General features: G+C 42.1%; 3 protein-coding genes and 3 long non-coding RNA genes across 8 annotated transcripts; 3 read left to right on the forward strand and 3 right to left on the reverse strand.

The window, feature by feature from the left end:
- The first annotated feature begins 1,487 nt into the window (after positions 1-1,487).
- On the forward strand, positions 1,488-116,680 carry LOC149865923 (uncharacterized). The gene is made up of 5 exons (XR_016441809.1): positions 1,488-1,562; positions 26,026-26,081; positions 40,684-40,746; positions 42,223-42,272; positions 116,394-116,680. It is a non-coding gene; the product is annotated as an uncharacterized LOC149865923 (long non-coding RNA).
- KERA (keratocan) lies at positions 31,023-43,682 on the reverse strand. 2 transcript variants are annotated; one of them, XM_090042675.1, is made up of 3 exons: positions 43,577-43,682; positions 41,213-42,105; positions 31,023-34,449 (listed from the first exon to the last, which is right to left on the reverse strand). In XM_090042675.1, the coding sequence occupies exons 2-3, from the start codon at positions 42,096-42,098 to the stop codon at positions 34,280-34,282; spliced, it is 1,056 nt and encodes a 351-aa protein (XP_089898801.1). In that variant the 5' UTR covers positions 42,099-42,105; positions 43,577-43,682; the 3' UTR covers positions 31,023-34,279. The 2 variants fall into 2 exon arrangements, with proteins under 2 accessions (XP_089898801.1, XP_089898802.1); XM_090042676.1 differs by lacking the exon at positions 43,577-43,682 and adding an exon at positions 43,370-43,548.
- LUM (lumican) lies at positions 72,562-84,040 on the reverse strand. 2 transcript variants are annotated; one of them, XM_090042673.1, is made up of 3 exons: positions 83,708-84,040; positions 80,000-80,892; positions 72,562-74,466 (listed from the first exon to the last, which is right to left on the reverse strand). In XM_090042673.1, the coding sequence occupies exons 2-3, from the start codon at positions 80,871-80,873 to the stop codon at positions 74,312-74,314; spliced, it is 1,029 nt and encodes a 342-aa protein (XP_089898799.1). In that variant the 5' UTR covers positions 80,874-80,892; positions 83,708-84,040; the 3' UTR covers positions 72,562-74,311. The 2 variants fall into 2 exon arrangements, with proteins under 2 accessions (XP_089898799.1, XP_089898798.1); XM_090042672.1 differs by lacking the exon at positions 83,708-84,040 and adding an exon at positions 83,393-83,526.
- Positions 116,681-118,286: 1,606 nt separating the features above from the next.
- On the reverse strand, positions 118,287-165,385 carry DCN (decorin). Its single transcript, XM_090042674.1, has 8 exons — positions 165,224-165,385; positions 161,785-162,025; positions 148,435-148,547; positions 134,781-134,994; positions 134,428-134,541; positions 132,557-132,650; positions 121,901-122,039; positions 118,287-119,821 (listed from the first exon to the last, which is right to left on the reverse strand). Exons 2-8 carry the CDS (start codon positions 161,987-161,989, stop codon positions 119,627-119,629), a joined length of 1,074 nt encoding a protein of 357 aa, XP_089898800.1. The 5' UTR covers positions 161,990-162,025; positions 165,224-165,385; the 3' UTR covers positions 118,287-119,626.
- On the forward strand, positions 155,917-158,458 carry LOC149865927 (uncharacterized). Its single transcript, XR_016441808.1, has 3 exons — positions 155,917-155,996; positions 156,958-157,130; positions 157,893-158,458. It is a non-coding gene; the product is annotated as an uncharacterized LOC149865927 (long non-coding RNA).
- A 6,439-nt stretch (positions 165,386-171,824) lies between the features above and the next one.
- On the forward strand, positions 171,825-208,312 carry LOC149865928 (uncharacterized). The gene is made up of 4 exons (XR_016441810.1): positions 171,825-171,925; positions 191,356-191,483; positions 207,595-207,705; positions 208,244-208,312. It is a non-coding gene; the product is annotated as an uncharacterized LOC149865928 (long non-coding RNA).
- The last annotated feature ends 80,046 nt before the right edge of the window (positions 208,313-288,358 follow it).

A 288,358-nucleotide genomic window follows, 5' to 3' on the forward strand; every position in this document is an offset into this window, starting at 1 on the left:
GCCTAATGCAAACCAGCTCCTAACACAGCTGTGGTTATTGCCTTACACATTTCTATTTAGGATATGTTCATGTTGTATAACAGCTGACAAACTTAAATGAGTTAATTTATTTGCTTGTTTTTGAGAAATTTGTTTCGATTACAGTTTTCCCAACTGTTGGAGGTAGAAAGACTTCTAATTTTGCATTTGAATTCAGTCCCAAAGCCTCAAAGTCATCCTGTTCTTGTTTTTCCAAAATCTTCCATAGAAAATATTTAGTCTGTGTTTCAAGCTGCCAGCATCTGTTTGATTAGATTTTTTTTACTTTGTTTTCTCTTGGATCTCACAGACTTCAGATATAAACATTTGTGATAAGAAACAGTGGGTGGGTGGGGTGGGGGGAATCTTTTTGCCATACAACTGAGGTTTAGTTCAGTCTGTAACACAGATCCATTGTATGACTTCAATCCCCTATTTTCAGAGCCCAGATCTTGGAGTCAGGATGTGAATAGTTTATTAATATCTAATCATGCCACTCTCAATACTCAACATAATTCAGTTATTCAACATAAATTCAGAGTGGCAGAAGAGGTTATTTTGTGAGTGGTCCTTTTGATTTCACTGCAGTTAATTACTGGAATAGGGAAGTTCCGGAGAATAAAGAAAGTATAATCCTACCCAAGATCTCTCATGGCAAAAACAGTTAATGCAAGTTTGTATGTAACTTAATAAAAGACTAGAACACTTAGATAAAAGTCTTGTTGTCCTGTGCACAGGACTTGCCTACATAAGGGAAAGAAAGAGGCTAGGGTTACCTATCTATTTACTATAAGGATCTTCTAAGACCCACAACCTTAGTAGGAATATGCCAGAATAAAAGACATACACACTAAATCAAGCCATCGTTGTGAGGATATTAACATTTCTGTTGTTTGCTGCCATTTATTTTAGAGTCTTTGAAGTCTAAGCTGGTGCTTAGGCAAGGAGCTGTATTTTTTAATTGATAGAAAGAACCAAGAAAGCCCAGGAGAAGGGTGAGAGCTGGGATGGACAAAATAGGCATGAGAACAGCCCAGCCTAATGAAAACCCATCAGAAAGACTACCTGGAGGCTTGAGGAGAAAGGCCTGACTGGGAGCAGCTGAGAAGAGATGGAGTGGACCTTAGACAGGCGAAGAGTGCAAGGGATCCAAAAACAGAACATAGACATTGAGAGGCACACATAAAGATGTAAGGGGAAGTAGAGGCTACATTTTCAGAAACTCAAAGTGTTATGCAGTGGCTCTGTTGTTGGATAATACTTTGACCTTGGAGATGAGCCCCTCTTCCAGAGACCCCATTACTGAAGGAACTTCAAGGCATGGCAAGTGAGTTAGATGGGAAAGAGTCAAGGGCTAAACAACAACTACAGGTCCTTCAATTCAGTTTGAGGAGGTATTGCTGCCTGCTCACACTACCAGACAGTTCTTTTTTCATGATTCTGCCTCAGTTCATAATAGCATATTATTTCTTTGTCAGGCTGAGGAAGCATCTGCAGATGGTCTGTGTTCTTTCTGGATGTAGTGGTAAAGTAGCCAGAGGCCGGTATGTATGCAAGAAAGCTGGTAAGTTAAAATGTAAATTGAAGTGACCAGTGGGGGGAAGGGGGACATGACTGTTGATGTAATCAAAGGATGGCAGACAGAAGGTGGGGGGAAGGTAATGAGAAGAACTGGTAAAAAGTGGAGGGTTTACCTGGGGAGTCAGTTGTTAGGCACGTTATGTGTCATAATGTATATATTTTGTCCATCATTTTTTGTATCTAGTAGGTTGACAAAGTGACATTTGTAGGCCCATCTGTGAATTCCCTTTGAATATTCAAATTGAGAGACTGGAGAGTATATTGGAAAGTGTTTTTCTTGTGAGAAATGTGCTTCCACAGGTAATTGTGTATTCTTATCTTTGATAGATTTCTGGTGTGCGTTCATTCTGGTGCATGGTTGTTGTTTGTTTTCTCCTACATATTTTCCAGCAGGGAATTTGCTGCACTGGATGAGATGTATTACATTTCTGCAGGTGTAAGATCCAGGAATACTGATGGCTCTGTTGTGGGGTGTAGTAATTGTGGGGGTGGTGGAGCTGTGTTGGCAGGTTGTATATTTCTTGTCCTGGCATGGTCTGGATCCATTTGGTGTGTTTTGGGCTGTCAGAAGTTTGCTTCTGGTGATAAGGTCGGCAAGGTTCAGTGCTTGTTTAAAGGATAGGATAAGTGGTTCTGGTAAGAGCTCTTTGAGAATTGGGTCTCCTTCTAGTATGGGTTGCAATTGTCTGAAGATTTTCAATATATTGGCATTATACAGAATGCAAAGGAAGTTACAGGATGAAATCCTGGCCAAGATGGAAATAAATGGAAGGCCAAAAGATAGTGCCAAGGTTGAGATTGATCTTGCAGAGTACCTTTTTGTGAGAGGTTGAATACTTGGTTTACTTTTAGGCAGGGGCAGGAGAGAAGGGAAGGGCAAGAAGCTATGTTAAAATTTGTATTGACTTAGACCAGCATTTCTGAAAAGTATGGTGTATTGAGCTTTATGGTTTGTTGAATTGTATAATGTAGTCAATTCTGTACATATGGGAATGGCAGATCCCCTGTAAACTGCTTGGGAAAAAGAGAAGGGAGGGAGAGCATAGAAAAACATTTTTTAAGAAGGAGAAAGAAGAGAAGGGAAAAGAAGCAAAGGGTTACGTACCTGCAAACTGGATTGTTTTTTACATAGTCAATATGGAATAAAGTGTATGTAAAGGATTTAGAGCATCACAGCTTTTAGGTTCTTTATATAAAGAAAAGTGAAAAAGAAAGGAAGAAAAAAATCAAAAAAAGAGAAAATTTTAGTAAATAATATGTCTGAAATTTTAATATTATCATATGCTGAAAAATCCTGTTGGTTTATTTATACTTCAAAAGAAAGAATTAATTTAAGGGGGGCTGGACCCTATGATCTTACAAGGTCCCTATCAGCCCTAATGTCTAATGACTGTGAAACTTGGCAACCTCGAGCTACTATAGCTTTCACTGAGAAATAGATATAATTAGAATTCTGTTGCCTATGCTGCAACCTAAATAACATGGTTGATAAATAATTTGAACTTGGAAAATGGTTCAGTATATACTCTTACAGGTATGCTCAATAAGTATCATGAAGGTCAATGGAGGGCTCCTGAGCCAGAAAAATTCTCCCAGAAAAATTAAAACATGCCTCTTTTGTTTTTTTTAATTGGTAAAATGTCATATGCTTTTCTACATGCATCTCTGAATGGTAAACATTGTATCCGGGAAGGAGTTGATGTTGGGACTTGATGAAAGAATTACCAAAGTACAATGTTTTATCAATGACTTAGGATAAAAATGTTATACTGGTTGCTTTTTTTTACAATAATAGGAAAATGCGAGGGTCAGTCAGAAAATAATGGCTCCTATTTTTTTTTTCTCAGCCAAATATTTATTGAAAATATATTTATACAGAAAATCTGAATATCATGGCTGAATATCCAGCTATTTTTCAACACTGTATCTTTTCTGTCACTAACCTTTTTTTGCTGGTGAGCAAGTACGTATAGAGTCAGGTACAGAAAGTAATACCTCCCCCAAGGGGACACTTGTCTGCCTGTAAACAAATGCCAGGAGCTTGGGAATAAGCAGGAGGAACTCATCCTCCTGCTTAATGCAAATAATTACAAAGTCATAGGGATAACAGAGACCTGGTGGGACTCCACCCATGACTGGACCACAGGTATAGATGGCTATACCATGTACAGGAGGGATCGAATACATAAAAGGGGTGGGGTGTAGCTCTCTATGTTAAGGAAAGCTACGCGTCCCTGCAAGCTGATGTTGGCGACCAGGGTAGATGACTGGAGACCCTCTGGGTTAAAATCCGTGGGGAACATGGCACAGGGGACACAATTGTGGGAGTCTACTACAGACCTCCCATCCAAAGTCAAGAGCTTAACCAGGAGTTCACCCAGGAACTGGCTGAGGCCGCATGCTCCATGACCATGGTTGTCATGGGTGACTTCAATTACCCAGACATCTCGTGGGAAGATCACTCAGCAAAATCTGAGCAGTTGCAGAGCTTCCTATTGTGCGTGGATGACCTCTACCTGACTCAAGAAGTCTACAGAGCAATGAGAGGTAAAGCACTGCTTGACCTGGTACTAGCTACTGGGGATGACCTAATCAGTGACCTAGTGATTGGTGGAAACATGGGTGACAGTGACCATGAGCCGATGACCTCCACCATAAAGCTGGCAAGTCAGTCAGCAACGCGGAAGTCCTTGACTTCAGGAAAGCCAATTTTGACAAGCTCAGGAGGCTTGTCAGTGAGGCCCTAAGGGACCATGACCCCAGGGGGAGGGGAGTCCAGGATGAGTGGTTGCTCCTCAAGGAAGCAATCCTCAATGCACAAGCTAATTCTATTCCATCTCAGAGGAAAGGCAGCAAGAAGGCACAGCAGCCCCCCTGGCTCTCCAGGTATCTAGCAGACCTGAGATTAAAAAGAAAGGTCTACAAAGGATTGAGGATGGGATTCACCTCCAAGGAAGAATATTCTGCACTGGTCTGGTCCTACAGGGAGCAAACTAGGAAAGCCAAGGCTGCAACTGAACTCCAACTAGCTTTGAGCATCAAAGACAATAAAAAGCCCTTTTTTCAGATATGTGGGAAGCTGGAGGAAAAGCAAGGGCAACATTGGACCCCTGCTGAACTAGATGGGACAACTGACAACTTGATGCCTAGGAACAAGCCAACCTATTAAATAGGTACTTTGCGTCAGTCTTTCATCAGTCCCATGGGATGCCTATGCCCACCATGGGACAGGGAGATCTGGGTGAGGGACATCCCCTGCCTTCCATTAATGCTGACCTCATGACGGAACACCTTGAGAGGCTGGATACCTTCAAATCAGCCGGCCCTGACAATCTACACCCCAGGGTCTCAAGGAGTTGGCGAGCATCATAGGCCAGCCTCTGGCACAGATCTTTGAGAACTCCTGGCGCTCTGGTATAGTGCCCGAACACTGGAAGAAGACCAATGTGGTGCTGATCTTCAAGAAAGGGAGGAAAGTGGATCCGGCTACCTGTAGGCCCATCAGCCTGACTTCTATCCCAGAGAAGGTCTTAGAAAAGTTTATTAAAGAGGCCATCCTTAATGGACTGGCTGATGCCAAAATCCTGAGGGATAGCCAGCATGAGTTTGTTGCAGGTAGGTCTTGCTTGACCAATCTCATTTCCTCCTACGACTAGGTGACCTGGACAAGGGGCAAGAGATTGATGTCATATATCTTGACTTCAAAAAACCTTTGATCTGGTATCCCATGATCGCTGGCGAAACTGCCAGTTGTGGCCTTGAGTCCACCATGATCCACTGGCTGGGAAATTGGCTCCATAGTCAGACCCAGAGGGTACTAATTGATGGAAGTCAATCATCATGGTGCCCTGTGACCAGTGGGGTCCCCCAAGGCTCTGTCCTTGGATTCATATTGTTCAACATCTTCATTAATGATGTGGACATTGGAGTCAGAAGCAGACTGGCCAAGTTCGCCAATGTCACCAAACTCTGGGGCAAAGCATCCACACCTGAAGACAGGTGGGCGATCCAGCTGACCTGAACAGATTCAGCAAATGGGCGGATGAAAACCTGATAGTGTTTAACACTGAAAAATGCAGGGTTCTTCACCTTGGGAGGAAAAACCTGCAGCACCCTTATAGGCTTGGCAGTGCTACGCTGGATAGCACTACGGAAGAAAGAGATTTGGGGGTCATCATTGACCACAAGATGAACTTGAGCCTGCAATCCAATGCTGTGGCTATTAAAGCAACTGAAATGCTGGCTTGCATCCATAGATGCTTCTCAAGCAAATCCCGGGACATCATTCTCCCCTTGTACTTGGCCTTGGTGAGGCCGCAGCTGGAGTACTGCACCCAGTTTTGGGTTCCACAATTCAAAAAGGATGTGGAGAAGCTTGAGGGAGTCCAGTGAAGAGCCATGCACATGATCAGAGGTCAGGAAAACAGACCTTATGACGACAGGCTGAGAGGCATGGGGCTATTTAGCCTGGAAAAGCGCAGGCTCAGGGGTGATCTGATGGCCACCTATAAGTTTATCGGGGTGACCACCTACATTGAACACCTTCAAGAGTAAATTGGATGCTTATCTTGCTGGGATCTTATGACCCCAGCTGACTTTCTGCCCTTCGGGTAGGGGGCTGGACTCAATGATCTTCTGAGGTCCCTTCCAGCCCTAATGTCTATGAAATCTAGTTTTTAACTACAAGCAAGGCATAGACATGGAAGGTGTTCTTTTTCTTAATTTCTATGGCAGCAAGATTAAACTTAGACATCTATGTCAAGACACTGAAAAAACCTGAAACATTGTATGCAAAGAGCTCACCCTGATAGAGGCATGTCTGATGTGCGACTTCTGCACAACGCTCACCTACATAGCAGCATACCCACCACAAAGGTACTCCCATCCTTTCAATCTGTGTTGCTTCATCCTCTGTACAGCCTGGAGGTTAAAAGACAGGCTGTGTGTGATATTTTCAGGGTGACATGAAATGGATAGAAGCTGTGTGACAGTAGTTGTGCAACAAGAACAAAAACTTCAACAATGGCACAATACATGTCATTGTTTAACAATAGAAAAAGGCCACTGATGGATCATCAACAGAGGAATTGTGAATAGGTATGCTATTCAAATGAACTTTCTAGCACTGTTTGCACATTTTAGACAGACACCTCCTTTCTGAGGCTTCTGGCTTTAGGATTTATAAACATACAGCGGGGATATAATCTAACACAGTCATGCTCAGCTTCCAGGCTGGACCTGACTCACACAGCCATTTCATCTAATTGATGGTGGTCCCCAGTGGTTCTGGAATTTGGCAGTGGGGGGTAGCAGCAGTGTTAATGCTGCTTGGCTACCTTTCCTCTGCCACCATATTTCCAGACTCATGAGGAGCTCTATGGTCCAGATGACATATGTGCCAGATTGAATTGGTGTGTGTTCAGTCTTTAGCCACATACAGCATATGGGGTTAAGGCAGTATGCTGGGGTTTACTACATGCCACATCTGGCTGCAGGAGAAGGCTGTCACATAGAGTTGTACTGCTGCTGAAACTAGTGCATTGTTGTGCACACTCGGGCTAGGGACAGACAGTACATGTAAACCGGTTTAAGTGATCAGAAACTGGTTTAAAACCGTAACAGAACATAAATTCAGTGCATATTAACCAGTTTCAAAATGGCCTAAACCAGTTTGAAATAAACCTGGTTGAATGTAACTTAACTGATGGAACTCAAACCAGTTTATACATTGTCTGTCCTAGATTAGCCAGAGTCCCCCAGCATCCCAGCATTCTCTCTGGGCTGGGCTCTCTGCTCCAGGAGAGCAGTGCTGGCCCCACCCCTCTGCTCTCTAGCCTGAGCAGGGGCAGGGACATGGCAAGACACTGGCTGGAATGATCCTGTTAAGGCAAAGGGACAGGAAGGAGGTTAATTCTTCCCTCCTTCCCCTCTCCCCCACCACAGCTGAGGTCTTCCCGTCTGCCAGGGAGCAGTGGAGATGAAGAGAGTGGCCACTGCTGGCAGACCTTAACTCTGTCCTTGCCCCCTTCACCTTAAGGGGGCCATACTGGGATGGCATCTGGCCATGTCCCACTGCTGAAGCACCAAGGGAATGGGGAAGGGCAGCAGTCTGTCAGGTTGCCCAGGAGGGGGTTTATTCCCTCCTTCCCTTCCCTGTCTCACTAGCAGGGACCACAGCTGTCCCAGCATGGCCCCATTAAGGCTAAGGGGACAGGGATGGGGTTAATTCCACCCCCTTCCCAGCAGAGGACTACACCTAAGGTAAAGCAGCCCCACCTCCTCCCTGCCCTCCCACTGCAGGGTGGGGAGGAGGGCTCTATGAGGGGCTGCCTGGCCCCAGGTGGGGACTCTTCACCTCTGATTCTCCCCCAACTCTGCCCCAGAAGGGGGGTTGTGTTCAGTGCTGCAGCGGGACTCTTTCCCCTCTTTCTTCTCCTCCTTCATTCCCCACTGCCACAGGGCAGGGAGAGGAGGCTCGGTGCAGAGTTGCCTGGCCTGGCCCAACTTAGCCTGGGCATAGGAATGGCTGTCACTGAGATGCAGCCCCTGGGGTTGGCCCCACACCTGCAACTGATCCCAGCCCACCTGAACCCTATCTGAGGCAGCCACATCAGTGGCCTGGGCTGGGCCATGGGGTCAGGGCCACCTCAGTGCTGGTAGCTCAGTGACAGGGATGCTGAGCCCTGTTCTTAGTGCAATCCGGCTCAGCACTGCCTGGCCAGAGGTTGCCTGGGCAGTGGCTTACCTGGTCTGGATTGGAACCACTGGCAAGCATGGAGCCCAGCAGTCACCCACCCCAGTGGCTCACTGTTGACCCACAAGCCCCCACAGCACTTCTGAGCTGGCCCGGGTAGCTCGCTGTCCAGCCAGCCACTGGCTGTTCATGCTGTGTTGGATTGCACAGCTGATGGGCTCAGCAACCCTGTCACTGAGCTGGCCTGGGCCAGGTTGCAGGGGTGGGGCCACCCCCAGGGGCTGCAGGTGGTTGGGGCCGGGCCAGGCAGAAGAGCCAGACCCCCACTAAGAGCCCACCCCACCCCATGGTGATGAGAGGGGCAAGAAGGGATGAGAAGGAGGGGGAAGAGTCCCCCTTCAGCCCCAAACAGAACTCTCCTTCTGGGGCAGGGAGGGGGCAGGAGCAGGGAGAAGAGTCCCCCTCCAGGGCCAGGCAGCTCTGCACAGAGCCCCCCTGCCAGGCCCATGGCAGCAAGAGGTGGGGGGTAGTAGGAGGGGAAGAGTCCACCCCAGTACTGAACAGAGTCCCACCACCCCACAGAGTAGGGGGAGGGCCCCCTCCCCACCCAGTGCCAGGGGGTGGAGGAAGAGGAGGGGGAAGAGTCCCCTCCTCACCCTGTGGTGATGGGGGAGCAGAGGAACGGGAAGATTCCCCCCTGGCACCAGTGCCCCCTTCTCACCCTGTGGTGGAGGGGGAGGGGGAAGAGTCTCCCTCTGGGGCTGGGCAGCTCTCTGTGCTCAGATTGCTCCTGGCAGCAAGGGAGCTGTTGGGGTGGGCAGAACTCACCTGTCCTCATTGTCCTCCTCCTCATAATCAATGCCCTCCCCCAGCCACAGGTGTCTGGCCATGCTTCTTCTTCCCCCACTCTCCAAACCCTGCAGGCCAAGGTATGGGTTTAAACCTCTCCTCAGTCATACTCAGGCCTGCCAGGGCCTGGCCATGCCTTCCCCCCCCCCGCTGCCCCCCATCTTCCTCCAGTCCCTCCCCAGCTCAGCCTCCCTGTGAAAGGGAAGGGAGGGCTGCTCTAGTGCCCCTATGCTTCTGGCCTGAGCCACTGAAGACATGTGCCTACATTTCTGAAATGAAAAGGAAATGTCCATTCACTTGCAAACTGGTTCAGTCTTTGCAGGTTAGACTAACCTGCAAAGATAGAATCAATTCATGCTCAGGCTTTTTGAATGTCTGTCCTTTGCCCGGTATGCTGGATCACACCCATGGACCACTCCCCTGTGCTGGATGCCCACAGACTGACCCTGTATATGGGATCTGTCCTGTGGACCAGTCTCATGCCACTCATCAAGCCTATGGGGCCAGAGAGATTAAGCACCATTGCAATATTATCCCATATTGCCCATTTATAATAAAAGAGCAGCAGAGGCTGGGGTGACATGGGCACTGGGGTGACATGGGCACTAAGGTGCCTGGTTGACATGCCAGATCTCACAGGTTTGAGGCCATGGCAGAAGTGCTTACAGTGTAGCCTTGTCAGATTCTGACAAATCTGCAAATTTTGCTGAATACCTTGTTGCAAGGACATAAAAAAGAAAGAATACAACAACAGAAGCATATCTTTTTTTAAATATGTTGAGGACATATGATTGATATAGTAACAACAAAATATTTTATGATCTCACAATTGTATTTGGATAGTGACTTGATACAGTTGGAAAGCTTGTCTAAAAAAATTCCTAGAAATAAAATATTTCAGGAGGGGAACATGGAGATAGGTTTTTGTTTTAATAAATTTCATGATTGGTAGTGCTGTTGTCCCAAATCTTCTTTAGTCCTTTGGATTTATCTGAAAATTCGTAAAACTCATAAATCAGTTTTGTTAAATAAAAGTCAAGTTGAACAGGCAATATATAAAAAAAAAAATGGAAAATCCACTAGCAAAAGGACTCTTTCTACTTTGTAGGACTAGGGAAAAACCAAAAAAACCCATGTCTGGAAACACTGATCCTTGCCGCAAACTGCAGGAGTGATCCATACCTGCTGATTTTAGTCACCACAATCTTTGCAATTTTGTTCTACTAAATTCATGAGGTTCTTCTTAAATCCATTTTTACCCTTAGTTTCCCTTAAAATGTACACCATAATGAGCCAATAGATGAGATATCTCAGTTTCTGATTACTCATCCTTTCTGTGATGTACAGTGTCAATCACTTATTAGATAGTTCCTTAATAGAATCTAAATCTTAAAGCAATAATCTATATTTATAAGATTTTCCCTATACCAACTTTTAGAAGTCTACTTTTGCTTCTGGTGCTTGTGTGTGTGCATGTTTGCTATCCAGATTGATTGCAAGTTTATTGTATATTTATAAGTGAGCAAAATACAATTAAGTATTAAACTCAACACAGTTTCTTGAGGGGAGTCCACACTTCCATCAAAGTGTTTTTCTTTGCACCACTTATTCAAATTGCTTTGCCTAATGTGAATCTAACAGGAAGCAGACATTGTATTTCCAAACACATGAAAAGCTGCCAGATTATTGGTATAAATTACTGATGCACAAAGTTTAGATAGGGATCTAGAAGTTCAGAGGATACCAATGCAAAATATTCCATTGCGCCTGTCAGGCCTTGATCATTCGGTCCCGTGCCGCTCAGCTCTGGTTATGTAGGGCAGTTCTTCGCTCCGTCCCTCTGGTCTCAGGACGTTGATGTCTCTCCCTGGGTAGTCTTATCCCCAATCCCGCCTGCCACAACTTTGATGACTCAGTGGTGGGGTCCGACCACCAGGGTTCGTCTATCCAAGGCCTTAGGGCGGCAGTCTTCTGTGAGGCTCCAGCCTCCCCTGTACCTCACCCTGAACCCAGCCACTACAGAGTGCTGATGTTCTTTTGTGGCCTGCCATCCCTTGTGGGGTATCCTAGTTTTCCCCTCTCCAGGACCCTACCTCAGGTCTCGCCTGAATCCTGAGCTACCCGTTATAGGCCTCCCTGACCATCTGGGTCCTCTATCTGGCAGAACCTTTTCCAAAAGCGGAAACAACAACAACAACAAAAAAGGGAAAATAATAACAAAAGCTATCTACAACACCCATGATCTACTAATCACTACCATTAGGCAGCTTGGTAATAACGTGGCCTAAATCACCTGGCCCCACAACAGGCTGTTCCCTTGGTGCCACCTTCTTCCCCTTTTTTTTCCCACTAGTGCTAAATACATTAAACAGACCCTCGACGTCCCTTCCGGCTTGAAATACCAGCTCTCCTCAGAAGGGTTACCTTGGGTCCTCGATTCTATTTTCAGCAGCCTCAGCTGCTGTCGTGGCCATCCACCTCCCACTTAGGAAGATCCCTGGAGCTGGGCTATGCTTCTGCATGTCCCTCTTGACTCGGTACCTTGCGTCCCTTAGATCTCTCTTCTTCTTCAGGGCTCCCCCCAGGGTACCTCACTCGCCCATCTGGTCTCTGGAGCCTCTTCCTGGGCTCCTATGTTGAGATACAGCCTGGCCACCTCTGTCTCCCCTGGTCTGTCAGTGGCGTCTCTCTCTTGGAGACCTCTGGGGCAGCCTCCTGCCCTGTGGGAGGTGTTCTCACTCGCCCCCTCCTCCGAGAGGGGTCCTGGGGATACTCCCCCCATGCTCCTTCTCAGCCTCCTATCTCCCTCTACCTCACTGGCCACACCTCTTATTCCCCCGCGTCGGCTCTTCTCCCTCCTCTCTCCAGCTGGCCGCACTTTCAAAAAGGCACAGCTAACAAGCTGCGCAGGTCCCACCGCCACTTCCGGTCCCACCGTGGTACCTGCTGCAGGTAAGGAGTTTTCATTTATTTTTCCTTTTGTTGCATCTCCCCTGGGGTTGTGCTGGCCCCCAGGGGCCCTTCTTGACCCTTTGAGGTCCGCCTCTTGTGTTTTTCCTGTGACATCCATCTGTAATGCCTGTTTAAACAAGTTTGAAGATAGATGTGATTTCTGGTACTACTTCCATCCTTTTAGGTCAGAAGTCTCATAAGAACACCTTTCCTCAAGATGTTTTGATATCTACTCTTGGACACAGCCAGGCTCTGGACATGTATTGGGATGTCAGGAATAAAATTAATGGGGAATGGAAGTGAGATGCACTTTCTGAAACCCCAGGAACAAGGGTTGGTTCTTGTTTTGTTAAATCAGTGATTCCCAGCCAGGATGCCTTGAGATCTTTTCAAGGATGCATCAGTGTTAGCACTGTTAAGTGTGAAAATATTATACATAAGATAAACTCAAAGATCTTAAAAAGGAATCTATAGCATCAAAAACATTCTGACCTGTTGTGGTCTTTCTGAGTTCTTTGCCACAGAAGAATTACTCTATTTAGTTTTCTGTAGCCAAAAAACGACTGAAAAGTAAGACTGGCATTTTCTGAGGGGAACCTCGAGTCTACTGAGAGGTGCCTTGTGTCTAAAATTGTTGGGAACTACTGAGTCAGAGGTTGAAGAAACGTTTAGCTTTATCAGTTTCCTCATCATCACTGCTGTAAAGCTGCTTTCCTAAGGAACTTAGAGGAGAAATCATATGTGGTAAAACTCTTCTGTTCTTAGAAGTACCACTGGGGCAAATGGCTTAAGTCAGCAGTTCTGAACCGGGGGTACATGAAGCCTAATCAGGGGGTACGCGAGATATATTTCATACATTGTCTAACACAGGTTGAAGGGCCAAAAAAATTAATTTCCCATTGAAAGGGCGTATGTGAAGTCTTACTCTGAGACCAAGGGATATGTCGACTGAAAAAGGTTCAGAACCGTTGGCTTAAGTAATAGTTGCAGGATCTGATGCTAATTTTAGGTTTCATTTTAAGTTGATTCTAAATTTCATTCACATTCATGCTGCTGTTCTAAAACTGGACTTACAATTTCCCCTTTCCAAAGATAAATTTTTCCACAGTTTTGAGAGAGAGAAAATAAAAGAATATAGAATCTTTAATCATGGTTGAACATAAAGTAGTTCTGCTGAGCATGCAAACATGTGGTGTAGCCAAATGTTTTTTATTAACATCTAGAGTTATAGTCTGTAGTTCCTGCCCAGCTTGTGGATTGGTGTTAGAGCCTCTCAGGAAAATGCAGTTCCTGGCCACAGAGATGGAAAACTTTAGTTTGATTTTTTTTTTTTTTCTTCTTCTTCTTAGCTAAACAAGCAGAGTTCAGCCCTGGGTTATCACATTTAACTCTGGAAGATCTTTGATGTTTTGCCTGGGGTTGAAGAAAGAAATAAGAAACAGGATCCATAACAGAAGATTATAGAATTAACTGTGGGACATCCTGTATGTTGCAATTTGTCCTATGCTGATATGCCAATATATTTAAAACATAAGATGATCTATTCTGCTGTAGTAAATTAATGAATGCAGTATCCTTACATTGAAAAATAAGGGTCATAATATGAATCACCATACAAAGTACATTTGAAATAGACAACAAAATTAAACTGGGTTTTCATATCATATCATTAGCATATATTTTATTTCAAATACATATATTTCACAAGAAATGATCACAAGAAAATAGGGATGGAAGGGACCTCACATGATCATCTAGTCCAGCCCCTGTTCTAGACATCATTGTCCCTGTCTAAACCATCCCAGCCAACCATCTGTCCAACCTGTTCTTGAAAATTTCCAAGGATGGAGATTCTACAACTCTAGATAGCATATTCTAATGCTTGACCACCCACAGATCCAGAAAATTCCTCCTAATCTTCCATTTAAAAATTTCCAACTAGCTTTCGGCCATTGCTCCTAGTCCCTATAGCCAAAGGGAAAAGCCCCTTTCCATCTTTTCTGTAATTGGCCTTCAGATGCTTTAAGACTATCAAACACTCCCTGCTCCCCACCTCAATCTCCTCTATAGCACTGGCTCCATTCTCTTTGTAGCCACCTCTCAGCTTATTCAAGGCTGTTATAAAATCCCCATCTCAATCTTCTCTTATCCAGACTAAATAAACCCAGTCTAAATAAGCCCAGTTCCCTCAGGCTCTCCTGATAATAAATCTAGTTCTTTCAGGCTTTCTTCTTAAGTCTTGCTTTCCAGGCCTCTCATCATTTTTTGTCATCCTGCACTAGCTCTCTCCAACCTGTCCATATCCTTCTTGAAGTGTGGGGCACAAAGTTGGACACAATACTCCAGACGAGGCCTCACAAACACCAAATATAGTAAAGGAATCACTTCCCTTGATTTCCAAATGACACTCATGTTTATGTAACACAGTATACTCTTTTATACAGTATATTTGTTTACAACAAGACCACTTACACTACTGACTTATATTCAGACAATAGTCTGAATATGAGTAAACCCCAGGTCCGTCTGCACAGAAGTGCACCCTGTCCAGTCATCCCCCCATCAGTTTTGTGCATGCAATTATTCTGTCTCAAATGCAGGACTTGCACTTTTCCTTGCTGAATTTCATGGGATTTCATAGACATTTGGGCTGGAAGGGATCCCAGAGGATCAGTGAGTACAGACCCCTGCCCCATGGGCAGGAAGTCCCAGCAAGATAAGTGTTCAATGTGTCTTGAAGGCGTTCAAAGTGGATGCTCAAACTGCCTCCAGTGGCAGTCTATTCCATACCTCGGGGGCTCAAACAGTAAAGAAGTTCTTTCTTATGTCCAGTCTGAATCAGTAGTGGCGGAGTTTGTGACCATTCAATCTTGTCATCACTTGGGGTGCTCTGGTGAAAAGATGTTCCCCCAGATCCTGATGAGCACCCCGATAAACTTATAGGTGGCTGCCGGATCACCCCTAATCCTGTGTTTTTCTAAGCTGAAGATTCCCATGGCTCTCATCCTCTCATCATAAGGTCTGTTTTCTTGACCTCTAATCATGTGCGGGGCTCTCCTCTGCACTCTCTCAAGCTTCTCCACATCCTTTTTGAATTGTAGAGCCCAAAACTGGACACAGTACTCCAGCTGCAGCCTCACCAAGGCCAAGTACAATGAGGGAAAGATGTCCCGGGATTTGCTTGAGGATTGACTGAACAGTTTCTCCAGTCTATCTAGGTCATTCTGGATCTTGGCTCTTCTCTCCACAGTCTTTGTAACTCCACCTCTTACACTCTTCTCTAATATTATAACTAAGTTTCCACTTTTTTAGGATTCCTTTTTAAGTTGCAACTCATTGGAGATATTGCTGTCTACCCAGATTGGTCACTGGATACTCTTCCACTTTGAGAGAAGCATCCCACGGAGAGCCCTGTGGGACAGAGTGCAGCTGGGACTCTGGGAAACCTAGTTTTCCATAGAAATGAGCTAATAAAGTTAATTAGCGGGCACCGACAAGCAACCCAAGGGAGTCACCTGACTGGAAGGGGGCAGTGCCTTGGGAGAGAGAGAAGGAAGGGCCAGAGCCAGACCAGGCAGTCTGGCCATGGAGGCTGAGCAGAAAAGAGGTCTCCAGAGGGTCGTGTGATTGACAGGCAAATTGAGTGTGAGGGAAGCTGAGGCCTAGCAACTGATTAAGACCCAGGGTTGAGTATAGGAGTTAGTTATAGCCGGAAGGGCTAGTGTTTCAGTTTGACCTGGTGGTTTGGGGAGACTGTGAGGGGTGGCTTGGAGATCCCACAGTGCCTAGAGGGTTCAGCAGTACCATAGCACCAAGAGGGGAGATCCCATAATGCCTGCAGGCATGCACTGAGCACACCCAAAGGAGAGGTTTCATAGAGTCCATGGGGGGTGATACCATAGTGCACAAGAGGGGTTAGACAGGCCTTGGAACAGATAGGCCTGGGGACTAGGGCCAGGGAGTTCAGAACCCAATAAGGGCAAGACTTGGACTTGGGGGCCAGAGGGCTCTAAGCTCAGAGTGGGCAGAGACGGCATGGGTCCCAGAGAGAGAGAGACCAGTGAGGCTAAGCAGCTCAAGCTAGACAAAGCCCTTGGAAGACCAGACAAAAAGCTGGGAAACCATGAAGCTTGTTTCAATCAGTGGACTAGAGCTAGAGGGCTCAGTGAGAGTGGGGGAAAAAAAGGGTGGATGCAGAGAAGGCTGAATCTCAACATGGGAGCAACAGCAGGCTTGCTCTAGGTCCCTCAGACAGCGTCCCTCATTTCCAAATAAAAGCATCAGAGGAGTAGCAAACAAGTACAGGAGGTGAGGCCCCCTAGAGTTAGAGCTGGGGCATGAATTGCATGGCCACTAGGGGGCATCGTGGGCACCCCTGGGACCCAAGCCTGTCACACTATCCTTTTTTTAAAAGCCATACATGACTGTACCCCAATTGTGAATATTTCTATCAAGTCTCTGTAATTTCCCACCAAGTACATCATAATTTTGTGATTGTACTAGGACCACCAATTCTGTTCTTCATGCTTCTTTCATATGTATATAAACACTTTGGGTATCTAACTGACTACCCTATCTTCTCCCTGAGAGCATTGCTACATATAGACATAATGCCATTTTATATATAAAATGACATATAATTTCATATACTGACATTATATACATATATGTGTGTTTTTAGTTTGAAAATGTAAATTCTATATCTTACAGAGTTCTATTTAATCTAAAAAATGCTTTAAAAATATTCTAAAAGTATTAATACGCAGGTAGAGGAGTGTATATATTTGGTTTTACCTAATTTATAAAACTGTAGTTTAATGTAAAGGTTTTACCTTCCACTTTATTTTTAAAAGGGCAACCTTTAATTCAAAAGCTTGTGTAAGTCTAATCTAACCATGCAGCTGGTCCAATAAAAGATATCACCTACAAACGTCAATGGCTCTTGCAATCTTTACTTAACACAGATACTGTATTCTAGCACAAGTGTAACTGATCATTCAGCATGTATTTAAATGTCCCCTCTGGACTGTTTTTCAGGGGATAAAACTCATTATAGTAGTCAAGTAGTCTCTGTTCTTCAGTTGAACGCAGAGGTGTTTATGCTTTCAAGTTATGGAAGTCCTTAGCTTAACCCACAGTGCATCAGTCATGATTTTCGCCATCAAAATAGCCTACCTCTGAGGGGCATGCAAAATGTCAGTGGCTTTTGGATACAGATGCTCTTGAAATGATCTTCCTATCATACATATTTATGTTGTCAAAAAAAGGTTACTATTTTATATTTGTTCAAAGACATTACTGTTCAGAATGTGAAACAGACTTCACTACCACAGTCCAAAAAGCACTTAGCCCAATGGTACTAGAAAACTTACCTAGGAAGTGGGAGCCAGAGATTCAAGCTTCTGTTCTAATGAATATTTAGAGAAAAAAAAGTTTCAAGAGGAAAGCTCAGGAGATCCTCCCCACCCCCTATCCTCCAGGATCAGACAATGATGTGGTAGTTAAGGCTTATAGGTGGGAGCCTGGTATTTATGGGCACCTATACACATGCTTGACACCTGCTCTGATGTATTCTGATTAGCTAATTAGTGTGCTACAACACCCTCAGCATCATGTGTATTCAGCATCCTTGAACTTCAAAATGGAGGTAGGGTGCTTTGACTAAAATATGTAAAACGGCCTTTAGCTAAAGTGCTTCCACTGCCATTTCGAAGCATGGGATGCTAAATAAATGAGATGTAGCAGGCACTTTAATTAGAGCAGTTCCCAAGAGCCACTCTAATTAAAGTCTCCTGACCCTCCCTTTCCCCTCCTGTCCTCCCCCCAGAACATGTGTAAAAATGCCCTAAGTTTCTGGTCTAAATTAAATAGGTTTTTGAACCTATGGGGTGGGGTGGGGGAGAAGTGAGCAGGGATCTGGGGTGATGGGGACAATTGGGGGGGGTAGTAGGCCCAATCTGGGCCACTGGGTTGGGGGGGGGCACGGGATCGATGTTTACAGCAAGGTGTACCTTAGAGTCCTTGTACTATTGGGAGTGGCCACACCTTAACAGAACAGGAGCTGGGTTGTGCAGATGAGAGATAATTCTGCCCTGGAGTGGCATTGTTTGAGCTGCATAACGAGTGTTTAAATCACTTTGTGGTGTTAATGGACTTCTGTACATGTGCTCCAAGGTGGGGGGTGGCTCTGAGAGCCACTCTAAAGTGCCTGCAGCATCATGTGTGTTCAGTGTCCCATGCTTCAAAATGGTTGCTGGAGAGCTTTAACTAAAGCTAATTGAACAACCTTTAGTTAAAGTGCCTCCACCAGCATTTTGAAACGTGGGGATGCTGAATAAACATGACATGGAGGCTGCTAGAGTGTGGTAATGAATTAAGTCTGCTCTGATATGTACTAATTACCATGCATCAGAGCAGAGGTCCGTCACGTGTACAGGTACCCGGTGTACAGACAATCCAAGGGTTAAAAGCTCCAGGAGCCACTCAAAATTACCAGGTAATTTGGCCCTTGGATATTAACTATCTTTTTCAAGAGAAACATCTAGATTGCTAAGAATTTTGCAGTGAACTAGTTTTATAACCCAGCTTTTCATTACTGTATGGTTTGCATGGTGCTTTCCACATGTTTTGGTGATACATGGCTAACTATAATAATTTGACAGAAACTAAAATTATAATCAAATAGCTTTAGAAGAACTATTTTAAGGGTATACATTTTTTCTTTCTTTCTTATTTTTCTGCTTGCAGATTCTGAAATTGACTTTCACTACTGACATTTAGTTTACAGTTGGCATTTATTCAAACTGTACTGGACTCTTGTCTGCATCAATTACCGTGTTCTCTTTGTTGTGAGAACTCTGTAATCTCTATATTACTATTAGAATAGAATAGAAGGTATGTCTGAATTATCTTGGGGTTTTCTCCAAAGCAGAAAATTCAGTTAGAAATTCTTTATTGGGCAGATTTTACTACTGTATATCATCAGAAAAAGCCAAAAACAGACTCCGGTGCTAACCCTAAGCAACTGTGTGGTAGATTTTCCCCCTGCCCCCATCCCCTCAGGACTCTAGATGGATTAGAATTTACCCTGTGTGTGAAATAGTTTGTGCAAGATTCCTGCACAGTTCACTTCTTGAGAAGGGGGAGGGAGGGTCTCCTTACTCATCTGCTAAAATGTGCATGGCTCTCAGGTGATAGCTAGAAAATGATATTCAGAGATTTCGTTGTAGGAATTGGCTTGTAGGTAAAGTAGATATTGCATTGCAACAATGGTCCAGGGGAATGGCAAGGATTAATTGTTTTCTAAAACCTGTTTGTGAGAGTTTTTCACAGTTTCAGCTTTCAAGGCAGACACCATGTCTAAGGCAACCAGGAAGACAGGCTGGTAAATTTGCACAGTGTTCCTTGATAACCCATACCAAAGATAAGCTTGCTGCTTTGGAGCCAGGTCACAGTGACCAGTTGCACAGTCCCTGGGATTTCCAGTTCTGGTGGATGAACCAATTTAGGATGCCCAAATTAAGATGCTGGGAAATGACCAAATTAAGATGTATGCATGGGATGGGTTTGTGGAAAGAAAAAAATATGCTGACCAAACATAACATGGATAGTATGATGCCCACAGGGAGACCAGTCAGTGGTACCCAGAAATGAAGAATCATCAGAGGAAGAAAAGAATGCAAAAGCCAGGATTTCAGAGTAGCAAAAGGTCCCTGAGGGGGAAACCCAAGGCTTCCATTGACAGAGAACATGCCACCAGCCTGTCTCACCCACCACAGTGGTTGCGGGGGGCATTTCCCTTGGCCCTTGACCTCCAAGATGGCTGACATGCGAGAGAGAATCACAAGGTAAAGCTTGCATACTGGCCAGACATACCTTACCTCTGTGACAGTCTTAGGAATGGTACATATAGAATGGGAGGGCAGGGCTGGTTGTTATTTGTTTGCTTTGTCTGCATTATTCTTCTCTGCTATCACTGTGCCTAAGCCCTGTCCTACTTTGTTGAATGAGAATTATAGGGTGACTATACAGACATGAAAAAGGAGAATAGATTCATTTTTTGTGGGTTAAGCAGAGCCTTCATTTTTGCTCTCCTGTTCTTTCATGCACATGGTAGTGATCATGGTGCTGTGTAACTTGATGCTAGACTTCATATTGAGATATTTTACTGATTCATTTTGGTAGCCAAAGAGGGTCTCATTAGAAACAAGTATAGAAAAATATGGGCAGCTTTATTTGGCAGTTGGACCAATGAAAGATAAAAGAAATCACACATGCGCAACCCGAGAAATAAACCAGTCTGTAGAGAAAGAGAAGCGCTCACACCGTTGTATAAAGTATTAGAAAGACCTCATCTAGAATAGTGTTTTGGTCGCTCTTGTTCAAGAAAGGTTAATTTAAACTGAAACAGGTGCACAGAAGGCTACGAGGATGGTCTATCCTAAGAGGGGGGACTAAAATAATTTGGCTTGTTTAGCTTCACAAAATGAAGGAAAGAGATTCATAGATTGTAGAGTTGGAAGGGACCCCGAAGGATCGTTGTGTCCGACACCCTGCCCCTGGCAGGAAAGAGGACTGAGGTCAGATGACCCGAGCCAGGCGACTATCAAGCCTCCTCTTGACGACCTCCAAGTTACTACCTCTCTTGGAAGCCCATTCCAGATTCTGGCCACACTTACTGTAAAAAATTTCTTCCTAATGTCTATTAGGACATTATTCCTAGTTACTCCCTGGGGCGCTCTGGTAAATAGCACATCACCAATTCCTTGTTGTCCTCCCTTGATAAACTTATAGGTGGCTACAAGGTCTCCCCTCAAATGTTTCTTGTGAAGGCTGAAGAGATCCAGATCTCTCAACCCTCCCTCGTAGGGTCTTTCACAGAGGCCACTAATCATGTGAGTGGCCCTCCTCTGAACCCTCTCCAGATTCTCTGTGTCCCTCTTGAAGTGCAGTGCCCAAAACTGGACACAGTACTCCAACTGCGGCCTGACCAATGCTGCGTAGAGGGGAAGCATCACCTCCCTTGATTTGTTTGTCATGCATCTGCTAATACACAACAAGGTGCGATTGGCCTTGTTGATGGCTTCATTATACTGTCAGCTCATGTTCATCTTGGAGTCAACTATGACTCTAAGATCTCTTTCAGCCCCTGAGCTGCTGAGGAAGTCATCCCCCAACCTATAGGTGTGCTGGGGATTCCTCCTCCCTAGGTGGAGTACCTTACATTTATCTTTGTTGAACTGCATCCCATTTCATTCCACCCAGTGATCCAACCTGTCCAGGTCAGCCTGTATCTGCTCTCTACCCTCCAGCATGTTAACTTTGCCCCAAAACTTGGCACCATTTGTGAACTTAGAAAGGGTGTTTTCCACACCCTCGTCCAAATCACTGATGAAGATATTAAATAACACCGGTCCAAGGACTGAATCCTGCAGGACTCCACTGCCCACCTCCTTCCAGGCCAAGAATGACCCATCCATCACCACTCTCTGGGTGTGGTCCCTAAGCCAGTTGGCCACCCACCTGACTGTGTAGGCATCCACTCCACAGCCTGCTAGCTTCCCTATGAGAATGGGATGCGAAACTGTGTCAAAGTCCTTCCTAAAATCCAGGTAGATGACATCAGCCTCAGCTCCTGTGTCAAGGCAGTGTGTGACCTGGTCATAAAAAGCTATAAGGTTTGTCAGGCAGGATCTACCTGTGATGAACCTGTGCTGGTTTCCTTTTAGCATCATTTCCCCTGCTGGGCCTTCACAAATGTGATCTTTGATGATTTTTTCCAGTATTTTCCCAAGGTAGAGGTAAGACTGACTGGCCTAAAGTTACCTGGCTCATCCCTTCTCCCCTTCATAAAAATGGGCAGTACATTGGCCCTTTTCCAGTTCTCAGGGATCTGGCCAGAGCACCATGAGTGCTCAAACAGCCGTGCCAGTGGCTCAGCTATTACCCTGGCCAATTCCTTCAGCACCCATGGATGGAGGTCATCCGAGCCGGCTGACTTGTTCCCATCCAGCCCTTCCAAGTGCTCTCTAACTAAGTCAGCACTAACCTTTGGCATTCTTGTGCCTTTTGGACAACTGTCTGTGTTCAAGGTGGGAGAATTGTTTTGGTCAGTACTTAAGAATACTGAAGCAAAGAACCAATTGCAGAGCTATGCCTTTCTCCCTTCGTCAACCACCAGCTGTCCTGATTTGTCCTGCAGGGGCCCTATGTTACTCTGAGCTTTCCTTTTACTCGCTATGTAACTGTAGAAGGACTTTTTATTATCCTTAATCGTTGTAGCCGGCCTAAGCTCCAGTCTGATTGCTCTTTGTAAATACTTCAAATGGGTTAGGAAAGTATCTATTCAAGGTTTACTGCTGGCACTGGACAAATAGGTAGAAGTTCATCAGGAATAAATTTAAGTATGATTTTTTTTTTAAAGTTTTCTAGCTGTCAAAGCAGTGAGGTTCTGTGGAGGGACTACCTTGATTGACGCAATGGATCCTAGGGGGCTGCATTTGTAGTGTATGAGGGATGTGTTAGTATGGGGTGGCTGTCCAGGACACCAAAGCGAAGGAAATTATAACCCAAGAAGGTAATTGACAAGAGTATTCTGGGTGTGCACTGAAAAGTTCAGATCTTAGAAATATTGTGGAAGAAAAGGTGGCAAGCTTTGGACACAGCCCAGGAAAAGGACTCAAAGATGGTTTAGAAGCCTGATTGGCAGGAAGGGCCATGGTGTTTTTGACTGACAGACAAAGACGGTTTGAGGACAGTAAAAAAAAAAAAAAAAAAAATGAGGACTTCAGTTTTTGCCCATATTATATTTGAACCACCATATTCTGAGGAAAATGTCAAAGACAGCGTGAGAGTGGATCTGAGAATTTTCACCATGGAGGAGATATATGAAGTCATGTCATGAAATATGATTACCTAGAAAATAAGTAATTGGAGAACAGCAGAGTGCAAAAGCCAACTTTTCTAGGCAATGGGAGGTGAAGTATGAATTGTTGAAAGAATGGCTGGAGAAGCAGGAGAACGAGGAATGGATGGTGTTTTGAAAGCCAAGGATAAATAGTGATTCAATTTTGCATAAAGTTGCAAACGAAATTACATTTCATTGCTGTTGTGCATATGTTGGTTTTAAAGCTAAGTGTGCTAAAATCCTTGATGTAGTACAGCAGTGATACTTTATTTTTTCTTGGTGCCAAATTCTATGAAAAATAAACTTATTGTACATATGCTGCTAAGCCTCGATGGTAATCTACACCATGTCTTACCTTATAGTTTTGAGCTTTTCTTAAGCAAATGAGGGGGAAGAGCCTTCACTGGTGTAATTCAATATTTCTTTCACTGATACCAGCTAAGTATCTGGTGCTAAACATTTTATGCTGACTTTATAAAGCATTGGCTAATATCATAGTGTTAAGGTGAAAACGGTAGACTCATTTTACTTGTAACCCACAGTTAATAAATGAGGATAACAGTTTAAAATGCTACTTAACCCAGCTGTAGGCAGTAAAAGTACTTACATAAATTCATCAGTGATATAAATTAATTGGAGCCAGTGAAGTCTTGCCTGCCAGCTCAAATTCTATTTTTGTTTACACCACTGATGAAAGGTAGGTTTTGGTCCATGTAAAATACCTTTGCAGTAGTAAAAGAACAAGTTTTCAGCCCCTATATAACGGGGGGGGGGGCGGGGGCAGTCATATAGGGCCATATTCCTTTGAGGGTTTTGTGATAGAAATTTAAATGATTGGATTTCGAGAACTATGGTTAGAGAACTTGGGGTTCATAGTCTCTAACAAGTAATAAAGGGGAGCAATGGACAACCCTAAAATATATTATCTTCTAGGGAAAACACTAGCTGAAGACAACACATGCATTCCCTTTGGCAATCATTTTTCCCTTCTGCCTATGAAACATGAGAACTTTTATTATATAAAACTGATCTTTCTTGTGAACTTTTCCTTTAGGTTTGCCAATGATAGATGATGATTTAATTCTTTCCAGATATGCAGTTGATTTAATACAAACTCCTTTTATGTGGAGCAGAACAGGATAAATGGGCATTGGTCCTAGAATATTTATTTCTTTTTACAGCTCCTTAAGGGTAAATTTAATACAACTGCAACACTTTTTTTGGCACTCAATTTTTGCACTAATTATGTGGTGTTTGATTGTAAAGCTGTCTGTTTGATATATGGCATTTGTATGGTATGCTTATCCTTGGACTCTCCTTTTGTTTTAATGGACACTCATATGTGCTTGAATTCAAAATACTATTTCAAACAGACATGTTTAAATAACAACCCCTCTTACCCCCAAAGCTTTTTAGCCACAGCTGTTAACATTACAAACCCAGAAGCTTTGATGTGCCCCGTCCTCTTTTCATTTCTGTTGGATTCTTTCCGGAACTGCTTGAAGTACTGATTATGGCTAAAGGCTACATTTTTCTATGAGTAAAAGCAGTTCAAATAGGGGGAAAAAAGTCTTTGTTTCATAATAGCTTTTATTCACTATTATACCACTTCCCTCTGTCTTTTCAAGTGTTCTACTGGGTGTGCTCCAATATTATAGTGCTCTTGGTAGTGATGTTGGAATTATGGTTGAAGAAGAATGTTAATTCTAAGTCTTTGTTTTCATACTTCTATACATTTCCAACAAATGTAATAAATTACATCTTTAGTATGACAATTTTGTAAGTGTTCTTTCCTCTCTCTCTCTTTTTGAAACTCTTACTTCAAATGTGAACACTTGGTAGTGTCTTGTTCAGCCATTTTGAATTACCTTAGTGAGAAAAAGTGGGTCATATGCTATACTTTCCTTCTCACCAACATGGGTCCCTGACTTCCACAATAGTCTTGTATCAGCACTACACATGTGCATATGTCCTTTCAGTGCACCAAATATGCATTTGATTGCATAGTTGTAGATTAAAATAAACACCCACAGAACAATTCCAGTGAAAAGGTCACAAATATTTCATTTAGCAGTAGTAATAATATTTGCTAGGAATAGGCGTATGCTTATCCACAGTGAAATTAAAAAAATATTTCTTAAACTCAATTTTACATTGGAATTATCATACTTTGGTATGGTAATTATAATAAGGGAAATAGGTATAACATTGTAAACATTGAAGCTCAGCCCAAGTGGGGGTTTTTCCACTCCCTTTTCAACTTTCTTTATTCATACCACCAAGCCATCATTCCTACCTACCTATGAATCTTCAGGCCCCCATCACTACCTCTTTAGTTTTCTTCACGTATTTTTTTAGTACAGATAAGGAAAAGAATACATAGTTTACCTTATTTCTGAATGTTTTCCTTATTTTTTCTTCACCTCTGAACAGGATCCCTTACAATCGCTGTCAGTTATTAGGAAACCACACTTACATTAACTTTATTACCCATTGCTCCTATACAATGTTGTCACTACTGTTGAGAAACTGCCTCAAATGTTAGTAATATTTTTAATGCACATTAATGAATAGCAGTGTTTTGAGACCCCACCCCCCCCGCCCCGAAACCCGGTCTATCCATGTTACAGACTTAGTCATGGCTACATGATAACCCTAAAAGTGCAGGTCAGATATTTATCTGAAAAATAAACTCCAATAGTGTAACTTGCCATGCCTGTCCTAAGCTCCCTGCTTAGGTTTTTCTAGCCACCCAGAGCTAACCATGGTCTTTTAGCCCGACAGTATGACCCCTGGCACCAGTTACCAAGGTCACCAATACTTCTCTTCTGCCATGTCTTTGATGAAGTTTTAATCTTAGGGAATTCTGTTAATCCTGGCTCAGTGGTATCCTATTATGTCTACTTGTTAGTGTGAGGACACTGGGGCTCTGCCTCCCCTGCACCTCACCTAGCACCAACTTGTTACCCTGATGTTGCATGGATGCAGTTTCTTTACCAGTCATTGCTTTTGTCTTGTCCTGTAGGTTCGCCATTGTCTTTGTTTCACTCTCCATGTCCAGACTTCCATGCAGCTTTCCAGGTAAGTGAACCGACTCCTCTGAGTTAGTCCATGGGGCCAGCTCCTCATCTGGAGGATGCCAACAGTCATCCATTCTGGGATCTCTGTCTCAACTGCAACCTTCACTCACCTGCTGGCGAATCGGCATCAGCACATGCTTACAAAGCACGTCCATGCCAGTGCCACTTTTTTTTAATTTCTGGCATCCTGGCCCCTGTTGGCTGTGGCTTGGGATGCCACAGCACTGTTGGTAAGTCCTGCGGCAAGGCAAACCCGCCACAGCCACCATGCTGCTGCAGCTCAGTGTGCTGTGGTGCCACTGACAGCACCTGTGGCATGGCAGTCCTGCCATTGCCACCCATTCCTATGGCTCAGCGTGCTGTCTGGCCACTGGCAGGGTCCACACCAAAGCGATGCTGCTGCTGCTGCCTCCATGCTCCCAGAGGTCAGCACACCATGGCACTGCTGGCAAGACCTTTGGCATGGGGCTCCCACCATTGCCGCCAGGTCCCTGTGGCTTGGAGACTCCCCTACCACACATAAGATGCCAAGTTATCCTCTGAAGAAATTCTGCTACCAGTAAGACCTCCTGGTTTCACAGTGATATTAACGATAGGTTTAAGTCAAGCTAATAAGATTTAAGAATCCAGAGATTTGTTTGCTCTCTAAGAATGAAATATATTTAAAGAGACATCCCATAGAGAGGACCTGAGAGGACAAGGTTTAATATTACTTAACTTTTGGATTGGACCCTAGAGGCCTGTATAATAGGACTTGATCCATGAACTTCTCTTCTTCAACAACCTAGCTTAGACTTTAACGTTTGGACATTGACATGCCTGTGTTTTCTGCCAGGCCTAAAAAAATAGATTTTTCTACAATCAAATGTTCATTAAAAGTCACCAGCAAGCATGCGCTGGCCTGAAACTAGTGCCTTAAACTTCTATGGCACTTATCTGTGAGTTCATGGATTGCTTGATTTCTGACCAAGCATTCCACAGACATACATTTGCTGAAAATGAAGGTGTTATCCATAAAGATAAGAGACCATTATTTTTGGGTCATTCAGAATCTGAGATGGCGTGCCAATAAAATTAAGTATATTACAGACCCCCCACAGGTTTACAAGTTAAGGGGTTAAGACTAAGTATACTGAAGACTAACTGTCCTTGCTTCTTCATGTGGTTTTCTTTAACAGCATGCACAATTTTGGCTTATTACTATATTCTTTTTGGAATTTATTCTCAAAGCTTATTCCACATCACCTTGGAATGGTGCAGAGAGTATAGTAATTCAGGATCTGAAGAAAGCTCAGGGGTGTTATTTTCACATGGGCACAGATCCTATGTGTCTGGACTGTGCTCTAGTGTTGGATTATATATCAATTGCAGCACATTAGACAATATTCCAGATGTCAAGTAATGTTCCTGAATATGATTCTGCTCTGCCAGCTCCCAAGCAAGCAATACTACACTAGTTTTAGGTATTGTGAATTTCAGATTTTGAAAACATCCATGTCATACTGCATGAGGAAGTTTGGAATAGTTTCTCTCATACCCAGAGCCCAGATTCTTTCTAATCTGTGCCTAGCACTGCCAAGCCCAGGAGTGCCTGACCCTGGCATGCCAGGGTGAGCTGGATATTTTCCACTAATGTGGGTGGAGGGAGGCATGGGGAGACATACCTGGGAGAAGGTTCTGCTCCTGCTGCTAGATCTGCACCTGCTGCTGCATCCATGGGGTAAGTTGGGTCTTTGCTGCTGGTAGGCTTTAAACTGGCTCCAGTGTTATACAGGAGCTGGGGCTGACAATCAGCTGATTGTCAGTCCTACCCCTGGAATCACACTGTGGCCATTTTAAGACCGCTGTATGATGCTGGGGCTGGGAACAAAAAGCTAATTATTTGTCCTGTCCCTGCCACTGTACCAGCATTGTATCCTATTTCTGTGAAACAATCCAACAATAGCTGAACATGTGTTACTTAATACAATCCAGAGATATGCCTCCCATGAAAAGCTGTTACTTTGTTATGATATAATTACATTTAACATGTGTTTTATTGTTTGAATGTACAGCCACTCTTGTTTTTAGTGCCATTAAAATGTCCTAAGTGTAACATGTGACACGGCCTTCAGACTTGTCTCCCTTCCAGATCCAGTCTAGTCTCTCCTCCTTACCACCTAATTCCCTTTCTCCTAATTCTATCTTCTGTTGCCTTTTTCATTTCTGTGCTTCTATCTGGTACCAGTTCACTAATGGGGTTTTTCCTTCTTTTTCTTTTCCCCTCTCATTCCACTACATAGCTAGAAAGATGAAAAATCTTATCAAGATTTCCTCTACAACTGTTTTGACAGGTGTTGATAGAAAAATGTATTTGATTAAAATAGGTAAAATGAAATTTCACTGCTCATTTGGACTTATGTAGAATTTCTTGGATTTTTAAATATCCTTCCTAACTTCTGTTAATATAAAGTCCTTCCTCACTCAAAAACACTGAGACCCTAAATAAGACAAGGAAAACTAGTTATGAGAGAGGGAAATACAGCATCAATGTGGGAAGATACAACTATATTGTTCTAATAATCAGTAAAGAAAATTATCCCCATGACAACATTTTTCAGGGCCCCCAAATGTCTACAAGGGCACTGTCTAAAACATAGGAACTTTAGGAAGAATGCATGACAAACTATCAACCTTGTAAAATATTTTACATCATTTGAGAAGCCATCTTTCCATGCAAAGTGGCTAGAAACTGCATTTTTAAATGAAAGGTTAGGTTCACTTTTATATTTGCTGACATGAAAAATGGAGTGCATGGCTGGGTCCAGATGGGCAAGCATGTGCATGTTGTGATGCCTCAAAGCAGTTTGAGACACCGAAGAGGCATGCTGGAATGAAAAAATGTTCCCCTGCAGGAAAGCATCCTGCTTTGATTCCTGCTGCCCTTATGAGGAGAGTCCCAGCTCCTCATAGAGGCAATGAGTGGGGATGGCTGTGAAAGAGTTAGCGTGACTCTCCCAGGCTTTCGTCAAATGAATATCAGCTGTATAAAGCTACTTCCCTCTGGGCAGAGTGGGGTGGGGGACAAATAGTGTGTGGACCTGCTCACATAACTGTGTTACCTAACAGTTTGTGCTCCCTGTACTCCAGCTGTTACTGCTGTGGTGCAGACTCCCACTGGGGGATGCTGACATATCTTGGGAGGGGGAGAGGGGAGTGAAATATGAACTCTGGGAGCTGCTTGGAGGGGAGAACCAGACTGGAGGTCCAAAGGACCTGTGGCATGGTTCTGCAAATAGGGGTGCCGAGAGCCTGTTCCCCAGCCCCCCAGCCACAACAGCTGAAGTCTGCACATCACAACAGTATCTGGAGTGGGGAGCTCATGCCATGTCAGATAACACCACTGCTGCTGAGGTCTGATCATTGAGACACTACTGCAAGCCCTGGGTGGTGGCAGACACCTAGGAGCACTGTCAGGGAATAGGCACAGAAAAAGTGAACCCACCTGCTGCTGCTACTGTCCCTAATTGACCCAGAGGCAGAGAGGGGCCTAAGGGCTGCTTCCACCCCACTTGAGATGGGGACACTGGAGAGTGGCTGGGCAGGGCGCTATGTGCAGTTGGGACAGTGGTGAGTTCCTCCTCTTTGACCTGATCCTGTCTGGTGGGTGACATAAGGATGGGGTTAGTGGAAGTGAGCAGGGCTAGAAAAAGCCTGCTGCTGCTGCTGTTCCCTACTGAGCCTGACATCCCATGCAGCCACTTCCTGCAGCTGGAGCTCCTGGGATAACAAGGACATACAATGAGGACAGACAGGGAGCAAGGACAGGAAAGAGGTTCCACCCACCACCATTGCTGTCTCTGGCTGAGTTCGGCACACTGAACAACTACTTCCCACAGCTGGACATCATTGGGGAACACTGAAGAGTCAGGCAAGGACCAGGCTCATGAAGGAGAGACACCCCCCCCCCCCCCCCCCGGCTCACCTGGGAGATCTCTAGAGCTTCTTTTGCCTTACTCCACCTGTGGGCTGTTGAGAGCACCTGTGTGGGTGCTGGGCTCAACTGGGGACAGGAGCAGCAGCAGCTGCTGCAAGTAGGTGAATCTCTTTTTCCTCCCCCTGCCCAGAGTCCCCTCCCTCTGGTGTTCCCTGCTGGCCTGAAGGGTCCAGCGATGCCTCACCCCTCCCCACCCCCTTCCCTACCCTGGTCTGAGGAATAATGCAAGTGGCTTCAGCTGCAGCCCTTCTTTCCAAATCCAGGATTCTTCCCTGAGATGACAGTTGGCCCCTACTGCATTGATCTGTTAATGTTACATTTCTAACAGCTTCCACCTACCCTTAAGGGGGTCGGGGTGGTGTGGGCACTAATGTGCACAGTTGACAGCCCAGAGATCTGAAGTTTGAGGCCACAGCAAAAGCACTCATGGCCCAACCCTCTCAGATTCCAACAAATCTCCAAATTCTGCTAACTACCTTGTCACAAAGACATGAAAAAAGAAAAAAAGAAAGGATCTACCCTTAAGATTGGGTCACCAAAAACAAAACTTAAGCAAGAAGGTTTTTGTACTAACAGTTTTTCAGAGATTCAAATAGGTTGTAATACCATCGTATTTAGGCACCCAAATACACTTATATACCTAATAGGTAGTATATAATCTGGCCAACAGTATCTGTCAGGTCTTAATCTTTGCTTTGGACCTCTTGACACCATCACAATAAAAAAATATTTACCACTCCTAAAAATGAACTTGTGTGCTTATTTTCTGTGTGTGTGGCTCTCTGTGTGTCTGCAGATGTGCACATACATGCACACACACACGTATATGTGTTTATGTAAGTATGGACAAATATATAGTGTGTGTGTGTATGTGTTTAGGGATATGCTCTGGTATATGTGTGTGTTATATACTATATACTGATGGGGTGTGTATTATTTATCTTCAAAGCAACTAGAAAATCCATTTTCAAATACAATTATATAGTCATTATCTTAATTTATTTAGTAATAATATCACATGAAATTGTGTGCTAAAAAATAAATTACTATATGCTACCATAAATGAAGCAGAACTAAACATGCATTTGTACTGTAGAGCTACTTTTAATCTTTTGTTGTCTTATGAACATATCAGTATAAAAAACATTTCATTATAAGGACAGGATTGTTTCAATCAACCAGCACATGGGTATAACCCGCTAAGCAAAACATTTGTATGACAGAGTTTATAAAAGACCTGCTTCTCTATCTTGGTGATGTTTTATTCCAAAAGCCTGATTTTTACTTTATTAGTGGCCATTTAATGAAATTCATTGGCAGAGCAGTTTAAGGGTTCCTGTTTCAGTTGCAGAGGTGCACATTTGAGCAGCACTCTGAATCCTTGGCAAAGTTTGCACCCCATTGACTTGGCTGCCTTGTCATTCATTATGGGGAGTCAAAGGGAGTTGGTCATGATGCTGTTACTAGTTATAGAGGTTGCTGTAATTCAACCATACTAGCTCTACAGGATTCTTAGCCTGAGTGGGTCTTTGACCTTGATAATTAAGTGACCATTTAGTAAGCTACTATGACTTCAGACATTGAGTAAATTTGATTCCAATGTGCTGGTTGAAAAAAAAAATGATAATTTTGGGAAACTGCAATGAAAGATCAATGCAGTATCCCATTATATCAACATACTATGAATATTACTGCTAATGCACTACAGTAGAATTAAATCAATTCAGGCCTGATTTTATGAAATTCTGACAAACTTAAATTAGAATTTCAAACACTTCTCAAAATCAGATCCTCTATCCATTAGTAAAAAAAAAAAAGTTTCATTCTTGAGGGAAAAAATAAATTCACGGAAAAAATAAATTCACATACAACATACCTAGTTTTTTTATGCTTGTTACTGAACAGTCTTAACATGTCAGAATTAGACACAGGCCATCAAACAGCAACTATTTCCTTCTACATAAAGGCAAAAGTAAACTAAAAATATAATTGGTGAGTTATTCCTTATAATGGCTACCAGCAATAGCAAACAAACTTTATTTTCCCACTCTAATATTCAGGGTGTGTACTGATACCCTACTATCAAAGTACAGGCAGTTCTTGACATACGTTTCGAGTTGCAACATTTTGCACTCACAACATTTATAAATTGACTCCGTTTCAACTTTCTGATGTCAGTTTTGACTTTATAACACTTGATCCAGTGCCACGCCACACCAGTGAACAAGTTTGCTGTGTGGCCCATCTCCCCGGAGAACTTCTGTCCAAACTTCCTTAGACACTTTCTTTAAGAAGCAGACAAGACTCCAGAAAAACCTGCAGCCAAGACTCTTGAGAAGATTCCAGCCAAGAGCCCTTCAAAAAATCTACCCAAGAGCCTTTCAAAAAGTCCATCAAAGTCACCTCAAAGAAGTCCTTCCAAATCAATATGATTGCTACTTACAGTATACAGTAAAAGCTTTGTTATCTGGCACCCATGGGGAATGGAGGGAGCCGGATAACAAAAATATGCTGGATTACTGAGCGGCCCAAACAGGCATCTTTGCCTGTTTGGGCTGCTGCCTATCCCACCATGTCTGGGGTGTTGCCGCCCCTCTTGCCGTGTTGCCACCCCTCCCACCGCATTGCCACTCCTCCTGTGGGCCCCGAGGGGCAGGGAGGGAGGACCCATGCAGCCTGCTATGCCCTGGGCCATGGGGGCTTGGCAGTGCAGGATGCTTTCTCTCAGGTTGTGGGGGCTCTGTGGAATCAGAAGTGCCATGGTGGACACTTCTGGTTTCACTTTTCCCTTATGAGCCGGCATGCTGGTTAACAGAGCATGCCAGTTTGTAAGGTGCTGGTTAATACAGCTTTTGCTGTAAATACATTGATGTGACTATATTACTTATCTGTAATTGATTGAGTATAAAATTCTGGGGTATTTTTGGTGAAAATAGGGTATCTGGCCTTGGTTCAGGAACCAATCCCCCATATAACATTGTTTCCTATGAGAAAATCGGTTCCGAGTTGCAACATTTCCACTTAAGACTCAGTTTTCAGGAATCATTTGTTTCATAAATCCAAGGACTGCCTGTATAATTTACTATAAATAAAGAACTACTTCTTAAAAAGATATCCTAATGGCACTGCCACTATTAATGCATTTTCAAAGTGCCACACTCTAAGCATCTGGATTTTCTTAAATCCAGTGTTGTTACATGTGCCAATAGATTACTAAGTATTACACTGAACCGATTATATTTGATTTTATTCTTGGTCTGTTCTTCCTGTGAAAACATGTTACCACATCATTGCCATGTATCTGATGCATATACTTTAGGGTTTCTTTATATCTTAGCAATAACAATTATAACAGCAACAGCTTTTCAAATGTTTTTAGATTTTACCTCTGTTCTATGTAAAACCCATTAGTTAAGTGATTGTTCTAAGGCCTCAGAGAAGAACTGATGCAAAGCAAGAATGGAAAGACTAGGTATGACATCCTTATTCCACTGTAGTCTGTAGCAAAGCTGTGGTTGACTTCAATGAAACCAGGATTTTACCTTAGATTTCCTTACTTCTAGTTTTGTGTTTTTATATTTATATGCAATACATAGTTTTCTTCCTTGGAGATATTGCATACCTGTGGAAAAAAGTATCAGTTGAAATATTTCCATATGCGAAGTAAATATTTTGTTCAATTTTATCTACAGAATGATGGATTGTTCACTGCCACTTATGGTGATGGCTATTTTAGGGATGGCCAGTGTTAGTTATGATTTGTAATAATGTAATACATGACTTTTTAACATGCATGTCAATTCAAGTGCACCTGAATTTAAAAAAAAAAAAAAAAAAAAAGTATTACACTGCTGTTTAGGGTTAATATAATTTGGTGGTATAGCAAGGGCCTTAACAGACCTTATGTTTAATATATGGTTTAACAAGAAAATCAAACAATAAACAAGAGTGTGCTTTGGAACCATTGGAAATGTGATAATTCATAACTTGCAATATATTTGCAATACGATTTTTTTTTTAAATCAAGGAAATATGCCATATAGAACCAGGGACACTTTTTTGAAGAATACTCTTTGTAAATGTAAAAAGGTAGAAGGAAGAAGATTTAAAATTGAAAGAAAATTGTTACTGATTGAACTATAAACTAGAACAGGTTTCATGCCAGCAAAATTTGCTTCTTAAAAATCTGGCAAATGCAAATGAGGTGGTCAGATGTTGTTTTTTTAAATAACAATGGCCTGTAGAAGCCGAAAGCATATCATGATGTCCAGTGGAATTGGTGGCTGAATGTCGTTTCCATCCAGGCGTAGATAGCGGAGGCGTGGAAAATCATTGTAGGGAACATAGTCTTCTATGCTAATGGAGGCTGGACAAATCTGAGTGCCACTGACATCTGCAAATACAGATAACTTGTATGAAAAATGCATTTTAATATCGTTATCTCTAAAATATGTTACTTGTTATTTTTGATTGAAATTACAAAGTAGACTATGGCACACAAGCAATTCAATTTAATTTAATACCAGGTTTACTACAAATTCATATTCTAGAGAGGAACTAGAATTCATTCCTAAATCTGGATAGTGGGAAGATCGGCCATTAAATTATTGGTGTGAATTTTGTTTTCAGTGTATTTACTATAAACCAAGTTGTGATTTTGACTTTAGTGAGGGCAGAATGAGGTTGGCAGTGTCTGAAAACTTCATCCTGGGTGTCTGTACATTAACTGCAGCAAACATATTGTCTGTTGTATTATATTTAAAATTCAGAAATTATAAATAGAAGTTCACGCAAGCATCTTTTTATAATGTTAGCATACTAAGCCCTCCTCCTCTCCTACATCATGCTCTCCAATAGTTTAATTAAACACGAACATATGAAAAATAGCAGAATTGTAAAACGGCACGTAGACTTACTGCACATCAACCACTAGGCAATAACTGCCTGTATGCATCTTTTTACTCCATGGGGAAAAAAAACTGGTAATGTAGGCCTCTCCCCATGAAATCTAAGTTACTATGGCTGAATTTCTGCTTCCCTGGAGGTGTGAGAATGCACATGGACAGTCACTGCAGAGCAGTTAATATATGGTAAAGCACGCTCTTCTTATCTCAAAATAAACTGTACATTTATCCATGTATATGTTAACTGATGCAATGGCAATTTGGCAATCCCATTTTGACAGGTAAGAAACAGATACATCTCTTTTGAAAAAATATATCTCATTTTATTTCAAATAAGTTTTGATACTGTGGCTTTAATCATTTGTCACTTTTCATGAGTTAGAGGCGTTAGCTTCTTAACGTTGGCCCTCCTATATAACATCTGTCATGTCAATTGGCTAAAGCATTTTCCACTTTTAATCTCGAACACTTGTGCAGTGATGTTGAACAGCTGCCATATGTCAGGCAGTAGTAGGTTTTATCTTAGTTATGGCTGAAGTAACTTTTATACATTGATGATGTGAAACTTGTTGGGTCCAATTGTGGCATTAAGCTATTGACCTGTCTGCCTGAAGCTGTTATTGGCCCAAGGCCACCTCTCCTAAAGAGTGTGAAAGGAGATTGTGAGTTACTGAGACACAGATATTTTTCTTAGCACCTCCATACCAGCATAGGTAAAACAGTTCCTAATTAAACATTTTTCATCAAAACTACAAAGGTTTTCTGATGTTAGCAATGCAATATGTCCATGGAACTTTTAGTGAAACTTTACTTTTTGTCACCATTTTTTGCACAGGAAAAAACTTTTTTTCCTGAACAGACATGTCTATAATGTCATTGGAACATTAACTTATACTTGGATTTTGTCTTTTAAACCCCCCAAAACCAGAAGCCTTTTATTTTTAAGTGATTCTTTTTAGTAAGAATACAAATCTGTCACAGAAGCGAGACAATTAGGATGAGTGCCCCAAAAATTGCCAGTACAACTAACATACCAAGTGCCTCCTTCTTAAAAACGGTTGACTGATGTTTATAAAATGCTTGGAATTCTTTGAAGAAGAATTTGTTCTTGTAATTATTTAATTATATGGTGGTTGTTTTTAAGTAATATTTATTATTCAGAAGAACAGACGTAGACAGCTTCTACTTACAGAAAGGTTTTATATCTATAGTTTCTTATGACTAAATAGGTCCTGAGACTGATTTACTTTATTTGTGCATTTAAGTTTTAAACTCGCAATAAAGTTCATTTTTATGCATCCCACTATGAAATTAGAAGCTGCCAAGTGCTATTTCATAATGATTGTAATTATTAAAATGTGATTTTTGAATGATCCCAGTTGGGTAAAAATCTGCCATTTCAGGACACGTGGAAATAAGAACACCATGAAAGTCCACAGGACAATTTTTATAGAAGACAGTCATCATCAGGGCTAGGCACAGACATTCAAAAAGCCTGAGGCAGAATCGGTCTAAGTTTATGTGATTTGTTATAAGCAGCATAGTTTAGATTGGCAGCGAACAGAGCACACATTCGCCCTTTGGTGGGGTGCAAATCTTAAACTGGGTTCAGCCATTTTTAAACCAGTCTGTGTAAGCCAAACTTCTGTTCTGTTATGGGTATAGACTGCTTTTGTGTACCAAACATCTGTTTTGTTAGAGAGAGAGACCGGTTTCCGATCACTTATACCAGTAAAAGTATAATGTCTGTACCAGGCCCAAGGACGAAACAAACCAGAACAACAGGCCATCTAAAATAACTCAGCAGGCTGAGGCTATCTTTTGTACCTCTCATACTAGACTTCTTCAAGCTCATCTGTGACCCAAACTGCCAATAAAATGAAGACATCTTTCCTCATTCCATCGTACCATTGTAGGACTAATATTCCTCCTGATTTTTGGAATGTAATACTGGAGGAAAATCTTTGTGCCAGTGTCCTTTATTCTTTGTCTGCCAGAGCTCTGGAATGGGGCTTTTGACTAAGAAGTAGTATATTTGACTAAGACGTGGTATCTGTGAGGCTGAAAAGTAATATATTTTAACTACCTAAATTCTTCTGCCTTTTTCTGCCCCTCTCTCTCTCTCTCTCTCTCTCTATTTTAACTACTTAAATTCTTCTGCCTTTTTCTTTCTTCTACCTATATGGACAGTAATCACAATAAGCTGTGTAATGCCTAAATAAGGGAATACACATAAAAAAAAAAAAATTCCTTGAAGTATGGAAGAGTCTCCATTGATGTCTAATGTAGTAGTGCTACTTGAACACACATGGGCAGGCAACTGCAGAACATCCTCTTCCATTCTGTGGCCCAGACAGATATCTAGTAAAGTCTGTGGATTATCTTTACCACTGTAGGGATAAAAAATTTTTGAAAGGCACGTTTTGAGGGTCAGCACTGGTCTGAGCTGAGGAGTAGTGAGGAAGTCAGGGCCATTCAATCCCTGTTGCAGTAAGCCACAGTTGTTAGGGTCCATCAGGAGTACTGGGGTCAGTGGTTTATTTCCCAAAACACATAGTAAATAACAGCAAGAATATGAAGCCAATCTTTAAAAAATTCCATACTTGAAAGGAAAACTGAAAACTGGGCAAAACAGTTGCTTTTTTGGATGTAAAATACAGGAAGGACAAAAAAATTGTCCCAAATTTAGGACTGTCACAAAAAAGTCAGGACAGTCACTTTAGCTATAGTCCTGACTTCCAAGGATGAATTGGGCCCTACAACTCCCTCCTCCAGCAAGATCCCTACAATGGAGTTGGAAGGAACCACTTTGCTCCATGTCTTAGGACTTCAAATTCTCATCTTTGTTTGGGATACTGTACTAGGAGCTGAAAGGGAGCTTTTGCAATCTCCTGCTACCTCCGCTCACTCATCCCTGGAATCTGCTTTATTCTGGTTATTTTGTTTTTTCTATTTTGCTGTATTGGCACTGATCGCTCTCTTCTTTGATCGCCCCTTTGTTTGTACTATAATTGTTGTTCTGTCTAAGTTTACTATCCCTGCCAATTGTACTCACATACTCCATAGTGTTTCTATCCCTCTGTTTTCCTCTCTCTCTTATCTTTTCCAACACTGCTTTTTTCCCCAATTTAGCCTCATGTGAAATCCTCTGAATGCTATTGTTGTCGTCTTAGTTAAAATACATATGTAAATAAGATAGACGTGCTTAAATGGCTTGGAGCCAATCTGATATGTGTGCATCATCACTCTTTTAATGTTGATTTTTTTTTTTTGTCTCTGTGCTTTGTTTGCTCTGCCATTGCTTTTGCTGTTCTTTATATCACATGGTCTTTCAGAAGGGATCTTAGATAAAAACTAAGCATCTTTGAAACCTGTGTCAAGACCTTATTAGTTTCAACATGGCCTAGGTTTCATCCTATGTCATCCTGTATTTATAAAATCTCAAGCAAAATGGGGCCTTGAACTTTACAGCGGAAATTAAGTTATACTGTAAAATAAACAAATAAGGGAGAGCACACTATGTGAAAAACTAATATTGATGTATAAGCCAACTACCTACTATACTACAGTACTGGCAAATGTGACATTCAGTTTTCATTTGATTCCTAGAAAGGAACAAAGACTAATGCCAAACAGAAAAAAGTGAACTTAGTTTGGAACCACTGTATGGAGAAATTAGATCCAAGAGTCTAAAATATGTTTTCTTTCATTAGCTTTTTAAACTAATTAAGCATTCTTTTCCCTTGCTCTAAACAGAACAAAAAAACTGATCTGCAAGTTGATGTCACTTCTGTTTTCTGCCAGGGAAAATTATATTCATCTGTCTTTTGCTCTTTAATACTAAAGGTCTTCTGAGGTCTTAGATGTCAGAGCTAGTAGTTAATACAGTAGAATATTTGCAGTTATCACATACTTTTTGATAGCACTGGTAAAATATGGTGATACAGTGAATCATTGATGTCTTTGTGTTGACTCCCTTTGCTTTACCTACATGTTTTGATATCCAGGGCAATTTAATTGTATTGTTTTAGCTTGTTAAATTTGAAATAACTGGCACAGAGAGGCATAAACTTTTTGTAGGCAACAGCCTACTTCATCAAATGCTTCATTAGTGTGTAGTGAGTAGGGTGTCACCTTTGAAAGCTTGTGCTTCTCCATACCAGTTAGTCTCTAAGGTGTAAACCTGCCTACTTTCTGCCTGACTTTTGACTAACACAGCTAACTACATCTCTCTAAAACTGAAATAATAGTGGATTTGTGGTTAGAATACTGTCGTCTTGTATCTGGTTTTCTTCCACAGTTCATGAAAAACCAAGGCTAATATTTTCAAAATGCTTGAGTAAGAAGCCTAGATCCTATTTTGAAGCGTGACTAAGACACCTGAGAGACCTTAACTGCCTCTGTCTCTGCCCTTAGATGCTTTTTAATCTTTTAGCCTTGATATTATGTGTCTTTAAAATAAAAGAGTATTTCAACCCTATTTAAAAACTTGGCTGTTGCCTAATATACCAGGCATATCCTTACTGATTCCATTCCACCAGTGTCTGCTAAGTGTCCATTCAAATAAGAGCAGATAGCATATACAACTGGAGTTTTGCAGTGGCACGATTTAGTTAAATCCTGTTGTAATCAATGGATGACATTTGCTCAGTAGGCAAGTTGTCATGAGCCCTAATTCTAATGACATTTCAGACTTCTAGTAGTCCATTGAAATGACATCCAGCTGTACAGAATTAATACCTCTATACAAAATGTTACATTTTTGGCTTTGTAATCTCAGGAATTGCAAGTGTATTTAATTAGCCTGATTTATTAGTAGGCACTTCATCTTAGGTTTACAGTGTATGAGTTACTGTATCATCTTTTTTCTAAGAATCAAGCCATTAGTTATAATATACGCGTGAGATTTTCATATGGTAATACTATATCACATAGTAATATGGAACTGGTTTGCTAATTCATATACCATGTTAGCTGGCTTAGTGGTGAAGGAATGCTAGAGAAAGAAGAGGACTGTATGTTAGGCCAAAGCATTAATGGTTCAATATGGGTAAACAACAAATTGTTTAATTTTGGCAAAAAATATTAGCAAGTGGTCATTTAAGTTTTGTTTTATGGGATGAAATAATTTGAACTACAAGCAAAAGTTGAATACATTTGGTTAACCTGGGTGATTTAGTTTTATATGATTGGGTAACTAGGAAACCTTATTGGTATTTCTGCTCTTCATATCCTAAGTATGTCTTATGTCTGAATAGATTCTGGGAGTAAACTGAAATGCATGATGCTGACATACTGACACATTTCATGTGTCTTGGAAATGGGAGTCAAGGGCTAACTCCTAAAATCTTTACTCGGACAAACTTTTATGTCAGTATTAGTTTTTTTCATGACAAGACTGAGTCAGGGGTTTGGCATTTAGCCCACAGAAACAAAGAGATGGAAAATATGTATAGCCTGAAGCTTTTAAAATCCAGTTCCTAATTAGTCTTTAGGCATGTAGACAGATAATGTTGATTATTGGTACTGGTGTTAAAGAACAGGTGTGTATAATTAGGCTTTCAACTCTACCTTCAGGTAAAAAGCCAGGAAGATAAGTAGTCAACAGCTCTTTTTAATCTCGGGAGGAACAATGGAGTGATTGCAACTTTGAAAATGTAACCTGTTATATAGTTGGCTAAATGTGGATTTAACAATCTACTTTTTTTTCTTTAATCTCTTAGCTTCTACATATAACAACTGGATTTCCTGGTATAATATGGCTGATTTCATGCACGTTTGGGAATGTGAGTGCCAAAGTACACTTTAATGTGCTCATTTACCTGTTTTACATGCTAGAAAATATCAAGGCTAAAAGATTAAAAAGCATCTAAGGGCAGATATATTCAGATAGGTCAAACAAATATGTTCTTAGAAATGATATGGTATAGGCACTATGTGAGAATCTGAATTGGCTAATTAAGCTCATCTTCCTCATCTCCCTGTCAATGCGCACTTTCCTTAAAGCATATTTTTGAGTTTTTAACTCAGTATTTTTACGACTTTTTTCAAATTGATTCTAACATCATCAAGATTACCAGCACAAAATATTTTAATCTTCTTAGTAAAATAAATTCAAACCATTCAAAGTCTTCTCAGTTTTGAAAAATGGCTCTTGGGCACAATGAGATACTGAAGTGGTTCACTGGGGAGAAGAGACTTTCACAGATTTTAGTTCTTGTTGTTAATTCACATTTAACAGTAGACACTTACTTTGGATCCTGTTGTGATCAAGGTGAAGATGCTCAAGTTGAGCACTGATAGGTGGAATTTTAGTGAGCTGGTTGTATGACAGCTGTAGGTCTAAAATAGATGAAACATTAAACACATTTGGGGGAATACCATCATCAGATAATTTATTGTAGTTCAGTCTAAGGAAAGTCACTTTGGGTATCGCATTAAAATAGTTTTCTGGTATCACTTCAATAGAATTGTTGTCTAAAAACAGCTGCATCGTATTAGCTGGAAGACTTAATGGCATTTTCTTGAGAGAATTTTTTGCTATGTTGAGTTGCATGAGACTGCTGAGTCCCTGGAAGGTGTCACTTTGAAGAGCACTGTCCAACAGCATGTTGTGGTGCAGATCTAGCAGTGTGAGGTTTTCCAAGTTGCTAAAGACTCCCTCAGGAATCCGGGAGATGTTGTTTCTAGCCAGTCTCAGCTGCTCCAGGCTTGTTGGTAAAGGAGCAGGTACCTCCTCCAATTCATTATCTTCCAGGAACAAGTAAAGCAACCTCTTCAATTTGCTCAGTGCACCATTTTTGATCCCCTTATTGGTGATCTTGTTTTTGTTTAAATTTATCCATCTCAGATAAGTGGCATTTACAAAAGGCTTCTCAGAAATTGTTTCAATAAAGTTGTTTTGAAGATAGAGGTACCAAATTCTTGCTGGGATCGCAGGTATTTCTTTAAGTCCCTTGTTATCACAATATAAAGCATTAGGGAAACCGGGAGGGCAGAAGCATTCTTTTGGACATTCGAAGGTGAAGTAAGGCCAGTCCTCAGGATCTGTCACATCATAGGCTTGTCTCACAGTTCGAGTCCACACAGTATTGGTCAAGAACAATAGCAAAAGGCTGGAATAGATGCTTACTGCCATTGTTTGCCTTGGAAAGGGAGAAAAGCAATTAGCTGTCTCCAGTTAAAGTACCCCTTAACAATATCCTAGATATAGTTAACTTAATAATTAAATAATTTTATTTTGTTTTTGTTTTTTCCCTTAGGAAAGGACCACGTTCTGCCACCTGTGACATCACTTTATAGTCATACAAAGGTATCAAATACTAAGATTTTTCAGCTTTGAACAATATACTTGTGATTCAGGTAAAATGTCATGCTGCTAACACATTAAATTGGGTGTTCAGTCATTTCAAAAAACCTGGAAATTCTGACCATTTTCTGATATTAAATCATGAGTTCTGTAATTCTGAAAAAGGTTATATTGGATGCCTTTACAGAATCATTTTTGCGCAAACCAATAGTTTGAATATCACAATGTGTAAAGAGAACTACACATTCTAATATGTATTCCTCCCTTAGTCATATGGTTTTACTTTTTTCTTCCTAAATTATAAGGACATATGGATCAAATTTTCCAGGGCCTTTTCTCGTCACATACAAGAAGGATCAAAAAGCATTTAACAGCTGTTTGTTGGGCATGTTCCTAAAAAGCCTAGAAAAAAACCTACTTGACTAATTCATTCCCCCCAGTCCTCCATCTCAAATTATTGGATTTCTTCTTTAAAAAGCACTAAAAATTACTTAAAGAATAAACCCTAGATCTCAGGTTTTACTGTGTTTCATAAAATATGCATTTTCATTCATTTGGTACCCAGTTCACATTTATATTTCTTCACTTTAAGTTAAGCATGTGCCATTATTAGATGATGAAAGAGACATCAACTGATCATGTATTCCTCCAGACAATGCAGGGGTAGCATAGCAACAGTGCTTCATAAACTCTGTTGTTCTATTTGGTTTTTGATAGAGTGGAGAGCATTTTACATCCAGAGGTCAATAGTACAGATGTGTTGTGAGATACAGAAAGTTTACTGCCAAAACTGAAAATCATATTAAAAAAATCCTGATACTATATATGCAAGAGTTAAATGACTGATTTTGTTATTAATTTTTTACAAAATGTGGTAATTTCTTGATATAGGTTATTTTCATTTGTGTAATTAGCAAGTGCATTATCCCACAGATCTGCTAGCCTCAGAAATTGCTGGATATTGGGAAACATTCCAAAAAGTAAAAATAAAACATGTCTTGGGAATGTCATGTTTGATTTACCCCATGAAATCATATCCCACATTACATAAATATCCACACCCTTAACATCAGTTTGTAAAGTAATACAAAATAATTTACCTTGCTAGTCAAGTTAGTGGAGGTAGCTGGAGCTTGTTAGAAATCTCTTTTAAAATTAAACCTTTGGTTGCTACCACTTATTCTGTCCTCCTGAGATTAGTAGCATATAAAGCTGAAAGTACACATGAGCATCCCCTGACACATTACCATATTATACCCTATTAGCTATTGCATCTAACTTGACAATGCTTCAGAATCTAGCCTTACCTCAGCTTTCTTGGATCTTGTCCTCTTTCTATTGGTCTCTGTTGTTAGACTGTAATCGTTTGAGGCAGGCTACATGCCGTGTTTTATGAATACAGCCTAATATATACGCATCAGTGACTACAGCTTTTAACCCCTAAAATAACTAAGGAACCTCAGCACCTAGACACAAAAATACAGGAAATCCTGTCTTTAATGTCAAGCAGTCACAGTATTAAAGGCATTTTCACTCAATTTATTCCCAGATTTTAACAGATGACAATGATTGATCTAGATGAAATAGGTAACGTAAAAAACACCTTTTTTCAATCACTGTATTAAGTGAAGTAACATTTTATAAAAAAAAAGTTTGCTTACATCATAATTCATTTTCATATCTATGTTGGGGCACAAAAAATTAAAACCAGTTGCTACGGAAATCTTTTATTTGATTTTGATGTAAAACAGATGCAGGGATGCCCTTTAAATATATAATTCTTGATTAGTGGAAATAGATCATGACACCATTTGCCAAGCAATTTTTAATAAAATGTATTTTAATTTCTGTCAGAATTAGGTGATGTATTTTGATACTCATTTCATAAAGAGATTTTTGTGCACTCTTCTACAGAGACAATACACTCTTCAGTGCCTCTTGTGAGGTCCATTTTTAATAATTATTGCACCAACAAAACATCCTGTGTCTAATTGGTTTTAAACAAGTATTTTCCATCCATTTTACTACCCAAGACATAAACTCATGCTTCTTACGCTGCATTTTGGAGTTGGGGGGAGGACGTCTCAGTTTAGATTCAAGGTAAGAGTTTAATTAAATGAAAATCATCCATATTCTAAAATAATGCAGACATGTAAAAAAGAGAGAGAAGTTTACATAAAATACCGGTAACTTAAAATGCATTTTACTGTCTATGTAGATCTTGATATACAGGGGTATCACAATAGATGCAGTACCATTTAGGTTTACTCTTGCCTTGTTTGATTGAATAAAACCTTATAAATAGATATTTTATAATACTGAATAATTGACTTCCCAGATACAGCAGGAGACAAAAAACTCTAACAACATTTTAGCGTAACAGCTTCATAATATAATATTATTACCTTAGCTCTTTCATTTGTCTGTTCATTTATTTGTTTGATTGTTCATTTGTTCTTTCAAAAAGTGCTCAATTCTCATTGCCTCCATTAAGGCTTAAGTGCAACACAAAGTTGAGCATATTTTAGACTATATTTCAGCAAAGAAATTGAATATATTTATGCAATACCCCTTCTTGTTCAGTAAAGCACTTAAGCACTTGCTGAAGTCCAATTATTATCATCAGAATTGAACCATTCAGTTTTCATGAAGCACATGCTTAAGTGCTTCGCTATATCAAGGGTTCAAATCTCTAAGAGGCTTTAGTTATTTATAGATTATTAATTAATAGTTATTCATAAAGCTGAATTTTTATACAACATGTATATTTTAAAAGACTAAATCAACTCAAAGTAATATTTTAATTCTAGATCAAAAATAAAGCCAGTAATATTGAATAGAAGTGATGAATAAGGTTGCAAAAATTACATCTATCATGCTATTCCCATCCAAGCCAGAATTCAGAACAGTCCCTTAGGCACCTATGCTTTCAATACCTTATTATTAGGCTTCTTGCTCCAGAAGCTCATTCAGCTGGAACAGTTCAGGTACCTAAGATCCTTATATAGCCTTTGGAGGGACTTCGGTGGTATCTATGAATAATTCAGGTTTAGGCATCTAGGTACAGAGAATGGGAACTAGTACGTGCTTTGAAAGGGCAATTCAGTCTTGGCAGCAAGGATTAAAACCAGGATTCCTCATTCCTGGGGATGGGGTGCCAAAATCCTTAGGCTAAATTCATGATCCCATTTGATTGCTCTTAGAATTATTTATGCATTTTATATTAAAGAGATATTCATTTAAAAACAAGAAATAATGCTAAACACGGGGACGAAACCCCCAAATTACCCTTCTCCAGTGGGTGCCACAAACAGCCTGAAGGAAGACTCCATCTGGCTTGCTTTCCTTCTGGTCATATGTCTTGTATTATTAACTTTATATAGCCCCAAGCTCAAAAGGAGGAGGTGGAGAATGTCTCATTCAGCCTGCTGTTATAGCCTGGTGGTTCGGGCCTCCTCCTTGGAAGTGGAAGATGTGGGCAAGAATAGGCCTAGGATGTAGGATTCTGATTTCCTGGACAGGTTCTATAGGTACTAGGCTACCAGGCAAATGTGGGCACCACCACCACCATCACTATCAGCTTTAAACTGAGTTAAGTACTTTCTATATGAATTAAGAATGAGCTCTGTGGATCTACCAGATCAGGAGAAACAGGTCTGCTGATTTGAATTGTTCTTTGTTAATTAGGCAGCAAAACTCTACCAAAGACCTAGCTAGGCATCTAGGCTGCCTATACACATGCTCAGGGTTGGTGGGTGAGGTGTTTTAGTTAGAGCAGTTCCTGGAGACCTGCTCTAATTAAAATGGCTCACCATCATATGTATTAAGCCCCAACATTTTTAAATGGCTGTGGGATGCTTTATCTAAAGCTCATTCAAAGAGTGTTAGAATGCTGGAATGTACTAATTAGAACATGAGGCAGACTTAGTTAATTGAGTCTCGATTAATCAAGTCTCAGTTAATCAAATCTGCTCTCATTCATTCTAATTAGAATGTGAATGGCTATATATATAGGCAACCCTAAAGAGTCAATTTGAATCCTGGCTGTAGTCCTTGAATCATTTACTCTGACACCTGAGCAGTGGTAATATTGTAGCTTTCTCCTATAATTGTTAAAAATGAAAAATAAGAGTGTTTGACAGAGTCAGCTGGTAGTTAGAAACATTGTTGCATGTATTTTAAAATATAATTTCATGATGGGTTGCTTATGATTTTGGACTATTCACCTTGAAATCAATATTCATCATCATTGCAAAAGCTGGCATGTGCAACATTTTGAATTTTGCCTTCAAGTCACAAATTTTCTTTCATGCATTGTTTCTTTCTCCCTATCTCATCTACTATTTATTATTTAAATAGGCCAATGTGTATAGAATGCTAAAAATACAACAACTAACTTTAAAAAGTGGTTAATTATCTGTGGTGACTTCATTGTTTAGTGTTCTTCACAAAACATTTTGAAAAGGCCTGATTTTTGGAGTGGGCACTTGAAATTTGTGAAAATCACACCTCTTTAAGATGTTTCAAATGAAGCCACCATATGTCAAGGGATGCCAAATCATTGCCACTCATGATAAACATAGTTACTTATACAAAAGAATAACAGCGATAAGAATACATGAGGCGTTTGCATGGAGTTAAAGAAAAGCAAGGACTGAAATTATAAAGATCTTCTGAATTCTCTGTTCAGTAATAAAACCCATCCCAAGAACTGTATGCCTATGTCAGTTTTTGCTCCAGTTTTTTTAGAGAGATTGTCCCGGGGGCCGAGGTAGCAAGGGACACTTACCTGGAGCCCAGGACAGGAGAGACACAGCGATGGAGGGAGAACCCACATGGCTCGTTAGCCGCCTCTATGTACAGCTGCAGCCGGCAGCTGACGGTGACGTCAGATGCTGGCCGGCGGATTTACAAATGGTGGCTGCTGCTTCGGAGGCAACGGATAGCATGGAGAGCAGGCGGTTGTCAGGGTCATCCATGGTGCTAGCGCCGCTGGACAAATGGAGAAGAGCCAGCATGCTGGAGGGAACAGTGGCTCAGAGAGGAAGCTTGATGACTGGGACACTGGTGGATTGACCCTAAGGCAATGGACCGGGTGAGTGAATGAAGATTGAGACGATCCAGGAGGATTCAGAGGACCCTGAAGTAAGTGCCGAGGTGGTGGGTGCGGACTTCGCTGAAGAGGGGCGAGAGGCCGAAGGACCACCTGGCTGGCAGGAGAACGGGGCAGGATTGCCGCTGAGAATAAAGGACACTGATTAAGGGAACAGGTGTGCAATGAGAGAGCAGTTGAGAGGGGCCACTCCCGTTCATGATAATAGGAAGCTGGTGGAGGGTCAGCGAGGTAGCTGGTACGGTAGAACCTCTTAGAGGAGGCACGTAGCATGGGGTGCACAGGGTGAAGGGTTTGTGGTGTGGGACCTATTGTAGTAGTGGCTAAGGCACTGGTCCAGGCTAGTGTGAAGGGGTTGACATCAGGGCAGGAGTATCCCAAGGGTTTTGGGGAACTCGAAGACGAGAGCCATGTTAGAAGCCTGCGGAACCATCACTGAGCGGGCTTGGAGAAGTGGAGGCCGCAAGTGGCATGAGGCCAGGGTGTAGGGGTGGCAGAGCCCTGTGTGCAACCGGTGGGCCAGACCTGGGCCACCAAGGGACCCATGAACTAGCCCCGCCCCACTGGTGTAACAACAAGTCGTGGCAGGAGAGAGAGGGGTTGGTGACGCGGGAGGATGAACAGCCATGGTTACATGCAAGTCTGGGAGGGGAGTAGCCAACAACCAGGAGAGCAGAGCTCCCAGAAGTGACACATGAAGGCCTGTTGGGGACAGAGATGAACTGCCCCTTTGTGTTTTGTTACCCAGTATAACATATAGAGAATTCAGGCCTAATCAATGAAAGATTAAGGAAAAATAAGCCCAAGACAGGACAGCTTTCTCATAGCTTTGCTTGGGCATATGTTGCTGTCTTCATCTCCCTTAGCAGAGTTGCATGAAGGTACATACTCCAAATGCTTGAGTCACTATAGGACATGAAAAACTGAGACAACATTCAGGACTAGCTGCTAGTGGGGGATGAGAGAGCTGAAATGAGATACTTCTTTCAGTCTTAGCTGCCAGGCCTCTCAGATTTCATCATGAAGAAGAGTCTGGTCAGCATCAACTGTATTCACAGTTCATTACCAAAAACAGCCAGAAGCAGGACATTAGTGAAACTAGCTCATCATCCACCTGGATCACTGCACGGTTAAGTAAATACTCAGGTGCGAAATCTTCATGACATGTCATCAGCATGCTTCCCCTTGCAAGTCCGGTGGAGTAATAGATCCTTCAACTTCAGTATATTCTACTGGGGTAGTTCAGTTCAGAAGAGAAAAGCAGTATGTGAACAGGCCGTTTGAAAAGAGAGCTCAGCATCTACATGAAGTTTCCAGCTCTGTCAAACATGCTTCATTATGGAAATATTTGGCTGTCCATCCTCAGTCTTTCTCTATTTTGAGCTCTTTACCATGGTGACTTCATAAAGATTCCATAATCCTGGGTCAGGGACTGAAAATGATGTTAGTTTTGGCTGGCCTGATTTAATTTACCTCCTTGTTGTAAATCTGTTGCCTCAGTTTGCCATCATGCTTTCAGCAATCATCATTACTTGCTGTGACTATTAAAACTGAAGACATTTGGTCTCCTGTAGGGCTTGGGATTTAAGCTCTTAAAATGTCAGTTGTACAATTGTATATATGAAAATATCTCTGTCATTACATGCCTAATTAGTGCATGAATGAATCATACAGAAACAATGGGGACTGATGAAAACAAGTAGGTGCTTAGATCCTTAATTGCCTGTTTGCTAGGCAACTAATGGATTTGTAGGCGGGTAAATTAAGATGTTAAGTGGATATGCAATTGCACTTTCCTTCTAGTTTGTGTAATTCTGTTCTAGACATTTTAATAATTGGACCTTCATGAATTAAACATTCCAAGAGAGCACAAGGCCAGTGAAGGCAGACCATCCATTGCTAATAATCTCTTGTTTTTTCCTGCTCGATTATGTCAGGAAGCACTGGTACAAAGATGATTCCATTGTGATGCTTTTTGCAGTCAGACACTAAATAATGAGGGCCTAAGAACTTCATGAGATAGTTAAAAAGGAGAAATAATCTAGAAGAGAATTTGTATACAACTTAGTGAATAAGGATCTGAGATTTTTTGGGGGGAGGGGGGAGATACAATAGAGATTGGACATACACTAGAACTGTGCTTCTACTAGGATATTGCTCAGCCCATAAAAACTCCAAATCACCCGAACAGTTTAGATGATGACTGGCTGATGTAGATTTTTGCCTGTACAGTTACAAAACTCTGGAAATCCTAGATTGGTCTGAACACCTGGTCTGATGGAAGTCTGTTCAAAACTGTCATCGATTTCAATGTATATTAATGTCATTTTTAGTACATAGCACTAAAAGATATGTGATGTCCACTGTGATCTCTTCACAGCTGTAAATAATTCCCTAAGGTACAAGGCTGGAAAATCAAACTCCATGTGTACATTAACAAACAAATACCCAAATGACATAGGTGTTATACCCTTATAGGAAGGCAGGAAGGGTATGTCCTTAATCCACTTTATCAAGAGAGAGGCTCCAAACACTTGTTATATGTTAACTATTTCTATTGAAGATAAGAGTGGAGTAGCACCTTAGAGAGTAATTGATTCAGAGAGGCATAAGCTTTCATAGGAAACATCCTACTTCATAAAATACTAAGAATGAACTTGCATCTGAAGTAGGCTGTCACCTATGAAAGCCACCCTGTCCTGCCTTCTGTCTGACTTCAGACTAACTGCCTCTTTCTAATTCCATAGAGTAATGCATTACAAAACCCTCTCTGTCTTAAAAGTTATCATGTTGGCTACATCATAGGGAGCAGTTCCTGTTATAATGAAAAAGGAACTTCATTTATGCAGTACATGGCAAGCTCTCCAGAATGTGTGACGGTGTGGAAATTCTTAGGAATCACTAAGTCTCTGGCCAGCATTTCCAAAAATTTAGCAAAATGTTTCTTTAAGTAGCTGAATACATGGGTTGGAACTCAAAGGAGTAGGCTTCAATTTTCATTGGTCTATCAAGTTTCACTGCAATATCTCAATCTTTCAGTTTCTCTTTCTTAGGAAAAAAAATCACTGCATTTTGATTAATTCAAAAGACTCAGGTGAATGTGGTGTTGATCTTTTGGAAAAGTGAGCTCTCCTTGCTGAGGTAAAGTGAGAGAGAAAAAACCTGCTCTAATTAGAAGGGTCACTCCTTGTAGGGATCAAAATCTCTTATGGTTCAGAAGCCAGGATATATTTGCACCAAATCTTTGTGCTCCTGTGTTCCTATGTGGACTCCTAGTAGCATCCCCCCATCTTACCTGGCCTTTTACACCTACAGTCATGATTAGGGATCCTGCTTTCTCTGTTTAAAAATGGCAAATTCTCTAATCATAAAAAAACATGAATTCTCTTATTTAAAAACCCAAAATTCATGATTAAAATGAAACACCACTATATATATATATATATATATATATATATATATATATATATATATATATATTAGATGTCAATTGAACACAATGTTTTATTGATATTTAAATACATAGGGGGCAAAAAGAAGGTTCTGGGTAATGTGGGGCCCCTGCAGGACACATTAGGAAATTTGGTCATCACACCAGACGACAAAACCAACATCTTTAATGATTTCTTTGCCTCCATTTTCCGAAGCAGGGACCGGAACAGTCACCCCCCCTGCTGAGCCCCCCTCAGGCCCCAGGGGAGGCGCACCTAGGCCAAGGGTTAGTGAGGAACTAGTTAGGGAACTTCTGAAGGGACTGGATGTATTCAAGTCAGCTGGTCTGGATGATCTCCACCCTAGAGTACTAAGGGAATTGGCTGTGGTCATTGCAGGACCTCTGGCATGGCTTTACGAGCACTCATGGTGCTCTGGTGTCGTGCCAGAGGACTGGAAGAGGGCCAGCATGGTTCCCATCTTCAAAAAGGGGAAGAAGGAGGACCTGGGAAACTGTAGGCCAGTTAGTCGTACCTCGATCCTGGGCAAGCTTTTTGAGAGAATTATTCTGGTGCATATCCATGAGGGGCCAGCAGGGAAGATCATGCTTAGGGGTAACCAACACAGATTCATTAGGGGCAGGTGGCCTTCTATGATCAGATCACCAAATCATTAGATGCAGGGGTAGCAGTGGACATAGTCTTCCTGGACTTTCGGAAGGCCTTCGACACTGTCTCTCACCCTGTTCTCATTAATAAACTGGGGGGCTGTGGTGTTGACACCCACACAGTCAATTGGGTCGCCAACTGGCTGGAGGGCCGCACCCAGAGAGAGGTGGTAGATGGGTCATTTTCGACCTGGAGGGTTGTGGGCAGTGGGGTTCCGCAGGGCTTGGTCCTTGGGCCCGCACTGTTCAACATCTTCATCAGCGACTTGGACGAGGGGGTAAAAAGCACCCTGTTCAAATTTGCTGATGACACTAAGATGTGGGGGGGTGTGGGCACACTGGAAGGGTGCAACAGCTACAATCAGACCTAGACAGGTTACAAGGGTGGGCAGATGAGAATAGGAAGGGATTCAACACCAACAAGTGTAAAGTGATGCACCTGGGGAAGAACAACCGGCACCATACCTACAGGTTGGGGAACTCCATTCTTGTCAGTACAGAGGCGGAAAAGGATCTTGGAGTCATCATTGACGCCAAGATGAACATGGGCCGGCAGTGTGGGGATGCAGTCAGGAAGGCCAACCGTACCTTGTCATGGATCTACAGATGCATCTCAAGCAAGTCCAAGGAGGTGATACTCCCCCTCTGTGCGGCACTGGTCAGGCCGCAGCTGGAGTACTGCATCCAGTTCTGGGCACCGCACTTCAAGAGGGATGTGGACAACATGGAGAGGGTCCAAAGGAGGGCCACTCGCATGATCAGGAGGAAGCAGGGCAGGCCCTACGAGGAGAGGCTACGGGACCTGAACCTGTTCAGCGTCCACAAGAGAAGGCTGAGGGGGGACCTAGTGGCCTGTTACAAACTAGTCAGGGTGGACTAGCAGGCACTGGGGAAGTCACTGTTCCCCCGAGCACTACCAGGAGTGACCAGGAATAACAGTCACAAGCTGGCAGAGGGTAGATTTAGGCTAGGTATCAGGAGGCGCTACTTCATGGTCAGGGCGGCTAGGATCTGGAACAAACTTCCAAGGGAAGTGGTGCAGGCTCCTACCCTGGGGGTCTTTAAGAGGAGGCTAGATGTACACCTTGCTGGGGTCGTTTGACCCCAGTACTCTTTCCTGCCATGGCAGGGGGTCAGACTAGATGATCTACTCAGGTCCCTTCTGACCCTAGAAACTATGAAACTATGATATATTTACAATTTTAAAGCAATTTGGAAGCCTACCAGTGCTTCAGTCAGTATAATAAAATACATTTTAAATACCTATAGATTCTGGTATTTGATTTTGGGTTATCATGGAAAATCAAAGCTCCCCCTTTGCTTACCAGTATACAGGTTCAGGGCCCTCACGCCTAAGCCACGGCCCCATGGCCCTGCTGGTGCCCTTCACTCCCCACCTGCAGCCTCCTAGCACACCAGAGGGGGATTCCATCTGCCAGGGCTATGGGGCCAGGGACCTGGGTCTGCAGCCCCTTATCCCCCACACCAGCGCCCAAGCCCTGGTTGCCACCCATGGGAGGCAGCAGCTGCTACAGTGGAGCAGAACCCAACTCCCACTCCCCCATGTGCCATACAGTCAGTATGCTTCATTTTGCATGGCAATGGGGAACAAGGACATTCTAATTAAATACATCTTACTGAGGCTCATATGATAAGTATTATGAAATCATTTGTATTCATCTAGAGCAGATCCTTCGTTTTTATGTATTCAAAAGGTCCATCCACAGCAAACTGCAAAGGACATAACTTCCTTACCTCCAGAGAATGAAGGGTAAATCAGTCCTGCCAGAACTTGAAAAATTATGGTTTGAGGGAGGCTAAATATTTCAAATATGATACTTTGCACATCACAGCTGGCCAAAGGGAATGCTATTGAGCAATATAGACATTACGTTCACTTGTTGAAGTTTGAATATACTACATTTTCAGAAACCCATGTCTCTGGCATTTTCAAATACTAAGCTAAAAAATGGACTTCCAAAAGACCATTCATCTGTTTCTGGATTTTGGAATCCAGATATTTGTTCTGTGGTTCTATTTGGGAAAAGGGATATAAAAGATTTCAGAATATAAAGTTATGGACTGTTTGTACACATGACAAAAATTGCCCACTTTGCAGTTTAATTACATCACACTTTACACGTATGGATTTTTTTACAATTTGAATTAGTTTGTTACATTTCAAACTAAAAAACTTCCCCATGTAGTTTAGTTTGTAAAATAGCTACTTGTAACATTCCAGCCTTTTATTTGACAGCTCACCTTGCCTCCCCTCCTTCCCCTCCCCCCCCCACCAGCAGAAGTGGCAAGGGACCTGATCCGTGTGTGTGTGTGTAGTGGGATGAGTGGTCCCTGAGCTGCGGGGACCCTGGTCTTTACCTCCACAGTCACAGCACCCCACACAGCTTCTCAGGTGAGCTGCAAGCAGGCTGGGGGATACCCAACTTGTTTGTTTTTTTTCTTTTTTCTGGCAAAGCCTGCCTGCATGAGCTGGTGGCAGGCTGATGTCTCCTGAGCTGCAATGGGGCCCAGTCCTCCCTTCCATGGTGGTGGTGCCCCCTGGGTGCTACCGGCTGGGCAGCTAGTGGGTAGGTGCTGCTCCAGCTCATAGGAGCATCTGTTGAATCCAACTCTTCCCAGACCCCGTTGAGGCTTCCAGCACACCATGCACCATCCCTCCTGCCTTCTCCAGCTGCCAGCACACGCAGCCACCCTTTTGCTGCTTGCCTACATGCCCTGGGGAAAGCCAGCCAGTTCCTGGGCAGTCCCCAGCAGTAGAAAGGCAGCAGGGACAGTGCACATGGTGCTTAAAGCCCCAGCAGGCTTGGGGAAGAGTTGGATATGGTGGGTGCTGCCTCCAAGCTGGGGCAGTACCCAGCCCACTAGCTGCCTGCCTAGCCAGCCCCTGCAGGCACTGCTACTATAGAAGGAAGGACCAGTAGCTCACATAGGCAGGCTTCATTGGGGAAAAAATGCTGCTGGGGGCCAGGGGTTGCCCCAGCTCAGAGGTAGCACCCAACCCAGTCCAGTTGTTCCCTGAGCCTGAGCTGGGGCAGCCCTGTGCCTGCTAGCAACCCACCTGGGTGGCCCTGGGGGGCACTGCCATTGTGGAGGGAAGGACCCCTGCAGCTCAGTAGCCACTCAGCCTGGTGCCAGCTCACACCCTGGCCACAGGAGACACGGGCAGTGTTCACGGGGGGGGGGGGGGAAGGTTCAGGCCCCTTGCTGTGCCAGTGATGGGAGCCTTGAAATTGAGATAGTGGGCTTTTCATTGTGATGATTAAAACAAACTATTTCAATTTAGGGGGCTAAACCCACATCACATGTATAAGGACCCATAGGTTCTCACCAGGTACCGACATTACACTTATACCAGTATAAGTGATCAGAAACCGGTCTATGCCTGTAACCAAACAGAAGTTCTGCACAAATAGATTGGTTTAAAAAAAGGCAGAACTCCATTTATCAGACTTAATCAACTTAGGTCAGACTGGTCTATTGAACTTATGTTCCCCTACCAATTCAAGTTAGGTTGCTACCTGCCAGCTTCAGGCTGCTTTGTGGCTGCTTGATAGCCCTCCCTTGCAGGAAGGCATGCTGGAACTTGGTCTGCTCCAGCCAAGAGCCCAGGCAGCCCCACCTCCAGGCTCTCGCAGAGATGAGCAAAGCTTCTGTCCCCAGCCCAGCCTCCTGCCTCTGGCCAGCTGTTAGCCACACCCTGGGGAGTAGTGGGGGGGGGGAGAAGAGGGGATGCTAGTGTCTGTCTTCCTGCATGAACCCTAGCACAAAGCACTCCAGTGTAACTGAGCCCGGTGTCAGATTTGTGTGTGCACCATAGGGTTCTTCATGACAAGGTTTGTGCAGAGACAGAGATGCCAACAGTCCCCCTGCTCCCCTACCCCCCCCCCCCACACTTGGCTACATCTGACAGGTTTCTGTGGCTGACAGAGTGGCAGGGGTAGCTGGAGTCCACTAAAGCTCCCAAGGACTGGGAGAGGAGGGGACTGTTGGTGTTTGTGTTCCTGCATGAACCCCATCACAAAGCACCTCATGGTGTATGCATAGACCTGACAATGGGCTCAGTGACACTGGGGTGCTTTGTGATGAGGTTCATGCATGGATGCAAGTGCCAACAGTTCCTGTCCCTGTCCCTGTCCCATAGCTCTACAACAGGGGTGGGTATTTATTTTAGGCAATACAGCCATGGCAAATTTCCTACTCTATAGATTCAAGTTATTTTTTCTTGAAGTTTCTTCCAATTAATATTTAATTTTCTGTGCCAAGTGGAATTGATTCACCATAAGAGAATGAGGGATATCCAGCTCTGGCTGCCCTGCTGCCTTACAGATCCTACATCCAAACTGGGAGATCTTACTGTGGAAGACAGCAGAGCAAGAGTTTGAACCCAGGTCTCTTTCAGTCCATATTAGAGCTTTAACCAATGGCTTCTAAAGGGCCCCTTTTCTGGATGTGTTTTGTGCAAAATTGACAGAAACAGATGAAAAGCAAACAAGACAAACTAGCGTGCCAATCTCCCAGGTATATTCCAACCTCAGTCAGATACTTCTGTGCTGCTTCCCTGATCTGTGTATGCTGTTTACATTAGACCAATGGTCCCCAACTTTTTTTTTTCCTCACCTCACTGCTGGGAGTGGAGTGCAGTGGTGCTGGTGACAGTCCAGGGGTTGGGGCAGGGGCAGGACAACTCCCAACATGTGGCATGGCTCCTCTTTTCTGGGAGGTGCCACTGGTATTGCCCCTGAAACCCTGATTTGGGTCATGACCCAAGGTTGGGAACCGCTGCATTAGAGTCAGTAATTGGCAAATAGATGCAACTCTGGGTGCAGGATCCAGAACCAAGAACTCCTGCTATTGAGGGGAGTACCAAAACCACTAGGATATACAGTAACAGTATTAGTTCCATGATTTTAGCACTTTTGTCTACCCAGTAGGCCATCATCAATAGGAGGAATGCAGAAGGGACTCCCAGTAGGTGATGAGGATTTGAATCCCATGTGAGTAAAGTGAACCTAGAATACAGATCTCTAATTTCCTGAGCAAATGACTTTCTAGTTAGGCTGTTGGAAATGCCAAGTGCTGCCTCCCCAGATAGGCAAAAGGAGTGCCGCGCTTTATACTAAGTGAATGAAATGCTGCTGACAGTAGAGATGTCTTGATTCCAATAAGTGTCTCCCCTCTGAGCAGACCAGATCCTGAAGCACTTTCCTTTCAGCCCAAAGTGAAATGTGGGTCTGAAGAGAAATGTGGGTCTGAACTACTGTGTCTAGCATTCCTATTACCTACCTTATCTTGGACCTAATGCTTATATTGATGCAGCTTGCACCCATTGGGCTTTGATCATCCGGTCACGTGCCACCCGGCTTTGGATATATAGGGCTGTCCATTGCTCCATCCCTGTGGTCTTGCTGGATGGATGTCCGGCCCCGGGGTAGTCTCTTTCTCAATCCCTCCTGCCACAACTTTGTTTATTCTTTCAGTGGTAGGGTCTGACTACTGGGGCTCACACGCATCTGTGAGCTCTAGACGGCAGTCTTCCGTGAGGCTCCACCCTCACCTATACCTCGCCCTGATACCTAGCCTCAACGAGTCGTTGATGTCTCTAGGCCTGACCCCTGCCTGTTGATATTATGGGCTCTCCTATGGATATGTATTAGGTCTAACCAACACTCAAATCTGGGTTATACCTTTATGGGTCTACCCGGTCATCTCAATTACCTCTAAGACAAAACCCTTCCTCTGATTGAGCTAACACTAGGGCTCTATGCGACAGGCCTCCCAACCCCTCCAAAGGTGGGAAACGGAAAGAAACAAAAGAAGGAACATTATCAATACCAGTGGGCTCCTGACTACACCAAATGGGCCTGCCTGGCCCCGAGAGTTTCTAACTGGCCCTGTCCTGTGTACGCCTATGCCTAGCGGCTAGTACATTCTCCCTTCCATACTGCGGACCTTTTGCATGTTAGCTGGACTCTTTGTGGTCCCTCTAGTTCCACCTACTCTGTGTCCCCCATCAGGCAGCTGAGGATGGCAACCCAAGTAAAAGACAATAAGAAATTGTTTTTTAGATATATAGGGAGTAAAAGGAAGGCCCAGGGAGGAATAGGACCCCTGCTAAATGGGCAGAAACAATTGGTGACGGACAGAGGGGACAAGGCTGAACTCCTCAACGAGTTCTTCGCCTCAGTGTTCCTAAGTGAGAGGCATGACAAGTCTCTCACTGGGAGTGTAGGGAGGCAGCAGCAAGGCACCAGACTTCCATGCGTGGACCCTGAGGTGGTGCAGGGTCACTTGGAGGAACTGGATGCCTTTAAGTCGGCGGGCCCGGATGAGCTCTATCCGAGGGTACTGAAGGCACTGGCCGACATCATTGCAGAGCCACTGGCGGGAATATTTGAACGCTCGTGGCGCACGGGTCAAGTCCCGGAGGACTGGAAAAGGGCCAATGTGGTTCCCATTTTCAAGAAGGGGAGGAAGGAGGACCCGGGTAACTATAGGCCAGTCAGTCTCACCTCCATCCTTGGCAAAATCTTTGAGAAAATCATCAAGGCTCACATTTGTGAGAGCCCGGCAGGACAAATTATGCTGAGGGGAAACCAGCACGGGTTCGTGGCAGGTAGATCGTGCCTGACCAATCTAGTCTCTTTTTATGACCAGGTCACAAAACGCCTCGACGCAGGAGGAGGGGTGGATGTCATATACTTGGACTTCAGGAAGGCCTTTGACACGGTATCCCACCCCATACTGGTGAACAAGTTAAGGGGCTGTGACTTGGATGACTGCACAGTCCGGTGGGTGGAGAATTGGCTGGAGGGTCGCACCCAGAGAGTTGTGGTGGATGGGTCGGTTTCGACCTGGAAGAGTGTGGGCAGTGGGGTCCCGCAGGGCTCGGTGCTTGGACCGATACTCTTTAATGTCTTCATCAGCGACTTGGACGAGGGGGTGAAATGTACTCTGTCCAAGTTTGCAGATGACACTAAGCTATGGGGCGAAGTGGACACGCCGGAGGGCAGGGAACAGCTGCAAGCAGACCTGGACAGGTTAGACAAGTGGGCAGAAAACAACAGAATGCAGTTCAACAAGGAGAAATGCAAAGTGCTGCATCTAGGGAGGAAAAATGTCCAGCACACCTACAGCCTAGGAAATGACCTGCTGGATGGCACGGAAGTGGAAAGGGATCTTGGAGTCCTAGTAGACTCCAAGATGAACATGAGTCGGCAGTGTGATGAAACCATCAGAAAAGCCAATGGCACTTTATCGTGCATCAGCAGATGCATGACAAATAGGTCCAAGGAGGTGATACTTCCCCTCTATCGGGCGCTGGTCAGACCGCAGCTGGAGTACTGCGTGCAATTCTGGGCGCCGCACTTCAAGAAAGATGCGGATAACCTGGAGAGGGTCCAGAGAAGGGCCACTCGTATGGTTAAGGGCCTGCAAGCCAAGCCCTATGAGGAGAGATTAGAGAAACTGGACCTTTTCAGCCTCCGCAAGAGAAGGTTGAGAGGCGACCTGGTGGCTGCCTATAAGTTCGTCAGGGGGGCACAGAAGGGAATTGGTGAGTATTTATTCACCAAGGCGCCCCCGGGGGTTACAAGAAATAATGGCCACAAGCTGGAGGAGAGCAGATTTAGATTAGATATTAGGAGGAACTTCTTCACAGTTCGAGTGGCCAAGCTCTGGAACGGGCTCCCAAGGGAGGTGGTGCTCTCCCCTACCCTGGGGGTATTCAAGAGAAGGTTGGATGTGTATCTAGCTGGGGTAATGTAGGCCCAGCACTCTTTCCTGCTTATGCAGGGGGTCGGACTCAATGATCTATTGAGGTCCCTTCCGACCCTAGCATCTATGAATCTATGAATCTATGCAGCTGGACCTTGTCCTCTGCAGCCCCTCTCACTGCTTAGGCTCTTTGTTCCCTGTCTGGGGTTGTTCCTGGAGCCTTTCCGATCCTGTACCAATCCCACCTGGCTCAACGCCTTGAATTTCGTCACTCTCCCCTCTTCCTCGGGAGCAATCCTTGTCCCCTTCTTCCTCATCCCCCTCGAATCATCCGTCTGAGTTAGGTGCATCCGCCTCCTCTCTCTCGGCTGTCGCTGGCGTCTTCCCTGTGAAGGGCTGCAAGGCAGACTTCTGCCCCGTGAGAGGCAGACCTGCCACCTCTTACCTCTAATCAGCGTTCCAGGAATACCTTCCCTGTTGATGCACCTCCAAGTCTTCCCTCTGCTCCTTCGCCCACAACGCCTTTTATCCTCCATGTCGGCTCCTCCTGCTCCTCTCCACAGCTGGTCACAGTTTTAAAAAAACACTGCTAACTAGTCCTGCGGGTCCCGCTGCCACTTCCAGTTTTGCCACAGCGCCGGCTGCACATAAGAGATTCTCCATCTTTTCCTCTCTCTCCTTGCCTTCCCTATTACGTTCCAGCCCCCAGGGTCTCCCCTTGGCCCCTCGAGGCCTGTCCCCTGTATCTTCCCTGTGACACAGGCAAAACTACATGGAAATGGGAAGGAGTACAAACACACTGGAGGACAGAAGTGAAATTCAGAAGGATCTTGACAGATTGTAAGTTGGGATGGAGTGAATAGGATGAAGTCAGCACTTTGTCCATGTCATCTGCAGATTTGTCCAGCCACAAGGCTTCCTTGCCATTCTTCTTGTTCATCCATTGTTTCAGAAGAACATATTGTTGGGCTTCCAGTTCTGTGTCCTTTAGACCTCTGGCCCTCCTGGGCATCTTTATCCTTTGGTCTGTCTTTCCATGACATCATGCCTACTATTTCCTTGAATTATTTAGTATCTTTATTCTTTTGACCTCATGCTTTCCTACTGTTATGATCATAAATTCAATCATATTGTGAACACTTCCTCCAAAATTTCTCATCATCTTCACATCTTCCACCCTGTTGACCAGTATAAGATCCAAGATAGATGATCCCCTAGTTATAGCCTCAGCTTTCTGAAACAGAAAATTGTCTTCCATAAAAGTTAGGAACTTGTTTAACATTTCATGTTTCGCTGCATGATTCTTCCAGCAGATGTCCATAAAACTGAAGTCCCCCATCAGTACTGCTTCATAATTTTTGGGTAATGTTGTCACCTCCTTGGAGAGTGCTCCACTTCTTCCTGATTTGGCAGTCTATATTAAATTCTGACCATTATATATGTGCTGTACTTTTACCCTTTTATCTCCACCCAAATATATTTTTACTTGCTGTCTTCTTTCTTCTGAACCAGGGAACAAAAATATGTTTTTTGGTTTCTTTACATAAAAGGCAATGCCACCACTTTTTCCCAGCCCTGTCCTTTCAAAACAGACCACAGCCTTCAATGTTGACATTTCACCTATAAGAGCTGGCCCATCAAGTCCCCATGATACCAATCATATGATAATTCCTTTCATAGGCTGTGACATCTACCTCATCTTGTTTGTTCTCCATATTTCTCACATTTATAGGCTTACATTGGGCATATTTGGCATTCTGACCTACTTGTTTCCATTTTGCATCACTTGTTGTTGTCCTGTGGCTTTCTGGCCCTTTCCCCACAGTTGAGCTGCTGCTCCCAGTCCTTTCCCTTCTGAATTGTTTGCTTTGTTTTTGGAGAGTTTTGTTCACCATCCTCTGAAACCTAGTTTGAAGGCTTGCTTGCTAGGTTGTTCAGGATATGACCAAATATGCTCTTGCCCATTCCGGTCAGACTGATCCTGTCTCTTGATAGCAGTCCTCCTACCCAGAATATCCACTTGTTGTGAAAGAATCCAAAGCCTTCACATCAACATCACATCTCAGCCATGTGTTTACTTTCATGATATTACGGTTCCTATTAGAGTCCTTACCTTCAACAGAGAAATTGATGAGAACAGCACTTGTTCTTCAGGCTCTTTAATCCTCCTTCCAAACGCCTCTTAGTCTTCTCTGATCTGCCCACTGTCATTTCAGGCAATATCACTGGTGTTTATGTGGACAAGTAGGAAAGTGTTGTGATCTGAGGGGCAGGTAAGCTCAACAATCTTCCTGTGATATCCTTAATATGTGCTCTAGGCAGAAAGCACACTTCCCAGGACTCCAAATACAGGCAACAAATTGGTGCTTCTGTCCTCTGTAGAAGGAAGTCTTCAATCACAACCCTTCTCCTTTTCTTTCTTGATGCGGTGGTATTAGATCTCCCAACCCTGAGCCTTGGCACTTCCTGCTTTCTAGATTGCTGAGGCTGCTGGGTTTTGCATTCTGATGACTCTGCCTTTTCCCCAGCTGTTCCATTACAGAAAGCTTGAAAGCAGTTGCTGACTTCAATTCTTTTTGATTTCTGGGGATCCTCCTTCTTCTGGTAGTTGCATGTTACGACTTCTCTTCTTTTCATAGTTTCATAGTTTCATAGTAGCTAGAGTCGGAAGGGACCTAGGTAGATCATCTAGTCTGACCCCCTGCCTTGGCAGGAAAGAGCACCGGGGTCAGATGACCCCGGCAAGGTGCTCATCTAACTTCCTTTTAAAAATCCCCAGGCTAGGAGCCTGCACCACTTCCCCTGGAAGCCGGTTCCAGGCCCTAGCCGCCCTGACTGTGAAGTAGCGCCTCCTAATATCTAATCTAAACTTACCCTCCGCCAGCTTGTGACCGTTATTCCTGGTCACTCCTGGCAGCGCACGGGGGAACAGGGACTCCCCCAATACCTGCTGATCCCCCCTGACCAGTTTGTAGCAGGCCACAAGGTCCCCCCTTAACCTTCTCTTGTGGAGGCTAAACAGGTTCAGGTCCCGTGGCCTCTCCTCATAAGGCTTGCCCTGCTGACCCTTGATCATACGAGTGGCCCTCCTCTGAACTCTTTCCATATCGTCCACGTCCCTCTTGAAGTGTGGCGCCCAGAACTGGACGCAGTACTCCAGCTGCGGCCTGACCAGTGCCGCATAGAGGGGGAGGATCACCTCCCTGGACCTGCTCGAGATGCATCTGTGGATGCATGACAGGGTACGGTTGGCCTTCTTGACTGCCTCCCCACACTGCCGGCCCATGTTCATCGTGGAGTCAATGACGACTCCAAGATCCTTTTCCGTCTCCGTGCTGGCAAGAGGGGAGTTCCCCAACCTGTAAGTGTGGTGCCGGTTCTTCCTCCCCATGTGCAACACCTTGCACTTATCAGTGTTAAACCCCATCCTATTCTCATCCGCCCACCGTTGCAACCTGTCAAGGTCAGCTTGTAGCCTATTGCACCCTTCTAGTGCACCCACATCCCCCCACATCTTAGTGTCATCAGCAAACTTGAACAGGGTGCTTTCTACCCCCTCATCCAAGTCACTGATGAAGATGTTGAACAGTGCGGGCCCGAGGACCGAGCCCTGCGGAACCCCACTGCCCACGTCCTTTCCTTTTGACCTCTCCAGTACCAGCTTTTCACGCCTCTTATCCAAGAAGTCTTCATTGTCCCTGATAATGTGCAGTGCCTATGAAGGACTGGAGGCACAGGTAATCTCTTCTTCTAAGATGGAAACCAGTTTACACTTAAAGCAAATGAAGTGATCCTGACTCTCTGGGAAGAACATAAACATGATGCATCTCGTGCAAGTAACAACTGCTGATCTAGTCTCCATTTATGCCTCCTGTGCGCACTGGATGCCTCCTAGCCTGCAGAAAACAAAGCAAAGGGGAAACACACACACACACACACACACACACACACACGCATGCACGCACACATACACACACTCTCTGAGATTTTTCTACTAGTATCTGACACTTGATATTGATTAATGGAGGGAAGGGGTTGGTGCAGATGTTTTATGGCTTTTCCTTTGTTACCCTTAGTTGCTTGCTTTCTTTGTTCTGCAAGCAGACTGTGTCCCAGGCACTTATAAATAGCCTCTCTTTTCCTTTACTAGAATGGCTAATATATTTTTGCCATTTTGGATGAAGAATGAGGAGCTCAATCTGAAAATAAAAACATTGCTAAAGTAAGGAAACACACAGCAAGGAATTAGAGGGGAACAAATAAAACTGATGTAAGGAAATGGAAGTTTAAGAAATAAAGCAACACTTATGTAGCAGTAAAAAAGGAATTATAAAGTAAAATAGCAAGTAGTCATTCTTCCAAAATCACAGGAATGAAGTATTTGATTAAAAAACCCACAACTTGTGAACCTTATTTTGTTCTACTGTAATTCTTTGAGTGAGGCATATGTTTTTGGAAAATATAGTCCTATGTTACAGATATTTATTATTTAATTTAGAAAAGAACTGGAATTCTAAGAGAAAAGCAAATCAGAGACCCTAAAGATTTAATAGCCATGTTTTCCAAAGGTTTGGAATTCAAACTGGTTTTGGATGACTCAATTTAAGAAGGCTGATTTTTTAACATACATTAAAAAGACTTAGAAATTATTAAAAAGCAGCCAACATTTTCTGAAAAACAAATTCCCCTATGGTATCTCAGAGTAGCTTTAAAAAACTGAGTTTGATTTCAAGTTACCTTTTGAAATACGCAAATATATTCATTGTGTAGCGGATAATTGTATAAAAGAAAGAAACTAGCGTTTCCTGCTGAAGAAACATTTATGTCAAAAATCCTGTGTCTATTTTAGTGATGCTATATCCAAGGTATATTGAAAAGCTAGCTAAAACTGTGTTGCCACCTATATGAACTGAAAAGTTGGTTTACCTTTAAATAACAAGTGGTATAGTCAACCCACCATCAGTTTTTCCCTTCTAACTGAATGATCTACTCTATTTCAACCAAGCCATTTAACACCAAAGGCCCAGCAGTAAAATTGCTAAAATGAGCAATTAAGTTCTATGTTGGACTGAAGAGATGACATGAATGATTAAATTACAGAGATTTAGATAAGCCCTGAAGGTTCACCTGGTAAAATATTCATAGCTGTGTGCAATATCAGTCTCTTCAATTTTCCATCACTGCAATTACAGTAATTGCAAGTAGGAATGCCACTGATTTAAACTCTTTCTATTTCATTACAAATGCTTACAATGTAAATTATCAACTTTTTTCCGACTAGAATTTGGGTTACATTGAACAATTCCCATTTTAGTAAAAATAGGCTTTGTCAGCAGTGTGGATAAGCACTGTACAGGCATACCTCGTTTTATTGCGCTTCGCTTTATTGCGCTTCGCAGATATTGTGCTTTTACAAATTGAAGGTTTGTGGCAACCCTGTGTTGAGCAAGTCTATCAGTGCCATTTTTCCATCGGTGCCGTTTGGCTCAGATGATGGTTATCATTTTTTAGCAATAAAGTATTTTTTAATTAAGGTATGTACATTGTTTTTTAGACATAATGCTATTGCACACTTAATAGACTACAGTATAGTGTAAACATAACTTTTATATGCACTGGGAAACCAAAAAATTCGTGTGACTCACTTTATTGCGGTGGTCTGGAACTGAACCCGCAATATCTCTGAGGTATGCCTGTATATGGAAAAAATAGATAAAATAGATTACTTTGATGGAGCCTTCAACAATTTCACCTAAAGTTTCTGAAGAATGAATCATTACATAGATTTATTACCTTTTTCCACAATTTTTTGAAGTAAAGTGTGGGCACATAATATGGTGATACCTAGTTAATATATTTTCCACAAAACAGGCTTGTGTGGACATATAAATCTGGCAGAAGGTAGGGCAGGGTAGCACCTTAGAGACTAACTCATTGATAAGGCATAAGCTTTCGTAGACAACAGCCTATTTCATCACATAATAAAAGTACATCTGGCAAAGTGTGCTGATGCCTATGAAAGCTTGTACTTTTCTGAATAAGGTAGCCTCTAAGGCTGCATCCAGACAAGTGTCACTGTGCAGCATGTGGCACTGCAGACCCAGCTGTGGCGCCACACATTCAGGCATTTCCTGCGCTGCTACCTTTCAATGTGGGGGATTGACCCTGGGATCTCCCAGGGTCAAAGAAACGCATGCAGAAAAAAAGCAGGGCAGAGCACATGAGGTAGCATGTGCTGCCCAAAATGAGCCTGGCTGGCCAGAGCCACATCCCAGGTGCTGGCCAGGCTCCTAGCTACAGGACCAAGGTGGCTGCACCTTCCTCAGCTACCATGCCCCCAGGGAAGGCTGCACCTTCCTCAGCTCCCACGCCACCAGGGAAGGCTGCTGGGGCCAGCACAATGTATATTCTGGTTAGCCCATTTGGGGTAACCTGTCATGTGCCAGAGAGGGCCTGGCATGAGCATTCCCTGAGACAGCTAGCAGCGCCATGAGGTTTACCACCTCTACTTGTCCCTGGGGAAACAAATGTCCGCACTTGTCTGGAGGCAGCCTAAGGTTTCACTCTGCCCTGCCTTCTGCCTGGCTTCAGACTAACATGGCTATCTACCTTTCTACTCGTATATAAGTGAAGCATTGGGGTTTTTTTTAAATGAACTACAAACACAAACTATGTCATTACTACTGTTGACTCAAAACAGTCAACAATCTACTCAAGCTCAGACTGGTTAGGGTACAATAGTCTCATTAGCCAACCGTTTGTCTCCAATTGAAGCTTTTCCCTTAGTTTTGACTCTTGTTAGGATTCTTTTACAGATCTTGCAGCTCTTCCCCACATTTGAGCTGCTGCTTGCAGAAAGCTTCTCTCACTTCTGTATGACTCAGAATGTATTTCAGTCTTTGTCCTTAAGCAATCTGTTTATCTTGTACATTTTAAGGGTTGCATCAGTGAAACAATAGCATTCACTTTATGTTGGTTTTATAAAAGAAGCATCAAAAATAGCGTAAAATGATTTTTTTTTAAACACGCATCCCTTTCATACCCTTACTCATTTCAGTATACTTTCTCAGTCTCTAAGGAATTCATTTCTAGATTCAGGTTAGGGTTACCAGGATTTAGCTACGAAAGACCTATCAGCATTATGTAACACTGAATGTATACATTTATATTATTGTTTCAGTGTTGAATCTTGCCATTACTCATGTTGTAAATAAAGTCAGTGGACACTGGTAACACTCTTTCTTTAAACAACTTTTGATAATTCTTCCTAATCCAAATATGTTTGACTAGGTAGAAGGCTCATATGTGCTACATGTGTATTACTGCCAGTCTTTTTCAGAAAATTAAATTAAATTGGTTTACTTTGCTTAAGGCATGTTGAGTTGTGGAATCCATTGGATTTAAGAGTCCATATAACAATCTGGTTTTATGCTAAATTTAACTCTCTGTAGCAGAACTGAGACAACACAACAATGGAAGAGTTTTTATTTTTTATTACCGGGCTATTTAAAGTTTAAAAATTACATAATAATACCCAAACAGAACATTAGTTTCATTCAGATGTGGTCTACATAGTACATGTTTTGTCTTATAAATTCTTTATGAGAGAAAATAAATTTATTTGTTAACTGTAAGCTGCCTGCAGAAATTTTAAGCAGAAATGCACACTTCAGAAACAAAACTCATGTATTGTCATATTTCTCAGGAGAAGTTTAGCAATAAAGATTAGATATGAAAATCAGTGGGAACCGGACCTTTGTCTTTTCTTAAAAATCACAACTTAAAGGAGTAAAGACCAGTTTATATGAATAACAGATCTTTGTGAGGGCACGTATTAACAAAAAGAAATACAGATAAAAATATTTATGACAAACCCTCACATTTCTGAGGAACAGCACAGTTTTTATATTATGCTGTTTGCTATAATGTTTGAGAACCTAAAATCTGAACACAAAAATAAAATAATAAAAATTAAGGCATTTCTTTTGCTTTTTGTGTTGTTCTACCATAATGGAAAACCCCAAGTAGAAGTCCAAATGAAGAAGAGTAAGCTAGAATAGGACCAGTGCTTTTCATGCTTACCTTTTTGATTCTCAGTCTGTTTGCTACAGTTACAAGCTCTTTGGGTAAAGAAATGCCTTTTTGGGTACATATGAACTGGCCAACTACACAGGGGAATACTGAATTGTACTCTATAAACGGTAAAGTGGAGGGCTTGCAAGTTTTGTGCTCCCAGAGAATCTTCTACATTGATGTGGCTTCTCGTATCCTCTTCTTAACTAGTGTCTGCAAAGTCCTGATAAGTATTATATAAAAATAAATATGAAAAAATTAATTACCTTTAAAAAATGTTTGAAAACATGGCTTGATGGTTTTTATCTAGATGAAAGGTGGGATGGATGAAAAACAGTTCCTCTCATATTACAGACAGATGTTTGGGAGTTAATTTTAATTTTTTTTAAAACCTTTATTATGCTGTTATTTATGACATTAAGGCCCAATTTTTTCATATCTTCTTTAAAAATTCACATTTAGATAAAACAGCTTGCTTTAGCAAATTTGCATATATCATGTTTAATTTGGAAGTATAAAAAAAAATTATTTGCCCATTTGGCTTGTGAAGAGAAGACAGGGTTAGAAACATGTCTATACCACTGTGACTGCAGTGCAGTACAGACACAACTGAGCTAGCACTAAACTAGCCCAAATACCAGTAGCAGTTTAGTCATGGCAGCATAAAACCCAGAATGGACTCATTTGTAACATTTTCTTCTGGAGGAATACAATTGCAAAGCACACGTAAGTGCCAAGAACATTAGTTACATAGCTGAGTGAGTGCCATTTGGGCATATAAAGTCAAATAAGATTTAGCTCTCATGGTCTGCAGTCACTATCTCTGAAGTGACGGTATTTACCAAATTGTAATTTTAAAAAAGGAGTCTATTCTGCAGCTATTGGGAAAGGTATAGCGTTGCATTAGTTTAATGCAAGGTTGCCATCACTATATTTTTAGATAGAACTGAACATTTTTTGTGTGATTATTGTCCAAAAAATATGTAATTTTAATCACCCTGAAATATTTAGCAAACTAAGTTTGTATTTGTGACCTGAGTCTGCTGATTAGTTGGAACTGAAAAAAATGTCTTGGCCAGATTCACAAAACTAGTTAGAAGAAATAGTTTATGGGCCTTATTACAGCTTATGGGTTAGGGTCAAAAGTTACACGCAAACCAGTTTAAGTGATCAGAAACCAGTTTAAACCTGTAACAGGACACAAGTTCAGTGCACTTAAATCCTTTTTAAAACGGCCAAAACTGGTTTAAGATAAACTTATGTAGTATCAGACTTAACTGATTTAAGTCCAACTAGTTTATGGAACTTCTGTTCCAGATCTTCTCCCAGTTCATTTTAACTTCAGTCTCCCAGCATCCCAGGATGCTTTGGCCCCGTGGGCTGTGCTTTCTTAATGGAGCAGGGTTTGACCCACTCCCCTGCTCCCTAACTAAAGCACTATCACTCCTCTGGGTGGCTGATGGGCGAGTTGGGGTGGCGGGGAGCTGTACACTCCCAACATACCTACAGGCTTGGCAGCACCAAACTGACTAGCACCACAAATGAAAGGGACTTGGGGGTAATGATAGACCACAGGATGACTATGAACCGGCAGTGCAATACTGTAGCCAGTAGGGCAAATAATATTCTGGCGTGCATCAATTGATGCATCTCCAGCAAAATCAAGGAGGTGATTCTTATGCTGTACTCAGAACTGGTGAGATTGCAGCTGGAGTACTGCATCCAGTTCTGGGCACCGCATTTTAACAAGGACATGGACAAGCTTGAGAGAGTACAAAGAAGAGCCACCCATGCGATCCGAGTCTTACACGGCAAGCCATGCAAGAATAGGCTGAGGGATCTGGGACTCTTCAGCCTGAGGAAAAGAAGGCTGAGGGGGCACCTGGTAGCAGTTTACCACTATGCTAGAGGAATACATTAAGGGCCTGGTGAGCAACTATTCACCAGGGCACCCAAGGGGAAAACCAGGAGCAATGGCCACAAACTCCTGGAAGATTGATTTAGGCTCAACATTAGGAAAAAATTCTTCACAGTCAGGGTGTCCAGACTGTGGAATAAGCTCCTTCCAGAGGTGCTGCAATCATCCACCCTAGAAATCTCCAAGAGGAGACTAGACAAGCACCTTGCTGGGGGTCACCAGACTGCCAGTTATCTTTCCCACTTGGTGCAGTGGGCTTGGACCAATGATCTTCTGAGGTCCCTACCAGCCTATGAATCTATGAAACTTGAGACCGCTGCTCCTTGTTCTGTCATTGGCTACCATGGAGAACAGTTTAGCTCCATTCTCTTTCAAACCTCCTTTAGGTAGTTGAAAGCTGCTATTAAATCCCCCCGCAGTCTTCTCTTCTCCAGACTAAATAATCCCAGTTCCCTCAGTCTTTCTTCATAACACGTCTCCCAGCCCCATCACCATTTTTGTTGTCCTTTGCTAGACCCTCTCCGATTTGTCCCCCAGCCATGCCCCCCTTCTCAGCCTTTGGGAAGACTTAGGAGGGGCTGGGGGCAGAAACCCATCCTCCACAGCCTGGAACTGCACTCCCAACCAGGATCTCCCTGGAGTGGGGAAGGGGGGCCTGCCATAGGGTCTTCTTCTCCCACCCACCCAGAGCCAGAAGCTCCACTCCCTCCTCAGTGGCCTGGAGCCTGAGAAGGTGGTGTGGCTGGAGAATCATGCCCTGATCCTGGCTCTGGGTGAGTGGGGAGTTAAGCTTCCTGCTGTGGACTTACCCTCCATCATGCCAAGGAGATCCCAGCTGAAGGTTGGGTTCTAGGCTATGGTGGTGGGTTTCCCCCCACCCCAGCATCCCCTTCTCGCTGGCCCAGGGAATGAGGAGGGGGCATGGCTGAGGGACTCAAGCCCAGATTCCAGCCCTGGGCAGGCAGGGGGAGTAAAGACCCCTGGTATGGGATCCCAGGCACACACACACACCAGGGAGAGACCTGCTGGGGGTCCGCTGCTGGATCATAGGGTGGACTAGAGACTGCAGGGGTGGGGCATGAATGGGGGAATCACAACTGGCTCCAGGCAGACAGGGGGATTAAAGCCCCTCCTGCAGTCCTCCCCATCCCTCTCCCCCCACAACACCAGGGAGATCCTGGCTGTGCACCCAGTGCCAGGCTAGGGGGGTACATCCCCCCCCACCTTAACACCTAAAGTCTAATATTAAATCTGGTAACGGGAAAAATCCCCACTCTGCACCAGGAGCAGGTTAAGGAACTGAGGCTGGGGGATCCAGCCAGGCCCCAGCTGGAGGAACTGTTCCCCTCAGAAGAGGGGGACCACAAGGGTTTGAGGGGATGTGCTGGGCAGCCAATCAATGATAATCCTTGCGTGGCTGCATTTAGGTTCCTTTGACAGTGGCTGGCAGGCTGGGAGGCATGCTCTGTCACCCCCTAGCTACTAGTGTGGGCCATGCAGGGGTGTGGATGCCTTTCTTGTTTCAAAAGTGAATGTGGGTTCAATTGCGTGTTGCAATCTACACAGTTTAGAGAAACCTGCAAAGACTGAATCAATTCTGCCTGGGGCTTTTTGACTGTCTGTGTTTAGCCACACTGTGAGCAGCACAAATGTTGATCAGTGTCACTGCTAGCTCAAAATCCTCTCTTCTCATTCTAGGCTTCTGCCTTGGCTCCCAGGGCTCCCCTGATTTCCCCCACCCCCATGGATCTTCCCCTGCCCCTCAGGGTTCCTCTCTCCCACACTTCTACCCTTCCCCACTTTCTTGTGGCTGCCCACACCATCTGTCCTGGTGGGTGAAATTGGAGTACAGGCAGTGATACAGAACCTGGGGTGTGGGGGGGCAGTGGGCACAATTCACACCAGTGGGGAAGTGGGGTGGGTGGCTGGGTGGCTGGAATGTTTGCACTAAGGTGCAGCCTAGAGTGGCTATATCCTGAACTAGGTGATATAGATCAGAGAGAATCCTACCCTAGGGTGGCATAACTTTATGCAAGCTAAGGAGTGCTTAAAAGTAGTTTCAGGTATTAATGTGCAGACAATCCAGGTGTTAAGAGTTCTAGGAACCATTCAAAATTACCATGTAATTAGGCCATATCTTTTATGAGATCACTTTCTGGCAGGGTACCCATCAAAAATGGAAAAGACCTGGTTCAATTCTCTCCTCTGCCCAAATGTGATTTGAACATCAGTTACCTGCCTCTGAAGAAAGAGCCCTACTCCCCTGGTTAACAATTATTCTGGGGTCGGCTGCTTGCCACCTTTCCTGGTCCCATGTTTCCTCTTTCATATATGTAATTAACATTTATTGACCAGGCTCAGAACAGGGGTGAATAGCCTGGCTGTTGGGACATTCAGCTGGGAACTGGGCAGTGGGTTCCATGCCCTTCTCCAGTGATGGTGTAAAATTTTATTCAAAGTGGAACAGAAGAGATAAAGAACGCTGTACTCCAGAATACCCTGTATGATGTTGGCAAGCCCCCTCTTCTGAGAAGGTTCAAACTGCCTTGGGCAGAAGAGCTTGTTCCTTTCATGGTTAAGGATAAAACTTTGAAAGTATGAAGCCTAACAATATATTTAAAAAGTATCCCTTATTTGATGACTGATTCATAAATTTTAAATGTTTGGAGTGGAAATCATAAATAGATATATTTTTACTAATGTTGCTGGAATGTCTGTTTTTCACTATCAAAGTTAGAACAAGGTGGGGGATTTTGTTGTTGGTGGCAGGTTATTTAATTATTTATTTTCATTTTAATTAATGGTCTTGAAGTCGAACACTCAAAGGGCAAATAGTACTCATGGGTCAGTACATGCCAACAAAACTAGCCATTACAATGCATCTATCTTACTTGCATCTATCTTACAAGTTTATTTTAGTGTATATTCCATGATGCAGCTAATGCTGACTCACCATTTCTACTTAGCACCCATTAGTCGGTTAATATAAAAATGATGAGCACTGCATTCTATTCACTGGTTATGATACCTACAAGATTTTATTTTAATGTTGAAAAAATTGGTAAACTAATTTCAAATTATATTTTAGTCCTTAACTGTGGCAGACTCAAACTTGTTGTGATGTGCTAATGATTTAGAAGATGCCTTAGGCACTGAGCAGAATGTACAAGTGCTAAGGGATACAGTTAGATGTATTTAAAAACATATTGAAACTGAAAAGTACAGAAAACACTTTATTTTATGTTACAATAAACTCAGAAAAATATTATATTTAGATTTTTTGGTTTTAACCTGAATTTCTTTTTGAAATTTATAAAAGACTCAAACATATTTGACAATGATATGGACACAACAGTACTATTTGCTATGGTTTATTTTCTACAATCTGGTTAAATGTAGCATGCAAATAATTGAATAAAAATACATGTACATATGACTTACTGTGAAATAGCAATTCTACCAGTAGCGGATAAAAATCTTGCCATGAATGTTTAAATGTAAATATGACAAAAAACAACAATAAACAACTAAATACCTGGAAAAATATCTTGGTTCCCCATCATCTGTCAAGTATTTCATTAATTTCAGTCTTCCCAGGACTCTGAAAATGTATTTTCTTCAAATTTTATAATTTTCTTTGATAAATTTTATGCTTTTCCTTAGTGATTGGTAAAAATGTCAAAAGCATGGATAATTTGAATATTGAGTGTGACCTGGGAGAGTATTGTACCTATACACAATTTAGCCCTAAAATACCATTCAGCATCCTGCCCAAACTCATCTGACTTCTATGCAAACCTGAGCAAGACTCTACACTGCAGGGCTTGGGACAGAAGTTATGCATAAACCAGTTTAAGTGATCAGAAACTGATTTAAACCTGTAACAGAACAGAAGTTCAGTGCACATAAACAGGTTTCCAAATAACCAAAACCAGTTTAAGATAAACCTGGTTAGATATAGTATCAGACCTAATTGATTTTAGTCAAACCAGGTTTAAGAAACTTCTGTCCCAGATCCCTTCCTGGTGCAATTAATTTGCAGACCCCCCCCCCCAGCATCCCAGGATGCTTTGCAGCCCTGGGCTATGCTGCCTGCTCCAGCGGAACAGGGACTGCCTCACTCCTCTGCTCCTTAGCTTGTTTCTTGCCTGCATCCATTAGCTCATAGAGATGGGGGGTGGGGGAGGAAAAGAGACCCCCAGACCACTCTAGCCAGGGTCTACACAGCACATGGGGAGAAGGAAAGTCCCTTTGGTGGGAGCTTTTCAGCCCTTGGCAGCCCTCTCTCTTTCCTCCTCCCCATTCCCAGCTGCTGATTGCTTCAGCAGTTGCCACAGGAGAGATGAAGGAGTTGCCCTGGCTGGGTGTCTGCCATGCAGCCCAACATGGAGGCATCGGGGAGCCCCTGCCTTGGGGGGCTTCCCCCACCCTAGCTCTGGGTCCCCTAGCCTGTGTAGCCTTAGGTCGCTCAGGGGAATTTTTCCCCTCTGGAAGGGCAGAACGGCTTGCCTCAACCCCTGCAAGTCTCAGGCAATTTCAGGGAGTGGAGGTAAATTCTCCTGCTCCTCCCTAGCTGGTTTTGCTTTGGGTTCTGAGAGTCTGATGTAAAACAAAAGCAGGGGAGCAGAGGAAATTCCCTCCGCTCCACCTTTCCCAATTGAAAACTGAATGTCAGTTCAGTTGGTTATCAGTTCAACCTACACAGCTTAAATGAAGCTGCCTAAGTTGAATGAATTTAGCCGCTTGTTTTTTGACTGTCTGTACTTAGCCCAGGTGGTATGTGTGTGTACTTGTGTGTGTGTTGTTTGTGAGTACAGAAACTGTTACAACTGTGATATTTATTACTTTCAATTGAAAGCTAGATGGGGGTCTTTATTTTTGGCTGAATCAGGTCCTTCTCCTATTTCCTAACACAGACAACTGAAACTATTTGTAAAACTATGCACAAACATATTTTTTAGGATCACCATGTTCAAGCTAAATATTAACAAACAGAATAGATAATATGCAAATTGACACTTGGTATATCCTAATTTTAAAGAGCGAGTGTGATGTAAATCATATGATTATGGCCCTTAGAAAGAAATTAAAGGTTTTGAGGCCCATCACTCCAGTGAGATCTCTGTAGCTACACGGAGACAGTTGTACATTTCGTGTGGTAGGTCAGCTCGAGTGAGATTATTTCCATCCAAGCGCAAATGTGTTATCTTGGAATAGGTTTGAGGTCCGACAACTTTACAAAAACTGCTCAGTGGAAACTCTGGAACACAAATAGAAGAAGAAGCATGTCATTACTGCAAAAAATTATAATCACATACTTTTTAGCACATTAGTTTAAAATTATGATTAAGGTTAAAAAAACTTTTAATGGCCAATGTTCAAAAAAACTCAAGGCTCAATGTTTTTCAGGTGTTCAGCACCCACAAATGGCAGTGGCAACATGTGGGGGGTGCACATGCACCCCCTGAGAGCACTGGTGCACCCCCTGTCAGCCAGCGTTCCCGAGCAGGTGCGAATGCTGGTGCTTCCCCTCAGAACGCTGGCTGGGGAGTGGACCAAGCGAAGCAGTCCTCCTGCAGCCAATCCCGCTGACCCAGAAGTGCCGCTGCCAGTTGCAGATTGACAGGATCAGCTGCAGAGGGCCTGCCCCCCCGGCCTGTGGGTTTGGCAGTGGGGAGACTCTCCCACCCCCCAGTCACAGACTGTCTAGTCAGGGTAGCAAGTGCCACCCCCCTGACTCAGGAGGCATCAGTTGCCCATGGCAAATGGTGTCGCATAAAGTAACAGCTTCAAAATAAATGGCCGAATTTTCAAAAATTCTCAACATTAATGGGTGGAGGGGGGGATGCAGAACAGCCTTTTTGGCAGACAAGGTTCTTTGGGTGAATCTGATATCTTTTATTAGACCAACTTAAAAGATATCAGATTCACCCAAAGAACCTTGTCTGCCTGTCCTTATACCAGCACATACTCCTAGTTCTATTTGGGAAATGTGGAGATGTAAAAAATGTACTAAATGGAAAGGCTATAAAGAGAGAGGAAATGTCCTTACAGGTTGTGAAAACAGATTAGGGGTATGCAGTATGCAGGGGATGCCATCCAATGGGAATCTGTCAGGTGCTGCATTTTTAGTATTTTGTTTGGTTTATTTCATCTAAAAGTAAAATTCATTTTTGTACTTAAAAAAAAAAAAAAAATCCTGACCTAACCACTGAGTCTGTGGGATCTTTATTCACTTGTACTTCACTTCAAATGATATACCAAACACATGCTCTTTCAGCTTTAAATGGAAAGTGCCCTGTATTTTCTGAGCTGAAACAGGACAATCCAAACTATGAGGCAGATCCAGCAAGCTCCTCCCTTATGTAGGACCTTTGCTTATGAAACCTATGCAGTTCAGTGTGTGAGGGAAGGACTGGATGTTTAGAAATGTTCTTTTGGAAAGGGTAATTATCCCATGTCCAAGGAATCAAAGGCCAAGAAAGATCTTTTCAATCTGTTCTAGCCATGGAGCAGCTCCATGCATACTTTATATCTGGTGATTATTTGTCTTCTCATTAATCTGATTAGAACTGTGCCTGATTACTAGAGCTGGGTGCCAGGGATTGAATTGTCCCCTATCAATAGAAAACAAGGCCCTCAAGTTATTCATTAGCTTGACCTACTAAATATTCATGTCCACATTTCTAAAGACATGTTGAGAGTAAATTATAAAATTCATAGATAAACACATACTCAAATGCAAAGGCTAATCTATTCATTTTTTTGTTTTAAGAAAAAAGAATATGATGGTCAATGATTTTAAGGTCATATTTTCAAACAGTGAGTCATAAATTTGCAGTTGCCATTTTCAATGTGATTTTTTTTCAGTAAAATGTGCTCATGTTTACAAAATAAGCTTTACATATGCCAATTATATACATATCTAACTACCTGAATTACGTATCTTAATCACTTGTCTACATTTAAATATTCTAATAACTACAAAATTATCTCAACAATGCAGTAGTTGGATCAAGGCCAGTTTCAAAGTTGTACCATGATTCAGTCCTCACAAATCAAATCCTTAGAGCAGTGGTTTTCAACCTGTGGTCCACAGACTATGTTGAGGTGGACCTTGAAAAATGACTATGAACAATCAAAAGTATGTGAAAACTCGCACTTATAATTCAAAGGGGTCTGCATCTCCAGATAAAAGTTCCAGTTTCCATACCTTCATTCAAAATGTTTTGGGGTCCGCAAATGAAAACCACTGCTTTAGTGGCTTCTGTTAAAAAGAGTTGGCAATAGGGATTCTATTTCTGTCTCTTGGCCTGTTGCTTTTACATTTTTTTTTTTTTATAAGAGATTGTATGGAGTACATATAATTGTCAATATATGGAAGAAATTATTTGTTTTCACTTTTCAGTAATGAATTGTCAAGACTATCTTATGAAAGCATTTGTGTCCTTCTTTATACCCCCCTGACATCATCAGATTTACTATAACGTACCTGACTTAGTAAGACCATCCATTACAAATATTCCTCCTATAATGTCTCACTGATGTTACAGGATCCACATGCGTGGAGATGAGGCTAGATTTTTGCCATTAGTATCAAGATGATCATTGCCAAGACAAAACATTCCTTAGCACTTAAGCCCCAGATAAAGACTATAAGTAAGTTTTGGTTAAAAATTCCCATTGATCTTGTTTTTCAGTGGGAGCTTTTAGTGTCAATTAACCAATTTTTTTCATAAGATGCTTGTCTTTTCTGAAGAAAAGTTTAATAATTGAAATATGAAATATTAGAAAGCCATTTTTGACTGATAACCAAAATATTCTCATTCAAATTGACAACATGGAAGCCTTAGTTCAGGTTCTTTCTGCTCCTGTCTATTACAACTGCCATGGTACAGGAATAGACCCCTACAGTAATCGTGTCCTCTCACGAGGTCACAAAAACCTTATTTTTTGACCTGCTTTAGTTGAGATGCTAGGCAGGATTGTATGGACACCTTCCGTATGCCAAAGATGATGGCATTTGCTCTACTTTGTATAGGCTACTGGCCAAAGTCACTTGAAGCGTAGCTGGAAAAAACTAGGGATGGAGCATAGAAGGACATGAGCCTACCAAAAGAGAGTAGTTCCAGAATTCACTCAGCTGCAATATCAGCACAAAGGGGATTTAGCTATTAATGCAAACCACAAAATGGAGAAGGAGGTCTAGAGTCTTGGTATGATGTAGAGGTTGATTGCTCCTACCTTTTATAGTCCATTCACATTGAATTTGGTCACTAGAGTTTTTTACATTGGGAGTGTAAATCTAACATTTTATGTAAATCTAACATGTTATGCTTAGCAACCACAAAGTGAAATATGGAAAGGTCTGATTATGAGCAAAATTAAGGTCTCTCTGAAAGTCTTTGACTGTAATAAGGCCAAATAAGGCCAAAGTAACACAATTTCAAAGCACCATTTTCCCACTTGCTCAAGGATGTGGGGCTGTCATTTTAGCTCTACTTTACCATGCAATGAAGGGAAGCATATTTGGGGCCTGGTTTTATTCTACACGGAAGCAAATTTTCAAAAAGGGGACATTTAAATAAGGAAGATTCAATCTTTAACTACACTGTGAGAGGCTTGGAGAAAGCTAAGGTATAGTCATCCAGTTGTCTTGTTTTCACTCTGGACCCTGAACTGGCCCAAAGTGTATCAAAAGAAGTGCTCAAGTTATAAGGCCAGAATGGCCCTGTAGGCTGCATCCACATGTGGTGTGGACGTTTGGTTCCCCTGGAAGAACTAGCAGTGGTGCACAAATCTGGTTGGCAGGAGCCCAGCATTTTTTCATGCTAAGGGTTCCTCAGGTACTCCTCTGAGCAGCCTTGAGGTCATTTTCTGCAGCATAGCAATGTAAAGGACCATAGTATTGCCACAGGAAAGTCCTAGGGACATTAATTCAGAGAATGTATTTTTTTTCTGGTCATATTTTAGGAATATTCCTTCAAATGGCTCTTTCCTACCAGCAGATTTTTCTTTGTCTGATCTCGAAGCCAAATTTATTATAATAACATTTATTAGAGATTATTATATGGTAGAAAAACTGGGAAATAATACAATAGTGTTCGGAAAATTCAATGAAGTGTTTCACTGCTAAGTTCCACTACTGACATTTTACTCTATCATATCCACCATTATGGCTTCATTGCAGAATCAAATGCAAGTAGATGGAATGGATGAACTCAGAGAAAACCCCCCATTCAGTACAAATATTATTAGATAAGAGCTAAGTATGACTCTGCCGGTGGGGAAAAATAAGAATAATGGATTTACATATAAAGAAATGAAGTTTTAAAAATATATATATGTATAGTCTGAAAGGATAGACCATCAATTTTGAAAGTCTTTTATAATCTAACAGTTTAGGGTTAGTCTGTCACTAGTCCTATGAAGTCAGGAAAGGTTCTCTTTCACAGTATTCCCATACAATGTGTTGTTTTGTGAGAAAAAAGCAGGTTTTCCATGGCCTAACCTAAAGTGTTGCTTACTCAACTCTCACTGGAATTCAGAAAGAGTGAAGAAATCACTGAAGCAATTGAAATAGTGAGTTTTCATCATTCCCCATAATCTGATAACTTAATTTAGGATATGTAAATATTGCTGTCCTAACTTTGGAAGGACTCTACTTCCCAAAACCCTTAGGACCCAAAACTCTTAGGACAAAATCAATAGACTGAGATGTGCAAGAGTTTTGCCATTCAGGTCTTGCTTGAATTGAGGTGCTTATCTGTAGACACTGGTCTCCAAAAAGCTTAGCCATAGTCCTTAATTAGAAATTCAACATAAATACAAAATGCCAAAATGGAGAGCTGGTTATAAAAATTTGATATACCTTATTGCTGCTTATTTCTTGTTATATAGAAACCGTTATTATTTAATGATCTTTAAATATTTCTTAAAGTGGGGAAAATGGTGAAAAATAAATGAGAACAAATTAAAAAATTATTCCCAGTTTTCTCTCCTCCCCTCGCCCCCAGTATGGTCCACCACTCTCAGCCACTGTCACTAGACCCACTAGCTGGAGGAAAATCATATATTCTGCTTTGGTAGAATTATTTCTGTCTATGGACCTTCATGAGTTTATTGTGCAAGGAATTTTATCAAGTGACTGTAGAAGTATCCTTCTCAAATCCTGTTTGAACGGAGAGTACCTAGCCACATAGTCAACTCTTGTGGGGGATGGGAATGAAAAAGAGGAAAGTACTAGATCACATCATCTCTGGGGGTTGGGTGTTGGGGACACAGGAATGAATAGAAAAAGTTACTTGACAGTGTTCTTTCATTATAACACTATTCTTAGTACCTTGATAGTTTTCCTGTTTTACCTACTATCTCTTTGAATGCTATAGATATTGAAGCTCAGCAACTTTATTCTTATAAATCCTAGGATCTTCATTGATTCAAGCATCTTGAATATCTCTAATATTGATTAAACATTTCCACTAGCCTAACGGGTACCAAAAACATAGCTCCATTGATTTTTTTTTTTTAAATGATTTTAGAATTGTGCTGATTTACACTAGGTGAGGGTCTGTGTGTGTGTGTGTGTGTGTGTGTGTGTGTGTGTGTGTGTTGCTTGAACATTTCCTAAACATTTATTTGGGTAGTGGACAGAAAAGTGACAGTGCTCTAAAAATTATGTATAGTTTGTGTTCAGTCCAGGTCCACTGGTGCTACTACTTTAAACACCTTAATCCATTAACAGTATCTTGGTTGCATTAGTTGTTGCATCCAAATAATCAAACACGACTTACTGTTAATTTTGTTGACTTGGAGGTAGAAGTTTTCAAGGTTTTCACTGACAGTTGGAATACTCTTCAGTTGGTTAAAGGAGAGATCCAATTCAACTAGTGAGGAGATATTGAAAACATTGCCTGGTATTCCAGAATCCTCCAACTTATTGTGAGACAAACGTAAATACTGCAGGACTTTAAAACCCTGGAAGAACTCATCGGGAATGTTGCTGATCTTGTTGTTGTCGAAATACAGCATGAGTAAGGAGTGAGGCAGCCCTGTTGGTAGCTTTGTAAGTTGATTGAAGCTCAGGTCTAGATACAGAAGAGAATTCAGGCCTCTAAAAGCCCCAGAAAGAACATCTCCTTTTAGCTGGTTGTTCTGTAGGTGAATGACAGTCAGATTCACCAGACCTTCTAGTACATTGGGGCTGACTTTTGTGATCTTGTTGTGACTTAGCTGCAGTTCATCGAGGGTTTTGGGAAGTGGTCCAACAGCTTCAGTCAAGTTGTTATAATTTATATGCAGTTTCTTTAAATTCTTCAGTTTAGCAAAGACTTTTCCCTTAATTTTTGAGTTTTCCAAATGGTTATGATCTAGGATCAGCCACTGTAGGTCAGTTACATTCTCAAATGCATTTTCTTCAATGCCCTCAATCATATTGTTTCGGATATATAGGTATTTTATACCAGAGGGTACAATTGGAAATTTTTTTAGTTTAAGATTATCACAGTACATTGCAGTTGGATAGTTTATAGGACAGTCACATTCTGGGGCACAGAGTGATGAAGATGGCACATAGCGTTCATAACCATAGTCTTCTGGATTATAGTCATATTGACAGAAAATTCCACTGATCAATACCAGAAAGAAAGGCAGGGAGTTTAGATGCATCTTTGCCTTGTGTCCTGTCCTGTATAATGGAGAAAAGAAGTTGTAATTCCTCTGGCATTTTTTTTATTTTACAATCTAAAGACTATGAATAAAGAAGACTGAAAGGACAGACTGGGTTCACTGAGGTTCTTAGCTAGTAAAAATGTAAATAAATTAGGATTTGTTATAGTGAACTTTGAATTCTTCTCACATTTCTAAAATGATATTGCATAGCATTGGCAATGCACAATACTACTGTTACCAGGATCTTATTTAATTACCCACCTTTTTAATTACATTAGTTAGGAAATGTATATATAGAGGGGAAAAAAGTGTCCTTTTGGGCCTTTCAAGAAACTGACACTAAAAATGTATGTTATCTATCTACTTTGAATATACATACTGAGTGAAGTGAGCATTCATTTACATTATCGTCCAACAGTTTCATTTTTCATATGTAGATGCTAAATATACTGTGAAACCCCTTTTTAAAGCAAGGAGCCAATCAACAACTCACCTCAAATGGGTGGTCATTCTCATTTCAAAAAGAAAAAATTGTTTCATTACATTGGGGGATACATTGATGTGGTCTGAAATCACAGGAAATTACTTAACATCAGTGTTTTTATTATAATTTCTAAATTGCTTAGCTTTTCATTTGTCCTTTCACATTACACTACCAGAAACCAGTTTACACAGAGATGCTGTAAATCAGTCTAGCACTAGTAAAGTTATCCTGAATTACATCAGCTAAAGACATGGCTCCACATGTTTTTAGCTGATGTTCAGAATGAAGTACATGAAAAGCAACAAAAATAGTTTCATGCAAATTAATACTTAAAGTGTCTTTTTTTATTCCCAGGTACTTTCTGAATGTATCTATGTGTAGCTTGGTATACATAGACCACTAGACCTTGATCTAAGATCTATACAACACTCCACTAGAATCAAGTTATTCCTATTGTTTGTATTATTTAATTCTAATGATTTGTTCAGAAGTATAAATAATACCGAGAAGCCCTGCAGTGTTCTCTAGTCTCAATGAGACTGCACATATGCCCAACTCTGTTTCCTTGCTATTTTTGGCTTGGTAAATAACCCTTGAACTAAAGCACCTCCAGGTAGGGCATAGTGATCTATCATCCAATGTAACAGCTTTAAGGCGTTGTTACAAACACTCTCAGGGCAATTACACTCCCATGTAATTTAGCATTGTAAGCATTTGAATAAGGAGGTATATTAAATATATTTAATCAAGGATTATCTTGTCAATATTGCCTAATTCTAGAAACTACTGGTTAGATTTATCATTTGGCCAAGTTTTAACATAGGTGGTATGAATGTAGTTGCCTTTGTCTGTTAGCAAATTTTGTATGAGAACACATCAGCTGAATCACAACATGGCCCATGTCCACAGCTTCTCTAAGTATGGATGTCTTTACAAAATCAGGAGATTTGCACTTCTTTACTTCAGCTCAAAATATGGTCCAGTGTGTGGTAAAGCAACATTAAGAATGGAGATCTTACTGTTTTGCTGAAAACATGGAAAGTTAGCATTATGGCCAAGAGTTTGGACTGGCACTCTTCAGCCTTATAATCTTTAATGTATTTGCATTGTTTTTGGCATAAGTAAAGGCCTATTAATTGAGGAGAACAGATGGTCTATCTTAACTTCAAATTCCTTTTGTGGTTTTAATTAATACTTTCAAATGGTTCTTTACTTCATTCTGGATTTCATATACAGGCCACTTCTTTTAATGGCATTAAATATCTGAAATATTCAGTGAGAGACTGAAATAGATTAATATTACAAATATGGTATTAAAATATCTGGCATATCATTAAGCAGTGAAGCTATGTGTAATTGTATATGTGTGTTGGTATATGTAATTCTTACTAAAACTATCAAAATAAATAGGTAAAACTGTTAATTAGTTTTATTACTGAATTCTTAATAAGTATGTATAAAACGTTTCACTATTAAAGTGTAAAAAAGAGAGATCATATATGTGCTAAAATGTTAACTTGAAAAATGATAAATATAATTATAATGTCAGAGGATGTTCTTAAATATTTGTCCTACAGCAAAAATACTTTTGAACAAAGTATTTGATTGTTGTATTTGTCATTTTAAAATACCTGTGAAAACTTCTTTGAGGTTGAATAGAAGACATGGGAGATGCTAAATTGCATCATTGCAAACCTCACAGAATACTCTCTAGACTGGCAAAGACCATAAAAGACACAGTGAAAATACTCTTTAAAATACTAGACTGCACCAATTATATAAGCACTGTAAAAATAATTAATAATCTTCAATATTTAAATGCATATTATGATTCTGCAATATCAGTTTTCCTTTCTTCTGGCTATGTTGAAAAAGGATTTTTTTTTAAAGTTATAATTAGATATTTTAAAGTTTTCAAAATGATAAATGAATTAAAATTCCAGATGAGCTAGAATTTCTCTTTTCTCAGCTGCCTAATTCTTAAATGTTCATGTACTTCATTCTTCAGTAAAACAAAACAGTAATGACTTACAACATGAAGAAGATGGATAAGGTATTGTTGCTAGCAGATTCCTGAATGAGTAAGAGTAGGAGTTTTTAATTTTCCTTGCACTGTATGGTAGATTTCCCTCTTTGAAAAAAACAATACATGCGACAAAAAAGTGCAACACCAACTCACAAAAGTGAGGTTACTTTAAGAAAACTGTGAAAGCAAATCGCACTAAACAACTGCTGATTTGTGTTCAATTTACAAATTGGCAAAGTTGTCCTGACATGTTTTCATGTTCTCATTATAGCTACATTCAAATAGCAGAGCAATACGGTTAAAACATGAAACAGCACTTACCTTACAGCCTTGAAGCTGCTTTCTTTAATTCCCAGAGCAGATGCAATAAGGGAATCTGTATCGACCAATATATGCTGTAAATAGTGTCAGGAGGTAACTGGCTGCCAGAACCTCTGTAATACAAAAGCTAAAAAAACCCAAGGAAAAAAAACAGAAAAAAACCCCTAGTCACGCTGTTCACTGAAGCTGCTATGTCATCATGGTGATCTTGTGGTGTGGCATGTACAACTGCTGCTCTCTAATGAAGTGCAGGTGGATACTGTATTCTGTAGAAGGACAACCCTTCTGTAATCCCTATGGAATAGGAGAAAGATAAGTATTTCACAGACCTGAGAAGTTCAGTCTATTCGCCATAGACTTATAGGAGGAATGTAGTATTGTATAGAAAAAAACATTTAAAATAATATACAAATTACAGACAGAACTTTTCTCTTTTTCAGCCTCTTTTATACCACTAGACATGATTTTAAAAAATAGCCCTCAAACCTCAATGTAGTTATTTTGACTAAGCCAAATGACTCATTCATTTTGTCTTGTTTTTCTTTCCCCCAGACTATTCCCACAATAATTTAATGAATCTTAACTGAGGTTAAGATCCTAAGATAGGAACATTGGACTGGCAAGGACCTTTTGGACAATCAAGTCCAGTCCCCGGTAGAACCCAAATTGCATTAAGACTTTCTTTGTTCTGTAAACCTTTTTCTTCAAACCATTATAAGGGAATGTTGACTCTAGTGATTCTTTCTAACTGTTCAGTAAATACCAAGTCTGGAAGCTTGTTCTCTGATCTCATGTATGTATGTTTCTGAATTAAAACAGCCCATGAAAACTTTCCTGCAGTTAGTTATAAATTCACTTGAGTCATTTTTTTCCTCTTTTAGTTCTTAAAGCACTTTTCTACTCTTCAGAATCTGGAACTACTCAGCTCTGTGTTGTCTGTTCCCTATTTCATGGATATAGTTCAAGAATGCATCCTAAACTTGGATGGAAACATTGTTTTATCTGGACAATGCCAAAAAAATGCAATAAAAACATAAAATTATTAGCAGAATCATAATTGTTTGTTTCCCTAAGATTCATCCATACTCATAAATTGTGTCTCTATTGCCTTATGAAATGAAAACTCTCTCTCAGACAGGGTGTGTCTACTTGAACTATTTAATGCATAGTAGATATTGCACGTCTACACATGCACCCCTATGAGGCTGGAGTAAACTAATTTACTCTGCAGCAGGGTAGTACTTCTTATATACAAATATTATCATGCTGCAGAGTCTTTTACTCTGAAGCAGCACACATCGCTGCTGCCCTGGCCAGCTGGGGCATGAAGGTACTTCATTGTGAAGGGCTACCTGCTGGCTAGCACCACATGGAAGCACTCTCTTGCCCCAGCCAGCACCTCTGCAGTATGCTAAGCCAGGGGGAGCAACTTCAGGCTGGCAGGCTGACCTCCCCAGGACTTTTGGCAGCCGGGGCTGCTTCAACCTGGCTCAACGTGCCGCCGTCCCAGGTGTGCATGCAGGCACAGTACCCAGGAGCAATGAACTCCGGAGCAATAAGCAGTCAGCTCTGGAGTTTATTCATGTACATTAATTGCATGTGTAGACACACACACTGAGATACAAAAGAGAAAGCATATACAAGGTACTTTGAGAATATCTGTAACTGCAGGCTGCATGGTGTCTGGGATGAAGCAGTACATACACTTGAATTTTAACCCAGGTAAGATGACAAGTTTTGTTTGGTTTTATTTATTAGTACTTTTTTTCAGAACTTCCATCTCCCATTCATGTGTCAAGCCTAATGTTCAGTCCTGACTTGGCCTGCAGGAAAGGTCATGTGCTACAGGGTGGGGTTAGGCCTGGAGATGCGTAGGGCCTGTAGCCACTACTCCCCTCCTCCATAGGAGGGAGACTGCAAGTTGGCTACACTTGATAATGCTAGCCTGAACAACTGAGCCTCCATGCTAAGGGAAGTCACCGGAGACAGGAAAAGGAGAGGTACAGATTACTTCCCTACATAAAATGATAAGAAAGTGAGGACTGATGGGAAATATCTGAGCCACAGTTCAGGCCTTGCTCTGCTGCTGGAGTGACACATTATGTGTTGCCCATCACCCAGGTTGGATTGCACAGTGTCAAGCACTTGGAGTGTGCTGTCTTATTCTATTGTAGTATTACACCATGCCCATCACAATGATGTCTGAACATCTAGAAGGGAATCATCCATCACAAGTGGCAAATTTGGAAACAGGATCAGAGCTGCAATTTTATTTGAATGACAGACATCAACTGACTCCATTAAACTAACTCCAGTTGTACCTGCTGTAACCTTTTCTAGTCCCTCCCCACCACCACCTTGGGGCATAATTGTACAAAGGAGCCACCAGAGAGAGTAACCGCAAGAGAAGTCAAGGAGTGGGGAGCAGGGTTTACGCTCCCTCAACAGCCCAGAGTCCAAGAACTCTACAGAGCTCTACCAAAGACACTGTCCTTCTTTATGAAGGCACTAGGACTCCATTGATGCCTCTCTCTGGTGGATTTGAGAAAAGGCTATAGTATAGTCAGCCAGAGGATCCAGTCAAGTAAGAGCCACTGCAGAAGTGACCAAGGCAGGGATTTCTAGGGAACTTCCTACAGATTTTTAACGGGATGTTCTCTGCTAATTGTCTGTTTGCTGCAAAACTTTCCCTCCCCTGCCCTCACAACCTGCAACTACATTGAACTTGCTTGTGTGTTACAAGAATTCCCTCACCCTGTATTCATATTATCTGATGATAAGCCCTTTGGAACAGAGATTGTGTTTATATAGCACTTTTTATAGCACTTTTTACAAAGTCCCATTCTCATTTGGCCTTAGGACTAGTAGACACAATTAGTAAAAATAGAAGATAACAGCTGACATCCTAATGATCTTTTCTATCTGTTGTGCCAGTCAGACTTTAAGTATATAGAATTTTTGTTTCTTAATGTCCTGTGTTGAAAAAAAGGAATGTGAGACTACTTAGATAGTAAGCAATATGTCTGGTACTGTTTTGCTTTTTTCCAAGAGTGTCCCGCGCAATCGTATTCTTTTTGAGACAAGAAATATGTTCCTACTTTTGTTCTAATTTCTCTCAGCTCTACACCATTTTTGAATTCACTAATATTACTCCTATTTTATTTTTGTGTTAGCAAAAGCAGCCAGGCAATCTGTCTTCATGCTTGCCAAAAAACACCTACAAGACTTACAATCAAAGGTCTTAGTCCTAAAAGCATATATGTGCTTAATTTTAATTTCAAATGAACATCCTCATTCAGATCAAGAGTATTACCCCAGTGCTTTATCATTAAAAAAATGTGGGCAAATTCAGGGAGCTTGTAGAAACTTTTCTCATGCAAATTGGAAGTGGAAAAATGGACAGATAGACACCATGTGAAACTATTCACAAAACAGAATTGCACAACATGATTCTTTTATAAAAATTGCCAACAATACTTCATAAGTGACAGCAGTCATAATTAATTGGGAGATGCGGTATCAAATGAGCACTGTAAGTGGGACAAAAGATATTAATGTTCTGCGAATAAACAACTGAACAATATCAAATAAGAGACATGTGGGAAGTGAGTCATCAAGCCAAAGCAGAAATCAGTTCATGGCTTAAAAATTTAAAGTTTGGATAACAATGCAATGAGAGTAAGAAACATTTAATTTTGAAGACTAAAGAAATGCATTAATTTTATCTCCTTATTGTTAATTTCTAATAAAAGCTATGAAGAACATCAGTTAGTTTATGGGTTATGATTTTAATCAATCTACAAGACACTGAGGTGTTTATTTCTTTAGAAAAGGAAAGTTGTGATGGTTGCAACAATTAAGATGAAATAAGATCAATGTACTATTGATTATCCATATACTTATACCCCGTCTGTCTGTAACATCAGATTGACCAATAAGTGTGGCTCATCTCATCAGTAGATATGCAAAACATTTGTATAATCTGTGCCTACTATAGCAGTCCTATTAGACACATTTACAGATATATTGCAGTTAACTCATTTTGCAAGTCTAGCTCCTACAAAGTTCATCTGACATCTTGTTTTCTTGCACAGCTTTCCAATTTGCTGCCTGATTTTAACTAACTATGTAAACTTCACAGTTAACAGGAAATGTTATGTGACTTTTGAGGGTAAAATATCACACAACATTCCATTTTCTCCAGATAATCTTTTAATTGCTCTTTTATTACGTGCCTTGTCATACAACCCTTAAATATAAGAAAAGGGCACAAAGGCATGCTGAATCTTAGTTTCTAGAAATGAATGTAACAATCTGCTAATACATTTAAAAACTAAACAACCCTGAAAACAGTGCCACCCTTAAAGTAAAAGCCAGTTGTGGATATTGTATTGTGAGACTATCAGAATAGTCTAAAATACTATTTCTGTTGTGGTTTATAAAGTAGATATTTCACCTATGTTGCAACTATGTTGCTAATAATGTTTGCTTGTTCTTCCAGAAAATACCTTTTTACATTATAGTATATGTTTCTTTTAGTGATGTTTAATTTATTTTGAACAGTCATTAAAAGGCTCCTTTCCTCCAAGTTGTTTCTTCCTGGTTGAAGGTAACTGGATACATTAAGGCTGCCTTCATTTAATTGTCATATCATAGAATAATTTCCATTAAAATTCACTGGCTCTGCCAAGGCACAAACCCGGAAGCAAATTAAAGTGGCCTTTTTCGGGAATGTTGTAGGTTACTGCAAATTCATGATGTTTTCCTAGCAATCTATGTATGGTGAATGGAGAAAAATATGACATTGGCTCAACCCTTCAAAAATAATTATCTTCGCATTTTTCTGAAATCTTGCATTGTTTTAAAAATATTACTTAATGTTGACTCATATCAAAAGAGTTCCACTAAAAACAACCCAGTTCAGGCTTGTAAGAGTTGCAGGCACTCATTATTTTTCAACTAAAAGCTTTCACCCTGTAGTTTTGTTTGCCCAATCTCTGCACTGCACTTACATTTCAAACTGAAATTGTTAGAGCACATAGTATGCGTATTACAGGGTTTGTGGTGATCCAAATCTTTTTTCCTTACTCCTAAAAAGGAAATAACGGCTTTGGAAATTTACGAAATGGTAGTACTGGTACAACCTATTAACAGACCACGAGACTTTTTATGTGTGTCTGGATCTTTGTTTTTGAGGTTTAGAAAAATTACTCACTGCAAACTCAATAGTGGTGACTTTCCATGTGTTCCACTGGCATTGCTTTTGTATTGTGTTGTATGCCATCCAATCCAACATGCACTATAGTCAGTGACTTCCACTGATTTTCCTGGGAGGTGGATGAGACCTTTTTAATTTTAAATTGTTCAGGAAAGGAGAGTTTTACAGAAGAAGGTAAGTTGTTTTTTTTTTAAAAGTCATATACATCCTTATGTTATCATATATTATAACATTTATAACATTTCTACTAGAGAAATTATATGCATCTCTGTAAAAGGGAGTGTGGAGGCTGAGGTTACTCGGAATGAATTTAAGAGGACCTTGGGGTTTTGTTTGGAATGTGTGGATGGATAGGGTAACACTGAAGTAAAAATGACAGTGGCAACTCAGCATGTATTTCACAGTTCAAAGCATGGAGGAGAAAAAGAGATGAGGTCAGAAACAAAATGCCTTTGCCCATTGGCTAACTCTGAATGGTCTGATACTATCAACAAACTTTACATGAAATTAGAGTGTCCTTCTCACATGTGAATACTGTGCCTTCCTTCTTGTTATCACTATGCCTTGACACACAGAGTTGAAGACAAAGGTAACATTAGATAACTTAGACATGACAGCTTCTTAAATTTTACCTGGTTATCCCTATAATGAGCCAAATAGCTAGTTTTTTGGCTTAAATGTATATGCCAGAAAGATACTGTGTTTTGATCTGAAGATACCAGGAGATGGAGACACAATAATTATTCTTTGGTAGTTCATTCAGAAGATTGGGTACCCTCCCTGTTACAAATGTGTGTCTTATTTCCTGTTTGCATGCATCTCACTACAGTTCCCAGAAGGCGGGATGAGCAGACTAACTAAATAAGATACGTAAAAACCACATGCTTTTGTGTTCACTTCATCTCAGATGCTGTTTTCAGCCATTCACGATTGTTCTTTTTTCTCTTAGATTAAAGAGGACATTAGTGGTTAGTATTCCTTCCCTAGGGAGGTACCTATAATAATTATTCATATTCTTCTTTTTGATAAGACAAGCAGATTGAGCTCTTTGGTCTCTCACTGTAAGGTTCTCCAGTCCCTAAATCATTTTTATAAACCTTTTCTGCACTCTTTACAATTTTTCAACACCCTTTATATACCCTTTTCTAAACACAGAAGTTAGCACTTTATATCATGTTTCAGTATTGGCCTCGCTAGTGCTGCATGCAGAGGTAAATCGCTTCCCTCTTCCTAGTCACCATTCCAGACCACATCTTTTCCTCCATGTGTTCCCCAGATTCCTCTTCATGTAGTAGAAATATCTTTGGTGCTGTGTCAGAAAAGAAAACGTAAACTATGCAAGACAGATCACATCAGTTGTTTTCTTGTCATCCATATATGCCACCTGCTGCAAATAGAAGGAGCTTCTGTCTATCTACAAACACCTTCAAACTCCTCTGTTATGTTAATCTCTCCAGGAGTTCACATGGTAACTAATGTATAAATTTTGCATCTTAGCTCACCTAACTGACAGGAAGGGATTAATCATTCATAAAATTCAGATATTGGGTCTGAGTCCAGGGTTTAATCCTCATTTTTCTCCAAGCAGGAGAGTGTGCTCAGGCCTCTCAGTAATGGGGCTTACAGTCAATACAGTATAAACAAGCCCTTATAAAGAGACCTGATCTGGCCTGTTCCAGTGTCTGAAACTCCAGCCACATAAAGACAACCAATCAATAACAGACAGAGCAAACAAAAAGCCCAGAAAGTCCCTTTTTCCTCCAAACAGAAGATCTAGAGCTGTAAACCTGAAACCACATGTTAGACCCGTTTGCCTATCAAGTAAAAGAAATTGTCTTTAAGGTCGTTATCATTAGTACTGAAAACATTAGATAATATAGAAAACTAATTACATGAAGGACTTCTGAGCGTTTGTAGTCCATACTAGGAGGGTTAAAATTTCTGATCATCTCTTTGTACAATTTCTGGAAGAAGATAGTCAACGGTCTTCATATTAGGGAGGCAATTTGACAGTCAAAAAACATTTTTTTCTTAGTCCGTATGGCTAAAATTATGTCTGTTATACTGGTGTGTGATAATAGGTGTTACCTGTGTCTGTTTTATTTGTGTATCTCTCTGTAGTTGCAATAAGTTATCTTCTTAGCTACTTATAGTTACTTTTAGACTGAATCTGAGTTCTGAGGGCATAGACACTTAATATGGGAATGTATTATTATTAGGTTGCCATTGAACAAAGCTAATGCCAATACTGAATCAACCATTGTTACTATTCTAAATATACAACAGATAGGATATGCCACTGGAATTTCATGTAAAGTACAAGAGAGAAATATAGATGAGCTTTCATGTACCACCACAACCTCTGAGGAAAAAAAGACACAGCAGAGCCAAATAGCAGCTAGAAAAATGCTTGCACACAATTTCATATGTAAATAAAAACAAGATACAAGAGATAGTATCAGGTCACTCTCAGATAAGAAAAATGCAGTAACCTGAGAATAACTGATAAATTGAAGAGGAAGACTATTCAAGAGAGTGGTTATTACCTGTGGAGTGCAGAGAGATTAGCAGGATCAGATAGATAACAATGGCCATGAAATCAATATTTGTGCTAGTCCCTGGTTCTTAGTGTTCAGTAAACAAATTAATTTTTGCTCGTACTCCCACCTTTCGAAGGTATTCTATAAATTTCCCTTGATCACAGGGATTGTGAGGTCAGAAAAGGAGTATTTTTTCTGTGGAAAGTGTCCTACCTGTGTTTTTAGAGTCTCTGTCCTTTATCTTTTTTCTCTGTTCAGTTTTTCTGGTGCACAGTTTCTGTCTAATTTCACCAACGTATTTTCCAACAGGGCATTTTGTTGACTAGATAAGATACATCGTTATCATCGGTATGATCTGGATCTGGAAGGGTCAGGGCTCAGAAACCAAGGGCCTACAGAACCACAGGTCCAGAAGCCAAATTATGGCATGGGAGCAACCTCGTTCCAGGGCAGGCCAGAAGTCAGAAGCTTGGAAATCTGACATGCAGGATGAGCAAGGTGGGAGTGAGGTGCAGGGGCCTTAGGCTGAAAGTAGGGCTGGAGTATGACTGGAGGTAGGTCAAGTGGGGACCAGGACACAGGCAGGACAGAAGCAAGACACAGACAAGGCAGGAGCAGGAGTACTAGAGGTAGGCACGGAGGTCTACAAAAGAGACACTGGAAGTGCTGTTGCAAGGGCAAGTCCCTGCAGTAAGTGGGAGGGTTTAATAGCACTCCCATCAGAGCCTTGTGGCTACCAGTGGTTCCCCTGCATTATGCGGGACCTCACTGGGAACTTCACAGGAAGGCCCAGGCAGGGCTGGGTTTTGCATCATGCCAGTTGCTCAGTGGTGTAACAGCCCATGATTCAGCCCAGAAAACCTGGGTTCAAGCCCCAGGAGTCCTGGTAGTCATATTCAAGCATAGGCATGTGTAGGATCTGTGGATTATGGTGGTTTCATTGTGTGGGGTATGACATTTATTGTTAAGCCAGATTTGTGTCCCATTATAAGTGTCTGTTTATCAGCAGGGAGTTTGCTTCTGATGATGAGATAGACAAAGTTAGCGAGATGTCTGTAAAACAGGAGCCAGGGGACTGGGAATATTTCTCTCAATGTCTGCTCCTTTTGAATTATAGGCTGTAATTGTTTAATGAACCTTCTTATCTGTTCAAACTGCTATAGGCAACCTTAAGGGTTTGAAGTCAATGTAGCTTTTCTTCGTGCATGGTAGAGGGTGGCTGTTGAGCATTTGGGTGGCTTTTTCAAAGATACAGTAGACATTTATAGAACTATTTATTGTTCTGATTTCTTTCATTTAACTAGTATAAATGATTTGTTGCAGATTTTTTATGATACACCACAGAGGAGTATTTAAACTCAACCTTCAAACTATGGGTTAGGTTAAGGTGATCCTCTGAAGTATAATCTAAAAAAATGATACCAAAACAAAGATTTATTTCTTTAACACTGTGCTATTGCTGTAGAAGGTTTTAAAGACATGCTAGGATATGGACGTTTCCATGTGCTAAAATACAAAATAGAACCCTAAAATGATGAATTAAATAGAAATGTCATGGGGTTAAGAAGTAAAGATAACAATGATGTATGTAAACAACTGAAGGGCAAATTGAGAGAGACCTTTTTTGGGAAGAGGTGGGGGTTTGTAGCAGAATCTTTTCTACAGGCACAATCCATTTTAGATAGTCTAGTTCCTCCTGTGACAGTTTTCATGACCTCATGTTGACGTTTTAAGAAGGGCCAGGATGCTTATTATCCATTTTGTCCATTGGCAACTTTCTTCTTCTCCTCCTCCTCCTTTTTTCCACCTAAAATACTTATTTCAGATCAGTCTATGTTGTGCTAAGTGAGTAATAACTTGGCAGTAGGAGGTTGTTTTTGCTGTGATCGTCTTGTAAAGTATCAAAGAGAGGGTTGACAAACAGGCGTAGAGATGAACTTTCAGGGTCAAATATCAGGTGTGTAGAAAAGGAAGGTATGGACCTTAGAGGAAAGATCCTATACATGGTTGGGTATAACTTGTACAGGAAGGACAGATGGGGGAAAAGGAGGTGCTGTTGTTCTCTCTATAAAAGAAACAGGGTGCTTCTAAGGCGTGGGACAAAGCAGCAGGTAAGCCTGTTGAAAACCTCAGGATTAAGATCAAGAGGGAGAACAGAAAGAGTGATTTCATGTGTCACCTAGACTACCTAATCTGGAGGAATTAGCTGAAGTTTCCAATCACAGGACCTGATTCTCATGGGGGATACTTTAATTACGAAGACATCTGCTAGGAGAATAATACAGAAGTGTAGAAACTGTCCATCAATTTTTGGAACTTGTCAAAGATACCTATTGGTGCAGGTGGGGGAGAGACCAATTAAGGGGAGGCTCATTTTGATTTGCTGCTCTCATAAAGGGAGGAATTGGCTGAGGATGAGAAAGTAGAAGGCACCTAGGGTGACAGTGACCTTGGAATGATAGAGGCCAAGATCCTAAGGGGAAGGAGGAAGGAGAACAGCAGAATAAAAACATTAGACTTCAGCAAAAAAGACTTTAACAAACCCAGGTGGCAGTGGCAGCCTCCTCTCATCTGGTGCGCAGATCTTGGGGCCCATACCCCTGGGAGGAGTCCAGTACAGCCCCACACCCTTTTGGGGGTGTGAGCCCCCGGATCTGTGTGCTGGATGAGAGGAGGCTGCCGGCAAGTGTCAGGAGTTTTGCTTTGAAGTGAACTCTTCAATGAGTTGAGACTCAAAAAGGAATTCTACAAAATGTGGAACTTTGGCTATAATACTAGGTATTGCACCAACATACAGGGAGAAAATCAGAAAGTAGAAGGCACGAATTGAGATGCAACTATCTAGGGAAAAAAGAGGCAGCAAAACACATTTTACAAGTACAACAGAAGTAAGTAGGGAAGTGCAAGTCCTTTACTGAACAGAGATGGCAATTTACTAACACATGATATGCAGCAAACTGAACTATTTAATACCTTTTTCACTTCAGTTTTCATGAATGAATTCAGCTATCAGGGTAGAGGTGCAGATGGCGGGAAACATAATGAGGAAGATAGTCAGCATAGAGTAGTAAAAGAACAGATTAGGGATAACTTAAAGATACTGGACATTTTCCTCTTGTCAGGACAAGATGGGATGCACCCTATATTACTGAATGAATTGGTTCCGGTAGTTTCAGAGCCATTGGTTTCCATTTTTGATAACTCATGGAGCTCAAGTGAGGTTCTGGATACCTGGAAAAGAGCAAATGCTGTATTTTCTCACATTTTCCCCAAACCAGTTGGGAAAAAGTGGCATGCGCATTATACACAAGGAAATGGGCTTCACATAGGTCCAGACATTTGGAGTTAGGGAAGTGGGGTGGAGCACTGGTGTCACTAATTGGTGTGGCTAGAAGCCATGGCAATTAATATTGTCAGTAATCCTTTTCCTTTCCCCCTACCCCTCTGCCAAATATCTGCACCCAAGGGAAACCCACCTCTCCAGCAACATGCTCAGGGCAGCCTTTTTTTTCCAGCACAGTTGTAATTCAGAGAATATCCAATGTACTCTGAAATATCCTTTCATTAAGGATTCATTCAGTCTTGATGTCTGAAATAGGCAAAGGAATACACAGGAACTTATTTTCTTTCCAAGGAGATTCGTCAGTGGCAACATGGTAGGGAAGACATTCAGAAGCTCCTTCTCTGTGGTGAATAGGAAATTGTCACTTTCTTTTGCACCTGGATGCTCCTAACCCATTTCTTTGAACTCCAAATTATCAGGTCATACAATCACAGAAAAGTAGTGGTGGAAGAATCTCAGGGGGTCCAACCTCCTGCTTAAGGCAGGATAATGTCTATCTAAACCTTTCAAGGGTAGAGATTCTACTGTCTTTCTGCTTAGTCTGTTCCAGTGCTAAGTAAGAAAGTTCATAGTGAGGAAGTTTGGAAGTTCTTATTAAATCCAACCTAAATTTCCCTTGCTGCAATTTAAGATCATTGCTTCTCCTGACCCCTGTGGGGGCATTCCAGTTAAGGTCTCACCAGTGCTCAGTAGAACAGAGGGCTCACTCTCTTGATGCCTATTAATATAGCTAAGTATGCTATTACCTTTTTTTCTGTAGCAAGAGCACACTGTTTGCTCATATTCATCTTGTGATCCACTATAACCCCTAGGTCCTTTTCTGCAACCTAATTAGCCATGCCTGAGGCTGTATTTGTACATGTAATTGTTTCATTCCAAGTGCATGGTTTTGCAATTATCCTTATTGAATTTTATTCAATTAATTTTGAACAATTTCTATAATTTATCAAGGTCATTCTATATGCTAAACTTACCCTCCAGATTGCCTGCAACTTCAACAAATGTGATATCATCCTCAAATTTGTTAAGTGTGCACCTGACCCCACCCACCAAATCATTAATGAAGGTGTTTCACAATTTCTTTGCCTCCATTTTTTTCAGCGGGGACCGGGGCATTCCCCCCCCCCCCCACTGGGATCCCTGACAAACCCGGGGGAGGTGCTGCCAGGCCCCAGGTCAGTGAGGACCTAGTCAAGGAACTTCTGGTGGGACTAGATGTGTTCAAATCAGTAAGTTCTGATGATCTCCACCCCAAAGTGCTGAGGAAATTAGTAGAGGTCATTGCAGGGCCCTGGCAAAGCTTTACGAGTACTCATGGTGCTCTGGCGAGGTGCCAGAGGACTGGAAAAGGGCCAATGTGGTCCCCATTTTCAAAAAAGGGAGGAAGGAGGAAATTACAGGCCCGTTAGTTTTACCTTAGTCCTATGGAAGCTCTTTGAGAAAATTATCCAGGAGCATACCTGCGAGGGACCAGCAGGGGGGATCATGCTTAGGGGCAACCAACATGGGTTCATTCAAGGCAGGTCCTGTCAGACCAACATGATGGCCTTCTAGGACCAGGTCACAAAATCCTTGGATGCAGGTGTTGCAGTGGATGTAGTCTTTCTGGACTTTAGGAAGGCCTTCAACACTGTCTCTTACCCCATTCTCATTAAGAAATTAGGCCACTGTGGCATTGATGCCTACACAGTCAGATGGGTTGCAAATTTGCTGGAGGGCTGCAGCCAGAAAGTGGTTGTGGACAGGTCTTTTTCAGCCTGGAGGGATGTGGGCAGTGGGGTTCCGCAGGGCTCAGTCCTCGGGCCTGCACTGTTCAATGTCTTCATCAATGACTTGAACAAGGCGATGAAAAGCACTTGTTCAAATTTACAGATGACACTAAGATGTGGGTAGAAGTGAGCACGCTGGAGGAGAGGGACAGGCTACAACTGGATCTAGACAGGTTACAGGGGTGGGCGGATGAAAACAGCATGGGTTTCAATACGGACAAGTGAAAGGTATTGCACCTGGGGTGGAAGAACCAGAAGCATACACACAGGCTGGGGAACTCTCTTCTCATCAGCACAGAGGCAGAAAAGGATCTTAGAGTCACTATTGATTCCAAGATGAACATGGGCCACCAATGCAGGGATGCAATCAGGAAGGCTAACTGTACCTTGTCATGCATCCACATCATGAGCAGGTCCAAGGAAGTGATCCTCCCTCTCTATGTTACACTGGTCAGGCTGCAGTTGGAATACTGCAGTCAGTTCTGGACACCGCACTTCAGGAGGGATGTGGACAGTATCAAGAGGGTCTAGCAGAGGGCGACTTGCATGATCGGGGGCAGCAAGGCAGGCTGTGCGAGCAGAGGTTATGGGACCTGAACCTGTTCAGCCTCCACAAGAGAAGGCTGAGGGGGGAATCTGGTGGCCATCTACAAACTGGCCAAAGGGGACCAGCAGGCTATGGGAGAGTTCCTGTTCCCCTGAGTCCTACTGGGAGTAACAAGGAATAACGGCCATAAGTTGGCTGAGAGTAGATTCAGGTAGATACTAGGATGCACTACTTCACAGTCAGGGAGGATAGGATCTGGAACCAACTTCCAAGGGAAGTGGTGCTCACTCCTATGCTGGGGGTCTTCAAAAGGAGGCTGGATAATCATTTGACCCCAGCATTCTTTCCTGAGCATAGCAAGGGGTCAGACTTGATGAGCTACTTAGGTCCCTTCCAACCCTAGCAACTGTGAAACTATGAAACCAGGCCCAGGACGGACTCTTAGGGAATCCCACTTGATACTTCCTCCTAGTTAGGCACTGAGTCATTTGGCATGTCTACACAAAATGCTACATAGCTCGTCACTACAGTGACATAGCGTTGGCGGACGCAAACTGTGCTGCCGATCCTATGTCATTGTAGCAACGAGCTATGTTGCTGTAACATCTAAAAATAACTCTGCGCCTCTAGGTACTCTGTAGTCATTTAGTATTTGCTAAATGACTATATGACTGTGCAATAACCAATGCACAGTCAGGGGCACCTGTGGATGTGCCCACTGATGACTACTTCAAGGGAGTATGAAGTTTCAACCGGTTAGTATCTACCTTACATTACTTTCATCTAAACTGTATTTACTTAGCTTATCAATAAAAATGTAATAGGAGACAATATTAAAAGTCTTGCTAAAATCAAGATAAAATCGCATCTCCTGCTCTCACCCCATCCATAGAACCTGTCACTTTTTCATAAAAAGAAATCAGGTTGTTAAAAAATGACTTCTTCTTAATGAATCCATGCTGGCTTTTCTGACTATCTTTCTGTCCTCCAGGTGCTTAGAAATAAAATATTTAATGACCTGCTCAGTGATTTTTCCATGTATTGAGGTCATGTTGATTAGTCTGTTATTCCCCAGCTCCTCCTCCTCCTCTTTCTTTAAGATGGTCACTATAACATGGCTGGGGTTGAGAGAAAGTGCTCTGGTGCTTCCTTCACCCCTAGCAAAATGGGGAAAGCATCAGTGGCAGGTGGGGGAGGGAAGAAGAGGAGAGCAGGATTTTTCAGTTTCTTTAAGGACTTCAAAAATTTCCAGAGGCTCCCTTGGTATGCTCAGATCCAAAAGCTGGGTGCAGCAATGCTTTTGCATCCACTCTAGACCTGCTTCTGTGCAGGTGCACAGCTTTTGATTAAAGGGGAACAGAACTTCATGCCTGGGGTTGCTCTTGCCTGGTAGAATAAGTTTACTGCATAGATACAGAAACATAGAGTAGGCTAGAAGGATTTGACTAGAAAGGACCTCTAGAGGTCATTTTAGGGGAAAAGGTATGTGAGCTTTGTGAGCAAATACAATGTGTTGGATCGCATCCTTTTTTGTGTAACTTGTTTTAGCTCCTTTTAGTTCAAGAGATTTCTGGTGACTTATGTCAACTGAGTAACTGGCCCAATGTCGAAAAGGGAATATCAGAGAAATAGCATCAGACAAAATATGAAAGACAAACCTGGAGACAAACATAGGTAGAATTATTGTTCAGAAGGAATATTTCTCATTCACTCTCCTTTTTTAAAAAAAAAAATCCTATATGTAGATATTTTTAAAGGTCAAATTAAAATGCTCAGGCAAGTGTTCTGCTTTCCTTGGATCAAATCAATTTTCACTCTTGTTCTTATTCAAGAAAAACTTCCACAGATTTTATTAGAAGTTATACTAGAGTGTAAATAGAGTAGAATTTGAGTAGGGATTTCAAGATTTGTGTCACCAGTTATAATGGAATCACTCTAAACTTATACAGATGTACCTGAAACCTTGGCCCTGATCATTCTCTTTTCTCCAAACACAATAGAAAACTACACACCTACCTGACTTCTTTCATGCCTGCAGGATTGTCCCCTCATCTTCCATAAATTTCCCAAAGAATTCTCTTCTGAGCTGGAAGGCACCTCAAGAGGCCAGCTCATCCATCCTTTTGCCCCAATGCCTAATCTATAAATTGTTTTTCTCTTAATCATGTAGATTACTCTGAAAAGGTAATACAACCTAGAGCTCTCCACTAGAAGCTTCATTCAAATTGCATTTAACTTATGAGAACATATTCACTGAGTTCAGTGTACATTAGATCAGGCCAAACCTGGTATATTATTTAACCCACACATACACTTTTAGGCAGGGCTTCAAGGAAAAAAAAAAAGCTAATGAAAAAGGCCATAACTAATGTCATCAGCAGATCTGCTTTACCTGTAATTTGCTTATGTACTACTGTGAAAGGTACAAGAAGTCCTAAAATAATATATATGTTGTGATAAATAAACATTGTTGCAAGTTCAGGAAATTCTGTGATTAAATTCCTGTGATTCTGTGATTAAATTCCACAACATAAAACATTGTGATCTTACTGTAATACTATTTTATCTTTCTCCCATGTAAGAGCAATTTGGAGTCTGGTATCCCAATAGAGGATAAAGTAATGTCACTATATTTGGGTATTTTCTTTGTGTAACTTATTTTTTTTCTCAATTTAAATGGCAGATCCTAAGGACAGATGGTCAGACATCATACGTGTTAACCCTTCGATTAGGCTTACAATCAGAACACCAATACCTAGTTCCCAGGAATTCATTCTGTTTCAATAAATTAATCTAATTAAAGGTTGTAAGCAGAGAGTGAACTCTCTTTTCAAGTTACAAAAACTCCCTTGAACAAAATTACACCACAAATCCAATAGAAATGCATAATTTCCTCCAATGCTGTACTTTGGTTTCCTGGTAAGAAAAAAAAAACTTGTAAGACTATCTGTCACACTACCTTCTCCTACCATTACAATATCAAATTATTTACCAAAAATAATGACATTGACATGTTAATTCTCAACATCTGAGGGCCTGATCTAAAGCACATCAAAGTTAATGGAAATCATCTTGGTCACCCAGTGTTCTTTTTTATGATTCCTCAATATTTAAGGCATAGTTTAGGATATAATTCTTGGTCATTCTCAAGTCACATTTGTATAGTTGTAGAATATACAAACAGCCACAGTAGAGAGCATGTTTTCAGAAGTACTTGACTGTTTCAGAGTATAACAGCAGTATGCACTTGCCTGTGATGATCTTAAACTTAGGCAGCTACTGATGAGTTTCATAGTTTCTAGGGTTGAAAGGGACCTGAACAGATCATCAAGTCCAACCCCCTGCCTTAGGCAGGGATGAGTGCTGATATCATAATACCCCAGCCAGATATCTATCCAGCCTCCTCTTGAAGACCCCTAAGGTAAGAGAGAGCACCACCTCCCTTGGGAGTCCATTCCAGAACCTGGCAGCCCTACCTGTAAAGTAATGCCTCTTGATATCAAGCCTGAACCTACTCTCAATCAATTTGTAGCCGTTATTCCTTGTTATCCCAGGTGGTGCCTGGGCAACAGAGCCTCACCTATTTTCCATTGGTCCCCCCGGTGAGTTTATAGGTGGCCACTGGATCTCCTCTCAGTCTTCTCTTGTGGATGCTGAATAGGTTCAGGCCCTTTAGCCTCTCCTCGTAGGGCCTGCCCTGCCACCCCTTGACCATACGAGTGGCCCTCCTCTGGACCCTCACAATGCTAGCCACATCCCTCTTGAATTGTGGTACCCAGAACTGGACACAGTACTCCAACTGTGGCCTGACTAGTGCTGCATACAGGGGAAGGATCACGTCCCTGGACATGCTTGTGAAGCATCTGTAGATACACGACAAGGTGCAGCTAGCCTTACTGATGGCATCCTCGTGTTGACGGCTCATGTCCATTCTGGAGTTAACAATGACTCCAAGATCCCTTTCAGCCACTGTGTTGTTGAGAAGGGTGTTCCCCAGCCTATAGGTATGTTGCAGGTTCCTTCTCCCTAGATGCAGCATCTTGCACTTGTCTGCATTGAATTCCATTCTATTCTCATGTGCCCACCTCTGTAACCTGTCCAGATCTAGTTGGATTCTGTCCCTCTGCTCCAGTGTGTGCACTTGTCCCCACTTCTTTGTGTCATCAGTGAATTTGGATAGCGTGCTTTCCACACCCACCTCCAAGTCACTGATAAAGATGTTGAATAGCGTAGGCCTGAGGACCAAGGCCTGGGGAAACTCCACTGCTCATATCCCTCCATGTCGAAAATGACCTGTCCATCACCACTCTCTGGGTGCAACCATCGAGCCAATTTGCCACCCATCTCACTGTGTAGGCATCAATGCCACAGTCACCTAGGTTTTTTTTGTGAGAATGGGGTGAGAAACAGTGTCAAAGGCCTTCCTGAAGTCCAGGTAGACAACATCCACCTCAATGCCCGCATCCAAGGACTTGGTGACCTGGTTGTAAAAGGAAACCAGGTTAGTCAGGAAGGATCTGCCCTCAATGAACCTGTGTTGGTTGCCCCTGAGCATTACCTCCCATGCTGGGCCCCCGCAGATGTGCTCCTTGATGATTTTCTCAAAGGTCTTCTCAAGGACTGAGGTGAGACTAACTGGCCTATAGCTATCCGGGTCCTCCTTTTTCCCTTTCTTATAAAGGGGGACCACACTGGCCCTTTTCCAGTCCTCTGGGACCTAGCCCGAGCACCATGAGTGCTCATACAGCCGTGCCAGGGGCCCTGCTATGTCCTCTGCCAATTCCCTCCGTACCCTCGGATGAAGTGCATCTGGACCTGTTGATTTAAACACATCCAGCCCCTCCAGTTCAACCTTCAAGAAAATATTTCGATTCTTCCTCTCAGTGGCTATGCATAGGTGATAAATGGGAGTGCACGTGTACCCCCTGAGAACACCAGTGCACCCCCTGACAGGCCATGCTCCCTGCTTATGCACTTCTTGTGCAGTTGAGCCTAAGAAATGTAAAATCAGGAAACCCTATAATTGTTCTCAAGTGTAGGCAGCAAAATTAGCTCAGATCTCCTAACTAAGGTGAGGCTTTTTTGTGAATGTCAGGGGCTGTTATTATGATGCATGAGATTGTGTGGTGCTTTATCTTATTGATTACAATTTTGCATTTAAAAATATTACTAAGGTGCCACCTTGCCTTACTTTCTTTCTGATTTCAGACTAACACAACTATCCATCTCTTTTCCCTTAAAATATGTGTAAGAAATATATATTCTGTATTGTCTTTATTCTTACTCTGCACAGTGAATTGACCAATAATGTACTGTTCGCCACAGAACATTTGTAGCACAACAGTACTGTTGATTCATCTTTCATTTGTCCCTGATTTTTGTGTGCCTATACCTATTTTTGTATAGGTATATTTATATACTTGTTCTATATTCTCTGTTCCACAGTGTTTAATTTATTAATTTGTTTCTGAAAAGGAAACACAGAATTTTCTTCAAATATGTAATAAAATAATGAACAGTAGAGCAGTGGTATTATTCTGAGTTGTTTGAAGTAGTTATTAGTATAAACATTGCTATATACTAGTGATTTTCAATCTGTGGTCCATGGACTCCTGCGAGCCTATAGATTATGTCTAAGTAGTCCGGAAACGATGACTGTGATCAATTAGAAGTATGTGGATATCCACACTTACAATTCAAAGGAGTCCGTACCTGCATTCAAAATTTTGAAAGTGGTCCATACCTCCATTCAAATTTTTTTAGGGGTCTGCAAATAAAAAAAAAAGGTTGAAAACCACTGCTATGGACTGTTTGGGTAGGTGTGATATAGTTTATTAGACTAACTGAGTAGTTGCAACGAAGTTCTTTGCAAGCTTTTGGGGTCAAGCACCCTTCTTTAGGCATAAGGAGACTTACATAGTTGTTCTGAGACCTCCAAGGAATGAAAGTTGCTAAAAGTAAACTTTGAGTTTCTCTTGCTTACCTGTAGTACTGCTTGATGCCTTTCCTGCCTCAGTCCCCTCAACCTTCCCTCCTTTTCCCATTGTTTTCCTAATTTCCACCTATTTGCATGCTCACTGTCTCTCTCTCTTCATGTCACACTTTTAGCTTCTTTCATTCCTTGGAGATCTTGTGCCCAAAAGCTTGCAAAGAACTTTGTTGCAACTACTTAGTTAGTCTAACAAAATATATCACATCTACCCAAACATCTACTTATGTCCTTAGACCAACATGGCTACAACCAAAACTACTGCTATAGATTAGTATTTGTCCAGAAGTGAAAATGCTGTACTACACTCGGAGGATCTGGTTGCTACATATAGCTATGCCAATGCTGTGTTGGAACTTGGGCAAGTCACTTCACCTTGTCTGTACCTCAGTTTTTCCCATCTGTAAAATGGGGAATGATATTTATCTCCCTTTTAAGATGCTTTGAGGTCTATGGATGGAAAGTGGAACAATGTGTGTTTTTTTTAGCATTTTTGTTGAACTCCAAAAATTTTAATCAGGAAATTGTGCCATATGACATTAATGATGTTACAAATCACTTTCCCTTTCACAAAGGCCTTCAATTTAAATTAAAGTATTACAGCTAAATATTAAAAAAAACAAAAAAAGGATGAGAAGGTGGAAGAACATATCTGTCTTAATAACACCTGGTAATGTACACTAGTTTTATGAAAAACTTGTCAAATGGAAATTTTTAAAAAATAATTACACACAGATGAACAAATGAAAAAAAATATTCCCCTGAAACTCTGGGGAACCTGAGTGAGACAATGAGAGTGGTGAATGAGGAACTAGATCTATAACTCTGAATATTTGTTGAACCAGTACCCAATTTCTAATTTGACAGGGGATTAATAATTCTTTCAGTACAGTATATGCTAGATGTCCCCCTGTCTGTACTTCCAAGGGATAAATGACCAGGCTTTCTTTCTTTTTTAATCTGCAGGAGAAGAAACAAATATGTTCCAGAAATGAGATGTCATATCCTAAGTTTTAGCACAGGGGTAATTTTTAAATGGAAATGCTGTTTTTTCATGGAAATACTGATACAACTTTAACTAAAACAGTGCTGGTGAGATGCACTATAATTTAAATCATAACTTATTTCCCACAGATAACCATAATGATATTACCAAACTACAAATGGTTAGGGAATGCTGATATAACAAAATCCTTTTTCTGCATGTATCATGAAAGTACATTCACTTTGTCTTCTTCCACAGTCTTTAACTGGCTTAAGACTTTTTTATTTGAAACTTAATTTGCATAAAAGATACCCATTCTCCCCCCTTTGCCTAGCATTTTGTCTGATGGTTAGGGAACTCCTACAGAGAATGTGAGAGATGATCCCTGAGACTGGGAAAGGCCAAGAGCCCAGGTTTCTCTCTTTCTCAATGAAGGGTCCATGTCCTTCCTGGGCTATATTTTTCAATGAAAATGATTGAGTGAGAGCTATGCTTTGTGCTGAATGTAATGCTGTTGATGTGCATAGAACATGCTTTGGGTATGTCTTTAGCATTTTGCCCCTAAGGACACTTAGGCACCAAACTGAATATAGATCCTGGTGTAGGTGGAAACTGGGCATTTGCTTGCTCATACTGGAGCAGTTCTAGGCAAAAGGCAGAACTACAGGGAGCTTTCAGGTTAAAAAAGATGTGCCCAGTTAGGTGGCACTGAGGCACAATATTTTTGGATACTTAGGGAACTAAAGTCCATCTAAGCCCTGCTTTAGGTGCATGCATTTTCCTTGGCTTTGGATTCAGGTCCAGCTTTCAAAAGCCATCTAGGATTCAAAATGACTTTTGAAAATGGGGCATGGGGTTTTCAGTAACAAGTATTTTTAAAATTTTGCTTCTTGCATGCGTACCTCTGTGTGTAACAAAGAATGCTCTCTGCCCTACACTGTCCTACCTACATTTTGTCTTGCCTCCCTCCATTATTGGGAGGGAATGTGATAGGTATCCTATCCTCCACCTCCAGGTTTTCCCCATCTGTGGCAAAAGGAGATTCACCACTCCCTTCCCTGTGAGTGCAGGGAAACTGGGCTCTTCTTTCTGGCTCTCCTTGTTTTGATAGCATAGCACTGTATTTTTCCTTGTACCAGGTGAGTAGAAATCTTTTCTTGTTTCAACTGTTAGACAGTTTCACAAAAGGAAACGGAGTCTGCTGCTACTGCACACATGCCAGTGCATCTAGAGTTAGAGTTGGTCCCTTCCCTTCATTCAGAATTATGGGGTGAGGGAAGAAGATGTCCTGTTAGAAACTTTGAGTCATGAGTGCTTCCTAATTGTCTGTAATTAGACTTAATAAGCTAAGTTTTTAGAGCCCATACAGCACTAGAGATCTCATGGGGTGAGACCACCTCTACAACTCATTATATGCATGTGGATAGGGATGAATGCCTCATGCCTCCTGAGGCTGGGGAGGTACTGTGACTGCTTGCAGGGTGTGGTGTCAGTGGTGGAGGCATGGCAGTGGCAAGCGGGAACCACCCTCAGGCAGCCATGTTGACGTCAGCTGTGAGGGCGGACCAAGCGAGGACCGCCTACAGGCGACCACAGTGGTAGCGGTAGCAGTGGCTGTGGTAGGGGGGTGGTCAATGACCACCTGCAGATGCACTGGGGGGGTTGCAAGTGGCAACCACCTACAGGTGCCGCCAGTGGCAACAGCTGGTCTTGGGGAGTGCACTGCCAATCTCAGGGGGTGCATATCCATCCGTGTGTACCCCTACACATCGCCAATGGGAATAGCCCTATTTGTCATCCTTCAGGTGTGTGAACCTAGGCCCACCATGAAACCTATTAGTTTCCCTCAGGGGGGAAGGCTACAGAAAAAGGATGGCAATTAATTGCAGGGGACAAATAATAAAATAATAGGGATAGGAGTGTCAAGGGGGGACACCATACAGAGCACACTGGACAGCTTCCCCTGGCCCTCAAATGAAGCCAACGAGCCAGTGAACACTGCCCAGTGATACTCTGCTTAGAGACAGGAATGAAGTAGGCTGAGGAAAGTGGCCTCACAGTCCCTGAGGATCCTCAGCAGGAGGTTCCAGACGAGACAGTGCAGGGGCTTCAGCCTGATGCACTTCAGGTAGGCATGCACCAGGGTCTTCCTCTACTCACAAAAGGGGCAGGTGTCAGAGATACCCTTGAACCATATCAGATGCACACCTGTGGTGACAGCTTCATGGAGGAGCTGCCAGCTGAGGTCCCTTGTGGCTCATGAGATCAGTGTGGAATACCTAGGGTGGTGCCACCACTTGTTGTGGGGCAGGACATGAAGACAGAATGGTGGAGAGTACAGAGCATGAATGTGTAGAGCTGGCAGTGGTGGCGGTATGAAAGTAGACCAGCTTGGTGTCCTGTTAAGGTGGTAAGGGAAAAAGTGCTGTGGGACCTGCCGAGGCAGAGGCCCCATAATGATCTCCAGAGGGCTGAGGCACATTGGGGAGCAGAGACTGCCCTTGTGGAGCACTGGTTGATGTAGGTGAAGGCAATAGGGAGCAGGTGGCCTTGACCTCCTGGAGTAGGCAACAGGGCATACACAGCATGGATGTGCATGGGGACAGGAACTACCCCTCTGAGATAACTAGGTGTGGACAATTCACAAAGAAGTGCCTATGGAGTTTTAGTCCTCCTTTATTCCCTCTGACAGAGCAACCCAGCCCAGTGGGAGTGAGGACTTGATCCCCAATTAGCTAGAAAAAGCTTTGTCCAGGATTTAGGAACCTAGCTCATTGATTGTCTGTCTTCCCTATTATAGAGAATACTAGTATATGCCTGTGGACTGCTAATATGGCCCTGTGGGAAGAAATTTGTATTATTTTATTGAGAGCATCATAGTATAGGCAAGGTATTTTGTAGGTGATATATTTTATTGGACAAACTGCATGGTTGGGATTCATAGACTGTAAGGCTGGAAGGAACCTCAGACGATCATTAGGTCCAGCCCCCTGCACCAGGTAGAAAAGGCAACTAGGGTCAGGTGACCCCAGCAAGGTGACTGTCCAGTCTTGAAGATTTCCAGGGTAGGTGATTGCATCACCTCTGGAGGGAGCTTATTCCACAGTCTGGACACTAACTGTGAAAAAGTTTTTCTTAATGTTGAGCCTGAAATGGTCTATCAGGAGTTTGTGGCCATTACCCCAGGTTTTCCCCAAGGGTGCCCTGGTGAACAGTTGTTCACCAAGCCCTTGATGTTACCCCCCTCCCCAATGTAGCAGTAAGCTGCTACCAAGACCCTCCCCCCCAGCCTTCTCTTTTCCAGGCTGAAGAGTCCTAGGTCCCTCAGCCTTTCCTCATATGACTTGCTGTGCAGGCCTTTGATCATATGGGAAGCTCTTCTCTGGACTCTCTCAAGCTTTACTACATCTTTGTTAAGGTGTGGCCCCCAGAACTAGATGCAGTACTCCAGCTGTGATCTCACCAATGCCGAGTAGAGCAGAAGAATCACTTCCTTGGTTTTGCTGCAGATGCATTGCTTGATGCCTTCCAGAGTATTATTTGCCCTGCTGCCTACAGTGTTGCACTGCTGGCTCATATTCATACTGTGGTCTATTATTACCCAGAGGTCCCTTTCATTCATGGTGCTAGTCAGTTTGGCACCACCAAGCCTGTAGGTGTGTAGGGGGTTGTTTGTCCTGAGGTAGAGCACTTTACATTTCTCAGTGCTGAACTTCATCTGGTTCTGACCTGCCTACCTTGCTAGCCTGTCTAGATCTGCCTTTATCTGTAGCTTAACTTCAAGCGTGACCACGCTTCCCCATAACTTGGTGTGGTCTGTGAACTTGGCCAGTGAGCTCTTCACCCCCATATGCAAATCATTAATGAAGATGTTGAAAAGTACTGGACCAAGCACCAAACCATGTGGGACACCACTGATCACTTCTCACCAAGACGACATAAAACCATTCACTAGGACTCTCTGGGCCCTACTCCACAGCTACCTTCATACCAACCTAACTGTCTCACAGTTAATCCCACAATCTTGCAATTTTCTTGTAAGAACATCGTGGGATACCAGATCAAAGGCTTTTTGGAAGTCAAGGTATACTGTGTTGATTTCTTTTCTCTTATCCAGGTGGCGAGTTACCTGATTCTAAAAAGAGATGAGGTTGGTAAGACAAGACCTGTCCATGATGAAGCCATGCTGTCTGTCATTCAGAATCCTACCTTCTGTGAGTCTATCTCACATAGACTTCTTAATAAATTTTTCCAGGATTTTCCCTAGGATAGAAGCTAGGCTAACTGGCCTATAATTACCCGGGTCCTCCCTCTTTCCCTTCTTACAACATTGCCCCTCTTTCAGTCCTCAGGGAGCTCTCTGGAGCACCATGAGTTTTGGAAGAGTTTTACCAGGATCTCCGTTATGACCTTGGCCAGTTCCTTCAGTACTCTCAGATGGAGTTCATCCAGTCCTGCTGATGTATATATGTCTAATTTCTTTAGTTGATCACACACCAATTATACAAGAGTAGTAGCAAGGCAGCCATTCCTTCCCTGCCCATTCTGTACCCTATCTGGCATGATTTTCCCTTTGGCCTGGTGAAATACCAAAGCAAAGGTGTCATGCAGTTCAGTTATCTCCTGAGTGTCGCTAACCAGCTGTCCTGAGTTGTTGAACAATGGCCCCACACTCCCATTTGTTTTCCTTCTATTCCCTACCTAAAGAAGGACACTTGTTGTCTTTGATTCCCGTTGCTAATTTAAGTTCAGTCACTGCCTTATTCTTTCTAATTTGTTCCCTGCATGTGTGTGCCATTGTTGTATAGTCCTCCTTGGGGCCTGTCCCAAGCTTCCATTGTTTCTACACCTCTTTCTTCTTTCTTAGGAGGACCATGATTTCCCTGTTTAGCCAAGAAGGCTTCTCAGCCCTTCTGTTACCGTTCCTCTGCATGGGAATGGGCTTTCTTTGTGCTTCAAGGATCATGTCCTTAAGGAATAATCACTCTTTATGCACTCCTTTTACCTTCAGTCCCTGGTCCCACAGCACTACCCCTACTAGTGACCTGAGCTTGTTGAAATTTCCATTTTTGAAGTCCAAAACTTCAACCCTGCTACCTGATTTGTCTGCCTTGCAATGGACAGTGAACATGATGGTTTCATGGTCGCTGTCACCCAGGCTATCCTCTATAGTTAAGTCAGTCACCAAGCCATCTCCTTTGGTTAGGACTAAGTCTAGGAGAGTGTTACCTCTGGTTGGCCTGTGCACCTCCTGAGCCTGTAAGAGCTCTTCAGTGATGGTCAGGAAGGAACGTGACTGGTATGACTTGGCTGAGTGTTCCTCCCAAGAGATGTCTGGATAATTCAAGTTGCCCCAATAACCATGTCCCATGCACGTGCAGCTTCTGTCAGTTCTTGGGCGAACTCTAGATCGAGTTCTCCCTGGTTTGGTGGTCTGTAGTATATACCTACAGTTAGGTCTCTCTTGCTGTGCCCCTGCTCCTTGCCTCCCCACTGCAGCTTGACTCAGTGAGTTTCAGTGTTCTTCTCTGGAGCCAATTTCAGCCTCCAAGGAGGTGTACTGCTCCTTCACATAGAGAACTACGCCTCCACCTTTCTTCCCTACCTAATCCCTTCTATGTAGCATGTAGCCCTCTATGGCTTTGCTTCAATTATGTGAGGAGTCCCACCAGGTCTCTGTAATCCCTACTAGGTCATAATGCCCTCTGGAAAGCAGGCTGGCTAGCTCCTCCTGCTTGTTCCCTATGCTCCTGGCACCTGAGTCCTCCTATTGAGACCCTTGGCTTCCTGTCATGCTGAAAGAGAACTATTCCCTCAGCTCCTACAAGAGTGACTCTCCTAGTGTCCTTATCTGAGGAGTTTTCTTGTATGTCAGTTCCAAGGCAAGCTCCAGTCAGCGTTTCCCTGTCCCCCAGCAATCTTAGTTTAAATCCCTATCTAAAAGACTGGCCATCCTGGCTGAGAACAGGGACTTACCTCTGCGCATGAGGTGGATGCTGCCCCTTCCCAGGAGTCCTCTCTCCCTGAATTGCATGCTGTGGGCAAGGAAGCTGAAGCCCGCTCGGTGGCACCAACTTAAGAGTCATCAGTTCATTTCCTCGATGCATCCTTCCCTCCTAGAATCATGGCCTGCAACTGGAGCACAGGCCATGGTCCTAGGAGGGAAGGATGCATACAGGAAGTGATGAATAGGGATAGAAGGGATAGATTTACCTAAGCTTTTGAATGTAGTACATTCTTCTTTAGGCCTGATATGTTTTCCTTTAATCATTGTCTCCTGGATTCATGCACTGTGAGATTCTTGTTTATTGTTAATTGTTTATACTGGTGACAGTACAATGTGTTATTAAAGCTCCTGACATCTAACATCTCTGGAACTCTTTGTATTACTAGAAATTTAGAGGGTACAGCTTGTTTTTGAGACCTTATTACAATGTATTGATTTCTTCCATGCATGTTAGAAAGACTTGCACTAACAAAGTGTGAATGTTTATTTTAGGAGTGCATATTCAAGCAGTTTTCAGCATGAGGTTCAGATTCATGTTCCTACATGCCCATATTTCATGGATTTTTTAAACCCCATCTCTACCCTGGAATTATGCTTATCTGGGATAATCTTTTGATTCCTTTAAAGAATGCTTTACACTTACAGATAAAAGAAGCCATCAATAAAATGCTGTATGATTAGTTTAATTAGTTGTTCTGAGTGTTTTCCTCTTTAAAGTATCTTCCTAAGATGCTAGCATTTGGTAGCAGATACATATGATCCCTATTTTCAGTGCATATGGGGACTGGCTGGAATTTAAACCTTTTCTAAAAGAATGTAAAGAGGCAGTAGTCTAAGTGGTTTCATTCAAAGTTTTCATCTGGATGCAATAAGCTAACTTGTCTGGATAGTAGCACAATCCTTTTTCCTTAAATTCAACGATAAATTAATTTAGTCGATTAAAATGGGGAGTGAATATGATATATAAGTGTAGGCAGCATATTTCCTCATGGATAATCAATAATGCAGAAAAAAATGTACAAAAGTATTAGTATTCCATTTGAGTTGTTCTATGGAAAACAACTTCTAGTAGAAAAAGTGTGAGTTTAAACAGCACTTCACATATTTTATGATAAAAAATAACCTAGTCTGTGCTATCCTCTCTACTTGCCTTGGCCACAGCCTCATCCAAAAGCAGTGAAGTCAGTGAGCAGACCCTACTGAGGATTAAAAGTGGTTGATAAAGGAAAAGTGGGTGGGTTTGTCCTGACAGATGTGATCACACTTCTCTAACCTTAGGCACTTTGTAGTTTGACTGAAATAATTAGCAGTCTTCACATGTGCATTTGCAGATTTGAAGCCTAAGTTGGATATTTTTTAGTTTTGTTAAAAATGCTTGAACTCCTGTCTTGCAATACTTTGCTACTCTTTGAACAATCCTAAATGTAGATTTCATTCAGAAAGTATTTGGTCTGTCCATCTATATCTATCTATCTATCTATCTATCTATCCATCCCTTGATTTCTTCTTTTCAAGACAGTATTTTAATATGCTAATATTGTTGAATCTCTATGTATATTATATGTGTGCTCATAATTATCCTTTTGAAACAATGAAGCTGCTTTTTAATTAAAATGAGCAGGGCTCACCTTTGCTATATTATCACAGCCACTTTATATTCTCTTTAATTAATTTCCATCAGCTAAGACTCATCCAGGTCACAGTCAAAGCTAGGCGTTGAGAAAACATTGGCATTGAACCATCTGGGTCTACTGAATTGTGAGACGTAAAATTGAGTGGCATCTGAATATCAGTAGCATCATATATGGTATCACTTCATAAACTTCTTACTGGCATCATATATGTGCTAAATACAATCATTGGCTGACAAGGAAGTTTTGAAAAACCTCATGTAAAAGTCCCCAGTTCCTTCCTTTCCCTGAAAAAGAGAAGAGTGAGACCCTGTCTTTATGTTGATTGCTCCTCCAGACCCTTGTGGTACATAAACAGTGTCAGGAATGGGTGAGACATAATCACTGCTCTGTCTTTTTAATTTGCAAATTGATGGACCTCCTACAATTACAAAAACTTCTGTTGGCACTTTCAGAGGAAGTGTAGAAGCCAATAGCTGCCTTATTCTGTTATTTAACCCTGTCAGAGGGTAGATATGTCTAGCATGTAGTCTAGGGTTTTTATGGCTCATATTTGTCAAATAGTTAAACTTCCCCATTTGTATGGCAGTGGGTGCATCTACACGAGATGCTAACTATGCAGTAGCCTAATCACACTGTGCAGTAATGTGCTGGGCAAAACCCTTGCTAATATGCTACTGTGCAGTAGCATTAAGCTACTGTGCAGTTAGCATCCAAAAAAACCCATGCACCGGTGCTACTGTGCAGTACCGTGAATTACTGTACATTGATTTAGTTCTTTGTTATCCAAGTACTAAACTTAATGCACCATAACTGCAGTGCATTAATGAACGGGTAGACACACCTACTGTTGATTCATAAAGACTTAATGCTCACTCATCTCCCCATTGTCAGGCTTTATCTTATAAAGCAGTGGTATTCAACCCATGGCCTGTGCATTACTGTCAGATAACACATGCAAAACATTGTTTAAATGGATACACAGGGAGTAAATTGTGTGGGTGTGGCCCACGACACATTGAGAGCTGCAAAGGTGGTCCACTGTGGCAAATAGATTGAGAACCACTGCTATAAAATATTGTACAAGCTTTTGTGGGACATTGCAACTTTATTTTTTCTTTGCTAATTAGTCGATAACTATGGATAAGCAAATTAGAGCCTATTAATTAACTTCTCCTTCCATTTTACAGTGAGAAGAAAGGACTTTAATAATTTTTTCTTGATGGCTGTGAAAGTATTGCAGCTGTATTTTTAGTGAAATGTCAGTGTGCCTAATTTATACCTACTGTCTGAAACCATAGATTGAAAAGAAACTTTGTGGAAATCACTTATTTCAGATGAGCAAAATCTTGGGGGCCCAAAGACATCCACATACAGATAGTCACATCTTGAATATTTGTCCATATATGTTCAAAGACTTTGTTTTTATTCCATCTGTGCTTTCTGATTAAAATATCTAAACACAGTGAGTAGAATAAGTATAATAATCCATGCAGCTGCTGCTTTTTTTTGTTTTCTTAATTCTTTTTCTTTTACTATGTCTGGTTTAACATTTGGCAAAGAACAGTAACAAAGTTACTGTACAGCAGTAAACGACACTAGATGGCACTTCAGAGTAGTAGTTGGATTGTGAATCCTTTTGTAATCTTTCATAGTTATTTATTTGTGATATGATAGTTATATAAAGTTACTGCTACCCTAGATCTCTGTTAATTTGTATATATAAAACATAATGAAACTAAACAATATTATCTGTGTAAAGAAACAGAGCATAAATGGAGAAAGAGGTTATGACAGAGAAGGGTTCACCAATAGGTTAGACTAGCTAGGTTTTGGGACTAAGAGCAATTGCCAGATAGGAAGATTCTGGACACAGACAAAGAAGCAACAGGGATTTAAGGAAACTTTTAAACTGGAAATTGGAACAATGTAGTCTGTGTAGTATCTTGATTTGACTTTAGGGAATTAAGAGTTGATCCTTTCCTGAGACTCTGAGGCTAGAACTGTTGATATTGCTTATATATCAGCCAGGGAGTTTATGGGACCTGAAAATGATCTGTTGCACTTTAAAAGAAAATAGCTAACTTTGTAACTGATCATAATGGTTCTTTTTGGCCATAAAAATCTATAGACTATGTAAATGTGACTGGTTATTTTTACTTTTAGTTTTTATGGTTGAATGTCAATGTCCTTTAGTGGTATTTATTTTGCTAACAAAGAAATTACATATATTTTCTAAGATACTTATTGTTTTACCTCTATAATGTAGGTTTAAGGAGGTTTATGTTTCCCCCTATCTAAAATAGGTAGGGGAAAGTTACAAAAGCACTGGAGAGTAATCAACCAAATTTAGAATTTATTGAATAAACTCTCCTTAAATTGCAAATATTTTTCCCACCTTGCCACTGATGATTCAGTAAGACAGTGAAAGGAGAAGATTTCCCTTTCTTAATAGCCATTTATGTAGACTATTTATTTACCATTATACAGAAATGTGTGGATTGAGGGAAACACATATTCTGGTATCATGTTTACAGGGACATTGGCCCCAATTCTGCATAATGGTTAAATATATATGTCCCACACATACATCAGTGAGACTTTAGCATGTACTTAGACATATGTCTAAGTGATTTGCTACATTGTTAGATTCAGATGATGCCAAAGGACTTTGCTATCGCTAATCTATTATATTATACTTTAAAAAAATTAAGACCACAGAGTTCTTTTAATTTATGTAGTCGTTTCTCTTTACAAGAGAGAATTTGTAAAGCAAAGATAAGTAAGGATACCACGGATGTGAAGAATGCCTTCCCTTATTCAAAAGATTACCACTGGCCACTAGTGTTATCTTTGGGTACCTTCTCAGTCATGGTGGTGAGACATTGCCATGACTGGTTAGGAAGCTTTCGTTCTGTGCTGTTTGCTTTACTCGTTTCTGACTGAGTTATTTATTTGTTTGGGGTTTTTCTTTCCCTCTTTCTGTTTGATGAAATGGCAGTACAATCTGTTTTTGATTTTTTTGAAAAGGCAGGGCTTTAATAGTGCTTGTCTTCTCATCAGTTTTTGGTCAAGAGAGAAGACATTAAAACGGGTGGTGGATGGTGGAAGGGCTGTATTTTCTGGGAATCAAGATGTGCTTAACACTGAATAATGAACCTAGTACAGGAAGGGGTCAAGCTGGGACATTCCCATCTGGGCTGAATCTCACCAGTACAGGAGACAAGTATCACTTGGCTGAATATAGCTTCTGTTCATAGTGTGAAAGGAAGAGACTGAACTGGAGAGATTCTTCTGCCAGGCGGAAAGAAATACAATATTTTAGTTACAAATTAAAGAAGAAATGCACATAATTGTAACGGGACCCAACTGAGAGTTGTCCATGTTATTGAGAGTAGGGCTGGGCAGCAGAGATGAAACTGCAAAGGTCCCAATGGTAAAGAGCTGGCAGCTAATTACATAACTAGATAGTGAAATAAGGACCAGCAGAGACAGCTAGTGGAAAACTCTTGTAGTCTGATGAGAGGATTCCAGGTCAGGTGACTAGGATGGAGCTTCATAGTAGCCTTTGCTGGGCTGGCAGAAGGAACACTGTAGGCTTTGGCTAGAAAGACAATCTGCAGGGAGAAGAGCTCAGAATGAAGCTATGTGAATATGTTTCATGTTGGTTATATTGCTGTTTTACCCACAAGGCATGGGCATGGCTATAAGGGAGGTTGGAGTCCACAAAGAGTGCCCCGGGAAGAAGTCTGCTAAGACTTTGCTTAAGGGAGATGTGCACCCCATTGAACACAGTGATGGAGTGACAGAGCCCAGAGACCCAGGACTTTTGAGAATGGGCTGCTAGAAACCCAGGCTAAGTACAGACAGTCAAAAAGCCTGAGGCGAAATAACCTGCAAAGCTTAAGCTGAGAAACAACTAGACACACATTCACTCTTGATTCAGGAAATGCAGCCACATGCCTGCATTCACTCAGGCCAGAAGCAGGGGCGCACTAGAACACAGCTCTCTGATACATAGCCAGCATGGGCTGTGGGTTCACTTCCTCTTCATGCTGCCCCAGAGGTCTCTGGGATTTGCAGTCCAGAATCACAGAAACAGGAATCTGCGGTGTTGCTCATCACATCTACTTCCTGCTGCCAGGTGCCTCTGGGATTTGTAGTCCACAGTCACAGCCAGCAGTATCTTTCAGCAAGTTTAGCAGGGCAGGGGGCTTGGGGGAATAGGGATTTAACTGGGGTATATGGGGTTTAAACCTCCTCCCACGCCCCAGTTGGGGTATGCTAGGATGGTTCCTATGCCTACCCCAGTTGGGGTATGCTAGTTCCTGCTTCCTTCCCCACCCCCTTCTCTAGGGTAGGGGGTGGGGGTGGGTGGAGCAGACAATACAGCCCAGCCCAGGGCTGGAAAGTATGCTGGGATGCTGGGGGTCTGTGATTTAATTTAAACCAGGAAGAGGTCTGGGACAGAAGTTTCATAAACTGTTTTGACCCAAATCAATTAAGTCTGATACTACTTTCAACTAGATTTATCTTAAACCAGTTTCAGCCATTTTGAAATTGATTCTTGTGCACTGAGCTTCTGTTCTGTTACAGGTTTAAACCAGTTTCTGATCACTTTACCCAGTTTATGTGTAACTTCTTTTACTTGACCCAGTGAACTGTATGAGGGACAAGGACCCAGCAGATTGAGTGGGGCACCCAAGCAACATTCTGGTTCTCTGGAGACAGCCTCCCAGAATTCACAATAACAACAAAAGCATGGCAGGTGAGGACAGTGCCCAGAAGGAGACCAGATTAGTACAAGATTACTACAGCTGGCAGGGATGGGCCATGGATACCCTCTGAGGTGAGTCCTGTTACAGTTATACGTAACAGAATGTTACAGACATACATTTCAGCTATGTGCATATTATCTGTGTGGAGTCCTCAAAGCCCTACCCATGTCTGTACCTACTGGTGAGATGCTATTTTGTAGCCTTCTGCCCCATTTTAATCCAAACAATTATATATATATCAACAGCTCCCATAGAACATTATATAGGAGTGGCTGATTTTCTTTCTTTGGTCCACTGACAGAAGTGTATCTATGAAACAGGGGCTAGGGGCAGACATTAAAAAAGCCAGAGCCTGAATTGATTCAATCTTTGCAGGTTAGTCTAACCTGCCCAGATTGAAACAATTTGCAACCTCACAGACATTCTGTCTGGACTGAAGAAATGCAGGTAAATGCCACTCAGGTGAGGAACTGGGGGGTACTAGAGAACTCCTTGGCTGCAGGGGAACTGTCCTGTGGGGGCATGGCCAGCCCCAGAAGTAACTCGAAGTGAACAGGACAGGGAGGGGTTTAATTCCCCCTTACCTCTCCCACCCACATGGAGCGGGCCGGGGTCTGCCTTGTGCTCCATCCTCATTGCCACAGCAGCAGGGCTGGGGGTGCAGCAAAATGCTGGCTGGCATGGCCCCTGAGGCAGGGGGGACATGAAAGGGGATTATTCCCCCCTCTAGCCCCACTGGCCCTTGGGGACCAAAGGAGTCTGTCAGCTCTGACTGCCACCACCTCTGTCACTCTGCCCATGAGGCAAGTGGCTGGATAAGCCCCATCCTGTCCCCCTGGTGCCACCACCCACCCTGTGCAGTCTATGGCAGTGCTTAGCCCCACTCGTGGCCCCCCTCCCATGAAGAGGCTTGCACTGCCCAGACACCAGGACAGGGGCTACAACCCCATCAGGGCCCTGCCCCCTCACTGCTCCAATGGCAGGGATGGGGGGCCAGCTAGATGGGGGCTGGCTACAGACCAGCTGGCAGGGCCCCTAAGACAAGGGGGCCAGGACAGGGGTTGCTCCCCCTCCCTCTGGCATCTGATAGAGGGTGTAGGAGGTGGCTTATCCCATCCCTTGCCTCATGCATGAAATAAGCAGCAGTGGTGGTGATGCGGGTGGCCAGACCCTGGCTGTGACTCCCCAGGGGTAGTTGGGGTAGCAGAGGGAATAACCTCCCTCCCTGGCCTCTCTGCCTCAGGGGGCCATGCCAGCCAGCATTTGGCCATATCCCGGCCCTGCCACTGCAGCAGCAAGAGGGGAGCACCTGGTGGACTCTATTCTAGGTTGCTGCCGGTGGGATTGGGAGGTGGAGAATTAAACCCATCCTTGGCCAGTTCACTCAGAGCTACTGCCGGGGCTGGCAGTGCCCCCACCATTGGAGCAGCCAGTGGAGACATGCAGGTCCACCCAGGTGGGACAGGGGAGGGAGGAGGGGGAATTGATGAGTCATTGTGATTTGTAAAATTGTTCATTAGTAATATAGGAACAGCTATAAAAAGAACATATATTTTTTTTTTATGAAACGAAATTTCAAAGATCCTGCTGATTAGGAAAGAGTTGTTTTTTCTTATCTTTTTGGGGCTAAAATCTTTCATAGAATATGTGCTCATTTTAAGTGTCATTCTGTTCAGAGGCATTTATTTTCCTGGATACAACCAGAATTCATTTTTTAAATATTTTTATATGCTGATGGTATAGCCTACATAATAAAGACAAGAAGTTTGGAGTTTGCCTGTATTACGGTATTTTTTAATAGAAAAGACATACAAGTTTACAAATTGAAAAGATGACTTTTGGAGAATTAAGTGGGCTGCAAATGTGACATTTCAAATGTATAAACAATTGACTTTGTAGATGATGACAGTAGAAATATGCAGCCTTCCTGTATGTGTAAGAACAATTAACTTTATAGAAAAGGACTGCAGAAATGTGCAGACACTTGGTATGATTTGGAGAACTCCAAATTACTGGATTGCCTTGAAATCCCTCTTAGAAGAAGATGCTTCCAAGAATGATGTTCTAGGTCTGTCCCAATGGTGGTATATCTTCATTTTCTGAAGTGATATGAATGCCTCCTTTTTTCAGACAGATAGCCTGCATATTTCTACTTGATACTTTTTATTAATTGAGTAAAAACTGAAAACAGCAGAATCCTGACCAATGTACAATACAGAACCAATGAGTAATGTTGATGTTGTTTTAGTTTTTAGATATATACATGGATTAAAATAGGTAGTTGAATCCAAATTACCTTACACTTACAAGTAGTGAAGTCACTGAAGTAATTAGGGTAAGCAGAAATTTCCCAGAGAATATTTTATTGTCATGGTCCAGAAATAGTTAATGGTAAGCATAGTCTAGTAGTGTCTTGTACGGTAAGTTGTTTTTTTGTTTTGTTTTTTGTTTTTTTTTTTTGCTAATCTTGACTAGAATTGCTCAGAAAAATTGTAAACACACTTAAAAAGGAGCTATGTATACAATATGAGTTTATTTTTTTTTTTACCAAAATAATGACATTAGCAACAAATTCATATTGCCTTTGCTAAATAGATACATTCAGAATTAGGCTTAAAACATGTTATAGTGGATATTTTTAAACCTCCAGGGCTTGATTTTAAAATTTAAAGGGGCTAACTTTGCCCAAGAAAAAATATATATATTGAGTGTCTCATCTCCTTTTTATTCCACCAATTCCTATTCATGGCTATAAAAAAATATCCCTCAGTTGCTATCATTTGTTTTCAATATCAAAAGTTAGACAAATATTTACCCCAAATTTCCTATACAGTGGAATCTGAAAACCTGTAGCATTCAACTAATTGAAAACACTGCAGAAAGCATACTGGTAATGAAGGCTGAAAAAAGTCAAAATAAAACACAGCTGGCAATTTTTGATGGCATGTTTGTTCTTGTCCATGTATGATGCTTGAGCTATTTTTACACAAATTGATGATATGAAATCTACAGTAAAGTTTTCAGTATGAGACTTTTAATTTTAAGTAAAGATTTTTAAACAGGCTTATGACAACAGGTATTTCTACCTGAAATACAATTGAGGCTGTTAAATTTATTTATAATTTCCAATCTGTATGGCAGAACGTTCATAGACACATCTGAAAGTGGATGGCTGGATTTCCCAGTATTGCACAGGGTTGCTAAAGAGACTCACGCCTGAATAGGAAGCCTTTTTGGTGTTGTATCCAGGAGGGCAAAAGTCATTTGTACCAACAGAACTGATTTTGTTGTTGTGAAGGTAGACTACCTGAAATATACACAACCATATAAAATAGAAATCAGTTTAATGAAGATAAAGTTTATCACTAACGTGAACATTTATAAACTCTGCAATCAATTTATAGTGGAGGACTGTCCAACTTCAATCTGAATGGGGAGGAATAGCAAGACTCACCCACTGCAGAACCTGCCTTGTCCTCCCCAGGCCCCTGGACTCCCACACATGATGCCCCCTCCTTTCCACTGGAAGCATGCATACACTCACCCCCTGCCACATAGACTGGGCCAGTGGCATGCAACATCCCCCACCTCCCACCAGTGGCAAACAGACCCCTTCTGTACATGCAGCATGCAGACTCTGGGGACTTCTCTGCTAGAGGCAGTAGGAGAGGCAGCTGCTGAAGCCTGTGGACCACATGTTGACCACTTGTGGGACTGTATGTGGTCCATGAGCCAACAGTTGGACAATCCTGGTATAGTACAACCCAGGATTCTAACTTATCTACTGTAAATATATTCTCATTTGATATTTATGCTTACTTGAACTATAAAAGAAGACCCAATGATATGTGACCCCCAGAAAAAGGAAGTCCTGATAGCATCCAGTGACTTTTAATCATGTTGTGTTGGACAAAAATTCAGTAAACCAGAAATGCTATTTCAGTGACCTTTATTCAGAAAGATACTTCAGCACTTAGTCATGTATATAAAGTTGCTTGCCAAATCAGTGCCTACAATTAAAACACTAAGGGGAAAACAGAGCACTGTAAAATAATCAAAATTAATTATTGATGCTTTTTCAAAACATATGAAGCAAGAGTTTCTTTGGCCAAGATTCTGACACAAAAGTGGGCAGATAGGCCATGTCCAAATAAACATGGACATTTGGTTCCCTGGGGACAAGATATCCAGGGGTAAAAAAATACCCGGGGGAAAAAAAACTGGAACAGCACATGCATGGGTAGCGTGCCCTTGCAGTGAGAAAAACACTTGACTGCAGTATGTGGTGCTGCAGACAAGAGGGTGACTCTCAGACCCAGAGGAATATATATCCAGCCTCAACTTCCCTTGTGCAGAATGAAGTTTATTTTCTACCAAGAGGACTTCTACAATCCTTTATTTCTCCTCAGCCTGAAGACAGGAACGTGTACCCAAAAGCTTGAAAAAAAAACCTTTTTGTTGGTATTTTTAGTTGGTCTAATAAAAAGTATCACCTCTGAACCAAGAGTTTTAGAGTTTTATATTTCTCTATTATGCATACGTATATATTTTTAATAAAATTAGGTTGTTTTCTATTCAATCTCGTGATGAATTATAAGAATTCTCATTAGTATTGCCATGATGTAGATTTCTTTCCTATATAAATTGTAAAACTGTTAATGCTTAGTATTGTGTGAATACTCTTATCCTAGCAGTCTTTACACTGCAAAATTTTGTCCTCATTCTGGTGTTTCTCCACTGTATTTTAGCAAACAGCAGTGGCAGGACACTGATAGTGCCTTTGTCTCCCTGATTTACCTTTTGGTAAATTAAAGTGTTCTTTGTGTTTCAGCGCTTTGCACCTGGCAGTTTTGTGAGAGGGTTGTTTATACAATTTTAAGAATAGGTTAGACAAACACTTGTCTAGGATGATTTAGATAGGGATGATCTTGCCTTGAGAAAAGGGTTCAACTAGGTGACATCCTGAGATCCTTTCCAGCCCTACTTTTCTATAAGACGTGGTCTTAGGAAGATGGGTTAGTCAGAAAAGAGCATTAAGGGTACGTGACAACAATCACATTTATCATCAATACGAGTGCATGCACCCTCCGTAAAATCAGAATTAAAATGACAGTTGTCCTATAGGGTATGCTTTATTTCTCAAGTTAGCACAAACAATTGAAGCAAAATACTGCCAAACTGAAGATATGACAATTACGTGAAGTTTTTTAGGTGCGCACAAATACAAGAGGTCTGAGTGGTAACTGTTATTTATTTATTTATTTTTAAACTGCTATTTATGGTTCAAACATGGGCATTACTAATAGTAAAATAACAGTAATACAGTAAACTCTTAATAATGGAAATATTATTCAGACTTTCTATGATTTTATAGGATATAGCTTACCTGAATATATTTGTGTTCAGCAAGCCCACTGGGCACTTTGGATAGTTCGTTGTTATTCAAGTGGAGTTCTCTCAGATGAGGTACATTAGCTAAAGTGCTGTTGTCAACAGAAGTGATTTTGTTGAAACTGAGACCCAGTCTGCAAGAGAAAATGTCACTAAGTAAATGTTAGCCAGGTAGCTACCTTTCATGGTTAATTGTTAGTTTGTACTCCTGTAGGGTCCCCACTCCCCTCCCAAGAAACTAGGTGGTATTTCAAATTTAGCACATCAGGTGGGAGGATAGTTAGTCTCATCAGCCTTTACCCTCACAACATCCCTATGAGAGAGGGATGCATTTATACCCATTTAACAGGCTGGGATTTGAAACAAAAAAAGATATAATGACCTGTCCAGCAATTCAGGGGAGTTCTGTGCCATGACCACAGACTTCCTGAGCTGTAGTCTAGTGCTTGAATAAATTCATCTTTTCTGTTTTAAATGTGCCAAAATGTAGAACTTCATGGGCATGTCTACAAGTGCACCTGACTGCGCAGTTGTTACTTGGGCAAGTATTCAATGACTGTGTAGTCCCAGTGCCACACTGGTCATTTCTGACCCTACTGTGCAGTAGCAATGAGCTACTGCAAAGTAGCAGCAGCATAACGGTTCCTGCCTGCTGATACTACGTTGCCATAGCAATGAGCTACTTTGCCGTAGCTCACCACTACTCTGATGTGCCATCCCATGCAGATCACTGTTACCTCTCAGCTCCGTGTTCCTGGGGAACCCTGACAGGCAGTACGCAGCCTGTCTGACTCCCTAAAAACACTCTCCCCCTCCTCACCTCGGCCTGAACAAGAACTGATTAGAGGAAGGACTTACAAAAGACAGTAAAGATGCAGTGGGAGACACACCTAAGGCCCTCCAGACAAGGGTGATGAGAGTGAAACTACTCCCCTTGTCTCATTTGCATCCAAGATGGAACCATATGACAGCTCATTTAAATGAGAGATGGGACAGGCATGCACCTTCATTAGCATTCAGGATGGAGAACAGAGATTTCAAGGCAAGGACCGCGCTAAATTCTAAGATCAGAAAAGCAGGGAAGCACTGCATGATGGGGAATCCTTGCTCCAGAGGCTAATCAACTCATATCTACACATGCCCAGCTCAGCATTTATCAGACCAATTCTAGTCATGACTCCTCTATTGGTATCCAAAACGTTGAATCTTCCTGTCTGTATTGTGAACTCCCTCAGAGTAATGCCACCCATAGCCAGGAGCGATAAGTTCCTATTATCCAGCATATAAGCTATTGTTTACCCATAAACAAACCTACTGTTCTCCCTTGAGCCATTGTTAGTTCCCTACAAAAACCCCTACCCAAGCTCAAGTTCTGTCCCGGTGCTTGGATCCAAAAGCTGTGCCAGTTCCCCTCCTTTTGTGCCTGGAATCTCTCCATTGATCATGCCCAGCGCTCTGCCTGTCTGCCAGCTCCAACACCACCTGGGAACCTCAACTGGTTCAGGCTTCACTGAGTGATGAGATCCCAGCTCTCTCTCCCTTTGACTCCAGGAACCTAACTTTTCTTTTCTTACTCCAGGCTCAGCTTTCTAAACCTGACTTTTGCTAATCAAACCTGAGCTAGAGTTCCCCAAAAACCTAATTGAAACTATGTAATATTGTAACTGTTTATTTGTGTTTGTATGGCTATTAATATTGGTATCATCATAAGTTCATATACCTGGCAATAAATAACTTTTACGGTTAAACTGGCTGCTATACTTTCCTGACCCCTGTAATGCCCAAACCCACAGTGGGGTTTGCTCATTAAGGGGGTTACTGCTAGGACCATTGTGACAAGAGAATATGATGTGCTGAGTTTTGAGGCACATAAGGGTATCAGCTGAAAGTGCTGATTGAACCCAGCCTGGTCAGACGTACTCTGTTAGTGTGTGTGTGTGTGTGTGTGTGTGTGTGTGTGTGTGTGTGTGTGTGTAAGTAACTGCATTTATTATTGTCCTGCATAAGGGATGAACTGAGTTCAAGGCACATGAGGGTGTCAGCCTATCAATGCTGAATAGTCCAGCCTGACTCAGATGTGCTCTGTTAACCTATGTACTAGTGTCTGTCTGCATTTTATTGTTGCCCTGATGAACTGAGTTCAAGGCAAATGAGGGTGTTAGCGTGCCAATGCTAAATAACCCGGCCTGACACAGGCATGTCCTGTTGATTTGGTGTGTGTATGTGCATACATGTGTTTGACTGATTTGGTGGTTGGAGGAACCCAGCCCCATTGAAACTGAGTCCTGCAAGATAGCTCCATAGGGGGTGAAGACTTGCGGAAGGGACAGATACAGCTCCATATAGAAACACAAGTAACACAAGCAGTACCTTGATAGAATTACAGAAACCCCCATAAACGTACCCCTAATAAATAAGCACACCCGAAAGTGACGGGCAAATCTGGTAACACCACTCCATAATTTGTATATCCAGCTAAGAAAACTTGTGTCTCTACACATCTTTCCCCTTTAGATCATGCATTTATTTTGGGAGACTCTGATAATACAATTTTACATATTTTGTTTCTCAAAAGGAGTACTATTCTACAAAACATGCCTTTATCAGTATTCCTAGAATGTAATTTGCTATAGCTAGTCTGCATCTTCCTTTAACTGCCATTTTCAGGGAAAAAATATTTGCTGTATTCCACTATGAGAATGTAAGATTCTCACGTACTCAGAACTTCTAACAACAAATATAAATCAGCCTCAAAGCAGTTCAAAATATCCTGTATCTTTATTGGAGATTCTGCAATCTCATTTAATAGATTCTTATTTAAATTAAGGCCCCACTGATTACAACCCATAGTAAATTAGTGAGGATTTCAGAATTTAGCTTCTTATAAACAGCTTGCTCTTGTGAGTTAATAACCTAGTGAAGCTGTTTGGGAAAATGTTGTCAATTACATTTCATATATGTCCTATATAGTTATATGGGATGTTTGGGAAGGAGTGAGAAATGGCAAGAGACTGGACAAATTCTTGATTAACATATGTGAACATAATTTGGACACAAATATAAAAAGCAAAGCAGACATGGCTCAGCTAAAGAGAATTCAAGGGGAACAGCTGAATTAGATTTCTCTCTATTGTGAGCACAAAGAATGTTCCTAGGCATTGTAGAGAGAGAGATAATCCATCTGCAAAATTATTCATACACTAAAACAATAGTCTTGGGAATGGAAAGCTGACTGGATGCTTATGAACAAAGATGGGTCTAAAACCTAAACTTAAAACATAATACATATCTGTGAACAAATTCTAATAAAACCCAAATGGATCATACATTATAATGATTTGTGATGTCTAGGAAGAATAGCAAGGAAGAGATGGAATCATAATCCAAAACAGTTTTAGCACATTAGAATGGAGTATAATAGGTTTTCATCTCTTCATTTTTTTTCTATGGGAATAGAAGGAAAGTTAGGAAATGGTTCTTGCATATTAAACCAATATAGCTTTTTATATTTGTAAATTGGTAAAATCCATACCAAAGTTTTGTCATTGTGTAATTTACAAACATGACTAAAATAGCAGATATTTTTCCATGGAAATGATTATTGCACTGAAATTCTAAGGTATTTGTTCAAGTTCTGTAGTCTCTAAACTTTCTTCTGGCATTTTTCATTTTGGTTTTTCTATGGGCTTAAATTCACCACACAAATCTAAACATTATCATCCCTCAGGGCTACATGTAGATTCCATTATGCATATCTAATAAAAAAATTTCCACTGAATTTAGTGGGAGCTACTTCTTAATGCTGTCATAATACCTAATGCATGCACTCTACCATAGGAATGTTTTGTAGCATTAAATTTGCAGAACCATCATTCAGTTTTAAGTGAACAATAATTCCTTGCAGTAGCTGTGCGTGAATATTTAGATTTTTTTTATCTGCCATATCCCCATTGATATTTCCACTCCTCTTTTTTCCCTGATAAATTCTCTGTATTTCTCATCTGTCTTACAGAAGAAAAGATTAAGTTTATGCCATGGTTGCTACCCAGTGGGAATGTCTACACATGGTATTAACACAGTACTTTAAATGATCAGAAACTGGTTTAAACCTGTAACAGATATTCAGTGCATGTAAACCAGTTTGAAAATGGCTGAAACCAGTTTGAGATAAACTTAGTTGAATGTAGCATCAGACTTAACTGATTTGGGTCAAACCGGTTTATGCAATGTCTGTCCCAGACCCCTTGCTGGTTTAAGATAAACCAAATAGCCCCAGCATCATGATATGCTCTCTGGGCTGGGTGGGGCTCTCTGCTCTACAGCAGAGCTGGCCCCTCCCCTCTGCTCCCTGGCTGGAGCTCTGGCAGAGACTTGCAGACACAACAGGGTCTGACTGGCTTCCCCCCCCCACTGCTTGTTGCTTAAGCAGGAATCCCTGCCTTTCCTCCCCTGCTCCCATCTCCCACAACACGGACCCCAGCTCCACAGTCCCTAGACATATGGTATGCTAGCTAATGCTGAGATGTCTCTCTATGTGTGTCTCACCTCAATTTCATTGGGACAGACAGACAGAACAGTGAACACTTAGGGCTATTTGGAGCTAATCAACAGGTCATCTGGTAAGCTGTTTAAGAAGAGTTTGAAGTAATGGAGAGAGCCTATTGTTTTGCTGATAAGGTGATGATAATCACTGTTATCAGCCTCCTGCTGGCTTGCTCACTTATCAGTTTGCTGCACACAGTATAAAGAAGCAGGGAGAGCGAGATTGAAAAGCTCTGTATCATCAATGCATGCATGCACTGAACACACACCCTTGCCTCAGAGTGCTAGCAGCGGGGCTGGGGGCTGGCAACACTCCCACCCCTTGAGCAGCCAGTGGGGAAAAGCCTGGGACCATGCAGGCAGACCTCCGTAATCAGAGGCCCTAGCTTCTAGCCTGAGCCACTGTTTGTGCCTAAATTTCCTCAGTCCAGAGAGAATGTCTGTCCAGTTACAAACCAGTTTAGCCTAGTCAGGTTAGACTAACCTGCAAAAATTGAATCAATTCAGGCTCAGACTTTTTGAATATCTGTCCCTAGCCCAGAAGCATGGTAGGCTGCAAGAGGAAATACTGGAAAGCAGAAATGTTGTGGCACATCCTCATATTTTGTAGGAGGGAAAGGTATCCCTTGTACAACCAATAATTAATTTAATTGGCTAATGAGATTATTTGAATCTAGTGCTCTGGGGCAGGGGCCAGCAACTTTTAATGAATCTTGGGCTGCAACAATTTGGCTCTGGTCCAGTGTGGGCCAGATGGCTTCGGTGGCACATCAGCACCTTGGGCTTTCCCCATGCTGGAGCCAGGCAGCTGGCAGCTACACCCATACTACAGCTGCTTTTCTCCACCTCCCATTCCCCAGCTGGGGCACAAGTGCCACTTTCAACCACAGTTGAGCTGTTCTGGGACCAGGTATGTGCAAACCATATCTGTGTTGCTGCTGTTCCTTCCACCACACACCCTGACCCCCAGCTGTATGGCCCCTTTACAGCTCCCCACTGCAGCTGCAGGGGCAGAGGGGGGAGAAGCAGTGGCTGCACAGACACAGTTTACAGCTGTCCAGCCCTCGAGCAGCTGCTCACAGACTGGAAGCTGCACTTGCACCACAGTTGGGAAGTGTGAGATTGGGAGAATTGGTGGCAGCACAGACGCAGGTCCCAGCTGCCTGGCCCCAGAGTGGGTACAGTCAGAGCCCATCACTGCTGATGCACTGACAAAATCACTTGACCCATGTTGAACCAGAGCTGAGCTGGCAAGAACTCAGGCACAGCTAGGGCTGCCTTGTCCTAGTATAACTCCTTGTTGCCCGGAGCCAGCATAGGGATGGGTATGGGCACAGGCAAAGCCCTCCAGCCTCACAGTCTGAATCCATCCCTCCAGCTGACCCCTGGCCTGGTGTTCTAGATGCTTGCTACAATAAGATAAAAGCATGTTAATACCTTCTTCCATAGTAGCTTTTAGGTAGAATCATAGAAACAACAAAGCATGTGTTTCTGACCTACAAAGTGTCCTCTACAGGAGCTCTTGTCACCACCATTTCTTGTGGTAGCTGCATTTTCTATACTTGTTCCCTTGGCCAAAATCAAAATCATACAGATCAGAAGTGAAAGGGGAAATAGGACAGTGGTTCTTCATAATGAGGAGCTTGGAAATTAATTCCTCTTCTGGACTAAATTTGCTTAGAAATGTTGCAATAGCTTTGCAGTGTTTGGGATGAAAATGGAATGGCTGAACCTCACTTTGATTCAACAACTTAGGATTTATTTCACTTGGAAGACATTTTTTTTCATTATTTTTATGAAAGTTGTTTCATGTCGGAACATCTTGAATGTTTTTTCTAGGGAAGGCCGAACTGTGGTAACCTAGGAGGAAACAGAACCCATTCTAGGAGACGGAATACTTTCAGAATTTAATGTTCTGTTTGGATTTTACAAGGCCTAGGAACCTTTTCCAACACCAGTTCCAAAAAAAAGGAATAAAGGCACTAAACATGGAGACTTCCAGAGACTTTACTGAAACAATTATTATATACTCCAGTGAATGGAATTTCAAGACAAACAGAGGGAAATTTTGCCTCTAATGTGTCTTCCATCTGCCTCTTCCCCCTCCCAACTTTCCCTGCCTGTATTTTGCCAGTCATTTGAATAAGAAGGACACCTAACTATTTCAATATCAAAAGAGTGCTTTGATAAATTAAACATTTATCTTCATAAAGAGTCATAAAGTATCACAGTCTTATAAGTTAAGGTGGGTAAAAATGAACTTCTGTACATTTTCCAAGTGTAGCTAGCTTTGGTGCTGGGAAACCCCAACTACTGGCCACAGCCATGGCACTACACTTTTCCTACTCCCCCCCGCCACTGGACTATTTTAGTCTCCCAGACCCTCCCCCAACCCCAAGTTGGATGCCCCTCACCCCAAGGCAATCAAACACCCTGATCCCACAAGCTGCTCCCAGTGCTAGTTTTACTGGTGTTTAACAGTGCTGGGAGCTGATTGAAGCAAACTGGCATGGGAGGAGGGCCTGGTGGGACTGGTGGGGATTGGTTCACAGAGTAGAATTGTTCTTCTGGTGTTAGAGGTGGTGGGAGGCCTCAAAGTAACCCCAGATCAGGGTGGAGAGAGGTCCCCTGATCCCACCAACCCCCCACACCAGAGCCATTAGCTACCCTGATCCTGCCACCCTCCCCCCCATAGAGCTGCCAGCCTCCCATCTACCCCCCACTTCCCCCCCTCCAAATTACTTCAGTTGGACTCCTAGCACCAATGAACATTGGTAAAACCAGCCCCAGGGGATGTTTGTGAGATTAGAAGCATTTTGGAAGCATCAGGGATAGGGGTTGAAGGAGCCTGAGGGGTTGACAGGATCAGAGTGGATTTCTGATCCCACCTATTTTCCCAATCACCCCAACTGCCTCCACGGACCCTGCTAGGCCCCCTGATTTTGCCCACCCATCCCCTTATCCTGGCTTACTTTAGATCAGGCACTTGGTACTTATCTAATCACTGAGTTAGACCGAGGGACTATTTTTTAATCCAATCTAACCCCCAAACTTCTCACTGTAACTTCTGTATGAGGCCTTAAAATCTTAGTTAGTATCTATTACTTATAAACAGACCATATTAGTTTCTAAAGGGATAAGGGACCTTTCATAGGGTGCAGACAGAAGTGACAATTTTTGCATGATCTCACCCCTGAAAGCACTCTTCAGCCATGACAAGTGCATGGCTGCAGAGTGCTTTAAAAGTGCCTGATCCTGCAATAATCTGAACCCTAATTACATAAGTTTTCAGATGAAGATGCTAAAGTGGAGCACCTTCATTATCTTATGCCTGCTCCCAGCACTGTTTTCAGAATGGGAGGGGAGGAGAGGGAGATAATTTTGCGAGTTGCCCAGCTGGTGCTGGAGGGTGAGGCAGGTGGATTGGAGCCGCCTCTGGGGTGGGGGGCTCCAATCCACCTCCCTTCCTCACTCCAGCACAGGCTAGGGAAATCCCAGAACAGACCTCCCTCCCCTACCTTCTCTCCTTCCCATCCTGAGACACCACTAAGGGGCTGGGGAAAGGAGGCAGGGCTAGGGGAAGAGGTTGCAAATATGCAGCCTCTTTCTCTGGATCAACTCCAAATTGGAGCTTGATCTCCCACCCTTCTGACCTAACAGCCTATGTCTGTTGGGTTGGGAGGATTTGTCTAACTCATGGCTCTTTCTGTGAAGTGCCAAGGGTTAGACCATGGAGCTGCAGTTCTGTCTGCATCCATAAATGACTCTATATGTTTATACCATCCTGTACTCAGGTACTGAATCCCTCGTATCCCAATAAGTGGATGTAATGTTATTTGTGGGATGAGAGCAGAATGCTTTCTTATGTGTTATGTAATTATTTTGAATTGTGTTCTTAACACAGAATACTGGATGATTTACCTTTCTCTGGAAAATGAGGAAATTAACTTCACAGGCCCCTGGCTGTCTTTATCAAATTGAATCATAGGTGTGGGAATATGTAGCAATTAAACTGTTCCCAAATGTTACTTATCCAGAACAGTTCACAGTTGGTGCGGGTCAGAAGTGTCCACTTATACAGTACCCTACCAATCTAGATAGTCACACCACTTCAGTGCTTGATCATTTGCTGACACCAGAGGGTAGGAGTGAGCACTCACCACTGTCTCAAAGTGGGTGAGTGTTGGGGTAGTGCTTTCACCCATGCTTTGGGAATGACAGATGATGGGTGACCTGTGGCTGGGAGCTTTTCCCTTTTCTATGTTCTCTTCTCTTCTAAATGTGGACTGAAGTCTGAAGTGTGATTACCTGACTTGGAGTGGTCAAGGGGGAAGGGGAGAGTGCGTGAAGCCATGCTTTGGGTTCCCTGAGACTGGGGAGACATGAAGGAGTGTGGTCAGTGCAGACATATCTGGTTGTTAGAAAGATAGCTTTTATTGAACAACCAGTGAGGGGGAGATCATTGATTGAAAGTGCAAAAAGAGCAAGCAAAAAAACACTATCTATGTGGGATGCTTAAGTCCTTCTCTGAAACTTTTGGTGGTGGCTACTTTCAGAAACCATGAAGTAGATTAAATGGAGTAATGACTGTGATCTAGTGTGGCAGTTCTGATGTTCCTGTCTTGTTCATCAGTTCTATTCTGGCACTGATTCCAAGAAATACTTCTGAATTGTAGCATTAGTCCCTTGTGGACATTTATGAAGAACACACATTCTTCAAAAGTTTGAAAACAACAAAAGATGACATAATAATTATTATAATAATAATAATATAATATAATAATAATAATCTGTACTTTTTCCTATTTTGTTTTAATCCTTTTTAATCCCTTTGTGTTTAACCCTTTATTAAAACCTTTGTTTTAACTCTCCCTTTTCTCATCATCATCATCATCATCATAAAATGTCATCTTCATGCATGTTCATTATGAAAATAACTATAGGCTAAATCCTTACCTTTTAATATGGCTTATTATGGAGGTTTCCTTATGAATTTCCCTTTTTTTTAAATGGCAAAATTTATTTTAAAAAACCATTTGTCAAAGGAGGTTAATTTTTATATCTGTGCAACTTACATTTTAGGATTAAAAATGTGGCATCAATATTTAGCTAAGAGCAAACATATATCTGAAGAGTCTAGAGTTTCTTAATACAAATAAGAATAGAGGGTTGAATCTGGTTCTTTCTCCTAACTTAACTCTCTGTGGAACTATTTGACTTAAATATATCAGAGTCTTGAATTCAACAGTTCAGAGTCCTGCATAAAATAAAATTGATTTTCAAATCATATAACTAAACTCATTAAAGGATGAGAAGTAAAATTAGAAAAGCATATTCTATTTGACTATTTTAAACATTCTAAGAAACTATTATGGAATACAGAAGGCAGTCTAGTTCCAGATGATACAAAGAAGGCTGAAATATTCAATGCCTTTTCTAACTTCAGTCTTCACAAATAGAGATATCTGAGTGCAGTTGGTAGCAAAGACAGAGAAGGTTGGGAAGGGAGGGAGGGAAGATTGAGATAGAATTTGATGACAGTCTGCCTGTACCTAAAAGGTGATTATAGAGATAATGGAGATGGTCTTTGCTCTTTGGCCAAAGGGAACAGTACTTGGAGCAATGACCTCAAGCTGCAACAGAGGACATTTAGGTTGGAGATTAGGAGGAACTTTCTGACCAGGACAATGGTCATGCATTGGAAAAGACTACCCAGGGAACTTATCCTTTGGACATTTTCAAGAGCAGGTTGTACAGACCCTTGGACTGGATGGTTTTTAGTCAGGAATGATCCTGTTTTGAGCAAGGAGCTGGACTGGATGGCCTCATGAGGTCCCTTCCAGCCCTACTTTCCTATGATTTGGCAATAAATGGTCAGCAATAATAAATAGACCAAGTTAAATATTCATTGTGGCTAATGAAAATCTGCTGTTTTGTTTAGTTAAGTCAACATGTGTAATATGCTTGCTAATGTCTCTTGCCAAATTGATAACTACATTTCAAACTAGAAGATGATTATGCTTGTTAAGTCTAGAATGATATTTTTGTACTGTGTATTTTAGCTATTTTACTTCAATAATACTTGTACACAATGGGAAAATATTATTACTTAGCCAAGTTGGCAAGTCCATTGAGACTCTCTGCATCAACCTTGTTGATTTTGTTGCCATCAAGATGAAGCTCTGTAAGCGAGGGAGGAAGGCCTGCAAAATAAATATCCAAAAAAGCCTTTCAGTATACCAGCTATTAATTAGAAAAAAAGAGCTTATTTTTTAGTGATAGTGAGATCTGTGTACATAGCCATAATGGTATAAAAGAGTGTAGCTGCTATCCAGCTCATTAATGTCAGAATAGAAACACATCATCATCAGAGACACATGAATCCTATAATTTATGCTTTGGAAAGGTTAATTTTTAATAATAAAAATTCACAATGAGAGAAAGGTGATATTCTAAGATTTTTAAATACCAGTTTTCTCTAGAATGCATCATTGTGCTAAAGGGCCAGCCTTCATTATTTCAGAATACCGTTTAAATGGAAGCCTGCACAGAAATAATTTTCAATCTACAGGTTAAATGGCAGGAACATATATAGAGAGAAAGACGGAGTCTTCCTATGAAAAACTATGCATGCTCTTAGTTTTTCAGGTGCTTGAAAATTTGTGGCCAAATACCTAGGAATGCTACTGGCAAAATAAATAATTAAAATGTGGAAAAGTAATTAAAACAATAGGTATGTGTATTTGACTGTAAACATTAGCACTGGATTCCTAATTTTCAAAAAAAGTAACTCAGGACCAGTATTTTCACTCTGTCTAGACCCAATCAGTATTTCCAAAGTACCAGCCAAAATGGGAAATGAGGGCATGAAAAATAGTATTAGCTTTCTGAAATATTTTGCAATTTCACTGCATAGTGGCTCAAATATTTATGTTCATTTTCTGCAGTTTGCAGACACTGGCATTTATTTATCTGGGTTATGCTAGAGATCATTCACAGTGATTTACAGTGAATTACATACTTTTTCACCTCTCCCCCCCACCCCTGGAAACAGCTGCTGGAAATTGCAGTGCATGTTATATATGAGAAATACAGTAAGAGCAATTTCTAGAGGTTATGGGAGAAAAGTGAAGATAAAAACCATGTGCAACTCTCAGGTCACCTGCAAACATTCCCAGGATCTGATTAATGACCATGCAGTGTACTTTAAGTGACGTGACTAAATTAGGTCCTGATTTTGCAGGTGTTTGCCAATGCTAGGAAACAATCTAATTAAGTCAGGGTGGAGTGGTGAGTATAGGGGATAAGGGGGAGCTAGCAGGTCTGCAGGGGGAGGTTGGCAGGATTGGAGGGGCTTGCAGGTCCACAGGGGGCTAGTGGGTCTGTGGAGAGTTTGGCAGGCTTGAGGGTTAGGAGGTCCACAGTAGAGGTTGATAGGATTTGGGGGTTGGTGGGTCCAGGGCGGGGCAGGGGTTGGTGAGATCAGGGGAGCTAGCTGGTCTACCAGGGGGGTTCATTAGGATCATAGGGTTTAGCAGTATATGGGGAGGTTGGAGAGATCAGAGAGCAAGTGGGTTTGTGGGAGAGTTGTCAGGTCCACAGAGTGAGAGATTATCTATCCAGGGATGGGTGAGGAAAGAGGCAGAGACTGTAGAGTAGGGTGAGCCAGTGAGGAGTGAAGCAGAGGCTGTAGAGAGCTGGGGATGCAAGGGGGCTAGAGGGGGAAGAAGTGGAGAGGCAGAGAGAGAGGGCAAATAGTTCAGCAAACCCTGCCCTCCAGTCACTGCTTTCCCTGCTGTAGCATTTGGTGACCCTCTGATACTTAGATTCTGTACCTGGAAAATTATAACACATATTTTTTAAATGTCCATATATAGACTCTAATCATTGGGTTGTCGTCTTAAATTCAGTCATCTTAGATTTGAGTAAGTGCAATATTTCTTATGCCTGAATTTCCTAAATCCTTATAGCTCTACTTACCTCTAGGAATACCAGTAATATTGCTATCTGAAATACGGATATAGGACAGTTTCTTCATTCCTTGAAAGGCTCCATTTTCAATTCCTGAGCTCTTGAGTGGGTTGGTTCCCAGTTCTTCCAAAAAAAAAAAAAAAAAGAGTTTAGCAATAGCTTATATTCATACTATTAGACTTCAGAGCATGTTTTACAGTTTTCCTCAACTGAATCTTTACTAATTTGGCAAATTGTTGAAGTATATCAGGACACTTGGCTTTCTACCTAGAAGGTATTACAAATACAGTCAATTATGAGTTATACCTAGAAATTCTATATTACATCATGTTGCTTTAGCCAAAATTTCTTATGATGCATACCGACAACAATCATTTGATTTAGTCCATTGAAGACAACTTTTCTTAGTTTGGTGATCTCATTTTCATGGGCACGTAGCTCCTGTAGGGATTTGGGCATGTTTTCTGGTAGCTCCTTCAGGTTGTTCTTGGAGAGGTAAAGTCTCTCCAGTTTCTTCAGGGGAGCAAAAGCTGCTGGGCTTATTTTGCTGATTTTGTTGTTAACCAGGATGAGTGCCTGTGAAATAATAAAAGATGATATTTTTCTTACTTTGTGTTGAAGGCATATGCCTTAATATAAAACAATTAGGGCAAAAAAAGCCAGTTCTAAAATATCAGGTATCCAGGTTGTTGATAGTTCTGAAATACAGAATTTCTGCCTGGACTGATCTGCTGAACCTTGGGGAGCTGAAGTAAATGCAATGCAAAATTTTTTTAAAAAGTCAGAAAAATATCAAATCAAAACCCAAAGAAATGACTATAAAAATATTTGCAAAACAATTTATGGCCACATCCAGCCATCTGGAGTCTCTAATAATGCTATCTACATCCAAGGATAAAATACAAATCATTCATTTGAAATAAGTGAAGATGTAGCACCACACATAAGCATAACTGCCTCACCATGTTATATGTATCATAATAGTGTGTCAAACAAGCCCTTTCAGGGATCTCTGATTGTTTTGGGATGAAGAGAATTTCTATGGCCTAATTCTAGGATGCAGCATAACTACCCCTCAACCATACAGCCCACCAAGTCTTGCTATATTTTACTCAGTGGCTTCCAGGGAGAAAATCTATGATTGCATAGGAAATGGTACAATTTTCAACTCATAATATTTTCAGCATTTTCTGGGTTTTTCCATCTGGCTTTGTTAGATTTTTGCCTATTCTTTGGTGTTTGATGTTGCAAATCACACAAGTGGCTCTTTGAAGGAATTGCTCACTTGAGAAGGAATAGTTTACATTAGTAAGTATTTGAAGGGTAGGACTTAAGATGGTAACTACCATGGGTGTGGGTTCGTATCTTAATTTGTAACTTTCAAAACACCGATAGTGCTTATTCCATGAACAGTGAAGCAATAAATAGGGAAGAAAATCCTATACCACGGATTGTACAGTATCCTGGACTTCACAGTGAACCCATCTGAAGTTCCTTCCATCTTATTTCCATCATGTTTATTTATCTATTATTCTATTTAAGTGAATCATTATTTGCACAGTGAATTATGACTTTTGGAGAGGAGCTTCCCTATATGTATAAAGTTGTGTATTTTTTTCTGTTAGCAGCTACAGAGCATTCTTGATCATTTCCTACATCACATTATTTGCAGGAATGGAAAAAAACAGATGACTCCATGCCAAATGTTTCAATATCCCACATGTTCTGGTGTCATTCCAATATATTTCTAACCCATGCTTATCCTTCCATAATTAAACTAGTGTCAGCTAAAAGGGAAAACAGAGCATTTAAGTCTTGCATCAATCAGTTAGGCAATAAGAATGCCATAAGATACCCCATTACTTGTGATATCAACTTCTTCCAATTGAACATTGATAGGTAAAGAAAGGAAAATGGAAAGATTGTTTTGACCAGTATTTGATGTGTAATGTATTCCCCTTACAGTTCACCATAACTAAAACAAGTGGTATGTTTTTGCAGATGCTTCCATTGAGTACACACGTAGCTGAACATATCTGTTTTTAATTTTGTATGCTAGCCTTAAGCAATGAGATTTGTGAGAGGAGGTAAGAGAGGTCATTTTCAGTTCAACAGACTAGTTCACTGACAATAAGCCTCTCCTAAAATAAGTTTAATGATCAAATGGAAGCTCTGGTCATAATTCTCATTTATTCTCTTGACTCTTGAGTCATAAGAACTACTGCTAGAACAGATCAAAGATCTATCTAATGTGGTTTTCTGTTTCTGGAATGATAAATGCCAGAATCTTTGTAGGAAACTGTATTTTCTATCCCCAATATAATATTTACAGATAACTCAATAATCATGGGATATGGGGAACAATCTAGTTAGAGGTGAATATTATGCCCTGAATCATGAGAATTAATACCCTTTTAAATCATAATTAGACCGATTTCACAACCTGTTGCTGTGGTCTGTGCTTTGTTGTTGTTGTGTTATTTTTTCTTACCAAAAGTAAAGTTTTTACAAGTGTGTAAATTTTTACAAGTTTACAATGAAAGTTAGGATCTGGGTGTGTCTACTTGTGCCTTAACATGCGTTAGTTAATGCACATTAAATCTAGTACTTCCACTCTGAAGTATTATAATAATGTGCATTAACCTGTCTTAATGTGCATTAACTAAAGAACATGAGGCATTTTTACAAATGCTGTGGGATGTGGTACCAGGAGCTTTAATTAAAAGCACCCATGCATCATGTGCATCAGTGTCCCTATGCTGAAAAAATGGCAGCAGAAAATTTTGAAGTAAAGCTCATCAAATGTATTTTATTTCAAAGCCCACTACTACCATTTTTTCAGTGTGGAGATATGCAGGGACGCTGATACACATGACATAGAAGGCTGCCAGAGTGTGTCAATTTCCGTGCTCCAGCAGACTTGATTGAGTCTGCTCCAATGCGCTGGATTTCCAATGTGTTGGAGCAGGCTCTGTGCATGCATATAGGAGGGGACCATTTTTAAGGAACACTTAATGTACATTAACCTATTTTAATGCACATTAACTAAATAACATGGGGCATTTTTACACATGCAAGCACTACAGTTCTGGGCACTTTAAAAAGCACCTGGCACTGTGACACTTGCAGTTGTATAAGTGTTGAAATGCATGTCAGTGCTGAGAAAATGGTGGCAGTGTCCTTTTGAACTAAAACGCATCTGAGGTGCTTTAGTTCAAAAGTGTCCCACCCACCACCATTTTCTGTGCACTGGTGCACATTGCACACTTGTACAATCGCACACGGTGCAGCGCAGTGCAGTTGACCTCAGCTCGCATATGGGGCAGACTTTATTAATCAAGCCTGCTCCAAAACAGCAGATCTCTGGTGCATCATGGGACAAAAGAATGTGTGTATAAGTGCCCACTTGTTTAGTGCTGCTTTAATGCACATTTAAATAGACTGATGTGCATTAAAGTGCATGTGTAAACACTCCCAGTTTTTGAAGATTTTAAAACAAAGTCCTATCTTTCCTAATGAGTAATGTTCATTAGCTAAAATTTCATTAGAAATCTTTGTTTAATGTTTAATATTTGCTGTCCTTTAAGTAATTAAGTCTTTACCAGATTTTTTTACTATTCTTGATGATGAATGTGTGGAATTAGACAAGCACAGGTTTTATTGTTATGTCCAATAAATCATTATTGGATATCCATTTAGTAGTCTTTATCATAAATCTAGTATTATCTAGTTGATAGCAACAAAATGTTGAGGGCTCTTGGGAAATTCTGTAGCCAAACTTTTTGTGTGTCAAACTCTAGTGCTCTACAAAAAATATGTTCCAAGCATAAAAAATGTTACATTTGGGAAATAAGACAGTGTGTTTATTTTTTAATTAATCCTTTCAAACAATTTGATAAATTTACAAATAATGGTAATTACTAAAAGGTATTAATAAATAGATTTTGCTTATGGGAAAGAGTGGGTGCTGTGGAGGCTTTATACAATAGACCAGTTAGTCTTGATCTTTTCCATATTAGTATCTCACCTCCCATTTATTAATATGAAAAGAGCCCGGTGGTCAGGACCTCCACTTCAAAAATATGGTTCTCTGGCATTTGTATGCATGATTTTTTTATGCTACAGCCAGGAAAAACAAAACAAAACATGAGAATCTGCAACAGAAGCATCTTGTCAAGCAAAAACAAGTTAGGAGGACAACTGGTATAGCACCTGGCATAGCCTCTGTGCTCCTTTTCTACTTCACAATAACTCTATTATTTGTGAGGCTCAGAGAAAGAAGTAATTACCCTCAGAGTGGCAGTGTTTACGTTTCTGTAAATGTGCCTCTTATGGTTTATTTGTAACAAAAGTTCAGAAAAATTAGTGGGACTTTAGGGGTCAGTGAAAACAGGAACTGAAGGAGAAGAACCAAGGGAAAACATCTGCAGTCAGTGTTGAAGGAGTAAAGGATGGTGTCCAAGTACACGGCACATGAGCCAAGTATCCTGAAAAAAATAACATCATGATAAGGGATTACAGCTACCAATGTGCTGTATTTGTGTAATGCCAAAAAGGCTGGAAGGATATGCTTAGTGTTTCAACACCCTGTCATGAAAATGCTGACTAGCCTGGTTTGCATTTACATTTGTATCATTGCTGCTATGGGGCCACTTAGAAGGGGAGAGGAAGGTAAAAGCTCTTTGAATAGGGCCATGTTGTTGATGCTTATGTCAGGCCTGTACTTTCTAATACTGTTTATTGAGGGAAAGTTAAGAAAAGAATGGACCATGTTATTATTTTCCAGCACAAAAGTTGGAACATATTGATACCCAGTTTAAACACTTGCTAGTTGTGGACCTTGGGGTACTTGAATACAGGCCATGAGCAACTTAGAGAAGGAGGCAAGAGGAAAAGATAATAAACTCATAATAAATCTGGTTGCCAGAGATTTCTCAAAGGGGCAGGAGGAGCTCACTTCCATCAGATCCTTAACTGAGGCATGCCAGATATTATTTCCTGTAGGAAATAATGTGTATTGCCTCTGCTATCTTCCTTGTATATGTCCCTTTTTTCCTTTAGTGGTCTATGATATATTCAGGACATAGCTCTTTCCCCTGTAGGAAATGACTATTAAGTAAGATAAAAATTTGCACTTCGGGAGTAAGTTTTGAATGGCTTATCTCTTTAGGGCCAAACTGTCTTCCTGCTTCCACTTTGTGTAGGGATTCTTCACAGGCAAATAATAACTACCTGGCCATTGCATGCAAATAGGGGCAGATGCAGGTTTTGCATGCAAACAAAATGGAGGCTGAGAGTGATGATTTAGCCTTAACTGTAACATGTAAAGCCTCTCACTGTCTCTACCTATCTTTTATTTAATTGTCAGCTACAAGCAGACTGATTTCTTGCATAATAACAGCCTTTGCAAGCCAGTGACTTTTATCAAGGCTAGTACAATTGCTATGAAGTGCACCTTGTGGTCCTAGAACTCAGCAAAATATCGTCAACATATTTTTTCTAAATCCATGTACAATAAAATGACTCAGGCCAGTGAAACAAGAACAAAAGAGCTAAATGACAATGAATAAAAACATTAAAAATGATGCAAAACATATGGTTCTAAGTTTCTTTGATATGACCCTTCTATAACTCCCATGACATCAGTGGAGTTACACAGGAGTCTTACCTCAGTCACTAAAAGCAATTGGGCCTATTAAGTTTTCTTTTAAAACTCCTATTTCTCATGTTTTATTAATTATGGAATAAATAACATTTTTGCCTAGATTCATAGATTGTAGAGTCAGAAGGGACCCTGAAGGATCATTGTGTCCAACCCCCTGCCCCAGGCAGGAAAGAGGACCGAGGTCAGATGACCCCAGCCAGGCTCCTATCCAGCCTCCTCTTGAAGACCTCCAAGTTAGGTGAGAGTACCACCTCTCTTGGCAGCCTACTTTAAAGTCCCTTTAAAGAGGCTTAGTATAAATGAAAATTGGTTACTCCAAGTTTTATAGAAAAATAAGGTGACCATCTGTCCGTTTTTTCCTGGGACAGTCCTGGATTTTAGAAGCCAGTCCCAGGCAAAGGGCACAAATTAAAATGTGCATCCTGGGTGTGGGGCTCAGTGTGGTGGGGAAGGGAAGCAGTGTGGTACCCCAGGAAGGTGGCCAGGCAGGCTGCCTGTCATAACATGCCACTCTGCCTCCGCCTCTCCCTGCAGCGGGCCACTGATGTGGGAGGGAGGAGGGGTGGGGAAGGGGGGTGAGGGGGCAGTGTCTTGGATGTCCTGTATTTACAACTGGGATAGATGGTTCACCCTATAGAAAGGGTAATTTATTCTAACAAAGCAGGAGAAGAAAGAGCAAGGAGGAAAGAGGCATGTCTGAGCTAAAAAGATGTGTTATAGCAAAACTCTATTTTTATAGCATTGTAATAATGCTATTGGACTCTTTCCTCACCCTCCTCTCTGATTTCTTGACATTGTACAAACACACCACAAAAAGACAATCCCTGTTCTAAAGTTTGTTATAAGATTCTTAAGCATCTTGAGGACGCTGCAGTTAGTAAAAAATCACTTTATTATTGGAACAGATACACAGTGCTATTCAGGCCCCACAGAAGTCAGAGGAAGCTTTGCCACTGACTTCAATGGGGCTAGGATATTACTCAGTGTTTGAAGCCCCAGAGCAAGAAGGCAGTACTTTAAGATACCAAGAACGCATTTCACATTTTTTATTAAAATGTGAATTAGCTGAGTATTCATCATGTGACCTAAATATCCATCATGTGAAACTATATGGAAAACACTGTCTATCTTGTCTGAAGAAATCAACTAAAACAGTGCCTTGTAGTACTTTCTGAAAGAGTGCACAAGTTTAATAGGGATGGCAGAGAAATGATAGGGGGGAGAGTGGTATGGATGTATGAGCAGAATGGTGACCAGAAGTCATAGGGATGCTGTGATATTTTCATGTTGTTACTTAAATCGTTCCTGTGCAGTTTTGTGAGGAGATGCTTAGTTTAGCAAGCCAAAGAAAGGAGAAGAAAAATCAAAAGAAGGGACACAAGGGGGATAGGGCAGGGCAAGAAGAAAGAAAGGTAGAGCGAAGGTGATGATATTATGTGAAGGGGAAAGGAGTACTATTACAGAGAAAAAAATGTCTGAAGTGAAAACTGGAGAAATCCTCCTAATCATAGAAAACTAGGTTTGAAAGGGATGTTAGGAGGTCAATTATTCCAAGCCTCTGCTCAAAGCAGGGCCACCCCCAAATATATCATTTCAGCCAAGGCTTTGTCTACCCTGGTCTTAAAACCCCCCAAGGATGGAGAGTCCACAATTTCTCTGGGTAACCTGTACCAGTGTTTTACTACCCTCCTAGTGAGAGAGTTTTTCCCAGTGTCTAATGTAAATTTCCCTTGCTGCAACTTGAGGCCATTGCTCCTTGTTCTGTCATCTGCCACCACTGGGAACAGCCTAGCTCCATCCTCTTTGAAACACCACTTCAGATAGTTGAAGGCTGATTTTGACTCCCTCCTCAGTCTTCTCTTCTCCAGTCTAAATAAGCCCAGTACCCACAGCCTCTTCTCCAAAATCATATGCCCCAGCTCCCTAATCCTTTTTGTTACCCCTCACTGGACACTCTCAAAATTTGCCCACATCCTTTCTGTAGTGGGAGGGGGGCAAAAGTAGACACAGTACGCCAGATATGGCTGTCTCTCTGAATCCTAGCCCTACTCTCCAGAGTATCTACTACTCTACTACACTGATGGCAGCATCAGTTCCTGGATGCATGTCATTAAACTGTTCCTGCATCTTGTGATGGCCAATAAGTGATCAGAGACTACTAGAGGTGTGCTTCATTAAGGCTCAGCACAGATGGTCAAGAAGCCTAAGGCTGAATTGATTCAATCTTTGCAGGTTAGTTTAAGCTGTGTAGATTGAACTGATAAACAAGTGAACAGACTTTCACTCTTGCTTCCAGAAATGCAGCCACATGCCTGCAGTGGCTCAGGCTAAAGCCTTCTGGATCAGCTGGAGCAGAGAGCTTGGGCAAAGGCTAGCCCACCCACCCTATGAGGGGTTCTTTCAGGGGAGGTACAAAGCACCCTGGGACAGAAGTTCAACTAATTGATTTAACCTAAATCAGTTAAGTCTGATACTACAACCATGTAGGTTTATCTTAAACTGTTTCAGTAATTCTGAAAGTGGTTTATATGCACTGAACTTCTGTTGTGTTACAGATCTGAACTGGTTTCCAATCACTTATACCAGTTTATGTGTAATTTATGTCTCTAGCCTAAGCATCCAGGCTCTATCTGATTAGCACTGTGTAACAAGAGCCTCTGCAAAACACAACTGTTTTCAACTGGCTCTTGGAAGAGCCTTATAAAGAGATACAGCTCCATGCACCATCTTTCCCCTGCTGCACATAGTAATAATAACAAACAATAAATATTTCAGGTACAGATAAACATGTAAACTGTACTAATAGTGTACAGTTAGACCCAGACAGTCCCATGGGTCTTTTCTGAACAATTCTGGCCAGGCAAGGGTAAGTCCATTTGTATCAGTCCAAGAGTAAGTTTGTTTGTATTAGTGTCCTTCTGTCATTGTACCTCAGGACTAATTAGCATTTCCAATTTCTCAAGCTCTTTGTTTAAATAAGCATCCCATATCCATAGGATATCTTCATATGGTAGTGCTCTCAGGTTAATGGCTGGGGTGGTTGGAATTCTAATTGTTTCATGAAGGGTTAATTCTGGATCTTTCGGAAGTTTCCCTCTGAGTACTTTGTCTCAAGGAGCCAGTTTTGGCTTTTCCCCCTAAATTGGCTGAAAATGGCTTTTTAGCCTTACTGTAGTCACAAGGCTTTCTATATTTCCATGCTTCTGAATTCCTAATAAAAAGCAAATCTGTCATGCTTCATTTTTATGTGAAATTTTATGCAAATTCATGTAGTTCTGTTTTCTGGTTAGTCTTCTCTGTGTGACTTAACTGAATGCCATCAAAAACACCGTGTGCAATAAAAAAAATAGTGTAAAAAATAAGGCTACTGTGACACTTTTTTGCTGGCACCCACCATCTGTGGATAAGGAGGAAATGCTCTTTCAAAGCTTCTCCATTTATCCTTTACATTTTCAGAAAGTTTCAGCTCTTTGGCTTTTAAATGCTTTATTCATCCAACCAAAGAATTTTCATAGTTTGTTTGCTTCTGGCAATATGTATTGTCCAGTAAGCACTTAGAACTAAGAAGTGGGCAAATCTCCTTTACTCAGTGTCTGAGGTCAAACTAATCCACACATTTGTGTAACAGGAGCCTCTGCTCAATGTTGTTAAGTACAGACAGTCAAAAGGCATGAGCCTGAATTGATTCAGTCTTCAAAGGTTAGTCTGAGCTGTGCAGATTGAACTAATAAGCAAGTGAACGGACATTTACTTTTGATTCCAGAAATGAAGGCACATGCCTGCAGTGCCCCAGGCAGGCAGGTGCCAGAGCATGCCTCCCTGCTTGGTTGAAGCAGATAGCTTGGGCTAAGGCTAGTGTGCCTATCTTGTGATGGGGTGGGGTTGGAGGGAGGTGCAAAGCATCCTGGGATGTTGGGGGACTGAGAGTTAACTGTCCCACATCCCCTCCAGATTCAAGATAAGTCTGATACTACATCCATCCAGGTTTATCTTAAACTGGTTTGGGCCATTTTGAAGGTGGTATATGTGCACTGAACTTTTGTTGTATTACAGATTTGAACCAGTTTCTGATCACTTATCCTAATTTATGTATATTTTCTGCCCCTAGCCCATAAAAACTATCTTTCCATTGGGTCCTACATTTAAGGTTGATTCCCACACAAAACTGCTATGCCGTCATCACCTAGCTCCCACCTAGTGAATGTGACAGTGTTGGGCAGGGTAGAAAGATCCATGGTACAAGCCCTTTTCTATTTCCAGAAGACGGGGCCTTTCCTGCACCCATCTAGGTCCAGGGAAAATTATACTGGAGGGTTGACCCAGCTAGGCCCATATTTTTGTCAATCAGAGTTCACTGGGAATTGAAGACTTAACTAGTGTGTGCACCTCTGAATATATCCATTGAGGTTAGCATACTTGTGGTATTGATGCAAGGTCTAGGTCCCCCCTCAACAGGGACAGAATAAATTGCCAGTAGTAGTTAATCCTCTCAAACCCTAAGGGGACTGATTTTTCAGTTTTCTTAGGAGTAGGAACTAAGGGCACAGACAGATGTTCAGGCCCCCACTCTAACTCATGATGCTTTACATAATGCATCATGAGTTAAAGCACTCACCTCTGCCGTCAAAGCAACAGACATTCATTTGTTGGGTTTGGGGAGATCAAGCCTGTCTGCACCGCCCTCCTAGCCAGCATGCAGAAGCGCTCCAGCAGGATCTGAGGAGGCTATCGAACCTCCCCTCTCCTTACCACTGCCCTTCCAGCTCCAGGACTGTCAGCATGAAGGAGGAGGGGGTAGCAAGCAGCACCGAGCTACTGGTTGGGCTTTGCTGCCCTAGATGACCCATGCTGCCTTGTGCCCCCTCCCTGCTATCCTGGTTGGGGTATTGAGGGGAGCTAGGCCAGGCCTTCAAAATGAGGGGGCTCCATTCTGCAGCCTCCCTCCAGCTCCAGCCATGTAGCAAATCCCAGCCAGCAGCTTGGTGCTGCTCCCTCCTTTCCCTATTAGTCAAGCCCATAACACATGAAAAATTAACCCTAGGGAACACAATTTCCCTAACATGCTCTGAAGCAGAGTGTCTTCATCTAATACTACATTTGAGGAGGGATAAGTGTTTGCACAACTGACCATTTTAAAAGCACTCTGCAGCTGTGCATGTGTCATAGAGCAGCTATAGAAAACTTTCATGGGCCTGATCATATGAAAAATGTACTTTAGTTTGCTGCCTAATAAATTGCAGTGATACATCCTTCCCTGAGCCTGCCCAAGCTTCCAGTGCCCCATGCACCATCCTCACTGCCATCTCCAGCTGCCAGAACACCCAGCTTGCTCCTGGGACAGCATAGGAGGGTGGCTGCATGTGCTGACAGCCAGAGGAGGTGGTGTAGACAGTGAATGGGGCACTAGAAGCCTGCGGGATTCAGATTTCAAGTGCTTCCAGTGCCCTGTGCACTGTCACGTTGCCTTCAGCTGCCAGCATGCCCAGCCACCTTCCTGCTACCTTTCTGCACTGTCCCAGAGGCAACCTGGCCCATTCCCAAGTGGTCGCAGGTGGGGGGAAGGTGGCAGGGACAGTGCATGGGATGCTGGAAGCCCCAACAGGCATGGGATCGGGCTGGGTGCTGCCTTTGAGCTGGGGCAGCATCTAGCCTGCTAGTAGCCCAGCTGAGAAGCCCTGGGTGGTGCAGCCACAGTGGAGGGAAGGACTGGGCACCCTGCATCTCAGGCCTAGCAGCTGGACCCCAGATGTGGGCAGCTCCACCGGGGGGGGAGGGGAGGGGAAAGTGGTGAGGGGCCTGATTTTTTTTTCCCCAGCAGAGTCTGGGGGGCAAGCTGCTAGTGGCTTCTGAGCTGAAGGGGGCCCTGGTCCTTCCCTCTGCAGTGGCAGCACCCCCAAGGCTGTCTGGGTGGGCTGTTAGTGGGTGGGTACTGTCCCAGCTTGAAGCCAGCTCCCAGCGTGATCCAACTCCTCCCTGAGCCCAAGCTGGGGCAGCATCCAGTCTGCTATCAGCCCACCTGGGCACCCCAGGGTGTGATGCCACTGTGGAAGGAAGAACCAGGGCCTCCCCACAGCTCAGGAGCCACTGGCAGCTTACCCCCTCCCCTCCCAGCCATGGGCAGGCTGTACTAGAAAAAAAAAAGAAAATGTCGGGCCCCTCACCAATTTTTTTTTCTGGAAGAGCCTGCCCACAGCCCAAATCAGGCTCCTCACCATAACAGTGATGGAAGCCCCTATATTGTAACAGTGGATTTTTAATCATCACAATTAAAAACCCACCAATTAAAAACCCACCGTTTCAATTTAGGGGAACTAAACCCCCATGTACAACTGGCCAAAGTTTGCCTGGTACTGTGGCTTCATTTGTCTTGAAATAAAACAGCTTGAAACTACATCATATAGTCTTTACTGCAAAGCAGAGTGTGCTAACAATATTTAAACATCACATTGTCAAAAGTAAGGCTGGATTTAGTCAAACAAAAAGCCTGTATCAAGTGTTACTAGTAGAGGAGTATCTATTCAGTGTAATTTTTTTATAATTCATGTAGTGCAGAGAACTCTCTGTGATACCTGAGTAATACCTTTGTACTTCAAAAGTGTATTTTTATTTAAAATATTAATGGCTTTAGGTGAGAATCCATAACTAGAATTCATAATTGAACATAAAGGTTGAGAAGTGAGGCTTGGAGTAAAAGGACAGAAAAAATGAGGTTGTTTATTATATAAGTAGGTTTTTTTCATTATTTTTTTTCATTTCTGGAAAAATAAGAGTGTTTCCTTTTTCATGTGAATAATTAATTGTGACTCCAAAAATAACTGACTCAAAAATATTTTTGAATATTATGGTTATGCATGATTTCTGCTGATGCCAAACTATGTGCTAGGTAACTAATACATGACTTTCTCTGAAGAGTATACAATTAGTTCAGATATGCTGTAATAATGAGGAGCTAGAAACAAAGGCTTACCATATTTTCACACATATAGCCCACACACTGATATAACCCACACCAGTGTATAACCTGCGGAAAATTGTATTTTCATAAAATAGTCCATGTATAGACCGCACCCATGTATTCCCCGCATGATAGTGCGGGCTCTGCTGGGTACAGCTGCTGGAGCTAATTGCTGCTAATTGCTGCAGGGGAGGGGAGGGATAAGGAACTGTGAGCCCCACTCCCTGCCGCTGCCACCAGCCGGTGCTAATTGCTGCAGAGGAGGGGAGGGATGAGGATCTGGAAGCTGCGAGCCCTGCTCCCCACTGCCGCCGCCAACCACGCTCAAGTGTGGGCTGTGCTGGGCATGGCCGCCGGAGCCAGAGCCGGAGCTGGAGCCAACTAAAAGTGGTGCAGAGGAGGAGAGGGATGAGGAGTTGTGAGTTGAGTGGGAGGCAGCCCTGCTCCCTGCCGCTGCTGCCAGCCGCGCTCAATCTGCCGGGGCTCACTGCCGCCGTGACATCAGCCCACAGCTGGGGATGGGCGGGGATGGGCTATGCTGTTCTAAAGACTCTGCATAGCCCGCACCCTTGTATAGCCCACACCCATCCGTCAAGTTTGTAAAAACGTGTATAGCCTGCGGACTATATGTGTGAAAATACGGTAATATGGGTAAAATACACGTTCATTCAAGTTTAATGTACTGGGTGATCCCTACTAAAGATGCTAAGTGAAATCCTGATCTTAATGAAGTCCAGGGGGCCAGGATTTTACAAAGTATTTTTCCCCGGATTATACCAATATCTTCATTGACTTATTTCATGTAGGTTGTATGGCAAAAAAGGCAAAAAGAAGAAATAAAGGGGAGTTTGAATGACGTCCATAATTTACCTCTGTAAGGTCCTGATCTAACGAAGTATTGAAGTGTCTGCTTCACTGAATACTGGTATGTACTGACTATCTCAAGTTTTGGTGTAGGAAGTTTCAGAGTTGGTAGTGTGGTGGAAAGCATGTGGCATTAAAGCTGGTTTCATTCAGTTATGGGTCATGAATAGAGAAGCAAAGCTCAAGATATAAATCTGGAGCAAATCCTACCTTGACAGGTACACACAAATGAGCAGACTATGTAAGAAGTGTAAGTATATGAAAGTGTGACAAATTTAGCAAAGATTACTCCAGGGGCAGATGACACAGATCAGAAGATAGGATGGGGTCAATGGGGCAGATGAGAAATGTCTGTGAAACAGAAGAAGAAGAGATGGGTATGAGTGAAGAGGGGAGGGAAGGGAAGGCAAAGGGAGGAATGGATCATGTCCTATTTTGTCAGTTTTCTATGAAGAAAATCAGTAAGTGACAACTCTTTCCATATCATTTCTACTTCCCATTTTCACAAATGTGTGTTAATTTATTTACTTACATGGAGATCCTTCAAGTGTTTGAAATCACCTTCCTTTATCTCAGTGATTTTATTATTCTGTAAGTCCAGCAGAGTCGTGTCTGAGGGAAGATCCTTTGGCACTTTATCCAGGCCTGTGTGGGGAGGATGATAAATGATTAGCCCCAAAAGAATCAACCATCTTTGAACAAGGACCAACATTTATCTTGGCAAACTAATTTTTTCAGTAAATCAACCATTTCTAGAGTTTATTTTCTGGAACCTTATGAAGATTTTTCTGAGACTTTTCCTGTCTCCACCCAAGTGAAAGGAGTTCACCTCTTGCTCACCTCAAACCAAAATATAATCATTTACATTTCCACTCTACCTTTTTTGAGAATAATTCAAAGCTCTAGCTCACTGTAGTGTATAGGACAAATCCTTTCTAAATCTATTTAATCATACTAAATTAATAAATAACCACTTTTGCAAGAATAGGGATAATTTAATCCAGTCCTAATATGGAATATTGCTTAGCTTTTGAAGGAATTTTTAAAGGAAGGAATTACCATTAATCCATGTAAATAAACTTGCTAGCAAAATATTACATTATTTCAGTGCTGTTCCTTCTAAGTCAGAGACAAAAACTCCACTGGGTTTTAAGGGAGAGGGGTGTGTGTGTGTGTGTGTGTGTGTGTACCTCAGAACTTAATTTGAAAAGCTTTTGCCATGTAAGAATTTTCATTTCCATCCTTTTAGCATTCTCACAAATGCACAAAATGTTTAGGCTATAAAATGTGATGATAATAGAGCAAGTTTTCATAAAGGTTTTTCATATCAACTTCACCTTAACAAGGAAAAATCAACAAGAACACAAAAGTCTGCTTTTTAAAAACTGAAACTACATCCAAGTTTTCTGGAGAACAGATCTCTCAATTTCACTAGGAATGCCAAAAGAACATCAGACAGTTTAAATTAAAGACTCTCTTTGGGACTATTTTCTGAATAGCTGATATCTGGCTCTGAAGTAATGGAAATGAAATTATTTTAGTGTTAAATAATACTAGTCTTATCCAGGTTTCTTGCTGCACTGAAACTTACTCTCTGGAAAACATTTTATAGAAATATTGATTCACAACACATTTAAAATTTTTTTTTTTTCAGATAGATATTCATACACGTTACAGAAGTAGATACAATAGAAACATAGACATCTTGATAGGCCAATAATACCTCAGACTAATATTAAAAATACACTTGAAATCACCTCAGAAAGGTTTTGATAATCTTCAATTAAAATTTTTGGTTTGATCCAGTTGTGAGCTGCCTCTCTTGGTATTTTTCCAGTGTTTCCAACTCTAATTATATTGCTCACAGTCAAATGAAGAACAATTCTATTTTCATGCTTCTCTCAAAAATTAAATATCAAGGCCTGATACTGAAAACATGTCAAAAAATCCCTTAAAAAATCATCGCTGATTCTTTTCAGAATTGGGTCCTTACTTCTATATTGTATTTACTATCTAACTGCCTATTTACCTGTCTGCAAATCAGAATTTGTCTGCATTCAGAGAGCGAGAGAGACAGAGAGGAGGACAGATTTTCATTGAGTTTATTTTTGTGCATTGTGGCTAACCATAAAGGAGGCATTTCTTTGGTAATGTCTTTAACCTTTATAACCTTTATTTTCATTTTAAAAGGGTTCTGTTTCCTAATTACTTCTAGCACATCCTGTCAAACTTTAAATAAGTAGGGTATTAATGTGACAGCAAGCACAAATAAAAACTTCATAGATCAATCAAGGAGATTTCATTTAATAAGAACATCAGAACATAAGAAGGGCCATATGGGTCAGAACAATGATCTATTTGACCCAGTATCCTATCTGACAGTGGCAAAAGTGAATATTTTAGAGGGAGAGCTTATGAACAGGGTATAGCTAGAACAGTGATTCTCACTGGAGGGTACCACACAATGTTAGCACTGTTAGGTGTCCAAACATGATTCACAAAATAAACCCAGAGATTCCACATAAGACTCCATAATATTAAAAACATTCTGACCTGTTGTGGCCTCAATTCTTTGCAACATAAAAATTGCTCTGTTATTTTCCTGTACTCAAAAAACAAGTGCAAACTAAGAGCTGGCATTTTCTGAGGGGTGCCTTATGTCTAAAATGTGATGTGAAGCTGGTTTGAGGACCACCAAGCTAGAATGGTCTGTTCCCTGTCATACAGTCCCTGGCATTCACAATCATTGGTGTAGAGATGCCAGAGGAGACATCCCTGACTGTTCTGTTTAGGAGCTTTTCCTGAACTTACCACCCATAAATTTGTCTATTCCCTTTTTTAATCTGGGGATACTATCTACCTCTACAACCTCCTGCAGTAATGTGTTCTGCAAGTTAGCTACACGCTGCATGAGAAAATACTTTCTCATTAGTTTTTTACTCATCTCCTGCTGATGGGTGCCCCTTAGTTGTAGTATTTTGGGATTGTTGAATGAATAACAGTTTCCTATTTGCTTGGTCCACATCCTTCATGATTTTATAAAGTTCCAGCACATCCTGCCCCTCACCCCACCTCAGCCTTCTCTTTTCCAAGCTAAAGAGTCTTTCCTTGTATTACCATACCCCTTATCATCTTGGTTGTCCTACTCTGAGTCTCTTAATTCCACTCTATTTTTTTTTGATAGAGACCAGAACTGCATACAGTATTCAAGGTGTAGGAGCACCATGGATTTGTATAGTGGACTGATGATATTTTCTGTCTTGTTTTCAGTTCCCTTCTTAAGGATGCCCAACATCTTATTGCCACTGCTTTGTGTCATTCCACAGTCTCTTTTCTGAGCCACAATAGCTCAGTTCAGAACCCAGCATTGCACATTTATAATTAAGGTTTAGATGCAATGTACAGCCTCATATATTTTCTATTCCTTTTTTAACATTTGAATTAAGACAGAACACATGAACACTGTCTGACATTTGAAATGTTCACAACCTTTAATTCCAGAGTTCATGAAGCGTAAGGCAAGCCAGCTCATATAGAGTTACCACATTTAAAAGATGATTGTTACCCCACAGTGGTATCAAGACAAGTCATTTCCTTCAAACCGCAACTTTTCCTAGTTGGTAACCTAGGAAAAGAACTATTGTTATATGAACTCTGGGTATATATGAATTTTTAATGGTGATCAATGTAGTTGTCCTAAAGTCCAGTAAGAAATGAGCCCTCTGGTTTATGGATGTTCTAGGTACCACTTTTTCTAGCTCTTATTTCCAAACTGAGTATTTCAGTAAGCCCTGTTAATCCTAGCATTATGCTATATTTGCAAAAATTACCACAACCAATCATGTGGCAGTCCCATTGACGTGCACAAGAGCTTTTACTACAACGAAGGCTCCACAATAGCATTAATGATGGATGTAGCCAAGATTTTTTTTAAATGGCTTCCTGCTCCTAAATCTGTATCTGGGGACTTGAATGAAATCTATTTCTAGGGACCAGAATGAAACTCTTTTAAAATGATTGAGGCCCCAGAAGTTTCCACTGACCTCCCATTGATAAGTGCTGGAAGTGCTCAGCAGTGCTGGAAAGTGAGTTGTTCAAATCGGTGTTCAAATGTGGGTGTAGGGGTTTCATTTTGGCACCCCCTTTTTTTGAAGTTTTGTCTTTTTAAGTCTTTGGTTTTATAAACAATACTACTCTATACAAGGAACAGATCCATTGCTTGATCATTGCTAACCTGAAACTTTAACATCTGAGCTAAATTTATCAAACTTGGATTGGTAACCTTAGATCTTAAATCCATACATCTGCTGAGTTATTTGAGGCAGCCAAATATAAAAATGTTTTGCTTCTAATATTTATCCATGCTAAGTGCAATGTGGATTTAATCAGTTGCCGTTTAATTAGATTAACCTTTAAAAGCTTTTGTATAAAAGATTCATCCTGCTTGAGATGAATTAGGAGTATGACACACTGGCAGAAATAAAAGTTTACAACTCATACTGTCCCTTATTCTGTAGAACAAGGACTTGGAGTATGTAATAAGCTTCTCCATATATTGCTGCCAAGATTTCACTCCTAATTTGGATTATATTCCAAAAGTTAATGGCAAAAATGCTCATTGGCTTCTCTGATACAAGATTATGGCATTAGATCACCAAGTATATAGTGTGTGCTGATGTGTCATTTTGTCCCCAGGCAAACTTGCTATGAGACAGTCTTTCCTCAGCAGATAGCAGTAACCCTGACAACTGTCTAAAATGCACTACTTTTTCATTTGAAATGATAGTCATGAGGTTATTTTTTCACTAGATGTGAAGGGCTCACAGCTTTCCTGAAAATAAATATTAAAATGGTTTAATCATTTGTTTTCATAATAATTTTCTTACCTTCTGGCTGCCAATATAAACCTTATAAATAAATTTAAAGTAAAATAGTGTAAGCAGGGGAGGCAGGGCATGTGGCACCCTAAAAACTGTACAACTGTAGCATTATCTGATGCCTTTGGAGCATGGTCCATTTAGAATACTTAGATTACCAATGAGGGGGTTACTTGGAAGAGATTAACACTTAGTTTACCAGTGAAGGGTTTACTGGCTAGAGGCTAAACCTTGCAGTGAATTTTTAGACTGTACATTTCAAGTTTCAAATATCAATGGTCTACAAACTCAAACTCTTTTCATGAATAACAGTGAGCTGTGACATTGATGGAGAATAAAAGTGACAGCCAGAAAGACATTGTAGGTGTTACCTCTGCCAGTTATGGCTTTCTTTGAACTGATCTGAGAAATGGCATACCATACCTATGTCAGCTTCTCCTGCAATGTGGGTGTGTCTACATGAGATGCTATGTCGCCATTGCAATGTGCCACCGTGACATAGCATTGGTAGGCACAAACTGTGATGCTGCAGCTGTGTCACCATAGCAATGTGGAAGCTCACCGTAGTGGTCTGCTATGGTGACATAATGGGTAAATATAACTGTGCACCACCAGCATGATGTAATCCAAGCTGTTACTGTGCACTTCTAAAAGGATACTAAATGAGGGTGCAATAACAGTGGTGCCATAGGGGCACGTGTAGATGCTCCATATAAGTATTTGCATATGTGTGTTTCTGCAAACATGCACATAAACAGAAGAAACCCAAAGAGAACACTGTATTGAAAATTTTCATGTTTGAGGTATGAGACAGTAACACCACTGGGATCCCTTTCCTACAGATAATCAAAATCTACCGAAGATACCCCACAGGTTCATGGGAGCCAATGTAAAGTTAAAGTATATGCAAAGTCAAGGTTCTGCTAATTCCTATGAAACCATTCTGGTGGGTGGCGTTATCAGCTGGGGTGAATGTCAAAGGGTTCTATAATATGGCACCTGGTTTAGATAAATATACTTGTCTTTCTGGGACACTTTTTATATATGCAAGTTTATAGCCTCTATCACCAAAGATTCTGAATATTATACAAACTTTTGCAAATATATCTTCCCTACGTCTGTGGGGTATGGAAGAACAAAATCTATTTTTCAGCAAGGGGAACTGAAGCACAGAGGTTAAGTGATGTCCAAGTGATATCCAATATATATGTAGTACAGCTAAGAACTGATCAAATACATCCTGAGGCACAGGCCAGTGAGTACCTTGATCACACAGTCCTATTTGATTTCCCTAGAAGTTAGGTCCTGAAGTTTATCTTTCCAGTCAGAGGTCACAACAGGAAGGGGAAGTCATCAATATGATGTCTTATCTTGTGGTTCATGGTGTGTTTTAGGTGGCAGAATATATAAAAGTTTGTATTTGTTGCACATGTCATATAGGGATATGCTTCGATATGAGATAAAGCAACAGACCATACTTCCACAGTCTGACGTTGTCAGTGTGCTTTGAGCTCGGATGTTGATTAGGCCCATTGTAAAGTTAGAGATCATCACTGTTTTCCATATTTAGATTTCCAATACCCCCAAAGTTCCAGATTGGTGAATGAAGCTTAAGTTCATAATCCTCTCTAGTGCTTTAGTTTTTGCATCAAAAAAGTGTGTCCATGCAATGCTGAGATTGCACAGGCAAAAGAGCAGATACTTTAGCCATGTAATTTATAAACAACTTCAACAAAGCAACGTTGTGCATTTTGTGTACATTTTATATCATCTACTGCATGGCAGTAAACAGGCTCGGTCCTGAACTAAACCCATAAATAATCCTTCCATCCTCAACCTTGTCATACTCCTAATTCATCTCAAGCAGGATGAACCTTTGGCAGTGGGCCGAAATGGAGATGGTGATCTGAAAGTTTGGTTCAGATATGCTCATAATGAATTGCAACACTCACAGTATTATCACAGGGGTTATGTTTTGGGGCTCTTTAAAAATCTGCTCTAGTTTCCATGAACAGCTGTAGCCAGCTGAGTTTCATTTGATTCCCAGCCTACAATCATCAGACTTTGCTGTCCTAAGTAGGCCTCCCTAGCAGCTGCCTGCATTTCCTGTACACGCTGCTCTGTGCTCCAAAGAAACTCGGGAGACGAGAATCTCCTGGCAATGATAGAGAAAGAATTTGGGAGATTGCATCATTGAGCCAACTAACAAGCCTGCACCCCTTGATGATGTACTAAATGAAGTCTGTGGGGAGGAAGACCTGAGGACTGTAAATAGGGTAAGCAGCAGATTTGGGGACTGGAGTACTTAGAAGTGAAAAATAGGATGTGGCAGCTGCTTTTTTATTTTAAACTCTTATTGTTGCCTGGATTCTGCTTCTCATAAACTACAGACTTCAAAATATAATGAGATTTTGTTTTAGGTTGTGTGGCACTTGCAAATGGTAACCATTTTATTAATTGCTTCCTGAGACCTGTGAAATAACAAATGATTTCCATCCTTCCCTGAGAAGCATCCACAATTCCCCTCCCCAACACCCTTCAGAGTAAAAGGCCAATCTTTACCTTCACATGGCTGTTAGTCAATCACCAGTGCTATTGTTTAACATTTTCAAAAGTGACTAAGAGATAAGGGAGTCTAACTGGCTCTGAAAAGTTTGAAAACATCACCCACTGTTTTCCTACATCCAAGGCACTGAAATCGCCATAAAATTATGTCTTAGTGTTACCAGAAAGTGGCCTGCAGTTGTTTTTCAAATCTATTCACTTTTCCAACTTAGAATTTCATGGCCCATGAGTCTTATAATATGGCTTTACTTTTGTGTGATCTTTACTTTACTTTCCTGATTACTTTTTTATACTGTTATAATATGTAGCTTTGGCCAGAGCTGGCATTATATTTCTGAGAGGGCCAAGGCAAAAAATGAGACTGCTCCCACCTTCCAGCTGAAGACTGAATGACTTGCACTAGCTCACTGTAGTACAGCCCCTCCCCCGCAATGATCTCTGGCATTTGTCCTGATTGTTTTGTCCTTCTTTATGGGAAACAAACTAAAGGTAAGACTGGGTATGTCTACACTACATCCCTTGCATTGATGGTGGCACCAGCTCTTAAGCAAGGCTTACCTACCTCCTTGTTCACAGGTATTGATGCCAGAAAGGCAGTGAGGCTTCATCACTTTTCTACTGTCATCCACATTGGCATTAGAGGAAAAAACCCGTAAGTTGAAGTCTCCAAAACTCATGAAATTTACTTAGATTTTAAGATGTAAAAGGTTATTTCTGGATTTTTTTAGTTTGCCACACACAAGTATACATATTGCAAGTTAGTGGAAAAAAATCAGTAGAAGACGATTTTGATGTTTCCAATGTGAATATCTCAGAGAGCTCTCCAGTGTAGATGCAATTATTCAACAGATTTTTAAAAGACTTCCATAGACTTTATAATCAGAAAGGGCAAAATGTAGGTCTGTGTATCACTGCACCTCAAACTTAACTCCATCACTATATATAAAACACATTAACTTGTGCTTGACTAAAGTACATTTTAGTTTTCATTTAAAGACCTAAAGAAGCAGATAATCTAACACATTCCCTGATAGTTTGATCTAGTTTTTAATCTTAACATAGTTAGCAATTAAATTGGTACTACGAGGCATAGATAAATTTCAGTCCCATACTTTGTCTTTTAATATTTGTTTTTTCTTACAGATTCCGTAATCTCAGTTTTCTTAGGGAGAATTTTTAGCATTTGTTGTTGATGGAGAGGGACAAGTTTGAAAGTTTTGTGCCAAAGAAGCAGAATTCCTTTAAAATTGAGTAAATACTTCCAACTTGAGCCTTGAATAAAGAATGGAGTTTCCAGTGGAAGGCTTTAAACAGGCAGTAAACTTGTGTACAGACTTGGAAGGTCAATGAATTAATATATTTCCATGAAATAAAACTGAATTGAGATTTTGAAATACTACAGCGATTGGACTTTACACTTCTGTGAGCTTTCCACTAATTAGTTCAGAATGTCTTTCACACCCTGATGCTTTACACTATGATGCAACTTTTTTGAGGGTGGATTGGTAAAGAAATCCTATACATTTGATCTAAGACTAAAATACAGATTGATGTCGTAACCCTACCTGATCTTTAAACCACTTGACTATGCCTCACTTGTATTATCTTTTCAGAGCCACATTGACTCCATGGATGTGCATGGAAGATGCCTGAAGGAGCCCTCATTATGCCCCTTGCAGTTAGCAAATTTCATACATTACAAAAACTGCTTCCTTCCTCCTCTGTGTGGACAAAAGATGCCCCAATTGGGGAAATATGGGGCAATGTTCATGCACCATATGAATAGGTCAGTCGAATCTTCTGCATCTGTTGATGGGGTGAATGAGCATGTTCTCCATTCTGGCCTACTAAAGGGCCCTGGGTTTACTCTTGTTGAAGTTGCCTCTGGGGAGTAAGACTAAGGATCTGACCTCTTGGCCAGAGGTTGCATTCTAGTGCTTGAGTAGAGAAAAGGATGGAGGAGGGTTAGAGGGATGTTTTCACTATATTTATTATTCTGATACCTGTACAACAGGCTCTGACCAGTTGCATCGGCTATATAAAAAATCTAATTTTGAGATTAGTTGGCTTTGATCTCTGTAGGAAAGCAGACTAGGTTTTAGATGGTGCAACAAACAGTTCAAGACAAAATTACTATGAAGAGGACTGCTGGGGCTTCACTTTTGGCAAGAGGTAGTAGATTCTGGATAATATAGAACCTTGTTAATGAGAAACCAAAATAGCTTTGTTTTCTTAAAGTGCTGAGACATATTATAGTTAGGGAATAGATCATAAATCAGGTATGCTTATTGGACTATGTTCTTGACATGCCCTTTTTCATAACTACAAGTACATTCTTCTTTCTACTTTTGAGTGTGGGAAGTTTGATTTTCCTTACTACTAGTTCAAGTTTTGGCTTGGAGGCAGAACAAATTAACTCCAAGGTATGTGCTTAGTAGGATGTGACCATGTTTAAAAATACAGTCATACAAAAATACAGCTGACATGACTGTAACTGGAGTGCCAGGTCCTTTCTTACTCTATTTATTTTATTTAATTTTTTTTTAAGCTATTCCCATCCGGTGCTGGTGGAAAAGACTTATCCAACACACAGAGGACTAGGAGAAAGGCTAGAGCTGATCACTGGACCCTGTATGGTATAAATCAAGCTTTGACAGTTCTAGAAATGTTCTTGGCTTATTCAGTACAAAACAGTATTCAAACATAGATGCTAGACTTGTTTAACTCCTGGAGGGGTAACATTTACAAATAGTAACCTCCTATCACAGAAGGGCAAAGGTGGGGGAAAGAGGAACATGTTTCTGTGAGTAAACTAGAGGTGTGTCATCTTCCAGTCTGCAGAACTGGCATGCATGGTTCCAGTAGGAACCCGGCCCATGCAGATTATCCAGGGTATTGGACACTAGGGCTGTGAGAAGCCTCAGTAACCAATTTGATTCAGAGGCGATTTGACCCAATTTGTGGCCGAATCTCTGAATATGAATCAAATTGGGAGACCCATTAATTTCTCTGAATCAAATCAGAAGCTTGCAAATTGATTTAGAGTGATTTGGAGATTTGGCCATAGACTGTACAGATAGCCGCTAGGCAGTGCTGGCAGGAGCAGCTGGGGGAGCAGCCAGACAAGCCCTGGCTTAAGCTGGCAGTCCTGGGAGAAGCCATGGCTCGTCTGGGTGCTCCTCCAGCTGCCCCCCTGCCAGGGCAAGGCAGGCAGTGGTGGCAGCCCTGGGAGAAGTGGGGAATGATTGGGGAGCTGGGGGATCAAATCAGGAACTGGGGGAAGCACCTGTTCATTCCCACAGATCCCTGATTGTTCCCTGCAGCCCCCACAGCTTCTCCTGGGGCTTCCAGCTCAAGCTGTGGCTTGTCCAACTGTTCCCCCAGCTGCCCCCCACCAGCGCAAGGCAGAGAGTGCTAGCAGCTCTGGAAGAGGCTGCAGGGGATGGGGGATTGAATTCAGAACTGGGAGTTGGAGGGAATGAATAGGGGCATCCCCCCCAGTTCCTGGTTTGATTCTCTGGCTCCCCAATTATTCCCCCCAGCCCCTGCAGCTTTTCCTGGGGCTGCCAACACTGCCTGCCTTGCCCTGGTTGGGGGGCGGGGGGGGGAAGCCGGACGAGCCACACCTTCTCTTGGGGCTGTTGGCTCAAGCCTGGGGTCATCCAGCTGTTCCTTCAGCTGCTCCCACCGGAACTGCCTGCCTGTATAGTCTATGGGTAAATAAGATTTGGTGCCAAGTATCTTCAGATTTGGCTAAACTGAATCGAGGCAGTGATTTGAATCTACAAATTGAATCACTGTTCCTCTGAATTGCCGAAACCAAAGTGAATACTTTCCACTTCACATAGACCTATTGGATACCCTACAGCCACTCTTTCCCAAGCCAACTGTTGTTCTTTTGCTGGAGTAAGGATTGTAAAGGTCTTGTGCCTCTTACAAGGGTAGACTTTCCTTAGTTTGACCGCTGGTTCTTTGGTCTGACTAGCACTGGGTAAGTCATGGCTGAGTTTTCTAATGGCTTTCTTTTCATGGCTATATTAGGTTGCATCTAGTCTTCATTTTTTCCCTGTAGGCAAGGATGGAAATTGTTAAGCTTTTAATATCTCCTCTAAGGATCTTACTATTGCATGTGGCCTTTTTTTTGTAAGCTTCCTTGAGAATAGATGATTAAAGCTAATAATACTTTTGGATAACTAACTTGGTTGAATAAAAGGCCTGTTAGCAGTGATTTGCATGTAGGGAGAGAATTCCTTAAGATTTGTAATTGTAGTGTGAATTCTTGAAGACACGATTTCTCTGACCTAAGCCACCGTTCTGTGGTTATTCATCTAGCTTGCAACATTATGCAGCTAGCTTGCAACATTTTCTTGGCATCATGTAGTTCATATTTTGAAATAAAATCGTAAAATATTTAACATTTCTAACCTTACCCAAGTCAGTGTTACTAGTTGTTTTGCTGTTGGCTGGATTTCCTTCACAGAGACATGGTTATGGGCCAGATAAATGGACAGTTGAGGACAGATCCCCAGTATGTGGAATCCTTAGCTAACATATATTTGTCTATGCAAGTTCTTTCCCCAGAGTAGGAAACTGGAGGGATAAGGTCGTCTCTGCTTATCTCCCTACCTTCATCAATTTACTTGCTATAGGAGAAGCCTGAAAGTTGTTACAAGACAAGCTGCTGTAACAGAATATTTGGGATATAGAGGAAACCGAGTGCCAAAACTGAAGAACTGAGCATACTTTCCGTGCATCTGGCCTTACTTTACAGGTGAGAATCCAGCCACAGATATGGATATATGTCAATTTCCTGAGATGTAATTTGATTGCATTTCCAAGCCAGAGGCCAGATTTTTATTCCGGAAGCACAGTATTTTCCTCCACAACCTACACTGTATAGGCTTCAGGCCAAGAAGGGTGTGCCCATCTTCCCTACTTTTAAGCAGCACATTGTGGAAGTGCTGCTCTGATGAAATTATCTGGATATGTAATGTTTACTGGGGATGAATTTCCTTTTCTAGTGATCCTTCTCCATGGAGAAGGCCAGGAGCAAATGTGCCTAAAGAGGGATAGCTCAGCTCTGTGGAAACCTTACCACCAGGGAGTTAACTGATGAGACAGGAACATTCCAGTGTATATTCAGAGATGCTAATCTTCTGTGTAGATGTCCTAACCCTTCTGCTAGGTCCCTTCTACAGTGAAAATGAAGGAGACCAAGATCATAGGTCCCAACATAATTTAAACAGTGGCACTCTTGCCATCTTTTTTCATAATTACATGCTATTTCCCCAAACCTGTGAAGTTGTTTTTCTTCTTTTCCATTTTTTGGGGGTGGGGAAAGGGTGGGGGATGATGGAGTTGCAGGAGGGAGCACTTACATGTATACAATAACCAGCAGGAAACATAATAAAGGCCCAATTCTGATTGGCAGACTCATACGCTACCATTGCATAGCTATTAGCTGTGGTTTAATAACTAAAAATAGTAAAGCTATAGAGTTGAAAAACAAGAACCATGTATTCATATGTTGAAGCAGCTGAGATTTGTTTGTTTAAAAAGCTACTCTTATGATTATATTGAGTTTGTCTCTGTCAACTGATTGAACTAACTAGCTTCTTTGAGGAAAAGAAAACACAATCTTTGGTAATCTTTTGTGCACTAGATTGTGATAGCTTTACTCACATTGAATACTACTGGCTCAAAACAAGAATAGATTCACTGAAGTAGCTGCACTACATATATCTTATCTACAGAAAGAATTCAGTGTGGAGGAAGTTAGGGAGTGAGTTTACCGAGCACTAACACCATTGGTTGGTAAGCTCTTAAAATGTTGCTTCTTTGTGAATTAGGAAATTACACTGACCATTAACAATATATTACAGTGCTTTGTATGTATTATAATTAGTTCCAAAAACGTCTAAGGTTTCAGACTGTTTCTGAACTGGTTTGTCAGTGTAACTGGTTCTAATATGACTAAGTTTGCTCACATAGTTCCATTGAAACGGAGTGATTTCTGTGGTGAGGTACAAGTCTGAGAGAGACAGAATTGGAATCTGGCCTGTGGAGTTTTGAACCTTTTAAGATTTTTCCATCCCTACCACCTAACCTCACTGGATTCATTTGACATACATAAATGATACAACATTGAAAAGTGATTTTTCTGGCAAACAGATTTCTGTGGTTTTTCAAAAAATGTGCACAGAACACACACGTTCTCATGGGCACCAGAAATGCCTAATTTAAGTCCAGGATTTAATGGGACTCTTCATTTTAACTCATTTTAGTTAGCCTCAGTAAATTTAAAGTATAAATCAAATTTTCAACAGCACCAAGATTATAATATGGTGGGACCCCATTTTGAGGCTATATACAATCATGGCAAGTAATCAGCTATAAAGAAACTGTGGACAAGTGCTGTAAGAAGCTCTACCACGGCTTACCTAAATCAGAACACTGAACAACACGAAGATGGCACTGGCAGCGAAATGGGCATACTGGTCCAAGTCCAGGAAATATAGGCTCCTCTGTTGCAGGAATATCAGCAGACCCTTCATCTTCTAGCATAAAGTCAAACAAGCCTTTTTGGTGGAATGGCTTGGCCAAGCATACTGGCAGAAGTAGCAGGAAGATCAGAGACACTTTCATGGTTCAGTTCATGTACTCAGAATAGAGCCAGTGGACCTAGGATTCAAATACAAAGTTTAAAGAGTGGTAGATTCTTTTCATTGCTCCACAATCCCTTACAATTTTTTTTCTAAGGAAATCCAGCAAATACAGACGTATCCATTTATTAAGCTTTCCATTAAAAAGAGGGCACTTGTTGGACCGGAAAATGATAATTGCTGGTCAAAAACTTTTTGCAGAGGGGTTTAAAGATGACACTAACCACATCTGTTTGCATATTTAGGGTAGTATTTATTAGGAACAGACAGTGTCGTCAAAAAAATATTAAACAAAACTGTCAAGGCAATAAGATACATTTTCCATTTGTCAGTATGTTGCCAACATAAGTTTGACTGTGATTTCATTACCATTTGTTTCTTAGCTATGGGTTTGTTCCTTTGGGAGTGAACCTGTGGTTCCCAAACCCACCATAATACTTTATTTCATGTTTTGTGAATTTTTTTTTTTTTTGAAGTGCCAGCTTACTGCATGTGTTTTAAATTATAGTTCATTGAGGTTGATTGGGAAATGGAGCAAGATCTAGTGATGGCATGGGGGATGGGACTTTTTAGTTTCAATAAGTTACACTTATTTCCCAGTTTAAAGGATATTATGAAATAGAATCAAGTTTCATTTCACATTGGTTTCTTCTTGGCTTCCTTTCTATTTTTTGTGCCTTTGGTTATGTTACTTTATAGCTGCATACTCTAAAAAGTATCTTCTTTGCACTGCAGAAGCATTTAAATTCATGATTTTTTATTGTCAGCACATTTTTGACAATCCATTGGGTTTAAGGGCCCAATCCTACCAAAATGTATGCACAGAAGCAAAATAATTTATATGAGCAGTGCTACTGGAATCCAAAAAGAAAACTATTATTTGTTTTCAGGGCTGGGCTGTGACTTAACTTCACCAAATTCTTCAGTGTATGGCATGCATTATTCTATTTAAAAGGGAATAGTTTGAGAGTTATTTATAATAATTATTACAAACTATGAAAATAAGTGGACTTTTAAGGGGTTTTCTGTTTTCAAAATATGCAGTAAAAAGCAAAACTTATTTTTAAAATCCTGTCTTGGGACAGCACAATTTTGTACAAATACCTAAGCAATAAAGAATGATTTCTGAAATGTATTAACTAGACATTAGGAATTGCTTACAGAGGCCTTTTTCTGAGACTACTTAATCTGTATACATAAAAGACCTGGTAGCAGTAAAAATAGAGTAAAATAAGAAGCACAGGAAAAGACACATTCTGTATTATACCCAAGTTCAATTTCCTTTAAGGGTTACTTAATTTGCATATAGTAACTCCCAGAATGCAACACCACAACTTTTGACACAGCCTAAAGGAGCTCAGAAGGTTGCCATGCAAAATATGATAATATTTTAAACCTGCAACTAAAACATTTAGTTCACGACTGTATTCTTAATCCAATTTTGATAGTTCAGCATATTTATATTCTTTAAAGGATGGTAGTAAGGTGACAATATATTTATAAAAAAATATTCTATTTCTAAGACAGAAAGTTAAAACATGAATGCATTCATTATATTATGTTATCTTTTGCAAATAAATATTAAAAGAATAAAAACAATTCTTCAGAATGTCTGTAAGCTTTTCATATGCTATGTGAATCAGCTACAGACAAACATCCTCAAAGATATTGGCAATTGGGGTATTTTTTTCTGTTGTTGATTCACATGGCAAGTGGCTGCTTTAAAGAGGTACTTCCATGTACAAATTATCTTTGACCCATAAATTTCAAGAAAACATATTCAGGGTTATCCTTTGCAATTAATTTATTACTGGGGTGGGGGAGGAGGGAGAGGGGGGGCAGTGGTACTTTCCAAGTTTTACTCATGTACACAAATATTGATGACATCATATGTATCAACTAAATACTGTCCCTGGGCCTTATCCTGCTGTCATGTTTTCGCCAAAACTCCTAATAAGAGTTTTGCAATGAGAGTTTTGCATTAGTGAAATGGGAGTTTTGCATTAGTGAAAATTCAGAGAGGATTTTGCACTGCATAATCTTAAGAACTCAGTGAGGAGGAACTGTTGCATGATAAAAGAAAATGCATGTTATTGAATAATAGAATAGGAATATATCTAAAAACAAAAAAAAACCCTTTTTGAAAGCAAGTATAAAATTGTTTCTACTTCATTTGTAAAAGAAAGAAAAAGAAGGAAAATGTGAATTAATTCCTTAATGGTTTGTGATTATGGTACTTGGGTCTGGAGTACAAACCTGTTTAAATCTGCAGTAATTATATGTATACAATGTGGAAGCCTTCCAGAGACAGAGGAAACTACAACATAGACTTGGCTCTAATTCAGTTCAAAATAGTATGGAAAAAACCCTATATTAGTTCATGTCACCAGAAGACATTCTGTTGGTGATAGTCATGTCCCCTTTCCTTAAAATTAATTAAAATATTACATCACCCTTTGTCCAAGAATCTCGTTCAATATCACAAAGTTTGTGTTCAATAAAATGCACACTTTAAATTTTTTTTCTTGATCATATGTGCTACTTTTTCTTTATAATAAGCCCACACATGTAGAAGCTCAGGCTCTCAGACTTTAAAAAGAGGCTGAATGTCTACTGACAGGAGTCTCAACTCTGAAGAAATTTAATTTTTAACCTATTCATTCATAACAAACTTCTCTAGAATACGTTATCCATGCATGTATTCTGAAATGCAACTTTCTAACGTTACAAAGACAAGCATCAAGTCTGTATAACTGTCAACTACATTAGTTCTCTGAAACTAAATAAAGACTAAAGTTTAAAACATAAACAAGGACCGACTGCAAAATCACTATCTGTATTTTACAATCATCATATAAGTGTTCACACATATTTCTGCTCTTACTACATCATATTCTCTAAACATTTGACTACTAACAAAATATTCTGCTGCAGAAGTTCACAGTCAGAATAAAAGATATATAGCAGTGCTTATACACAGCAAAACAAAAAACAGCAACAGTCAAATAAACTATAAGAAATGGTCCACAGTCTTTGAGAATGAATTCAGCTTCACATGTTCTCATATAACACAAATGCTGGGTACAACATTAACATTGCTACACTTTGAGCAGGATTTTTCTTGCTTCTCCTATAAAATGCAACACTTTTTGCTAGAGACCTGTCTGAAATTTTATTAGTCTGCAGCATAGTTCAGGACAATTATTGAAAACCATACCTTTTAATCCAGGGATTTGCAACAGGAGCTCTCAAAGCTGAGGTGTAATTAAACTAAATATTCAGCCCAGGCAAAAGACTTCGCAGGTGTGGAAAGGAGGAGGGGGCAAGTTGCTGCTCAGTGACTGTCACTTGGTGGAAAACCCTCCTGCTTCTATTCGATAGCACAGTTAAAAAATAAGGTTTCCCTCAATGAACACAATCCAGGCTGACACCCACATTAGATCATATGGTAATGATATGTCTCCTGTATTGTAGCCAGAAACTTTATCAGCTCCTTTTCTTTTCATTTGCCTTATTTCTTTTTCATTTGTTTAGGTTCGCAAACTACTTGTACAGTACAAGTCAAATGCACAACTATAATTTATCTTTGCTATTTTGAATATTATTGAAGATCCCTAGAGCATATATTTACTGTAGTTTTATTTGGTTTTAACTAATTTTTATCATTCATTTTGCTGGAAAAACAGATTTGGGTATTTTTCTTGTTTATAATATGTGTAACTCAGGGAAATGATATAAAGTGTTAGTCAAAATGTAGATTAATTACAGAAAAAAATGCATAACTTTAGTTTAAACTACTTATACAGATTCTAGCCTGCTTTTGCTAATTTTTTAGCCATTGTGCTAGCCAAGAGGCTTATCTAAAATAGTATAATTCCATATAGTTTGTATGTCTGTTTGTTAAAAAAAATGCAACGTGGTTCTGACTGTGTGTGAAAAGCCTGTCACTAATTGTTTTCATTACTTGAATGATTCCAACATTTGTGGTCAGAAATGTTTCTTATAAACATTTAAAAAAAACCTACCCCAAGATAAAACTGTAGAAAGAAAATTAGAATGAATTCATTTTTTTAGGAAGAGGGAGGCTTTTATGAAGCATGCATATAACAGTGTGTCAAGCCTATTGTTCAGTTTTATATTTTGTTTTGGTAATCTCCAGATCTGTTTAATTTATGTGTCAGAAAATGCTGAAATAAAGTTTTCCCTACCACTGCAAAGTGGTGACAACTCCAGTAAACTAACTGGAGCCCTTATATGAGGATTAATATTTATTTAGTAAACTACATGCAGATGTACCTTTCCTGTGATGTTACCTCTCCAGTCTAAATATTGAAGGCTTGTGCTTCTGTGTTTTGACTCTACCCTTTATTCCTGCCCTTAGGCTGTGACCAGGTGCAAATCTGAAATCAAAGTCTTTGAAACATGAAAGGTCATTGAAGAAGAGTTTGAAATTGTAGATTCACAATAAACTATTGAAAATATATCCACATTCTTAATCTAATTTTAAAAGAAGACAATTCAATAATTCTAAATGTATTGTTTTGGTAATAAAGACATTGGCAAATAACTTATCATTGATGCTACTGATTGTAGCAAAAATCTGTAATTGGAGATTTTACATGAAAGGAAATATGCTATTTTAGACCTTACTGTTAAAGCAAGGATTACCCCAACCTCTTAATATTTGAGTCAACACAGGAACTGTAGGGAATCGGATTCTTCCTGTGTACTGGAGGTTGGACACAGTAATTGGTTATGATTTCCATTGTCACATTTTGATATACATGATTAATTTGCCTCCCAATTTTTGTATTTAGAATGAAACATTATCATATCCAGGTGTTAACCATTACATTCAGTGAAATCTAGGCTTCGTTTTAGCAATTTCAGTGATTTAAACAAAATTGCATCAGCTGGTTGAAAATATTTCAGGGAAAGATTTTTGAGGGCCAGGTGAGACTGAACTTGCTATCTTGTCACTTTGCCTCTCCTCCAGTACTATCCTAATGCAATCATTCTGGGCGTATCTAAACAAGACATTTACTGTGCAGCTGACTAACTAGCTCCACAGTAAATGGCTCAGCATCTATGGGTACAGGAAACTAATAAACTCCACAGCAGTAACTACAAATCCTACCCTGTAACTACAAGTACTACCCTTCTGTGGAGTTTTCTCATGCACATGTGTAAACACTAAACCAGCTGGCTGGGGCATGAGGGCGCTGCCGGCCAGCCCCATACTGAAGCATCTTTGTGTCCCATCCAGCCCCTCTGCAACACATTGAGCCAGTCGGAGCAGCCCTGAGCTGACAGGCTGACCCCTGGGACCCCCTTGCCAGCCAGAACTGCTCTGACTGGGCTCCATGTGCTGTGCATAAATTAACTCCAGAGCTACCTGCTCCAGAGTTAATTGCTCCTGGGCACATGTACATGTGTGGACATGCCCTCTGAGTATTAAGAGGGTGGAAGCTACTGTTATTCTAGTAAGTTTTTTTACCTTGTATTGGGGAAGGAGAGAGATTGTGAAGGAACACAACTTCTTTCCTTTTCCTGTCTCTGAGGCTAGGGAGAGCAGAAAGAATCATAGAAAGAAGGACAAGAAGGGACCTGTAAGATTATCAAGTCTGGTCCCCTGCCATGGGCAGGAGGTAGCTGGGCTCAAATGAGCTCAATGAGGTGCTTGCCCAGCTTCCTCTTGAACAACGCCAGAAATGATGACTGCACCATCTCTGTTGGATGTGTGTTCCAGATTCTAGTTACCCATACAGAAAAGATGATTCCCTTATGTCTAGTTGAAACTTTTCCTCAACTAGCTTGTGCCCATTGGTCCTCATCCTCCCAGCAGATGCTTTTCTGAAAAGTTGCTCACCCAGCCCCTGGTGTTCTTCCTTGACATATTTGTGGGTGGCTATTAAATCACCCCTCAGCCATCTTTTACTCAGACTGAGTGAACTCAGATCCCAAAGTCTCTCCTCATAAGGCCTATCCCTCAGGCCCTTGAGTATGTGGGTGGCCCTTCTCTGCACCCTTTTGAGCTAGTCCAGATCCTTCTTGAAGTGCGGTGCCCAGAACTGGACACAGTACTCCAGCTCTGGCCTCACCAACAAACAATAGAGGGGGAGGAGCACTTCTCTGGATCTGTTGGCGACACATCTGCTGATGCACACCACAGTTCTATTTACTTTGTTGGAGACTTCATCACACTAGTGGCTCATATTCATCCTCTGGTCAATTGTCAACCCCATGTCCCTTTTGGCTGCAATGCCAGCCAGTGGACCACCACCCATCATACAGATATGGTGAGGATTCTTCCTACACAGATGAAGGACCCAGCACTTGTCCCAGCTGAACCTCATCTGATTACATTCAGCCCATAGGACCAGCCTGTCAAGGCTATCCTGGATCTTTGTCCTTTCCTTGGATGTGCCTCCTTGTCCCCATAACTTGGTATCATCTACAAACTTAATCATTGTGCTTTTCAGTCCCTCATCCAGGTCATTGATAAAGATTTTAAAGAACACAGGCCCAAGCAGTGATCCCTGGGGGACACCACTGGAGATGGCCTTCCAGAATGAGACCACCCCATCAATTACCACTCGCTGGGATTGGCCACTGAGCCAGTTGCCAACCCACCTCACTGTAGCCTGCTCTAGGCCAGTACTCTTCAACTTAATTGAGAGGATTTAATGGGAAACAGTATCAAAGGCCTTGCTGAAATCTAAGTAGATGATGTGCACCTCCTGTCCCATGTCCAGCTGGTTAGTTACCTGGTCATAAAAGGACACCAGGTTCATTATACATGACTTCCCCTTGACAAAGCCACGATGGTTGTTTCTCAGTACCCACCAGTTGCGAGCTTGTAGTTGATGGCCTCCTTGACAATTTTTTCAAAGATTGTTCCCAAGACTGAAGTCAAACTAACCAGTCTATAGCTAGCAGTGTTGTCCCTCTTTCTTTTCTTAAAGATGTCTACTATGTTAGCCCTCCTCCAGTCCTTCAGGACCACTCCTGAGTTCCATGACTCTTCAAACAGCCTTGCCAAGGACATCGCTATGAGCTCAGCCAGTTCCTTCAACACTCTCAGATACAGGTCATCTGGCCCAGCCAATTTGAAAACTTCCATATGATCTAAGAGTATCTTCACCTGTTTGGAACTAATTTTATGTGAATTGCTGTCATTGCTGTATTCTCTGTGCCTCTAAAAAGGTAATGAGTTCTTGCCCGGTTTCAGGAATACTGATGTGAAGAAAGTATTAAGGATCCAACAGGAGATAATTTCCTGTCCTCAGGTACTTTTCTGTATAAGGAAAAGTATCTACACTTGGTGTATTCAGTACCTAAACCCCGTCTGAGGTGGCTTTGATATTCTTTCCTACACCAGATTATTTATCTAATTGGTAGTTGGAGGTGCTAACAAATTGAACCAAATACATATTTGTATTTCTTCTCTCTTTGCTTAGTGTGTTTGCCAATTCTCTGGGTTTTAGAATTCTTACTAAAGAAGGGATCTTATCTTTTGCACTCCTTCTACTTTAATGAGCACGTAATTTAGCTCCCAATTCCACATTAAGTACTCTTATTATCCATCATCTCAAAAACATTGATGGATAGGCATAAGTAGCCATGGCTGGGAAAGCAGTCCACAGATAGCAAGAGTCTTCTTTTTTATTAACATCACTGATGTGCATCATGTGAAATTAAAAAAAGTAAAAATCTCTCCGTTTTCAAGACTGGGAATCCATAGGTTAAAGCATACCACTCTTTGTATAAATTCTCAAGTAGTAATGTTTCCCATGATTTTGGCTAGTGTCAGAGAGAATGCTGTATTGATCTTAGCAGACCCATGCTTAAATGTCTACCCCTTGAGAGGTGTGTGTGTGTGTGGGGGGGGGGGGTTATAAGTGGGGAAGGCGGCAGTCTCAACTTGACCATTAAAAATCAATTTGGGATTAACTACAGGCCAGCCACAACAGACCAGCTTGAGAAAAGCTTTCTATGAGAATGTAGTGATGAATGTGGACCAGGGGAGAAAGGAGGGCTCTGAGGAAACTCACATGGAAGGATAAGCAAATTTAATTTCAAGTGAGCAGCAGTTTCCATTAGTTTTTGGCCATTTTGTTTTAGCTTTTTGAGTACAGATTAAACTTTAGGCCTTTACTTCTAACTTCAGTGTTATTGAAATCCTTATTTAGGCGTCTTGTGTCATTCCAGATGTACCCAAAAAGTACTCTATACCAGTGTACCTCAACCTGTGGGTCAAAAGAATATGTAAAAGGGTTGCAAAAAAACTTTAAAAATGGATGAGCAGACTTTAAAAACAGATTCTCCTTTAAAAGAGAAAAACATGGGAAACCTTGCAAACTGTCAGAGTTCCAGCCCCACACACTGAGAAGCTGGGTCCTGGGGGTGGGGGACAGCAGGTCAGAAGTGAGGGGCACTGGGTTGGGACTGGCCATTGATGTTTACAAAGGGGTCCTGGTACAAAAAAGGTTGAGAACCACTGCTCTGTACACTACCACGTCATTCCATGCAACAATTGAAGCAATATGCCTTGCGGGTCCTCTCTTAGTCAGGGGTTATGAAACAGCATTAAAAAATGAGCCAGACTTCCTGTGCAGCCTTAAATGTTGTTTAAGAAACTGGTGCCAGATCATGAAAGCTATGTGAACTGTTGTACTATTAAATCATATACTTTATTTCTATATTAGTCATGGAAAGCAAAATAATTGGTTCATGAGACACTAATTAATTATGCTTCTGTTAATGGGGAATGCCTCTGTGCTCCTGAATTCAAGATATCAGAAATTGGGCTACTGAAGTAGGATTTGTCTATGTATGTACATATTAGAACATTCATATGTATATGTTGGCAGTGTAGCTGTGAGGGTTTGGCTAGGGTGTAGGGGGCTAGGCCTGTGGATAGACCCTGGAGGGTTGGGGGGGCAACTAGGAGATCAGCAGGGTTGGGGCACAGGTTACCAGAGCTGAGAGAGAAGATCCAAGAGACATAGTCCATGACAAAACCAGAGGTCAGGAGCCAGGGATCAGGGAACCAATGCTGATTCCCAGGGAACACCTGAGATCGGGGTCAAGAAAGCCAAACAAAGTCAAGATGCCAGGAAAACCAGAGAGAAGAACCAGTACTGAGTTTCAGGGGAAATCCAAGATAAGGGTTAAGGAAAGCCAAAGCTGGGTCAGAAGTCAGGAGAACCAGGGAGAACTGTAAATGCAAGGCTTGTGAAGACTGAGGCTGTATGAGGGTGTGCCTGCAACATGAAACTATAGGTGTGTTTAAAAGGACTAAGTAGTGCATTCAGCAGCCAATCTAGTTGCAGAGAACCAGGTCAGCCACCCAGATGTGGTAACTCACGTGCTTGGCCCAGCATACTTTGATATGTCAAAACAGAAGCACTTCCAGTGAATCTGTAAATTCTGCTAAATACCTTGTCAAAAGGAGACAAAAAAAGGAAAGAATATATCAACTTTTACAAGTTGGATTGAGTCTTACAGAGGTAAAATATATGTAGGGAAGAAACAGATGTGGAGGATTCTTACATGGCAAAGGGAAGGTGGCATTTGTGGGAAAGAGATGAGGATGGGATAGTGATAGTGAAGATGGTGGTGGTGATGACAACGATGATAAGACCAAGAAACATGATATGCTGGCTTTAAGTGAAGAGGATTCAAGAACATCTTTCATGTTTTCATAAGTCTCTAAAACAAAGGTAAAATGAAAGTGGCAAAGCAGAAAAATGACCCAATATATAATTATTATTTTAGGATTTAGCTTTGCTTTTATAACAGAATACGTAAGATTTTTTATGCTGTTTCAGGTTTCTGTACTGTTTCCCATCATCATGAGGTCTGAGTTACTGTGAAATTCAAAATCAAGACCATCAGATTGCTTGTCTATTCCAAGGTAATTTAAAATTAGGATCACTGAGCTATAAAATACATTTTAGGTTTAAATTCTGGGAATTACTGTAATGAAGCTTACTGTTGATCTCTCTGGAATGGTTCCAGATGCAGCATGGCACTTAATTCTTTAGCTGTTAGGACAATTTTACTTCTTCAATGTAGCTAGCCATCAACCATCCTGAAGCACAAGGAGTGACTGATCTAAAATTTTAAACATTTTTACTGAACCTAGTGTTCTCACTTACTTTCCATGATAGCAACTTTCTACAGTTAGTTATATCTTGAACTAAAAGGATTTGTTTCATGTCATGTCTTTGTGACATTGAATTCCATCTTGTTTTTGCACTGCAGCAAAACATTTAAACAATCAGGCTTTTGAAAATCATTGGTTATTTCAAGAGCAGTCAATTATTTTGGCTGGAGGGCCACTTCACAAATTTTGGTGAGCTGTCGAGGGCCTGGCCCCTGAGGGGTAGCCTTGACCCTTGACAGGTGCCCTGGCCTCTAGTTGCCATCTTGGTACCAGAAGTCCCACACAGATGTTTTTGTCCTGATTTGTATGTGTTTGCATTGTGTATATATAGAGGTGATTGCATAATAGCACAAAATGAAGTCTTACTGGGGGAGGTGTAGATGGATGGGTGGGTATGAGGTTTGTGGGGGCAAGTGGGTGTATGTGGGGAAGGGTGTGGGGGTATGTGTGGATGTGTGGGTATGGAGAGCTTGTGGGGGCTGTGTTTGTTGGGATGTGTGGATGTGGGTGGGTGGGTATGGGGTTTGTGGGGTGTGTATGGGGGGTGGCTGGGTGTGTGTGGGGAGTGTGGATGAATCTGTGTCATGAGGTGTGAAGGTAGTGTGAGTGGGACTCCCCCCCAGAGACCAATGGGTGTGTGTAGGGGGTGCATGTGAGGAGGGGTGTGGGGGCAGTGCAGTGTTTGTGGGGTATATGGTTGCGTGTGGGAGAGAGTGTGGTTGTGGAGTTTGCGGGGGCCGGTTTGTGAGTATGGTGGGGTATGCATGGGAGCCCCCTGCATGCACCCCTGACCTGGTCAGCACCAGCTTCCACCCCATAACAAAGCTGCATGCCCTGTGGCACCTCCCTGCCACTGCCAGCAGCATGCAGCCCCAGCATGCCCCACGCCCTCTCCAGAATGACCCCGGCAAGAGCACATAAACAAGACACGTGCATAGCCCTGCTCTGGCCACCATGTGTGCTCCTCACCACCTGCCTGTGGTGTGTCCTACTGCCCCCTGGGCACACAGTGGGGCTGGGATGGCTTCACGCTGGACTGCCTTGCAGTCCTGGCAGGGACCTGTGCACAACCCCAACCTGCTGCAGACTCACCTGATCACACTGAATAGCTGCAGCAATAGCAGCACTGATGGGGCAGAAGTGTCCTCTATGCAGGGGAAAGTGGCTCTGCCGGGGGAAAAGTGGCCCCTCCTGCAGCAGCTATATGGAGTCCGCATCTGGCTGCTCTGTGGCTTCTCTGCACTTCCCCTGCTGCCTCATGGGGCAGCTTGGAGGTAGCATTGACAGTGCAGGGCAGCTTCATGTGGGCTCCATGCAGCTGCTGCAGGAAGCACTGGGCAGCTCTGAGGCAGAGAGGCTGCTTTTCCCTTGCATGGAGCACATTTCTGCCGCACCAGCACTGTTGTTGCTACAGCTGCTCAACATGAGCAGGCAAATCTGCAGCAGGCATGGGGCAGGTCAGGGCTGTGAATTCATCCCCACCAATACCACGGGGCTTCACCCAGAAGCTGTCACCACCTGGGCTGCCTAGAAAGGCAGTCCAGCATGAAGCTGCCCTAGCCCTGCTTCGTGCCTAGGGGGTGGCAGGATGTGCCACTGTAGGATGATGCCTGGGCCAGGCGGGACCAAGGGATCTACCGTGAGCCAGACAAAGCCCCTCCACAGGTGCTATTTTGCCCACCCCTAGGTTCTTTCATCTTCCTCTTGATTACCATTCAGTTTATCTTCTTTTCTATCCTGTATTTGTTGGACATCCTAAATTCTCAACAAAATCAGTTCAGTTTTTAATATAGTAAATGCTGCTGCTTATTGAACAAGCTTTCATTTATCCATTTTGTAAAATGTGTGTAAAATCCGAGAATATTTATTTTTAAAAATTTTATAGATTAAGTATTAGCTTGTATCTACATGTGATAAATGTCAACTAATTCATTTGAGAATGTAAATATATTAGGTCAGTTCCTTGATGAGTGTAATTTAGTTCAGTCTGGTTCCTTGAACTCAAGGAATGTAACTATGGTGAATGGTTGAGAATTCAGCCCATTGGAATGACTTGTTTATTTTTAGAAACTATTTTATAAATTTATCTCATAGAAAATATGGTCAAGATTTTCAAATGGGCCCAATGATTCCATGTGTCCATTTTTGGATGCTCATTTTCAGGTAATTTAAATGGTTTTGATTTTCAAAGACCTGGAACTCAGTGTTCTCTAATCATAAAATAATACTTCAATGCATAAGTTGTGTATCAAGAATATGAAGTACCCAAAAGAAGTAATCACTTTTAAATAGCTCAGTTAGTGAACTCTTTTAAACTAAGTGAACTTCGTTTAAGAGCTGGATGAGATGCATAACTTGCATTTGAAGAGTCCCCTCCCATGTTTGAAAACAAAAAGACTATTTGGGACTCATTTTCATTTAAAAATCCCAAACCACTGCATATTGGCTCTTGAGACTTGGACAGGTTGCAACAGCCATTTCTCATCTTATTAAATGTCTTCCAACGTATGTTCCTGCCATCCGTCTCTCCTTTGCATTGTTTGAACTAGCTCCATTAGAAGTACCTCTCTATTAGTCGCTGGCAGTAAGTTCTGCTTTCTGAGAAACAATTTGCACAGTGTGCAGCATGTTCACAGCCTGCACAGCAGTTGCAGCAGTCTTTATAACCATTTAAAATAATAGAAATCAGGGAGAGAAGAGATGGAACAGGGTCATAAAAGTGAACAGCTGTTTTAAGAGACGATCTAAGAGGAGGGAAGGAAATCACTTCTAAAAGACACGCAACAAAGTTTTCCAATAACTTGAGGTTTTGCTGAATCTTTTGCAACTTCAGACAAGTTTGAGAGAGAGGGAATTTTTTTAAGTTTGAAAGGGTTTTCTTTTATCCTCTATTTGGAATGTCTTGTATTTTGTTTATCCTCTTGCCTGGACATTGCATTCTGTTTGGCCTGGAGTTTCTAATCTTTATAAAGCCTACATCAAACTTATCTACAAAACAGTTCATTTTGTTGAAAATGTCTGTTATTTTGAATCCTTCAAACAATAAGTACCAAGATATTGAAGCTTTTGAATCCTTCAAACAATAAGTACCAAGATATTGAAGCCTGTGTTCTATTAAACACTTGGTTGCATCAGGCAATATAAATCGTAAAGCTTTGTTATACTAAGGGTTTTTCCACATGTTGGCAATGTAAATATGCTTTGAAGTTAATATAAATTACATTTACCTATGTAAAGGAGCCATAGTAAAAAAATAGGTTTGGATGTAAGTGGGAAAAAAGAAAATTCCTATATAGTCATGACAAAGGAGAACACTTATATACAAGCTTAACTTTAAACAACTGAATAGCTCTACTGAGTTTATTTGGATTACATGCTTTGGATTATTTGGATTACATTCTTAAGCACTTCCCTGTATATGGGCCTTTTATACTCAGTATTGTATGACCCTGTTCCAGATTTCACTGAAGTCAGTGGATACAGCCCCATTGACTTTGGAGAACTTTGGATCAGGGTCTACATTTGTAAAGAATTCATTTTCTTTTGAGAGGTTTGCTTCACCAGTTTACTCTCTTTGATTGTTTTAAGATCCTTGAAAAAGGCATGCACAGGAGAAGGAAAACAGAGATGGATTTAAGTGTCAGGCCACAACCTTATTAGTAACCTGAACCATCTCCCCAAATTCCAATGTACCAGGCATTTTAGGTGGGTTTAAGTAGGCCAAAGGTATTGTTCCTACCATGTAATGCTCCTAAAAATGCTCCTTACATGTAGGGCATTTATACACATGCTCCAGGAGCGTATGTTGGGGGGCATTTTACTTAGACTGTATTCAAGAGCCATTCTAATTAACGTGCCCAGAGCATTGTGCATCAGCACCCCATGCTTCAAAATGGCAGTGGGGACACTTTATTTAAAGTTTGTTGAACAAGCTTTAGATAAAGTGCCTCTGCCACCATTTTACAGCACAGGGATACTGATACATGAGATGCGGGAGGCTGCTGGAGCACAATAATTGCCATGCTCCAGCAAACTCAGTTAATTGAGTCTGCTCTGATGCTCTAGACTTTCAGTGTGTTGAAGCAGCCTTCCTGCTCTTGTATAGGCACTCAGAGGTACTAGAGTTAATGCTCATTACCTAAAGTGCAATAGTGAATGTGTAGATGCACCCAATTAATCCCAGCATGATCTTTTCTCTCAGTATTACTGGCCAATCAAACCAAACAGAGTTTAATTTGGTTTTAGACAACCTGTTCTTTTTTCAGCTTGTGTCCTGGGCTGTCTGGTTCTCATGTAAAAGCAATGGAACCATTTACTCAAATGTCATGTCATTGCTAAATATTAACTATTTAATGATTATGAGTGAATGCAAGGGATGGGGATAATTAATACAATAACTTTAAAATATGATAATACCTCACTTTTATATAGTGACATCTAGATTATATGGTAAACTTTTCATCTGTGGATTGCAAAATGTTTTATAAAGGAGGTATGTCATTGAATCATATCATAAAATCATAGAAATTAAGGGCCAGAAGGGACCTCAAAAGAGATCGAGTTCAGCCCCCCTGCTCTGGGCAGGAATACTGCTGAAATCAAACGACTCTATCAAGGAGTTTGTCCAGTCTCCTCTTGAGTTGGGGACTGCGCCACCTCCTTGGGAAGACTATTCCAGGTTTATAGCCTTTGCTCGTCTTCCCTCGGGGCGCCCTAGTGAACAGATTTCTGTTCACCCCTTACATACTTATAGAGGCCACCAATTCCTCCCTCAAGTCTTCCCCAGTCTGAATAATCCCAGATCCCTTAGTCTTTCCTCATAAGGTTTGTCCTCCAGGCCCTTACATTATACATCTACAAAATAAAACGTATTTGTATGTACAAGTAGGAAAAGGTAGAGAATTGCTCTGTTCTTTGTGGTGGTGCTTGGAATACTGTGTCCAATTCAGGCATCACCCTTTAAGAAAGATGTATACACACTGGAGAGCAATAGAATGAAGAGGGTCAGGAAAATGACCTATGAGAAAAGAGTGAAAGAACTGGGTTTATTTGGTCTACAAAACAGATGACTAAGCGGGATGTAACAGTAACAGTATAACAGAGCAGTATCCAAATATGTAAAATTTGTTATAAAGAAAACAATGATTAATTGTTTTCTATTCCACTTGGGTAGGACAAGAATTATATCTGCTGAATTTGTAACAAGAATGATTTAGGTTAGTTATTAGGAAATTAGGTATATGGTTAAGCACTAGAGCAGGCTATCTAGGAAACTTTAGGCATTCCTTTCTTTGGAGGTTTTCAGAGCAGTCTGGGGTGGGGGAGGATCTGTCAGGGATGAACTCACTTTAGGGTATGCACAGGCATTACATAGATATTGCCCTAACCAAGGTTCATGAAGGATGAAGCCAGCAGAGTTTTATAGAAATGATTCTAGAATCTTGGTAATGAGAGAATTCTTATACATTGTCAATAGTCTTTCATAATTCTAAGGTAGGGATATACTTCATTATTAAATTTAATAAAGGTATTTTAAAAGTCCTACACAACATTATTTTATTTTCTAGTGAACTCTTAAGAACTTTCTAAAGAAAACAGATCAATACATCAAGATGTACACTACAGACAGGTGAAGATTATGACTGATCAGCTTAGGTGTGCTTCTCTGTAGGAATTTGAAGATGTCTGGACATAAACAAAAAGACACCTTGAGAGAAGAATTTAATACTGGGACCTCCTGAAACAAATTAAACTACTCCTAAAAGTCATGAAGAACATCCTTAAGTCCAGTTGCATCACGTATGGGCTTGCAATACTACTCTAAAAGGTCAGGGGACTAAGATTACAATATACATACAACATTTTGCTTCCATACAGTGCATTCAGCTACAACATAGATTGTTGAAGAGCGGAAATCACATGGTTTTGACATCCAGTGGCTGCTATGCTCTGATAATGAGTTCAATAGTCTCAGTCCAGATTCCAATAGCCAGTTGTTCAGACTGTAAACATCTCCCTTTGAACTGGGAAAAACTAACAACCTCATGAGAGATACCAACAATTTGATAAACATGGAAACTAAATAACCTTTAAAAGTAAGTAATGCAGATTTAGATAAGGACACAGTAGGTGCATCTACCCGTGCACTTTAATGCACAGTAACTTATTCTACTGTACATTAAAGCATCAAAAAAACCCAGTGCTAATATGCTAATGTTCAGTAGAAATAGGCTACTGCACATTAACATCATTAAAAAGACGTGCGCTTTTGCTATTGCACATCAGGGCAGCCTAATGCACATTTATGTAGTACCTAATATTAGAGGTACTAAACTTAATGTGCAACAGTGCATTAAGGCACATGTAGACATGCCCAGGGATCAGTATAAGACCTGTATAGTATCAGCTCTTTGAATAAAAACAGTGCTTCAAACTCCAGGGATGTCAGTTGTGTACCCTTCAGTCTTTGCACTTACAAAATGAAATCAGAACAAAGGAACAACACTTTTTTTTGTCTAGAATGTTAAATAAGTTCCATTTTAGACTAAGTTGGTTCCTACATAAAATACCAGCTGACATCACTTAGACTTTACAATCCTACACAACAAATCCCATTGTATATCTTAGTTTTTAAACAAGCAGGGTAAGAGACACACTTAGCATCCCTTGTGGTAAACTGGGGAATTTTTAAAGGTTAGAATTTGCACATTTTCCTAAGGAGGTCAAACATTTCCCCAACTGCTATTCCAACTAGAATCAAGCTCCAGTACAAACCTTTCTTACAAAGCAGTAATCTGAGCCTATTTTTCTGTGGAAAAAATAGCTGAGATTTTTAGAAATACATTTAGAGCTGAAATACAAAAATGGGTATTTTCATCCTTTATTGACTCCCCTTCCACTCCCTCACACCCCCCAAAAATTATAAACATACATTCATTCTGAGGAATTTTTTTTTGTTTTTGCTTTTCGGGGGGGGAGTTTTGTTGTTGTTGTTGTTGTTTTTTAATTGAGTACCCTTAGATATAAGATTCACAGAAGAATGCATAAAAAAACCATCCTGGACACATTTAAACTGCCTTCATTGTTTAAAGGGTATTGTTATTATACTTGGTAAAATGCATTTTTAATGTTGTTAGTAACACTAGTTTTGTTTCCCTTTTAATGCAAAGCCTGTAGTGAGAAAAATTATTCATCCACTGTTTCAAAAAAGAAAACATATAAAGAAGCTACCTGTTTTGGATAGTGTTATGAATCTGACTCAAAGGGTGCGTCCACACATTCATTAATGTACCACAGTTACTGTGCATTATGTTTAGTACTTATATAATCAAGTACTAAATTAATGCCCAGTAACTGGCATTACTAATTACTAATAATACTGTGCAGTAGTGTATTAGCACTGTTTGTGCTGTTGTGTGCTACTGTACAATATTACTAGGTTACTGTACAGTTAGTGCCTTGTGTAGATGGACCCAAAGAGTAAGAAATCTGACAAAATCAGCAGGTCATGGCCATCCCTAGGAGGAAACGAGTTCACTGGTGAGAAATGAAAAGGTGAGCCCACCCCCTTCCACATGCTTACTGCTTCCCCTGAGCCAGATAGATATATATGGGGTTTGGTTGTTCCTGACTATTATATATGGGGTTTGGTTGTTCCTGACTATTATTAATCCAATCATGTGTCTGTAGGGACTTCAGGGCCTCTTGACCCATTTTAGTTGAGGCTAAATAGGCTGGAGGTTACATGGTAGGATCACTACAGGCACATCTACCCATGCACTTTACTGTGCAGTAGACTAAGTATACAGCACAATAAAGTGTCACCACCTACACGTGTACCACTATTAGGTTACACTAGATTAATTTACTCCACCATAGTATATTCCCATCAAATACAGGTACTATCCAACAAAGAAGTAAATTACTGTGCTTAAATGCACATGTAAACAGTGATGTTGGGATTAGTTTACTCCAGTTCAAATTGCACCAGAGATTTTTCAGTCACATTAATTGCAGATGTAGAGGTGCCCACTGCAAACATTTTCTACCATGGATACAAGGATTCTTATTTTTTTCTCCCTTTACTACTATCATCTATTATCTGATACGTGTATACAAGTCATTCTTCTGAAATCAATGGCATGTACACTTACATTCCACACTGCAGTGCTAGCACTGAATGGCTTCACTGAGGCTTCACACAGGTACAAGCACATGCCTTGGAGTTCAGTGCTGGACAGTGACTGTCATGATCTATTACTCAATTATTCTTATGTTCAACAAGCTCTACATAGCATTTGGAAAGGACATTTGAAGATGACATTTATTTGGACATTTGACATTTAAATATAGGCAATTGCTTCCCTATAGAAAGAGCAAAAAATACACCCAATACAAAACTAGATAGTCCATTTTTCTAAGAGAAAGTGAAAAAAAAATCTCAATTTGACAATAAATGAAAATAATGTAATCCGATGGACTTTTAAAGCAAATTTTATGAAGTTTGCTTGATGAATAATGGTGAGAAAATCTTATATGCCACTGTCAGAATGGATTACAAATGGCAGATTCTACCTGAACCATACCTTTTATAGCTTGGGCTTTATGGGCAGATGAATACTCATGAGTGTGTGTCAGCTGATCTGTTTTGTTTAATTTATCTGCTTTTATCCTGCACTAAATGCAACTAACCCACAGTAATTTAATCTCAGTTCTAGTCAAGGATTAACTGCCCTGGTTTAGCTTCCACTTACTGTAAGAGACAAACTAAACAATTTCAATGGATTCACGATTATTCCTCTTCTTTCCTAGTCTAAAACAATATAATTGTTTATCTGATCAAAAGCTGGACTTTTTCCTGTCCTCTATCTTTCTTTTTTTTCCTTTGGAAAGATCAAGAACTGATGAATATTTTTTGTTATTTAAGCATGAGAGTTTCTTACTGAAGAAACTCATTACAGCTAACGTCTACAGCTTTTGCTCCCTCCCACACTAATTTAGAATGCAAGAGAGTTTAGATAGGTATGAAGGAGATTAGTTATCTGAATGATTTCTGATTATGTAATGGAGCCCAAGTCTAGACAGCTAGGCTAAGTACAGGTATTTAAAAAGACTGAGGCAGAATCCATCTAAGTTACACAGTTTTCTGTACATGGTATAGTTTAGATTGGCAGTGAAGAGAACACACATTCACCCTTTGGGAGGGAGGGGTGTGCGTGCAAATCTTAGACTGGACTTCAACAAGTCTATTGTACCAAGCTTCTGTTGTGTTATGGGTATAGACTGGTTCCCATTCCCTTATACCAATAAAATGCCTGTACCTGGCCCTAAGGAACTTTTCAAGCCCAAATGGAAACAAGTAAACTAACGGATATTGAGGTTGTTTTGGGTTGATTTTTTTTTTTTTTTTTTTTTTTTTTGTGACTTAGGTACCCAAACATAATTAGGCCCCTGCAAGTTTGATTTGGATCTGACTCTACATGGCTTACCTAAGCCCACATGTGAAGTCTGGATCAGTAATAGGACATTCCTCAGTAGGCACATCTACACATGCGCTTTAATAAGCATTAGTCTATTTTAATATTTATAAGCCTATTTCAATGTACATTAAAGCATCACAAAAAGCCATGCTGTTTAGCTAATGCACAGTCAGGCCCTAAGGGACCATGACGCCCAGGGAGAGGGGAGTTCAAGAAGAGTGGTTGCTCCTCAAGGGAGTTATCCTCAATGCACAAGCTAAACCTATTCCATCTTGGAGGAAAGGCAGCAAGAGGGCACAGCAGCCCCCCGGCACTCCAGGGACCTAGCAGACCTCGTAAGGCTAAAAAGAAAAGCCTACAAAGGATGGAGGACGGGATTCACCTCCAAGGAGGATTATTCTGCACTGATGTGGTCCTGCAGGGAGCAAACCAGGAAAGCCAAGGCTGCAACTAAACTTCCACTAGCTTCAAGCATCAAGGACAATAAAAAGTCCTTTTTCAGATATGTGGGGAGCTGGAGGAAAAGCAAGGGCAACATTGGACCCTTGCTGAACCAGATGGGACCACTGACGCCCAGGAAAAAAGCCAACCTATTAAATAGGTACTTTGCGTCAGTCTTTCATCAGTCCCATGGGACGTCCATGCCCGTTATGGGTCAGGGAGATCCGGGTGAGGATCAATGCTGACCTCATAAAGGAACACCTTGAGAGGCTGGATACCTTCAAGTCATCTGGCCCTGACAATCTACACCCCAGGGTACTCAAGGAGCTGGCAATTTTCATAGCTCAGCCTTTGGCACAGATCTTTGAGTACTCCTGGTGCTCTAGTGTAGTGCCTGAAGACCGGAAGAGGGCCAATGTGGTGCCTATCTTCAAGAAAGGGAGGAAAGTGGATCCGGCTAACTACAGGCCCATCAACCTGACTTCTATCCCGGGAAGATTTTAGAAAAGTTTATTAAAGAGGCCATCTTTAATGGACTGGCCGATGCGAACATCCTAAGGGATAGCCAGCATGGGTTTGTTGCAGGTAGGTCTTGCTTGACCAATCTCATTTCCTTCTATTACCAGGTGACCTATCACCTGGACAAGGGAGAAGTCATATATCTTGACTTCAAAAAAGCCTTCAATCTGTTATCCCATGATCACCTCTTGGCGAAACTGGCCAGTTGTGGCCTTGGGTCCACCACAATCCGCTGGCTGGGAAATTGGCTCCGTGGTTGGACCCAGAGGATAGTAATTGATGGCAGTCACTCATCATGTTACCAGTGGGGTCCCCCAAGGCTCTGTCCTTGGACCCATATTGTTCAACATCTTCATTAATGATGTGGACGTTGGAGTCAGGAGCGGACTGGCCAAGTTTGCCAATGACACCAAACTTTGGGGCAAAGCATCCATACCAGAAGACAAGCGGGTGATCTAGTCTGCCCTGGACAGGCTCAGCAAATGGGCGGATGAGAACCTGATGGCGTTTAACACCGAAAAATGCAAGGTTCTCCACCTTGGGAAGAAAAACCTGCAGCATCCTTATAGGCTGGGCAGTGCTACGCTGGCTAGCACTACAGAAGAAAGAGACTTGGGGGTCATCATTAACCACAATATGAATATGAGCCTCCAATGCAATGCTGCGGCTACTAAAGCGACCAAAATGCTGGCTTGCATCCATAGATGCTTCTCAAGCAAATCCTGGGACATCATTCTCCCCTTGTACTCGGCCTTGGTGAGGCCGCAGCTGGAGTACTGCATCCAATTTTGGGCTCCACAATTCAAAAAGGATGTGGAGAAGCTTGAGAGAGTCCAGAGAAGAGCCACACACATGGTCAGAGGTCAGGAAAACAGACCTTACGATGACAGGCTGAGAACTATGGGGCTCTTTAGCCTGGAAAAGCGTAGGCTCAGGGGTGATCTGATGGCCACCTATATGTTTATCAGGAGTGACCACCAGTATCTGGGGGAACATTTGTTCACCAGAGCACCCCAAGGTTGACGAGGTTGAACAGTCATAAACTATATTAAGACCATTTCAGGCTGGACATAAGGAAGAATTTCTTTACTGTGCGAGCCCCCAAGGTCTGGAATAGCCTGCCATTGGAGGTGGTTCAAGCATCTACACTGAACACCTTCAAGAGCAAATTGGATGCTTATCTTGCTGGGATCCTATGACCCCAGCTGATTTTCTGCCCTTTGAGCAGGGAGGCTGGACTCGATGATCTTCCATGGTGCCTTCCAGCCCTAATGTCTATGAAATCTATGAAATTAAAATAGGCTAATGCACATTTTTCTAGTACCTTACAATTTCTCTCAAAAGAGAACTTTCTGGAACATGTGGAAATCAATGTATGCAGAAGGCTGCAAGTTATCCAAGTAATTTCTGTGTGTACTGTTTACTGTGTATGTTACATAATGTTGCTCAAATTCAATTGATTGAAAGTATTACTTCACAAACTTTGCCATTTCTTCTTATGTGTTTTTAATACATTCATTCTTGTTCCACATTTATAAAATACTGGATAGCATTTCAAAATGAATAGGAAGTTTTTTCAATTGGTAAAACCTCTTGACCATATGTCAGACCCCAGTGAGGTCTATATGAGATCTATATCTAGAAGAGAGCAATGAACAAATTTCTCACTGTAAAAGTAAAGTAATACTCAGATTCCCAACACTTCTCCAGCCTTCCTCTTGAAGGTGAGCACTGTACCTTGTATGTCATATTTATTGAATAAACAGCACTTGGGAAGTTTCTGGACCATTGGGAATAGGGGCCTAGGCTAGAACCAAGAGCCTCCTCTTATCCAGGTGAGCATCTAAATCCCACACACACCAGTTTGTTCTTTTCTTACTGGACCTACATGTCTCTTTCTCCTCTCCTCTCTCTACCTTCAAGAAGAAGGCCACTTAACCTATTTGTAACCTGGTGGTTAGAGCAACTTCTTGAGAAGCAGGGGATGCAGATTCAAATGCCCTCTGGATGAGGTGCCGGGTAAGGGTTGCTAGAACCTGAATTTTCTCTACCTTGGGTGAGCACCTAACTAGACTGGTTAGGGCAATCACCCAAAAGTGGAGAAAATTCAGGTTCTAGCACTTCACCACTTCCCAAACTAAGCTAAAACTTATTGAGAAGGTGTTCCTCCTACATATGACACCTCCAAATCATTGGTTTGTTTTTGTTTTGTTTGTTTCTTTGTTGGCCTGGCTACGATATCGGGACTTACTTAGCCATATGTATATAACTGGGCAATTCGATTTTCTGTGTATGTGCCTTCCATGAGCATGAACTACCGAGCTGAAAAACACACATTACTTCTATTTTTGGACTCCTAATAGGACATTTTAGACTGTAAGTTCAATAGATTTATAGAAAAGCAGTGCTAGAAAGCACCTCAGGAACTCATCTAGTCAAACCCCCTAAACAAGACAAGCTTGTCCCTGCCTGAAGCACTACAGACACGTTTTTCTGAAGTGTTTTTTGAAGCTGGCAATATCCCTTATGGTATGTTTATTCAGTTTTATTGCAATAAGATCTCCATTTCAGCTGGGGCTTTTCAGAACTAGTTATACAAATAACAACAATAATAAAGTGTTATGGGATTGCTTTTAATGGCTACATGCAATGAAGAGACATTTTGGTTTTATGTTCCATCCAAGTAATTGTTTTGAAAGGTTCTCTTACTGGCCTCTTAAACTGTGCTCAGAAAAGGAAAATAATATTGGCAGAAATACTGACTGAAAAGTAGTAATAATAATGTAGGCTTTTGTAACCTAATAAGAATATTAAATCAGCAGTAAATACAGTAAAAGCTCTGTTATCCGGCATCCATGGGGAATGGGGGGTGCTGGTTAATCAAATATGCTGGTTGTCTGAGAGCTTATCTCCAACCCAGCAGGCTGCCACCCCTCCCACTGTGTCTGGTGCACCAGGGCTTTCACTCCCTGGCATCAGTGTTCCAGGGGACAGGGAGGGAGGGCCCGCATAGGCTGCTTTGGCCCGGGCCATGGTCCTTGAGGAAGAAGTGGGACTCAGCTCGTGGTGGCAAAACAGAAGTGCCACGGTGGGACTTCTGGTTTTGCTTTTGCCATGTTGATCCACTGCTGTAAACAACAGATACCGTTTATAGCAGATGCTGGTTAATAGAGCATTCTGGATGGTAAAGTGCTGGATTGATAACACAGCTTTTCCTGTAATTTATTGAATACAGTCCTTTGTACAAATGCTAGCTCTTTTCATTCATGATTTTTTCATGAGCAAGTTGTGGTGCTTGGTAATATCTGTTGTTTGAATTTCTTCTAAGCAAAGACGCAAATTATCCAAGTATAGCCTCTACTCAATTGGCATGTGAAAAAAGTTTTTGTACACCAATGTTCTTTGCAAATAAGTACAAGGAGAGTTTAACAAAATCAAAATTAAATTTATTTACCACCAGACAGAGTGTTAGTAAATATATAGTTCCTACTAATCACCCAATCATGTAGAAAAGTTGGAACTCCTTTCAATTTAAATACCTCCAAGTTAAACTGTGAATGTGAAATTTCGACCTCTTGCATTTCCTTTTTTGCATAGATAACCATGGACAGGTTATCTATGCCTGTCTGTTTCTTAAAAACAACCTTACATTTTCTAACAGCTGTGTAGGAACTGTGAAAAATGAATCATGGAGACAAGCAATCTCTTGGATCTCAGGGAAAATTATTGTTTTCTTTCTTCTGAGTTAAATTACATCCTATAAGAATATCATAAATATTACTCAACGCTAGGCCATGATTCTGTAAATAATAGTCAGTGTACTAGTTCTGGCATGTGTATTCAGAATTCTTTTTATACTTTGTTGATACATCTGAGATGTATATGGTTGGAAAAAAGAATAGAAGATGTGAGCTAGGAAAAAAAAAGTCTTAACACATGTGCATGTGTACAGAACAATCTTTTCCCCCCTCTCAAATAGAACACCTTTTGTTATATGCCATGTTAAAAAATTCTGGCTCTAAATATTCATTTTCTGCATGACTAAATAACCTCAGGGGGCCAAAACTTGAAGGCTTCCCTTCTTCATTCAACTCTGACCTGGAGCTACTATTTTTAAGGGTACTGTTATAGTGAACTGAAAAAGTCAACACCTCTTTCAGGTGTAATTATCACAGTTAGTGCTGTGGAAGTTCAAAACTTCCCAGGTATACTGAGCAGTGTAACACATAAGCATACTTGGAGACAAGCATCAAAGGCACTTCAGCTACTAGGTTCTAGAGCCTCTGGCTTGATGGGCATGTCCATACATGCAAGCACGTGCACTTGCAGCAGCTCAAATAGAAGTGGTGCAAATTTGAGCTGGGGCTTTTTGCCTCAGCTTACATGCTCGGACATGCACTTTGTTGTGGAGCAAATTGTGCCACGTGGGGCAAAATAACCCTGCCCGGTTCCTCCCAGACCTGCAGCCAAGGGAAGCTAGAGCCCAGAGCCAGCACCTGTGCTGTCCCCAGCAGTACAAAAACCTGCCCTGTCCTGGCCCCAGCAATACAAAAACCTGCCCTGGCCAGCAACTCAGGGTTACTTGACATGTAGCTTCATTTTAATCATGGAAAAAATCTATATAATAGTGTTATTTCATTTTAATCACAGAAAAAGTTCGCATTACTTTTTTTAATCCAAAAATTGGGGATTTTTAAAAATCAGAGATAACTACGATCTCTGGTTATTAGCAATATTTTTTGCCTGGTATCTGTCACTAATAAGCAGGTTGTACCACATTGCAATTGCTGGTGTCAATGTACTATGCACATCCATGCCCAAATTAGTTTTAATCTAGCTAGTTCAGGTAGCAGACAGTGAATACGCTTGTGTCCCAGTGAACCCTAGGGCACAAGTAGGCTTATGTAGCGTATCATGAAGACCCTGCTGCCAGATGTTCAATGTTATTGGTTACCAAGCTACCTAGAATGCAACAAAAGTCTTTCTTCTCTCCTGTTGCCTAAGAAAAGCTACTGACTCCAAAAAACATGTATGTGTTGATCAGGAATACTATTTCACTTCTTTTAAAGGAGACTCTCAGAACAGACAGCACTACAATAAAAGACAGTGGATTAAACATATTTTTATTATCATTAAGAGTAACATCCTATAACCTAGGCCACAGAATTTCATCCAGATTTTTCTATATTTTATCCTATAACTTGTATATGACTAAAGTATATCTTCTAGAAAGACATCCAGTCTTGATTTAAAGACTTCACAAGACAGAAAATGAACTGTTTTGGCAGTTGTTAATCGTCATCACTTTTAAACATGTGTGCTTCATTTTTTACTTGAACCTCCAGATACTAGTTCTTGTCATGTCTTTCTCTGCTAGGTTTAAGAACCCTTTGGTACCTGGTATTTTCTTCTGGTGAGCCTATTTGTACACAGTAATAAAGCTATCTGTTGATTTTCTTTTGATTACCTAAACAAATTAATCTCTTCAGGAGCTAAAAAGGCATTTTGTCCTGTCCTCAAATGATACTTTGTGGTACTCTTCTCTACCCTTTCCACTTTAGAAAGAAGCTCTCCTCGGGAGGCTGGTTACAACAGGGGAATGAGAAGCGGGCTAGAGACTGCTATGGAGACATTCCCCTGCTATCTCCAGCCTCGGGAGAGCAGGGGACAGCAGGGGAATGTCTCTGGGGCTGTCTCCAGTCCCCTGCTCATTCCCCTGTTGTAACCAGCCTCCTGAGGTCCCCTCTCCCCCTCCTCCAGCCCACCAACCCCCTGCTCACCTGGCAAAAGTTGGGTCCAATCATAGAGATGCTCTGGCACTGTGCCAAAGCATCTCTGGAGGACTGTGGAGGACTGCCAGAGTGTCTCTGGAGGACTGAGCCTCTGGTTGCCTCAGCCTGACTTGTTCCCCACCCCCCGGGGTTTTGTTTCACCCCTGAATATCCATTTCTCCCTCCCCATGAAGATCTTAGAGAAAGGTACTAGAGCCCCAGTCTGTGCTACCTTTGCAACATAGTGCTTCTACCCACATACTGGTGCTGGAGGAAGCCATATTCAGAAGATGGACATACTGTGTCTCCAGAGAAGTAGCCTAACAAGGGGTGGGGGGTAACTAGGGCATGAACTGTGGGTACCAACCCTGGTGAGGGTGTGTAAAAATTGCAGCAGCTTCACCGCTGGACCAGCCGCCACCATGCCACAACTAGTGCAGCCAATGACATTGCCCCATGCACCACTACTGCCCAGGGTGCTCAGGTGTCCCATTATGCCTCTGTTTCAGATATCCAGTAGCCCCAGTACCCATATAAAAACTCATGGGCTCCACATTTGGCTTGTGTACATCCTTTGCGATTATTTGGGTTTGGAGAGCTGAAGGAAGTAATTTTAATTAAAAGCAGACTTTTCGTAAAATGGGTACATAATAGGTTTTCAAAAAGTAACATCTAGAGGGTTCTGTGAGTATAAATATACTTGTATTTTTGTAATCTCTGAATAATATGCTGTAACTGTGATGGTTCAGGAATTATGAGAGCAGCAAGGGCCTCTTTGTTTGATATCTTTTATTAGACCAACTGTATAGCTGGGATAGAGTTAAACAAGCTTTTCGATGCAAGATGTTCTTCTTCAGGTCTAGCTTCAAGTTTGAAAAAGTCTTATATTCAGAAGCTTGAAAATCCAAGTAGGAATCATAAGCTATTTTTTTAAATGGGACTAGGCTTCTAAATTATGCTAGCTTCTTAATGTTATGCACCTACATTTAAATTCCTATGCCTGTTTTGAAAACTCAGATTAGGACTTAGTTTTGCCCTAACTAATCAATTATGTTTTAGAAAGCTAATGTTTTTAACCTAAAAACCATGACTCTTGTGTCCTGAGTCTTAAAAGTTAGTGGTACTATTCACATGTAGAGAAGAGCACACGGTAAGAATCTGCAATATTGAAACCCTAACTTACAAATTTGAGGCAATCACAATTTTTTCTCCAATAGAGTTTTGTTAGGAGGGGATCTATGCTTATTTTATGATAGACTAATTATCAGTTTGTATAATCCAGTAGTGTAAAGAAAATCTTAATAATTTAAACTGACTAAAATGAAAAACTAAATACTGTACTTTCAAATGGGTTTCACAGAAATATTATGTCTGTGAGGCCCCCTCTACACATGCAGGTATAGGTGCCAAGGGATCTAATGCAGATTCCAAATAGCTTTGCCTCTTGCCATGTCAAACATGCATGGCAGGAGGTGTGATTGTGGGACTGTGCATTAGATCCTATCACGCCGTATTGCCAGTACAGGGGTCAATGTACCCCTTGTACCTACAAGAAGGAAGCTTCCATGATCCAAGCAGCCCCTGGGCTGGGGAATAGTGGTAGCCATGATCTCCCAGGCTTCAGATGCATGAAACCCCTAGATCACAGCTGCCTGGATCTTCAGAGCTCAGTGGTTTTATGTACCTCTGACCTCTGGGTATCAGGGCACCTGCAATTGCTAGGTCCCAAAGGTTTCATGCACCCGTGAGCCCTGGGATCCCCAGGGCCTGGTGGTTTCACATTGGGCATGGTGCACTCCCCAGCCACTGTGGAGACCCTGCTACATGTGCAAATTAAAGCTTGGTAGCAACCAAGTATAATGTTAGTGCACATTTAACTTTATCATTGGCTGGAACTTTTTATTGTGTGATAAGTTAGATGTGAAAAGTATTTATCTTAAAGTGATTGCACTTTTAACCAATTAACTGTGCAATACCCATAACATATAGAACTGTGGTTTTCAACTTGTGATCCTTGAACCCTTGGGGGTCTGAAGACTGTCTAAGGGGTCCACAAAAGATTACTATGATCAATCAAAAGTATATGAATACCCACACTTACAATTCAAAGGAGTCCACACCTCCATTTAAATTTGTTTAGGGGTCCGCAGATGAAAAAAATTTGAAAACTATTGATGTAAAGGGAGCCTAAGAAAATGCTGTAGGATAGTAAAGCTTCAGAACTAACACCTTCATGACATTTCCTTGCTTAAATGCTGCTCTAAAAGCAGCTTTGGGAAATGTTTTAATGTTAAGCCCACCAAACTCATACAAACAACATTTGCAAATGGCCATAAAAAGAAAGTGTTTGGATTTAGTAGACAGGTGTAAAATATATCAGAAGTTTTGTATGCTTTTGTTTAAACTATTTATGGAATTCAGACAGCTGGAAATCTAAAGGTGAAGCTTGGAAACAAGGAACTATTAACAGAAAGCATTTGGGAAAGGAATTTTGACAACTAATATTATGACAATTGCCTCAATATTTATCACAATGCTGCACTTACATTTGCTTCCTTAATATAAATGAGACTTCACACAGGAATTTATAGCTGTATCTTTTAGACCAGGAAAAAATAAACTCACATTTTAAACTTAAACTCAAAGTCTAAATTAAATATTTTAGTTAGGTAGACATTGGAAAGGAAGATTAAACTCTAGCTAGAGACTTGCCTGTCATTTACATTTTTAGGTTGTTGGCTCCTAAACCCACACTAAAGTATTCTATGCAGAGACATATTTTTTTACATTCAAATCTCCAAAATTAAAGTAGTACTTAAAAAATAGACTCTACGCTTTTTTTTCTGTCTTTGTATCTTAAGTACTTTTATGACATCCCTGCCGATAGCATGCGAGCATCTCTTCCTCTTAATATACCCATTTTCACAACACTTTTTTGATATAGAGAAATATTTCCTGCATTTTACAGATGTGTTACTGTATATGGGCAAACCTCACTGACTAACATGGATCATCACATGGATGCAAGAGATTACGTAGGAACATAGGTATCGCTTCATGGGCACACACTTTGTCACTTTCAGAACAGGTGCTTTGGTAAGTCAGTTATTTCATAGTACATGCCACCGCATTTGATATGTTGTTGCCTCTGAATGATTTGAAGTTAAAATCAAAAGTCAATGTGTCGACATAAAAATCATGGATATGTTTTTTCTTCCCCTCTTCTAATGGAATTCATCACACACAAGACTACTGTATGAAAAGAGACTGTGGATAAAAAAAAAATCATATTTTTCAATCTGCTTACACTGGGCAGAGGTACAACTGCCTATACTGCATCCTGTACAGTTCCCTATCCCCCCTCATGCACTACCTAGTTGGGATAGATTTAGACAAGCTTCACTCAGTCATACACACTCCTGCACCACTGCTGCTGCTCTGTTCTCTGCACTGCTGGAGATGAAGATGGAGTCACTAAAAGAAAGGTGCTGGGGAAAGGAGAAGTAGGAGGGGAAGGCACCACATCCTGTATCCCTTCTGGTACCCCAACCATGGGCAGTACCTAGACATCATGCCAAGCTTCCCCACTCACTCCCACACTACCAGTAATTCAGTAAATTTAACATCGTAGCATACAGTCACTTCAGTTTTGCCTTGGTATAGACAGCCAATTTTCTTTTGTTTGATTATGTTGCTGAGGTCCTCATAACAACACATGGAGAGGAGAAAACAAATTTGAAAAGCAGAATGAATCAATTGCAAGTAGTATAGAAATTGGGAGGTGGATTGGAGCTACTTTTAACTTCATCAAACTGAACTACATTTCATATTTAGTATCGTAGTTACTAAAGTTAATTAAAGTCATTAAAGTTAATTTTTCCTTATCTTATGTCACTGAAATAAATTGTGTGTTGGTCAATATAATGCAAAAAGTCTTAGGATCAAAGTGTTCTACATGAGTATAGTGGTCAGAGGTTTCATAGTTTCTAGGGTCGGAAGGGACCTGAGCAGATCATCGAGTCCGACCCCTTGCCATGGCAGGAAAGAGTACTGGGGTCAAACGACCCCAGCAAGGTGTAGGGCTAGATATCCTTTTCTGCCTCTGCACTGACGAGAAGGAAGTTCCCCAGCCTGTAGGTATGGTGCCCGCTGTTCCTGCCTAGGTGCAGCACCTTGCACTTGTCAGTGTTGAATCCCATCCTGTTCTCATCCACCCGCCCCTGTAACCTGTCTAGGTCCGATTGCAGTCTATTCCTCCCTTCTAGCATGCCCACGCCCCCTGCACATCTTAGTGTCATCTGCAAATTTGAACAGGTGCTTTTCATTCCCTCATCCAACTCACTGATGAAGATGTTGAACAGTGCGGGCCCGAGGACCGAGCCCTGGGGGACCCCACTGCCCACATCCCTCTAGGTCGAAAATGACCCATCCACCACCACTCTCTGGGTGTGGCCCCCCAGCCAGTTGGTGACACATCTGACTGTGTGGGTGTCGACACCATAGTCCCCCAGTTTGTTGATGAGAACGGGGTGAGAGACAGTGTTGAAGGCCTTCTGAAAGTCCAGGAAGACGATGTCCACTGCTACCCCTGTGTCTAAGGATTTGGTGACCTGGTCGTAGGAGGCCACCAGGTTGGTCTGACAGGACCTGCCATTAATGAACCCGTGTTGGTTGCCCCTAAGCATAATCTCCGCCCCCGGCCCCTTGTGGACATGCGCCAGAATAATTCTGCCAAAAAGCTTTCCCAGGATCGAGGTAAGACTAACTGGCCGAGTTTCCCAGGTCCTCCTTCCTCCCGTTTTTGAAGAATTTCTTCCTTAAAGAATAAGTCAAAATATTACAGTCACTTTTCCAAATCAGATGCCCAAAGTTTCATTTCTATGGAAGCTAAATAATTAAAACACTTAGGCTTTGTACAGACATTGAGGTCATTATGTTGAGGTTAAATCTATTCAAAATGCCTGCCTGATATCAGGTAAGTCAGGATGGCGGGGGGGACTAGCTATGGGGTTGGGGGTCTAGCAGGCTGGAGGGGATTGGAGGTCCATTGGAGGATGAGGGAGAGGTGTGACCCATAGTTGGGGTGGGGGGGGAAGGTACAACCTGCAGATGACAGGGTGGGGGGTGGGCACAACCCATGAGATGTAGGGGGAAGGCATGACCCATGGTTGGGATGGGGTCCCCTTCCAATGAACCTACACCCCCGTTTCTACCACCCCACCCCCCACTGGGACTTACTCACTCAGCAGCTACAAACACTGATAAAAGTAGCTGTACCCAGAGCAGCTTGTGGAATGGGGGTTGAGACGGCTGTCTGGTGGTGTGGTGGAGCAAGAGCTGGGGGGAGGGTGAGTGGCAAAAAATAGACCAGGGAGCGGGGAGTGAAAAGAGCAACGTGGGACTAGGGCCAGTGGCTGAGTTTTCCCAGCCCTGGGGCTGCATAGGGGAAGTGGACAGAAGTTTCATCCACTGGTTTGACCTCAGTATAATAAGTCTAATACTACTTAGATCCAGGTTTATCTTAAACTGGGTTCTACAACATTTAGACTGGTTTGCATGTATGGAACTACTGTACAGTTACAGGTTTAGACTGTTTGCTGGTCACTGAGACTGGATATGTAAGTTTAAGGGTATCACCGGGACGAGTTAAGCTTAAATTGGGCTGACATTTTGAACCCGATTTAACCTCCCCAAATGTCTGTACTTAGCATCAGAAAAAGCACTATGTTTAAATTAGTTCTGAGGACATTTTAGAGGCTGGAAGGGCTGACAATACAGGAAGCCGTAGCAGCTTATAAACTCGCCTAGACTATGACTCAAAATAGGGAACTTTGCTGCCTGTCTTAGCTTTCCCAATTACACGTACTCATCTGAAAAGAATCCTTCAAACATAGCCTACTATTTTGCTTTTATTAAAAAAAAAAGAGTTAAGGACAAACTGGCAACCTTACCTATAAATGTTCTGCCTGCTATTTAGTGGCTTAACTATTTTTGGTTGACTTATGGAGGTATTTTTGCTTTAATAGTGTCACTACAGTATGAATTCTTCTGAATGACCTAAATCTAATAGAATTTTCTGAGCAGATGTAATTTGAAGAGCATATGGGAAAGCACTTTCTATAGGGTAATATGATACTCTTTGGATGAAAACAGTTGTTTCAGATGAAAATTGCCATTGATCCCTGCATAGTATAGGTCATATTGCAAGCTCCTTACCTTGGAGGAAGCAAGTCCATCTGGAGGATACTAGAAAAGTGTTCTTTAACCCCAGCTCTTCCAGAGAGACTGAAACTAGATCATTAGTCCCTGCCTACTCCTTATGGGAGCTTTCCATTTCATGAGGTGGCCTGCACAGCTGCCTTCCCCCAAACTGCCACTGCCTCCCCATCTTCTGCATGGTCCCCAGTGCTCACAGCTGCCCAATCCCCGATGCACACTTCTGCCCCATCCCTCTTACCCCACTGAATCCCTATGTGTTCTGCTGCCCCATTTCCTGCATGATCCCTACGCATGCTGGATTTGAACAGGGATTGAATAGGGGTGATCTTGCCTCTGGTGGGGGGTTGCATTAGATAGCCACCGATGCTCCCTTCCACCTGTACTTTTCTATGATTTGAAAGTTCTCGGGAAGTGAATGACTGCTCTCGTGCACCTGCTATTAAGGACACCAGTGCGTATATGCAAATCCTGGCAGCTGCCAGATGTAATCAAAATCTGCCTGGAGTCAAAGTTTCTGACATATTGTGTCCCTTCACAAAGCAGAATGTCACAGTGAGAGTGAAAATGTCAGTGGTTAGCAAAGCAGTATTTTAGACGCACATGGCTTATCAGTCCTCTTCTAATAACTAGTATTCCATGCACTAAATCAATGAAATTACAGATCAAGTGAGAACAGTTTAAGCCCACAGAAATTTTTGCATGCATCTGTAAGCAAACATTTTCCACAAATCTGACTTAAGACTTGATCTGAGCTGACATCCTGTAAATCTGTGTTATTTATTTCCACACATACACACGGATTTTTTATATCTTCTTTCAAAGATATTATGAACAAGGGGACCAAATTTGTATGCTTCCTAAAGCCAAGGTCCCTGACTTTAGTGGGGATTCTGAAGTAGTAGACTCTGTTCTCAGTTCCAAATGAAGAACTGTATATTCAGTGCTTTACTTCTTTTAATGCTGTTTCTGAAAACCCATTAAATTATACAATTCAAATAGTTTTGTGATAAGGAACATATAAAAACTGGGAATGACAGAAGGAAAGGGGGAGTTTTTGAGGGGACATTATATTAAAAGACAGACATCCACAAATATTAATTTATTAATCATTTTCTGTTTATTTTCTGCTCAGCTTCTAACTAATTTGCAATTTATGAGACCATCCGCTGCTGCAAAATCATTTTATTAATTTGAACAGGGATAATCTCTAAAATAATTACTTTAGACTCATAGGCTATCACCTGAATTAGAAATTTATCAAAAAACCGAGGACCTGGCCATCAGAAGAAGAGAGTTACTCCTGAGTATCCAAAAATGACCATTTACATAGGAGTATCAAATTAAATAAACACAAGTTCTCCACCCATTGATAAAACTCAGTAGTGGGGGATCAGGCGGTTATCTGGAGGGTTCTGATGACTCTTGGATAATGAGACTAATGCTGATAGGGAGCTGGCTTGCAGGTTTCGTAAAGTCCATCTAGGATAGAATAAGTGTCTCACTTTGGCAGAATTAGCAGGCAAGCAGAATTTGGAGCTACTAGCTCTTAGGAGATTTAGGGAGTAGCCTGATGAAGGGTGAAGACTCTTCTCTTTTGGTTTTCTATCTCAAAACCAAGTCTGGTGTGCATATATAAATATTTTTTCCTACGTAATAAATCTTTTTGTTGTTTGGGGAACTATAATTTATTTCATTACCCAGTGGGGTGACCACCTGGGGCTGGCAGAGATCCCTTCGTTGCAGCTACAAGGTCTGATATAGTCAGTGAAGCTGAGGATTTCCAGGTTAAGGAGTTAGCTAAGGGCAACCTCAGTCTGTTCTTTGAGGCAAGTGGCAGTGCAGTGGAAAGAAACTCAGGGCTCTGAGAACCCTGCATGGACGGGTTTATGACAGTGGGTTTTGGGTATGTATAAATTATGGTCTACTAAACTCATCTTTGTTTTGACCTAGGAAAGGATTTGAAATCCAACGTATGCCATCCATATAATTAATTTGCTATTTATTCCTTAATTCATTTGGTCAGATAACAGAAATATAAGGGAAATGAGCAAATCTGTGTATTCCAATCTGAATATTGGTAGCATCCTAGAATTTTCAAATGTCTGCTTGACACCTCCTAGCTTTGTACACTGAGAAGCTCATTTCCAAGAATAGTCATGGGAAGTGAATGCTAAAGGGATCAAAGTGTATTTGTTTAAAAATCTGACTTGTTGTTTGAAGAAACATTGTTATAAATCAGTGTCCATTGAAAAATATTTTCCTCTTCACCTTTTAAACAATTTGCTTTCCTTGTGTTATGAGTGAAATCCTGACCCTCACGAATTCACTTACAAAGTTTTCATTGAATTCAGTACCTCCAGGATTTCATCCTATAAGGAATTCTATAATTCCCTCTTATCTTTAGTTCTTAAAACATGTCAGATGAAGCAGATATTTTTTCCACCCTTGTTGTTTCCTTAAAGTTTGGTTGATGCATTGTGTTTTTGTTCATGATGCCCTGTCAGATATATTAAACAGAGACAAGTTTGTACCTGCTTACTTTAAGGAATTTCCTTTAGCAAATGTCTCTCACAAATATACCTCTCAGCATTTTTGTGGGTAGTGGAAGGAAGGCAGGCAGGCAGGCCTTCCAAAAGAGTTTCCTGGAAATCAGTTATAAGCAAATCTAATACTTTTACAGATATTAGCTGACACAGGAGTTCCAGAAAATAAAGAAGGTAAAGTAAAGTTCCCTTTTTGAAACATGTACATTGAGCTACCTAACTCAGCTATAAAAATTATTACATAATTTGTATTATTTCTTTATGATAGCATATACTAGGTGCATGTACAATTGGTCTTAATTCAATACAACAAAGTCTGGCCCAGTTTGCACCAGAGTTTATTGTTCCCGGGTGCAGTATTTTACATGTACCCAGGACTGCAGCACATTGAGCCAGGGTGGTATAGCCCCTGCCTGCCAGCCTGGAGTTTTCCACCCCATCGATCAACATGCTTCAGAGGCCTAGGCTTGGGGCACAGGGGTGCTAGAGTCTGGGGGCTAACTGGAAGGCAACTCCCACACTGTAGCAACCTCATGCCCCAGCCAACCCCATCACCATCTACGCATATGTTGTTCTGTACATAACTACTTTGCTATTGGGTAGTACTTGTCAAGCAGCTCTATCCTACAGTAGAGTTAACTGGTTTACTGCAGCCTAATAGCACTGCATGACTAGACGGTGACACATTACTGTGGAGCTAATTAGTCAGCTCTACAGTATATCATCTCATGTAAATGCACCCCTTGTATATCTTAAATAATTACATCACATCTTTCACAATGTCATTTCAAGCTTTTTTCCAAACCAGGGGTACTAAGGTCATTTTGAAAGTGGAGGAGTTAATTTCCATTGACTTCCAGAGGCTTTCCATTAGGCAACTTGGTGCTGTAATGACAGACCTCTTTTAATCAGTCTATTCCTGCAAGACACTGAGTATCTCATGCAAGGTGTTCAGATTCCACAGTTTCTTGAACCTGTAAGATAGGTAATTTGAGAAGTCATTTGAAGCTTTAGGTAATTTGAGCAGCATCTTAAATACATAATTAAGAGTGATATCTGACCCATGAAAGTCAATATGAATTTTGCTATTGATTTTCAGTAAGGCTAGGACTGCACACAGGAGCCTAAAGGGATCGGGGCTGCATGGTACAAAGTGACACAAATTTTCATTCCTAGTCCCCTCAGTCTTTCCATTCATATACCTCAGAGTGGTTGCCTCTGTGCTCCAATATACAATCATAGATATTCTGGGTGTTAGAAAAACTATTTGAATTGAATTGTAAGTATTTGAATTGAGAAGTATAGATGCTATATACCATTTTGTCATGGTGTAGAGCATCTGTACATTTTTAAATGCATAGGCTGTTTTTCCCAAAGGGGAAAAATATCTATTCTACATCTACTGGTGCTCAAAGGTATAATAGGAAAAAAACACATACCATTTGATATTTTTTTCTCAATGGCCCCCTTCGCCACCACAATGTTCTTTATATTTATGCATGAATTGACATTTAAAACTGTAAAGTCATTCCTTTTGAATCCCAACTCTCTTGTCTGCATACACAAAACTAATATTCTTAGCTGTAGCTGCAGGATAATTCCCATTTGATGTTTCATTAATTTTAGGAGATATAGCAGGCATTCAGTACCCTGAAACTAGAGGTGTTCCTGTAAAGAAAACTATTTTGAAGAAAAAACATGGGATGGACAGATAAACTGTTTGTTTCTCAGTGGTTGATGAATCAGAAAAGTCTGTGTGTGATGCATCTGAACAACTGGACCCAGATCTATGACTAAGTTTCCAAGGTGCCTCCATAGAACATATACATAACAACATTGGTTTTACTAAGAGAGGATAATTTACACAAGGAGCAGAAGTATTGCTCAGTGACACAAAGTACAAGTAAAATAGGGGGAAACAAGGGTGGACCCCTAGCAGATCCTAACCAAGCAGGAAAGTAGAGAAGAGAGACAGTTTTTAAAGGAAACCAGTTGAGCATCAAGAAAAGGAGGAGGGAATCCAAGCGAGGACAGTGCTATGAAATCCCAGTGAGGTCAATAAAGAAGAAAGGGAGGATGATGCATAATGTTTAAGATGGCAAGAAGGTCAAACAGGCTGATGGTTAAGTACAATTGCAGTGTTGGTTAAAGTCTTGGCATAATCATTGAGTACTTCTGTTATTCCATCTCTACTTGCAGTATTATTAGAAACCTTCATTTTGTGAAGTAAAATATTGCCCATATGAAAGTATATACTAGAAAGGACTTGCAAGCCCTAGTCATCTGATGCTACTTATAGGCACTAAACTATATATAGATATTTTAATCATTCCAGCAGTGAAACGCTTAAGGGAAAATCCTACGTTCCAGTCTGCCTGCTTTGCGTTATTTAATTCAGGTGGACAACTGACATAAGCACCCACTGAAGATCTGAATGTGCCTCAGAGTCAGCATCTACAATCCTAATGCCCTCCAAAGCATAAGGAGTCTGTAGATGCTTTGAACTGTGGCCAGGTCGGTTCTATAATCTGGGAATCTCTGGCTTTGGGATGGCTTGTTGAGGACTGTTGCATCCAAGCACAAGAGTGAGAGGACCCTTGAGGTTGCTTTAACTTATTCCAAAGACTACTGTGATGTCCAACCACTCTCACAGTTTAGATGGAGAAAATGCATCATTCAAATCACATTTGTGTCACCCTTCCTACAGTTATGTTGAGTTGAGATTCTAGCCTTTATTTAGAAAAACAAAATATTGTTATTGATTTTGAAGACTGGTGCAGTTTCGCTGGTAATAAAAGTTCACTGTCAAAAGTTTTAGTTCCTGGCTATTAAGCCAGTGCAAAGCAGTAAGTATTCACTTAGGATTCAGATTCAGCCAATTCAGAGAGACATTGATTTGATTTGCTGATTTGAATCACTGTCCCAATTCGATTCAGCTGATTTGGATTCGGAAATTGGGCACCAGTTAGGAGATTTGGCCATAGACTATAATGGGGAATCACTAAAATACCTATAATTTGGTAATTTTGTTGCAGATTTGGATGAAAACAGCAGGCAGGGATGGTAGTCACTTCTGAGGGCATGAAGTCTGCCATGTTTCAAAGAGATAGGTGCAGGGGTTTCTGTGAAAGTGCACTTCAAACTGTTGAAAGCAAAACTCGTATTAAAAAAAACTGCAAGCCTTCTGAATGTCTGAATCTCTCTGAATCTATTTGGAGGCGTCTGATTCAATTCAGACTTTTAATGGGTCTCCCAATTTGATTTGGATTTGGAGATTCGGCTGCCAAATTGGGCTGCATCTTCTTCGAATTCAGTCAGCTACCAAAGATTTAGACAGCCCTACTGGCTATGTATATTGAATTGGAACTCCAGTATTAAATTTACTAGTTATTTTAATTATATTTATACTTTTAGGGCAAGAGTTATATAAGCACCTCCTCATAAGCTTGATACAGTTTTACCCTATGGTTGTAACAGAAACAAAATTGCTCCCAGTTTGGTAAATGAATAGTATGAAGTTCCCGTGGAATTGCCTCCATCTTGTTTGTTGTCTTTTCCTACCTTGAGACCTGGGAAGATACCCTGGGTGTTCTGTAAAGTGGAAGGGCATCTGCTATCAGAAATGTGTGCATATATATTCTCTTACAGTTTTTCAGGATATCCTGTTTCTAATTGTCTATAAACGGATATCAGACCAGGAAGAGCCTCCTTCTGGTGACTGCCCTGGATAGCAGCAACAAAAAACCCTGAAATATCATGTTGAGATAAGTAAAGCCTTCTGAAGACAGAGAACACTCATATTCAAATAAAGAAAGTAGCTTTATTAATTCAGCTGTCTGGTGTCTCTCCTCGTTTCAGTGTCTACAATAAATAAAAACCTAGGGGAACTACAGGATTGGATGCAAAATATATATATTTTTTATTTTTAATTATGTTTATAATAGTCAGGCCTAAACAGGCATGGGACCCTATTATGTTAGATGTTGGACACATACAAAGTAGCAAGCAGTTTGTGGCCCATGGGTGTTAAAATTCTTAATAGACAAGACAGACCAAGGAGAGAGTAGTGCTATAACACATGACCAACAAGAAACATCAAAATAGCTCCATACATATGTCTTGTTCTGTTTTATTGGGGATGAGGAGGGAGGAATATTAGATAAATAGCTAAATGGAAAGAAAAGAAAAGCAGAATGTAAGTGGGGAGGGGAATGGAACCAAGTTAGGCAGGGGCAAGGGAGAATAAGGTATTAGGAGCAAGAGTGAAGTGAAGCTGAGATGAAGAGATTTTGAAGAGCGAGGGGAGAGAGTTGCCACAAACAGCCAGTCACCACAGGGAATCCAGTCAGAACATGCTGGAAGCTCTAAATGACTGAAAATCCCTGCTTTGGTCACTTCTGAAATGTCTCCTACAAGCTGAAGTTTCTGGCTGTCTCCTCTCAGCAGTTTTTTCCCTAAGGACACATAACTGGTGTAGGGAGCATCACCTGTATCCTAGCTTCACCAGATATGAATATAGGTGGCTGCATTGGTGATGTGTAGTGGGTGTACACGGGAGCGTGTGCACCCCCTGAGATTGGCGGTGTACCCCCTGTGAAAAGCACTGCCGATGCTGCCGGCGGCACCTGCAGCATCTGCGGGTGGTCCCCAATCACCGCTGGCTGCTGCTGCTGCTGCTGGTGGCATCTGTGGGTGGTTGCCAACTGCTGGTCACTGGTGCTCATCATCCCCCACCCCGCCTCCCACTGACACTGCCACAACTTCCTGCAGGAGCTCCCCGCTCACCACCACCACGTCACCAACACCACCTCCGCTGCCTGCGGGTGGTTGCCATGCCCTGCCCCCCAGCCTCCGAGGGCACGTGGCATTCATGAGTAGCTGAATGGTGAAAGTAGAGTTCCTCTCCTGTATAGTTCTTGAACCAAGAAGGTTCTGGGAAAGGAAGGACCACAGTTGGCCTCATTTTGTCTCTTCCCTTTCCATTGCATCAATCCCTGCTTTTGATTGCTGCTTCAGCTGCTCGTGCCAGATGGTAGAAATGGAGTTCATTTTTCCCCCTCTCTTTTATGCTCTCATGCACCGAGTTATCTTGTTTATCATAGCCCTCCATTAATTCATTCTCTGGTATCCACACACAAATGTATAAATATCAAACTGTACCTCTGTTGGTTAAGCTGGTTTGCAAAAACTGTGATGTGACGGCACTTTACAGTAGTATTAGGCACAGTAGCATCACAAAAAAGGCATTTGCCAGTGCTAGTGTGCAGTAACTGGGGTTACTGCACATTTATTTAGTACTTGTATAAAGCTGTACTTGCTTATACAAATACTAAATGAATACTCAGTAACCACTGACTGTGCAGTAGTGGCTCATGTAGACATTGCCGCTCAGTATGAGTGAAGGTTCTGAGTTTTGTATAACAAATGCATTCAGAGTTATTAAGACAGGCTTATAAAAATATCTGTGTCGTTTCCCCCCCACCCCAGCATCCTTAGTTCTTGTACTCAAGACTATGATTAGACATATGAAATAATTCTAGTAGATAGATCAGCTGCCAAGGATTCATTCGTTTTATGTGGGGAAATTATTGTTTTATCATCAACATTCAGAGTGTTCTAGAGGAGCTTGAAAGAGAAAAGAGCCACTGGAAATATCTTACTCATTTGATGCCCTATATGGGAAATAAAAATATTGCACATTAGAGTTTTAGTTTGTTACATGTCAGGGGTAGCCACAATATACAGGAAAACTCAGCCCCAGAAAGTTGTTAAGGCTGTTTTTGAATGTAGAAAATCTGATGATAGTAAGATTTCTGAGGGCAGGGGGTCAGCGGTTTACTACATAACTTCCTGATATATAGTAGGACTATTTAGAGGAAGAGATCAGAACAGCATAGGAGATAAAATAATGAGTTTTAGTTTATCATTTGGAATAGGGATTTATTTTTGTATGGAAAAGAGAACAGAGCTATTTTTCTGTAACTTCCATAACTAGCAGTGATGTATCAAGGGGATAGTATGCGGGTAAAGATTTTATTTCCAGTAAACTATATCCCATTTCCACTTAATGGCGTATTTTTGACTAAATTAAGTTGGAGAGAAAAAGAAAGCTTGTTCTGTTTGCCAGATAGAGGCAGGTAATGTTTCCTCAGAGCTCATCTTTCTGCCATAATTTTTACTAATAACGCAATGCTAATTATGACTGCTATTTCCACAAAGATAGGGAAAGGGGACTTCTGACACACAGAATACCTTATTATTGGCACTGAAGATTTTAGACAGAGAGAATTTCATACTACCAGTTTGCAGCATGGTTTCAGAAGTCCTGTTTTCCAAACTGGAATATTTGTTCAGTCACACTAGTCATTCCAAATGTATACTTGGTTTTATTTTAGTTCATTCAATTAAAAAAGGTCTGTGGCCAAAAAAATCAAGCCTACCTATTTTTGTATCTCATAGAATCAAGTTTTAATATAACAGATATAATGAAATACAACAAAAGGGATGAACTAGTACACAATCATAGAATCATAGAAAATTAGGGCAGGACAGTTCCTCATCGACTGTCAAAAAGCCTGAGGCCCAATCCATTCAATCTTTGCGGGCTAGTCTAAGCTACATAGTTTGGACTGATAAGTGAACAGGCATCCATTTTTATTCTGGAAATACATCCTCATACCTGTAGTGGTCCAGGCCAGAAGCTGGGGGGGGCACTAGAGAATGTCTTCTTGCTCAGCTGGAGCAGACAGCTTGGAGCAAGGCTAGCCTGCCCACCCTTGGGGGGGAAGAGGGGGTGTTTGTGAGGGAGGTGCAAAAAATCCTTGGATTCTGGGGGACTGTAAGTTAACTTGAATCTGGAAGGGACCTGGAACAGAAGTTAAATAAATTGATTTAACCTAAATCACTTATGTCTGATACTATATCCAGATCCATCCAGGTTTATCTTAAACTGGTTTGGGCCATTTTGAAAGCAATTTATGTGCACTAACTTCTGTTGTGTTACAGATTTGAACTGGTTTCTGATCACTTATACCAATTTATATGTAATTTGTGTCCGTATCCACAAGGTCAACTAGTCCAAACGCTTTCCCAAGCCAGGAATGTTCCTGTCTAAACCATCCCAGTCAAGTATTTGTCTAACCTGCTCTTAAAAAACAAGGATGGAGATTTCCCACACTCTCTGGATGGGGAATCCAGTGTTTAACCACCCCAATAGTGAGAAAGTTCTTTTTAATATCCAACCTAATTTTTTCTTGCTGTAATTTAGGACTATGGTTCCTTGCCCTGTTCCCTGTAGCAAAGAGGATAGTCTCATTTTAATCACCCTTCAGGTATTTGAAGGCTTTTTTCAAATCCCACCTCAGCCTTCTTTTCTTAAAACTAAATAATCCCAGTTTTTTCAAACTCTCTTTGTAAGTAGTACTTCCCAGACCTCTAATCATTTTTGTTCCTCTCTGCTTGGCTCTTTCCAGTTTGTCCACATCTTTCTTGAAATGTGGTCCCCAAAACTGGACATAGTGCTCTAGAGCAGAACTTACCAGTGCCAGGTAGGGGATATGAATCACTTTCCTTTATTTGAGAGAGATACTTAGCCATGTTAGTGTAATGTCAGATAGCAGGCAGGACAGAGTGGCACCTTGTAGACTAATTCAGGTAGGCTGGTATAGCAGTTACAAGGCATTGCATTTGTCCATTTTTCATTCAGTTAATTTCAGACCATTTGCCTAGTTTATCAAAGCCATTCTGTATCCTAACCCTGCCTTTCAGAGAGTCTACAACTCCAGTCAACTTGGTGTCATCTGCAGATTTACTGTATGTTACTCATTCCTATCCTCCAAATCATTAATGAAGATAATAAAGAATACCAGACTACAACAGGCCCCTTTAGAGCACCAATCAAAGCCAGATCCTTTCCTTAAGCCCAAAGGGATGTAATCCTAATGTGGATCAAAGGGGGCAAGAGGGCACAAAAGCCCCCATGGCTCACCAAAAGCATATGGGACTGTCTCCCAGCTAAAAAGATGGTGTACACCCAATGGAAGGGAGGGGCCATCACCAGGGAGGACTATACTGCAGTTGCTCGGGGCTCTAGGGGGGCGGTCAGGAAGGCCAAGGCGGAGATGGAACTGGGACTAGCTACCCAGATCAAGGACAACAAGAAGTCCTTTTTTAAATACATAGGGGGTAAAAAGAAGTTACTGGGTAACAAGGGGCCCCTGCAGGATATGCTAGGAAATCTAGTCGTCGCACCAGACAGCAAAGCTAACCTATTTAACAATTTCTTTGCCTCCATTTTTGTGAGCAGGGATGGGGTCGCCCCCTCCACTGGGACCCCTGTAGGTCCCAGGGGAGGCACACCCAGGCCTAGGGTCAGTGAGGAGCTAGTCAGGGAACTTCTGAAGGGACTGGACATATTTAAATCAGCAGGTCCTGATGACCTCCACCCCAGAGTGCTGAGGGAATTAGCAAAGGTCATTACGGGACCCCTGGCATGGCTTTACGAGCACTCATGGTGCTCTGGTGAGGTGCCAGAGGACTGGAAAAGGGCCCCTGTGGTCCCCATTTTCAGAAAAGGAAGGAAGGAGGACCCAGGAAACTATAGGCCAGTCAGTCTTGCCTTGGTCCTGGGTAAGCTTTTTGAGAGAGTTATCCTGGCGCATGTCCACGAGGGGCCAGCAGGGGATATTATGCTTAGGGACAACCAACATGGGTTCATTAGAGGCAGGTCCTGTCAGACCAACCTGGTGGCTTTCTATGACCAGATCACAAAATCCTTAGATGGAGGGGTAGCAGTGGACGTAGTCTTCCTGGACTTTAGGAAGGCCTTTGACACTGCCTCTCACCCCATTCTCATTAAGAAATTAGGGGACTGTGGTGTTGACACCTACAGAGTCAAATGGGTCACTAGTTGGCTGGAGGGCCGCACCCAGACAGTGGTGGTGGATGGGTCATTTTCGACCTGGGGGGATGTGGGCAGTGGGGTTCTGCAGGGCCACACTGTTCAACATCTTCATCAGCGACTTGGACAGAGGTGTAAAAAGCACCCTGGTCAAATTCATAGACAGCACTAAGATGTGGGGAGAAGTGGACATGCTAGAAGGGTGAAATAGTCTGCCATTGGACCTGGACAGGTTACAGGGGTGGGCGGATGAGAACAGGATGGGTTTCAACACTGACAAGTGCAAAGTGATGCACCTGGAGGGGGGATGAACCAGCAGCATACCTACAGGCTAGGGAACTCCCTTGTCATCAGTGCAGAGGCAGAAAAGGATCTTGGTATCATTATTGATGCCAAAATGAACATAGGCTGACAGCGTGAGGAAGCAGTTAGGAAGGCCAACCGTACCTTATCATGCATCCATAGATGTATCTCAAGCAGGTCCAAGGAGGTGATCCTCCCCCTCTATGTGACATTGGTCAGGCCACAGTTGGAGTACTGCATCCAGTTCTGGGTGCCGTACTTCAGGAGGGATGTGGACAACATGGAGAGGGTCCAGAGGAGGGCCACTCGCATGATCAGGAGTAAGCAGGGCAGGCCCTACGAAGAGAGGCTAAGGGACCTGAACCTGTTCAGCCTCCACAAGAGAAGGCTGAGGGCCATTTACAAACTAGTCAGTGGGGACCAGCAGACACTGGGGGAGTCCCTGTTCCCCTGAGCACTACCAGGAGTGACAAGAAATAACAGTCACAAGCTGGCAGATGGTAGATTAAGGCTAGATATCAGGAGGCGCTACTTCACTGTCAGATCGGCTAGGATGTGGAACGAACTTCCAAGGGAAGTGGTGCTGGCTTCTATTTTGGGGGTCTTTAAGAGGAGGCTGGATGAACACCTCACCAGGGTCGTTTGACCCCAGTACTCTTTCCTGACATGGCAGGGGGTCGGACTTGATTATCTGCTCAGGTCCCTTCCAACCCTACCAACTATGAAACTGGGGCTGGCAAGGCGCCCAGCCTGTCCAGCCATGTAGGAGATGCAGGTAAGAGAGCACAGCCCAGACCTAACCCAGTCCTGTGGGGGGAGAGGAGGCATGGCCTGGCCCTGATTGAGCCACAGGGTGAGGGGTCATAGCTTGGGCTCACAGGGAAGGGACTGTGGCCCAACGCCTTCCCACCAAGCAGGATTTGGGAATTTGGCAGCGGAGGATGGTAATAATATTAATGGCCACTGCCTCCCCTAACCCCCCCAAACCTTGAGAGCCCCATGGATGAGATACCATGGGTCTGCAGGCCACATTTGGCCCAGAGACTTGAGGTTGAGCACCCCTGAACTAAACTATTCAGTCTTTAAGCAGCAGGATGTGTGACAGCTAAAATATGGTGGAGACTAGGTGAGCAGACAAAGAAAAAAGGTAAAGAGATCAGAGGTATGTCAGACAAAGAAAACTGAAGAAAGAAAATAAAAAAAGAGGAAGGACTTTGAGAGAAGTTAGTATTTGAACATTAAGTTGCCAGGTTTTGAAGTGACGTGATCATGGAGGATGAGGAGAGCCCATGTGCATGAGACTGGCTGAAGAGATCAACAGTACCAACAGCAGGACTAGGTGAAAGAAGTGAAGGTAGGTACCATATTCCTTTCACTCAGTATCTCATTCTCCTTTGTTTTCTATTTTCATCACACATGCTAACTCTACCATTCCATGGCTACCAAGTATTCCTGTGTGTAGTAACTGTCCGTCCCAGGGGTGGTCACTGTGGTAGGGGTACCTTTGGTGCCAGCCATTTTAAGAGGCTTGAACAGTTTGAGGAGCAGCTGGCAGGTGTGTTGCAGCCTCACAAGACAGTCACATGACCCTGGGAGGGCTCCTGGTTTGGAGGATGGGGCTGAGCTGCCTCAATATAAACCCAGGCCCTCAGGGCTGAGCTGATGGTTACATCTAGGGAGCCAGTGAGACAACATTGCCCATCTGGAGCAGCTGCTCCCAGAACACCTGACAGCTCAGGGTAGGAACTATGGGGAAAGTGTCAAGATAGTAGAAGAGGGGTTGCATAGACCACCTATAATTCAAAATCTTCTTGGATTTCTTGCTGGAATTACATATTTCATTGCACTCCATTACTAACAATATTTAAACCTTTTTTGTTAATTTTCCACAGAACAGGTATCATTCCCCTTGTGTGGTATCAGACACTTGAGATTTCATTGCCAACAAGTGCAAGGAAATGGAGGTATGGACTCTAGGCTGTCACTTTGAGGAAGCATTCTAGTCAGTTCTATCTCTCTGTGTTATTCTTTAAATAGAAGAAAGAAAAAAGATTGATAATGTGGTGACTATAGTGATTGGATGTGATCTGTGTGATTTGTTCTAGTGAACTGGGTGGTGAACAGGGGAGCAATATACGCTATCAATGTTATTTATTTATTTTTTGGATCAATCATATAGACTCAGACTATGTTTCACAAATGTAAGAAATGTAGAAATCCTTGACTATTTGCTGCTTTTGACAAGAATTGAAACATTAGGATTGAAGTTGAGTCACTTTTATTCATGAAGAAAAAGAAGCTAATGACACTTTGAGCCTTTTTAACAGCAACATGGTGACTGAACCTAATCTGGTTCCTACTATAAAATTGGTATGATTTGTGGAGGTAACTATCAGAAAATAGCACTCTTTCTCACAAATATGAGTGTGTTAAGTGCTGTAAACAAATTTTCCAAGCTCTTCCAGTGCTTATCACTTGAATGCAGGAGTGAATCTGGGTAATTAATAAATTAAAACAATTCTCACTCCTTACCAAACCAATGAGTAAACTCTCTTGCAGTATTTCCTGTACTTTATGTTTCTGACCACAAGAGCAGCTTTCCTAATAGAAACCGAGAATTTCCATTTTTGCTCAGGACTGGAAAACATGCAGGGATCATCAGCAACTGGCAGATGATAGTAAAGGCACTTACAGCAACATTTTTAAACTAAAGAAGTTACTCACACACACATATGACAACATGTGGAGCAGGGTCAAACTTTCATTCACATAGAGGTATATGGCAGGAATCCTGGATTTTCAGGGCACTTAAATGGTAACATGTCCACTGTTTCACCCCCTTTATTAGGTACCTTGCATCCCACAATGTGCATAGCCTTTTTTTTTGCCAATGAATAAGAATGTGGAAGGCAGGAGCCAGAGCCTCAATCAAGCAGTACCCGCATTCTCAAGAGCTCAGATTTGGCAATTACATGTTACCCGATTATGTAAGCTGAACTGACCTCATGGTGTTTTCCATTCTCTGCCTTTTCCCAACTGCCCACCTACATAAGGGTTTTGAGAAAACTGTGCTGCTAATATTGTCTCCTTTCACAGTAGCCTTTGTTTCTCGAATCTAACAGGCTTTGAGGACATTGTCTCCATGCCCATTACTTTTCAGAACAACAATTAACAGTAGATCTTCAAGGCTAAGATGTAATAATATAATAGATAAAAAGAGACATTTACAAATATACTACATCAGCATGGTACTACCCTCATGAACCAGCTGCAATAACTTCACTCATGCAGGGGAAAAATGTAAAAATCTTTCCTCTTCTACAGATACCGTGGCTTTCCACAGTGAGAGAGAAGCCCCCATGGCTGCCCTGCCTGGCCTCATCCCCCTTCTGGCCCCAGTCTCCCGGCACTTTAAAAAAAAAAAGCAAAAAAAAAGCCCCACACTCACCAGATCCAGCAGTGGTAATCAGGGCCTCTGGGGGCTTGTGGCAGAGCTACCCCATGCAGCATGGGCCAGTGAGGAGCAGCAGGGATGCCCCCCTGCTTGTCACCTGTGCAGTAGCTGTCACATTGCATAGGTGCAGCATGGCTCTTCAGGGTTCTGTGTGCTGTCTGGATGCTAGGGCGGCTCCAGCAGTGAGCCGGAGCCTGGCACCATTGAGCCCCAGTGGCCCCAGCTCCCAGACAGTGTGCAGGACCCTGCTGAGACATGCTACACCTGTGCCATGGGGCTGCCTCTGCACAGGTGCCAGATTGGGGGGGCAATTCCTGCTGCCCCCCACTGCATGGGTGGGGGAGGGGGGAATCCATCACAAGACCTGAGGGACTCTGATCGCCACTGCTGTAGCCAGTGAGTGCGGGGCTTTTTTTTCCCCCAAGTGCTGGGAAGCTGGGGCTGGGTGGGGGAGGGCAAGGCAGCCAGGGAGGCTTCTCTCACAATTCCCTCCACCCAGGGAGAGGCAGGCACAACTGGGAGAGGCACGGGAGAACCTGCAGCTGCCCAGCTGTGTCTGCCTCTCCCTGCCCAATCCGAATAGATTTGGAAGCTTCAGATTCAATTTGGACCTTTTAATGGGTCTTCTGATTTGATTCAGATTTGGAGATTCAACTGCCGAATTGGGCCAAATCTCCCCTGAATCTAATTGGCAACTGAAGCTTCACACAGCCCTAGTTATCCAGTATTGGCATGTTGCAAACCAGTTAATTTTTAAAATGCTTCTTAAATATTAAATATTGCATAGTTCTAAAAATATAAGCTGAGCATCAAGATATCCAGCAATTCTCATTGCCATTAAATCTTCTAAGCCTATTTATGAAAAACGCTTAAGTTCTCAAAGCTTCGTTTTAGCCCCTGATGGAAAGTTTGACCAGAGCCAGACAGGGTCCTTCCTTCATATAAAGCCTTTGAAATGTGGAGACCCATAGTAGATATAGCATGATTATCTGCCAAGCCATATTGGTTCTGCTGAGCCATACGGAGACATTATTACCTTAAGGCAGGGTAAAGGTTGAATTGACATATAACTTCTCATTGCCTGATTTTCAGACGTTTGGATCCCAGTTCAGTGTTTTGTTCACTAGGCCACATGGTTGCTATGTAAACATTAAGTGCTCCTCCTCGCTCTTGTACATTTTATTATAATGTAATGGGTGCAGTGAGCATGTATTCAAAAGTTTGGAGTTTGCAGCTGCTGACAGGATCAAGTAGAGAAATCAGAGGAATGGTTTATGTCCTTAAATCTTGACTTTTTTATTACGTGGATTACAGTAACTTTAAGTGAAGGAAGACCACTATTTCCCTAACCTTCTCCATCACTGCCTAGCTAACACTACTGTCATTTATACCCGTTTTTATCTTCCTCTTAAGCTAGTACAACTTGAGAAGCCATTAACATGTAAACAGTTTCTCCTTGTTGTTTAGCATCTCCTTGTTCTTTGTGCATTTGTGTATATGTAATAATAATGGGCAGCAACTTAATAGAGGGATAGATATTTCCTTGGTTGTGTAGCCTCAGCTTTACATAGAGATGGGCCCTATCCACATGCTAGATTCTACCACCTGGACCCTCTGCCCATGCATCTACCAGGCCTCCCAAGCTATACCTCTAACCTATCTAGTTTGGCAGTCTCCAAGCCAGGCCCTTCTCCCTCATGATCCAGCCAATTCCTTAAACTACACTGGGTATTATGTACCATGACTCCATATTTTAAGGTTTTCAGAAGCTGAAAGTTGCCTTAACTTGGGACTTTCTCCCAAGATTTCAGTAACATGAGAGGGAGAGAACCTCAGAGACCCCCAGTTAAAACATGCACAGTAGTGCACACATGGGAGTGTTAAAAATAGAGCTACAGGTTGTTCACTCCTCTGACTACTTCATTCTTATTTCCCTGTAGACCCTATCCTAGACATCACCCCCACCGGAATCCCAGACAAACTCAGGGGAGGCATAGCCAGGCCCAGGGTCAGAGAGGACCTGGTCAGGGAACTTTTGATGGGACTGAACATCTTCAAATCAGCTGGTCCAGATGATCTCCACCCGAGGGTGCTGAGGGAATTGGTAGAGGACATTGCGGGACCCCGGCACAGCTCTACGAGGCAGGTCCTGTCAGACCAACCTGGTGGCCTTCTACGACCGGGTCACAAAATCCTTGGACGCAGATGTTGCGGTGGGTGTAGTCTTTCTGGACTTTAGGAAGGTCTTTGGCACTGGCATTGATAGCTGCAGACCCTGAGTAATGTCCACCCCTCCCTCCCCTCCCCCCACCCCGGCCAGCCTTTCCTACTTCTTGCTAATAGTGATGATTCAAGCTCCTTGAAACACAACCTGGCTCCCTTCTTTCCCTGCTTCTGTAATTGGTTTCCTTCCCCTTCCCAGCCAAACCCCACTTTGTATTACACTGTAACATAGTGTTCTCTGGTGTCTTTCACAAGCCATGGAAGATCATTGTTGCCTCATTTCTATTGGCTTGTTTTCCTAAAATTGAAAGAATGAAAAATTGGGAGGATAGGTTGAATCAAATAAGACTACTCATGTCACTCAAAAAGCAACCTAGAACTGTTGTTGGTCAATATTGTCAAAATATGGGTATCTAAAGTTACTCTGCAGAGGGGTGGAGCAACTTCAGGTCTCTTTGAAGTTTTGACTGAAGTGTGTGTGAGGTGATTTCTCTGACCCCATTCTCATTAAAAAAAATTAGGCGACTGTGGCATCAATGCCTACACAGTCAGATGGGTCTCAAATTGCTGAAGTGCCACACCCAGAGTGTGGTGGTGGATGGGTCATTTTCAGCCTGGAGGGATGTGGGCAGTGGGGTTCTGCAGGGCTCAGTCCTTGGGCCTGCACTGATCAACATCTTTATCAGCAATTTGAACAAAAGGGTGAAAAACACCTTGTTCAAGTTCACAGATGACACTAAGATGTGGGGACAAGTGGGCATGTTAGAAGGGAGAGACAGGCTACAACTAGACCTGGACAGGTTGCAAGGATGGGCGGATGAGAACAGGATGGGTTTCAATACTGACAAGTGCAAGGTGATGCACCTGGGGAGGAAGAACCAGCAACATACCTACAGGCTGGGGAACTCCTTTCTTTTCTGCCACAGAGGCAGAAAAGGATCTTGGAGTCATTATTGATTCCAAGATGAACATGGGCCGTCAATGTGAGGATGTGGTCAGTAAGGCTAACCGCACCTTGTCATGTATCCATAGATGCATCACGAGCAGGTCCAAGGACCTCCCCCTCTATGCAACATTGGTCAGGCTGCAGTTGGAGTACTGCATCCAGTTCTGGGTGCCACACTTCAGGAGGGATGTGGACACTATCAAGAGAGTCCAGAGGAGGGCCAGTCAAGTGATCAGGGAGCAGCAGAGCAGGCCCTATGAGGATAGGCTATGGGACCTGAACCTGTTCAGCCTCCACAAGAGAAGGCTGAGAGGGGATCTGGTGGCTGTCTATAAACTTACCAAGGGTGACCAGTGGAGAATGGGAGAGTCCCTGTTCCCCTGAGCACTGGGAGTAAGTACGAATAATGGCCATAAGTTGACTGAGAGGCTGGACATCAGGAAGCACTACTTCACAGTCAGGGCAGCTAGGATCTGGAACCAACTTCCAAGGGAAGTAGTGCTTGCTCCTAACCTGGGGGTCTTCAAAAGGAGGCTAAATAATCACCTTGCCAGGGTTGTTTGACCCCAGCATTCTTTCCTTCCAATAGCAGGGGGTTGGACTTGATGATCTGCTCAGGTTCCTTCCGACCCTACCAACTATGAAACGTCCTCCTGTCATGGGGCCTCAAACCTTTTTCCTTTCCATTCCCACCTATCCTTTTCTCCACCTTTTGTTACAGTTTCACATCCTTTCTCATATTCATTCCTGCATACCTCTGTCCTCACACTTCCTAGCAAGTTTTCATGTGTGGGTTTTTTTCATTATCTTTTAAAAGATAGTCTTTACACCTTCTGCATGATTAGCTGCACTCAGACTTACATTTCTCCAAAATAAAGAAACTTTGACAGAGATGGATTTTAGGAAAATGCTTGTACATCTGTCTAAAAGGTACACTGGCCAACAACCCTAGCATGTTTCCTTGTGCCTTATGTGAATACTGGTTGGTTAGATACCTTCTCAGTTACTTTGTCCAGACATACTCATCATTATCCAAGATAGGCTCAAGACAGGAACAACTTATCATAGGGCAACAGGCAGATGGGACTTTATCATATACCATATGCTCAATAACTGCATATGTAAATACACATACCCCAGAATAAATTGAAAATTAAACCATAATAACTGCATCCTCTTTCATTAAGGGCTAAGTTTCCCTAATTTAGCTTCCATGTCTGTCTTGGTAAGAGTATTCACATAGGTAAACTTTAGTCCCACACTAGGTTGCTCATATAGCTATACACTGAGAGAAGTAAGGTTTGCAATATCTTTCACTGGACTAATTTGTATAGCTGTAAGAAAGAAGAGACAAGTTTTTTTTTCCAGTTCCAAGCATCCTTCATCAAGTTAGGGAAAGAAGCAGTGACTGTCTAAGCTAAATACAAGTCAGAGGAATTGCTTTAATTTAGTTGGATTTATCAGTCTGACTGCTTATTTCCCAAAAGATGGTTTTCTATCTTTTCCAGCAATAAAACTTGGTGCAATAAAAGATACTATCTCTCAAATCTTGCTTCTTTCATATTCCAACCACACTAGTACCCAAGTTAAGCAGAGACCTAATTTCTCTTTTTGTTATCTTTTTCAGTTTTGCTTCTGAACAGGGGTAATGCCAGGATGCTGTTATCTAGCATTTTAGATGTCTAATGATTGAGATCATTTAGGGTTTGATCATAGCCATGGTTTGAATCCCAAATCTGCTCATGCACACACCAAAAGAAACCAAAACCAAAATGCACCACACAGTTGGTAGAATCTGTCAACTTCAAGAAATGCTGAGCTGAACCTCAAGGAATCCTTATTCAAATAACCTCAGGTTTGGAGCACTAACCCTGTATGTGGAAGTGCATGAAGCATAAGGAATTGGAAAAACTGACCTAAAACAGAAAGGGATTCTCAAATATAGCTACAGCAAAGCTTGTGGTCTGCTACAATATAGCACTTGGAATACTGGGTATTGACGAGAATACTAGTGGGTACTGACAGAAGTATATTTCTAACCTAAGAAAGTATAAAGCAATTATACATTCCTGTGTAAAGAGCCATCAGAAAGTATGGCTTTGGTTGAGAAATCATATACCATATAAGAAGAGACCATGCTCTTGTCTTAAAGCAGCCAGTTTCAGCAAACATGCAATATGCAGTGTTTATGCCAAAAAGAAAGCTCAAGATGGCCAGCCATTACTACTGCTTTCCCCTTATGATGCTATCCTCAGTTGAGCACTCTCTTTAATGACTTGCAGCTGACTTTATTGGCTTTTCTCACATTATAAATTCATATGAGTAGTTTATAAAGTGTTCAAGGTTCAATTATTGCTGATTCAGTGCATCTTCATACAATAGGAAAGCAGCAATTCTCTTCTGCTGGTGTGTTGAATAAGAACTTAATTGAAAGCAGACCTACAGCTGGCTGCAGCCTGTTCACCAATTGCAGTTTGGCAGAATTTCCTAGTAATATTTTAAAGCAGTGGTCCTTAGCATGGGACACACTTAGATCTGACAGAGGTGGATCTACAAAGAAATGTTTGAAATAAATGTATGTTTTGGGGCCTCACCCATGTATTGCTTTTGCCTGGGCAGTCATGTATGTAATGAACAATGTGTCCAGCCATATCTCCCTGGTGAATGATATCATTTCTGGAATAGATAGTGAAAATTCTAGTAGAAAAGATTAATTCCTGATGTTATAATTCACAGTTTGATTCAGTCTCAGTCTCTCTTACATGTCTATGTTTGCTTTTGCTATCACATTCCTATTTCTTTTAAGGACCATTTTATAAGGTTCTGATGCTGTATTAGTCCCTTAATCCAAAATGGTTGTTGTGGTTTTTTCTTAAGCAATAGTTCCTTTTTCATGACGTGCCTTTCATTTTAACAAATAATACCTTTGTGTTTTATGAATATACCAATAGGAAAAAAGGCGTACATTCTGTGAAAGAAGTTGCCATGATTTGAGTTTCTGAAGAAGGCCAACACTGCTAGGAGGACTTTTATAACGTTTGAAGTTTCTTCCAAGGAAACAAATGCCTTGGTTGTACGGCTCCCTCACTACTTCATCTCTCTTAGGTTTTCCTGATTGCAACTGAGTACTTAAAAACATCTGCAGAAGCTCTGATTACAACCTAACTGCACTGAGCACAAAGGACTCTGCAGTTCTTAAGCTATTATTTCAGTGCTTGTATACTGAGTCTGGCTTTTGTTTTTCTTTTTAATATAAAGATAGAATATGTTGAGTGTTGTATAATTTTAAGTTCATGCACATGGGGAGAGACTCTGATCACAAAAGAACTTGGGTGCTACTGATATTTGTACTCTTTTGGTAAAAGTTTTACAAAACTGTATATGTTCATATAAAGAGGCTAGACATATACCACAAGAACATCAAAAACAAATGCCTGATCAGCCCAGTGGTCTGGCTTCAATAATAAACGTTAAAGAGCTGGAAGCTAAAATCTATGGTTTCTCAAGTCTGTGGTTTTATGGGCTTTGAGACCAGAGGCATAAATGGTAATAGTTTCTCCACTTAAAAGCACTTCCTACAAAGGTATTCATACTTTTCATTTTGACCATGGAAAAATTTAATCATCCTTATTTGAAGGTGAAAAGAGACTACCATGTTCCAATGTCATGTGAAAGAAAGGAATTCAGAGTAGGCTAATGGTAGATCCGAAAATGGTGTAATAACCATAAATTCTCATCTGATTTTCTTCCTTGTTTTCCTAACCTCTGACTGAAAACAAAGAGTGTGTGGATGGTTATTCAGTGGAAATGATAAGTAAAAAGGTAAGCCAATTGCAACTTCACATCTCTGACAATGATTTGTCATCTCTAGTGACAGTTGTTCATTTCCCCTTCCTATCACAATCACTCATTTTACGTGACAGCATTGATAGCTGCAGACCCTGAGTAATGCCCACCCCTCCCTTCCCCGCCACCCAGCCTTTCCTACTTCTTGCTAACAGTGATGATTCAAGCTCCTTGAAACACAACCTGGCTCCCTTCTTTCCCTGCTTCTGTAATTGGTTTCCTTCCCCCTCCCAGCCAAACCCCACTTTGTATTACACTGTAACATAGTGTTCTCTGGTGTCTTCCACAAGCCATGGAAGATCATTGTTGCCTCATTTTTATTGGCTTGTTTTCCTAAAATTGAAAGAATGAAAAATTGGGAGGATAGGCTGAATCAAATAAAACTACTCATGTCACTCAAAAAGCAACCTAGAACTGTTGTTGGTCAATATTGTCAAAATATGGGTATCTAAAGTTACTTTGCAGAGGGGTGGAGCAACTTCAGGTCTCTTTGAAGTTTTGACTGAAGTGTTTGTGAGGTGATTTCTACACTTCCTATGTTATGCTGTACTCCACCCATTTGTTCACTTATATATTCACATTTTCCAGTCTTGCTAGAGATCAAGCAAATCTAATTTATCCTATTTTACTTGTGTAAATTCCATAGATACTTTTATTAGACCCTTTAACCAGCTTGGGCCTAGAGACCACGCAAATCTAAATTTGCTCTAATATATGGTTCTTGAATCTCAGTTACATCTGCCTTTCAGGATTTGTGTCCAGTATCATCCAAATCCAGATAAGGCCTGTCACCGTAATTTGAGCACAAAAATTAAATGGTATCCCAAAACATAATGCACAAATTGCAACAGAGCCTGATCCTGGATCAGCCTTGTCAGTCATATTTGGACTTGCTTGTACTGGATCTTCATCCCCTTAATCTTGGCCTGGTACTGCACCCAGGCCCTTTAGTGTCCCCATGATTGCATTTGTCGGACAGTGGGCTTGAACACGTCACTGTTACAGTGCCCTTTGTGGAGCTGGTTCAGGTCTCCTCCTTGCTCCAGATGGTGACTAGATCCCTCATCACCCTGTGGCTCCAGTTGGGTGACCAGGGTTGGGTACAGGAGGACAGGATGGAGTCATCTGCGGTGGGGTCTTGGTTTGAGGTGGGTGAGGGTCTGGCTGTGAGGAGGGGAGGGATGGGAGCAAGTAGGTGTAGGCCCTGGTGCATGGTTCTCTGTCTCACTTCAGCTGGGTGCAGCCTCTGCTCCACTGACCAGGCAACCCCCATGACTTTGAACTTTGTGGGGCTTTTAGCAGATGCACCCATGATGCTGGTAACACGCTACACCATAGCCCAGAAATTTCCAGTGACCACTGCCTGCTACATTGAGGCAGCTGGCCATGCCCCAATTGCTCCTGAAGTTTCCAGGGGTATCTGCCAGGATCCAGACCTAAATTATCACCTGGACACAATCCAAAGTCTAGATTCTTATTTTGTCTCTGTCTGACTCTGAATTCTACTGGCTCAGCCCATTTGAACTGACAGTCATGGGAGAAATGATAGCATACTAATGAATCTCTGGTTTGTATGTGTCACTTCAGGAACATTTGAATAAAGGAAAAACCTGTGAACAGAATCTGGTTGTTGAGCACAGGTTCTGAGGAGCATTGGAGTTTCCACTACTTACTCCCTTAGATTAGACATTGAACCCAATTTCACAATGTTAAAATTATGACTGTCAAGTCTGAGGCAGATTTCTCTGCAGAAAATTGCACAATTTGGGGGGAAAATGTGTTTCTTGTCCTGCGAGATGCTTCTTAGAGGTTCAGTATACACAAGAGAAAACTTGACAACCTTCCACTGTTTGCTTTTTATTTTTAAAACATTTTTTCTCCTCAAGCAACATAGTAGATGGCGATTTTTAACACATGATGCTCTGTCTAGCACAAACAACTCTAGAGAACAGGAAGGAAGCATTAGGATATGGAGGGAAATTTAGTGACATCACTAATGTACAGCATATAACTGGTCTATGCTATGGCAAACTGAATGAGGAAATGGTCAAGTTCAGGAGTGCTAAGGATTTTAACTCTGTTTAGACTTCAAAGGTATGTGAAGGTGGAACTCATTTTAAACCATATAAATTTGTCATGCATTTGGTCCCAATCCAATAAGTGCTGAGTGTTCACCCCACAGCCCTCCTTGCAACAGATGAAAGGTCAGTAAATGAATTATTTTTAGAATTGTGCCCTTTGTTTGGCATTTTTTAAGTCTAGGAAAATCATAAAAACTTACTGTATGCAATTGATTTATTTTCTCAAGCATTTCAAGTTTACCTTTAAATGGAAGTCCTCTCTTGTTGTGTAAAAGCTCCACCGGTTTCAGGGCAAGTGTTATGCAAGGGAAGCAGACTTTACTTCTAATTTCCTGGATCTCTGTTATGTCCTGAAGCCTTCAGACAAAGCAGATTACAAAAACAGTCTTACATGTGAATAAGTGCCCCCATCACCCCAATCCTAAAAATAACTAAAAAGGGGGAAATGAGTCTGGCTACTTCTTCTGCTTTTGGAATACAATAGCCAGCTAAAGCAACCATCTCCTATCACCATCTCTTAAGTAAACAAATAACCCAAAATTGTTCTCTGGCTTCATTAAGGAAACCACAGAAGACAAACTAAATGATGTGTTCAGTGTAACTGGTATTGTAAATTGCTTTTAAATGTACAGCATAAGATTTGAAAATCTTTGCTTAATATGAATGATGCAGCTTGGAGAATAACAAAATAGAGTCAATCAATGAAAAGGTAAAAGCGAAGTACACTAATGTATCAGCATAAAAAGAATAAGAATAGTTTTTCCATTAAAAGGATTTAGATCCAATTAGGACTTGGATCCTACAGCATAAAGACACTTCTTTTGGGATTTAGATTTGTTTTATTCAATATTCATGAAGCTAGAAATCTAAACAAGCTTCATTTTCTTGCTCATCATAAAAGTATTCAGCAGTTAAAACAATGGAGTCCTTAATTATAGTGAGAGAGCACATGCGTGTCCCCATCCACTAAAATCCATCCCTTTTAAGTGCACCGTGTGGTTCCATCACTGGTCACTTCATCTAGTACGATTTAGATGAAAAGCAATAATAACAGGATTGGCTTATACTAGGCCATGTGAAGCAGTGTTCTGTAAGAACAGAGTAAGGCAGTAATTACACAATATATGGTTACTTAGAGCTCCATTGACTTGAATGGAGCACTCTGTCTCCACAGCAGTCAACTAGAATGCTAGACATTTCAGTCAGGCCTAACCATATGATTATATCTTGGAACTTGGCCCTACTTAAAACTGTGCAGAGGAATTTGCACCCCAGCCATTTTGGGAGAAAGTATGATTTCATGTTCCCAAGTGAGATTGTCAGAGGCTCTAACAATGAGAGTCTTAACTCCCATGGTAGGCCTCTCTGTATGGGAGATAAACCTCTAATTGCACATCTTTGAAAAACCTTATCTCTGGTGTGGCTTTTTCATCACTCTTTGCATGGCCATCCTTCTCTACAATGTCAGCAGAGAAGGAGACAACTGAGCTATTGTAACATTTTAGGCATTACCATTCCAGATATAAGTTGATATAGATATAAAAGCAGACGTTGCTCTGGATAAAGTAGGGTTCTCATTCACTGAAACTGCCAGTCTAAAACGATTCACAGGTAAAAAATTCACACAGCACAATGTAAAAATAAATGTTAAAAAAGACTGCTTGGTTTAAGTAACATTGTTTATTGTATGTTATTCTTACACTGCAAATGCCAGCTGCCATCATTCAAAGTTTACAGCTCATGGGATCTTAAGGTTTCTGTAACATTTCCTATAGTCTTCACTAGTGCCCAGTCATGCAGCTTTTCTCTCCTTTTATGTCAAAACTATTCTTAATGTTTGAGAGCTGAGATGGCATATTCAAATATATTTGCCAAGTTATAGGAGATAGACTCAAAATACATTCTCACTGGGTACAACTAATACTTGCAATTAATGTGCCTGAATTTTCTGCACAGAATTTCTGCACCAAATTTTTTGCACAGTAAATTCAGGCTCATTAAAGCTTTCTCCTGCACACATCTGCATGTGCACCCCTATCAGGAGCAAACTGAGCCCAATAGGAGCAGCCCAGTCCAGGGCTACTCCTGCCCTGTTCTGCCCCACTGCAGCAGTCAGGGGGAGCTCTAGGCTCCCTCAGGTGCCAGCCTTGGGCTGGCAGGGGGTACAGGGACTTAGCCCTGAGCTCTGGAGGGTAGGCAAGGGTGGGCAAGCTCCATCCCAGCTGGTGGGGAGATCAGGCTGGCCTCAAAATGGAGGGGAGGAGTTGTCCCAATTGGGCAGGCAGCTGCCTGCCGGTCATGTGGAGATCAGGACCTGTCCTGATCTCCATGTGGCTGGGAGAGGGGTCCCAGCTGCCAGGCAGCTGCCTGCCAACCATGTGGAGATCAGGTCCTGATCTTTAAAAGGCAGAGAGGCAGCTGACCAGCAGCCAGGACAGCTCTCTCAGCCATATGGGGAGATTGGGACAGTCCCGACTTCCACATGGCTGGCAGGGAGCTGCCCAGCAGCCAGGATAAGTCCCCCCACTTATGCAGAGATGAGGAGAGATCCTGATCTCTATGTGGCTAAGAGGCAGAGTCCTACCAAGCAGGGACAGCTATCTCTACCCCTTGTGGCCTAGGCTGACTGGAAACAATTTGCTCTCAGTCAGCGTCTACAAATGTGGCCTGGCACATTCGTTAATGCACTACTTTCTAGTACCTGTGCCTACAAGTACTAAAAAATGGTGCATTCGACTAATATACTGTGCAGGTGTAGGTGGTGATACTTTACTGTGTATTAGCTTAATATAAAGCACAGTAAAACGTCTTGTGTAGCTGCACCTACCGAGGTATTTGATTTGATCATTTGAACTGCCCTCCCACTCTGGTGGCTTCTTAAGAATAAGCTTTTGTACAATTGTTAAAGGTAAGTATTGGCAGAGGCATAACTTATAATTTGCACTCATAGCAAGTCGCTCCTGTTGGGGATAATACAATGGGAACAAATGTGGGGAAGAAATTTAAAAGCAGAAATATGGTGTTCAAAAACAATAAGAAGGTTAACTCTCTGCCCTTAGTACCAGAGCTGCTTCAGTGAAGGTGCAAAGGGCAGCGCCCTCACCCAGAGCTTGTGCCCCACACGCCCACCCATAGTTATGCTACTGTGGTATTGGTGCCGACTGGAATGTTTTCAAAACATCTTGAAAACAAAAATAGATGATGTGATGATGATGTGTTGCATCTGCATATGTGAATCTAAAGTTATTTTCTGTTACTTTCTGTTGATGCTAACAATACCCATGCATGTATAGTATTACTTTATGTTCACAATATATTCTGTGCCTACCAGTTTGGTAGCATCTTTCCCATGCCTGTGACTGGAGACAGTTTATTTTTGAAGGCCCAGAGACAAACATAACAGATGAGTTTTGTTGTAACAAAGGCCATCTGAGAGATTATTTTGCAAATAAAGAAACTACTTTGGTCCCCACCTGTGTGAATTCATATCTTACAGTAAGATTCAATTTCTTTTAAAATGCAAAGGCAAATAAAGAAACACCTATAGGGAAAAAGTTTAAAGCAAGTCAAGAATAACATTTTTTGTGTGCTGTTGAGTACTTAGAATGAGCATATTTCTGTACAAGTTCAGTGTATTTTTGTTAGCGATTTTAGCTTAAGTAATGTTGAGCACTGACTATCTTGTGTATGAGTATTTGGGAAATGGCTCTTGAAGATGGGTAGATAGACACAATAGGTGACTGCCTGTACACTGTCATTTTCCCTATTCCAGCTCCAACCAGTTGCCCAGCTGTCTGGGATGCTCTGGGGAGTTTCTGTTTACTGAGTGTATATTTGGGTTTGTTAATGTGACTCCTAGCTTTAGAGCAATTTGCTATGTTATTAAAACCAGACCTTTGAACCCAAAACTTGCGGGCTGATTTCTTTCTTTACACACTTGTGGGCCTGTTATACCTCAATGAGCTTCCTTTTCTGAACAATTTGCTATTGCAAGTCTTCACCCTTATCTTCTCTTACTGTAGACATCAAACAAACCAGAAATTAAGAAAGCAGAAAACTGTTTCCCCAGATAACTTTTAGACTTGGTGTCAGACAGTGCACAATAGGAAGGTGAAACAGGCAAGTGGAACAAGACTAAGTTGGAAGACTGACTTAACAAACTGGATAGAGTAATTTAGCAGGACAGTAGGGTTAGGGACAAACATTACACACTGGTTTAAGTGATCAGAAAGTGGTTTAAACCTGTAACAGAGCAGGTGTTCAGTGCACATAAACCAGTTTTAAAATGGCTAAAACCAGTTTGAGATAAACCTGGTTGAATGTAAAATGACTTAACTGATTTGGCTCAAACTGGTTTATGTAATGTCTGTCACAGACCTCTTGCTGGTTTAAGATAAATCAGACTCCCCCAGCATCTCAGGATGCAATCTGGGATGGGAGGGGCTCTGTGCTTCACAGCAGGGCTGCTCTCAGGAGCTTCTGAGACTATGGGCTGCTTCCCCCCTCCCCTCACCACTCTCTGCTAAGCAGGAATTCCCCTCTGCCTTGTTGAGGAGGTGTCTGTGTATTAGCTAGCATACCACATGCTGGCTATAGTCCATGCTGAATCAACAGGCAGAATCAACAAGTAGCCAGTAGTGTTCCTTTGTTGTTTTCTTAATTAGGTGGGAAATATGGTTATTAATACCCTGCTGGGCTAATCACAGCTCCTGCTGGTACCTGGCCACACCTTCAGCTCCATGCTGTGGAAGGAAGAGAGGATTGTTCTAGCACCCCCCGGCTTCTAGCCTGAGCCACTGCAGGCATGTGCTGGCATTTCTGGGATGTCTGTTCAATTGCAAAACTAATTTAGCCTAGCTAAGTTAGACTAACCTGCAAAGATTGACTCAAGTCAGGCTCAGGCTTTTTGAATGTCTGTCCCTCACCTAAAAATTCTGTTTGCTATTCACCTAACTTATGCCAGACAACAAACATTAAAAATTACAGGGTCATTGGATTTGGGACAGGCTTATCTGGCGATTAACCAGAACTTCAGAAACACTTGAAAATTCTGGTTTCAAGAATTTGAACTGTTGATATATAAGTCATTGGGTGTTTTGCATAATTATTGTGTTCATCATGTATTGTTTTACAAGGACCAAACAATAAAAAAAGGTCCTGGGAGCAAATTAGAAAGATTCAGAGAGATTCTTTATTCATTCTAGGTAAGCAGTCAGGGAAGTGGGAGGGAAAATCCCTTCATGTTTATGCAGAGTCTGCCTAATTGCTTTCTGTTACCTGCTTCTTGCCTTTATTCACCAGTGATGGAACATTCTTGATTGGTATATTTATTGTGCTTTACTGCAATATTGTTTTACTAGAATAAAATATATCTGACATTAATTCTGTTTATTTTGGCTCAGTAGAAATGTGTAAGTGTGCGGCTGTTATTTGAAGCAGCGTTGGCAGTCGTTGTATAGTAGCAGGGAAAGTGGGTTCTATGCACCTTCAACTCAAAATTCACTCTTCCAGGATAGGTAGAGACAGTCAAAAAGCCTGAGACTGAACCAATTCAGTCTTTGCAGGTTAGTCTAAGCAGTACAGAGTTAAATTGAAACAGAAGTGAGCAGACAAAATGCAGCCACATGCCTGGAGTGGCTGAGGCCAGAAGTCGGGGGGCATTAAAGCACAGCTCTCTGGCTATGTTCCCTTCCTTTTCCTGCTGCCCCCGAGGTCTCTGGGATTTCCAGTCCAGAATTACAGCAGCAGGATTCTGCAGAGTTCCTCATCACTTCCTCTTCCTGCCTCTGGGATTTGTAGTCTACAGTTGCAGCCAGCAGTAAGTTTGAGTTGGGGAAGGGATGTTTAAGCTCCTCCTGGCCCCAGACTCCAGCTAGGGTTTGCTGGGGGGGGGGCAGCCCCCCCCACCATGTAGACTGGGCTGCATCCCCAGCCAGGCTTGCCCCAGCCACCCCTCACTGCTCCAGCTAGGGAGCAGGGAGGTGGGGCCAGTCCTGCTTTCTGGAGCAGACAGCCCAGCCCAGCGCAGGGCTGAAAAGCATGTTAGGATGCTGGGGGATTGTAATTTAGCTTAAACCAGGAAGGTTTCTAGGACAGAAATGTCATAAACTGGTTTGACCCAAATCAGTTAAGCCTGATACTACATTAAACCAGGTTTATCTTAAGCCAGTTTCAGCCATTTTGAAACTGGTTTATGTGCACTGAGCTTTTCTTCTGTTACAGGTTTAAACTAGTTTCTGATCACTTAAACTGCTTTATGTGTAACTTCTGTCCCTAGCCCCAGGCAGGAAAAATAGCAGAATTTTGTAGTGGCCCAAAACTTGACTTCCATTGAGTACCGGTATCCAGATTTATAGAAACATAGATATTTTACAGACTTATGATATGGTATTGGCTTGGGAGTATTTAACAGCAGGTGCTAATGTTCTATAAGATTTTCAAACTGAAGCAAAAAGTAAAAACAAATTTTGATATTTTTTTATTTATGATTTTAAAGTGCCCCTTGTCTTTAAATTTATATACCCTGAAAGGGGATCTTTTTCACATGTCACAACTCTCTCTCTGCTTTAAGTCCTTAAGTGCTTGGCAAGACCTCTTTACAAATTGGCATCTCCTACACCGAGAGTAGGTGAAGAGGGAAACAGCTGTAACACAGGCCCCAGTTTCTGTTACATCAGTGTTCAGCTTTTCCCAAATCTTTGCTAATGTCTTCCAACGAAAAGAGTTCTGTGCTAGCTACAGAGATCTAAAGGAAAAGTAAGCAAATATAGAAATAAAGCATCCCAGGTAAACAATAAACCTAACAAATCAGCTCTTCCTTGGTTAAAAGTTCAGCAAAGACAGTGAAAGTAAGATTTGGGCCCCCCAAATCCCGGGCAGGGCCCCCCTGGCCTGAGAAGCCAGCGTTCCCTGATGGCAGGCCCACTGCATATGCGCGTAGTTTAAAAGGGCCCACCAAACGGGGGGGGGGGGGGGGAAAACAACCCCACACTCAGGTAGGCTCTGGAGCGGTGAGAGACGCGCGGGTGAAGCCCACTGCGCCCCCACTCCCCCGAAGCCCCCCAGACACCCCCTCAGCAGCCGCCGAGCCCCCTGCCGACCCCCAGCACAGCCGGAGGTAAGCGGGCTCGTGGTGGGAAGGGGTTAACTCCTCGCTTGCTGGGAGGAGGCCGCTGCCTGGTGCCGGGCCGGGTCAAGCCCCCGCCCAGGACCCTACTTGGCCCAGCCCCCCAGGGAGCCACGCAACCGGAGCTGTGCGAACAGGCTGCGTAAACAGGCGCTTCAGTTAGCGCGGAGTTCACGCAGGGGAGGGCGTGGGAGGGCATGAGACCCTGCCTGCAACCCCCCCCAGCCATAGCCAGCCCCAGCCGTAGCCAGCCTACCAGAGGCATGACATGGATGGGTATGCGCCGCACCCCGAGGGTCCCCTCGGGCTCTGCGGCCCCTCCACTGGGCACCTCAGAGACGGCCACCCAGACAGAGCCCATGGTTCCGGGCTCCACGCAGACGGAGCTCCTGGCTCTTGGCTGAGGGGGATGCCTGTCCCTTTTTCAGGCTCTGGGGCCCGGGAGCATGGCCACCTCCCCTTGCGGGGTCTGCTCCCTACTGGGGTCTCTGGCACGCCAGCTGGAGGAGCTCCAGGCCACAGTCCAGAGACTGCATGCCATCAGGGACTGTGAGCAGGAGATAGACTCCTACTACCACTCCCTTCTCCCCCGGGAGCTGCAGGGGAGAGCTCCGTCTCCCTCCGCAACTAAGGAGGACTCTGGGACCTCCCGCTCTGCCCAGTCAGGGGCATGGACCAAGGTGGTCAAGGGCTCCAAGGCCCGCCGCACCAAGGCCCCTGCCCCGCCGGAGCTTAGCAACAGGTTCGCACCTCTTGCACCCCAGCAGAGCCCACGCAGTTGCCAGCTCCCGCAGGCAACCCAGGCTCGACCGCAGCTACTGGCCCCGCTCTCCCCAAGACAAAGCATAAGGTGTTTGTTGTGGGAGACTCCATCCTGCGGGGCACTGAGGGGGCAATCTGCCGCCCCGACCCCTTAGCCCGGGAAGTCTGCTGCTTCCCGGGGGCCCGCATCTGAGACATTGCGGAGAGGATCCCGCAGCTCCTCCAGCCTACAGACCACTACCCCATGCTCCTTATTCATGTGGGCACCAATGACACGGCTCGGAGCACCCCCAGCCAGGTCATGAGGCACTACAGGGAGTTGGGAGTGGGACTTAGGGGTCTGGGAGCTCAGGTGGTGTTTTCGTCGATCCTCCCAGTCTCGGGCTATGGGCTGAGGAGGGAGACGAGGATCCACACAGTGAACCAAAGACTGCGGTGCTGGTGTTATCGGGAAGGCTTTGGCTTCCATGACCACAGCCCGCTCTTTGGAGAGAGAGGCAGCGAGCTGCTGGGAAGAGATGGCCTCCACCTCTCTCCCCTGGGGAGGAGGCTCTTCTCAGCCAGGCTGGCTGACCTGCTCCACCGGGCTTTAAACTAAGCCCGCTGGGGGATTGGGGGACTACTGCCCCTGCTGGCCTGCTGAACGGCCCTTGCAAAGCCAGCGGACCAAGGCACTTAAGGGGGCACTTAAGGGAGCCCACCCCTGCCCCAGCCCTGGCACAATCTGTGGGCAAGGCAAGAGTCCCCAAGGGCACACTTGCCTGCCTGTACACTAATGCCAGGAGCCTGGGCAACAAGCAGGACGAGCTCGTCCTCCTGCTCAGTGCAACAAAAAATGATGTCATTGGGATAATGGAGACCTGGTGGGACTCCACCCATGACTGGACCACGGGTATAGAGGGCTATACCCTATACAGGAGGGATCGTGTTGACAAAAGGGGCGGGGGTGTAGCTCTCTATGTGAAGGAAAGCTACATGTCCCTGCAAGCTGATGTTGGTGACCGGCATGGACAGCTAGAGACCCTCTGGGTAAAAATTCGTGGGGAATTCAGCACAGGGGACACAACGGTGGGAGTCTACTACAGACCTCCCACTCAAAGTCCCGAGCTTGACCAGGAGTTCGCCCAGGAACTGACTGAGGCCGCTTGCTCCAGGACCTTGGTTGTCAAGGGTGACTTCAATTACTCGGACATCTCGTGGGAAGATCACTCAGCTAAATCTGAGCAGGCGCAAAGCTTTCTCTCGTGCGTGGATGACCTCTACCTGACTCAAGAAGTCTATGGGCCAACAAGAGTCAAAGCGCTGCTTGACCTGGTACTGGCTATGGGGGACGACCTAATCGGCGACCTAGTGATTGATGGGAAGTTGGGTGACAGCGACCACGAGCTGATCACCTTCACCATCCGCTGTAAAGCTGGCAAGTCAGTCAGCAACACAGAAGTCCTTGACTTCAGAAAAGCCAACTTTGACAAGCTCAAGAGGCTAGTCGGTCAGGCCCTCAGGGACCATGACCCCAGGGAGATGGGAGTTCAAGAAGAGTGGTTGCTTCTCAAGGAAGCAATCCTCAGTGTACAAGCTAAATCTATTCCAACACAGAGGAAAGGCAGCAAGAAGGCACAGCAGCCCCCCTGGCTCTCCAGAGACCTAGCGGACCTCCTTTGGCTAAAAAGGAAAGCCTACAAAGGATGGAGGACGGGATTCACCTCCAAGGAGGATTACTCTGCGCTGGTCCGGTCCTGCAGGGAGCAAACCAGGAAAGCCAAGGCTGCAACTGAACTCCAACTAGCTTCAGGCATCAAGGACAACAAAAAGTCCTTTTTCAGATATGTGGGGAGCCAGAGGAAAAGCAAGGGCAATGTTGGACCCCTGCTAAACCAGATGGGGCAACTGACAACTGATGCCCAGGAGAAAGCCAACCTATTAAATAGGTACTTTCGTCAGTCTTTCATCAGTCACACGGGATGCCCATGCCTGCTATGGGACAGGGAAATCTGGGTGCTGACCTTGTGAAGGAACACCTTGAGAAGCTGGATACCTTCAAGTCAGCTGGCCCTGACAACCTGCACCCCAGGGTACTCAAGGAGCTGGTGAGCGTTATAGCCCAGCCCCTGGCACGGATCTTTGAAAACTCCTGGTGCTCTGGTGTAGTCCCCGAAAACTGGAAGAAGGCCAATGTGGTGCCGATCTTCAAGAAAGGGAGGAGAGTGGATCCGGCTAACTACAGGCCCATTAGCCTGACTTCTATCCTGGGGAAGATCTTAGAAAAGTTTATTAAGGAGGCCATCCTTGAGGGGCTGGCCCAGGCTAACATTCTAAGGGACAGCCAGCACGGGTTTGTTGTGGGTAGGTCTTGTTTGACCAATCTCATTTCCTTCTATGACCAGGTGACCTATCACCTGGACAAGGGAGAAGAGATTGATGTCATATATCTTGACTTCAAAAAAGCTTTTGATCTGGTATCCCATGATCACCTCTTGGCCAAACTGCCCAGTTGTGGCCTTGGCTCCACCACGATCCGCTGGCTGGGAAATTGGCTTCGTGGTCAGACCCAGAGGGTTGTGATTGATGGCAGTCACTCATCATGGTGCCCTGTGACCAGTGGGGTCCCTCAAGGCTCTGTCCTGGGACCCATACTGTTCAACATCTTCATTAACGATGTGGACATTGGAGTCAGGAGTGGACTGACCAAGTTCGCCGATGACACCAAACTTTGGGGCAAAGCATCCACGCCAGAAGATAGGCGGGTGATCCAGGCTGACCTGGACAAGCTCAGCAAATGGGCAGACGAGAACCTCATGGTGTTTAACACCGAAAAATGCAAGGTTCTCCACCTTGGGAGGAAAAACCTGCAGCACCCTTATAGGCTCGGCAGTGCTACGTTGGTTAGCACTACAGAAGAAAAAGACTTGGGGGTCATCATTGACCACAAGATGAACATGAGCCTCCAATGCGATGCTGCGGCTAGTAAAGCGACCAAAATGCTGGCGTGCATCCATAGATGCTTCTTGAGCAAATCCCGGGATGTCACTCTCCCCTTGTACTCGGCCTTGGTGAGGCCGCAGCTGGAGTACTGCATCCAGTTTTGGGCTCCACAATTCAAAAAGGATGTGGAGAAGCTTGAGAGAGTCCAGAGGAGAGCCACACGCATGATCAGAGGTCAGGAAAACAGATCTTACGATGACAGGCTGAGAGCCATGGGACTCTTTAGCCTGGAAAAGCGTAGGCTCAGGGGTGATCTGATGGCCACCTATAAGTATATCAGGGGTGACCACCAGGATCTGGGGGAACGTCTGTTCACCAGAGCGCCCCAAGGGATGACGAGGTCGAATGGTCACAAACTCCTGCAAGACCGTTTCAGGCTGGACATAAGGAAGAATTTCTTTACTGTGCGAGCCCCCAAGGTCTGGAACAGTCTGCCAGCGGAGGTGGTTCAAGCACCTACATTGAACACCTTCAAGAGTAAATTGGATGCTTATCTTGCTGGGATGCTATGACCCCAGCTGACTTCCTGCCCTTTGGGCAGGGGGCTGGACTCGATGATCTCCCGAGGTCCCTTCCAGCCCTAATGTCTATGAAATTTATGAAACTTCAGGAGGTCTAGAAGGCAAATCCTTCTGTCCTGTTCTGGAGCAGTGGCTCATATGGCAGAAGGTGAATAAATGTTTGACTTAGTGAGGGAGCAGAATTTAATGGGCTAGGGAGAGGGAAGGTTGAACAGAGAGTATGGAACATAGTTTACAGGGATTTCTTATTTAGGGAACATCTGGGGATCGAGCACATCAGAAAAGGTGTAAATAAGAGCAGACACACCTTCAATTTCACAGAGGGATGTACTCAAGGAATTAGCATGGAGTAGCCTGTGTAGCATCCTTGTAGCTGTTGAGCTTTGAGGAGCATTCCTTTTCTGTTCTATCCTAGCATATTATCAGAAGCCAGTGAGATTCTCAGGCTGATGTTAATGGAGTGCCAGATGCAAGAAATCAGTTGGCTCCATTGCTTGTGTGTAGGTTTATAATGGCAAACCTATAAACCCTTTCATTTCAAGTATTGTCTGAATTTACGTGGCATCGTTGTGTTCTGGCTTGATGGAGCAAGATGTGAGGAATGTGTTCTATTGGGAATAATTCAGTCTGCACACAATGTGAGTAAGAGGAAGGCTATGCTGGTAAATGACACAGATTTCCAAGAGAACATTTTTGTTAGTCTTGGAACTAAATTAAATCCCACTTATTCCATTCTGCCTCTTTTTTGAAGGTTAATCCAGATTTCTAAGGAAAATGCCCAGATAAAGTTTTCTCTTTTTAATGGATTGCCATGTCTGTTCCTGTGATTTTACTGCTTTTCTCTGGATTGACACCAATACAAAGATATGAAAATCTGTGCTGGTACCATTATTGTCATGTCTTTAGATTACTAGTAAAATATAGGACGGGCATACAGCTATTAACAATAGTAGTAGATGTATAGTAACAATAGCAATAAATGTTTCATGTAAGTACTTTATATTTTAATTTTTTATTATTTTTATACCAATCACTTTTCCTGTAATTTAATTATCACTTCTTTGTACTTTTGAATATTATCCTTAACAAAAAAAAATAAAACCAAGTTACACCTCTTCGGTACTACAGTATAAGCTGGTATAGCATAGTATAGATGTGGTACCTGCTTTTAATGACAGCATGCATATTTCTATCAGCAACTCTGCCACTTAATTGCTAACGTTCTTTAGAAATGTTGGACACATCCCATCTTGTTGCTTTTTACTGTATTAATATTTTAATTATCTCCCTTTTCTCCACCTGAAAAGCCTGCCATTGTTCTTTCAAAGAGTAGACCTCAGGGGGCATCTTATTAACTTTCTCTCTGGTAAAAACTAACATTAAAAAACCTTTAGTATCTCCATTGTGATTTTACCATGCTTCTGCTCATTTCATTTGCCAGTAATCCAAAATACTGAGTAATTCTTTTACTAGTGTCCTCCTTCTGAGATAATATATGTGTTTTTCAATCTGTACTATCCCTCTTAAGCCTTCCTCAATTCCATCTTGCATGTTAAGTCTCCTAGCGTATGCTCCTTCCTATTGACTTTATTTGTCAGGTTTTCAATTCTAAAAGTTATTTACTTTGACTCCATTAATGAACCCGTCTGATTAACTAATGGGGGTTTTATTTCTGTTTGTTTGTGGTACAGTTGTTGTTAAGATTCTCCTTGTTTATGTTGCTGAATGTATCTGGAGCTCTGTTTTTCACATCAAACACAAGAACACTCACACCTGCTGTGGGAACTTCATAGTTTATGGTCTCTAGTCAAGCATACTGCTGAATGAGAACCTGTCTACATGTTCACTTCCAACAGCTGCAAACCACTGGATGCTGTTGATGTCTTAAAGTTAGTACCTGTTAGGACATGCCACAGATTCGCTTGCAGCCATTGCAAATCATTGCAATGTAGTGACTTATTAAAGGGAGTACATGCTAGGAAATTACCCATGCCTGAAAGGGAATATTTTTGCAATGCTAAGGGCACTTAACACATGCTAAAATGCTTGAACATGCATATGCTCCCATTTTAACTGCACTTAGTAACCGTTAAATTGAATGTCTGACACCACCTCTGACACGATGAGAGAGAAAGAGAGGTAATACTTTATTAGAAATCAGATTGTCTCTCTAAAAGGAATTCTAGCATTTTAGTTTTAAAATCCTGTTACATTTTTATCAGTACTGATCAGCATGAGATGGACTGTTGCATCTCATATGTATAAACCACTACAAGTAACATAATGAATATACTCTGATCTGTTTTGAATTCACTGTTCCTCACAACCATGAGAAAAGCTCTCGGAATGCATACTTCCTGTGACAGTATTAGGTATTACTGCTTCTGGCTAGCTTTTCAGAATTGCCAAACCCTATTAAAATCCACCCTAAAGCCTTTACAATTCATTAATTAACAAAACGATGAAGTTGCATAACAAGTTTATCTAGATGTAGGGCTTTGCTGCAGAAAGCCAGCTCATTAAGTGCTGAAATGTCACTGGATCATGGGAAAGCAAGTATATCTAAGGCATGTGCCTGTGTCACTGAAGTCATTGGAAGCATTGCCATTAAATTTACCAAGTACATGTTCCAGTCCCAGTAACAATGAAGGCTGAAAGCTTCCTCTGTTTTACACATTGATTTAAAAAATGTCAATGCAAATTTTGGATCATGTATTCAGATGGTCCACAGTTGAATATCTCCCCTGTCTATACCAATTTTAACCAGTTGAGAACTGATTCAAAGACTACAATTAACCTAAATGTTGTACTTCTTTCTGATTGCTTGAGGTCCATTCTTTGCTAAAATCTAATGCTCATTTTGCTCACTGAGCACTCATGCACAGTGCTACTTTCAAAATGCTACTTTTCATTTGCTCTTTGCAAAGGAGATCATCTGTGTGTGTGTTTTGTTGTTCAAGAGAGCTTCTTCATTCATGCAGAAATTTCATTAGCAAATTTCTTGCTTCATGTCCAAAAGGTCCAAAAAAACCTTCCAGTAGTGCTGTGGGTTTTCACTTGTTCTCCTTTTTGTCTGTCCTCCTTCCTACTTAGCTTCTCTACAGTTAGTTCCAATTCATTCAGAGAACATACGAAGTAGGTTATTTCTTCTGTATAGTAGAGTTACCCTGCGCATTTAGTATGGTTATTCAAGTACTCCACTTAATGTGCAGTAAACTACAGCACATAAATGAATGTGTAGATGAACCCCAGGAATACCAATATCTCCTCTCATTGCATCAAATTTATCTATCTTCTAATCTGGCTGCTAGTTTATAATGCACCAATACTTGTTGGTATTAGTAATTCTATATGCTCCCTTTTCCCCCTGCCTATATTTATCCCCAACTGTAATTCTGCTCAGAATATTTCTCCAAATCTGAAATTAATTAATTTAGACTTTAGAAGTTTTGGAGTTAGGAGTTAGTTTGGAAAGGGTTTATATAAACATTAAAACTTCTGCACTAGTGTTTCCTGTTCTTCTCCTCATTTAGCTCCTGACCCTTGGTTATGAGCTCCAGTATGCCATAACGCATTCTGGAAAATACTGAGGTGAAATACTGACCCTATTGAAACAAATGACAAAAATCTCAAATACTTTAACAAGGACAGCATTTTACCCTATACTTTCTTTAGAATTTAAAGGAACATGTCAGCTGGACTCCATTGAAGGTCACTATGTCTGCACCAGGACAAAGAAGTGAATGGCCCTAGGAAAATATGAAAGGGCCTAATCAAAGATCAAGGTTAAAGATAGGTCATCAGATTTTCAGTTGTGTATATGAACACTGAGTGACTAGGCTTCTTCTATAATACTTCATTAATCCAACTAATGTGGATAAATTCACAAGGTCTAAAGAAAGAGACAATATATGATATTAGCTCTTTTCAGCTCTCTTTTACAAATGAGCTTTCTATTTCAAAATATTCTTCTCCTTTTTGTGTATTTGCTTTTGTATGTGCCACCCATTTTTATGTTTCCTATCCAAAAGTCAGTACTTTACAGATATTTATTAGGTGAGAGAGATGCCATAACAGTAGATGGAGAAGTTTCCTAAATAACAGTAACCATCTCAAAGCAATGGTAAATTCCTTCCAACACTCTCATGCTATGTTTACTATATAATTCAGCTAATAGAAGTTCAGGTGCCTATTTCTTCACTAATATTAAGACTAGCCAGTTCCATTGACTAGCCAGGTCAGTGGGGCTGTTTTCTGAGTATTCAAGTGCCATTCCATAAGTAATTGCATCACAGAGCAACCCTAAGTTTTAGACTCAATTTTAATATAGCCTGATTCTACCACTCTTGCATCCATCAAGTTAGGGGCTAGATGGTACAGCCTTTAACTAAGTTAAGAACTTGCACTCAATTCATTCCCTTAACTAGCCCATTGCCACTTGAAGGTTCTTACTAAACCCCTAAAAGCTTGCCATTTACAATCTTTTATTTAGGAGAGAGGGGCTTTAATTCATAATGAACTTAAGCAATGAACAAAAGCACTCTCGAATTAGACAAGGCTCTTTGGGTTAATCTGATATCCTTTATTATACCAACTTCAAATAGTTGGGAAAAAAAATTAGCAAGCTTCTGGGGTTTTTTCAACTATTTAAGTTGGTCTAATAAAAGATATCAGATTCACCCAAAGGACCTTATCTAGCTATGTCCTTAGATCAACACAGCTACAACCTACACCTCTCAAATTAGAGCTATTCTGAAAATAAGAACTTGTGTATTTATCAGACACAATTTTTTAACTCCTAGCTATGATTTATCATTTCTTTGGAATGAATGAGTTCAAAGATTCCCTTTGTAGGCTTCTGAGACATGGAAAGGAAATGCCTTTGAAAAATAGCTTTCAACTGCTCATAATTCTCATCATAACTTTTCCTTGTTTTCATTTGCTAAATGTAGGCAACTATGAAGGTAACACCATGTAAGCAAATTCAGCCTTTTTATTAATTAAGAGGTCACCTCTGTTGCTTTCCTTATGTGGAATAAGTAGATGAAAACTTATTCTAGGACAAATTACTTAAATATATGCTTTATTACTATTATTGCCATGGAGCCACAGAGCTTTTCACATGTGCTAAGGAATGTAGGAACAGAGGAAAAAAAGGCTGCCCAAGAGCTTACAGCCTAAGACAACAAATGGACACAGAAAGAAGAATATGAGGAAGTGCTGAGACAATATTTGTCAGCCTGATAGGTGATAATATAAAGATGAGTTTATACAATGGAGCAGGGTTTTTTTTAAACAGCTTAAAATTCTATGCTTGATTGCATGAAAAAACTGGGTGGCTAGTACTGTATCACTTCAATGTAATGAGTACATCTGCTTTATTATTTATTTCTTAGGGAAATATAGCTATCTGCTAGCTGTTCCTAGTCTCTCTTCTGTCTCGCAGCCTTATAGGCTCTTCATAGATTTTCTCATGAATACAAATTTTCAGGAGCAGCTAAGGTTTCAGCTTTTGTTAAGCAGGAAAAGGAAAGCAAATCAGCTAATGATTAGTCTCTGTCTCTGCTGAATGCAGCCATAACTAGAAAAATCTTTTTTCTTTCAACTTTTAAAAAACATGGCATATGTTATTTTCTGGGTCATGTTATATGCAAGAAAACATGGTACCTAAATTTCCATACAGCATAACATAGAAAATTAGAAAGCTGTAGTGGGGAAGGAGCGGGAAAATACAACTCACATCTTTGCTCATCACTTTTCTATGGCCAGCTGGCATAGCTTAGAGATCCACTAAGTCATCACACTCATGTGAGAATCAGAGAGAATTATCATGCTTCCTAATACCTCTCCACACCTGAACCAAACAACGGAAGTCAAAAGCCAATCTGGACTTGGATGTTCAGGGTGCCTATATGCATCCGTAGTGCTGCATCTTGGGTAACTTTCAAAGTCACTTCCTCCTCTTTTCCAGGTTGCCTTCTTTTTTGTTTTCTTAATCATACTAAAGAATGGAAACAGATGACAAACACTTTAAAATACATTGACTCATTTGATGTAAGATAAAAAAGATCTATTGCTTTGGAAATATTGTTTTAATGTAATGAAGTTTGATGTTTCCATGTGGTGTTCCAACTATGTTATGGGCATATTTGTAGAGTAAATAGAGTTCCATGTGAGTAAATGATATCAGGCTCTGGCCTAAGCGTGATAATAAAAATAGTGTAATTTTGTTTTTAATACATTAAGTAAAGCTTTAAAAAAATGCTCTAAAAGAAAACAAAATTTCAACACAGTTAAATAATGTGAGCATCACAGTTGCTTCCTTAATTTACAAAAATAGTGGACAAAGAACATAAAGTTTAACGATATATTTATTGTATCTTATATACCTGTGTTTGTTTAGGTCTGACATAGATATCATGGGATCATTGTGTCTACGCAAGATATACATCACTCTCAAGGGTTTTTTTTATTAGTAGTTAATTTTTATTATTATACCTCACTACTGCCTGACAGCTAATACATTTTATTGTTTCAAAAAGGGATTTTTATCATGGCTACCTCAATGAATCCATAGGAGATAGACAATAAGTTCTCCCAATGCTACTCCTGTTAAAAAGAGATACATGCTTCAAGCAAGAATGAATTCCTCACAAGGCACGTCTACATGAGATGCTGACTGCACAATACCCTGATACTACTGCACAGTAGTATTAGGCTACCGCTCAGTAGTGTCACCTAAAAGGCATCTGCGGGCACTACTCCATAGGAACTCCAGTTACTGCACATTTATTTAGTACTTGCTTATACAAGTACTAAATAAATGCACAGTAACGACTGCATAAGAGCATTTCATGTAGATGCTCCCACAGTGTACCAAAAATAATTTAACTGATAATAAAGACTGTTGTTCTCCATGGGGAATAAAAAGTAAGTAGAAAAATGTTATAAAGCTTTGTGATCTACAAATATAATCAGTTTTATTCTTCTGCTTGAGTATGCTGACCAAGATTTCAATAAATAAACTAAATGAGAAACAGTTTTCCTATCTTTGAAAATTCTCTGAATATCAGAAAATTTCCTGTTCTGCACTGGAATGAAACCAAGACTTTCTGATGTAAGGGACTTAAAAAGATGGAAAGATGGCAAAAGTACCTAGATGTAGATTTCCAGTGATAGAATAAGATACTTAGCAGGTTTGAAATCAATGTTCAGTTGCTTCTGTCTGCCTTCACCCAGATGTTCAAACCTTCATCATTTACATCCTGATTAATAGTATAACCTCTAGAGTCACTTTCTAACCTTTCCTGTTTGAGCTGTTTCACTTCATAGAAAGAATTGTATGCACTGAAAAAGAATGACTCGAGCCTGACTCCACGGCCCAGTGGTTAGATCACTTACCTGGGAAGTTGGATCTCAAGGTGTAACACAGGGTCTTAAATCTTTGATCCACCACATCACAACTAATTGTTATAATCATTGGGCAACTGGCAATTTTGGAATTGGTCTTTCTCTGTCTCATTTTATAAGAAAGTTCATCCTTGATACTGGTACATAACTTCCCACAAGATGACTTTTTTTTTTTGATGACTCTACTCTTCCCAGGTTTTGTTAAAAAAAAAATAGAAAATTTAGGAGATGTTGTATTTCCTTTCATGGGAGGAAAGTAAAGGTTTATTTTTAATGGAGGCATTTTTTTACTGAAGCACCAATACTTTTATTTTCAACCAAATTAGAGTTGCTGGAATGTTGCTTTTTCCTTTAAAAATAAGCTACATTTTTGCCATCTCTTTTCACACGGTATTCACATAACAATGAGAAATAAAAAGATACTTGTTTGCAAAGTTGAATGTTTTTTGAGCATTTTTGTGGTTTCCTGGATAAATATTATTAATTCAGTTTTTGATACTCTCAAACTTGTGGAATGCAGCATTTGGAATGGTAGAAAACTAAAGATTCTTCTACCCGGAGAAAACAGATGCCTTCAATGTTTTGGATCTTCCCAGTGGATGTCTTGTTTTTCTTTCTTTTTTACATAAAGCACCAAAACAGAATGATATGGTCTCCCTCCACCTAACATTAGTCACTAAATATACATTCCCTGAGAGAGAAGCAGGCTGGATTTCACCTCCTATAAGTGTCCAGCTCACATCTGAAAAAGCAGGAGCCCATTTCCCACATCCAAGGATACTGGACGGTCCATGATACTGTAAGATGTATTCTAATGCTGGTTTCTACCCAAGACAAAATGGGAAGAACTCCTCCTCTCAAGCTGGAAGCATGCCGGCTTTTAGCCATGAAGACCTAGCTATGCATTTATGCTTGCTGTCCTCATTTCCTTTTGCAAAATTAGTCCTAAGAACTTAATCATGTACAATCTTTAATTTAATAAATGCCTGAGGCATTTATCCAAAAACAAAATCTGGAAGAAACTTTAGTTACTTTAGATATGCTGTGAAGTAGAAATCATAAAATATATAGTTACCAATAGTTTTCTGTAAGTCAGTATATAGCCTGTTACTGGAACACATTCCTATTGTTTCTGTTAGCTGATCTAAACCTGAGTAAGCATGCATTCACCTCTGACACCGTATCTAATGCCACATGGGAAGAATCCACATCTGGAAACAGTACATGCAGTAATTGTGCCCTTCTGAGAGAAGATTTTCTGTTGGATGATAATTGCCATGTAAGACCTAGGGGCTGTTGTCAACTGGGAACCTCTTATCACAACAAAGTAGGGAGACTTTTATTCAGTTTGGGACTCTTTCAAGTCTTCTGTGTCCTCCAGTCTCTCTAAAGCTTGATTCTTAGTACTTGATAGACTAGATTACTAATTATACATTTACACACAAGTTTTTAATTTGGCTAAAAGGCTTAGGACCAGACTATCTAAGAACATAGGACTGGAAGGGACTTCCTGGCTTGTCAAAGTCAGTCCCTTGTTATCACAAATAACCATGTCACAGGGGGCCAGATCCAGATTGGCCACATTGGTATCTCCAGTTGGGAATTGCAATACCTATAAATTACTTGCCTAATCTGGAGGCCAAGTCAGGTAGTTAGGATTAGGTAACTGAGATGAATGGGGAGAATTAGGTGTCCTTCAGGAGCATTTTTGTGTTACATGTCTCTAGCCAGAGAGTGATTCAGAAAGCCTGGATGTCCTGAGTGCTAGCAAATAGAAAACATTTAGTGTAAAGGTGTCTCTCAACTCCCATCCCTGTACCGAGTTTAGATACCTGCCTCACACCCTGCCTTCATTAGGCACATTTATTTGCATGGAAATCACAGCACCTAATTGCTCTTCTGAAGATATGTGTTGGTAAGGATTCAAACCAGATTTCCCAGGAGACTATCCCAGCCACCAGACTACAGGCTAGCTGTACTGAGTTCATTCTTCATCCCTCCAGCTGAAACTGAGCTACTTGGAGGAAAGGAATGTAGGAAGAGATCAAGAAAAGAAAATCCTGACTGTAGCCCTGAGTAGTGGGCACCTGCTTAAGAGAGGGTGATTCCTGAGTTTTGGTTTCTGTTCCTGGGATGCCTTAAATAGATGTTGGTTAAAATGCACAAAGAATACTAGGAGCTGGGACAAGAAATCATCTCTTCTTTTAAGGGAGCATCCTCCTTTCTGGGCTACAGTCAGGCTGCTTCCTTATTCTCCTTCTGGTCCCATACCTGTTGTATTCATGGTGGAACAGTGGCTTGGCTGTGAAGGGATGGGTAGAAGGGACACTTAGCTCAGTTTACTCCATGGCATTCACCTGGGAAGGGGGAGATATAGCTTTAAATCTGCTTGGACTAGATGCTTAGAATCCAGGTTTCCCAATTCATGGATGGGCAAAGGGTGAGAATAAACAGCAGGTTTGTTTTTTAGTGAAAGTGATTGTATGGGTAATTTGGTGCTGTCAGTTATGTTAGGTGTGATCTGACCAGATCAGGTGTCCCCATGGCTTGGGGATGCCTGTTTTGTGCATATATAACAGACTTGAGCAGTATTTCGTTCCCTAAACATATGGCTCAGTCAATATGGTAGTAATTTTGGGATTGCACAGTAAATCAATTTCAAGTGCCTAAATCTTTTCCTAGAACTACTTCCTCCTGAGGTGCCTACAGGATCAATCTGGGTCTGGTCTATCATCGCTTTTATAAACTAACTGAATTCCATTTTAAACCAGTTAGGTTTTTAATCTTCCATACTCGTATTGCAAGGCTGTTTCAGAACTTTGATTTTCTCATCATAAGAAACGGATTTCTCATTCCTAGCCTACATGTATTCATATCAGTTTATAGTCATTTGTTCTTGTGATAAATTTCATTAGTAAGCTTGATACTACAGTCACCACTAGACATATTAAATTTGAAACCCCTTAAGGAATCATATTGTGCCATTCTGCCAGAGCTACAGTGAAGAGGGATAACTGGGCTGGACCCCTAGTTTCATAAAAAAGGACCATTAGGACATTTTCTTTTTGGGCTTTAACTTCCCATCTTCGTCCAAAAGAGTCTATAATTGGTAAGATAGAAGTATGCTACAAAAGACATCGTGGGGGGAGGTGGTTAGAGGAAGATTAAGATTTATTTACTACTATGAGACAGGGGAAAGGAGGCTGTAGTGGTGGGTGTATATGTTCCTGATTAAATGATTACTTTAGCGTTACCTGGATTTTATTTACTGTGTTGTTTCTAGAGCCTTGGGTAAGTGCCTTTTTGCTATTTTTATTCTAAAATAGGTGGTGAGCATTGCTTCCATTATGGCTCATTCTTCATTCCAGTTACTGTCATACGTCTTCAATATGCCATATTCCAGTTATACTTAGGGTTGTGCTCACCTACAGCTGGCTGACTGAAGCTCATTTGAGCTGTGGCAATTTTACTTGGAAGGGCTGTTTTTAGAATCCCCCTGTTTTGGTTCAGGTTTTCAGCATTTGAAAATTCAAGCTGAAATGAATATCAATTAAACATATGATCTTAGGTGGCTAAATGTATCCAGATGCCCTAGTCCAAGGTTCACTGTCTTTTAAAAGACTTGAGCTGTAGCATTATCTCAGTTATCTTCCAAGGTAAAGATCAACTGAAAAAAGGATAGAAAAGAACAAAGGAAAGAAAGACAGAGGGGGAAAAAAAAGAAACAGCCAAATAACCATGTCTTATCTCATAAAAGGTGTGATATACATTGTAGGAGATGAGAAGTGGTTCTTATTTTACATGACATCTTGTTTTTATCTTTAGCTTGGATATTATTTATATGCATAAAGTAAAACTACAAAACTTAGATAAAAGAGCTGTCAGTTCTTTCCTCTTACTTTGTGAAAAAGATTTGAATTTTTGCCAAATGTAAGAGGCCCATCCTAAAAACTGTTCAGTACTTTCAAATCTCACTTCAGTTACAGTTGTCAGTGCCAAGCACCTCCAAGTCATTTTCAGTCACTTACTTTTTCACTAGCAGCTGAAAATTACAGCAGTAAATGCATATCTCCTTTCCACTTTTGTCTGCTAGTGTGTGCTGGCAAACTAGCTAGCAATGGAGACATGTTTTTCCAAATCAGCAATGACTGTCTTTAAAAAAAAATTGATATTTACTCAGTTTTATATATTACATAATATACATATCGTTTTAAACAATAATAAGCAGTAGGATTTGTTTGTGTGTGGCAGAGCTTAAGAATTTATTTGCTGGAAACACAAAGAAAACGGAGTTCCTCCTAGTTGTGTGGATATTTGCCAGGGCAACCTCAAGCAGAATTTATATGCAAAAAACCCCTCAAAACAAAAACTCTCCTACTACGGACACTGAGGATTAAAAGTATGAATCTAGAAAATGGTAAAACCTGTTGTTTGATCATAATATAGCTGTGCAAAGTGTAGGGAATGAATAATTATGGGAGGGAAACAAATCTGGATGGTCTTTAAAACAATTTTAATATTTAAGTCAGTTCCAGGGCTAATGGAATTTCCTTATGTGGAAGGGTTTTTATCTGAAATATTTTACCAAACTTTGGCCCAGATTTGTAAGTAGAAAGGTAAACTTTTAGAGGCTTAATGTTGGAACTAAAGTTTTCTACTTTATTTAAGAATCGCTGTCCTCCATCTTCTTTGTTCTTTTTCTCTCTTTGTTAAAATAATATAGAAAAGCAGCTAGGATAAAGACTATGCAAACCTGAAACAAAAAGTACATAGCTGGTATCTAGCTGTGTACAGCTATGGTGCAATTGAAGTAATAATAAAGAATAGAAAAAGTGCACACAGTTGGAAACAGCTAACTGCTATAATTAGTTTACAAGTATTTATTTGGGGAGAAAAAAAATTGGCACACTTGTGTATTATGAGTTGCAGAATAAAAACTTTAACCTTTCCATGTGGTGTTATCAGTGCCCTTCTTAAGCAATTCCAACCGTTTACATAATTTAACTATATCACTAATTGATCACACCAAATTTATCTTTAAATTTCATGTATTCATTTCTTCATTACATACCTAATTTCAAGCAAGAGAAGTGAAATCTGTCTCATACATGACCCAAAGACAATCAGTCTGGGTACAGACATCACACATGTCCCTGGACTTGTGCCAGTGTATGTCCTGGATTAGAACTATCCCAGGATGCATATCACTTCTAATCAGGGTTTAGTCAGTGACTTTATGCACTTCTGGCATTCATTCAATGATGCAATCCCAGGATAACTGTTCAGAAGCATTTTGTAATCTGTCATCCCATGAATCTTTTTAGGATTTACCCCAAGATGAAAGACATGGAGGTCTGATTGACTGCTCTTCGTTCTGGAATAAAATGAAATATCCCTGGTGAATGTGATATCTGTTTGTAGCTTCAGGCTGACAACTTATAGTTTTACTTGAATGAGGCATTTATACTAGGTTTGAAGTCTCCAGTTTGGAAAAATGCATATCATCTGATACCACAGTTATATCTGTGGAGTTTTATCCCCAGATATTGATATCTTTTAACAGTAGTCCTAGTCTGAAACTATTACCTCAGGCATGAATGTGTGTGTGTGTGTGTGTGTGTGTATCTATATATGTGTGTGTTTGTGTATATATATATATATATATATATGTTGGAGGAATGGAGAGGTCTCTTCTGAAGCTAACACCTGGATAATAACTGCTTTTTTTCTGTCTCCCTTTGTACTGCTTTCAAGAAGAGCTAAGAAAATAATGCCTCTTTTAGCTAAAATAAGTTTATATCACTTCAAATTTTCAACAAGATTGCAGCTGTGAATAATTAGGTCACATTTTTCTGCCATGCTGCACCACATTATCGGGCAGGTCTACATGAGAATAAACCTGCTCCTTTTTAGAAAGGTATGTCAAACTTTTTAAAAGGCAGTGATTAGCTCTTCTAGGGCCTAATCCAGCTGCATCAGTATTCTCAACCATGGTGAAAGGCACCCCGAGGTGCTATGCAATCCTTCAAGGGTGCTATGAGGAAGTACGCAGGTAAGCCAGGTGTGAGGAGACAAGCATATAAGTGCAGGCTCAGTTAAATTGTACAAATGGTTGAAATCCCTTAAGAAGGACTCTCTGATAAGGTATTCTCCTGCCCCCATTGCCTCACCCCTCTGCAAGGAGATAAGCACTCTAATAAATAAGATAATTTTTTAAATGGGGTGCCACTCAATTCACAAAAATTATTGAGGGCTGTCTTCAGTCTAAAAAGGTTGAGAACTACTAAACTAGATACTGAACACCTGCCAGGAAGTGTTGACTCCCCAGTTCTCATTAAATTAAGTGGACCTGGAAACTGTTCAGCCTCCCTAAAGGAGGGCTAAGTTCTTTGTAGGATCATTTCCATACTGGAAATCCAACTGAAGAATATGCTTCAGAAAACTGGCATGCCATAAAGATTAGCATCAATGAAATATTTAGATAGCTCACAACAGGTCAAATGAGTTATGTTTCATTTCCACAATAGATCCCATAATGATTCTGCTCTTAAATAGCATGTGGAATCATATCTTAAATTTTAACAGATTTTTAACCAACGCAGGCAAAAGAACACCATTAATTTGCAGGGTCTGGAGGGCAGTGTGTAGGAGACGGGAAATCTGTATCCTTCATGAACGAATGGAAAAATAAACATTTTGCCCTTTCGTTTGTTTGTTTGTTTGTTTTAAAAATATTTTCCCGGAAGCCCTGGAATAGGCAGTAAAGTAAACACTCATCTTCCTCAGGATTATAATAGTTGAACAGGCTGTCAGTAGGAAGAAAATAATCAGTGGTTTCAGACTTGGATTTTCCCCATTTTAAAAGAATATTAATATGATTCTGTGCTCCTTATTGAGCCAAAGCTCCTCTGAAATGAATGGGAATTTTGCTACATTAAAAAAATAAAACTTGGGATTGGGCTTTACGTGAAGCAGCATGATTGATGTTAGAAGTATTTTGGAAGAGATTACTGAATGTTGATGATTCCAGCACCCTTCAAAAATTGTTAACACCGTTTCAGTGATGAACTGCTCTCTGCTTCATTCCTCTTCCACCTCACTTCCAAATTCTAGCCTTGGGCTGAAGGAGGTAAGTGAAAGTGCAAAGCAGTTGGACCATGTCTACATGCTGCATGTGACAGCCCATTGGTGAAGGTGAACAAGGAAAGCATTCCTGATTTATTTTTCCCCAGGTGGCCACACAGGTCTGCAGCTGGGGCTGAGGCACCGGAGGTGGAGGTAGCATTGAGGTGGAAGTTGGCAGTGGTCGGGGAAATGGGAGGATATTCCTGCTGAGAGATTTACAGGATAGTGTTAAGGCTATTTAGCTTCTCCCTCAAGGAGCTGAAGCCATTATAATGAGGTAGGGTGGGGGTCACACAGAGGCTTCACCTTGACAAAACAAGTAGTAATTCATACTCAAAGGCACAACAATTACCACATAATTAACCAGCACTGGATGTAAGTAATTAGCCCCTCACTTACATTCTAATGGATTCAATGCAGAATAGTGGTGCCATTTATAACTTACAGTGTCTGCATTGTGGATTGAGGTTCCAACATGCTAAACATAGCATACAAACATCACAAAAAAGTTGTCTTTGCCTGAAAATGCTAACCATCCAGGTAAGTGATGATAAACATAAGACAGAAGGAGCACATAGATGGGGGAGCAAACAAGTAAACCTCAATAGATTTCATAGATTTTCATAGACATTAGGGCTGGAAGGGACCTCAGAAGATCATCAAGTCCAGCCCCCTGCCCCAGGGGCAGGAAGTCAGCTGGGGTCATAGGATCCCAGCAAGATAAACATCCAAATTTCTCTTGAAGGTATTCAAAGTAGGTGCTTGAACCACCTCCGGTGGCAGTCTATTCCAGGCCTTGGAGGAGTTTGTAACCATTTGACCTTAACATCCTTTGGGGTGCTTCAGTGAACAGACATTCCCCCAGATCCTGGTGATCACCCCTTATAAAGTTATAGGCAGCCACCAGATCACCTGCTCAAGAGTCCCATATCTCTCAGTCTCTCATCATAAAGTCTGTTTTCCTGACTTCTAATCATGCATGTGGCTCTTCTCTGGACTCTCTCAAGCTTCTCCACATCCTTTTTGAATTGTGGAGCCCAAAACTGGACGCAGTACTCCAGCTGCGGCCTCACCAAGGCCGAGTACAAGGGGAGAATGACGTCCTGGGATTTGCTTGAAAAGCATCTATGGATGCAGGCCAGCATTCTGCGTGCTTTACTAGCTGCAGCATCCCATTGCAGGCTCATGTTGATCTTGTGGTCAATCATGACCCCCAAGTCCTTTTCGTCCATAGTGCTAGCCAGCGTAGCACTGTCAAGCCTATAAGTATGCTGCGTGTTTTTCTTCCCAAGGTGAAGAACCTTGCACTTTTTGGTGTTAAACACCATCAGGTTCTCATCTTCCCATTTCCGGAGCCTGTCAAGGTATGGACGCTTTACCCCAAAGTTGGGTGTCATCAGCTAACTTGGTCAGTCCACTTCTGACACCAATGTCCACATCATTAATGAAGATGTTGAATAATGTTGGCCCAAGGACAGAGCCTTGAGGGACCCCAGTGGTCACAGGCACCATGATGATTGACTTCTGTCAACCACCACCCTCTGGGTCTGACCACGGAACCAATTCCCCAGCCAGTGGATCGTGATGAAGCCAAGGCCACAGTTGGCCAACTTTGCTAAGAGGTGATCATGGAATACCAGATTGAAGACTTTTTAAAGTCAAGATATACAACGTCAATCTCTTCTCCCTTCTCTAGGTGATATTTCACCTGGTCATAAAAGGAAGTAAGATTGGTAAAAGAAGACCTACTCACAACAAACCTGTGCTGGCTATCCCTCAGGATGCTGCCATCAGACAGTCTGTTAAGAATGGTTTCTTTGATAATCTTTTCTAAGACCTTCCCTGGGATAGAGGTCAGCCTGATGGGCCTATAGTTTACTGGATCCACTTTCCTCCCTTTCTTGAAGATAGGCACCACTTCTTCCAATGTTCAGGCACTTCACCAGAGCACCAGGAGCTCTTGAAGATCCATGTCAGGGGCTGAGCTATGATGCTTGCCAGCTTCTTGAGTACCCTGGGGTGTAAACTGTCAGGGCTGGCTGACTTGAAGGTGTCCTTCATAAGGTCAGCATTGATGGAGGGTAAGGAATCACCCTCATCCAGGCATTCTCGTCCTATAATGGGCAAGGGTGTCCCTTGGGACTGGTGAAAAACCAATGCAAAATACCCATTTAGCAAGTTGGCTTTTTCCTGGGCATCAGTTGTCAGCTGTCCCATCTGGTTTAGCAAGGGTCCAATGTTCCCCTTGATTTTCCTTCAGCATCCCACATACCTAAAAAAGGACTTTTTATTGTCCTTGATACTTGTAGCTAGTTGGAGTTCAGTCACAGCCTTGGCTTTTCTGGTTCACTCCCTGCAGGTCCAGACCAGTGCAGAATATTCCTCCTTGGAGGTGGATCCAGTCCTCCATCTTTTATAGGTCTTTCTTTTTAGACGCAGGAGGTCCACTAGTTCCCTGCATAGCCATGGGGTCTGCTGTGCCCTTTTGCTGCCTTTCCTCTGAGACGGAATAGATCATCAAGTCTGACCCCCTGCCTAGGCAGGAAAGAGTGCTGGGGTCAGATGACCCCAGCCAGATGCCTATTAAAGACCCCCAAGGTAGGGGAGAGCACCACCTCCCTTAGAAGCCCATTCCAAATTTTGCCCACCCTTACTGTGAAAAAGTTTTTCCTGATATCTAGCCTAAATCTGCTCTCTGTCAGTTTGTGACCATTGTTCCTTTTTACCCCAAGAGGTGCCCTGGTGAACAGACCATCTCCGATCCCTTGCTGCATCCCCCTAATGAATTTTGTAGGAGGCCACAAGGTCACCTCTCAGCCTTCTCTTGCAGAGACTGAAGAGATCCAGGTCACTCAGTCTCTCCTCAGAAGGCTTGTCCTGTAGGCCCTTAACCATACGAGTGGCCCTCCTCATTCTTTAGCGCCCAAAATTGGAGGCAGTACTCCAACTGCTTTCTGACCAATGCTGCATAGAGGGAAAATATCACTTCCTTAGATTTATTTGTCATGCATCTGCACAAACACAAATCAACACAAACCTTTTTTGAAAGTTCTGATGCTCATGGGTTGTCATTTTGTTCCATCTTGACAGTGGGATTCTGTGCCCTGCTACTTTCCCAGGAACACCTACACTTTTATAACCCTTGCACCTATTTATTATCATATGTGCTCATTCATACATGAAACTGTCAAAGTGGATATTCTTTTTAAAACATGGAGCCCACTGAATCCAAATCATATGAAAGAGCTAGGACAAAAGGCCATCTTAAGATAAAACATTACTGTCTTTTGGTTTCTAACACCAGCTGGTTAAAATCTAACATATAACCCTGCACAGGATGCTAGACTAATCTGGTATTTCCCCTCCCTTCTCAGAGTGGGGGAGGCCAGGATTTGTTATTTAACGGTGAATTTGCAAAAATGGTCATTTCTTCTGTGCATTTTATTTCAGCCACAGACATGACAACCTAAATGTGTACCAGCTTTCAATGAAAAGGAGAGGCATTACATATACTTTCTGATACTTTGCATATACTTAATGCACAGGCAAAGTTTATCATAATCTTTTCCTTATCAATTCATGTGAAATCATTTCAAGACACTGTTAAGTGATACAGTAACATGTCCTCTGTATTCAGAACAGAGTATGTAAAAAATTGTTACAAAACATGCTGCAAATTGGTGGACCTAAGCAAGCAACCTTTCACAGAGTTTTTTGTGTGTCCTCCCAGTATGGAATGAGGAATTCATTCTTGAGATTGTCTTTTGTTATCAGCTATAACTGGTAATTAAAACTGCTGGAAAACGACAATTGCAGTACTAAGAAATATTTATTTTACTGGTGAATTTTAGTACAGGGAAAGGATGGCAGATTTACAACCCTGCAAACCTTAATATAAACATAAAAGAGAAAAGAGATAGGGTCAAGTGGCAATAATTCATCTCGCTGTCTTCAGAAAGCCACCCAGTTTTTAGGGCTCTTCACCTCACTGTCTCAATGCTAGTCTACCACTGAGGTCTGGAGGATTTGAGAATGCTGAAAAAGTATCTACTATACAACTAATTTTAGAGATCACTGGACAACTATCATATGGTGACTCTTTTAAGACACTTATGCAACAGTTGCATTTAAACCAATGACCTAGATGCTCTGCTTCCTATTACCAGCCCCATGAGCCGTCTTGGCCCCTGCATGATTATCATCTGATCAAAGCAGATGATGCAATGAGTTGCAAAATCTCTGAGTTCTAATACAGAGCTGTAAAAAGCACAGACATTTTGCCCCACTTGGTTTTAATGAAACATTCCACTTGGTTTTGATCTGTTCCCTTCCTATTCTGCATTTCACTCTGAGATCTGGTTTCATTCAGAGCTAAAACTCAAAATGAAAAGCAGCCAAAGTGAAAGACTTTCATATGCTTACACAACACGAGTTGGTGCATATATTTTTTTAATTGAAACCATAATCTGGCTCAGATTTGCTCAAGACTGAGTCCAAATACCCTTAAGAAAATGTGCATTTTTTTTCTGTGAGCCTGGCTGCTGATTCTTCAGTACACAAGAATTACAGTGCATGGAAAAGGGGAGGGGTTGCAGAACATGAGTGCCTTTAATGCATCTTTGCACCTCCTTGGATTCATGGCCCAACCCTGATATAAATTAGAGAAAGTTGCCAATTGCTCTATTTCCTGTTGCAATTGCCAAGAATAACCAGAGAGTGGCAGTCCACACACACCCCACCCCACTTGACCATGCTGCTGACCTGCTCCCTACACTACTACAGTAGATAGTGGTGACATGCATAGAGCCATTTTACACCCACTTTACTGCTGTACCTTGGATTCTGCTCCACCAGCAATCTAGTTCTTTTGCACGACTAGGATGTTATCAGTGCAGCAGGTTCAGTCACTGGGTCTGAGTTTCCTGTTCATAATGAAACATAAAACAATTTGGTACAAATTGGAGAACCAGATGCGCGGGTCACCATGTAGAATGTTAACATGCCCTATATCCCTTTTGACTTTAATAAGCATTGCACAAGTGATATCTGAACTTCAGAATTTGGTCTTGTATGAATCTTCCATACCTCTCCAGTCAGAGGCATTAAAAATATTATGAATCAGTTTGATGACATTCTGTTTTTTTGTAGCAGGCCTTTCTTTGCCATATTTTATTCTTTTAAAAGTATGCTGCTTTTTCCTGTTGAATTCTGATGAGGAAAAGATGATGGTTTCCTTTAAAATAACAAGTCAGTGAAGATTGCTAGATGACATAAAACAGACGTACTCTGCATCCGCTGAAGACACAGACAAAAGATGGAAGCAAAAGATTATAATGAAGCACAGCTGGCTGATAAGCATGTTTAACTTTTGCAATGATTAACTGAGAGAGGGAAGGAACTCTTTTAATTTTCAGGATGAAAAACATGCCCATGCAGATTTATCAACAAATTTAAAACCAGGCATGTTGAGTACACAGAAAATGTTGTCTCGTTAAAAACATGAAAGATCTGTTACAGGCAAAGAGTAAACAGCACTTTCTATTTTCCAGAGCCGTGTACAATAATGCAGGATTTGACAATTACTAACTGTCTTTGCTGAGATTTACTGCTGAGCTCTGGTCTGTGTGAAACTACAAAGTCTGACTCTGGGTCCGTCTGGCTCCCCTGGCTCTGAGACAGAGAGAAAAAGAGAGACTACACAAGCGCCACCTTACTTACAAATGCAAAACAGCAACTCACAGAAATGTTGAAATGTGCATTTGTATCCTGAGTTAGAGAATTATTACTACTACTTATTTGGAATATTGCAGTATACAGTGTAAACACAAATCAGCTTAAGATGCAGTACTTCTTCCTCTGAAGTTAGTGAGAGTTTCCTATTGATTTCCTTAAGAGGTAGTGCTGCAACATGAAACATTAAGATATTCTTAGAGAGACAATAAATAGAACAAGTCTCCCGAAGAGATAGTATAGCAAGGGACTGATGCTGTTGTTAGAAGGAAATGGAATTTTTGCCATTGCACTTCAAGATGAGACAAGAATCTAATTTTCCTTTTTATTTCATTATAAAATAATGAGTTGCATTGTCCTGATCACCTTGCAGTGGCATTCTGAAGACATGTATAGAACCTGAAGGTTCCCTTTGATCAGGTAATGCATTTGACATGCTTGCAGAGGCCTTGAACCTTCAACTTCTTATGTAGATCCTCATGGATGTAGAAGTTCTAGGATCAAAATACTTTGTTCCATCTTACTTTTCTCCATTTACAATGCGCATGGGATGCCTTGCTTTGTCATGTGTCATGAAATTAAATCACAACCATTTAAGGAGAAGCTCCTAATCAGCTCATCTTTTTCTACCAGCTTTGGCTCAAATTAAAATTCCTAATAATGAAAAAATGAGCAGCAAGTCCACTAGTGTATTTTGACTGCTTTACTCCAATCTGGCAATGAAAAGGAGGAATAAACTATTCCTTATGCTTAGGATCTTTAAACTGGGTTCGGGATCCTTTTGTATCACTGCAATAGTTCAAAATACCCAGAGGGTTACCAGCCACTATAGCTATCATTATAGGTCAGGCATTTGGCCCTTTTTATTATAAGGCTTTTGTACCAGTCTTTAGGACATTATGTATTACTGAAGACTGAAGGAAAGGATATTTAAATTATTTTTATTAAATAAAGTCATGGCGTGGGGGAGGAGAGGGAGGAAATCTCCTTCCCCATCCCCCTTTCGAATGTACCAATATAAAATCAGAAGCACAAGGGCTAGGGACAGACATTCAAAAAGCCTGTGCCTGAATTGATTCAGTCTTTGCAGGTTAGTCTAACCTAGCTAGGCTAAACCGGTTTTTAACCACACAGACACCCCCTCTGGACTACAAAAGTGCAGATACATGTCTGCATTGGCTCAGGCTAGAAGCTGGGGGGCACTAGAGCAGCCCTCTCTTCCTTTCCAGAGTGCTGAGCTGAGGGGGTGTGGCCAGGCCTTGGCAAGATGCTCTGATTAGGAAGGGGTTCCTGCTCCCCTGACTAGCCCAGCAGGGAATTAATAACACCATGATTATCACCCCTAAGTCAGTGTTTATTTCCCCATTAAGAAAACAACAGGGGGACATTACCAGCTACCTGTTGATTCTCCATTTTGTCCTGTGTGCCACAGCACAGACTATAGCCAGAATGTGGTCTGCTAGCTAATTCTGAGAGGCCTGTGTAAGGCAGAGGGGATAGCACAATCCTTGCTTAGGGGGGAGGAGGGGGGAGCAGAAACCAGGCAGACACCTGCAGTCTCTGCTGGAGCAGCAACCAGGGAGCAGAGGGAAGGAGGCAGTCCTGCTGTGGAGCAGAGAGCCCTGTCCAGCCCAGGGAGCATGCTGGGATGCTGGGGGAGTCTGATTTATCTTAAACCAGCAAGGGGTCTGGGACAGAAGGGAGGTGGGAATCCCTGTTTCAGCAGGGAGTTGGGGCGGGGAGGGGAGCCATCTCTGCCAGAACTGCAACCAGAGAGCACAGAGGAGGGGCAGAGAGCAGAGACCCACCCAGCAAAGAATCTGGGATACTGAAGGACTCTGATTTAACTTAAACCAGGAAGGGGTCTGGGACAGAAATTGCATAAACCAATTTGACCCAAATCAGTTAAGTCTGATACTACATTCAACCAGGTTTATCTCAAACCAGTTTTAGCCATTTTCACACTGGTTTATGTGCACTGAGCGTCTGTTCTGTTACAGGTTTAAACCAGTTTCTGATCACTTAAACTGGTTTATATGTAATTTCTGTCCCTAGCCAAGAGGCCTATTAAGTTCAACTGTGCTCTTATAACAAACACTCAAATTTAAAAAACTAAATGTTAGTTTAAATATTCTTTAGGAGACACAAAACCCAATATGCGGACAAAGGAAATCCAATAAATATAAACAGTGGCTTTTCTGTTTTTTAAACAAAGTGGATTGCTCATATGTACCCTTCTCTTGGATTATCTCATAAAGTCATTGTGCAAGAGTACTGAAACCAGTTGTATTGTTAAAGTTTCTGAGTGTTTATTAGCCACATAGACTATATTGGATTCTGTGTGGCTTCTGAACTTTCAGTCGGGTAAAGGCGGACTTACACCTTTGTGGAACTGCATTTGATGGGACCCTGCAGAAGCATAAACAATAATTTATGTTGCCTTGACTGCAAGGCCACTGTTTGTAATAATTCTTATTATCATGATTTATTTGTACAGGTGTAGCACCCGCAAGAACCAGTTTGGACTGTGGCCCACTGAATCTATGCACTTGACAAATCTAGTCCCTGCCCTGAAGAGCTTTCCATCTAGATATAGGTAGAGGGCCAAAAGCAACTTCTTAAAACCTGTTTCAGTACAGATCAAGGTCTAAACCTGTTATGTAAAGTACTTATTAAAATAAATTAAATTTTATATTAAAATAAATTAAATACACTCAATTAAATTCAATTTTAATGCATTTAATTACATATTCAGACCTCTTGAGCACATGTACGTGCAAGATTTTTTTATATATAAAAAAAGGTTCAGTAATGTCATGCTTATAGGATAGTTCATATAAGCACTGGAAGCACAGATAAACACAAAGTGTAAAATGTACACTTTGCATATGTCCTAGACCATTATACCAGTTTTGACATTGAGATAAAATAGTATTCAAAAGCTAGAAAAAAAGTTTAAGTGATTGCAAGGATGTCAATTTGGACAATAACCAGGACAATCAGAGGTAGGGCTATAACTGTGTTCTTTCCTTACCACAGTACTTCTTTTTGCAGAAGTTCTGATTCACAGATTCACAGCAGTTTAGACCTGGAAGGGACCTCATGAGATCATCAGGTCTGGGCAGGAGAGACTGCTGAGGTCAAATAGCCCCCGTCAGGTGTGTGCCCAGTCTCCTTTTGAAGGTATTCAGGGTAGTTGCCTGCATCACCCCTGCTGGGAGACTACTCCAGAGTCTGGTCACACAAACCATGAAGAAGTCTTTCCTTGTATCCAGTCTGAAAGCTTCTTTTCCAGATTTCCTTAAACCAGAGAGGGGTGTGTCACTTAAAGATGTTGTGAAACTTAAAACTAAGAGGAGCCAGTTAATTTTATTTTCTCCTCCCCTTTGAGAGGAGCCTTATAGGCTAGGGACAGACATTCATAAAGCCTGAGCTTGAACTGATTCAGTCTTTGCAGGTTAGTTTTACCTGTAAAGCTTGAAACAATTTGGAGGTGAATAGACATTCCCTTTTCATTTCAGAAATGCAAGCACATGCCTGCTATGGCTCAGGCTAGAAGCTGGGGAATGCTAGAGCAGCCCTCCCTTTCCTTCCCTTCCCTTCTTCAATGCTGAGCTGAAGCGGGGCATGGCTGGGTCCCAGAAGGACTCTTTGATTAGGGGAGGTTCCATCCCGCCCCCCCACTCCCCAACCAGGAGGGAGCCAGCAGGGAGTTAATAACACAGCATTGAGTTACCCAGCAGGGAGTTACACAGGGAGTTGTCAACATTTAGCACCCCATCAACAAAACAAAGGATCTCTCATTAGTTCAAGCTCTTCTTAAACAACTCTTCCCAAGGTAGGAATGGAGGGAAATTACCAGCTACCTGTTGATTAGTTCCAAAAAGCCCTAAACCAACACTGTCTTTTCTGCCTTTTTCCTGCCTCCCACAGTACGGGCTGTAGCCAGCATATGTTATAATGGCTAATGCTGAGAGGTGTCTGTATAAGGCAGAAGGGTGGGGGAATCCCTGCTTGAGCAGGGAGGTTGGGGAGAGCAGGAAGAATCCAGGCAGACACTGCTGCGCCTCCCATCACTGCCACAGCTGCAACCAGGGAGCAGAGGGGAGGAGCAGAGAGCAGAGCCCCACCCAGCAAAGTATCTGGGATATTGAAGGACTCTAATTTAACTTAAACCAGGAAGGAGTCTGGGACAGAAATTGCATAAATCAGTTTGACCGAAATCAGTTAAGGCTGCTACTATATTCAACCAGGTCTATCTCAAACCAGTTTCAGCCATTTTCAAACTGGTTTATGTGCACTGAACTTCTGTTTTGTTACAGGTTTAAACCAGTTTCTGGTCACTTAAACCAGTTTATGTGTAATTTCTGTCCCAAGTCATACAGAGTAGGACAGTTGTGAAATGAGGTACTACTCTGTCCAAATAAAGTTTGTAGTACCAGGCACTAAAATAGAAAATTCCATTAAATAATTCAGATGACCTCACCTATTTTGCTTACTTCACTGAGAAAATAAGAAAGAAATGATTTTGTGGTCAATATGGAATTAAAGATCCTCGCTAGAGCAAAACTTCATTGCGGGGGGGGGAAAGAAAGGACACCATTGATCAAAGTGGGTGCTGACTGCAGGCAATTGCTGAGGGGTGAAATCTGTCTGCTTGTATTGAAAAACAAGTCTTGAGCCACAGGAAGAAAGTGCTAGTTTAATTTTGCAGTGGCTGCTATGGAAATTGATTTGTTACTTGACTGTTCCAATTGGGTGCCCTCAAAATAAGGAAAAACAGCAACAGTAGCACACACATTCACTATTACGGCCTGATCTGCTGTATGCAAATATTTAGCTGGGAAAGCTAGCCAGGTACAATATAGTTATATTTAGTTTTCTTTTTAAATAGGTCACAGTTTTTCTGTTTTTGACTCTGAATCAGTTTTTCCTCTGTGCTGAGGGCTAGGCACATAAGCCTCATATTGCAGATGCTTTGTAGCTGTAAAAAACAGAGCAGCAGCAGACCCTTGGGGTATATAGATATTACAGCAGCCACATAGCACACACTCTGCATTTAAGAGAGCTTCTTTAGCATTCAGGCAGGCAACAGACACTAAGAATGGCCATCTGAGGTCTTCTTTTTTTTTTTTTACATTGTGACAAGAAAATGTGGAACTGATAAGAAACACCTGTGGAATATGGAAAACTATTGGAAACATGAATTTGTTGAGGCGATAAAGAGACAGAAATTAAAGGCATATGTTGCAAAGCCAGATGATCTTGAACAGAATGTCTGTTCTGAAAAAAAAAATTGTAGTGAGTTTCAGGTAATCAGCCCTCTGTGCAAGGGAGGGTCCTACAGGATCATAAGGCAACATTGGTGCAGTATGTAAAACTATGAACTGCATGGGCTGGGTCCATTTATTATTTTTTTCACTGAAAACATAATTCTATTCTCATTTATTTTGCATCTTGTAAATATTTTCTTAGAGCTCTTGTAGAGCTCTGCAAAGCATTAAAGCACACATTACCAGTTGAACATATGTAACCAACATTTTCTCTCTGCCTCCAGCTTGTCCCTTGTGCTGTGCATCTAAAAGAACTTGAATGCATTATGATGATTTTTGTCAGCTTTAACTTAAGTGAAACAAACGGTTTCAAACATTTAAATAAGGCAAACAATATGACAGACTAGGCATTTTTTCATTTCCTTGCTCTGTCTGATCTGCACTTGTTATATATAAAGAAAAATATTTTTTCAATATTTCTTTGTATAGCCTGGAATAGTTATGTAGCCTGGAATAGCAACTGAATGAGAAATACTGGTAAATACATAGTATTATGTGGAGTCAGTGGAAAACATTATAATGACCCTATGCCTAAATGTTATGGGGGGGGGGAACGAGGGTGAAAGAGAGAGAGAGAAACAGGAGATCATTTGTGGAAACTAAGAAGTTCTATAATCAAAACCTCATGGTCAATTGTATTACAGCCTAATTCACCAACTCTGTTAAGAACATCATTAGCTTTAAGTACATGAAGAGTCCTACAGTAGGACCACTTACAAGCTTAATTTTGAGCACACAATTCTGAAGGATCTTACTGAATTGGGGGCCTTAACTAGTATTGAACTGTTACCAAAAAGGTACTCTGACTCACAATATATCGTCAAATATTAAAGGAGGTCGTTGATATGAAACACATGCTGAGACTAAGTCAAATAAAAACTTATAAAGAAAAGTACCAAGAGCCGGGCTGTGTAGAAATTGGGCTGTGCTAAAATTTTCTTTGGTTTCAGGCCACGTTGATTTGCACTTTACTTCTTCATTTTGAGATTCATGCTCCAGTTAAACTCATTTCAGTTAAAATTGCTGAGTTATATACTTATTCTTCCATCAAAATAATAGGAAATGGAAAGTTTCCAGTGTTTTGATACAAAACCATAATCAATCCCATGTTTGCCAAAACCTTCATAAACCATAGCAAATCTTTTTAAGATCTATTCTGATTTCTAAGTTTATAATATGTTTACCTAGGTAGATACATGGCTAGCATCACTGTACTATATCACCAGTGCACACAGTGTAATGACTTTAACCTTTGCAACTTTTGAGGTAACAAAGTACCATGAGCCCTATTTCACAGATGTGGAGCTCAGCCAGCCAGGGTCAGAACCACAGCTGGAGAAAATCAGTGTAGCTCATGTGAAGTTAGCAGTACACAGCTCAAAGACATTAAGTAGCTTAACAGGAGAAGTCTGTGGTACTTGTGAAAAAAGAATCCTTACGCCTATGGCACAGTGCAAAGATTTAAGCAGAAGTTTGAATTCCCTATCCAAAATATTTGCCAGCAGACCATTACTAGATTGGGAGCAATGATTCCCCTCCCCCTCCTAAAATCTCAGCAAAGCAGGTTATTTGAAGAAAGTGAGGCCTGAGAAGTCTTTTGTTGGCTTATAAAGCTGACAAATTTGCCTTGACATGATAATAATGCACTTTATGAGAAATGAAACAGGTAGGGCACATTCAAATGAGCAGAAACGTGTTTCCCTGGGGACATGTACTTGTCCCCGGGGGACACTCATGTCACATGCACTCTGGCGCATGGCAGGTTACCCCAGATAAGGTAGGGGTCCTGGGGCACTCCTGGAGTTGTAGCCACAGTGCTTCTGCAGCGGGATGCCTGGCCTACAGTCTCTGGTTTTGTGCAATGCATGCTGCCACCGCATGCACCACTCTGGGTTTCTTTTTGGTATAGCTTTTTACCCCAGGATCTCCCGGGGTCCAAAAAAATGCCCACATGTGTGGTGTATGCCTCACATACCATACATCTGCGCTTGTCTGAATGCACCCATAGATGCCAAAATGGCATTCAACACAGTAAAATGATTGTCTAAACTGGCTCAAAGGGCCTTGCTGCACAGGATGCTTAGCATGTGTTTTATTTAGATCATAGTAAGCAGAAGCAGATCCAAAATTTTATAAAGCAGGGTGTGCAGAAGTGGATTCACCCCTGCTCCCAGCCTTCTCCCTCCTCTCTTCCCCACTGGGGCAGGCAGGCCTCTGGAGCAGCAACTAGGGAACTTGAAATCCTGAAGAAAGTAAGCACCCCTCCAGCTCTCTTCCCTTCTGTGCTCAGAGGCACAACCCCTCCCCTTCCAATCTCTCCTCCCCTGCCTGCTGCTGCCAGTATCCCCACTGTTTGTACTAGCCAGGCATGAAGCAAGCTCTTGTTTGACTTCAGCTGGGCTGCTCAAGAGCTAGCATCAGCCCAGAGTATTGCAGGCAGGCAGGGTCCTCTTTCCTGCACATGCTCCCAGGCTGGTGGGGAACAGCCTGAGGGAGCAGGAAAAGAGGGAGAACTCACCTGGCCACTGTCACCACAGGTCTAACGCAGAAGCCACCAAATGGAGGTACCCTCTTGAGCGCCCTACTGCAGCCACTCTTGCCATTCACCCCTGCCCCAAATGCCTCTGCAGTTGATTGCAGCAGTTGACAATAGTAAATTCCCTCTGCCCTTCTGACATTAGACACACCTAGAGGTGGAAGTTATAACTGGGGTGTGCTTGTGTTCCTGCCAGTAACTAGAAAATTTCAGGTGCCTGGCTACAAGTTGTTGCTTATGTTTCAAGATCAAACTCATTGCCAGATTCAGGGTCAGAAAGGATTTTTGCTCCCAGGTTAGGTCAGCAAGGAGGGTTGCCTTCCTTTCTAGCATGGTGTATAATGCCCTCCCAAGGATTGGCTGAGAATATTTTAACCTAAAAATAGGTTCCCTGCCACTGGAGGTCTCCACACCCTTCTCTACCCAGTTGATTACCTATGCCATGTTGCAGCTTGAGATTTTATTTATATGAACCTCAGTAGCTCAGGAGAACCTTTCCAGGGTTAAATAGAGAGTTTAAAAAACTAAAAGTACAAAAAGAAACTCTTCAACTTCAAGTGATTCAAAAGTTGAACATGAATTGTAAAAATACTATTCCCCAAATACATATATATATCAAGCTGTCTATTCTTTTTTTTACAGAAATAACTTAGGAACATCATGTAAGCTATTCTGAGGGGTTTAGTATTATTGCATGTTATAAGCCATATTTATCCCAAGCATTTCACAGTATTTTTTTCTAACCTCACTTTCAAACACTTCTTCATTTTTCACTCTACATAGCAGGAAAAAAAGACCAATATTAAATGGCTCTCAAGAAGCAAATGTGAATTTAGTATCCCATTTCCAAATGGCTATTGCACAATGAAGCAACATCTGCAAACAGTTTCTTAAATTATCTGTGTAACCCAGCACCACCACCTGCTGTTTGGGAAAGAAGATTCAAGTTCCAGTGTACTTCACTCTGTATATGCACTGGAAAAACTGCAAGATGTTAAAGAATGAAAGAAAAGCAAAATACACTGAAGGCAAAATCTCCCTTCTCCAGTCTTATGGTGGGAGGAGAGGAAGCATTGCCAGTTTTAACTTGTAAACTTCTGTTTGATTTTTTCCTTCATTGTGTGTCAAAGAGATTGTACTGGTTTCCACTAGGGCTGTGCAAAGCTTTGGTCCCTGATTCAGCGGCCAAATCTCCAAATCCGAATTGAATCAGGAGACCCTTTAATGTCTCCAAATCGAATTGGAACCCTCCGAATCAGTTCAGAAAGATATGATGATTCAGACATAGACACAGCTTTAAATGTTTTTTCTACATACCTCTAGGTGCCAGGTAGCTGGTGAATGCTGAGATGCTGGGGTGGATGGAGTATCCCACAGGAGCACCAGGGGATCCCTGTGTGCTCGGCAGCAGACCCAGAAGTTGACCAGAAGCACTTCTGGTCAACTTCTGGGTCCTACAAAGAGCGCCAAAGTGGGCCCACCTGCACCATCTCCAGCTTGGTAACTTGTGCCTCCTGGGTCTGGGGGGGGGGGGGGTACCCAGCATCCTCGCGTGGCTGATTGCCGAGCCAGGGGAGTGCGGGCGGGAGGGCCCTGTGCACTCCCTGGTGAACCCAGGAGCAGACCGGAAGTAGTTCCAGTCCACTTCTGGGTTCACCACTGAACACACGGGCCCCCCCCCCCATACACACTCCTGTGGGATGCTCCATCCACCCCAGCAGTGCAGCATTCACCATCTAACCCAGCAGTGCAGCAAACCCTCATTTTCACCCAGCAGGGAAAGTCAGTGGCTCTGGTTTCTTGGTCCATTCTTCCTAGGAAATCCATCTAGACTCCATTAGAATCAAGGACCACATCTGTTTGTTGTCTCTAGCATGTGGCCTTCCCCATTACCTCTTACAGGCCCCTGAAAGAATGGTTTATAAGAGCCATGTTTCCAGGTGTTCCTCCAGCCATGGGTATCTCTGAACACTCTCTAACTGGCTGGAGGGCTGCACCCAGAGAGTGGTGGTGGATGGGTCATTTTCGACCTGGAGGGATGTGTGCAATGGGGTACCGCAGGGCTTGGTCCTCGGGCCCACACTGTTCAACATCTTCACCAGTGACTTGGACGAAGGGGTAAAAAGCACCCTGTTCAAATTTGCGGATGATACTAAGATGTGGGGGGACGTGGGCATGCTAGATGGGAGGAATAGGCTACAATCAGACCTAGACAGGTTATAGGGGTGGGTGGATGAGAACAGGATGGGATTCAACACTGACAAGTGCAAGGTGATGCACCTGGGGAGGAACAACCAGCAGCATACCTACAGGCTGGGGAACTCCCTTCTTGTCAGTGCAGAGGCAGGAAAGGATCTTGGAGTCATCATTGAGGCCAAGATGAACATGGGCCAGCAGTGTGGGGACGCAGTCAGGAAGGCCAACCACACCTTGTCATGCATCCACAGATGCATCTCAAGCAGGTCCAAGGAGGTGATCCTCCCCCTCTATGTGTCACTGGTCAGGCTGCAGCTGGAGTACTGCGTCCAGTTCTGGGTGCCACACTTCAAAAGGGATGTGGACAACATGGAGAGGGTCCAGAGAAGGCCCACTTGCATGATCAGGGGGCAGCAGGGCAGGCCCTAGAAGGAGAAGCTAAGGGACCTGAACCTGTTCAGCCTCCACAAGAGAAGGCTGAAGGGGGATCTAGTGGCCTGTTACAAACTAGTTAGAGGGGACCAGCAGGCACTGGGGGAGTCCCTGTTCCCCTGAGCGCTACCAGGAGTGACTAGAAATAACGGTCACAAGCTGGCAGAGGGTAGATTCAGACTAGACATCAGGAGGCGCTACTTCACTGTCAGGGCGGCTAGGATCTGGAACCAACTTCCAAGCAAAGTGGTGCTGGCTCCTACCCTGGGGGTCTTTAAGACAAGGCTAGATGAACACCTTACTCATTTGACCACAGTACTTTTTCCTGCCAAGGCAGAGGGTCGGACTTGATGATGTACTCAGGTCCCTTCCAACCCTACAGGCTATGAAATGATGAAACTATATCTGGATCTTGGTGTCTTTCTAGAGATCGGAAAGAATAAAGACATGCTAAAGAAATTTTCCAAGGGAGGCACTGACTTATCAGATCCTGTGGTGGATCTCCTCCTCAATTTTCACTGTCTGAGAAAGGTGGATACCAAGGTAGGGGAAATGCTTGACTACCTCTAGGGTCGTTCACTCAATAGTAGTTTGGGGAGGTGGGTTATATGGAACTGGCTGATAGAGCATATTAGTTTTCTCAGTGTTGAGAGGCCCAAATTTTGATAGGCTTCTTTGAAAAGATCCAGCATGGTTTGGAGGTTTTCTTCAGTGTGTGCAAGGATGGCATAGACATTGGCATGTTGAAGTCAAGAATGATTGCTTTGAGTGCTTTTGTTTTCAAGCAAAAAAACAAAAAATAAATTCGAAGAACCCTACACCTATTTGGTGCTCAGTGTCAATTCCAGAAAGAAAGCAGTCTTTAATGGGAACCAGGATGATTGTCAGAAAAATGGAGAATAGAGATGGGGAGATGATACATCTTTGCTTGACCCCAGTTTGGATGACAAACAAATCTGTTTCCAGTTTGCTACATACAGCAGTCTCAGCCATCTGGTCAAGGAGGAGTCTCAGGCCCTTGATATACTTTTGAGGACATCCAAATGTGGCCACCAGTTTATACAAGACTTTCTGACTGATGAAATCAGAGGCCTTAGTAAGGTCAGTGCCTTGCTGTTGTTCCCAACACTTTTCCTGGTCCTACCAAGCAAAAACAATCATGTCAATTGCCCCACAGGTTGGACTTCTTCAACAAGAGGTAAAAGATGGTTCAGTGGTCTGAACACTCCAGAGGTCAAAGGTTTTTCTTGGAATGGCTTTTCCCTCTGTAACCTGGCAAGGAAAAGATGGCTCTCAGTGCTGGGGTTGCCATAGAAGGAATCTCATGGCAGAGAATGAATACAATTGCTGACTATAATGTGATAGGCGGCTGATGAGGAGCCTCTGATAGCCTAGTGTGACTTCAGTCTAAGTGAAGAAGGCCTGCCAGGCCCATCCAGGTCCCAACATCAATGTGACCTATTTTATTATATGCAAGGTCTATTTGAATAAGGTTTGCTAGTTTAAAAAAAGTACTCTTTCTCTCTAAAAATGCTATTTTTGTTAAGTATTACTCTTTTTCAGAGGTTTAGGTAAATGGTTAGGTACAATAATAAGCAAATTCTTTGCTAAATTCAGGCTTTCAAGTTTGATCATGTTATAAAAAGTCTTCCTCTTAATGCCCTTATTAACAATTATATTTTGGCTGAGATTGAGCTTTTCCATCGCGGACTGTTCACTGAAGACATCATTAGGAATTACCAATATTTTATTGGTATATAATTACTTAAGGGTAACTCTGAGATGTGAAGGACCACTGTTCAGGCAGTTGACATTCATCTTGATTATGTGCAAAGATCTGAAGGAATGGAAAGCCCCTGTGGGGATGAATTTGTTAGTTAATCTGTTACTGTCTAGATTTAAGTACCTTAAGGTTCTTGCACTGTGCCAAAGCCTATTCTGACACTTGACAGATACTGTTGTTGTTTACCCTTAGTTCTACAAGGGTAGGTAGCAGATCAGTAAGGAAACTGCCCAGATGATCCTCATCTATGTAAAGATATGTAAACTTTTTCATACCTTCATACCCCCTCTACATGTTGCAGGTATTGTGCAATTAACTGGTTAATTGTGCAAATTACCTGGAGACAAGCTACACATGCAAAGTAGGTATCACACAATAAAAAGTTCTAACCAGCTATCAAGTTAGACCTAAAAAAAGTACTAACTTGATAACTTTTGCATGTGTAGTAGGGTCTCCCCTGTGGTTAAGAGCCCTGTCAGCTGATGGGGCTCCAAGCCCCAGGGGTGAAAAACATCCAGTCCTAGGGATCATGGCAGCCACAATCCCCAGGGTCCAGGAGTCTCATGCACCCCCACATCCTAAGGATCATGACAGCCACAGTTACCAGGGTCTTGGGGTTTCATGCACCCCTGGATTCTAGGGATTGCAGCTGCCATGGTCCCTAGGGCTCTGGGGTATGCGAAACTCCCAGGTTGGATGATCACTGCAGAAGTATCCTCCAGTTCTGGGGATGCCTGGGTCACCCCTGCAGCTGGGAACCTCTCAACTGAGGGTGGCTCACAGTTGCAGAAGCTTGCTTATTTCTGATGCAAGCTCCCATGGGGATCAGGTTCCTCCTGCACCAGCAAGGTGTGATGGGATCTAATGCATGATCACATAATCTTGCCTCTTTGTCATTTCATCTTTACCCGAACATGTTGAGGGGGCCTTAAATGCTCCTTTTATTGATCTGTCATTGAGCTTATTGTTGTTCAGGACCAAGAACACCAATGACAAGTATTCACTCACTAAGTCCAAATGGATAAAATCTGTTGTTATTCATAAGTACAGTAAAACCTCTGTTTTCCAGCATCCCCGGGAATGGCTGATGCTGGATAACAAAATATGCCAATTAAATGAGTGGCCCCAGCTGCCGCTTCTCCCGCCGCGTCTGGGCATCCCTCCACCCCTTCTGTGCCATTGCTGTCCCTCCCGCAGACCCTGCAGGCCCCGTGGGACAGAAGGGTGAGCCCTGCACAGCCTGTTATTCCCCCCCAGGCTATGGGGGCTCGGCAGCACCAGCTGCTTTGCCCTAAGCCATGGGGGCTTAGAGAAACCGGAAGTGCCACAGTGGGCACTTCCAGTTTCTCTTTATCTTGCAAGCTGGCATGCTGGTAGTGGAGCATGCTGGCTTGTCAGATGCCCGTTAACAGAACTTTTACTGTAATTAGTATCTGGAGTTGAAGGGAATTCCACATGGGATTTTAAATGGTCCTTGTGCACTGAACCACACTGAAAGAAAGTGAGGACAGTAATACAGACAGATGAAAAAGACAATCAGATAGCAAACACTTTCAAAAATATATATAGCTAGAAGGTAGGTTACTTATTAGTAAGCAGTTATGCACACTGACTTTAACAGGTCTAATAGGTCATGAACAGCCCACAATTTAGCCCTTATTATAGTCTAATATTATTTCCCAAAGCAAATACTTTCACACAGTCAAGGCTTTGTTTGGTTCACAGATTAATTTTTATTTTTTAAAATGTTCCTGTCTCTTTTGCATTTTCTCTCTGTGTGTGTACACATGCATAAGTATGTATATCAAGATTTATATATATGCATATAAATCAAGATTTATATAAATCAAGATTTTTATATATGCATATAAATCAAGATTTATATAAATCAAGATTTTTATATATGCATATAAATCGTGATATACAAACTTATGCATGTGTACATACACAGAGAGAAAATGCAAAAGAGACAGGAACATTTTAAAAAATAAAAATTAATCTGTGAACCAAACAAAGCCTTGACTGTATAAAAGTATTTGCTTTGGGAAATAATATTAGACTATAGTAAGGGCTAAATTGTGGGCTGTTCATGACCTATTTATATATATGGATATACAATATATTATATTTGTATGATGAAAAACAGAATATCCAAGTGATACTCAGAGATATATCTCTGAGTATACATATCTATATATATTCCCAATAGTGATACTCATTACTACAATATCTATGTATTTATATTGTACAATATTACCATTTTCTCAATAAAAGAAAAATACTTAGCAAGTTCTTTGATGTAAGATCATCATTATTCATTTCCTGTTTTTCGTCATACAGATTTTTCATTATTATATCGCTTGAATTGATATTCTTCATTTATTATAGATAACTGTTTTTGTTCATAAGTCCCATCATATACTATAAATATGTGTAACACAATAGCTATTCTTAGTTTTTAAATATTTATTTAAGCAAGGTACATCATGTGTCTTATTGCTTAATCTACTGTACACCAAGATTTAGAACTGCTTTTCTTCCTATAACTAGAGACCTATCTTGCATAGCAAGCACATTCTAGACAGCAATAACAGCCCTCAAAAAAGGATAGTAATCTGTAGGTCTAATGTTTTTCTTTGTTTTAGTGTGATTTTTTTTCTTTGTGACTTTCCTCCATTTGTTCATCCCCTTTGTTAGCTTACTGCTGCTCTAACCTTTTGCCTTAGCTTTTTAAATAAATCTTAAATTTTTTTTCCTTTTTGTAGCATCGGCAGGCACTAACCGTGCGCAGTAGCGATGAGCTACAAGTGCTGCGCAGTCAGTAATTGCTTTAGCTAAAGCAAATCAGGGACATGTGTAGGTGTACCCGGTGAGTCCACACCAAAATACCTTTATTAAAGTTAATTGTGCAATGTGGATTCAGACCAGCTGAGGATCTGGCTGCTGTGTTTGTGGATTCAGAATACAAAATTCAAATACTTGAAAAGTTCATTTAATTTATCAATTATAGTTCATGACTCCTTTGATGTGTCATGAGACATTCAGTGAAAGTGACAACAGACTCTACAAAGTTTACGCAATGGTATATAGTTTAAAATTGAAAAGAGAAGTGGACAAATATTATCTTCCTTAATAGGAATTTGGCCTACTGACTCTAGACCAGGAGTGGACAACCTGCAGCTCTGAAGCCACACGTGCCTCTTCACAAGTGAGTATGTGTCTCCTTGAATCCTTGACCATTGGAAACTGGTCACTGCATGCTTGTGCAAAGATTCAAGATGCATATTAACTTCTGAAGACCTGCCTGTGGCTCCAGAGTCGCAGGTTGGCCACTCCTGCTCTAGATGTTAACTTGGAACCAGAAAACTATGATAACTAATGATGTACTCATGCAATTAATTTAGTAGTGTGAGTAAATAAATGTAGAAAGCATAACTGAATCTGGTATGCATAAGCTGCCTTTTTCTTGACTTCATTCTAACATGTTAACTACATCTCTCATAAATATATGTGAGATTTTGTTTTTACTGTTGTAACTTGTGATCATTGCATTCTCATTTATCTGCCTACCCAGACATTTAAACCCCAGGATTCTTATATAGCCCTGTTGCAGGGCACTAAGGTGCCTGCTCCTTTAAGAGAAAATACTGCCTAGGAAGAGGGCCCTAAGAGCCAGACAGAAACCCCACAGGTGCAGATTACTATGGCAGCAGACTAACAAGGGAATTAGCCTGCATCTGCACTCGGTCAGCTGACTGGAAGAAGGCAGGACCCTAGGCAGGGGTAGGAGCATCAAGGAAAGAATTGCCTAGAGACACTGTGGATGCCTGATATGCTGCATGTAGAGCTAATGGGGCTCCAGGAGCTCAACGGGTACCCTGGTCTACAAGGCACTTGGTGCTGGAGGGAAGCTTGACTCCTTTAAAGGAACAGAGCACACCCTGAACTGTTTGTATTATGTTATAGCCCAGGGTCTCATATTTTGGTTGCTGTTTATAAACCAGTGGACCAGGATAAAGCTACTGGGGGAGGAGGAGGCCTCACTGGGGTCCCACTACATTGTGGGGGCCCCAGCACCAGGAGGTGTGGTGACAAAGGGGTAAACAGACCCCAGCATCAGGGGGCATGGTGACAAAGGGGCTGCAGCAAGCCCGACACCGGTGTAGGTGCAGAGACAGGACTTCAGGGAGCCTGGTGATGACAATAGGCCAAACTATAGCAAGGACCCAGAGAGGCAACATTTAAATATCATCTGCAAGGCTTGGGGTATGGTAAAGGGGTGGTTTTGGAGCCATGCATCTCACCCATAAGGCTGAGGGTGTCCTGTGAGGCATCCATTTTGAGTGGGACCCAAAAAGGGGTCCAAGAACCCACAGGGTTCAGCAGGGTTCATCAGGACCAAGTCCAAACACAAACTCTAGGACAGCCTCCCTATTTATTATAATTACCAGTAAGATGTGGCAGGTGAGAGAAGGGGTGCCCGTTGGGCAAGATTAGCACAGTCACGGAGCCCTAGGGGCATCACAGTCATCTCTTGGGACCCCATCCTATGACAAGCCCTCTTTTACTGAATCTCTCTCAATGTTTAATTAATTTAGCATCCCAAATCCTCCTCTTCTCCCCACCCCATCATATATGGGAATAATAGTATCCTAGTTTTAGGGAAGTCTAAGTTGACTAAAGATATTTTTAAGACACTCACTGTTTTGTGTACCAGCTACAAAGCAAAGGAGGAATGTAGCTATAATAGCTGTGTCCAGATGTGTGTGGACATGGGGTTCCCCAGAGACAACTAGCAGTGGCACACCTTGGGCCGCTCCTAGTTGTCCCTGGGGAATGCCTGTGCCATGCACATGCTGATGCATGGCAAGTTACCCCAAGTAGTGTAAGGGAGGCTGGAGTCAGCACCAGGATGGCCCCAGCAGCTTTAGCTGAAATTCTGGGGGCCTCCAAGGGCTACAGCAGCAGCAATCCTACCACACAGAGCAGCTCCAGCTGGCCCGGCTCTGGCTTTGACTCGTGCACACAGCTGTTGCATGTACCACTCCACTTTTTTTTTCCACAGGTGTTTTTGATCCCTGGATATCCCTTGCTCCCTTGAAGCACAAAGAACAGCTGTATGTGCAGTATGTGGTGCCACAGGCATGTATGTCATGCCACATACCGCATGGCTGTGCTTGTCTGGACGTGGCCAATGAAGGTCCATTTACTCATCTTCACTAGGTCAGGGAAAAGCACCATCTTTGCTACAATTGGCATTTTTTAAAGATTGATTAGAATATTTATCAGTGCAAATAAAATTAAACTAAATTAATTAATTTTAAATGAAATGAAATGTAGGCTAGTTATATTAAATATTAGTATCAACTAGGGTATTTAAACAAATCTTACCTGAGTTTTATGCCCATTCTGTTGCCCCTCAGTGACAAGCCACACCCCTAGCCCTACTTCTGCCCCTCACTCCAGAACCAGTGACCCGAGCCCTGCCAGTGCCCCCCACCCCCAAACAGCAGTATCCTGCCCCCCTACCCCTTGCTGGTGCCCCTCACTCCTGACCCGCAGCCCCCTGACATTGCCAGTGACCTGCACATCCAACCCACAGTCACCTGTCACATCTCCCATGCCCCTCACTCCTCATCCAACCACTCCCAGCCCTGCCAGTGGCCCTCACTCCAAACCTGCAGCCCCCTGCCCACCCAGCTCTGCTGGTACCCCTCAATCCTGACCCCCCCCCCAGCTCTGCTGCCAAAGCAGCTCCTGCATTGCACTTTCTCTTTCTCTGTCTAATTGGCTTGGCAGAGCCAGTGTGGGGAACACATGACTCCCAACAGCCAATCACCTTGCCCACTGCTCCCAGTCTGAAATAGCCAGCCCGGGAGATCAGAAAACCGGACATTTGCTCTTATTTTAAAAACCCACCTGGATGCAGTACTGGAGTCCAAAAAAGAGGACATGTCTGGTTAAGCCTGGACGTATGGTAACCCTATGCTACATTGCCATAGCAATGCACTACAGTGGCATAGCATCCATGGACAAGACCCATAATGCCGCAGCTATGTTGCAATAGTGACATGCTCTCCCATGTAGTGCCTAAAAATAACCATGCACAGCACATGGGGCAGTACTGACTGTTACCAAAAGGAAATACTAAATGATGGTGGAGTAACAACAGTGCCACAGTGGCACATGTAGATGCACCCCGAGATACTCAACTATCATAATATTGGAAAGAAATTGCTGTGCTACTATTGCTTGATATCATTCAGTCTTGCATAACGATCTGTTAACCAGTTTGGTTTTAAAAAAGGTCAATCAGCCTTGATCCAAAACTTAAGTGAGATATTTTATTACCATTTCCCATATCTGAGACTATTTAGGTACTGATCAGTATCATATAGATATTTGAAAACATACAAAAACCCATAGAAAGCTAAATATTATTATCTAGGCAAATGATGTTAAAACATTTTTCCTTTTCTGCTATTTGTTTATTTCATTAGTTATAATTTGTAAGGAGCAGTTGTTTATTGGGAAATATAAACTCATTTTAATGTAACTTTAAGCTATTCAGTGTTATTGAGAGGTTATAGTAATCACTTTTAATTGAGTTAGTTTAAATCCACAGAAAGTCTATAATCATATGCCAGACTCTTTTCCAGGTGGACATTTTTGGCAGACACATCAGAAAAATGACATCAGTAACAACACAAGAATTTAGCCTATAGTGAAAACAGAATCAAAATTGAGGAACAAGTTTGGACTTATAACATTATGTTTGAACATCAGCATACAACGAGAAGATGAATGACTATAATAATAATACCATACAGTAAAATAATTAATCCCTAGAGCCAATATTTCATATTCAAGCAGTCTGTAGGAAACTGTTGGTGAATTTAAGCTTAGCTATCTCAATTTTAAAAAAATAAAACAGATATAATTACTTTCTAATTATTTCAGTCCATCAAAACTTTTATTTGTGAAAAGATATGTAATAGATCAAATCAGCTTCTTGGTACTTTTGTTTGTTGTCTGTTTTTATACAGTGATAATCTTTTCAAAGGTAGCTAAGTAATGCCACCACACATGCAAATAGTAGTTATAATAGTTTGCATGTATATAGCTCCTTCATTCACAGATCTCAATGTGACTTACAAATACTAAGAATATAAACCTTCCAAATGCCCTATGATGTAGACATGTATTATTATATTATCACGGTTTTGCTCACAGGGAAACTCAAGCACAGGGGCTAGGAAAAGAAGTTACTTATAAACAGGTTTAAGTGATCAGAAACTGGTTTAAACCTGTAACGGAACAGATGTTCAGCACACTTAAACCACTTTCAAGATGGCCAAAACTGGTTTAAGATAAACCTAGTTAGATGTAGTATCATACTTAATTGATTTAAGTCAAACCAGTTTATGGAACTTCTGTCCCAGATCCCCTTCTGGTTCAAGTTAACATACAGTCCCCCAGCATCCTATGATGTTTTCCAGCCTAAGGCTAGGCTTTCTAATCCAGTAAACAGGGTCTGCCCCACCCCTCTGCTTCATAACTGGAGCACTATCACTCCTCTGGGTGGTTGAGGAAAGGGTGGGAGGGAGACATATCCCTCTGACCCAGCACCAGACCTACAGCTGGGTGCTGCCAGGAAGGAGGGAGGGGGAAGAGGGAATGAGACCCCCATCCAGGTGCTGCTGGCCTGGGCAGGGGAGGGGAGATCTGCAGTGGGGGCTTGATTCTGCCTCCCATAGCCGGAAGCCATGTCCCCTTCTCAGGGAGAACACTACATCAGGGCCAGAAACCATGCCTCCTTCTCAGCCTCCAGGCTGTCTGAGGGGAATTGGGTGGGATGGGAAGTCACCCAGGATTGGCTCTGGCCCTAGAGGTGGGAGCCAGGAGCCCCATGCCCCCTTCTCTGCATTCGGGCTGGCTGGCAGGAGAAGGATGGAGAAGCCTGCACCAGGGCTTGACTCCACCCCCCAGAGCCAAAAGCAAGGTTGGAGTCCTCTATCCATGCCCCCTTCTCAGCCTCTAGGCTGGCTGAGGGGGCTATGACTCCCATCTTTGCAGGGTATAGCCAAGGCCCTGCTGCAGACCAGGTGATGGCTTCTGCCCCCCTCCTCCACCTGCAGCCAGCCCAGTGGCTGAGGAGCATGGTGTAGCTCCTGCTTCTGGGAGGACAGAGCCAAGTCCCACCCTCCTACCCAAAGGCTGAGAAGAGAGAGGGTGATTAGGGGACTCCAGCTCTGCTCCCAGCTCTCGGGGGGCAGAGCTAAGCTGCACTATGGGCTTTCCCCCATCCAGCCTGGAGGCTGAGTGGGCTTGAATCCTGACTTCTAGTCCTTGGGGATGGAGCCAAGCCCCATTGGGGGCTTCCTTTCCCCCCTCCCCCCATCTTGCTGAAGTCTGAGAAGGGGGGATGGCTAGGGGACTCCAGCTCTCCTCCTGGCTTTAGGAGGTGAAGCCAACCCCCCTGCTGAAGGCTTCCCTTCCCCCTCCCCTCAGCTAACCCCAGGCTGCGGAAGGGGCATGGCTCCTTGCTTCCAGTTCTGGGGGCAGAGCCATGCCCAGGTGCAGGCTTCCCTCCCTGCCTCCTGAGCCAGCTGGGAGGCTGAGAAGGGGGCATGGCTAGGAGGTTCCAGCTCCGCATCCAGCTGTGAGGGGTGGGGAGCAGAGTAAAGCCCCCAGCTTCTCCTCCCTCCTCCCAGGCTGATCCCAGCTAGGAGTCCAGTGCTGGCCAGGATGAGTTGGTTTTTACCTCCCACCCCTAACTCAGCTCGTGGGGAAGGTGAGGAAGGGTGTGGCTTAGGGAATCAGCTCTCTGCAGTGGCCAGCAGGGTGGGAAGCACGCTCTAGTACCTCTCAGCTATTAGCATGGGCTACTCCAGGGGTCTGGCTGCCTTTGCTGTTTGAAAGGTGAACATCACTTCACTTGCTTATTGGTTCTATCTATGCAGTTTAAAAAAACAGACAAACTGTAAAGATTCAATTGATTCAGCCTCAGGCTTTTTGACTGTCTGTACTTAGCCTATATGATATAGGTTTCGATCCTCAATTAGATCTGGTTGAATGTCTATTGACTTGTATTTGTGCAGATATTAATGGCACTCTAGGTTGGCATAGGAATCAATTTGTGTAGATCCAACTGTAGGACTAGGAACTTAAATGAATTTTCTGAGGTTACACAGAAAGTCCTATCAAAACTAACAACAGATCCCATTCTGAGGCAGATCCCCTCAAGTGGCACAAAGAGGACTTCAAGGTAGCAGCTGAAGTTTGATTTATTGTAGGGTCAAAGCCCTACACTTCCCCTTCCAGCTTCCTCTCTCTAGAATTTATATTTCAGGATAGGGTGTGGCAGGTTCAGGGCATGGCAAACTCTGTGAATAGTATCAATTATTTTACATCTCCATATGTCATCATCATTAGCAATCCCTTGCAGTCCAGGATTATTGTCTTGCATGATTGCTAGATCTTTTTTTTTCTTCTTTAATGGGGCTTTTTAATGGATACACCCTTAAGAAATGAGAATATGGTAGAGCAAATCTAAATTCCTGAGGATTTAGATTTATTAGGAATAGATTGCTGTGATTAAAATATAAATACATGGTGCTTTTTAGTGCTTGTAATCTGTGTATTTATGACATCATTATTACAGACAGCATACAAACAAGATCCAGAGATTGTCTGCCCACTGATCCATCCCTAGAATGGATTTATTTTATTTATTATATTTATCTTATATTTATTACATTAAGAGCAAAAGCCAGCACACTGTCAGCTAATCTGTTAACCAGTTGATTTTTAAGTTGATTTTCCTTAACACATGTAGAAACTTGTCACAGAAAAGCATACCAAAAAGCTGATTAAACTAGAAACTCTTGTGCTTCAAGCCATTTTTTGATCCATGATTTTAAAAACTGAGTCCTTTTCTTCTCAGATCTCAGCTTTGCTGAGATTATTATATTATATCCTTTCTCGTGTTTATTAGACACAGTCCTAAACCAGATAAAGACCCTTAACCCAAAATTTGGTAATTTTTTATCCATATCCAAAATTTGCAGGTTAAGCCTTTCCAGTTCATTGTTAGCTTTTATTCAGAATGCAAGGTAGAGCTACACCCTATAAACTAACTAAATCAAAGATGCATAAGGTTTTGTGAGCCACAGCTCATTTCACTACATGCTCTGAAAGGACATACATGGAGCAGGCTATCAAATCAAGTGAGCAATTTAAATACAAAAAACAAGAAGGGGGAGAAAAGTGGGAGGGTAGTACTGAGCAAAGCAGAGAGGGTGGGGTGATTTTGGTATCAGTAAAATCTGAGGGCCTTTCCTTTCAGTTCCACACTTCCTCGTCCCCAGGAGGAGTTAAGTCAAGTGTGTAAACCTGCAACAGAACAAACATTCAGTGCATGTAAACCAGGTTCAAAATGGCCAAATCTGATTTAAAATAAACTTGGTTGAATATAGTATCAGACTTAACTGATTGATGTCAAACCAGTTTACAAAACTTTTGTCCCAGACCCCTTCTTGTTTTAAGTTGGAAAAGAGTCCCCAGTACGCTTTCAGCCCTGGGCTGGGCTAGGGTGGGCTGTCTGCTCCTGATAGCCCCCTCCACTGTAGCTGGAGCAGTATCACTGCTCTGGTTGGCTGTGAAGGGGGTGGGGGACTGCAGCTAGGGTCTGCCTGGTAAGAGAACAGCAGCATCTGCCAGGCTTCCCTCTGCTGCACCCCACCCCCACACCACTTGCTGCTCAAGTAGGGATTCCCCCCCCTCACTCCCCCTGGGCACGGACTCCAGCAGCTGTGAGATTTGTTTTCTTTTGTAGTCAACAAGCAGTGCTTGATGTGTTGATAAAGCTTTGTGTTTTGATAAGCTTTGTCCTGGCTTGCTTCAAAGCCATCAGAGTGCAGGCATCTCCCACCCTGAAACCCTTATATCAAATGATGTTTCATAGTTTTTTCAGGGTTTTTTTTAACAGATATCAAGTCTGATGAATGGATCATCGAGTCTGACCCCCTGCCCTGGGCAGAAATGAGTGCTGAGATTATAATACCCCAGCCAGATATCTATCGAACCTCCTCCTGAAGACCCCCAAGTTGGGGAGAGCACTACCTCCCATTCCAGAGCCTGGCAGTCCTAACTGTAAAGTAATGTCTCCTGATATCAAGCCTGAACCTGCTGTCGATCAATTTGTGGCTGTTATTCCTTGTTATCTCAGGTGGTGCCTGGGGGAACAAATCCTCACCTATTTTCCACTGGTCCCCCTGGTGAGTTTATAGACAGCCACCAGATCCCCTCTCAGTCTTCTCTTGTGGAGGCTGAATAGATTCAGGCCCTTTAGTCTATCTTCATAGGGCCTAGCTAGTCACATCCCTCCTGAAGTGTGACACCCAGAACTGGATGCAGTACTCCAACTGTGGCCTGATCAGTGCCTTATAAAGTGGAAGGATTACCTCCGTAGCCCTGCTTGTGATGCATCTGTAGATGTACAACAAGGTACAGTTAGCCTTACTGACAGCTTCCTTGCATGGGCAGCTCATGTCCATCCTGGAGTCAACAATGACTCCAAGATCCCTTTCAGCCACTGTGTTGTTGAGAAGGGTGTTCCCCAGCCTATAGGTATGTTGCAAGTTCCTTCTCCCTAGATGCAGCACCTTGCACTTGTCTGCATTGAATTCCATTCTATTCTTATCTGCCCACCTCCAACCTGTTTAGATCTAGTTGGATTCTGTCCCTCCCCTCCAGTGTGCCCACTTCTCCCCACATCTTTTGTCATCAGTGAATTTGGACAACGTGCTTTCCACACCCACTTCCAAGTTGCTAATAAAGATGCTGAATAGCACAGGCCTCAGGACCAAGGCCTGAGGAACTCCACTGCCCACATCCCTCCAGGCTGAAAATGACCCGTCCGCCACCAATCTCTGGTTGCAACCATCAAGCCAATTTGTTACCCATCTGACTGTGTAGGCATCAATGCTGCAGTCACTTAGTTTTTTTGTGAGAATGGGGTGAGAAACAGTGTCAAAGGCCTTCTTGAAGTCCAGGTAGACAACATCCACCTCAATACCTGCATCTAAGGACTTGGCAACCTGGTCATAAAAGGAAACTGAGTTAGTCAGGCAGGATCTGCCTGCATGTTGGTTGCCCCTAAGCATTACCTCCCATGCTGGGCCCCTGCAAATATGCTCCTTGATAATTTTCTCAAAGTTCTTCACAAGGTCCGAGGTGAGACTAACTGGCCTATAGTTATCCAGGTCCTCCTTTATCCCCTTCTTGTAAATGGGGACCACATTGGCCTTTTTCCAGTCTTCTGGGACTTGGCCAGAGAGCTATACAGTGAATAATGCTGATGATTGCTTCTACACATCAATTATTGAGCCTGGTTAGAGTACAGCTTCCCAGTCCCCCAATCTGTCAGTCTTCAACAGGGGACAGAGAGGTGTGAGAAATGACCTAGTTTGCAATGAATGAGATCTGTCACTGCTGTCAGTTTTAACTTTAGGCAAATATGAAGCACTAGCTAACAGGATAAGAAGAAGGTGGCAGCAGATCTGCCTTGAACAAACAACTTCACACTGTCCCACTGTCCTAATCAACTCTTTGGGAAGAGGCTGTGCACACCCCAAAGAAGAAGAAAGCAGAGGCACTTCTGAGAGGTTTTGGTGCCACTCACTTCCTGTCCATAGCTGCAGACAATATGAAGAAGCAGGGAGAGGTAGATTGAAATGCTTATCCAGTATCAACAACAGATGCACGTACTTCACACAAGCATAGATTGCATAGACAGGGGCTGGAAGGGCCCTCACAAGATCATAGAGTCCAGCCCCCATGCCGTAGGCAGGAAGTCTCCTGGGGTCAAATGATCCCAGCAAGATAAACATCCAAATGCTTTTTGAATGAATTCAGAGTAAGTGATTGCACCACCTCTGGGGGGAATCTGTTCCAGACCCAGGACACTCAGATCATAAAGAAGTTTTTCCCTATGTCCAGTCTAAATCAGCCTTCCAGAAGTTTGTGTTGTTGGTCTTTGTTGTCCCCTGGGGAGCCCTGGTGAACAATTATTCTCCCAGATCCTGGTGCACCCGGTTATATACTTAAGCAGCTCCTCCCTCCACCTCTCTCTTCCCTCTTTGCCTCAGAATGCTAGCTGGGGACCAAGGTCTGGCAACACTCCCCACCTCTTGATTGACAAGTGGGAAAAAAGCCTGGCAAGGACTGCTTCCCTCTCCCCCTCCAGGCACACCCCAGCTGGGGACTGTGGAGGCCAGGGTGGGTGTTTAAACCCTTCCCTAATCGCAGCAGCCTGCCGAGGTCTGGCCATGTACCCCCTCAACACAACTAGTGCTCAACTACTGTTGACAATCAGATAAAATATTCCAGATCCTCTTGCATTATTATAATAAAACCACTACTAATTTTAGAAAGCACTTTCTTCATCTATTGGACCTTTCAGAATGAATGGTTGAGTACTCTGTAAAGGATTAATTGCTGATATGTTAATGAAAAATTTTCAACCAGTTCCACTAGTCTGGTAATTCATCTTTTTTTGGCACATATAGGTCAAAAGTAATATATTTGTTCCCTTTTTGAAAGAGAAAAATTACCTTTAGAATCAATTTCTGGCGTAAGTACTCTCAAACATGAATTTAAATTTTCCTGTCATGTGCATTCAAAATACCGTTTAGTAGTATTCTGACCATAAACTTGCAAAATTAATGGAAAATTAGGCTTCCAAGATAAATGTGTTAAATTGGAACATGTGTGGATAGAGAAGACTATACAAGCCTTGTCTGGGATGGTCCTGCTTTGAGCTGGAGGTTGGACTAGATGTCCTCCTGAGATCCGTTCCAATTCTAATTTTCTATGCTTCTATGATACAAGTGTCACACACACAGGGAAAAAAAAACACAGGGAAGTGTATTATTGGCTTCTCCTGGGTCCTACTGCCCTTGTCTCCTTTCAGCTTTAACAGGTAGTCGGAGACAGATAAGTATTAATTTTCTAAATTTTTAGGGGCCCTGTGGGCCAGATAGAATGGCCTGGTGGGCTGAATTTTGCCTGCCTCTGTTCTACACTGTCCTTCACAATAACAATGAGGAATTTGGACCTTTAACCAAATAGTGAGGGAAATGTTGAGTTCTGCTTTTATTGAGCTGCTTCATAAATTGTGTTTTTTCAGGCCATAAGACACACTTCTCATCTCCTGTAGACATCCACTGTCCTTTCCTTTCATGTGTGAAAGAAGTATCTTCCATTCTGTTAAGCAACTTCGAGGATTTTGGACAACCTTGATTTCTGCAAAAGAAAATAAAAGGCAAATCACAAGCCAAGAGGAGGGAAAATATATATATTATTAAATGGCTTCATTTTTCATACTTAAAGTGAAAGGGTTCTAACATTGCTATATATTAAGAAGTAATTTTCTCATATGTACAGAGGACAGAACAATGGCAATTACATTTTTACATTAGACTTGCTAATGTATCATTCTCTTTCAGTAAGTTTAGCATACCTTGAAATTAGACCATTGTATTACTAAGGACTCCTATTTAAGAAAATACTGTTGCATGTTTTACTTCTGCTGATTTTATACATTAGCCTGCGGAGGATTCATAATCTTCTTATAAATGTTAACTATAGTAATTCATGGCAAATATAAATTGAATTAATTCCCTGAAGATCATCTCTTATTCAGCTTAAAATTACAGAAAAAAATTGGACTTGAAAAAGCTGAACTACTACATACATCTGTAACAGGGCCTGATTTTACTTTACTCAGTTTCTGACATAATCAGTTATCTACCTCTACCAAAACTAGGTAGAGGTAAACAGCACTAAATTAGAATTGTATATAATTTATTCTGTATTTGCACTGGTAATACAAAATTGCAGGGGTAGGAAGAATACATATATATTTATTCCATCAAATATAGTTGGTAACAATCTCTTTTTTGGTTATGATCAAAATCTAGGATTTTGATTTGTTTTATATAGATAGATAAGTGTGTGTGTGTGTGTGTAATATTAAAAAAATAAAAGGCTGGTTTGAACTTTGTTCTTTACGTATTTATATTTAGAATCAGTTACTATAACAACTGTTGGGAGCTTCCTGATGTTTTTCAAGCTTTTGGTGTAGGCTTTATAAATGGCTTTGTAATTATGAAGACTTTGAAAGTATCTGACCTACTCACACATCTATGCACTTACAAAAAGTTCTTTGCTTTTGGCCTAATATGCCCTCCAATATCTTTTATTACACCAGCTCAAGCTGTTGGTCTAATTATTCTTAGCAAGCTTTTAGGCACAAACACTCTTCCTCAGGCTGAGGAAGCATCTGCAGGTGGTTTGTGCTCTTCCTGGATGTAGTGGTAGCGCAGCCAGAAATCCAGTCAGTTAAAATGTAAATCAAGGTGGTCAGTAGGTGAAAGCCAGGTGGTGGGGAGGGGGAATGAAAGTGGCTGTAGTGAAAGGATCTATCTCTCTGGAGGAATGTCCTTGTTGAGTGAAGGCCCTTTTGAGAGTTGTGACAAGTTGTGATAATACACCTGATCACAGGTGTTTTCCTCAATGCAAATTTGGTGGTATCGGAGAGCTTGACTGTGTATTGCAACTTTCTTGGTGTGTGTAGGGTGATTGCTGGTTCTGTAAAGATATGTATGTTGGTCTCTACATATTAATCACCTCTAATACATTATTCAGAAATAATTTAATTATTTTAAGATTAATAGTCCCAGCATGAATGTGAACATAGATTTTGGACATAGGTCTCAGGAAATGCCCAAGTATAGGTAAATGATCCAATTCTCTAGATTCTTTGCTCTAACAGGCACAGTCTTAGCATCGTTTCTTTACATTTCCTATATCTCCTCCCACTTGTCACATGAGAGGAAATGTCTCTTGTTACCATTGCCTGTGCCTTCTTAATGCCATTTATATCAGAAAATCTAATGCATAAAAAATGCTGCCATTTGAACCATTCTCAAGGCCTTGTAACACCTTACACTGAGAGCCGCAAAAATGTTGACCAGTGGTAGCGATAGCTTGAGTTCAGAGCAGTTACACTTCAGTCCATCAGGGGCCTGAAGGACTGAAAGGTAAGAATACCTCACCTATTCCAAGCTTGTCTCCTGCCCTGCTTTCCCCCATATACCCCCCCACTAATTTATGTCTACTCATGCTGTCTGTCCTAGGGGAGCAGCAGGGAAGTGTTAACCTGCCTGCCTGGCTGCTGCTGCTCGGCTGCTGTCCTTCTCCAGACTGAGCCTGCCCAAAGAGCAGCAGCAGTGGTGGTAGTGGAAGAGGCCAGGCAAATTAAGCCTTCCTTGCCTGCTCCCTGGGACAGACAGCAAAGGCAGCCACAAGTGAGTGAGCAGGGGTCAGTGAGTGGGGATCTGGGGAGAGCTGGGGTGGGGAGGAAGCAGTGGGCCCAATCCAAGCCAGCAGAGGAGGGAAGACAGGTGGGTTGTTTCCATTATGGTATAGCGTAGAGTAGCTACATGTTAATGTAACCTGAACTAAACAACACGGATCAGGAATAAACCTGCCCTGGAGTGGCATAACTTAGAGCCACATAACGAGTACTTAAAATCAGTTTCAAGAGTTAATGTAGTGACAATCCAGGTGTTAAGATCTCCAAGAGCCATCCAAAGTTATTGTGTGACAAGGCCCTCATGCAGGCTTATTCTGAAAAGAGTTTAATATAATGGTGCTTTAAATGTTAGTAGCTGCCTGAAGTCCAGTTTATGTTAGTGCTTTCATTGCAGCACCAACAGGCAGAGCTTTATGGATGGAAATTTGAGAATCACTTAACCTATCAACATATATACCTATGGAAAATTGTCCAAAATGTTCACCCTTGGTTTAAATGGAACACAGAAGTCCATTTTTATTCAGAGCCTACCAGAACGTTGCTTTGTGAATACAACCTCTGCAGACTGGAATCAATTGTTTTTGTTCTTTCTTTCTTTCTTTCTTTCTTTCTTTCTTTTTTAATATTCTGAGGTAATCCAATATGAGTTTCTAACATGTACCAATTAAAATTTAAAAGATTTTTATTTCAAGATCATTCTAAAGTTGCTTTGACTTAGTGGCCAAATTGTAATGTCCATGAATACTACTATACTTCTAACTGTTCACCCTGGGATTTTAAATATTTGACTAATGATGCTATGGCTGCATTTGAACAACAGTACATACGAGTGCTACATGAGAAAATTGTTTACAAAAGCTTGGAACATCAGTTTTGCTTTTCTAGTGGGAAATTTCATGTTGGATAGATTCTTTCTTCCAGCCCCTTCCAGGAATAAATCATCGTATACTTTCTAAGCCTTTCATAGTTAATACAAACATAAAATGCTGTCCAGAGCACATTAATAATAATAATAATAATAGTAAAATGATTATTATTGTTCTTATTATGAGGAACATCTGAAAATCTTTTTACCCATGTATTTTAGAAGTGGTAGTTAGTAGAATTTATTTTTTATATTTTTGGTCCAATGACTAACATAATTAGTAATATATAAGTAATGCATATTCGTTTTTAAATACTACTTTAAATTGAGATTCATGTATCCCAATGCAATATACTCTGCCTCAATTCTGTACACAAGACAGCATGTTTTTGACATAATCTGAAGTCATTCTAAAACATAGCAACCATCCAGTGGTAAAGATGTACCGATAATGATCAAGTTCCAGAGGTTGTCCTACGAAGAAAAGCTGGATGGCAGAGCAGGGCAAAGTAGTATATATGTTCACCTGAAGAAACAGTGTGGATAAATTATCCATCCCATTTTTAGGTGCAAAAATATTAAAGAAACTCAATAGCATCCTCTTTTATTCTGTTCCCCAAAGCCTTTGGATTCAACTCACTGTGGAAATAGTATGGACAGGCTCCATTAATTGTTGGAAGCAAGCAAGTATGGGATGAATGTATCTAGGCAACATCTGTTTGGCATTCTTCCTTCTTTTTTTCCTCATCTCTCTTACTCCACTTCCAAATCCTCCTGAATTTCCATTTCACTATGATGCTAAATCCTGTTCTGCTCCTTTAGTTGCCCATTTATCCTCCTGTCACTCCCACATTTGAAAGATGTAATTTAGTATTAGACAGCCAGACAATGGAAGTAAATCTTCTGCATGAGGCCCCTGTCAGGGGAAGGGGAGCTTAGGAAATAGCACAAGGAGTCAACCCTTTTGGAGAGATGTCCTATGATGTATGGGATCTCTAGTGGATTGCACATCTGTGTAGACATGAAAGACCAAGCCCATGTTAAGTCTCCAGGCCTGAAGATTTCACATCTCCTCAGCCTTACAAAAGGATGAGAAATCAGGATCTCTCTACAGGGTGAATTATAATTTTTGATTAAACTTTCCTCCTCTGCACTTAGTTACATGGTTTAAAATGGTGTTCCCAGTCCCTAGGGTTAAAAAAAAAATGTTTTTTGCCTATTAATCTAATTAACTATTTTTCAAATGCAGGCCATAACTTCCAAAGGAATCTCTTTGGATTGAATTTATTGAACCCATTTTCTTAACTGTAATATAACCAAAACCTAATCTTAGCTTCTTGAATCAATAAGATTCCTGCCAGTTGAGAATTCCCTCTGTAGTGGAACAGGACTTAACTATATTTAAAGTGTTTCCCTCTGGCTTGCCAAAGTCATGTTATAATTTTGAGAATGTATCTTTTTCCATTGATGTATCTTTTTACACCACCCGGGACCCCAACTAGTCATAGGAGGAGCCCGGTAACTTTAAGGTGGAGGTGCAACAGTAGCTCGTGTAAGGTGGGTGCTCCAATGCCCATGTGTATGAGGGGCTGTCATGCCTGATGCAGGAGCCTGGGCACAGTCAGTCACCATGGCAATGCTGCATAAATGTCAGGGCCTTGTGAGTACAGTGGGTTTCCATCACTGACCACAGTTGTCAGTCTTGGAACCTCTATTTAATGCCCTTTATCTGGCAAGTGATGGGCATTCTCATGCCCTGGGACCCAAGCCAATGCTGTCTACAGCAGTATGGGTAGCCTTCCTAAGCCCCCATCTTGGTCTGGCATCCACAGTGACATGTCACCAGGGGAGGGCCCTTCAGGCATCCAGCAGCCCTCTCTGCCAAGCTCTCTGGCTGCACCCTCCACCAGCAGCTCTACCACACACCATGAGGTGTGGCAGGCCATGACACTGCCAGCTGCTAATAGTACCAGCTTGTCCCGGTGAGGAGGAATGGGCCTGGCATGGTGCCTGCCCACTGCATCCCACCATCTGAGGACACTGCCTGGAGCAACATGTGGTCACCGATAGTTATGATTGCACAGAGCTGCCAGGCATGCCAGCCCCAACCATGTGGTAAGCCTTGCACTGGGGAAGGGCCCTCCCCACCCACCCCTGCCCCTGGGTTTTGCTTCAGCCCCCCAACCCTGCCCAGCCTAACTGCACTTCCCTGTCCCCAGGTTTCCCCTCCACAGCATGCAGGGAGGCAGAAGACAGTGCAACACTTTATTGAGCAGCTACATTGGCACAGGCCTTTCACATGTCAAGGAATGTATCAGTGCTGATGGTAATGATTTCCTCAGCTGCAGGGGGCAGGGATGTGTAGCGTAGCCACAAGTAGCCATCTAGATGGCAGTGGAGGTTACAGGGAAGCCCAGGCTTGCCCCCCACATCATCATAGCTCAGGGTCTCATGCCAGGTGCACAGGTGTGCCTGGAGCATCACAGTCAGCAGCAGCAGCGGGGCATAATGTGTTGAGCACACCTCAGTCCATGCAAACAGTTGCTTATGCATCACCTGGGTCACATGCAGCAAGGGAACACTCAGAGCACAGCAGTAGGCCACCACTGGTGACACAGTGGGGGCTGGCCACAGGGTACCTCCCTGAAGAAAACCCCTGCAGGAAGGGTGGGGATGCAGGTATCTCCTCATCCTGCTTGTCCAGGATTCCTACACCCCCTGAGTCTGGCTGCAGCACAGCAGAGCAGTTGGCCTGCAGGCGGAGAGGGGTGCAGTGGGGTCTGGAGCCATGGAAGCAGGTACTGCCAGAAGCCTGGCCTGTCCCACCCTGGGAATGGGGTGGGGGAGACAAGCTGTCTGCGGCCAGTGGCCCATTGGCCCCAGGGGAGTGAGCAGAGATGGGGGGCTCGGCTGGGGGTCACCTGGCCTGGGCTTGTCCCCCCAACTTACCATGGTCCCTGGGCACCTGTGCACACCCGACCTCTGATCTGCGGCAAGGCATGGCATGACCCCTGGTACCGAGCATCTTATCTCTCAAATGTTGCAAACTCACACAAACAGTTTCTTTCTCATAGCTCTACAAGTCCTGCATCTGCATGCAGGGGAGAGGCCATGCACAGAAGCTGGGTTATAGCCTCAGGGTTACTGACATCTACAGCCCTGAAGATGCACTGGCTTCCCCAGAAGAGGACACTAGACAGAACCCTCCTACTGGACCACCTTCTGGACCACCTGCTTATGGCGTTGAAGGACCATCTGGTGGATGCTTGGGCCTAGTGGGTGGAGGACATAGCCTACCAGGACAGGTGGTATGCAGAGGATGTCACCTGTGAAGATGCATGGGACTGGGAGGACCAGGAGTTCCAGCTACAGCTCCTGGCCCTGGAGTGTGAGCGGGTAGATGCACTGCAGGAGCAGACTGCAGTCCTGGGCATGGCAGTGCAGGCCATGGACGATGACCACCGGGTGCTGGTCACCATTCTGGCCCTGGCAGTTATATTCATGCCACCTGCTCCCCAGTCCCTGATCCTAGCCCCATATGCCCCCTGACAACCACTTGCTACCTAGCTCCAGCTCCGGCCCCTGCCTGAGTGTGGAAGGAGATCCTGCACCACCTCCAGGAGCCCCTGCTCTGGGCCCTGCCCCGGGTTCCGCACTGCCCATCCCTTTCACCTGGCACCAAGCCTGCCACTCACCCTGGCTCTACACAGGTGCAGAGCTGGAGCTACCTGCAGTGGGGCCAGGACCACACACTGGCCCTGCTGGCCCTAGACACCGGCTACCAGAGGGGGAGCCACCCATGCTAGGGGAGCACCAGGCACCATCACCCCTGGGTGATCTCCCTTCCCACTGCACTCAGTGCTGTGTGAACACCCATTGGGGAAATGGCCAAAGGCCAGGGTTCTGGCCACCTGCCCCCTAAGTTCCTCCACTCCATGGCCCCCCAACCCAAGACAGCACATAAAGGATATTGTACATAGTTTTCACAGGGAATATTTTTTATTCTTGGTGGGTGGGGTGGGGTGGGGTGGTGGGGGGGCTGTGTTTGTTGGGGAGGTGGGCTCTGGTGGATATGGGGAATTAAAAATTTGTTCTTCTGATACGTGTCTACAGTGAGCGTGGTGCAGGGGGCAGTCCATGGGTGGTGGTGCAGGTGGGCTAGAGCAGGGAGTGCTGGAGGAGGTGGTCAGCCAGCTCCTCCCACACCAAGTGCTTGGGTCTCCACTGGCAGGTGTGCAGCTGTTCTGGGGTCTCAGTGAGGTGTAGCTGTCATTGCCACTGCTGAAGGTGCTGTTCCTGCTACCAGGCATCCTTCGCATGCTGTGACTCCTCCATCCAGGTCCTGTGGAAGACCTCTCCCTGGGCCACAGATAAAGGCACACTCCAATGGAGTGTATGGGTCTGGCCCAGACAGCACTTAAAATGGGCCTGGTGGGTGTCCATGTAGCTAGTGTAGGGCCACATGAGCCAGGGTAGGAGTAAGTAGGTGATGTCCCCAGTGAGGAGGGGTGGGACCACCACAGTACCCAGTTGCAGGTCCACCACCCCTGTAGCAAAGAACTCATTCTTCTCACCAGGACTGGCAGGCATTACTTTCACAAGATGTGGGCATCATAAGTACTGCCCACCCAGCCAGCACACACATGCTTGAATGCACAATGGCCTGGAGCACTATGGAGTGAAAGGCTGTCTGGCTGGAATAGAGGTGGTCTCCATGGAGTGGGCAAGTGACAGGAATGTGTGTTCCATCCAGGCCAGACTGAGGCCCCAGTGGTGAGGGAGGGAGTGAGGCACAGGCAGGGACAGGGCCTGGGGTGAGTGGGACCCTGGCCAGGCTGGGTGGTGGGGCAGTTGGAGCCTGGGCAGCTCATTCACGGGAGTCAGGGAGCTTCTGCCACTGTGCAAACCCCAGCAGTGGTCACATGCCCCCTGATCTGCAGGTGAGGTGGAGGCAGATCACACTGGGCTTTGCTCCCTGCTGCAGCTGCCCCAGGAGTGGTGTGATGCTATGTGCCTGCCACCGCCAGGCTGAAACATGCTTCCTCAGTGGCAGGATGCACATAGCATTGCGCAGCTCTCCAGGCAGCAGCAATGGCAGCAGGGAGCAAAGCCTGGTGTGTAAGTGCAGTTGCCTTCATCCTGTACACAGATCAGGGCAGCACATGCCCATCTGGCCTCTACCAGGCTGCCCACAGTGGCAGAGGCCCTGCCTCCCCCCACCCCCACCTGACAAGCCACCTGGGCTGCAATTGTCCCAGCACCTGGCCCAGATGGGGCCCCATTTGCCCCTGCCCCTGCCCATTTCCCACTCCCTCCCTCACCACAGGGGCCTCATGATGCTTTCCCCTGCCCCTTCGCCCACAGACTTAGCTGCTGCAGGGGGGGTGCATACATGTGCATGCACATGCACTCAGCCCCCCCCAAATAATTTTTTCTCCCTCTGCCTATGCTCAGTGGGCCCACAGGTGGCAGGGCTAGAGGCCCAGCAGAGCAACAGTGGCCCTGGTGATGGCATCCTGGAGCCCATCATCAGTGTCTCTGCTGGGGTCCAACCAGGAAGATGCGGTAGAGGTGGCAGGTTCACGGCTGCCCCAGGACGGTGCACAGTGGGTGGGCAGGCAGTCATTGCATGTGGGGAGTCAGGAGGGGTGAGATGACCATGACCCAGGTTGCAGTCAGAGCAGCAGGCTAGCAGGGCCAGTGCAGTGACCAGAAGGAGCTTGAGGTGCTGGTCATTACTGCCAGGGGCAGAGGGTAGAGCAGTCATAGCACAAGGAGGTACAGGTTGCAAGGAGAGTGATGCTGTATCCTGCCCCTGCGCTATGCACACTACTCCTAGCCAGGGAAGCCACTGGCCAGAGAGCAGCGAGCAGGGCTGCCTTTTGAAGAAGGCTGCCCACTGCTGGCTGCTGCAGCCAGAGCCTTGAGCTCTCCACAGTGGAAGCAAGGCCTCATTGCAGGGTCCCAGGAAGCAGGAGCAGATTTGCTGCCATTGCCAGCAAATCTATTCCTGCTTCCTTGCATGTGTAGACACCTGCCTGGTACCATTTACTCATGAGTAAACTGATGCCACACCAATAGACATGCCCAATAACACTTAAACTCTATCATCATGTGGCTTTCATAGACATCTATGCCTGTTAAGATTTATGGAGGCATTCTGCATGGCTTTGAACAACCTCCTACAGACCAAAGACAGAGATGAGTCCTAATAATAATCTGTTGCTTGCATTAGAGAAGCCAAGATTGGAGCCTTTTGTACTAAACATGGTATTGTCACCTCTATTGAACACCGTATCGTTTCTAATTAGAGGGGTGCTCGTTAAACAGGTATAAAATTTCTCAACAACTGGCATCCAAATAGCAGACATTTACATGTATATTTTTATTATGCTTCCACATTCAGTGAAACATTATTTTTAGGTAACTTGAAAGTCCTGTTTTCAATATAATAAATTACACTAAGGTCAAACTGTACCATCTACTGTATGTAAAGCATCTGTTGTGACTTATAGTTGGAGATCAAGTTTGTGGAAAAAATAGTTTTCAGTATTACAATAGCTTGAAACCTGTATTGCAGTTATTAATTGTACGCCATTCTTGCAAGCACTGTGATTGGCTGAGATATTCCCATTTTATTTTAATTTCTGGTGCATGATAATGCTTGTTTATGGAAGGACAATTCTCCATATTTATCTCAGACAACTCTAGGTCACCCTAGTTTTCTTAATGAAGCAGGACTTAATGGACTTGTCTCTGGCCAGCTCCTCATATTATGGGTATGTCATCCACCAGGCATCCAAAGCATGGTAGCTACCACAGGCTCTGTCATACCATACTTTCAGGGCCTCTAAACGTTGCCTGACCCAATTGTGACCTCAAACTGTCAACTCTGATGCAGTCTTTATACAGCCTATTCCAGGGCCAATTTCTGGAGGTGTTTGGTGTGCTTTCCTCACCACAGATAGATAAAAAATCCAGGACCTCTTTTCACCTCCATCTGGTAGAGCACTTCACGGGTGCAGACATTGTGGGTATTATGGTATTGTGCGTGAGTGAATGAGTGCTTGAGGGTGCACCACACTGGAGAAGCTAAGTTGCCCTGGAGGTTGGTCCAGAAAATGACTGCTGCAGCATGGCTTTGTGCCTTGATTTATAAAGGTCAGAACATGGCCTGTGATCCCCGTGGCAGTGCAGTTGGGAGTGAGTCACAAAGGAGCCACCTCAGGGTTTTGAGAGGTGGGAAACAGAGCATGGTACTATGTCTGTGGATCAAACACCTCCCTGTCGTCCTCTGCTGGAGGGTACAAATGTAGAGGCATAACTAATGAATTTTTGCATCTTGGGCAACACTCCTCTGTGGTGGAAGAAACTGGGAGGAGGGGGAAGGAAGTAAAGTAGTCTTACCTGCCCAGAGTGTCGCAGCACACATCTCCTCTGATATGCCCCTGCTGGAGATTAACAGAAGCAAGGGGCGTCCTTCTGGCCCCCTCCTAAGTCAGTGTCTGGGACTAGTGCCCAACTTCCCTTCCCACAGTTACTTTGTTGCATGAATGTCCAATGAAGCACTTTACCGCAAGAACACTTCTAAGTTGTTTCTGTTTCATCCAGGGTCAATTTAAATATAGTTTGTGCCACTTTGTACCACATTACGGCTGTGTGTTATGTGTACCCTCACTTTTTCGGGCATTTTAAAGGCCCTCAGAGTACTACAAATTAGAGCTGTGCGAAACAACACTGTTTCGTTTCAATTTCCATTTCACCATTTTGATGGGACAGTGTTTTGTTTCAAGTTTTGTTTCATTTTGTGTTGAAAGCACTGTTCCATTTCGTTTTGTTGAAACTGTTTCACTGTTTTGATGCTGTTTCGACGTTTCACCTGGAGGCTATAATGGGGAAGCATGAAACTGCCTATAACTTTATAATTTTTTGGCAGATTTGGGTGAAAGCAGCGGGGATGGTAGTCCCTTCTTGGGGGCAGGAAGCCTGCCAGGTTTCCAGGAGATCGGTGTAGGGGTTTCTGGGAAAATGCACCTCAAAATCTTGAAAGCAAAACTCATGTCATTTGTAAGTGTGAAGGCACAGGGAGGTGGAAACTGCAGGCATTGTAGTGCCTGCTAAGGCCACAAAGCCCTCCAGTCTTCAAGGAGATAGGTGCAGGGGTTTCTTGGAAACTGCACTTCAAGCTCCTGACAAGCAAAACTCATGGCATGTGTGACTGTGTGTGTGTGTTAAGGTGTGCCCTCACTGGCGCTGGGGCCTCTACATGAAATGG

The sequence above is a fragment of the Crocodylus siamensis genome, chromosome 4, assembly GCF_052110815.1.
Source record: "Crocodylus siamensis isolate JL-2025a chromosome 4, ASM5211081v1, whole genome shotgun sequence".
Lineage (NCBI taxonomy): Eukaryota > Metazoa > Chordata > Crocodylia > Crocodylidae > Crocodylus > Crocodylus siamensis.

Coding starts and splice junctions, on each gene's coding strand:
- KERA (XM_090042675.1), bottom strand. CDS start 42,098: ATGGCAGTAAGCATCTATTCCAGCCTTTTGCTATTGTTCTTGACCAAT. Junction 34,450..41,212: donor TGATCACAACAGGATCCAAA/GTAAGTGTCTAC, acceptor CTGTATTTGCAG/ATGTCAGTGGCACTCAGATT.
- LUM (XM_090042672.1), bottom strand. Junction 74,467..79,999: donor CCAAGTCAACAAAATTAACA/GTAAGTCGTGTT, acceptor TTTGTGTTCCAG/AGTTTCCACTGAGCAGTTTT.
- DCN (XM_090042674.1), bottom strand. CDS start 161,989: ATGAAAGTGTCTCTGATCTTCCTGCTACTTCTGCCAGTATGCTTGGCC. Junction 134,995..148,434: donor AACACTTGAAGGATCTCCAT/GTAAGTAAATAA, acceptor ATTATTTCACAG/GCACTCATCCTGGTTAACAA. Junction 119,822..121,900: donor CTGAACACAAATATATTCAG/GTAAGCTATATC, acceptor TGTATATTTCAG/GTAGTCTACCTTCACAACAA.